Below are 253,990 nucleotides of genomic sequence, written 5' to 3' on the forward strand. Positions count from 1 at the left end.
ACAAAATGTCCTCCAGAGTTCTTTTCACCAAAGTTGTGACCTAAATGTCCTGTGAAGTGACGATAAAAAAAACTCCCTTCATGTAAACGTGTTTGAACATGAATAAACCCTTGATATCTGTCAAATGGTTTGTGTTTGTGCAGATGCAGCACCCCCTGGGGGCTATTTATTTTCAATGCAATGTTTTAATTTGGCGTACTTTGGCCTGGCGTTTCAATTCGCCTTTTGTCGCAACATGAAGACTTTAATAGAATACAGTTACTATTAAGAACTTTATGCAAAATTCTAACCTTGCACCGTTAGTACGTATAAGCCGGGTATTTACATAAAAAACGCATGCTGATTTAAAACCCCTCTTTGCCACCTGAAACCTTGTTTGAAATCCAAATCCATTTAGAAAACAATTTTGAAAGCCTACTTTGAAACCTTAATCCTTGTTTAAATCAGTAGTTTGAAACTCTTAATTTGAAACTCCAACCCTAGTTAACCCTAACCCCAGAAATATTTGCTGCTTTATGAATACTTCACGTAAAAAACATTGTAAATTGATATTAATAAAAGGTGCCAGTTTTTCAGCTGTTGGCTGAACCTCATTTTTAGTAATGACATATCATCCCAACGAAAGGGTTATTTTATTCCTGATTGTTCATTATTATGGTCGGCACCGTGGTGTTACAGGCTCAGCCTGGGACAGCAATGTGGCATGTGACGTGCGTTGGGGGGCGGGAGGAAGGACCCGGAAGAGGGTGTGCTAGTATTGAAACAGGCAGAATGATCAGTGAATAAAACCCGTTGTGCTAAGCGAATTGATCGTCGTCTGTATTTCCCACGCTGGTTCCTGTCAGTTCGCCCTCACCACGGTTAGGAGCTGATAAGGCTGACGCAAACCTGATCCGGAAGGTAACAGTGGTTGACTGATGAGCATGATTGTTTGTAAATAACGCAGGGAGCGGCATATATTCACGCAGTTAGTACGGTTGTGTTAAATGAAGTTATTTTACTTTTTTTTACCACGTTTTTTTTTAATTGGGCCCTAGTTGTTGATTGCACAAACAGGTGAAAAAGATGAAGCGCGTAATGAGGACTATGTTGTTGTCGGTGGTAATAAACACGCAGAGTGTGGCTGTCAAGTTAGCAGGACACCATTATAAAAGAGTGAGATCTTGAGGGGATTAAAGTTGCGTTACATAAGGGCACCACAGGATTGGTGACCAGAATGGTGCGTGCACGCATCGTTTCATCAACTGCAGCAAGAGCAGTAGCCCTTTAAACCGTATACGTCTGTTAGGTGGTGTCGATTGTGACATTTCAAAGAAGAACTATCGAAGGTAAGTTTTGTGTTTTGTGTTTGAGTGCTGCCCATCGAATGTGCGAGTGAGCGTCTCTCTGGTCCGCCCTCAGGCTGTGCTGCACGAGACAGCGACCGGTGGTAAATACAATGACAAGAAGCAGGACTTAACGACAATGTGTTGGCTAAGTGTGCGGATTTGCAGCTTCACCATATGTTGACTATACTTTGCGTCACTGCCTACCCATCTTCTTTTCGGCCGCTTTAAAGTTAGCGTGATTATTTCAAAGGGAACAACACGTTCCAAAAAGACTCGCAGCTGTTTCTGTTTTACAATTACAAATCTGTCACCATTCAGGTTGAGTATTTAATTCTGAAAACAAATAACCGAATGAGTAATTCGACAATATTTTGTTATTTTATTTTACTGGAACCCCAAGTTTCCGCTGTGTCAAAATGAAATGGGGCAAATGTATGCTTTCATTTTGTTGCATGTTTCGCTCTTTGTGAGGTGTGTTGTCCTCTGTAGTTGATGAATTCTTAACTTTTGTAGTGGCATCCCTGAGCACACACCCACTCGCGTGCAGCGCGTTTTACTGCGTCTTCTGAAAATCAAAGGTTTTGGAGGATTTTGTCCAACGCCACTTGTATGGCATTGTCCTTTGTCTTGCATTAAAGTCTTGCGGCAAAAAGGCTTGGGGAATGCAAATAAATTACAGGCGCGGTAATTTGTAAACATTAAATAAAATTGACAGTACTATTTGGATTTGTTTTTATTATATTACAATTCTAACCTAATTAAGAAAAAAAATATGGTGGTTCCAGTCGTAGCTGAGGTAATAGTGTGAAGCGCTTTGAGTACCAAAGGTGCACTACATCCATCCATCCATCTTCTGTACCGCTTCTCCTCACTAGGGTCGCGGGGGGTGCTGGAGCCTATCTTTGGGCAGTAGGCGGGGGACACCCTGAACTGGTTGCCAGCCAATTGCAGGGCACACAGAAATGAACAACCATCCGCGCTCACGCTCATACCTAGGGGTAATTTAGAGTGGTCAATCGGGCTGCCATGCATGTTTTTGGAATGTGGGAGGAAACCCACGCAAGCACGGGGAGAACATGCAAACTCCACACAGGGTGGCCGGAGCCGGGATCGAACCCACGCCCGATGCTGTCTCTCACTGTGAGGCCACCGTGCCGCCAGGTGTAATACAATAAATGTTTGTTTATATAGCGCATTTCACAACAGATGGAGCTGTAACAAAGCTCTTACCATATGCCGTCATATTTACATAAATTAGCAGGTAATTTGAACATAATCACCCTTTATATTCGCGAGAACTTTGTCTTCTTGTCAATTATGTCCTGCTTTGTGAACCAAGCAATTTTCCCTTAGTGTTGTTTTTCTCCCCAAAGTCCATTTCACAACCTGTAGTCTTTGTATGTCCCGATCTCGATTGTACCACATAATTCTTCAATTGTGTTTTCACCCTTTTTGGGTTTGCTCTGAATAAACGGAACAAGAGGCTGATGGATATAAAAAAAAATACAAGTCTTGTTTATTCACAAGCAAAAATAAAACAGAGAGCAAAAACATAGAACAGCATATGCATAGCAATTAAAACCCATATAGGCACAAAAGCAGTAGCCATTGGCTGAGTGAAATCGTCACTCCAAATCACTAATATTTTTCTCAAATGACATCGCATACAGACTGAATTAAATGGGTTGGAATCTACGCTAAACTCTACTACTGCATTTTGCACAATAATCAAATCAGCATAAAGCCTTTACCAAAAATAAATTCTAATTCATTTAAGAAAAGGACAAGAATTAAAAAGCCCATAGAATAAATTGGCTCATGAGGAAAAATTGTTCATCCCCTCAAAAGGACAATCATCTCACAATAGACGGTGTTCATTAAAACAGTTAAAAACATCCCTCTCCAAACCTATGATTAAACAAACCATACCCTTTCACAATGATGCAGTAATGTTTTACACCTTTCCTCTGAAGAATTAGCAGATACCCGGAGCAGAAGGACATAATAGGCTCAATCCCTTCTGAGGCTCGCAAATTAGGCTCCGTTCACACCTCACGGTGTAATGCCCAATTTGGATTTTTTTGTTAATTCAGATCTTTTTATGTACTCATTCACATTAAAATATCAACGTGCAAACCAACATGGAAGAAGTAACAAAACTTAGAAAGTGGCAGAATAACTATAACCATGACTAAGACACAGAGGAAAGGATGCCGACACTTGACATAAGACCCTGACATGAACAATGATCCGACATGAAATGAAAGCAAACAAAGAACTAAATATAAACAAAGTAATGAGAAAATGAAGAACACCTGGAAAAGACGAAGGGTCTGGAGGGAGCTGATCGGTTCACATTAGGGAGCGGGACAACAAGCACAGGTGGATACAATCAGGTTGAACAAGAGACACACACCGAACACAAGGAAAAACATGAAACTAAATGCTAAACCAAAAACAACCAACACAAACCGTGACAACTAGTGCCACTCAAAACAACTTTGCAGATTCACAGACGATATCAATAGTTGCCTGAGCACTCGCTCTTGCCTGCATGGAGCACATTTTTGGATTTTGATGGTATGATGTGTGTGGATGAACATTCATACTGCAAATGCATCACATATGTACACACGAAAGAGGCTCAGGTCAGATTTAAAAAGATCGAATTATACTGTTCACACTGTATGAAAAATGAAATTAAAAATAAGAAGTTACATATGGCAAAAAAAAAAATCTGAATTGAGCTACAGTGTGAACATAACTATAGCATACAGAAGAAACCTCAGTGAGAGGAAGGAAAAAAAAGTCTGGCTGGTTTCTGGATGGGCAGAGTGGTATTCACAACTCCCTGCCCTCGGGGCTTCACAGGGGCCAGCTTTCACTGTTGACACGCATGCATCTGCACACAGTAATTTTCTTTGTTCAATAGAAAGCACAAAGGAATGTGCGTCTCTGATGCGCTTTGATGTCCAGTAAAGCATGTACATGCATATGTAGGATTTCCCAGTAATTTACTACAAATGTTACAGAAAACATTAAATGAGGTCAACATAGGTAAATCAAACATGTCTTTCAACAAAAAAAAACATGAAGACAAAACTTTGTATTAGTTTACAGCTCTTAAAAATATTTCAATAAAACAAAATTGGTTGCAGTTGTACCTGTAACAATTTATTTGAATGTGCTAGTTTTTGTTCAGTTAAGAGCTGTCATTCACAAAAATAAAGCCATACAGTAACTGAAATCAAGTTTAACAACAGAAGACAGCAGGGGACGGCCAATGGGTTGAATTTGATTTTAATAATGAGCCAAATTATTTTTTCCATCCATTACATTTCAGATGTATTGTATTTTAATTCCTTGCTTTTTACAATTTACTTTGTATAATCTAGGTATGGAGTTCCCTGTGGATTTCCTGGGAGATATCAGCCAGACTGAGCTGGAAGCATCAGCTCACAACTACATGGACCGCCTCCTTTACAGCAACACAGATTCTGCGGAGCAACTCATCCTCTCTGACTCCACCAAGGTTATACAGCCTATACCTCATAAGATGCTTACCTCTGTTCATAGAAAACGTTTCCACTTTGCATCAGTCCATCTTAGTTAAAGATAAGTCTCAAATGCTGTACAGATTTCATGAGTGTCTTCCATACATAGGCTTGTTATCTTTGCCAAGATGTAAACACAAATTGTGCACAGAAAATAAGGAAAGATTTCGGTTTGGTTGTTTTGATTATGATCACTTGTAAATTGTGTAGGAAAATAATACAATTTTAATGTGTTTAAAGCTCTGAATTGTCTTGACGACACATAATGTCTCCAAATGCTCTTAATGTTTTATGTGAAAGGGCTGGACCATGAAGTCCAACGTCTCATGCACAAAAACAAAAAAAAAAAAATCAGGGGCCACTTAGGGCATCAAGGCGCATGCACCAAGGCACATATAAAAATCCCCCACAGCCCCACCACGCACACCTCGTCTATTTACGGAGGACTGGGACAGAGCCCTAACACGAATAACTAAAATCCCCAACACACGCACGCTTCATAATCGCCTATAGATACAAGATAGTGGCAAAGTACTTTTTTTTTGTCTAGATGAAGCGCGAACTCTCTTCAACTTATTGCTTTGTTAACAAGATGCAACGAGATGATGGCAGAGCAACATCATTGCCAAAAGGTCTGTCCACAAATCACTTGACAAGAGTTCATTGACAGCACGATGCCACAAGATGATGCCATAGGAATACATTGATAGCTTTGGCCTAAACACAAAATCAATGAAAATGTACAGTTTCATGGACTAAGGAGGAGGCTAGATTCCCAGAAAAAAAAAATCAGCAAATAAAAACTCTCGCATTGACGTCTTAATTAGAATGTGAAGTGGTCATAATGATCTGGATGGTTTGTATACGTATTGCATATTACTCACATCCTCGTTTATTTGCTGTCTTCAGGTCAGCGTAAACATTTCCAGGGTAGGCTATGTTCCTCTGTATGGTTCCAGTGACAAAAAGAGGATGCTGGCCCTCTTTTCTCCCACCGACCCGCTCACTGCTGTTGCGCTGTACCTGTTGGACCAGTGGTGGACTGTGGACGATATTCTCAAGACATCTGACCTTGCTCGAGATGGAGCTGTTGAGGTAAATGCAAAAGAACTGTCAGTGGTTCTTATGAAAATCAAACATTCATCGTATGTGAACTTGTGAGCCAGGGAGTACTTGCAGTCATGTTTAACCTGTCTCATTGTTTTCCCTCCACATAACTGGTGAACGGGTGGTCCGGTGGCCGACTGGTTAGCACGTCCGTCTCACAATACGGAGCTACAGGGTTTGAATCAGGGCCCCGGCCTTACTGTGTGCGGTGGCTGTAGGTGGAAAAAGTTCCCTACAAGAGAGGTTGAAATCTTGCTTGGGTGAATTTGCCTCTACTGTCGGTCAGTGCCAGTTCACCCATTTGCCAATATTGGTAGATTGATGGATGCAACTAATAGATACGCATGAGAAGATGAAATGAGAACTATAGTAATGGTGACAGGTTTTATAAAATACAAATTTGCTGGCATTCATCCCCTACAATTTTTGTATGTACCAAACTGAAGCCTGAGTGAGCTTCAAAGTCAGCAATTATTTCTGGTTAGCGGAGTCTTATGTGTTGAGCAAGTGGATGGGACTTCACTCGTTAGCATATGAAGAAGAGAGACAAATAAAAAGGAGAAAGGACAACTGGAAGTAGAGAAACAAAGCTTGATACGGTTCTGATCTCGGAGTTTCGTCAGGACCACACTGGGTGTTTCTCGCCTGGCGGTCAGGCGAGGAGCAACACTGGCCTGTTGTTTCAACTTGTGCTCCCAAAAACTTGATATTCACGGCCAATCTGCCACATGTGTAGGATTTGGATGGATCGAGAACCCAGGACTCAAGCTAGTTAGAAGTCCACTACCTGAGGTTTCGGGCAGGACTTGGCGCTCAAAAAGCGCAATCAAAAGCCAACTGAATGATCAATGGATGAAGGTTTTTAGGAGGTGAGTGGTCGTTAAACATAGAGTGAGAAAGCTTTAAAAAAAAAAAAACTTTTGGAGGCAGCGTTGTTAAAGAGAGAGAGACGAAAGGCAGATCTTTCATCCACTCAAGAGAGGCTGATGGGCGACGTATGCGGCCCTCAGCTCGAATTTCAGTTGAAACTGGATTCATCCTTTGGGTCAGTCTTGGTACAACACTGTCAAGTTGGTTGAAGTTCATCCCGCCGAAATTGATAGGTGCCTGTTGTCATAAAGAAGGAATGGAAGCCAGGCCTGGCGAAGTGAGGCAGACCAATTTTGAACCTGTCATGGAAAACCACCATATGATTGAGAAGATTCTGTTTTGAAGCGCTAGTAATGTGTGTGTTGATAATAATAAGCCCTTTATTAGTCCCACAATGGGGAAATTCGAGATTCGAACCCAGGCCTCGTGGGGAGACTGGGTCCTGAACGCGGCGCCTTAGACCACTCGGCCATCCTGGCAGCCATCTAGTGGTGAATGATGTTATTACAATGTAAAATTTGTAAATTGCTATGGAGGAAACATTTGTATACTTTTCACTAATAATCTAGGGGCCACTCTGACTCCCTGTTCTACATAATCTGATATACAGTATGATTCTGTGTGCCCTCCAGGTGGAGACCGTCGGAGAGAGTATAGTGTTATATGTTTTGAATCGGGTGATCTACAGAGTGAGGGAGATGAACTCAGAAGAGGAACTGCCCTTCCTCTGCCATGGGGAGAAGGATTATGCAAAGATTTGCTGGAGTAATGGCGAGGCTGTTGGCTTCTACTCAGTCAAACCCTCAGGTGGGCTTCATTATATTCTGGATGTACTGTTCTTTGACTCTGGTAATCGTCCACCGTAGTCATAATAAAAATGAAAAAAATCCATTAATAAATGATTAGTTCCATCATCCAACTGTTGATTGTTATGAATGCTGAAAGCAAGAGTTTTACATTCTTAACTACGATTAAAGTCTAAGAAGCAGTTAGCCAATGTTCAAAGTAAAATGTGAAAAGAAAAAACAGGTTTATATAACCAGGTCAAATATCATCATGCATGTTCACATTTTGTTTCCCTCTTAGGCAGTTTATATAATGATTTTTCAACAAGAACATATCAACTTCCTGTGATGGACTCTATATTTGTGAGAAAATGTCATCGGGGTAATGGCTTCGGCCTTCACATGCTGGAGGACTTTGTGCTGAGTTTTCCAGATGACTGTGTGGGACTGAGGTATCCACTCACCAAAGCCATGTACAAAAGTATGTATGTCTCTCATGTACAATCCTGTGAGATTATATCGATCAGAAATGGGCAATTTAAACGATACATTTTTCATCAGCACAGCTGAGGGGCTACCTAACATTGCGCACTGCCCACATGTATAATTAAAAATACCTTTTATTTAATTAGGGCAAAGTATGCTATTTTTATTGAACCAATGTACATGGACATCTTCGTATTTAATCCATGACTTTAGCTTCGATCAAGACAACTCCTCAAGTACTTTCTAAAGCTGGCTCGTATGGCCAATTCTTGATTGACAAAGAAAGAAACTAAAGACATAGGGGGCACTTATGGATGGGGCACACACATTAGTCTTCTACCGCTCTCTACGGGCATCCACTGTTGCATTCAGATGGGTCTCGCCGTGTCGCAGGCAACTATGCAGCTTGTCCTCCAAGCAGCTCCATGTTTGTTACTAAACTGAGGAAACTGGGACACCAAACAATATAACAGCATTGGAAGTAATATAGTCAGAATACCTCAACAATTCGTTCATAACTATCCTGGGTTCAACTGAAATTTCATTTAATGGGTACAAATGCATTAAGAAAAAGTCCAGAACTGTCACTTTGAGAGCAAAAAAAAAAAAGACAGCATGCACATCTATTTAAATCAGAATCGTCTTTATTGGCATGTAAAAATATAGCAATGAATTTGTCTTTGGTAGTTTAAGCCACTGTAGTACTTTGATTATTGCAACAAGAGACTATAGCAAAAATAACATTTAGGACGTACCACATAGATACAGACAGTCACGAAGCAATTTAAGGACAGCTATGCAAATGTTGCAGAGAGTCAAAGGCAAATGAAATGACCAGTAATGCAATAAAAACTTTGCAGATAATGCAGTCATCACACAATCTAAAGTGAGCAGTAGTGCGGTAAGTCTAATTTGAATGTTGTCTACTTGATTAAGAGTCCTGAGAGCTTTGAAGTGTCCGGAGTTGCAGAATAGCGATTAACAACAACAGCGGAACCTACAATAATGAGTGCAATGATGCTGTCACACTCGGCTATTCGATATTTGTAAAAATCCACAATGATGAGTCAACTGTTTAGTAGGAATGAAGCTATTGAAAAGGCTGCCGGTTATGGTATGCATAGTTAAAAGTCACCTACTTGAGGGAAGCGGCTGGAATAGGTGGTGACCTGGTTGTGGAAGGTCTGAGAGAATTTTGTTGCCCTTTTGTTTCTTCTGCCTTGTATTAAAATGTAATGCATTTTTTTTCCATAATGTACATAGATACTAATAATATAATAATAACCGTGATGATTTTGTTTCTATTCACAATGATAAAGCTTTGTCACTTTTGTTCACAGTGTGTGAGAAGTACCTGTGTCAGTACCCGGAAGACACAGCCCTACTTTGGGAGGTGGAGGGTGTGGGTGGACCAAACCAGAGGTTTAACATTAACAAGAGGGTTGAGACCATGAATTTGAGAGGTAAGAAATAACAGCATGCGCCGGCCAGATGTACAATAGTAAAAATATTATTATAATAATAATGATAATATTTCATTGTTAATCGTTTGTATGCATTAATGCAATAGTAACCATCCTCCCACCCAAATGCATCATAATTACTTTAAAATGAGCACGGTCTAGTCGGCGGGAGGTTACCCATGTTTAGGGACCCAGGGTGGGACCCAGAGAAGAGCACAGAAAATGAATTAAACGTTTTTTTTCTCACAGTGCATTAATTTAATGGCCATTCCGTTGCGCCTTCTCGTGTTTCGACCTCGGCCATGTGGGGTCAGTATAAGACAAAGAAGAAGGGAAATATTTAGTAGCATTTTCGGGCCAATGATTCAAAACCTCAAGCCGAGTTCTTGAGGCTCGCTTTTCAGCAGCCTCAGTCGGCCAACCTGCCACTTTATTGCAACCAACAATGCAATACTACAATGTACAAAGTGTGAAATTTTCAACTGTCAAATCCGGTCCTTGACAACTGCGAACCTACATGCTGTACATTTTCCCTTATCCGACACACCTGCTTAAAACTCGCATAATCATTATCAGGTTGCTGCAGTGATTGCTGATGAGTTGATCATTTGACTCAGGTGGGCTGGAGTAGGGAAACATAAATGAAAACATGCAGGATAGCCGCCCTTGAGGACCTGAGTTTTGACGCCTGGGCTCTGACTCTTATTCACCTATAACAATATTTATAAGATAACTCTGATTTTACTGAGTGCTGACGCATACAATGTAGAAGTGGGATAAGTCAATCACCTGCTGATTCGATTCATATCACAATACTTCTGTGACGATTAGATTTATTGAACGATTATTGATTATACTGCAATTTGAGTTTCAATATCACAGTTATTGCTGTTTTTATCAACACACTACATTGTTTTCTTACGTAACATTCTTTTAGAATTCCAAACAATATAAACAAAACAGATGTTGAATCATAAAGTCCAATCAATGCACCTAGCTCGCTAGACACTGACATTTATTTTTGCCCAAATGCCAGTGGTATCACATTACATGTTCCAGGTCAGTCCCATCAATGGTCAAGAAGAAGCCAGAAAATACAGAACACATTAATAAAACACTAACAGTCACTCTGCTCCGGCTGCGTTGGTCAGGCACCGGCTCATTCAGATGACGTAATGTGACTCTGCTGAATGCTTAAGCCCACTGACTCTCCACAACAAATTGGCTCCACGTAATCATCAGCTGGAGGAAAGTGGTAGCCTGACCTTTTGCTTTTTGAAAAATCGCAAAAATTAATTTTCCTAAGTTTATAATCTATCTTTTCCAAATCAAACCGTTTTTCTCTTTTGATTGACAATATCATTGTCGGGCCCCCAACAGCACATACTAATAACATTACACAATCGTAACGCAACATCAACTAGGCCCACCCATCCTTCCCTCACACCGACCGCATAGCACCACCATCTTTGACAACGCTTTGGTCACATCTCATCTCGATTAGCTCGCTCTGGTCTATCTCAACGTTTACATACACTGCAACTGTAGCAAAACTCCACTGCCCACAACGTTACGGGAACTACCTTCTTTGGACACTTAACATCCATGCACAAAAGCTGGCTACCAGTCCAACAGGTCACTGTTAATACAATACAAAATCTTTCTCCTCACCCAAAAGAATCTCCATAACCTTGCTCGCTCTTCCCTCTCATCGATCCTTACATTTGATCATGTACACTCCGCTCTTCTTTCTTCGTGCTCTTCACTGACTTCCAACTCACTTATCCGCTTTTGTGTCCTTTAGCTGCGCTGCTTCTCATCTCTGAAACTGTCATTGATTGTCACAACAACTCCCTCGTACCGCACTTTTATTTTTAATTTCCCTTCCAGTAACAATACTTGGATTCTTTTCTTTATTGCATTCCTAATTGCTCTAGCCTGTATTGACCCTGAATGTGCTGAACAATGCCTATAAATGAAGTCTATAACTATTGTTATTTATTTATGTAATGGTGTTTATGTATTTTTACTATTATTGTCATTTTATTTATTATGTCAACATTAGTGTTGTCTGTTTCTCAGCAGTATCAACCGGGTTATTATTGACTGAAACACCAGTTGAGGTCACTCAAGGGACAGAAAAGGAAGTGTCCAACGCGCCAATCGTCATCCAGCCAAAAGAAGTTGAATCTATGGCATGTCCAGTTGAAATTGTGGTATGTTTCTTCGTGTTGTATTTCGGTTAGTGAAGAAAGAGCGATTATTTCAACCAGGGAAAAACATTTTTTATTTCCAGGAAGAAGTGTTGGTCTCTACCGCTACGAGAGGTAAGCATTTCATTGTCCTCTACAGTTAAAATGCCACCACATATACTGCAGAAATACATTTATTGAACAAATGCTTATTTGAACAAATGTAATAATCTAAACAGACACTGGAGACAAGCCTGTTGCAACTCGGAGTCGAAGCAGTGGCCGAAAGCAAGCAAAGAAGCCGAATAAGATAGCAGAAAGCCAATCTCAAACATTTATCAGGTGAGCACACATTGCCATACTTGTAGGCTCGAGCGCCTTTTGACAAAATTGGTACCATTAGTAAAGTAGAGGTACACAGCTGTTGTTAATAGAAATAAAATAGTTATCATTCTCAGTATGTCGGTCTTCAACTATCACCATGGGCTCTATTTTCGTGGCCAGTGCAAGGTGTGGTCGAAGTCTGCGCGGAAGCGGGTACACTGGGTTTTGGTATGTTTACAGACACACAAAAAAAAAAATGATGTTTCACCCCATTGTGGGTGTGAACATTACCGACTTGATCTCATTACCCCTGAAATTAGTTCAAGAGAGGCGCAGTACTTGACATGGCGCAAGAATAAACTGATTTGCTGGAGTCCATGCAGGAAGCGGACATGCGTAAGGTACGGCGCGTTTATAAGTAACCGCAATCAGACCTCTACAGGCAGATGATGTAAAACACATCTGCACTGTGAAGCGTGAACATCACCCCAATTATTCCTGTCTGTGTGTGACCCCAACCCTTGCCCACCATAGCTGTGCCGTGGACAGAGGATGATAAAAATACAACAAAGATGATGATAATAATGCATTGGATTTATTGCTGCAATTATTTAGAGGGTACGATACATGCTGTTGTCATATGAATGATCCACCACATATGTCCACTGAGTGCATAATCTGTGGTTGTGCCGCAATCAAATTCACCATCATCTTGTTAGACTATATGCACCAATAGTTATACTTCAAAACATTTGAATATCCTGAAAATAACCATGGTGCAGACTATCACTTCTGTCGAAATAATTAAATCTTCAATAAAAAAAAAAAAATTCCAAATAGTAGTCATATCAGAATCTTGGCTTGATGAGGAGAAAATAAGAGACGGGGGAAATAGAAATTGTTCAAGGTTAATATCAAAGGAGATGGGGTGGCAATTTGTGTGGATAGAACATTAAGATGTAAAGTTTGAAATACACCTTGCACAACATCATAGAATATTCATAAACTGTCTATAGAAGTCTGCGATCTTGTCTTGATAGCTCTCATGAGAAACAAACTGATGTGCTTTGTCATTCCAGTGATGGAAAAAACAAAAAGGAATATTTTATAGAGATTTCAGTGTTGATTTACTAAACCCAAATGGTCACCAACAACAACTGTCACAATTTATAGCAACATATTGTTCTTTTTTTTTTTTTTTTTTGTAATTATAAAATTTAGTATCATCTCAATCGATAAAGCCTCATGAATCAATAACATATTTCCAAATAAAATTGAGTGTAAAATAGAAAATCTTTTCTCATTTATATAATCAAAATAATTCAATTGATATCATATTGATGTTGAATTGACTTCAAATGCCCACTGGTGACATCTGGTAATTGATAGTAAAGGGAAAACAAAACATGTTGACTCTTGACGTGGGCTAGCATTTGAGCATCTGGCTGGGCCAAAATTCCTGAGAACTACACTTATATATATTTGATAATGGCTTTCCAGTCACGCTTGTAAAATTCTCTGTACATGTATTAAGAGCATCATCATGCTGTGTTTTGTGTTTTTCTGTTTTTATTTTGAGATATATTATTTTATGTGAATAACCTACTAGTGTATTAACATGAGATGGCGAATTTAATAATAATAATAATAATTAATAAATAATAATAATAATAATAATAATAATAATAATAATAATTATAATAATAATAATAATTTGCCCTTTATTAGTCCCACAATGGGGAAATTCGAGATTCGAACCCAGGCCTCCTGGGGAGACTGGGTCCTGAACGCGGCGCCTTAGACCACTCGAATTTATAGGGAACAATGGTAGGACTAGAAACGTTTTTGTACTTCTTCCCTTTGAACAAGTAAACATTGTTGAACTATGACATCCATTGATGATCTTTTTCTTTGATCTTTTTTTTATATCTAATGTTTTTATATAGTCATTCAAACAGTTGGACGTGGTTCCAGCAGGCATAATGTTTAGATGACTTTGAGCCTCCAAAGTATCAGATGCGCTGAGCGCATAAGATCTATCTGTCAAATTCCAAACAAGCAAAACGAGGCTTGCACTGGCATATGCGCCACTTTTTATGCTCAACCGCAGCTGCGCCATCTACAAATATAGAGCCCCATGTGATCAGAAAGAACTACATTATGTTTCAATAAAAAAATGTCATGTTCTCATGTTTATTAGCATTGAGGATATTGAAGCAGAAACCCCAGAAGAACCTGTTTCCAGGAAAGAGAGGACTTCTTTTTCTGATATGGAGGTAACTGAGGTGTGTGTGTATTTAAAACCTATTTTTTTTTTTTTTTTTACAAAATTGTTATCAAATCATACCAATCATGAGCTCACTGTGAGTCTCTATTTTTTAGGAAATAATGAGTACCCTTACTGAAGAAGAGAAAAAAGATGATGGCATTGCCGTTGAAGAATTGGTGGAGGTAAACATTAGTTTAACGCCACAAGAACCTGCGGATGCACCAGCACTTGCTGCAGAGGAGTGTCAAGACAGAGAGGCTCTGACGGGTACTTGGTGCGATTCTCAAATTAGAATCGAAAATGTGACTGAATCTGGAGTAATAGAAGAGTCTCAGGAAGAAGAAACAGCTGTTGAAGAGTTGCAAATTACTATCGATGAAACATTTGTTGAAAATGAGAATTCCCTTTCTGAGGGCCATGACGAAGAGCAAGATGAGTCAACAGATTTTCCGTTGCGTGGCAGATGTAAGGTCGCTCTTGAAGAAATGAACAGACATGGTCAAGTAACACCCGACAAGATGGTTAATGAAACAGAAGTAGAAGAACCAGCTAAGGAACTGAGTTCTATGGGAAATGGTAGTGCTCCAAATGCAGCGAAAGGAGTTAAATCGATGCTGGAAGTAAACCCAGAAGAGAGGCAGGAAGATGAAAACGGTAAAGGAATTGCAGAGACTGTAACTGTGACAGGAGATAATGGGAAAGATGCTGATAATTTGACACTGGTGCTCGACACAGCTACTGTTGCTTTAGAAAAAGACAAGCCAGGTGAAGACCAGGCTGTTGCATCAAAATCAGAAACATCTCAGGAAGAAGGCACTGAACATCCCAAGCTCCAAATAGCCACAGCCATCCTTTTGGATTTGAAAACAACACACTATCAACTTGGTGTGGATAAAACAACAGCCCCTGGGGAGTGTGCTGAATTACGAAAGGAGGAGATTATGGAAGCAAGAGAGGAAAAGGATGTGTCCAGTTCTGTTGGGGAGGAACCCAAGCCAAAAAATCCTGAAGCAGTGTCAGAGGAAAACAGCACAGAAGAATCTATCGCTGAAATAAATTCAACTTCAGAAACAGAGACTGACAAACTAAAAGTTGGTATTGCAGAAAATGAAACCGAAGAAAATGTAGATGAAATGGAAGTAGTACCAGCCATTGAAATAAGACTTCTTGGGAGTGGGAGGAAGAAGGCTGAAACAAGCTGTAAGCCAACAAGCAGAACCGAAAAACATCAAGCAGACATCAAAAGTGATATTCCTGTAAAGGAATGCAATGAATCACATGCCATTATGATGGCGCAAGAGTCTATTGCTGTAACAAAAGACACAGAGCTGGGCAAACAAGCTGAAATTCCAGAGACCTCTTCAAATATAAAGATATGCATCACAGAGACGTTTACAACAATGGAAGAGAATTTAGCGAGTATGATGGCAGTTTCAGATGTTGTAGTAGAAGCAAAGAATCCTGTCCTCCCACTTGAGGAGGAAAAAAAATGTACTGCAGCACAACACCAGAATCTGAAAACCGTTAATGTGGTTTTAGAGGACCACAGAGTCCAAGACCTGAGTTTTGATGAAAATGGAGATAAGAATAAGGAGCAAACAAACAAGGGAGGCGCGGCAGAGAGAAATGTTACTGAATCACCAGTGTGTGCGGGCACTGAGGAGGAAGACCTGGTTATGGAAGAGTGCACAAAGGAAACAGAAGTTCAAGAGGGAAAAGCTGAAGAAACAAATGAATTAATTCAGGATATACAACAGATATATGATCAAGAAGGGGGCCCTGAGGAGAAAGCTGTTGATCTGCAAATGGAAACCACAGAACTAAAAACAGACATTAAGAATGAGAACGCTGTGATTAAAGACTGTGTTGTGGAACAAGAGAAAGTTCAAAAAGGTAAATGTGAGGAAACTGAATTGGAGGATACTGCCAGAGACACTCTTGATGAGGGGAGCACCTTGAATGATCCTGCACAAGACTCCATGGAATCAGAAGAAGACACAGTTGAAGAGCATGAAGAGACCCAATCTGCCTTTTCCGACATTGAATCAGGGGTCATTGTGGAAGAGGAACAAGTGGAGACATTTACAATCATGGTTGATCAGAGTTCTGAAGTGAGGATCTCCATGGAAAAGAAGGCAGATCTTGGTCAACCAGAAGCAGAAAGAAAAGGAAAGAAGTCCGTTTCTGTTATCACTAGACGTAAATCTAAAAGAACCCGCAGATGCCTACTGATGCCATATCAGTCAGAAGAAGAGGAAGAAGAAACTGCTGCACATAAAGAAATGCAGGTTGAGCAAAGAAAACAGCTACTGAGAAGTGTGAGTAGTGGAATTGTGGAAACGGATGAAGAGGGAAATGTGACTCAATGTGAAGAATACAGTGAGTCGGAAGTTGAAATGGAAAAAGAGGAATCCAAAGCGCATCTCGCGGCATCGGAAAAGGCAGAGATAGATGAAACTGATGAAACAACAACAGTTTTAGATGAGGAAAAGGTTGCTGATCCTGCAGTAGAACCAAGAGTCCTGAGAAAAAGAAGAACGTCTGCTTCCATCAGAAATTTGCCTAAATCCAAAAGAGCCCGCTCATTTAGAAGATAGAGGGATATCAACGAAAGAACAGGTGTGTGAGGAGAAAAAAGGGGACCTAACTAAAAAAGTGGAAACTCAACGCTCAGAAATTGAACATGCTGTCATTAATGGAGAGTCACTTCTTGGAGATGACTCTGTGTTGCCCCAGCTCGAATCTCCAGTAACAACAGGAGAGCCCACGATCAAAAAAGCAATGCAAAGATAAAAAACACGCACAAACCTCATGGAAGCTGAAATTATCCCTCAGGATAATAAAACTAAAACACTGAATTAGCTGACTGATGATACACCTGAAAGCAGAGATGGAATTGCAAAGGAACAGATTCAAATTCTCATAAATTGAAGACCAGACTGACAAAACACATCCCTGGAAAGCCATGAAGGAACATATATGAAAAACATCCATCTGTACCGCTTTTCCTCACAAGGGTCGCGGGGGGTGCTGGAGCCTATCCCAGTTATCTTCGGACAGTAGGTGGGATACACTCTGAACTGGTTGCCAGCCAATCGCAGGGCACACAGAGCTGAACAACCATCCGCACTCACACTCACACTCATACCTAAGGGCAATTTAGAGTGTCCAAGCAAACCTGCCATGCATGTTTTGGGAGTGTGGAAACCGGAGTACCCGGAGGAAACCCTCGCAGGCACGGGAAGAACATGCAAACTCCACACAGGAAGGCCGCAGCCAGGATCAAACCCACGACCTCTGCACTGTGAGGCGGACGTGCTAACCAGTCGGCCACCGTGCTGCCCATTTGACAAACAGATATTTCCAAAGTAACCAAAAAAAAAGAATCCTGAAGGCAAAATGAACATCCTCAAAGAAGAGACCAAATTATTAATTGGATTATACACAGATTGAGAAGTATAAGAAACATGAAATGATGACTGGCCATGAAACAATAATTCAGATGAATGTGAAGGCTTCATGGAAGGTGAAGCGTCTGCTTGCAACGAGAGGCAGGAGGACAGAAAGATGGAAAGGAACATGGCACTTATGGAGAACCTTTAGTACAAAATTCCAGACCTGATAATGAAAAGGAGGAGGCAGTACATAAAGATGAGCCAAATGCATCAGAAGAGGACGTAGAACCAATAGTTATTGGAAAAAGAGTCCTAAAAAACAGGACATTTTAGAAGAGTAGCCATACAAATGTACAATGGAACTCAGTAGTGTACAGACTTGAATAAATTTACAGACTGACTCGCTTGCTGAAATTGTCACCTCCCCACACAGCCTCAAATTGACTATATATGTGAAAATAAATTCTGTACCAAAATATAACAGGATTTTGTCTTGGCCTATGGTGGCCTCTTTACAGCAAAGTTTTGTACAAATAGTTTTTGTTAATTTCTTTAACTCCTGCTAACTACAGTATCTAACTTATGCTGATCACGTTTCTAGTATTAAGTTCTAGATTGGCTTTATAACATACAGTGCACATTATTTCGACAACGGCCCCTTTGTTCCAGTCCGACTACGTTCTAGTGCATGAAGCAAGGTCCATCATGCCTTAACCAGAAGGCTCTAAACAATGACAAACCCTGCAAACACTAACAATCTAAATAAGCATTACATTGAACGTCAGTGAACTCTGGCTTTTTAAATTCATGGCGCACACTACACTAGAGAGTCACAGACATTCATTGCGCAATAATTGAAACTGATTATGTACTTTGTTGCTCTATCGATAGATCAATGAAAACTGTTGTGCCCAATAATGGGGGACAATATTCTTTAAATTAAATTCTATGCTGGACACACTACTATCTTTAGGTGAATCTGTCGTGACTAAATTATTTTTTTAATTTAAAAAATCATATTTTTTGTAAAAATGTATCACATTTAGGCGACATTTTATTGTCAAAATTTTTGTATAAGTCAAAAGCACAAATGAATTGTCAGCAGGTTCAACTAATACAATTGCCATTAATTGCATTTTTCTACTGCTATTTTTTGTGAAGCTTTTCACAGGTATTTACTTGAATTATAACTTGTATTTAATGTAAATCAAGAAATATGAAGTATATTTTAATTAAAAAACTGTTCTAATAGCTTTTCTATGATCCTTGAATATGATCTAAATTGAGGCATCTTTACAGGAATTTTACTTGGAAACAATTTTCAAAACTTATACAGTACATTTTGTTGTAAGCACCACGCTCCAGCAGTGTTGGTTTGCAAGGCCAAGTGGTAATTTAAGCAGGCCTCAGTAGGTCTTCACTGAAGGCCTGCGTGTGAAACGCACGGCCTGCCACTGATAGATATGTTTGCGCGTGCGTTTGCGCGTGCGTTTGCGCGTGCGTGTGCGCACGCATGTGTGCGTGTGTCAGGGGTGTCAAACTGCAGTCCTGGTGTGCGTGTGTCCGTGTCTCCCGGCTGCAACATACTTGATTCAAATGAGCTGGATACTTATCAGGCTACTTCAAAGCTTGCTGATGAGCTGATCATTTAAATCTGGTGGGTTGGAGCCGGTAGAGATTGAAAACGTGCAGGACACCAGCCCACTAGGGTTGGATCTTGACACCCCCGAGTATGTATATCTGGATGTAATTCACATTGCTCATTTTGCAGTTCTTGCTCAGTTGCTATACTTTAGTGAACTCGACCAGCAGCAAGTGGGAGCTTTAAAATTACATTACAATCACAGAAATATAGTATCTACCTCTCAGTGTTATTTGTGAGTTCATTCATTTTTGCAAAGTAGAAAGCACTTATTGTATGCCATTGTGTCTTGCTTTTCCTTTGACACTGTAATCACATTTTATTGTGTATCTTTTGAGTGTTGAAACAGACTTTATTTCCTTTTGAAAGCATTGATAACAGCAAATATTATGGTGTATATGCTGGAAAACAAGGATTTGTGAATGACAGGAGTCAAACATCAACAGCTTTGTGCATCCCTTCTTCAGATGTCCTCTGAGGAAAGGAGGTTAACTTGTAAAAGAATACCATCAGTTGGATTAAACGGTTATTAATTGTTTTGGCCCAGGGTGTAGGTATAATGGAGGGTTCCCCCTTTCTTCAGGAAGCAGTCGTGCTGGTGGGTTCCAGGTTGGATCGGTCTCTGGCACACTCCCAGCTGGTCATCAAAGAGCAAATCCTTATCATGAACCTCAAGCCTCAATACGTCACGCTCCTGGGCCTTGAAATAGGAGAACTCCTCCTCCCACCAAGGGTTAGCATTGTCGTTACGGACCACCGTTTTGCCCAAAGTGGCAGAGCCACAAAACACCTTGACGTAACCATCTGTGGTCCCCAATATGTCAGAGGGGAGACCACTGGCGCGCAAGTTAAACACCCTCAGCTGGGCTTGAGCCAGGGACAGAGAACATAGCGCCAGAAGGAGGGACAGACTTGAGGCCATGGCTGTGAAGGTGAACGGAGAAACACATTAGTAGTAGTAGAGAGGGGAGTCGTTTAATATTTCCATTTTACTGTAATGTGTAAAAAGCATGCGTTCATATTTCACAAACATACATTTTTGCATGTACTTATTCCATCTTTACCTTATCTCTCGCAACGACTGAAAATTCAACAGGTAAAAACCTCTGAAAATGTATAAGATTACCAACAGTTCTCTACATAAATGAATATGCCCTCTTTGAAAAGTGAGCCTTTTTATTTTCTCAGTGATCACCATAACAATCTTCCAAATATTATTGACTATTTGACTTACTGGAGGTGGAATACTTGTAAATTATAAATATTTAATTTGAGACTTAGATTCCCTCAGTTGAAACATTTTTTATCCAAATAATTTATTTCAGCAGTTAAAATTAATCACATCTCTGATATAATTAGTCAAAGTAGTACACAGTAATATTGACAGAAGCAAAAGCAGAAAGTATGACACGTTGCTTGCCTTAATCTTACCTGTGTTCTTGGTGTCTTGTTTCTCTCCTCTGTCAGAACGTCGATGTTTTTAAATACCAGCAGAGCTCGTATCAGTCTTGATAAAATGTTCAAAAAACAGAACAACAGGAAGCACAACCTGCTCCATTCTCAGCATTTCGCAACACAAATCTATTAGCAGGCTGGATCCAGCCTGACATAGTTGGGACATGAACTGGAATTAAACAAAATAGAAAGAAGGATGTGGGGGTTGGGGTGTGTGTGTATATATACTTCACCCTATTTTGTACCCTTTTAGCTATTAAAATTGTCCTCTGTCCACGTCCGGCTTTATCCTTTGAAAGCACTACTGTCCTACGTTTCGTCTGTCCGCACCAACTTAAACAAAAAAAAAAAAGTGTTAGTGCACGTTGATGCCGTGGGAGCGACACGAACCTCTAAGATTGCATAATTCAAAGATAAACATTCATTAAAGGTCATCAGCTGGCTAATTTCCTATTCACATCCACTTTCCATAATTTCTGTAGTACAACACACACCTGATTAAAAGCCACAAAAGCTTAGCCATAAAAACAGATTTGTACAAACAATTTACCACTTCGGACAAATTGCTGCGAGTCTCCACGTAATAAAATGGGGTATTTATCATTACAGAGCGTCCTGGAACCTTCTCAGACTTTCGTTGTCACACGAGACAAATTCACAGATGAGCTGGTAGCAATGTAGAGATGGTTGTGTTTATTGTACTTGATCCCTTTGTTCAAATTAAATACAACTTAAGATGCTTATTTTGGCTCTCAATTACTTCTTCACACAGCTGTGCTTATCACTTCCATGTTCTTGCTCGCTCTTTCTCAAACTCAAGCTCTCACTCTCAAGCTCACTCAAAAGATTTTGTTCTGCTCCGAGTGCAAATACTTCACCCGGTTCGGGGACAAATATATGTGATAGTACAAATTATTCAATTGGAAGAATGACATTGAAACGGTGCAACGTATTTTCTTTGAATGCAAGCTGGTTTCAGATTTCTGGTTATCCTTACACAGCTGGTTGCTGACCAAACAAATTGCTTGGCACAATTTTAACTGGATGTCCATTAAAGTTGTAGGTTACTGTTCAAGGAGACGAACTTGGATTTTTTGGGGGGTGAACAATTTTATTTAACTTGAAAAACATTTTATTCATAGGTGTAATTCCTCAAATTGAAGCACCACATTAACAGTTGAAAGAATGCCTCAAGTTATACAAAAATTGCGTAACATGTCAAACACAAATGCCCGGAGGCTGTTTTTTTTTTAATGAAACTTGTCTTTTTGTTTGAGATCGTCACATTCTAATTATTTTTTTATTTTGTTTTCCTTACGTGTGTTGTTCAACTGTGCAGTTTGCGTAGTCAATATGAGCCTTAATTATTTGTATATGAATATTTTGAAACTAAAAAAAAAGGTTGGAGCGCTGAGAGCTTGCACCGGGTGTCGGTACAAGATGTAGTCGGGTTGCTAGATGTGCTCGGGGTCCTTCGGTGGCGGCGCGCCTGCGGATGACGTCATGCTTTTAAGTCAAGTCAAGTCAAGTCAATTTTATTTGTATAGCCCTTAATCACAGACAGTCTCAAAGGGCTTTACATAGCCACAATCGACATCCCGCAAATCACTAAATCACTTGTTTCTCAAATATATTTCTTTGCTTCCTCCCCCCACTCGGCTATATGGATGAATTGGCGGATGGAACATATCAACAACGCTCTGTGATTCCAAACGGTCCGAGTAAACCAGTGCACGTTCGGAGTTTATATTCGAACGCGCCTCTTGTCGGACAGAATTATTCGGAGCGCGGTCGGGGGTGAAGACTTTTAAGGTCTTATTAGGTATGTAAAATGCATGTAGCGTGCGCATTATTACTAATATGATACTTTGATTGCGTAGGTACTTATTTTTTAGTTTCATGTCGGTCTTGCTGGCAGCCAGTGAAATCGTCCTGAACCATAAGCGACGAAACTTTGACGCAAAGAGATGTGCGAACAGCTGGTGGAATATTTTCGGGGTCAGATAAAGAAAAACGATGCTTCGGAGGTGAGATGGTCACACGCAGTGAACTGCGGGAGCAAACTGGCCGAGGCTCTCCAAGGTAGGACATCAGTTTTCTGTTTACAAAGTACAGAAAACTCACCACTTGTAATATATGATAGTTTGGGTATATTTTCCAGAGTGGCTGTTTAAAACTTTAAACTTCAGTTCTATAATCAAACCAATCCACATTCATTATCAGTCAACAGGTAGTCCATGAGATGAGCTACTCTATATGCATGATTTAATTTTCACAGCACTAATTTTAATTCAAACACCTGAAGGAAATCACATTTTCACTCTGTTGTTTCTGATTGTAAATGTGCTGCTTGCATTAAGAACCAAGGAACAAAACCACACTCAGAGCGCTGACTCGCCCCCCCCCCCAACAACTACATGCAACTTCCATGTTAAAAAACAAACGAAGAAACATGTTTTTGAAATATACTGTGGAATTTGAACATCTGGTCAAAAATTTAGTCTTGACACCTCTGCAACTGAAGCATCATCTAACTCGTTTTACATGAATGCCAATTATCACACCTCATGTTTGTTCCTACAAAGACAACACACCTAACTCATTTTTGCTCTGAGGTCCCACTCATATGATTGAGGCTGACATAATCATGAGAGGCCATGACCCCAAGGAGCCAATCATGGGCCACCCTCCTGACACTGACAGTGACATCACACTGAAGGAGTGGCTTGAATGTGTGAAGTTGCATGACAAGGGGATCAAACTCGACTTCAAGAGGTGAGATGAAATCTTGCATTCTTCCAAGGTGTTGAGAGCTGACATGATGCTTTTGCTAAACCATTTCTGTGTTTTTATCCAGCTTGGAGGCGGTGTCTCTTTCTGTGGACCTGTTGAAGGAAACACTGGCTCAGATGACCTTTCCCGTCTGGATCAATGCTGATGTCCTTCCAGGACCTGGAAGTCAGGACAAACCACTGGAGCCTCAAGCTTTCCTGGCTGCTGTAAAGACTCTTCCCTCTAACATTGTGCTCTCGCTTGGTTGGACCACAAAATGGACTGCAGGGATTGATAATCCAGGTGAGGGTTCATTGATTCGTGCCATAGTCTTGTCTGTTTGGGTTTATGGTATCCGTTTTTAGACGACTACTAATGATGACATTGGAGGCTGATATTTATCAGATGTAAGTTAATATAAGCATATTTCCTGGGGTGGTTTTCTTCACATGTACTTTACACAAAGTTTCATCTTTTGTTCTGTGTTTTATCCCAAATGTCACTTTCAGTCAATGGATTTCTTTGTTTTACATTCATTGTCATGTCAATGCAGTATTGCTGTTACACGTTTGTCATTGTAGGTCCTTTGTCTAGTTTATTCAGTATAATTACAGACATTCAAAAGTAGACATGCACTAAATCGAGACAGAGGGAAAGAATACATCCAGAGTCAGAACATGTTTTGCAAAAGGGGGGACAGTTGCTTTCAGTGCACCAAGGTCGTCCAATGTTCTGCTTCCTCTCCGTTCCTTTTATTACAGTATGTTTGTGTGCATCTGAGTGGGTGCTATGGGCATGACAATAATGTTCCATTTTGCTTTTGTTTCTAATAAGCACTAATAAGCAAAGTTTTGAAGAGTTCCATCAACACACACAATTAGGGCTGCAAAGTGATGAATTTTTTAAAATATGATTAATTGCTGTTTTTCAACTACGATTTTTTTTTCTTGCAAGCATGTAACTATAGAGGTGGGCGATATGACAATATTAGATCCTTACGTGTTTTAACGTGTTGATGATCTTATGAAGGCGAAAGATTGTTAGATTGTCTATAGGCCACTTGCTATATAGTTCAACTCTATGGCAGCTCAGAGTCGCTAATGCGTACCCGACCGATCAATCACAGCGCGCACAGTGCATCCTATGTGACTTTCCCTCCTCCCTGTTTGTTTGTGTGGCGGGTAGACATGGTGGAAATTCACCACTAAACAAAGTTGGTCCCGAAAAGAAACTCAACATCCACAGTGTGGATTTAGTTTGGCTTTTCCTTGTGCGACAAGGCCCAAACCATAGTTATTTGCATAGTTTGCTGAGACTACCTTCGGACATCGGATGGCAATGCGCCAAACCTGTTTAGGTAATCGCTTGCGGAGAGAGCACCCAAAACACGATGGTGACAGTCAAACCAAACGGAGATGACACACACGGCAGCGCCAAGCCAACAAAACTCACGTCAACACATTAATTTAACAAGAGCACACCATATGGGAAAAAAAAACAAGCAAGTGGTGGAAAGACGTAACTTAGGCAGTGACTTATTACTTTGCTAAAGTTAAATTTCCATTGAAACAGTGGAAAGAAAACAAGGGATTTGAAAGACTTCAAAATACAGCATGACTATTTTTATGGTAACGTTATGTTAGCTATTGTGTTTACATTCACTGCACATTCAATTTAAATTAAAACCTGTTCAAAAAGCTTAGTTGGTGTTAAAATGTTTTTTGTTTATTTTATTTTTTACATTTTAGATATGTTGAAAATGGTCAAAAATGTGCAAATGAGTCTAAAAAACAAAAACATTAATCGCTATAAAATCGTGATTTTATTTGTAAATAAATTGTGATATTTTTACCATATTGCCCACCCCTACTTATAACAGATATTTACTTGAATTATATTTTGGAATCAATATAAATCACCAAATGTGAAGTATTTTATATATATATTTCAGTTAAGTCCATTAGAAAAATTGTTTGATGCAATATTATATTTCTTGCTCGTCACAATAATTATAACATCACAATAATAATCTAATGAATTTTAAAACCATAATTGTGACACCCCTTCGCCAATGTTTGGCTATTTTCCGTCTTACAGTTATCAAACAAAAATGTGGTTGGAATAAGCATATTTAGTGAGCTAATTAAAAAAAAAAAAAAAGAGGTCAAATGAATCTAAAAAAAAAAAATCAGTTGTGTCAATCGCTTACCAGAGTAATGAGGAAATAATCAATGTGATAATCGATTTTAAAAACATTCGGTTGGTGACATCTCTAAATGTTGCATAACATTTTTTTTTCAGGTTACAGTTGGGAAATGGTGCATGAGATGCAGGACATATGTCAAGGCCTGGAACACCTTGTCACCTTCCCAGTGCGGGCGTCCCTTTTGGCCCAGTCTGTCTCTGAGCTCACATGGCTGCTACAACAGTCGGACAGGTGACTGTGTCTCACGCATACTCTTTTTGTTGTTGTAATGTTTATTAAATAGAATAATGACTTGAGATTAGGGCCGCCACAAAAAAAACATTTTGCTGGTCGACTAATCGTTGTTCAGTCGGACTGTACATATTTTTATACTTTACTCACACTCAATTCGCCAAATGGCCCATGTTGGTTGTATCCAAGGAATATACACCTCGATACTTAATTCAATACCCTTTAAACCAGACCTCAATTCTTTTAATTTTGTATCGAACATTTCAATGAAGTCCTTCAATGTTTTTTTTTTTTTTTATTAATTTTTACAAGCTTTGCACAGATGGGCACAGCAAGTTGAACAAGGAACTGGCCTTGATGTCACGATTTAACATACAAACTTAAGTTCCGGTTTGATTTATAACACATTCTACTACTTGTAATATAAACACATATGACAAGGATCAACCGTCGGCGCAGAAATTAGGTAGATGTGACATACCCAAGCCAATGGCGACGTTAAAGCTCGTACAGGCATAGTTTTGGTGCCTTCTATGTTCGTGAATGTCACAAAAACTGTTAGTTATTTCGCTATTGATGGTTGACATCAACATCTGTGAACTGGTTTGCTCCTTCTTGTTGCAGTTAAAGCTCTCTTCAATTTGTAACAAGCTAACCATGATCGCTGAAGTGATCAAAAGTGGGGAACGACACTAGCGTTGACATTAGCATTGAGCTTCATCGCTCAGCGCAGGTGAAAGACTTCAGTCGGCTCAAAGAGATTCACACTTTGCGTGGGTCACAATCTGGGCCAGCAGTGGACATTCGACTCGGTCTTGTAGTGCTTTTTTTAATTTTGTTACTTTTTAGCATAGCTTAATTTAGCTCACAGCGCTATTGTTTTCAGCATGACATAATTTCTTCTTCATGAGTTTTCTTTTTCTTCTGTCAAAGACACTTCAAGTACCTCATTACATGGGTGCCACCTAGTGTTCAGACTGAGTCATAATAGTTGAATGAAACGTTCGCTAAACAAGATGCCAAACTTGTGTTGGCAAAACTAAAATGCTACGTGGGAGGTATTCCTCAATGTTTATTGAAGCGCTGCTGTATTCAATTCAATTCTTTGCACTCGACTGTATTCCTTGAAAACAACTTGTAAAGCAACATATTTTGATTGGGACTTCTTCCTGCCACTGGATATTTGAGTTACATTGTATTTATTTATTGATTTAATTTTTAGGTCATATCATTCTGTGTTTCATACAAAATGTACTTTTTAATTTTTTTTTTTTTTTTTTTTTTTTAGAGATTTCTTTTATATGTCACACAGTTGACCCCCGCCATTTGCACGACAGCATGCAAATAGTGTCAATCTACATAATATTGACGGTTCAGGCCCCCATGGTAATAGATTGGTCCCATGTGGTCCCTGAACTAAAATGAGTTTGACACTCCTGCTCTACACAATATGCATGTGGTATGCACCTGAAATGGAAAAAAAAAATGTTATAGGGGAAGCCAACCCCAAAACTGTCTTTGCACAACAATATTCAACGCAGCCCCACCAGTCAAAATATGTCATTCTGATTAAAATTGCATTGGTGGAATATGAGTTAAGTAGCAAAATTCACTTATTTTTATCCATCTTAGGGGGAAGCTCTAAGAAACCAAAACTGTGTTTTGCTTGTTAATAAACTGGAGTTGGCTAATGCCTCTGTAATTTGTAGTAAACGCAACAATATGTTGGTGTATCAAACAGGACATCGTGCTACAACGTTAAACACGCACCGTAACCTGTATGTGCTTACTCTGTCTAGCTTTCAGACACGACTTTCAGAAATGAAATCTAGCATCAGCTACAACGTGCTTCCTTTTTAGATGCTTGAGAATCACTGACTAATTCCTGCGTAATCGATACATTGAGTTACATAAAACACACGTGTGCTAATGTTCGCTTCCAAATACAACATACTTCCATTTTAGATCCCACTATGCTGCCATGGAAGGGAGATTTGCATCGTGTTAAAGTATTTTGGTTGAAATGTTTTGGTAAACACTTTCAGGCTCGATGGCTAAAACAGGCCCAGCCAAGACCCTGCATTGCCCACAATGCTTCTGTTCGTATCATGGATGACCCGAATTACCTGAGATGGGGGGCTGGAGTCGTGACTTTACTTGAGTTGCTATTTTTAGGACTTGCGACTTGGTTGCCGAAAACGTGACAATGACTTGACTTGACTTGACTCAGACCCGGACTACGCGACTTCACAAGTTGTCTTGTTTATTATTTGTAATCTGCATTTTAACACAGATCGCCTTTTTAGAAAGAAAATAGAGTAGTTTTGTTTCATTCATGCCAAGCTGGCAACCCAGTCAATGCAACTTGTTGATGTGAAGTGGTGACTTAAACATGAACCGCAATCAAGTTGCGGGTGACTAAATACAGGCTTGTGACACTGTGATGGTGTGCAATCATTTTCGACTCTAAATAACTTCCGTGCAATTATGTGAATACTTTTGCGACAATGAAATACAGATTTATGCAATCTGTCTACAGTAAAGCGTGCTCTGAACAAAAACAGTGATGTATTTCCGTGTTTATGCTATTTCCTTTCAATAATCCATTCAAAACCGCAATCTTTTTCATCTTAATTGGAGTCTAACATGGAGCACAACATCGTTAATAGAGCCTACAGACTAGTTTTTTGGTCGTGAGCGAGTCCACCATATTTGATGTGGCAGAGCCCCCGTAACACTAATAACTTCACTCAACTTCAAAAAGTGACAACCTACAAAGTGAATGATTTTAATTCACCCATTTACACACACTAATTTTAATAAAGATTTGAAATTTAAGTGTAGACTTAATTTGTAAAATAATTGTTTTTACACTTAATTTTTAGAGATGTAAATATTAATTAAATTTTTAGACAATGTACTTTTTGTAGTTGAATCAGTGAAAATAAATATTTTTATTACTCCAATATATAATGTGACTGGGCAAGATTTTATGACTTGACTAGCTTGATTTTTATTCATTCTTTTACATATTTAAATTGGGTTTGAATACATAAATCAGCTCCCGCAACGGATTAATAATTATAATTTGCAGCATTTATGCCAATGATGATGATGAGTATAATGTAACTTTTGTTATGCAATTGTGCAAATTGGTATTAAATATTTAGTAGGAGTGTAACGGTATGCTAAAATCCCATTTCGCTTCGATATCTTGGAGGCTTCGCTATAGTTTTGGTACTTATAAAAGATACAATATGTTTATTTTAGAAAGGATGTGAAGCAAACGGTAAATTTATAGAAAAAGATCAATTGAAGGACCCGTATGAGTGATATTGTAAGAAATTACACTATAAAAAATACACTACCTGTAATTTTATCTTTCTGACTTTACCCAATAATCTGAATACTCCTCTGGTTTTTTGCGAGACCAAATTTATTGTATGTGCAAAACAACCAATCTGAGGACCCAGTCTTGATTCTTTTACCGCGTTGAAGATGTTCTTGGCGTTGTCTCTGGTGACAGGTATTGTTGTCCCAGGTCGCTCCACTTCCATTCTTGCACTGTGCGGCTGAATTCTGAAGTAGTTGTAGACTGGAAATTCTCTTTTTGGGAAGACCAGAGAGCAGGGCATTACAGTAATCTAGGCGGCAGGAAATAAAAGCATGCATCAGCACCTCCGTGTTAGCCTGAGAGAGAAACGGGCGGACTCTGGCTATATTCTTAAGGTGATAAAAACCAATCTTGGTTCCATCTTTAATATGAGGAACACTTCAGGTGCTCGGCCAGGTTTGTGCTCGTGTGTTGCTCGTACACAGCTCGCATCCTCCACTCTGGCGTAATGTAATGTTCTGTGTCTGGTAAAAAGCTCTCTGCGGCCCACAATGCCCATCCATCTGTGGTGAGTGACACAGCGGACACGCTCAACAGCTTTTTGGCAACATCAACTTGATTTTTTTTTAGTGCAGGTATAGCTTTTGACCAAACGTGAGATGATAGCATAGCAGGGCTCCAGAACTTTAAGCAAATATTTACAGCCTCAGCATTCAACAATTGAGTATGTCCGCAATCCTGTTGCAATAAAAAAACAATGCCATGCGTTGTCATTGGTGGCCCTATTTTGCCAGATCAGGCTCCGACCGCAAACTAGACACCCTTCTGCCACTGCCCCTTGTTCAGTGTCAATGTCTGTATTTGTCTTTTTAAAGCGCTTGCCATGCAGCTCAAAACAAAAACAAAAAAACGTCAGAGTGATGAGAGGGTAACGGCATAATTCATTAACATTTTTTAAAGCTCATTAGCCGGCTAATTTCCTATTCACATGTGTAACTTCCGGACTGCAAAATACAACTCTGGCTTGTTTGCATATGCCATAATAATGTCATTTAGCCATACATTTCTAATTTATCACAGCTTCTGGCGTGGTCGCTCCTCTTCTGTGCCGCCTCACTCTTCTACGCGTGCGATACTCAATAGCGTCCGTTTGAAAACTATTCTCGGGCATGAATTCACGTTGATAACAAAAATTGAAACGGAACGCAAGTGGGCCGAACCAAACATGCCGTACCGAAAAGTGTTAATAATCCCGCATATACCATTACAATTACAGATATGTTGTCTTGACAAACATGTAATGATCATGTGGAAATGTGTTCTTGTGTCTACGAACTGTGTGGGTGGTTCAAACTGCGCCTGCCATTGTGATTTGAGTGAGCGGTGCAGTATAAAGTGGAAAAGGTGAATGCAGATAAGAGCTTGTGATGATTCATTCAATCAGTCACGGTGCAGAAACAGCTTAGTTTCGCCCAGTGAAGCATCAAAGAAATGCAGCTCATATGAACGTGTACTTTTTGTACAGACAGTGTATTAACTGTCGCTTGATCACTTTTAGTCATTCTGCATGTGGAGATCGTTCTGATACCAATGCGTTTTGGTTAACATGCACATTCTTTCTTGATGCCAATTCACACAATTTAATTGACCTGTTGAAGCAGAAACGTCAAGCAGGTCTTCAATGCTGTTTGTCGAGGGCTGCTCTCGTGCCTCTTTTCCATTTCTCTCTCCTCCGAGTTCTTTCCAGTAACATTTAGCAGGAAATGATTCTTCATAGTCTAATGCAGATGGTGCAAATATGCGCTTGACAGTTCACTTTTGTCAGCTAAAAAAAAAATTTATTTAGTTTTTATATTAGTCATTTTTGCAACCTCTGCATTGAACTATGAAGAGTTATTTCCTGCAAAGCGATGACAACGAGCTTGGCCGTTATGTTATCTTAACGATAAGGCAAAATGTTGTAAATAAAAAGTTTAGTTCAAATTATTTTTGATTTAACGTTTACACTACAGCAATATTTTATATCTGGTATCACGAAAACATACCTCATTGCACCACTGTAAAAAAAAATTTTCTCAACTGCAAATCAATAATCTATTTTCTATTGCTAAACACTTCTAGATAGATACAAACTACATTTCGTTGCTCTTGACTGTTGTGTGCCGTGACAATAAAGTTGAATTCTGTTCTATTCTATTCTTGATAGTTTATTTTTGTTGTTCATATTTTGAATTTGTATAGTTTTGAGATTTATACAGAGTAAAAAAAAAAGTTGATTTATTTTGGAATGCTAAAGTTTTTTGGATGAATATTAATGCTCAAAAACGCTTATCGTAGTTTTTAGTCTGTTCTATAAATATTTGTTCTGTCTGTCCATGACAGCTTTGTATTTCAACCCCCTGCGTGATTGAGTTTGACACCCCTGCATAGGGAACCGTGAAAATTGTTGTCAAGTAAATTTACGTTGATATTAGAAAAACGGCTTTTGTTTGTGGGGGGGGGAAGTCAAACATAAATAAAAAACATTTTGATAATCTTCCTTGTTTTAGTAATTATATCTTGTTAAAGGAAGAAATCAAGGGCATTGATATTTTTTTTTATTTATTTTTTTTTCTTACTTAATTCAGTAACACCGGGGATGGCTGCTATAATCACGCATGATAGAATTACATGTGGCACCGTCAGCCATCTGATGAGTAATACTAACGGCCCAAAAAATTGTAAGCATACTTTAGTTTTTTTCAACGCAACCCACCCAAATTCATAATTAGACCCATAGCGATGCGCTCAACAACAGAATTGCATATGTTGGATCATCTCAGGAGAGTGACGTCGTTTCAAGAAGGCCGAATTGCCAGCCGGCCATTGTGCAGCATTATTGATCGTCTTGATAACTGCTTTTGAAGACGTCTGTCTTCTCAAACGGTTTGCTTTTGATAAATACATTGCAAAAATGTAGGTGGGGTTACAATCACTTAGGAAAACTGTGTAGTGTGTGAATTGTTTTGATGATCATGTCACACGCCCTCTTGGAAAACTGCCAATCACAAGTCAATCTAACTGTGAATTTACAAGAATTTTTTGATTTGCAATACCTTATTTATGCCTACTAGTATGATCAAAATGTGACGAAATAAAGCTAATTTGACAATGTAAGACACCAAGCCATTATGATGTCAATGCTACCCAACTAAATGCACCAACATCGTGCGCAATTTACAGTACGGCACAGCATCGACTTTCAAACCGTAACGCGAGGCGAATTCCTGCAGTCTTTCAGTCTTCTTCCACTCTCAATGGGTCATGTCTCCACTCCACATACATTTGTTTGGACACATTTTCAGCATTCTGAGCATCTGGCTCATACACGTATGGTCCAACAATCATCATGCCGACAACTTCCTCTTTCTCCAACTCTTCGAACACCTGCATTGCCTCAGATAAATTTGACATGTCGCTTTCTGACTGGCTCTGTACACTTCCGGGGTTTGTTGCTTTTCAGCATCTCACTTTGGGAAAAATATTTCTTTTGTTGAATATACAATGTAAAATGTTTTTTTTTCTTTTTATGCTTTATTTTTTTGTATGATGTTTAATTACTTTATTTTGATTTGATTTGACATTTTCTGAAATTATTTCCCACACAGATGTGCTTGTGCATAATAAAGATAGTTGGAAAAAGCTGTGTATACTGTTATAGACACTACTATTATACACTTTTGTTGTGTGCAGGTACTCTCTAACAGTGTGGACCGGCCAGAATGACCAATTTAAAGTAGAGGACCTGCTACCTTACAGAATGTGTATAGATGTCCGCAGGATCTGCTATGACCTACCAGAGGCACTAAGGACACAGCTGACAGACTTAACAAGAGGAGATCTGAGCCATCATTATTAAGGCTGAAAATGGGAACCATCAAGCCTCTAGATGTTCACTGTACCGCTTTTGTTATTTTCAAGCGGTGTTGCCACAGTTAATTTGGAAAAACAATTGTTATTTTACTGATTACTTGCTTGAAAAAGTGCATTCTGTTTCCACGTTTTTTTAAACATGGAATTTATCATTGAAAATGACAATCACCTGAAATGCCTGGAGAGGGGAGCCCTCTAATCTCGTTGCACACTTGAGTACAATGACAATAAAGGGATTTCTATTCTATTCTATTCTAAAAATCCTATCCTGAACCGCACAAGGAGGCTGCTTGATAATGTCGCTTCTTTGCCACAGTATTCAGAAGCTGTTCAAAATCAAAGAGGGTTGCTGTTATAACTTCAGAGGCATATGTGACTTGAAAAATTAAAGATAAGAACTAACATGAAGCAAACGTGTGTCTCTGTTAAAGGTGTTAATTTATGGAATCACTTGTGGTGTCAAAAGGAAGTTGAAAAAATAAGTGCTTTATACGTAGGGATTCTTTGTATATACCAAAAAAAAGGATACCAATGTAATAATTGGAAATGTAAACTAAGGGGCAGGATAATATTTGTGCGTGTGTGAGGGCGTGTGTGTGTGTATAAAGGGTGTCCCAAAAAACGCATCCACACTTATTATAATAATAATATTTGTAAACTAGGTGTTTATTGTGATTTATTTATTTGTAATATATTAAAAACCGTTGTGCGTTCTGGTCGACACTGCTGAAAACGTGAACTGTTGGGGTAGTACGCATTATGTAACAATTCCCTTGTCATTTGCTTGCATTCTGGTTCAATAGTTCCTCTCAGTTCAGAGACTGTTGCAGCTCTGAGCTGCGTGCCAGTGATCTATTTGTACGTGACGACAACATTCAAAAAATGTTTCTTTAAATCAGCACAACCAATGTCACCAACAACAGTTTGACTAAAGGAACAACTCGGCGTTTACGTTTGGTCAAAATTTGTTTGTCTGCAGGATTCCACCGTCGTTGGCAATGAACAGCTGATTTGTACCCCTTGCTGGGACTCCTACATTTCCAATAAATACGATGCCGTAACCTTACATAATAACGTTTATTATGCCCAAGCGCGAATGCTTCATTTTCACACTCCACTTCAGAGTGCAATTAGTGTGAGAAATAAACAAAGATTGTATGAGGCAGGTAGATGATAACAGCCAGAGCTAAAGTTTAAAAAAAAAAAAAAAAAAAGTGGCTACTGGACATTTTGATTGGCTTGTGACTTTAGACTACGGCCCGGTTTTAACGTTTTAATCCGGCCTGCCAAACTTGAAAAAAATTAAATAAACCTTGTTAATGTTTTATTTTGTAAATACGGTAGTTTTTCAAAGACGTGTATATTGTTGTAATGATTTTCTTCACTTATATTTAAAATTAAACTTTTCTCAGATGGGGTGAGGTTACCAACACACTCCATCCATCTGCTTCTGGTCAGGCCCCTCAGTCAAATTTTAGAACCCATTGTGGCTCGCCAATCAAAAGGTTTGCCACCCCTGCTTTATCAATCAATCAATCAAATTTTATTTATAGAGCACTTTTCATACATAAAATGCAGCTCAAAGTGCTGTACAATAACATCCAAAATACAACAAAAAACTAAAACCCATTCCACCCACTCAACATAAACACAAGACACATTCACATACACGCCTGAACTCGCATACACACAGAACACTCGCATTCACACAACTTAATAAACCATCTTAGTAGAAAGACAGAAAGACATGGCAAGGCACAGAGAAACCATGTATCCAGGGTAGGTCATCCGCGCTGAGAGGGATGACGGCCCACGGCCACAGGGAGCTCCGCCAACACACAGACCCCTGGCCCAGACTGACCGGGGTAGACCCTACACATAGTGCAGAGGGCCCCGGTCCGCCGGGCCGAAGGAGCCTCCGGGATGAAGCCCCCTGTGAGAAGGCCAGCCACACCTCCCAGCGCGGAGGCCCCCCTTGAGGAAACACTGGAGCTAAAATATATAAAAGAAAATAATAATGCTAAAAGAAAAAGAAGCTAAAAATTAAAAGACAACAATATAAAAAGACAAAGCTAAAATATAAAAGAAAAATGATACTAAAAGACAAAGAAGCTAAAAAAAATTAAAGACAATGATAATAGATAAAATGACAGTCCTGAATTAAAAGACTAAGATAAATTATTTAAAAGCCAAACTAAAAAGGTGAGTCTTGAGCCTCCTTTTAAAAATATCAACAGTCTCTGCGGACCTGATGTCCTCGGGCAGGCTATTCCATAGACGAGGACCAGAATGGCTGAATGCAGCCTCGCCATGTGTTCCAGTCCTCACCCTAGGAATAATTAACAGGCCGGTGGCAGAGGACCTCAGGTTCCGCGAGGGTTGATACGAGAAAAGGTCAGATAAATAAGATGGCCCAAGACCGTTAAGGCATTTAAAAACTAATAGAAGCACCTTAAAATCAACCCTGAAACACACGGGGAGCCAATGCAGCAATTTTAAAACTGGTGTAATATGTGCCCGCCCTCTGGTTCTCGTCAGCACCCGTGCGGCTGAATTCTGAAGTAGTTGTAGACTGGAAATACTCTTTTTGGGAAGACCAGAGAGCAGGGCATTACAGTAATCTAGGCGGCAGGAAATAAAAGCATGCATCAGCACCTCCGTGTTAGCCTGAGAGAGAAACGGGCGGACTCTGGCTATATTCTTAAGGTGATAAAAACCAATCTTGGTTCCATCTTTAATATGAGGAATAAAACTGAGCTCAGAGTCAAAAATGACGCCCAGGTTCTTCACAAATTGTGATGATTTATAAGCTTGTAGTTTTGGTAAAAGTTTTTCTCTCTGACCTTCAGGACCGACCACTAAAACCTCTGTTTTTTCCTGATTGAGCTGTAGGAAATTCTCTGCCATCCATGACTTAATATCTAAAATGCAATTTAAAAGGGTATCGATAGGCTTTGTGTCATCCGGAGACACGGCAATATACAGCTGTGTGTCATCAGCGTAGCTGTGGAAGCTGATGCCGTGTCTCCTAATGACATCCCCAAGAGGAAGCATGTACAGATTAAAAAGTATTTGGGCCTAAAATTGAACCTTGGGGAACCCCACATTTAATTTCATGGGTTTTGGAGGAACAGGTATCCATACTTACAAAGAAACGTCTGTCTGTGAGATAGGAATAAAACCAGTTAAAAGCAGTACCAGAGATGCCCACTAGGTTTTTAAGTCTATTTAATGAAATGTGGTGATCTCCCTTGTCAAACGCGGCACTTAAATCCAGTAGCACCAAAACTGAGTTTTTTTGCATCTGCAAAACACCTGAAATCATTTAAAATCCTTAAAAGAGCTGTCACTGTACTGCGGTTCATTCTAAAACCAGATTGAAATTTCTCTAAAACATTATTTGTATTTAAAAAATAATTTAACTGTAGAAAAACAATTTTTCCTAAAATCTTACTTAAAAACGGTAAGTTGGATACAGGTCTGTAATTATTTAAAACACTGGGGTCTGAATTGCTCTTCTTCAGAAGGGGCTTCACCACCGCCGTTTTAAACGCAGTGGGGAAGACACCCGTCTGAAGAGAGCAATTAACTATATTTAAAATCTGTTCCTCAAAAAATCCATAAAAAACTTTTAAAAGTGATGTAGGAATTGGATCTAAAAGGCAGGTTGTTTGATTTATCTGGGAGAAAACTCGACCAAGTGTCCTTGCATCGACCCGGGCAAAACTTTCCAGTGTTTCCTCTGGTAAAAATGACTGTCCAGCGTTAATAGAAGTTACATTTTGATGAGCTAAAAGACTGGATCTTATGTCATCGTTTTTACTTCTGAAGTGGTCTGCACTTTTTAAGATCAGAGCTGGTTAAAAGATCGAAGGTGGAGAAGAGATACCTAGGGTTGTTTTTATTCATTGTAATGAGATTTGAGAAGTAAGACATTCTTGCCAGTTTGACTGTTTTATTGTAGGATTTGAGTTATTGACATATTTGGTAATGAACTGTAAGACAATCATCAACCCTGCTCACATGTAGATGAAAATGTGTTCATCAAATGAATGCTGTTTGATGTTAGAGAAGTTACCGTAGTCTGACTACTTGTGTGGAATAAGTAACTAAAAAATGTGCATATTTAAAAGTAACGTGCGTCTTATACGTGTTACTGCCATCACTTTTTACAAGTGAATACATTGCATATTTACATACATAAATGAAATGGTATTGTAAACATAATCTGTTGCTCTAAGGTTTTGTGTCGCACATTTCTTCATTTCATAAAGAAATGTATTTGGTTACGCTAAAAGTGCTGCTTTGTTAGCATTCATACTAATGTCTTTGCTCCATGTTAACTTCTTAAAATTAAATTAGACTAGCTAGACCGGAATTATTTAGACTATTAGTGAAATTAGATGAATTGATGTAATGGAGTTAACATTTACCATGGAGGAATTACAGCCATTTTATGCATACCTCCATTTTGGGGTCTTAATAAAATAGTAACATAGACAAATTTTTTTTATTATTTGAATGTCTACTGAATATTTCATTTTTTTGCCTTCAAAAATTCTGTTCTCCCGCTTCCCATTATTTGAGAAGACCTTTTCTCTTTAGAAAGCCTTTTATCCAAATTGCCGTTTCATAAGATTGCATCCTTGAAGTAAGTATTGTAGGAAACCAGGTTGTCAGTGGCAACACTTGCACTCAACCTTTAAAATCCACTTCTGTGAAGAATTACACTCATGACGCATAACATGTCTTGTGAATTATTGAATTACCATGGTGAATAATCCTCAGCGTCGACTGTGAGAGTGTAAATGGAGGGGAGTTGGAGACCACTCTTGAGTTTGAACATTTTACGGAAATCTGAACACAGTTTCATCATCCATTCAGCCAAAATCATATTTGACTGAAATTGACTGATGATTATCATTTTTCACCACACTATGGATTTGTGGGGGAGGTTGGGGGGGACAAAAATACTCTGTGGATTCCAGATCCCATAATGTGGACCTTTCGTTCTATTGTTTATTTATTGTATGCCAATCAAATGCATTTCGCTTTGAAATACAGCAAAGTGTTGCGGCATACAAATTCAGTTGTTAAAAATAATACATGAAGATCAGATGCTAAATGTTTAAATGTGTCCCCTGCTAGGACTTTTATCACAATATTATTAATACAATATTATAAATTTGGTTATGCAATAATTCGTAAGTATGTGCCTACCGTGCTTAACATGCATTTGAGCACTTGTCGTTAAAATGAATAAAATATTTAATCCCAAACTGAACCTTTGAATGGCCAAATTAGAGATTACTCACAGGGATTCCTTGAGATGTCAGAAATAAATCAAGTTTAATTCCACCATTCAAACCATTTTTTGCTGAAAATTGCAAGTTCAAAAAACACCTCCCAGAAAACAATCATTTTAATTCTTAATAATCATGAGGTTAACCATTAAATGTAATTAAGAAAAAAAACAATCGCTTCATCGCAAAAATGTCAACGCATATAGTATCTACCAGTGCTTCTCAATTATTTTCTGTCACGCCCCCCCACCAAGAAAAAAACAATTTGCGCCGCTCCCCGCCACCATTTTTTTTACATTCCGTACTAATGTATATTTTCTTTGTATATTGATGTTAGATTACGTCCCTAAAATGTCCCTTAGCAAAGCTAAATTGGTGAGAAATATAATTTTGAGAACTATTATTGTGAGGATCTCAAAACTCGCTACTCTGTGGTGCAAATATTGATTAGATGACAAATATTTACTATACGTTTGACATCAAACCTCTTCGTTGTGATGACGTCACCTGTTTCAGCGTTCCGGTCTGAGAAAGTCTGCTAAATTGCTAACGTAACGGTCGTCTTATTTTATGTTTCGATAGGTAATGATTGCAATACAACATTTCTGTTCAGAGCTTCTGGCTCTCCGCCCAAACGCGGTTCGAGTCAGACTTCAGTTAAAAGTCGAGCGTACATCGAAGCACTTACTCTGTAATTCATTTTAGCGATTAGCATGCTTGGCGCCCAATTGTTCGCCTCCTCGTTTAGAAGGCTACTTGATAGTGGGGTTATTTGTCATCACGCAGCTCGTTGCTGCTGCTGTGCACGGACTTGGATGTAGTAGAAATAAAGCTCATACTGCTGCGACGCAAGATAGCTTGGCGCAGAGCATGTAAGGAGTGGCGAAAGAAATTGCTTCCGGGACAACGAGCGGCAGGGCGACGCTTTTTTTTTTTTTTGATCAGTGATGCGTGAACTAGGTGCACAAACAGCAGCTTTGCCCAGGTGTGTCCAACTACATTGATTTTGAAAACAATTGGACTTCAGGTCAGTTTGAGATTTGAGAGTTTTGACTGTAGATGAGGTATCACCAAAATACAAGCCAGAGAGTTGTGTATGGGTGTAAAACCAATACTGAAGCTGAGAGAAAAACTGAAAATTAATCAGAACCAATGCACAAGAAAACTGAAAATGACTAGTGGACCAACTTTTCTTCAAAATTGGACAGCTGCTTAATCTGCTCACTCTGCATGGAATGGCGCCTCCAAAGCATTTGACTGTTTTTGGTGACTTGTGGGAAAATAGGCGCACAGGGCAGAACAGGCTTCGATCCTTTATAAACAGTATTGAGTGTTTTGCTCAGTGGGCTCAGACTGATGGAGTTTCCACCAATATTTGGAATGGGAGCATGCGGGTTGAGAGGCGGGAGATATCCTGGCCGAGTGGAGGAGATGTGATCCTGGAGGAGCGCCGCCGAGCCTCTTCGTTCGAGTCCAGCGGCACCTCGTCTCTGAACACAACTATCTAAAGACTCTCTGGATCCTGATAGAGTGGAGGACCTGCTGTTTGTCAGCTTGGACCTGTCCAGCCCCTTTGTCAGGCAGTTTACGCTTTTGTCTTTGCTGCCGAACTGCGGTAACTGAGAATCGGAACTGTAATGGTCAACGCCAATGTTACGTCGGTGAATAACGTTTTGCAGACTGGAAATATTTAACTGTCGAAGGCTATCTGATGTATCGCCATCGGCCTGACTTGATTCATGAGGAAACGGGAGATTGTTTTCGTGATGCAAGTTAGGGTGCGAGGTGGAATGTGTTGTGTGTGCAGCACTGTCATATGACATCTTACGAGCAAAATCTCTTCCACCTCGCCCTTTGTTGTCATTCCCTGATATGTTATCCATTGCTTTCAGGAGTCCATCTTTCATGTCCATACTATGATGGCGCGAAACAGCTGGAGGTCGATTATGGAAGGCGAGGCCTCTGAAAGATGAGTCCTCCTCTGACGGAGATTCGACTTGCTCCTCTGCCAGCAACGAGGTCTGGCCCTTCTGAAGAAGTAGGGGCGGATTTTTGACCCATTGCTGTGAGTGTAATCGCTGGAGATGAAGACGCTTGTCCACATTAGGAGCATTTATCGGACTAGGATGTTGAATTGGAGAATCTGTTTGCGATGTAGCGAAGCTCACGCAAAAACCTGGACACTTTGTGTTTCTGAGGCTGAGAAGGGGACAACCAGGTTGAGGAAACGCACTCTGTGGAGGAACCCGTCGTCGGATGTCAAGCGGAGACGAGCAGCTTGGTGTGCAGGACGGATGCTCCTCGAGGTCAGAGGGCGGAGGGACATTTAGGTACTGCTTTGTTGTCTGATGGCCTGATGGTTGCTTGTTAGTGGTGATGATGATGACCTCCTTTCCCTTCGCTTTACAAGCATCCAGAAGGATCTTGAGGATGCCCCTGTTACCCGAATTAATGGCATAAACTAGTGCTGACAAGCCAGAGTGGTCCTCCAGAGTTGGATCGGCACCACTGCCCAGCAGGAGGGACAGGATTTCACTTTCATCCTGTCCAAGGCACGCATGCATCAAGGCCGTTTTCCCACTCTTGTCCTGAATGTTTGGATCGGCACCATTTTCCAGCAGATACCTGTTGTATTCAAAGACAACATTAAACAAAAATGCATACATTTGAAATGTTTCCAATTTTTTGAACTTACTGGACCATTTTGTGTTTGGGCACACTCTGAGTATCCGAGTGGCGTGTCTTGCAAGCCACCATGAGTGGTGTCTCGCCATTTTCGTTGCTTTCGTTTACGTAGGCCCCTCCCTCCAGAAGCAGCCGAGTCAGACGCAGACGACTCAGATAGACGGCCTTCAGCAGAGAATTGCCATCTGTTCGTACCTCTATTGACTCATCCATTGTTCTGCTGCCTCCAATTTACATTCAGCATCCTGAATAATGCGTCACTCACCCATAGGTGCGCACAGCACAGCCTGGGAAAATAAATCCCCCCCAAAAAAGAGAGCCATAAGGTTGTTGTCATTTGTCTTCTGGGTAGCAAGTCATTTGCATCGTCACACCTACTGCAGATTAAAAGTAGTCTGTGTTGGCAAGAATCCGCAGCGTATACCCGTGTACTCGTGAAGTGAAATATGGTTTATTAATGTTGTTTTACCACATAAATGCTGCATAATAACCATTTTATACCTATATACACGCGTTAGTAGATGTCTGTGTCTATGTGTTATGAGAATTTGCACAGGTTGTATCTATGTGTTATGAGAATGGGAATAATTGGAGGGAATTCGCACAGGGCCTAAGCACCAGGAATGTCTGACTCATGCGAAAAGGTACAGCCGATAACGAAAAGGGAGTAAGGATTGGCAAAGGCCAAAGTTGTGCGAAGGACCATGCGAACCATCAAAGCGCACTCGAACGGGAGGGGATGGGGTGAAATATTGGCTATAAGAATGTGACGGAGGCAAAACGAAAGTAGAGTCAGCTGAGGGTTCTACGCGCGGACGCCCAGCATCGTATTTTTTGCTCGCATTACTGAGAACGCCGGGGCTCTCCGTCCTTCCAGCACACGGTAATGAGATTTATGTATTGCATGTAATCTATGAGCTGAAATACAATTGTTGCTTGCTTGCTTGCTTGCTTGCTTGTACACTTTATACTGTGGGTTAAATAAAATGTGCCGCTTGTTTAACGCAGTGAAGTGTTTGTTGTCCATGTAAGTCGCCGACGATCCGCGATCCTGAAGTTAATAATAAGTCATAGCAATTGATCATGAGTTGTGACTATTATACTATTTGATACTGTAATTGATTATAAGCAGTGTCTACTCAAGGGCTCACGCTTGTCTGATTGGATATAACAGACAGCTTAACCCATTGTAGCCTGGCGATTGGGCATCAGTCTCGCTACTAGTCACTCTTATTGATGCTGTAATTGATCATAAGCAGTATCAGAATTGTGTCAAAACAACTCGGGTTTGTGCTTCGATCACCCTGATTTTTATATAAATGAGAGATACTGCACTGATTGGTTTTTGTTTTTCTGGTGTACTGCACACCTAAGTGGGTGATGTTGATTTTCTCCCAGATGAAAAAATTAGACAAAATAAATCACAATAACCCACCCTGTTAAAAATATTGTGAATTGTGTTGTGAATCAGGCAGGTGACTAATGGATGTAATTCCGTGCGCATGTGTGAGATACGAGGGTGCAGCATTTACAAGAAGTACGTACAACACAAACCAGTCAAGGCCACTTGTATAAAGTACCTTTGAATACACAACACTTCTGTTGATTTATTGATTGCAGCTTTTCCTGATGGCAGCGACTTGTACTCTTAATGTGACATGCCCATCCTCTACAAAGTCTGACAAGGACTAAAACCTGTCCATGCTCTGAATTGGTCACCAGTCAATCACAAGCACATGAAGACAGACAACTGTTGTAAATGTATTCTTTCAAACTCAGCATGTATAAATGAATCAAAATACAAACTGTGTCAATTAAATTATAATACGATTGATACCTCACAAAAACCTTGTCATTGTACTTGAAATAGATTAAATCATTTAAGTCATGACATCAATGTTTGAATACTGTCATGAATAATGCACATTTATGTGCAAAGTACTATTTCAGATATCATGAAGCAAAACGTTCTAGCACAAAGTCATTATCGTTTCAGCCTTTCATTGGTCGATAAAATGCCAACGGGATGCATTTGGAAGGACTGACTTTTTTTGTGTGTGTGTGGGATGACATTCAACGCCCCCATCCATGTTTCTTTGAGGGATCAGGCTTGGCCTTCATCCACCCCTGACATAGACAGCATGCCTAATGATGGAGGGAGGCAGAAGTCAAATGTCATTTCTGAACTTTCGATCATGGCCCTTTCAGGGGAACAGAAAAATAATACGAGTAAATACTGTTGCCTCGTCTGTTCTTAAATATTTCCAGCGTGAATCAGGTAAAATGATGCGGCTTCCTTATATGTGATGAAAAACATCCACACTGATGATTCATGGCAGAAAAAGTGGATACACTTTTATGAGGTGATCACAGATAAACATAAGCAACAACAAAGATGCAACACACAATGTTGATCGTCGTCGACTGCCTCAGACCTACCTTCAAGAAGGGCATCCTTAAATGTGATAATTGCAGGTTCCCTCTCACTGGTTCGAGTAGTTTTCAGCATTGAGACTGAGGATAATCCAGCAGGCAGAGCAGCGACCCGGGTGAAAGGAGGCAGCCGAGATTAATATATGTCACAGAGTGGGAGGCGTGCAGCCAATGACAGCACATCGCATTGTGAGCAAACGCAGGAATGAAATTGGTCTTTGGTAAAGCATGTGCGCAGGTACAACTCATTTCTTTCCACCTCCAGCTCTTCGCACTGATTATTGTGAAGAATAACAAAAGGCACCTCAGACGTCATAGGAAAATTCAAGGCTGCAGAAGGGTTTGTTTCACTCAAAACTGCATCGCACGTCATTCATGACTGAGTTACCATATTAAGACCACAATATTAATAACAGGAATAGCCAGAACAGCAATATTTTGTGAAAAATATCCTCTCTAAAGTCTTTATTCATATGTGAATTCCAAACCTGACGTTGACTTGTGTACATATTGCATGATTAATTTACTGGAGCCACCTTAAGCAACAATAGCTTCAAGAATAAGAAAGGTGGTGGGGGCTTCGTTGCCTTGCTCAAGGTCATTCGTCTTTATGATGGGGTCAGTCACACTTTTTAAACTGGGCTTTACAATGTTGCTTCAGTCCATTGAGCCTAGCAGACATTTGTTGAATTATTTGAATTTAAATACCGACGGTGCAATGGACCGGGGCCCAGATGGAGTTTGGGGCCCATGAAGGCACCTATTGCATATATTTAAACTGATTTAAAGGTTGTAGTATTATGGATCAGAACATTTGTCCATCCATCCGGATCATTATCTGATCTGCTTGACCTCAGGAGGGTTGCGGGGGTACTGGAGCCTATCCCAGCTGTCTTCGGGCAGTAGGTGCGGTACACCCTGAACTGGTTGCCAGCCAATTGCAGGGCACACAGCAACGAACAACCATCCACGCTCACACTCATCCTCGGGGGCAATTTAGAGTGACCAATCAACCCGCCATGCAAGTTTTTGGAATGTGAGAAAACCCATGTGTCCACGGGAGAACATACAAACTCCACACAGGAAGGCCGGAGCTGGATTTAAACCCACGGCCGCTGAACTGTGAGGCTGTCGTGCTGCCCCAACCTTTTTGTGGTATTGTTAATGTTTGATATACAATTGAGAATATTTGGAAAAAAATGCGAAAACACCTGGTGACAATAGCAGGTCTCTCGAGTGGCTGTGAGTGGGTGTGTCTGCGCTTGTGTTTAGGCAGGGGTCTGAGCACCCAAAAGTTTTTTTGCGCTGGGGTCTATCACCTTGATGCACCGCCTCTGCTCTTCCATATTAGGTCAATGTAATATATATAGATATATATATCTATATATATTCTTACATTTACAGAAAAACTACTGTAGCTACTTTTTTTTCATAAGCAATTAATGAAGGGTCTTTTTCCTTTTTCTTACTTGTTATCAAATTATAATGATGTGTCTTTTCAAAAGAAGAAATATTACTCAGGCAGTTATGCTATGGGACTGATACCAAACTTTTTTTTCAATTTTTTTATTTAGTATGGAAATGTCCACTATGGCCCCATTCTTTTTTTCTTTTCAAGGGTTGTTGCAAAAAATCTTTTTTGATGCATGTTAAATGATCAGAACTCATTTTATTTTCAATTCTTGCAGAAATTCAGCCTATACCAAAGGATTCACATACTATTTTCTGTGACTGTATACAATATATGGACACTTAAGACTAAATGAATGCAAACTTGTCTCATACAAAATGAGTAACTTGGCAGGCTTCATCAGGTTAAAACAAGCCGAGTGCCAAATTGTCTTTCGCATACTTTGATCTTTACCAGTCCATATGGTTTTCTGCTGCAATTTAATTCAAATTTTGGATGGTGAACATAGAATACTAAATATAAACTACTTGTCTAAACTGTATAATACACTATATACTGTACGATCAATTCCAAGACTAAAATCGTTTTCAAAGAAATTGTCTCATGAAATGCTTTACAGTCAAAAAAGGCAGACAGCTCTTTAATCTGGAAATGGAATTTATTGTGCTCCAGGAGCTGCACGGCAGGTAGCATGTCAATAAGCGTTGATAACACGTCAGACAGAGAAGTACAATATATGACCATCCTTCCCTTTCCAAGCAGGATTTGTGTTACTCCCAGTATCGAATGTAGCACCTAGCCAAAACAAAAGGGCAGCAAGACCAACTTCCTCAAGGAAAATACATTTCCAATTCCAATATAGGATGCATTAAAGATTAGAACCATGCTTTCAACATATCAAAGCCTTTTCTCATCTACTTAAGATTATACAAGCAATTCCGTAGTTCAAGACCCTTTAGATGAGTAAATTGGCCAGATTAATGCGTCTCACACACAAACAGTCTATCTTGGAACATAACTATGATGATGAATGAAGGCATTGACATTGATCGCTGCTCATCTCCCGATGCACATAAGAATAAACCAAATTTCTCCAGCACATTAAAGCAAGCAAGGAAAGTAACAGCGGGTTGTTAAGGAAGCCAATGTCACCAACACTTGACAATATCACAAAACGGAATAATTTAACTGTTTGAGGTTAAAAAAACTGCTGTAACTTGTACAGATGGAACCCAACCATTAAGAAATCTACAACTAAAACCAATACACAAAAACACAGTTTTGTTTCTCTATCGCACGTGAGGCTGCAACTTGCTATGCCAACTTGCGCAACTATAGCTTAATAACAAAAACGAAAGAAAAAAGCTTGACATCGGAACTAAGCCAGTACACACAGGTGATGGTGGACCCCATTTTAAACAGGTTAGTATCTTTTTTTGCCTTCTAACAGGTTGAGGCAGTGACGCTTACAAAGAATCATAATCCTTCTTATCCTTTTTGCCTTCCCCATCGAAGCTATCTGCTCCGTCACTGTTCTCATGGCGACGCTTGCGGCTGCTGTTGACACTGAAACGCGGGTTCGTCTGTGGCAGGGGGTCCATGCCCAAAACCTTATAAATATGACGGAATGCCAACAGCCTTAGTGCAAACTGTAGAGACAAAGACAGAAGACACATATGTCCAATTAGTTGAATTAACATTTGAGTATGTTTGTCAATCTGAGATCAGTGGGTATGACCCCCTTATTTCAAGTGCTTTACATGTAGGACAAAAATATGCAGAAGATAAATTAAGAGATTGTACTTGGGCATTTAAGGTTATGTCTTCTCTCTCCTGCTCTCCAATAGCTGCCAGCGTATCAACAGCACTCTTTTCACAGGGATCCATCAGTCCGGGCCCACCTGTTAAAACAAATACATCATCAGTCATCTCCCTCAACAATGTGTATGTCGTACCAGACGAAAAAGTTAAGTACTAGAACTAAGAGAAGCCATTTATTTGAAGATTGCTTCAAAAGTTAAACAAATCAAAAAGGACACGATTTCTGCAAAAAACTTCCAGCGGCATTTAAAAAGCCTCAACAGGACTCCTCAGATAAAGCTTTGCTATAACAATTTTTTTTAATGGAATAACGGACTGTAGAAACCATTACTGCTGCACCATTCAGTTCTTTGAAAGAAAACAACTATTGATGCTAGGTCTTTAAAAAAAAAAAAACCCAACTACTTTTAGGTGTTACACCATACACAAGAAAACTTGCTGTTGATTTCAACTACAGCGCCAACATAGACCATTAAATCATACCTGAATATGGTACATTACAAGTGGATGGATTATTAAATAATGGAAACAACTGCTGGTGGATTAATGGCAAGGTTTCAGAGCAATGGTGGAGAGGGTGTCAAACCATCAGTAACCTTTGATATTATTAGTGTGCATTTCTGGGCGAGTACAATTCGGTATACTGTACACATGATACAATACGCCCTGATGGACCACGGTTTTGTACTAGAGCTACACAATTGGGACGAGCTAAATAAAACAAAATAACTTGTGCAGTTGTAACATTTCATGTTTTTAAGTACAACTATTTTATGAGTTACAGTAAGTAATTGAGCCCGCTTTGCCACCAACCACACCTCTCTCTGTCGTAGACGGTACCGCCAAGCTTTGGAGCTGGTCCGCAACTCGTTAGGAAAAAAAAGCGACACCGTGATAGAAATTGTAACATTTTGTATACACAGCCGACAGAGCAAGCCGAAAAATACTTCCCACAAAAAGTCTGCAATAAAGCACTGACCATAGTGCAAACCTACAAAAAAGCTGTTGGTGGGACTGGAGATGCCAGCCAGTGGGATCAAATAATTAACATTTGAATTAACAAGAAGAATCATATTATCCACTCCCCACCCCTAAAAAAAAAAATAATTCTTACCAGAGATTAAAATCCCAGATGAAATACATTCAAAGACGCGCCTCAGTGCATCGCCTGGGCTCAGCGGTGCAGAAGCACTGCTGATGGCCTTTTCCACAAGCAGCTCCATGGCCTAAAGATGAGAAGGGCTCACAGCTTTAGATTTCCAATATTACCTTAGAAAGGTTTGACAACTGACAGTGTCGATTATAATAAGTAAACCTCAAGTCCTTTAACACTACGCATTCCTTCCAGCTCGTGGTTTATGATTCTATTCCAGATACAACCATGTGAGCTCAAAGTGCTACCAAACTTAATATAGATAATCCATACATTATCTGTACCGCTTCTCCTCACAAGGGTTTAATATAAATAATATGATTATAATAATTAAAAAAAAAAAAGGCCTGCTTGTCATGCGACTATTTTTCGGGTTATCATCGTACCAGATTGAGCAAAACTGTGACTGCCGCTAATGCTAGTTGTGTTCACCTCCACAAGGAGAGTGGAACCTGAGGAGAAGAAGAAACACGGCTACAACTAATCCATCCATTATCTGAGCCGCTTCTCCTCGCAAGGGTCACGGACACGCTGGAGCCTAATCCCAGCAGTCTTCGGACAGTAATAACTAAAATTGCAGAGCCTCCAATCTCATTTAGGTCTCCTCACTATGGCTGTGGGTGATGATTATTATGCATCTATTGGATTTATTCATGAAAAAAATTTAATTGTGTATTGGACTGTGGGTCCATAATTGGGATACTAGTTGAATCTTACGAGTATTGATACAGATCCAGCAGTAACCGGAAAGGTTTTTCAGATTGTCATCATTTTGTCATCCTAATGGGGTTACACTCACCCATCCTGGGAAGGACGACCAGATTGGAGCCCGTTGACATAGGTCTCGAAGTATCCGAATGATGATCACGCATGACTGGAGTCCATTTGCTCTAGCCTTGTGATATAATAAAGTTATACAATTATGGGGAAAAGCAAGAGGGAGTGAGTTGCGGAATTCATTCTTAGAGGTCCAACAACTACTGTACATAATGGAAGCTTGAGTATGTTTTAAGGCATCAATGAGCCCTCAAAATTTGCAATCAGCTGCCATTGCCAGTAGTCTTGTACCTCACAGTTAGTAAGAGAGTTCAAAGTTTGCAAGATGCACAAGAAATGAGGACTTTCCTTGCCATCTTCTAAACCCTGACCCAAGGATTTATCGAGGAAACCCACAAACATGTATTTCAAAATACAAGAGTTCACCTGAGAGAGAATGGAGACTGAAGGAGCTCAGGAAATCTGCAATTATGTACCTGTGATCTAGCACACAGGAAGCTAATCAGATTTTCCTTTGCCTCTCAATCCCCATTTCATACATCTATCGAATCAAGGATACAAACTCTGTAGCACAAATTGGTGCAAGTTACCGTGCAGCCTTATGGAATCCTTTGCAACTACAATTGAAAAGAAAACTAGGATGCCAATTTTCAGACATGATTTACATTTCAGACAGAAAATAGTCTCTAATCAAATTCTTTAGAGGCATCCGTTTTTTTAAGTGCATACTTTCCTCAGTAATAGATGATTCAAATGTGTACAAACAGAACAATTTCAACAAATAATGCATCTCATAAGGCCACAATAATATAGTAAAATGATGTTCCGAACCTGGAACCACTTAGCGTGGCGCAGAGCAGCCAGAGCGTCAAGGCATTTTTGCCTGTCCAAGACGTCCGCTGGGTCTTTCACCAAACCCGAAGTTACATCTAAAAATGGATTTGAAGTGTCAAAATGTTGATGAGGAATGGGTGTTTGACCAGGTCAGCAAGGCTGGCAAAGAACAAACACATTGCCACACATACCAATGATTCGTTACAAAGCAACCCACATTATGTTTTTCTTCAACATTATTTCGATCAATGACAACATTGTCATTAACAATCTGACTAACTGGATAACTTCTCACGGAGACTGACTGCAAAGATTTTGGTTTTGACTCAACAATGTAGATTGCTTTATCTTGAAACCACCATAATCGATTAACTGAGTCCACACTAGTTTAGGCTGACACTATTTGCAGCCATTACCATTTTATCAGGTAATAAGATTGGTTGAAAATTGACTCGACTTAAATTATTGTGAGACCTTCAGTGAAACACAGAGCAAGATGATGGATCTGGATGACCATTAAAAAGAGAACGTAAAGGCCCAGACCGATGATAAAGCGACCTGATAAAAAGCGGCATGGCAATGGTAGGTGTGGCAACATTTTTGGGGTGTGGGAAAACCTTGGTCAAAAATCCTTCCGGGGCTGTTGGGCCCTACTTAAGCGCTGATGGGAGAAATTAATGGACAATTTCCTTTCATTTTGGTCAAAGCAATAAACGGGTCATTTTGTTGAACATGTGAATACGATGGAAAATGACAAAAATGCAGTAGCAATGAGTGCTGAAGGAGAGAAAACAACGCCAGCAATCAAGAGGTTAGGATCTCACTGCATGCATACCTGGCATCAGTGGGCTGGAATAAGTCCTCAACAGACAATGCCTGTCAAAGGCTGTACTCGGGTCCAACCGACCAGTCTACCAAAGCCTTTGTACCTTAGCCTCAATAATACTCCCCTAAGAAAAAAATGTATTTATCTAACTGAAAAAAAATTAGAGCTCATTGCTTTGGTCACAAGACGTTGTACAAATCTGGCATTGCTGGAGGTATCCTTACATGTGTTGAGCCACATTTTGAATTCAAAAGAAGTCAATCTACTCAGGGGAGCACTTTGGATCAAGAGACAGCGTGGCGAATGTTCACCAGAACATAATATCATTTGTTTCCTGTGAGGAAAAAAAATCTCCTTCTCATTTGCTGTGGAGGGGATTCTGATTTGCAATGAGCCAAATGTTGATTTGAATGCGGGGTTGCAAAATGAGACAACCCTGACAACGCAACGAAGTATATAATAATATATGTTTTGTTTAAAAACAACAATAACGAAAGTTTATTAGACTGTTGATTCCTGCAAAAAAATCCATAACTGTTACGACTATTAATGTAAAAAAAACATAATAATAAGAATTAAAATACAGCCAGAATCCCTGGGAACACAGGAAACAAAATTTCTCCAGGGTATAACTACTTATCACAATGCAAACACTGATCATGCTTTGCTTGAAAGGGATAGCATCTGAGAAGAGTTAAAGAGCGGAAAGACTAAAGAGCAATACTGCTGGCACCCTATTTTGCTTTACATCCCACAAATAATCGCTCCAGCAAATGCAATAGAATAAGCGAAAGGGTAAAAAAGTTCTTTATTAGGCTGCCACCTTACTTTGAACATCTATAAGAAAAATGATGTAACGCTTTGTGGTTTTACAAAGATTCCTACAAACAAAGCCTGAAAGAAAGAGGTTCATTTTTTTTTACTTTTGAAGCCAGATGTGTCTGGCATGAAAGAACGTGTTGCCAGGATGCTTCTTTAAGGCCCCATTTTTTTTTTTTTTGTGGCGTGCCAGCAGCACAAAACTCTCAGTGTGAACCAACTGGAAATGGTTTCATCGGGAAATAGCAAGGACAATATAAGGAAGTATAACATAAGCTGTTATGGCTTGCCCAACCTCCATCCCGACCAGTTTCCTCTCTGATGACAGGTGAAGTCAAAGTGATGGTCACTTGCATCTTTGGCTCTGTACAGGATTCAAGAATGATAGCAGCTTCTTGGAGAGACCCTTGAACCTCATATTTTTCCGGTGCTACTATCTGGGAAAAAAAAAGTACATGTAAAAGAATCAAAACAATAAGCATACACATTTCTAAGGATTAATTTTTGATCACCTGTACTCAACTGCTTCTGTATTAGGAAATTTTTTTTTTTACCCAGTGCAAAATGCAATGTTATACAGTAGATGGATCTTCATTATACACAAGGCTGAATTTACAAGGCAGCGCATAATAATGTTTACGTCGGATATATATCTGGTCGCAAAGGCACACCCCAAAAAAGAAAAAAAGAAATCAGCTCTGGATCGCTTTTGCCAGCAGTGTGAAGCTAGCCTATTATGTCAATAGTTGTACGTTTATGAACAACTCAGACAACACAGACTAGAGACTAAGCTATTTCCGGCAGTAAATACTATAGATTGTTCACAAGCTGCAATAATTGCCACCAAATCCAGGTTTTAGTTTGTCAACTTTGTAGAAAAAAAAAAAATGTTTCTTATGGTTGAAACTACTGAGCTGCAAGCACTAATTAATTGAAGTGGTCAGTTCTGAAATAGATCAAAAGGAAATTATAAAGACAGTACTGTTAGTTGTTTAGGAAGAAGCTCCACAATTCGTGTCAGGAGACTCTTGGTGGGCTTCTCTGAGCAGAGCAGGACTAAGTTGACATTCTTGTCGCCACGCAGAAGCAAACCTTTAGCCAGGACCCCCACTCTCATCACACCTTTTAGGGCTCTACATGGACACAAGAGAAAAGATTATCATGGAAACAGCAATAATAATTGAAAGCTAAAAATCAAATACAAAAATATTTCATACTTGGAAGGAAACAAAATATTGTTTTCTCCAAGAATGCATTCTACGTGCCAGCACTAGTGAATATCACTTTATGTTTGTTGAATAGGAATTAAACTGGTTAATTAATCACCTTCAGGAGGTTACCATGATCAATGAAATTGTCATCAGCCACAGACCAGAAGTGGTGTTGAAACTACAATCACATTTTGCCCGCTAATTTGTCACATTTGAGTAAGTCTGGTTTGTTTAAGAATAGATCAGTGGGAACTGCAACAGTAGCTGGATTAAATGCTACAATGCAAAGTTACAAAGATACAATCTAAAATCATCACTGTGAGCATACCTGTCGATGTCACACCTATCTTTGGGTGCTTCTTTCTTTTCTTTGTCATCTTCTTCCTTGACCTTGTCCTCATCTGTTATTATGTCTGAAACTAGTTTGAGGGCACGCTCTGTGATCGACACAATTTTCTGAATCGACTGCAGTTCCTCCTCTGAGGGGTAGATGGAAGCATGCTTGGTCATGACATAGCGGTCATCTGAAGAGTCAGGTCGGCGTAGGGGCTGCAAGGCACAAAAGGTATTAAGATCAATAAAATTCATCTCTTAAAGTATACTAAAATGCAGTTGAGTTTTGTGTTTTAATGGCAAATCCAACAATTCAAATATGAAGCTCCAGGATCTGTGTTGGGATACCAAAAACATTGTTGCTAAAATGCATTTATGTAATTTTCATCAGGACTTTCATCAATGCTGAAGGTCAACGCAACAATATAATCAGCGTGCACAGAAGCTGTGGGCAAGTGAACACGCGTACTAAAACAGTCATGTGTGCGCCAGATTCCATTGCCGCAGGACACTTTTGCATACCAAGAGTAATGCAACCACACGGCTGTGAATGCAGCTCAGCGTCCATAGTTGAAAAGTCCACAGCCAAGTAAGTGTAGTATAGTGTATAGTAAGTACACACTAATAAGCATTACCTAAGCGTTTGTAAATATTGAAGTCATCATTTATAAAGCATGTTTCTGACATGAATAATCATTTTCATATAGTTTATAAATATCTTCTTGTTATTCCATTAATTCAAAGTGTTTTCATTTGTCATTTAGAGAAATGAATGATAGAACATAGTTAATGCTGAGATTCACCTCACAATAAAAAGAGCGACGCAGCAGTTGAGTGCTGCAAGAATCGCATGACACCGAATCGTAAATGAAATTAATTGCCAACGCTTTTAAATATCCATTAGAATCGATTCTTGTTGCAGGCTTATTGTACGCAATTTCAGCATTGACATAGCAAAAACGCGTCCCGTGGGGATACTTTAACATTATATTTATTCTTAGTTTATCTCGATAAGGGGATTGAGAAAAGTTAGTCCCTTACAATGCCTACCTGGGGTCAACTTGAGCTTAAGACCGTAACATATTCCACTAAATAACGGTTGGCTGGCTGGATGCATAGTTAATTCATCCAGAAGGGAAATGCACTTGACCTTACCAAAGGACCCTGTGGCTGTAAACCTGAAATACCAGGTCGGACTCCAAGTAGACCAGGAGGGCCAGGTGGACCCTGTGGATACCCTCCCTCAGGTCCACGACGGCGTTCATCCCAATGGTGCTGTTCTTCCTCCATACGCCGCCAGTACATGTCCTCTTCATATCGTCTGAAATACGGCAGCTGAACTTCAATCTTGATCCTTTACAGCCTTTCCAAAAGTCACCACAAAAAAAACTGATCTTACCGCATCTCCATCCTCCAACGTTCCTCCTCCTCTCGTCTTCTCCAGTATTCCTCCTTTTGCATCTGCTTTCTCATCTTTTCTTCTTGTATTTTCCTTGCTCTGATGCTAGGCTTTACCTCCACCTGCAGATCTGGGTTCACTTTTTTCTGTATGTGTGGACAAAGACAACAAAAAGTAGTAAATTAGCATATTTAATGACCATGACTGAAATTCTAAATGAGGGTGTTTGGTAGGACAATCTTGACTGCGTCTTAGAATCAATGATCTACTTAGCACCAACCCTCAATTGGGGCTGTTACAAGACAAACGTTAATATTTTTTATATCTACAAATTTTAATTTACAGTTATTTAATCTTTGTTTGACCAAGTAAGGCGATTGAGAATGGTTTCTAATTCACAACGCCGATTTAATAAATAATATGGCTTTCATAACAAAGGGCAGAATGTTGTAAAATGCTAATTCATCAAACACTTCCAGGGTACATTCAAAGTGTACCTCTGACAGCCCATTTCAAGGCTTTTCTTGAATGGGAAAACGAGCAGTATTGTAACCTTTGATAAATATGTGGTGTTGAAATTTTTGTCAAGTCTTGTATTTACAAAAGAAAAACAAAATCCCCCTAGTTAATTTTAATGCAAGGCAACATGTTAGGTCCAGTCGTTGACTGGGCAACACTCTGCGTTCCCTTGCACACACCAGTTGCTATTGCATGATACGCCAGATTTTTGTTGACAAATTTCCATTAGGACTATTCCGAGGAAAGTCAAGTCCTCGGATACAGAAGCCGAAAATGAAACAATAAGTCACGTTTTAGATTCACGCTGAGTAGGACATGGACTTTATGCACCTGCATTTCAATCGTTGGGAGCTATGGATGTGAATTTGCCTATTTGCCAATATTTACTGTCTATCCATTGAATTGCTTTGTTAAAGTGCCGTTTGATAAGCACTGAGGAAGAACGTGAGAGAGGCTTTCTCCAAAGAAGTAAGCAAAACGGGCATCCTTCAGTGACCAATGACGGACCTTCCGTCAGTATTGACGGAATATTTGTACTTCTGACCACTACAGGTAAACTTTAAAGAATCCTGAAATGGAATACACCGGAAAATATCTTTTTGGTGGAATAAGGTAATCCAGTAACACTAGTTGTGAAGAAAGATTATCTGAATTCAAAAGTATGTGGCTCACAGTCCCAAAAATATAACCAAATACAAACAAGATGTTATCTACATTTTTTACCCTTTTAATGAGATCAACAATCTCATACTGGTCTAGTTTAAAATTTTGTCATCAGTCTTTAAAAGAATCAATCGAATAACCAAGTACACAAAGGGGATTGGGTCAGTGTGTCAAACATGGATTAAAAACTTTTCAATGTGAAATAATCACAGGATTTAAAGAAAAATCAAGGTAAAGAAACAAACCTTGTATTGCAGGCGATGTCTACGACCCTTTAGATGCATTTCTTTTGCATTTGGATCATTGAAACTACATTCACAGAGCTTGCAATGGAAGCGGATGACTTTGCCTTCATCATTTCGGACCTAGAAATCAGTTTCACATATTCAAGTCGATACAGTTGAAACCAGAAGTCATGCTTCTCCCTATTACTGTCTGTGAACACACGATAACACATTTCCTGTTCTAGGTAAATGAGTGCTTTTAGTTGCTAAATGTCGGAAGAATTAGACCTTTAAAAAAAAAACAAGTTCATTACTTTCTTCCAAATCATGAATTTGTATAAATTACATTTTATACATTTGGTATGCCTGCCTTTAAACTGTATGACCTGTGTCAAATATTTTGGATAACCTTGTGCAAGTTTCTTACAATAGCCGACTAGAATTGTAGTGCGTTCCGGCTGAAAGAACTGATACATCTGGGCCAAGTTTTTAGACTGCCTTGCTCGCACATGCCTTTTCAGGTCTGTCCATACATTATCAAATGGATTGAGTTAAGGCCATTGTGATGGCCACTCCAAAACATTGACTATATCCTTAAGCCACTTGGTAACCAGTTTTGGCAGCATGCTTCGGATCATTGGCCATTTGGAAGACCCATTTGCACCTAAGCTACAACTTTTTGGTAGCATTAATAAGTATTTCCACAAAATGCTTATTTGTCAAGATACCATTTATATTTTGCAAAGTGCATCAATCCCTACCAGAGAAAAACAACGCCAACCTGATTTCTGCACCACCCACTGACACATCTAGTTTCAACTATATTTTCATGACATCTTTTCTTTCCTCATTAACGTGGTCTTAACTGCCCATGCAAAGTTGCAACATAGCTGACCTCTTCAACATAGTCATGGCCAACAGGCTGGACATCACTCTGTAGTGCGGCCAGGGTCGATGCAGACAGAGTTTCTGAAACCTCTGTTTTGACATCTCCAGCACTTGAGGACATTGCAGTCTTGGGGGTCTCGCCTTTGCACTCTTCCGATTTGGCTGTGGTTTGCAATTTACTTCCACCTGCATTCAAAACAAGTCAAAGTAATTTTGGAGACATACTGTAAAAATGATTCTTAATCTTAAATAAGATAATATTTATTCTATAAAAGGCAGCAACTGGAATGAACTAATATGAGCATTAAAAAAATGGTTCAATGCTTTGCTCTAATGTATTGAAGGGACGCTGCAGTTTGTTACGTGGCTCGTTGCCAATGTTCCCTCTAACTTTCTGTGTTTGTCCATTCATACGGTGGACAAACCTAATCATACCTGTCCAAAAACTGATCATACACGTCCTCAGCCCCACATAAGGACAAAATAAATATATAGACAAGATGAAAATAGATGATTTAATAGAATAGAAATTCTACGAGTCTGCAAGACTCGGTTAAAGATTTTATACCACTTTTAATGGAGTGAATCAGCCCAAATTTACTTTCATTGTCCAGAAATCAATGTACCGTAATATCCAGACTATAAAACACACCTGATTAAAAGCCGCAACAGCTAATTGGCAACACTTTACAATAAGTACACACTAATACGCATTAGCTAATCAATTGTAAATACTGAAATAATTTTTTACAAAGCATGTTCCTCACTTGAAAAATCATTTGCACATAGCATTTTAGTCGAAAATGCTCCCAAAAAATTCAGTCTTTTTGGGCCACATTTTTCTTTCCACTCCATCAACCACATGCACCAAATCAACTTTTCAATTGTCCGTATGACGCAAATATGAAAATGCCACTCCAGTTTAGTTTAGATTTTTTTTGTTTGCTGCACTGTATACATTCGTTGTATGGCGAGAAGGAGACAGCAGCGCGCACAGCTTAGAGCTGTAAAATTATAGCACCAAGCAATGTTCCAAGTTCAGACTGTCTGTAGGGTCATGAAGGTCTTAGTGCGATATGTGATTGGATGAGTGAGTCAGCAGTGGAGCCGATCATAATTAGCATCATACAACAACCAATTTGAATATGCATTCCTTATAGGAATGTAGTTTACGATTATAACCAAATCCAACTAATTATTTAATAACCAGAAATGGCTAATAATCATACAGGATGACACCCAAATAGATAACCAAAATGAAAGGGCTGGAGTTGACTTCAGGCATGCTAATGGAGTAAATGCAGTGGATATTTAGTAAACTCTCAGAAGGTATCGCCCTTTCAGTTAATGGCGGGTGTCGGTGGTTTGAAGCGTTTTTACTTTACTTTTACTCAAATTTCGAAATACTAGAATTAATTGTCAACGTTTTTTCAGTGTATGTGTGTTCTTGCGTATATTCGTCATGACATTGAAGAAGGAGAGCACTACAGTACATAGAGCTATAACTGCAGTTTGCCAGCCCAGAAATGCAAGTTCTTCATGATTTGACTCAGCTTTGATGAAGCAGTGTGTTGTTAACATTCGCAGGGATAAGTTGAGCATTTTTATTTTTTTTTAACTCACCAATAAAATTAATCTTGGGTGTGTTGACTTTCTTTCCGGGTATGGTAGAATTGGCAGCAGACAAATTGCTCGCTAATTGGCTCTTGACACCGATTACGTTACTGCTGACCAGGTTAACAGGTTTTAGGTAAGGAGTAGTTGATGACGAGGCAGCCACACCAAGAGAGCTGCTAGTAGAGGAGCTGTTCAAGGTTGAAGTGATGGTTTTGCTTGGGGCAGATGAGCTTGAAGACAAAGTCTGAGTCACCATGCTGGGTTCAGTAGAGGGAATGGGCTTTCCAAGTTTGGTATGAAGCTTCAAAACCTGCATGAAATAAAAATTAGCCAAGAAACACTTGTTTCTACAATTCAACATCTAACATCAAATCATCTTGATCTAGCCAGCAGCTTCCATCAAGATAATTAGATCTAATTCCAACAACCACAATAAACCAACACAATCTTGTGTAATCAAAACAAGAAGCAGTAATATTCATTTCTGCAAAGATGATCATAGACTATTATTGACCCTATCTCAAGCATTACAACATTTTAACATGACCTGAATCAAACTGACCGATGTTCTACGCACATAAAACCGAACAGTTGTATATAATTACAAATGTTTGTAAAGTGATTCAATGTACTGATTCAATTTTACCTTCTGATGTTTTGCTCCTCGAATATGGGCAGCATAAGCATCTGCACCGGTGCAGGAAACATCACAAAGCTCGCAGCGGAGTTGGTTCTGAGAACTTCGAGCCAATAAACCACCACCACTACCACTGCTGCCGTTACTGCTCTGCGAAACCTTCAAAGCTGCTTCCTTCTTCTTGTGCTTCTGGCCTTCCAGGTGCTCCTTGTAAGTCTGGAACATTCATAGAAATACAATCGATATTGCTTTACTGCAGACACTTTTTGCCACATGCTGATTGAACACAAATGTTTTGCTTTGAAGACGAATCCAATTATCGTCATTATTTATAACAGATCAAGGCCCGCAAGTAAAATGGTTCTGACATGTTTCATTCAATAGTCCCAAGGTTTCCCCAGTGCTATGAACACCAAGACTACCAGGATTTTTAAGATATTAGACATACCAGAGCTGGCATTTTTTACAGATTGTATGTTGCGCTCTGACAATGGTGTCATAGACTAAAATGATTAATACTCTCTGCTCGAGTGTCAAATAAAGGGTGTTTATTGAAATTCTGTTGGGAGTATCTAAATTATTTCATTAAAACGAATGAGAAACAGTTGCTGGAGCACCTATTGTCCCGTGTGCCTCTCGTGCTGCATACAAGTCAAGCTGTTCTAAAATATATTCGTTTGGTGCCGAAGGAAAGACGCTGCGCGTCTTTATTGCACTTGACTTCGAAGAAGAGAAAGTAAATCAGAAGTATGGCACCCAAAACAACTCCATCCCGAGTGCTCCCAGCAATTCTTTTTCCCATGGGGGAATTATGTCAACAAGAACCATAAGTGATTTCGACTGTCTGGCATGTACTCATGAAATTTGCCAATGAAATTTGGCAGCAAATTCTTTAAGATGAAGTAGGGCCGTCAAATAGACGGAGGGGTGTGCTATATTCAAAGGAGTAATAACTCCCAACTATTTTTATATTGTTTAAAACCACAAAATTGAACCATGGGAATGAAAAATGTACAAAATAAGGAAATGTCAAGAGCATCGTTAATCTAGATATGCAGAGTATAACGCATCAAAGTTTGAAAAGCGTCAAAGACAGCCCTGGTAGTTCTAGTGTTAAAAACCTGTGTGTGTGTATTTACAGGAAGTCCTCGAGTTCAAATTTGGTGTGGTATAGCTCCCAAACCCTTGCTCCGATTTGCCCAAAATTTGAGACTTAGTGTAGCCCCTCACAATAAACAAGTACAGCAAGTTTCATTAAAATCAAAATCCCCTTGGTGAAATTTATCAGACGTTTTGGGGTGATTTGGCCTCGGAATGACCACATTGTTTGAATAGCCAACGTCATTTGTATACAAAAACAGTTCACCATTTATTTATTTTTTATAACTCACCTGAGGGCCAGCACAGCTGATTTTACAAACATCACAATAGTGGATTTGGGGTGGTTTTGGTGGCTGCTTGGGTCGGAGCTGCTTATTCTGAAAGGGAGGTTTCTTTGTGAAAGTGTTTCCAGTCCATGCTGCAGATGCAGCCACAGCTGCCACAGCCTGTTTCTGGTGCTGCTGCTGTTGTTGGTAATAACTTGAGGCTGCTGAATAGACCGCAGCTTCATATCCTGAATATGAAGTTCCTAAAAAATACAAATGTATTTTATATTTTTATTTTAAGATTTCATGACATCATTCCATCATTTCATTTGCAGCTATTAGATCTTAGAACGTCGTGGGGTACATTGAACACAAATCAAGGCAGCTAGAATGCAACAGATTTCAATTATCAGTTCCCGATTTCGATGAGATTTTTATTTTTTTTTTTAAACTGGCTGCCCTGCTCATGTCTGGGCGCTAGCTTGGCACTGCAGCCATCCACAAACACAATCCACGACATTTACGAAATGTGAGTATGCAGTTATTTTACAGCAGAGCCATGAACTATGGTTAACATTACGGGTGTCCCCATCCAATAATGTGTATCGGATCGGATTTCAATATCAGCCAAAAATAAACAGTATCTGAGTTTTATTGGACTACAACCAAAATCTCCTAAATCAGTACTCATAGACAAGCAGTCCATTCGAGAATCAGCTCCTGTTCTGGTCTACAGCAGCGTCGAGAGCGAGCGTGCATAGCCCACCATTTGCTACCATCTACCAGCAGCTTCCTTGTTTTAATGTGGCAAAACAGACACCCACTATTGACTACAGTATATCGTGGCGGGCACACCACAATCATTCTTTAGAGACGAGCACTTACCAGAGTAGGTGACAGCATTTGTGCTGTAAGTTGGACTCTGGGAATATGATGGGACTACAGAAGCAGCAGCAGCCACAGGCTGAACAGTGGAGGTCACGGGGTAGATGGAGAAAGAGGATGTTGCAGGACTGGGCACAGCTGGCTTTAGCACCGCCACCTGACGGGTCTGCTGGGTCTGGGTGTATGATGTTACTCCCTGAGTATACCCTGGTTTGGGGGCTGGTGAAGTAGGAATTTATAGGCCTGATTATTATGACAATTGAGAAATCGCTTTATTATGGTCATTAGATTGAAGGCGCAAAATTACAAATGTTAAATTGATTACTAGTCTACATCTGACAATTTTTCTCATGTAATGCAAAAAAAACAAAAAAACAATTCAAGTCTTGGTTCAGTAATTCGATTTCAAACAAAATGATTTATTTTACAATCAATTTGGAGCTAGAAAACTTAATCAGTGTCCAACAGTGGTAGTATAAATTACAAGATAACGTGATGTGAAATTTAATTATTTAATGAACTTAAGTGAAGCCACTGAGAGCTGAAAATGCATTCAATATTCAAGGAAGCATTTAGTTATACCTGTTTGATAGTAGGACTCTGCGACTGTCGGTTGTGGCTGAGCAGCAGCCGCCACCACTGCAGTTGCAGTTGGCTGCTGGTAGTACTGCTTGCTGTCATATGCCACAGCAGAAGCGGTGGACCGTACATAGGAGTAGGAGTCCTGAAAATACAACAAATAGCAGTCATATTCCTTCTTTTTTAGTAATTCCCTTATCGTCAGTACAAAAGTCCGCGCAGTGCAGTGCATTCTCACCAGACAGACAGAAATAAATTCCCTACATTCTACACAGTCTCCAAAAAGTCTGGGTACATGGAGGATTTCACCATTTTATTTCAAATTATAAAATTATGCATTGAAAAAAAAAAGAAAATATTATCAATCATTTACCATGTACCCAGACTTTATGGACACCTGTCCATAAATGACAGTGAATACATTAAACACTCCCGTGCACAGAAACAGCTCTAATGCTCCTGACATCATTTGAAAAATAGCAAGAATAAGTTAAATTGTTCAGGAAGAAGGAAATTAAAAATTTTTACTTCACCACTACTGATACTGCATGTTGTGTATGTGTTGTGTTAATATTTGTTCAATGTTGTTAAAAAAAATCTTTATTTAATATTTTTGTTTATTTATCCATATTGTAATACTTCACATTCCAATGCAAAATTTCCATATGGGTGAGAATTTAAAGGTAATTTCACTCAAAAAGAATGTACTTTATTTAATTTTGCACTAACATCATCAGTACTTCAATGTCATTTAAAAAATAACAACAAACAAAAGTAATCGTTTAGCGAGATCGGTTTCTGGGTAAAGACATCGCGCACCTAAAAGGCACAAATTTTCTCCAAAATGGACAAATGATTTGCATATACAGGTAATTCTAAACTCATACATGCCACATGCAATTTTATAATGTTGGCATTATGTCGTGATTACTGTATTATTACCACTACAGAATGCCATGCAGGATCTACTACTACAAAGATGTCAGTCAGTAAGCGTTTGATTATCCTTGTTTTTCACAAATTTTACAGAAAAGCATACTGTTGTCCTCAAAGTGTGAAAGACAGTGGAGTTTACACAACCAGACTTGAAATGACGACTCATGTCCCGATTAAATGTTTGTTTTGCTGTGTCAAATTCATCCACCCTACTTAGTTTTTTTTTTGCAACACAAACTCAAAGATGTTGAGCGCGGCTCGGCAGAAGCAATGATTTTTAGTGGCGAAACCAAGTAAATACTTGGGATTTCTTCTATCGAGCAAAAGCACAAGCTTGCTCACAATCGCTACTCTGACGCATATGTAAACATTGCGTTATTGGACTGACAAGATGTGTTTGTTTTTTTTGTTTTTTTTTTACTTTATTTGGCAAGCAAAGTTGTGTAATTACTGTAAACAATCCTATGTGTAACTGGCCACAAAGAAAATTGTAGCATTATTTGCATACGGACATTTGTACTTCGTAGCCATAGCTTTTGCCGTAGGTTTTGCCGGGACAATTTTGACAGACAAACTGCCCTTTCGCCGGAGCGGTGAATATCGAAAACATTTACCGCAACACTCCCCATTTCAACTCCTCATTAGCGACTTGGTAAAACGGAGAGCGCAAACGCTTTCTCTCATGAATAGCATCCTGCTTCTGATTGGTGAGATTGGCAGGAGAGGAAGGACGCCATGTTTAAAAGACAGTTAGTGGATACAACATTTGGGTAAGTCTGGATGGCAAAAAAAAAAAGCCTTAGCAGTCTGGTTTAAAGTGAGGCGGCATAGCATATTTTTCTTTTTTAAGGAAAAACTGTGGGGGGTTTTCATTCCATAGAAAGATGACACCACTCTTTGAGATGACAGGTGCAATCAGGCTAGGCCTGTTCTATCTTGTGTTATATTCCAGTTTAGTTACCCATAACATACTGGACCATAAAATCAAGCTGTGTACCTGGTAGTTTTGTGAGGTGACTGGTGGCGGTGGTGGAGGAACTTCAGGCTGCCGCTGAGTGTAGCCATAGTCAGCTGTAGCATGGGTTGGCTGGTATCCCCCATATGCCGCAGCAGTAGCAGCCACTGCGACAGGTGCAGGCCGAGCAACGGCGACAGTCGCAGCTGTGGGAGCATAGGCTGCTGCCACAGTGTGAGCTGCCACAGGTGCTTGATGAACTGTGTAACTGGCTACCGTGGTGGGATGGGTGTATGCTACCCCGGCAGCTGGCTGCTGACTGGCAGGAGAGAAAACAAAGCAGTTTTTAGTTGTGTGGTAGATCTTACGGTGTCTTGAAAATTCACAGAAACAAAAATCTCTATTTCTCAAAGTGAAATGAGGAGACCCCATTACAACTACTGTAGAAGCCAGTCTGTGATCTTTTTCTCAGAGCGACAGAGTTAGCGCATAAAGTTTATTAAAAAAATAAAATAAAATCAGGACCTTACCCTCAACCCCCCCATTTTTCTACAACTACTATAATTGCAAATCGAACCCTAAAAATTAAAATTAATTTTTCTTTTTAACTTGTTTTAAATTAAATGTACATTTTGGAAGTGCGAATACGTTGCCCGTCGATCATAACAGTATTAGAACGCCTCGAAACGTGCGCTGGTATACATATATTAGGACCGGGAGAAAAAAAAATCATTTTGCAATATATTGCGATACTTTTGTCGATACCAAGTATCGATACATTCAGGGGATATCGATACTTACGATACATTGTTGCCGTGCGGCGCTGGCTACTTCACATAGCAGTCAGTCATGTTAAAGACAGCTCAAAAAAGAGCCATGATAAAGGATGAGGAAAACAAATTAAAACTGCACCGTCGCAATTTAAACCCCTAAGTGTGGAAGCACATTGGATTCTACTCACAGCCAGGAAACAGTAACATGGACATGACCAAAGCCGTGTGCAGATTATGGCATTTTAGTGTCATGTGAAGCGGAAACACAACAAATCTAATCAAGCACATGATGGCGCCACCATGCAAAGGTAAACCGAGGAAGAAAAACCGAGACAACAAACCTTAAACCTTTTAGCAAAAAAATGCCAAATAATTCTGAAAAGGCGAGACATAACTACCTCTATTCAACAGTACATTTGCAAGGACCAGCGTCCCGACACTGACATGGAGGGCATTGGATTCCGTAACACAATTTACACCTTGGAGCCACGGGCTGTTATACCATCGCATTAGTTTTTCCTCAAAAACGGTCATCCCAAAGATGTTCAATGAGACCACTGCACGCATCAAAGTGCTGAACAGGGCAAAACGAGTCGTTTTCACATGTGATACGTGGACTTCAAGTGCAACACAATCAATCGTATGTTACTCTAACTGCTCACTTCATAAAGGAATATTGGTGTCAGTGAGTTCTAAAGTTGCAGATTACAAGAAAACTTCTTGGACATGCGTCGCCTAACTGGCTATTACACCGTAGAGCCATGGCCTGTCAAGTGCTTACAAAAAATAAAAAATTACTAGACTGCCGCAACACAAACAGGTGACCGACAGTTATCTACTAGAACAGTGCTTTTTGATATGGTATGGGTTGCATGAGCAACAGGCAGCAGTGACCGCGGCTCTGCTTTCTCTAAAACTCCTCAAGAGAGAAATAGACAGAGCGAAAGACATTAGCACATTCACAAAAAGTGACACGAGTAATGCAGAGGAGTTTGTCAAAGCAATGAAGCCAGTGAGACAGGTTAGCCATGACACTACGTTACCCAGAATACTTCTGTTTACGTCATGGATGACCCAGATTACTGCTACTGTATATGTCCATTATAGACAAGGCATACAGCCTTTCAATAACAAGCTCAACTCGTGGATTCTTTTATCAAGAAAATTATATTAGCTTGCATTCTCTATTTTATCGATTTGTTTTGGAGAAGTGAAAAAATTATTCAAAAACTGCCCCCTAAAACTTAAAGGATAGGGCCATACCCCCTCCCCTCCCTCCTCTTTGTGGGTGATACCCCAGGGACTGATCATAATTTAGCCACTTAAAAACCATAGTAAATATGTGGCTAATGTAAATAAATAACTTAATTAATAGAAAAAAAATGGACCAACCAGCCCACCAAAAAATTTATGTGGACACCTATACTTAGGCCCACTTGGTCCACTGAAAACGTCACAATTAGCCATCCATGACTGCCTGCCTGCCAAGGGCCTCCATTTACTTAAATATAACCTGTTGGGGTTTGTGTGCACATTGTTGATCTTGTCCGCTTCAACCTGTGTAAGTGGAGAACCGATCGCCACAATATTTTTTGATTTCGTGCAGGTGATCGTAAGAGATCACGTTTGATGTCAATAAATCCAAACTATTGTGCAGAACGCTTTTATACTTTCACAGGTTGAAGTGGACAAGAGTAGTAATGTGCATTTGAAATTCGGTGGCGATCTGTCCCCGTTTTAGAGAACAGAAATGGCAAAGCCAGCAATACTACTTGCCTCCCTGCTGTAACAGACAGCAGAGAAGGAAAAAAATAACAAGCAGAGCTCCAAAAAGGGAGTGTGCCAATTTGTACTATATCTCATCACAAAAAGCTCTTCAATCACTACAGACTTTTAGGGTTCTGAAAAAAAAAATCTGAACTATAATAATATTTTGTCCCATTATAGAAATTTTACTTTCCTTTTATTAGTAATCAGAGCTTTAATGAGATACTTGAGTTCACCTGCAACCATTCTGATTTGGGTGGGCCTGTGCCTGCCCAGATGTTACTTCACAAATTATAAACTGTTTCCAGGTATTGCCTGCAATGTGCTCGTGTACTTGTTATTTCTGTTTAACTAATGTGTGAGTGGTCACTGAACGCACCGAGTCTACTGACGAACGTAAGTGACTTACTTGTTTTTACTTTTGCTTCTCTCCTCACAGCTATTAATTGTTGAATGCAAGTGTTTTTTTTGTTTTGTTTTTTTTGCTAAATCTTGTTTATAAAAGTGTAAATCAAAGAACACCAAAGTGTGCTTTTCACGACTTTAAATGAAAACATAGGTAGTGTCTCACGGCTTTCACTCAACGTATGAAGGCTCCCGGGCCGACCGAGTAATACAAAAGGTTTTTGAAGCCAACTATGTTGGCACAATACAATCGTTCGAGCAGCCAATGGGTGTGTTAAACATTGTGACATAGCATTAAGCAACTATTTATTTGAAATGTAGTTGTCCCTGCCAATGGTACAAATTATCACAAGCAAAATATAGCATAGAGAGAGTATCTGCTTGACAATAGTCCCTCAAGCATCACTGGCCAAATTGGCTAATAAATTATCATCACCCATTAATTTAGAACCCTGTTTAGAGTTAATTGGCTTAGGGGAAGGGCCTAGGTGTTTAAAACATGGCCACCCTGTGTCTTTGGGGCACTGTGAGCCCGGACTTGCTGAAGAGAAGAACAACGAGGTGCATGTAAGAAATGTTATTTTGGATTTATATTTTCAAAAAAAATCTGATGAATTCTACATCCTTTGGCTATTCCATATTATTATTAAGAGCCATTTTTGAACCCAGTCACATATGGTGTCAGAAGTGGGATGGCTGGCCGGAAAAAATGACAGTCCCAGCAGCAAACAATTGAGGAGGAGCTGGATTTAGACAATGAAGTGAATAGAATAGAGGAGTAAATATACTCCAAAATAATAATAATAATAAGTCAACCTTTAGTTCGCGGTTTTTCATTTTTTTGCGGGGTCCTCCAGTCCTAATTAACTGTGAAAAATGACGGATTATTGTATTATCATTTCTGTGCCTTTGTGATGACGGACCTTTGAAGAAGATGCTTGTAGTAGTAATATTTCATTATGGTGCAAGTTTTTTTTTAGGTCCTCTGGCAATAAAGTATGATTATATACTGTAAGGTACGGTAAATGATAACACTATTCCTCACTCCGAAATGACATTTAGGTCTGGAAATGCCGTTTACACTGTAGTGCTATGGCACATATTTAGCATTTATTTTGGGTTAAAATCAATGTTGTGTAACCTGCTTGTGATTGGAATAATACATTTGCCCTGAGGCTAAATCAATGCCACCACGATAACCAGAGTTGTAGTCACAACTCTTCCCTGCTTTGTGAAATTCCGGTAGACAGGCAATGTAAAATGCCACAACATGCAGCAATGAGAATATGCCGGCCATCCTTGTTTCTCTGACCGAGTACGCTGGGGTAATTCCTCTCAAAGTCTGCTCACATCCAACTGGAGTAGAGTCGAGGGATTCTGCTACCTCCCCCTCCCCCTCGGCATGAACAATGGCAGCAGTGGAAAGCGTTCAACTATCAAGTAAACTGTATTGACACATGCCATGAGCGACGACCTCCTTGATAACCAGAAAGCTCTCGTTGAGTTGGTCGCCTTACCTATACTGTGCGGCAGCGCCATGGGTGAATCCAAAGTAATTGCCGGTAGCCATTTTGGCATCTTCACCAAGCCGGCTGGGCACTGCGGAGGAGACATACAGGGTTACGCTAAGCTAGCTGTTAGCAACGCGCTAAACGGACCGCTCCAACAACAAATGCGCTTCTTGTGTCAGTACTGTGCCAACAGCATCATTATGAGAAAACATAAATGCTGTAGTGACACTTACCATAGGTGAAGGATACAACAGGACATATGGGAATCATTGGTTTCGTATGTTCTATCGACGATCGAGTAGGTCAGCGTATTTATGTTACATGTCGTACCCGGAAATGGCGTTTTAGCGCTTGCGCAAAAGCCAACGCTGAGGTTGACAGACAACAGACAGACAGACGCACGGACGGTACCCCAGTATGGTGGGCATGTATTTAGAATGTTTTTGGGGAACAATATCACTATAAAGTCCATTTTGTGCCCTCACCTGAATTAGTGTAAATAATGAAAATGTAGAATGAAGAGTTGCACACATGAGGGATATGAGTGTCTTAAAATGTGTTTTCTTCTTCCACCCATATATATATATATATATATATATATAATATTAGTGCTGTAAAGTGATTAATTTTTTTTCTAATTAATCACAAAAAAATCCATGATTAATCAAATTTTTCAACTACTATTTTTTGCGAAGCTTATAACAGATATTTACTTGAATAATATCTTGGAATTGATGCAAAATCACCAAATATGACGTATATTTAATTCAAAGACTGTTCTAATAGCTTTCTTGGATTCTTGAATACGATCTAAATGGACAGACATTTATTTTCGAAACATTTCCCAAAACTGCTCCCCAAGCGCCACACTCCAGCAGTGTTGGTTTGCACGGCCCAGTGGTAACTTAAACACAGTTTTTTGTTCTGAGACGTGCTAAAGACAACTAATATGGCACAACGCATGCAATTTTTTTTTAAGTAAATCAAACTGAGTTAAAATAGTTTGAATTAATCACCTGAGTTAATGCTTTAATTTTGACAGCCCTAACACACACACACACGCACACACACCCCATATGCACACACAGTTTGGGTCTCATAAAGCTGCTCTCCAAAACTTTGCAATTCCAAATTACTGTTGACAAAATAGCTTTCAGTGCATCTGGAGTTCCAGGAATCAGTTGTGATGACAAAGTTACTTGCATCTTCCATAATTATCCTTTTACTATTAAAGTACTTTTACCATTGCAGTATATTTTATCATTGCAGTACTTTTTACCATTACAGTACTTTTATCATTGCAGTATTTTCTATCATGCAGTACTTTTCTATCATTTCAGTACTCTTACCATTACAGTACTTTTATCATTGCAATATTTTTATCATTGCAGTATTTTCAATCATTCAGTAGTTTTTATCATTACAGCGTTTCCCCCTCTGTATAATGGACAGGCATTAGGAGTGTTTCCTTACACTTAGATACGTATATACAGTGTATATTTGCATGCTTTTTATGAATGTCTGCTGCTAATGTTATACATTAACGGCTACATTACGCCGCCAACTCTGTGTGATCTATATCTTTGCTGCTGTAACACCTCAAATTTCCCCATTGTGGGACTAATAAAGGACATCTTTATCTTTATCTTTATAATTACTTCCATTTTGGTTTTATTAAGAAAGTGTTGGAACTACTGTGCGTGATGAAAGCGATGTGACAGGATCTGATGCCTTGGTTCATCGGTGTGGATAAATAGCTTACTATTATATATATAAATGGCTTACTATCATGTACAATGTCCACTCTAATATTATTTATCATTGTTACACTGCAAAAGTCTTTGCATACAACTCATGTGTTTGCTGCGGTGTATGGTCTAATTTTTTACACGGTTTACAAACTGCCTTTGTCTTTTCTGTCAATATTTTACCGTCCTTTTCATCAACTGGAAAACCAAAATGTTGCCATAGAGGTGATTTTAAAAGTAATCGGAGCATCTGGTATTTCTCCTGTGTACTCCATTGCACTTCTGGCTCAACATGACAAAACAGCGCCAAAAGAAATTTGATCTTGCACTATGTAGAGACGAGCAATCTTGTGGTGTTCTAATCACGCGAGATTCAAGTTCATCTGTGACATTCAGTGGAGGTAATGTCATGGCTCGAATAATCAAGTCAGCCTCCAGACTTAAACCCTATTGAGATTTCACGATAGTTGTAAAAGAAGCGACTGATGTGAGTGACCCCTGAAAATAACAACAACAAAGGCCTACAAAAAAGAATAGTGAAGCATCACGAAACAATGATGTAAAAGTTTGGTAACATCAAAGGGTCAGAGACATAATGCAGATATTGCAACCGTGGGATTTGTAACTATTACCTATTCATCTGATGTCAATAGTGTGTTCCAACACTTTTGTTCACAAAAATCTGACGCGTTAGAAATAATTCAAGCTAAGCTGTATCGCAAATTGTTGGATGTAAATACCTGCAAATAAAATATCCTATTCATCTTTTGATGTCAAACCCAAATGCACAAAGCACAGCACAAAGTAAGGTAGTGGCCTCAGTGTTACAATATTTTTGGAAAGAAGACTTTACACATCTCCTTTTACATACATTGGAAATGAGGAGTGGCGGCACAGTGGTCGATCCGGTCAGCACGATAGCCTCAGAGTGCAGAGGTGCAGGGTTCGGTTCCAGCCTTCCAGTGTGGAGTTTGCATGTTCTCCCCGTGCCCGAGTGGGTTTTCTCCAGGTACTCTGGTTTCCTCCCACATTTCAAAGAAATGCAGGGTAGGTCGATTGAACACTCTAAATTGTCCCTAGGTATGAATGTGAGCATGGATGGTTGTTTGTCTTTGTGTGCCCTGTGATTGGCTGGCAACCATTTCAGGGTGTACCCCGCCTATTGCCCAAAGATAGCTGGGATAGGCTCCAGGACGCCCGCGACCCGAGTGAGGAGAAGCGGTACAGAGGATGGATGGAAATGAGGAGGGCCTCTTTTAGTAGATGAATTGAAGGTACAGTATACAGTAATGTGGATATCAACAGACAATATATAAACACAATAGTCTTTTCTTCCCTAAAGGCTTCTTTATACTCCTGCAGGCGACATCCGCACACGTGTCACTGTGTCAATGTCACGCCTTCACACTCTCGCTCCCTCATGTGCGTTGTTTTCAAAATGTGCTCCAAGTCGGCGGGTGTCTGTACAGCTGATACTGGCTCGGACACCACTGGATGGAGTTTCAGCTATATGTAATGGCTAATTACAGTAGCCGTTTTTACTTTGCGAAACAAGGAACAAAGCGACAACAATGGAAAGCGTGGGACATGGGCTGCTAGAATAGATGCACCGAGATGACTGGACCAACTTGATCCATAATTTGGTTTTAAACATGGCGGTATTGTGGAACGTTGCTGCGATTACGTAATCAGGTTTCCCCGCATGTTAAATAACAGACCAATCACAAAAGAGCGCGAGCTGCAACCTACGCGCAGCAAAAACTTCTGATGCGTGCGCAGCATGTGTTGCAGATGTGTTCCCAAGGTGCTGTGTAGCACAATACGTCGGTCGTGGGAGGCTATGCGGATGTTGTCGCCTGGTCGGGAGTATAAAGAATCCTTAATACTGTGAAATTGTGCACTTCATGAGTCAGAGGTATTTTTTCCAAAAGTGACACTGCCTATAATAATCCATAGTCCATACATATCATATTGTGACAATGCGTGCCATATCTGATGGATGGCATTCTTCGATTTCATCTGACCAGTTGAAATCATGGTTGCCTACTGAAATGTTAACCAAGAAATAAAAATATAGCAGCGAACAGTCTGTTTAGTATTTTTCCACAATGAGAACAGTGCTGGTGTGAGAGTTTTTCAGTCATTGAATGTGCCATTTAGTCAATATAATTTTCAACAGTTACTTAAGACAGTCTTAAATCTCAAAACCATTAGTGTGCAAAAATTTAAAATTAGGTGAATTTCCCCAAAGAAATACTGTGCTGAAAATGTATTGTGGATCACGGGCGGTAGTCCTGACAGGCACTTGATGTACATTAGAGCCGGTGTCTTTCTTTTGAATGATTCGCCCGGTGACTCATTCTGACTTGAATTTCCTCATCCTGCGGATTAAAAAAATATATAAAAAATTACGATGATGCTGCTTCTAAATTTGCACAGTCCCATTTTCCTTTTATGCAGACATTTGATCTGATATGTTCAGATATAAAAGTTAATTTTAAAATTAAATTGGTTACAAGTAAATGTTTTTGTCAAGTATTTCAAATGAGGAATTCAACATTATATTTCTTCTGCTTTGAGTATTCAAGCCTTCTAAAAAAAAAAGGAGGCTGAAGGCAAAGGTTTATTTTTACAATATCACACTCCTCTGCTAGACACAATTTCCATGGCATCACATGGGGAAAACATTAACTTGGATCTTCTCACCAAATAAAATCATCATCTTATTAATAATTACTTCTGAAAGATGCAACATGATTACTTTATTAGACTTCATTCTGTAATCAAGTGTGACATCATCTTATGTTTAAAGCCAAACTTGTAACCACAGAGTAATAATAATAATAATAATAAAAAAATCTGCACCTTTCAGGACAAGGTAGTGCAATCCTAATTTTGTGCAAATTGACAAATGACATTTGAATCTCATTGGCGATGTTTCGAGTTGATCTGTTTCGTACGGCATACCGTTTCAGCAGTGTCGACTGTCTCCTCTCCCTCTGTGTAGTCGCCGCCAGGCATGAACGTCTCAAAGTCAGACAGAGCGCTTTCTACTGCCTCTTCATCATAGTCAGTCTGGTAATCTTCTGATAGTTCCTCTGAAGAACGACAAATTTGTTTCATGGGTCATTTAAATTGTAGCTTTACAAGGTTACCAAATGTGCTTAAAAAGACAAAAATAGAAACCTTCAAGTAATGCAGTCTTGACAGGCTCAATCCGTGACACGATCTCGGCCAAGTCAGTGAAGGAGGCATTTGGACATGTGACCACCTAACAGAAAAAATCTATATCAGCCTTTCTTCTCATACCATTTCTTCTTCAATCCAAACCCATCCACCCATCTATTTCGTTCACAACTGGAGCGCATAAAGGTAGCAGGTGACCCAGAGCCTATTCCGGCTGACAAGTTTTCCCCTTCAAAGTAATCTCATTGAAGTCTAACACACACTTTCCCGAAATTCTCTGCCATGCCCTGGAAGGAGTCTTCCTGATGTGAACGATCTGGTCCATGGCTTCAAAACGGGTCCCTTGATGACCCCATTGAAACTTGCAAAGAGGAAACATTTCACACAGAGCCAGGTCAAGTGAGTGTGAGGAAGTTGCTTCAGTATGGCAATGTTCTTCTCGACTAAGAACTGGCGGATGGTCAAGCAGTCAATATTTGTCGTGCCAGAAACTTTTGCCTCATGCACCGAAACAAACAAACGTGGCTGGATCACTTTTCGGACACACTTCATATAAAGAAATTTGTTAATTAGCTATTAGAACAAGATAGGCCTGGGCGATAAACTCTCATACACACACACGTACACAGTGCTCACATGGCTACTTTTGGTCTTATGGAACTCCTCCTGGTGTCTGTCTTTCAGCATGCTGTCCACCACACTGCTCCGCTGCCAAACATCAAACAGTGTCTTCCCATGCTGGTATCCCACTTCCTGTAGCATGACACGAGATCAGTGTTGTTCAGTTTTTTTTCCAGCCCAATGATGTAAGAGCTAGACGCAATGGAGGACAAGAGTACTTACAGCAATTTCATCAAACTTGCCAAACTCCAGTGTGCCATAGCGGTCGATGGGAGGCCGAATGTACTCACAGTAGTCACTGTCTTTAACCGACTGCAGTTGTCGGACACAACAAACGTAAGCAAGCCGGGTTTGGATCTCTGCCATATTAAGAACCTGGAGGAAGGGGTTAGGAGATTAGTAAATATTATATGCAGTATACTTCAGTATAGAGCAGTGGTTCTTAAATGGGGCTACGCGTACCCCTGGGGGTACGTGATGGCACCTCACCTTGAACAGTTGCCTCCCTGCCACCAAGAATGACAAACATCCTCAGAGAAGCACAAGTTCAAGTGTCTCACTAAACTCAGTTCAGTGCAACAATATAATATTCAGTGTTGACAGTTGGTAATGTTCTCAGTCTTCTTTCTAATTATCCAACGGATATTTCAAGATGATTATTTTCGAATCAGTTTCTGCTTCTGTTTAAAATTAAGTGAATGACTTCTTTTTAACAACGGATCTGTACTATGATCCCAAAGAAGGACACTTGATGTAGCTAATTATTTTGATGTGCACAAATATTTATTTACAGCTGTCAGGTTTAATCACCAAGCATTCACTGAACACAGGCAAAATGAATAAAAGGAAGACAAGAGTAACGTATATATTCAACCTAACAACAACTAAGTAAATTCTTTCTTTATTTAATTTATTTCTATATTTTTATCCCCAAATAGTTCAAGAGATACAACTACAAACTGAGTTCATTAAAATTAGACAGTGATGGCACAGCACCCTGTTGTTTTTCATTGAAAAATGCTTTGTGACTGTTAGGACGTACTTGGCTGAAAAAACATTTCACAGGGACTCCATCATTGAAAAGGGTTGAGAGCCAATCATATAGACCATATGGAGTGGGCAAAACAAAAATATTTTGACAGAAGTTGCACTTTATTGTTTTGCATCACCTCTATGGATTTGAAACAAACCAAACAAAGCACCAAAATTGAAGAAGGGCATTTGAGTTATACTGTATAGTACTGATTAACATACCTTGACTTTCTCAGCTAGAGGATTGAATCGTTTCCACAAAAGCCACCACCCATTCAAGGAATCACCATAATTGGTCAAATTGGTTTCATCTCGACTTCCAACATCAACAGCAATCACAACTTTGGCACCCATGGAACGGGCCACATCAGCTAGAAACAAAAGACACGGGACACTTTTGGACTGATTTTGGAAAGACAGAAAAGCTAATCAAAAATAAAGAAGTGAATTAAACAATAATAATGATAATATAGCCCAGAATAATCATATCCATCCATCCAGTATCAAAAATGCTTCTCCTCATAAAGGGTGTTTTCAGGCAGCAGGCGGCATACACCCTGAACTGGTTGCGAACCAATCGCAGGGCACACATAGAAAACATTCACATCAGCTTCTCAGGGAGATTCCCAGAGCTCGTTAATTGGAAGAGCTAAACAAAAAGTTTATCCTGAGGGAGGTATTTCATTCCAATGACCAGAATTTCCTCTGCCTGACGGAGACTTGTATTTTTGGGCTGGTTCTACTTATACTCCGGAACAACTTGTGTTCCGGAAAATACGGTACTTTTCAGAATTTCTATTCTGATCTGAGAAATGGACCAAAGGAACTGAAAAAAACCCAAAAAACTGTAGACTCCCGATTAAGAATGTAATCACTTTCTAAATACAGTAAATTGAGTGTGATGTTGCTATCCTATCTATGATTGGTCTTACCAGGGAGATTGTTGATGTAACCCCCATCCATTAGTAGGTGTCCATCTTTGGGATCACAAAGAGGGGGAAGGTAACCAGACAGTGACATACTGGCACGGACATAACGCCACAGTGATCCTGACAAGAAATATAGCGTTGTAACAATGAAAATACAAAGTAAATTGAAGCACTTTTAGTATTCAATTAGTCAAGTTCATGCAACATCAATATTGTCACTTCATGTCATATTTGGCTTTTGGAGCAAGCGGAGGGAGGAGCGGTGGTGGGGCGGGGCAATTAGTGATTTAGATTTACCATCAGTGTGAACTCTCATGGAGGAAGCTGTGATATCTGTTGTAATGTTGAAGTATGGTAGCCACAAGTCCTGGAAGGTGACAAGTGATAAAAGCAGTTTTTGTTAAATTATTCTGTATTTTAGCAGGTTACAAATGTCACCAGTCTTTTCGGGAGTCAGGATCTCAATGCATAGATTCGTGGGCAGATTCAAGAGTCTGCCAAAAAAATATTTTGAAGAATTGCATCATACCTCTATTTGTTTGCCTTTAAAAACAGAGCTAATGCCAGAGTTAAAGGAAGCCCCAGAAAACATGGAAGTGACAGGATAGGTTAGATCCACAATCTTCTTAAAGAAAGATGTCATATCCTGAAAAAAGAAGGAAAATGCAGCAAAAAATAAGATATTTGAGTTGACTTGTCGAGGGTTTAAGTGAGCATCAAGAACAAAAAAACAAAACTGTCATTGAGACATTTGACTTGCTTGTTCATGAACCTACCATGGCCCATTCACGAGCCCTGACCCTCATCCGACTGATACTTTTCTCCTCAGCATACAGTGCTCCCATGAAAGACCCGATGGAGGTACCACCGACAATGTCCACGGGGATCCCTGCCTCATTCAGTGCCCGAATAATACCAACCTGGGAGCAACCCCTGAAAAAGATACCACATGTGGAGGAAGAGTACTCACAGGTGCACAGATCCCCACCAAGGTAAGACATACCAGATAGCCTAAAAGAAGTTAAAAGTTTGAAAGAAATTCAAGATTTGAACAAAAATGTCATTAGAGATACTAAAAATGCAACTAATTAAAATTTGAACCGCGATGAGAGTGAGGCAATCCTCCCAATCACAACCTAGAAGTTCTCACTGTCATTGCCACCACAGTAGAAGAAAAAGTTCTCAACAAGACTAGGGGAGACACCCCTTCAAAGGGTTTCAAGATCGTGGCCAACCTGAGCTACTATTTAGTGTTTATGCACAAGCCCACAGGAAGGACGTTCCAAGTCACCTCTTATACTGTATCACTAGAAAATTACAAAAACAGTTTTATATTCTTTGTACTGAAAACCACACACAAACAACTTTTAAACAACTCTATAAAGGTAAATGAACAAAAAAATCAGTTTTAACTATAATACTCATAGAGCATGTCTCAGGTGAGGGCTGAGAGGTATGCCGCCATCCATACCTTGTGAAAACTTCAGCGCAAGCCGGAGTAAAGAAAGAAATAGACCAGTTAGAGTAGAAACAACTGAACCTGCACAACCAATTGCTTGCATCAAAATTAAATCGAAAACACATACCTTTTTTTCATTATGTTAATAAAGCACTGTGTGGTTTTGGGCGATATAAACGATCTTGAATAGACTATATGCAGGGTTCGAAGTTAACTTTAAAAACTGCTTGCCCATAGGGCAAGTGCCACTAAAATTTGCCTTGCCCGAGTGGCCAAATTACTTGCCCAACTTGGGTAAGTTACAATTTTTTTTCTCTTGCCCGAAGATTAAATTACCTTGCCCTGAGTGACTTTTTGTATGACAAAGTGTCTAATTACAAATTGCATGAATTTTTTGTTCGGACAGTTCCTGCCGAGAAAGAATTAAAAATACGTTACAATCATAAGGGTGGCTTATATAAAAATCTATCATGTATTAACACATTAATTAGGTGTCTGCTGACCCAGGATTATGTTATTCATTCATGAGTTCTATGTTGCAGACGTTGCAGGCATTAAGAAACAGTCAATGAAGCATAGGTCCGTAAAGAGCTGGCAGCTGGCAGTAGAACTGGTCCTGTGAAAGCTTGACTAAGAATAAAATGTTTATGGTTGTAAAATGTGTGCCACAAATGTAAATAAACATATAATCTGATAAGCATAAATTAATCTGGTTTTCATCATCAACCATGAAACCCTACTCACAACAGCATGTATCATCCTGTGCAGTTATTAAAAATGTTAATTGTAGTTTTAATAATTAACAAATCTGCATGTTAAATTGGGAAAATGATATTACAGCAATCCAGATTATACATTTTAAATCCAGGAGAGCCTATTAATTGAGTAATCACATGAGTAAATTATGAGTGTGAGATATTTGTGTATTCCTTTAAGACCAGTGCCTGTGGTGCTGCCTCCATAAATTTCATAGCATAAACAGAAACACTATGTCAGAACACTATGTCAGGTCACATCATGGAGCTAATGAATTAACAGCCAATTATCAAATATTACTCCCTTCCTTACTCACAACTGAATTGTCTACTTAAAAATATTCGAGCTATTTTAGTCATGTCAGAGGAATCCGAAATGTTCGGATTTGAACGAACTCGTCGCCACTTGGAAACATGCGCAGAAAGATGCGCAGAAGGTAAGAAAACTTCCGGCTGTCAATTTTCGGCCGAAATATCGTAGCTTTTTGTTGTGTTTTTCAAACTTCAAATGAGGATGCAACTACAGCGAGTTCCAATACTGCGGGATTTATTGACGTTCACTTTAACTCGACATTCACTGAACTAACTGATCCCCGGAGCGCCCGCCCATTGCCCCCGATAAGGCCAATGGACCATACCACAACATAAGTGGGTGTCTGGGTTAAACCATCACAATACAGCGCATACAAACAAATCACACCACAGTTTTCGTCGAAATTAAAGATATTTGGCTGCTTTAAAAAATGCTTGCCCGGTCGGGTAAGTTGCCCATAATTTTACCTTGCCCGTAGCCAAATTTCACTTGCCCCGGGCAATCGGGAAGCGGTTAACCGCGAACGATGCTATATGGTCAAATTCAAGCCAAGTACTGCTGATTCAAATGGTGGTACCGAAATCAATCAATTCGATCGTGAATATCATCTAAGTTTTCTTTTTCATTATTAAAAATGTGGGGTGTTTTGGGAGACTGCCTCTAGTCTCCTCTTAAGGAGGTTAAATAGTATGCTCTTTAGGGTTTAAGTCTTAAGATTAACTTAGCCAGTCTAAAACCTTTCACTTCTTTCCCTGAGGACAATTTAAAGGGCTGTGTCTTTGTGGCCGGTGATATTACGGGGCCACCAGCGGCATAATGCTGTGTAGAGAAGGGTTAAGCTTGCATATTTAAAAAAAGAGTACTAGTAATTTGCGTCAATGTGAGCAAAGCAGCTCCTCTCAAGCCATTTAAATGAGGTGCAATGACAGTTTCGCACGGAGACATCTCTGTCCAGAAAAGGACGCAGCAATCTGTACATGAATGGGCAATTGTCACTGCCAAAGAAAGTTGGCCCGCTGGTTATAACTGCTTCAACTTGAATATGTAGCTACCTCATCTATCAAACTCTACCCCATTCGTGTTGCCCCTCCATGAGTCTGTGCAGGTAACTCGATAGGCAATGGATTGTTAGACAAAACAATTCGCTTTAAGAACTAACCAATTTAAAATCATCCATCACATGAAATGTGTTGTGTTTTTGAGGGTATTTAACTATGCCAAAGTGTTTGTATTTGGATTATGTCAAAGCCATATTACCTGGCACCTCCTCCACCAAGCACAACAGCAATACTGTTTCCTGTTAGAATCCTCGCCAAGCGGGAGAAGTCTGAGTGACGATCTGGACACTTTTCAAACACACGTTCGTACAGCTCTCTCTGTGGTCATAGAGAAAACAGAAAAAACTCAAACAATTCAAGCTCACACACAGAAAGACAAAACATTGTAAGTGTCACACATCCAATTGAACATAAGCGTTAAGAGCTAAGTCCTTGTACTGTATAAATAAATGTGACTTGAATTGCGCCAGTGTTGGCGTGCACTTGAAGTACCAATTTAGGCAAACTCCTCCTGGAGAAAACTCTGCGAGGACAGGACAAGTGATGGTGTCTGGAGATCCAGCTCCGCATGTTCAGCCACTCAGCTGTCCCTTTGGGTGGGGGACCATCCTCCCTGTGCAGCAATACCAATTGCTTCTGGGCCCTAACAGCACTGCCCTCCAACATTTGCTCCAACTACAGGGAGAAAATCAGTGTAATTTTTCCTCATGTATGTATGTATGCAAGTATGTATGCATATATAAATATATATATATATATATATAAATATATAAAAATGTATATAAATGTTTGTGTTTGATTTGCATTTTTATGAACAAAGTTTTGCAAAAAAAAAATCTTGGCAATCTGCAAAAGTTTGAACACCCTTGAGGTACAGTATAAAAAACATGTATAACAGACCTCGCCCACTGTTGGCTCCTGTTCACCCAGTCCCACAATAATGATGCAATCAGCCTGGCGGATGCAGCGCTGTGTCCAAGGAGTAAGGCTGGAGTCAGATTGATATAGGACGATGCGGTGGATGTCTTCCTGCTGGCCGAGCCAACTGGACAGACGGTACTCATGGACACTTTAAAGGAAAGGAACAAAACTCAAATTTACTGCACGCAACGTGATGGAATCGCTTGTCTTCTATCAGATTTTGATGTGTTTTTTGGCATACGTTTATTGCATTTCTACATTAAGTGAGGGGCTACTTACATAGGCTAAGCCCAAAGTGATTGATTTTTCCCCTCCATTCCCTATCTCTCTGTGGCCTGTACTGGTGCTCTTTGTAAGTATTTGGGTTTCAGCCGGTTCAGGTGTGCCATCACTCTATTATACAATGCTACATTTTTTTATACACTATCTACTGTGGAAGGTGCCCGTTATCAAATATAACTGTCCAGAGGAACGATCTAAAAAATCATTACATGTGCGTAACAAAGCAGATCATGGATGTTTTTTATTTTTTTGGTTTGTTTTTTTTAACACTGGACTTTTTTTTTTTTTTTTCTATTTTACTGGGGGTGCTTATTTTGAATAGCCGTCCAGAGAAGAGATCCCTCCTCTAGCCAGTTATTCATTCATGATAGCCTCCAGCTCGCACAACAGAAATAAACCACAAAAAAAAAAAAAAAAAAACTCAGCACTTTCAGTTGTACACAAGCACAATGTACGTCATGGATAATGCATGGACAGTCATTTATCATTACAGCCAACTAGCAAAATTGAAATTAACAGAATGTAGCATGACTCAATTAGCAAACCTAAACCGGCTGACGCTTAAATATATATAAAGAGTCATAAGCATGGGCCAAAAAAGAAGGAAGAAGGAGCGGGAATCTTGGTCAAGTCTGGCACGGTTCTTACTCCCTAGTGAAGGTGTGCCTTTCCAGTATTTCGGCAGGACAAAGCTTGTGGTGGCCAGCTGGGAAGCATCCAGCTTCCCTAACCCCCTCACAGTCTCTTTACAGTTCTATTTCATGTTTCTGCATGTCACCAACTGCCATTTCTTCTCTGTCTCCTGTAGTTGTCAATGAAACCTAACATTGGAATGATAACATTTCTCTGTTGTACCTGTCCAAAGCAGCTGAGCCCAGGCGCTGTTTGATGATGTCACTTGTCAGGAGTAACGTCGGCCCTATGGAAAACAAGGATAGATGATACAGGTTTAAAACTGCAGCTTAATGGAGCCATCCATTGCCTCAGCTTGTGGAAGTCGCAGTTGCAGCAGTCTGATCAGGGAAGCCCAGATTTCAGAATCGCTTGATATGTCCTATTCTGTTTCGTTTGTTCATTGAAAATATGTCCCGAACTTTTTGATCAAATTAATTTTCTTGTGCAACTATAGTTGTTGAAATATGACTGAGATAAACTTTTTTTACTATGCCTGATTTTCCTATATGTTAAATTCATTTGAGGTTTTCATACCATATACCTACTGTCCGAAGACATCTGGGACAGGCTCCAGCCCCCATGACCCTTGTGAGGAGAAGTGGCTTAGATCATGGACGGATGGATAGATATTTTTTTAATTGTTGGACCTAGACTATTGCTGTACCTTTGTAGGGTTTATAGACTATGGGAATGTGTAAAATATTGAAACGTATCAATAAATTCTCAACAATGGCTACAAATCTATGGCCAGACTTTGCATTTGTGTAATTTTAGATCACTAAGCAAAAAGCGTAATTGCAATGGCCTTAAACGTTATTACGACAACTGTCTTGTTCCATCCTCTTTCACATCTCTTAATGCTCTCAGCAGGAAAACGTCACCCAAGACAAAAAGGTAAAAATCCACTGCGGTAAATTAGGCTATATTTCGGATTCATTTATTTTTTTATTATACTCATTATATAATGGCAAAAGGCAAAAGTGTAAATAGAAATTGAGTTTTGTTTAACACAGAGATGCTTAACAATGACTTTGAAAGAAAAAAATGAACACATGGCTGATCGTACCGATAGCACTAAGTGCATGCTGCAGCTCCAAGGTGAAGGCCATGAGAGGAATCTCATCAGACACAGGCAGAATGGCCACAGTGGATAGGTTGGAGGCAGGATTCCCAGCATCCCACTTACTGCTTGGGTTGTGGAGGGGGAGACTTCTAGCTACAAGTCAAAGAGGATTTCACTTATGAAAAGAAAAAAAAACAACATCTTCAGTATATTACGCAAGAAAGTATCTCAATTTAGGCCACACACAATCAGTTTGTTTTCTGGGCACTGCCAGAGGAAATTCAAGCAATACAATGCAACATCAACTGTTTGTGTTGTGTTTAAAAAAAAACAAAAAAACAAGTCTTGTCCCCTCAAATTGAAATTACGCTATAACCTCATTTGCATGGAATCCTATCCAGGACTGAACTGCTGGTCTCCGTGTAAGCATATTCATGACACCAGTGTTCAACTATAATTTCTCTTCAAGTACTTCTGCTCAGGGGGCTAATTTTCCAGTAATATATATTCTAGTACGTACTGTTAATGAACATACCCAACAATATTTTAAGTTATTACATACAATATCACATCTAACATCTATACTTTTTATTTCTATAAGTTTAAAACGTGACACAGCCTTTACAGTCCATACCAGCCAGGGGTCCATTGACTTGCTGCATATTGCCCAAGATCTTCTGTCCCAGCAAATGAATCAGCCTTGTGACGACCTGAGGATACCTCCTCTTAATGGAGTTGAGAGCTCCTTCAGGCAGCTTAGCCAGCTCAGAGTCCCTCACAGCGTGGACCGTAGTGGCTCGGTTCATGTGGGTCAGGGCCTCCACCTAGATAATTCACATTTAATGGCAACTTGTCAACTTCAATACCTAAACAAATCCTAGGACGAAACATTTTTGAACACTCACCACGCCAATTAGGTCCCCGCGACCATACTCTCCTGCAAGCTCCTTCTTCCCATTATCCTTTGCAATGACAGAGCGCAAACGGCCACTGAGGACAATGAAAGTGCTGTCGGACTTGTCTCCCTGTCTGCATTCGATCAGAAAAGAAATTCATGACAGTTTTTCCATCAACAATAACAACTATAATGGCATTTGTATTCTTAAGAATCAACGTGATAATGAGAGGAACTAATGATAGTTTCCTCATACAATATATCATACATCACCATTTTGGGATATTTTTATTAAATCTGTTCTGGCATAGAGCTTTGGAAAACGTATAGATTTGTTACACGACCGCAAGGCTCAAAAGCCCATAGGTGAGAGACATGTTGGTTTGTCTGTAAGTAGAATTACACAAAATACTGTTACGTAACTGTGTTCCCCATTTTCCACACAAGTAGAAGAAAGAAGCATTTGAGAGTGGAAATAAAGGCTTGATTTTTCATGATTTTAAAGCCTCATTTTCAAATAAAAAAAAATAATGCTCCAACATTTGTGAATACGTTTGACCAATCACACCATTTTTACTCCACATTGGCAGCTCCACGCATCTCATAGGACCTGCCTGCTCTGTACCAGAGTGTACGAAGGACAACAATGTGCTCCTCAGCCAACATCTATTTTTACAGACACCGCCCAGCTCTTCGGAGACGCACAATTGAGAAGATGAAACATAAAGAAACAATAAATCCTTCACCAAGGCTAAATAAATGGCCCAAAAGCGAAGTACACCCATCACTGTCTTCGAAGAGTACCTGTAGACAGCACGGCCAGCCTCCAAAGCCATCCAGTCCAAGGCGAAGTCAATCTGCCTGACAAAGGGTGACACCCTCCTCACCACAGTGTGAGCCACATTCAACACCACTCTAGGCTCCTCGCGCATTATCCTGAAAAGGAAATCAATGAATAAAACAAGCTCGGCTGTTTGCAACAGAAAGCTTCCGTGAAAATAACACAGTTGATGTGTCTATGACTATAAAGTTGTATGCATGGCCTTACTCGTAAAAGTGAGCCTTTGATATGGAGAGGAATGTACAGTCTTTGTGAGCACGTGTGGTGAAGATAAGAGGTTCCCCTGTGAGGACAGCTAGGTGTCCTACAATTTCTCCTGGGTGGGTCACAAAAAGCAGCGTCTCGTCCTCACGGTCAATCATACGCTGGTACACATGGAGTAAACCTGAGATGACAAATGCCACACTCACATCCTGTAAATAAGGGAAAGGAAAGCAATAAAGTACTATCCCTACAATTAGACCATTTGGGCATAATGGAAAATTGCTAAAAGGGCACTAATTATTTTAAATACTACAGTCTTGATCTGAAAACCTGGTCTCCTTGGTGGGCCACGACCGAATTGGCTTTGACCTGGCGAAAAGTCACCCTCCCCTCCAGTAGATCGGGATCCTGAGAACATTTTAGAGACATTAAAATATGATCAATAATACAATGACCATATGATTGGTATCATTTTTTGGGGTGATTTGATTTTACGACAAATAATATTTTAACACACACACACACACACACTGGATGAGTGCAACTGTATTATAACACGTTTTTCCATTCTTTCATTCATTGCAAGGTATTACAAACAACAAAAATGAATAAAGCTACTTTGTGGACTACCTGGAGCTGGATGACCTGCAGCAGGTCCTTCTTGGCAGCTTGGAAAATGGCACTGACTTTATTATGGTGGTCATTTCCTGTTCCAGCGTCACTGTAATGGTAAACAGCCGAAGGACTCCGTTGCATTGTCACAGTCTTCTTTAAAATAGACTGCAAAAAAACAGATAATTGATTGAATTAAAAAGTGTATCATTCAATTTCGGTATTGACTGTATAAATATTATTCCTGTGTTTTCCTACGTGTTAGTCATTCCCATATTCCAAAAGCATCCCTCTTAATTAGGTAAACTGAAGACACAGGTGTGAATGAGAGAATGAATGATTGTTTGTATATAAATGCCCCCTGTGACTGGCGTCTGGTCTCGAGCATACCCTGTCAGTTGGATAGGCTCCAGCTCACCTGTGACAGTAATTAGGACAAATTGTATTGAAAATCGGTGGATGGGTGGATCTACTAACTTTTTGATTACTATGGATTAAATTAAGTAATCTCAAGATGATGTGTATTACATATACCCGCCAAAACAGAAGCTCATAAGATAAATGTACTCCAATTTATGCGGGATTTACGAAAGTTTTGTAATGCCAAAACATGCACAAAATTGATTGCTCAGTCAAACAAGATGTTGAAGCTGATCTACTAACCGGGTGCACCCAGGTCTGCATCTGCCAAAAGGGACAAATTGCCACACAGTTCATTTTATGTGTACTGGGACTAATGTTTTTCTCCACTTTCAATTCCATCGCTTCAAACTTGATTTTGATTTTGCAGCAGTCACCCAAAAGTTAAGTGGTGAAAACCATCACAACTAACACACATCAAAATCACAAAACTCTCTTTCAAACCTCATGGTCACCATAATTTTTACACTTGTTGCCAACAATGCATGCAACTTGTTTGACTGATAAACACACAATTGAGTGCCCACTAGTTGTAATCTGAGTAAATCAGGACCTTGGTTGAGAAACTGTTAATTACGACAAGCCAAACTGCCAAACACAAAGAAGAACAAAGATTACAGCAGCGGTACCTTTACTGGAACTGAGGGCACAGCCTCCTCTGTAACAACCTTAGCCCGTTCAGAAACTCTGCTGAGATCCATTGACATTTCATCTGCATGGCAAACAGACACATGTTTTCGTACTAGCATCTTGTATTTGAAAACAAATTGCTCACACTTCTCGTCCAAATATGATGACAAATATTTTTTACAGTGTTAAGGTGTGAAGAATTTGACAAAAAGACATGCCATTGTTTCTATTGGTTGTTAGTAGTGTTGGGAAAATTAAGCTTCAAATTTGCTTCATGAACCAGTTGCTGTATTTTTGAGTCCTCTAGATGGCACTGTTGGTTTAATTAAAGGGTTTAAAAAATGGCAGTGTGCTTTCAGCCCAATGTTGAACAGAGAGTGCCATCTACAGGAGTCCAAAAATAATAATTATATAATAATAATAATAATTTCTCGCCATTCATCAATGGTCAGAAAAGCGGGCGTCCGTCAGTGGCGGACTGGCTGACCTTCAATCAGCACTGATGGCATGCCCAACTCTGACTACAACCTCCATGGAAATTACTGGGAAAAAATGTTATTTCCTCTATCGTACATATTTCGATGTCAAACCCATGTTTTACAGTTAAAAAAAGGAATTGTTCTCAGTGTTCCAGTGCTTTTGGAGGGAAGCATATCAAGTTATTTAAAAAATGCTAAGTCAAATGTCTTATAGTGACAAAGGCTTTTTCACAGTTCCGCACATCTCTTATCATTGTGTTTCTGTTCAATTACTGTTCCTTTTTGGGGGATAAGAATTTATTTGATCCAACTAAAAACGGAACTGCATGTCACTACTGCACAAAAAAATGAATCTGATACACAATTACCTGTAACAGCGTTTGGGGTTGACAGCGAGCGGCCTTTCTTGTATTTTGAACTTGAATTTTCAGAAATGATGGTCTTTTCTGTTTACACAACAACAACAAAAAACTATAAGATAAAAAAATATTCCAACATCAACAAAATTGGATGTTAAGTTCCCTGACCTGGGTCTGCTTTTTCAGAACCTAACTCCTCAGAGTGGGAAGGCTGCCTGCGGAGACCTCTGTGTGGATGAACCTCTCCTAAGACGTGAGCCACTGACACCAAGGAGATGGCTTGACTATCCTGTCAAATTCAGTCAAAACAGCCCAGTAAATATAGGAGGGGAGGGGGGAAATCTACCATAACATGAACAACATAACGTGAAAAATGAACTATGATACCTGGGAATATTCAAAGTCATTGTTTTGAATAGATCACAGATACACTGCTCAGTATGCATTAAAACAGGGCTAGGCAACTTTAATGATGGCGAGTGCCACAACTTTTCATCTGTGGTACTGGGGGGGGGGGCACATAACCTAACCAGATGTATGACAAAAACGTCATATGGACCAAATATACGGGCAAAATATGCGCTCTTAATATATTTCATAAGATTATTTTGATTACGTATTGTGATTATACATACACACATATTTATTTATATATATATATATATAAATAAAACAAACTTTATGGATACAACAATAATGGCATTGTGACAAGAGTGTGGTGAACAGTTGGGTAAAGTACCGTGTTGAAGAGCTCAGTGGTGAGGCCAAGATAGTTGTGTAAGGCAAGAAAGGTCACTCTCTGGAGACGCACCATGATGATCTACACATGACACAGGAGCATACGTAACATTAACATCTGTCGTGTTGCCTATGTCTGTCAATGTATTGCTTGAAAATGACTGAATGAGTTCAATACTTTTTCTAACGCTGCTTTCTTTACCTGTATAACACGAACCAGAGTTTCAGGATATTTGTCAAAGACTGATTCAAATGCTGTTGCTGGAAGACGCAGGACAGTGGAGGGCACAGCAGCCCTCGCAGATACCGTCTTGTATGGAGCTGGGTAGCCCTTAAATTACAATGAAATTATTGTGTTGGGCAAGATAGACGCTTTGAATAATAGTTCAACTATACAGAATAATTTGCAAATCTGTAATGCTTTTGGGCTCACGTGTTTATTAAATAGCAATATGCCAACATAATCCTGACAGCATTGTGGATGAAAATGTCAAATATACAAACATCCATCTTTGTTCCTTGAGGTTGTAAGACTTAGATGGTTACATTAAAAAACTCACAAACCTTCTGGTTGCTAGGCATCAATGTTAAGTACTATGTCTGTGGAGATTCTCAGTCATCCAGGTCACGGTACTCCACAAAGGCTGAATCGAGGCAACTGGACTATTATTGCTTGTTGAAGACATTTCAGGCTTCACCATTTATAAATGTTTATGTGTGAAGTAACCCTCACTATAAGTGGTGCAATGATATGTGGATATGTATCAAATCGTTAGATACTATTATCATGGTTTGATGCACACTATACTGAATAATATGCTTTCTTTTTCTTTGATCAATGGCAGTTCCAGCCTTGAGTTGTTACGCCCAAACCATTTATTGTTCCAAATGTTTAAAAACGAGAACTCATGGATCAAATTGCTGGGTTGAAAAGGTGCTGGATAGCTCCCATAGGCTACAAGTGTTTGACAGCACGACTGTTGCAGATGCGGGTTTGTCGTGCACACGGCACACTTGACTCTTTTCCAAAGGGTCAGATTTTCCTTTCAAAATCCATCCATCCATTAATGAAAAATTAAAATAAAAGCAACAAAAAAGAACTTGGGTTTAATTAACCAATAAACCGCCAAAACAACGTACTCTTGCAGGGGGTGCTGGAGCCCATCCCAGCTATCTTCGAGCAGTAGGCGGGGTACACCCTGAACTGGTTGGCAGCCAATTGCAGGGCACACAGAGACAACCAACCAATCACGCTCACACTAAAGCCTAGGCCCAATTTAGAGTGTTCAATCAACCTGCCATGCAGGTTTTTGGAATGTGGGATGAAACTTGAGTGCCAGGAGGAAACCCACACAAGCACGGACGGGGAGAACATGCAAACTCCACACAGGAAGGCCGGAGCCAGAATCAAACCCACAACCAACGTAATAACCAGTCGCCAACCCTGCCGCCTGAAACCAACATACAGAACAAATATATGCATCTGTAAAATCTACCAAAACAACAGACAATCCCGGCGTCATGGAGGCTGGCTCCGACAATGGATAAGAAACTGTTTGGAGAGGCCAATCCTCCATTCTCCTTGATCTGTCATCATTCAATTCAGCCAATCTGTTAGAAAGCTTCCAAACATTAAATAACTATTATTAACTTTGAGATTTCCATTTTGAGAGTAGAGTTAGATCATCATATTTGCCTCTCACGTGAAGCGTCAAGCATTTTGGGTAATTGCCCATTACCTGTTGTGCTGCAGTTATTGTGCAGTCTGGACTATTATGCCGCCATTATCGAATGTGTGCAGTGCTGCAGTGATTGTGAGCATCTCTGAACCACAGTGAGGACACTAATACAGATTCATTATAGTTTATAATGTGTTGTGCTGCTATGTGAATGATCGTTTCTGTGTCTTATTTGACTTTGTGGTTGATTTGATAGACAGGTCCTGGCGCATCTCTTTAAAGTAGGCCACGTATCTGACTGAGGGTCTTAAACATGACTTGTGGATGTGAACATTTTATGTCAACATTATACTTTATGTATGTTGGGGACCTAGAGAGAAGTGGTGCACTTATTTACCGGTTATGTACTTCTGCAAGTCAGGGGTAGTGTGCACTTCATGGGCGCGGCCATTATGTGACGGCTTGTGCTCATCTTGATGTAGTTTCATCTATGGATTAGCATTTGAGGAAGTAGCTCATGTTTATTTAACCTGTTGTACAAATTATTTGGATTTTATAGCCATTATTGTGTACAACTAAGATGATGCACTTTCATGGGAGAGAGTGATGTCGGTGCCCATTTATTATAGACCCAAGCAATTTGTCTTTAAGTATTGCAGTAGTTGCATAATTTTTTAAGTAAAAAATGGTGGCTCTGTTGCTAATTTAACACATCATATTTAAGTTGAAGTACTGTGCCTCAAATTCCTCTCTCCTCCTCCCAATTTCTTTCTGCAGCTGTGTCTGACTAAAGATTAGAAAAAGACGAACTCCTACTTACAGTGATGACATCTAAGATACTGAGCAAACTGTGGACACTGTCTCCTTGCAAAACCTCCTTCACCACAGCATCTGTACCATCCTGTAGCAAAAGCACACGTATCATATTATCATATCACACTGATTCACAAAATATATTATGAGTCAAGCAAGGAGGTGGTCTTACACTCTCACGGATGCAGAGCTCAAGGCGGCCATCTTGAACAACATATATACTGTCATCTGTATCACCTGGGCGGAATAGAGCCTCTCCCTGATGTAGCTGGATCAGGACCATGTGACGGCATAGTTCGAGGAAGAGTGGCTTTTCAAAGTGTCCAAGCACCCTATAAAAAATGTGCATTAACTGTTATTGCAGGGATTATATAGAGCAGGGGTGTCAAACTAGGTAAATTTCGTCGCATATATATATATATATATATATATATATATATATATATATATATATATATATATATATATATATATATATATATATATATATATATATATATATATATATATATATATGTATATGTATATGTATATGTATATGTATATATATATATATATATATATATATATGTATATATATATATATATATATATATATGTATATGTATATATATATATATATGTATATATATATATATGTATATATATATATATATATATATATATATATATGTATATATATATATATATATATATATATATATATATATATATATATAAACGTTATTCTACTTACCTGACATTTTTAAGCATGTACAGCACCTCAGATGGTAGGTGGGAGTTCTGCACATCAAATTCTGTCAAGTCTGCCTCCAGCAAGCTGGGAGGGGGCTCCTTTGGCTGCAAGGAGGGGGGCTCCCTTCGGATACGGAGGATCCTAAAACATTTATGCACATGCGCATGAACAGACCGGCAAGCATGCGTACAACCATACGCACACACACAAACACACACACAGCTGTCACCTCAACGATGCTAATGCAATGCAAAACAACTTAGTTTGAACTACTTGGACTGAAATTGCATTGGCCACAAATAATAAAGCTCCAGCTAAACCCTGATGGGTAGCAATTATTCAATAAATGTGAGTGGTGTCATTCTTAAATGATCAGAAAAAAATGTTTTCATCTGTATGAGTGCTACTTTCCAATACATTTTCTACCGCTGGAAAGCGTTTTCATTTCACTTTTAAATGATGTCCTCTTCGCAAGAAAATGCATTTGTGGGTTGAGCAGCTGCATTTTGCCCGTGCGTGGGTAAACATAGTGGATCTTGAACATTTGGAGGAGCGTTATGTTCAGCCAGATTCCGCTTACGAAAGTTGGTTGGTAAGGTCTTCGGGAAGCTGGCGAAAATGCTCTGCCGCAGTGACAGAATTTTAAACCTGTCGGTGATGATTGATTGTGCTGGAGTGAGCAACACAACCACAAAAGATGGCTTGCAGCTTTCTAGTGAAGGAGGGGAATGACATTCCCCAGAGATTTGTGACCAGGTTAATGACCGGGACAAGGAGGCGGTGCCAGGTTGTTGGGGCCATGTTGGTTCTTCAACATAATACAGAGAGTCCTCATTGGTTGATTTTTTTTTTCTTCCTTGTTCTTCATAACACTTAAAATTCAATCATTCGATCCACCATTCATGTATATGAAATGTATGTATGTGGATTGGACCAGTTTGTGTGCTCTCATTGAGTTGTAGATAAAGGGACTTCTTCAAGAAGAAAAAAAAATAACGTGACTCACTTGCGAGCTATAGACAGGACTTTGGTCCTTTTCCGCACTCTCTGCCGGGAAGCGGAGTTGGAGGAGATGGTGGGGGAAGACAATGTTTGGACCTTTAAAAGCCAAAAACAAAATATATATCCGTATTATCTATATATATGCAAAGCTCCATTTGATTGACTTTCACATTACTTCAACTAACATTGTATAGCATCATAATATGTGTCAAATGTTGCCCACTCAGCATCCATTGCAGCTTGATCATCCTGGAGGTGGGGCTTCCTCCATCTTCTCAAGGTTTTTCTTTTTTCTCCAGATGTTTTTTTTTTTTGGTTTTCCTTGCCCTCCTTGGGATTAGGATCATGGGATATCAATAATATTGGTGAACTGTGGGCATTTGAAGCCCTTTGAGACATTCTTGGGATTGTGGGCTAAATAAATAAACTTGACATACATACATGGGCCACGTTTTATTGTTTATTCCTCTCCCATGTAAAAAAAAAAAAAAATTGAACGGAACATTCACTGACTATATATATACGAACCTTTCTCATTATCTTTCGGCCGTAGAACATAACCTTGTCTCTTTTTCGAAAGCGATAATGTGGTATGCCTGCCTCCTTCTCTGAAACACACCAGAAATCTTTGTTAAGATCATACATTTTGGGGGGGTTTTCTAACATTTGCTGGTCCTGATATTGTGCTTTACTCATGCACCACATGATTATGCTCCACATCCCAAAAATTTCAATCATCCCCGTCTACAACACCACCAACAAAATGACATGTTCTTGTTTGCCATTCATATTACTACATTAAAAAAGGAATAAAACTCGCACCAGCCACTTCTGAGTACTTAAAGGAGACATTTTGACAATTTAAAACAGTTCCCGTGTGTCTAAATAACTTGGATTTCACGTGATCAAAAATCATAGCACACCTAGCACTCTAAAATTTTGTGTCGTTGAACTAATCCTGCTGTGAGGGCGCACTCTTCTCTCTTGCAAATAAGCTACTGCTAAACACACACCTCTGTACCACAGGGCCAATGCTTATTATCATGACAACCTGGGCAGACCAAGGGGCTTGCAATGAAGCAAGCAATTAGCCCGGAGCCCACTCAATTATATGCCAGTTTATCAAGATTAATGCGGTTAGCTAATGGTACATTTTTTTCCGGGGCGACAAAAAGACAGGGGCTGCACTCACATTTTAACATAACTTTGATGTCAAATAGGGAGCCACAAAATATCCTCCTGCTGGGACTCAAATGGCTCCTGGGACACGAGTTTAAGAACCCTTCACTAAAGCCACCACTGCCGAGAAGGACAACGCTATCCAAAATCAGAGCAACTTGCAATACAGCTTTAATCCATTCAAGGATGCCATAGCTTCTTTTTTCGTATTTGTTTGGCGGTTGCCAACCACTGAAATCTACAAAAAAAGGGATCTTTGTTGGTTTTATTTAATTATCCATCTCAACACATTCTTGTATTCAGCAGCCTCAATCAATGTTTGCCTTTGTTTTTCATAGAGTCAAAACTTTCCACAGTTATATTTCTCTACCATGATGCACGTTGGTAAATGAATGCTAAGACATTAAAATACTAAATTTCAACATGACATTTATTCAAAGAAAAAGGAGACAAGGTATACTGACTTGACAGCCTGTATCTTCGGTAGAGAAGGAACACGACACCTCCCACAAGGGAAATAACTGTCACTGCTCCAATGAGAATAGCTGTCCACTAGAAGAAAACACATTCAAAGTGACATTAAATGCATCTTCAGAGGGGAAGTCAACTCAAAGATTTCCAAACCAATAATGTGCTCTTCCCCCACTGTGGGATTAATAAAGGTCATCTTTATGAGGCCCCACACAGCAAAATCCACCCGTACTTTTCCATCTCTATTTTGCCACTCCGCTGTCGACTGAAAATAACGTCACAGTTGCTCAGGGCTCAGGTACCAATCAATCACGGCTCAGCTTGTAAACATCACATGACCAAACTCAGAAAAGAGGTCAATTGTGATTGTATGTGCCACAATCATAAGCATTTTTACTTGAGCATAAAAATAAGTATTGGATAGATTGACTGGAGAGGACAAGTCTCTTAAAGTCCAATGAGACAAGACAATAACAATTGTAAAACTGTAGCAATCAGTGGGCGTTTACCAAGTTGGCCTCTGTCCGTTCCTCTATAATCTGCTGCATCTTGGCTTTGAGCTCACTTCCAAAAGCCGGGCTCTGAAACAAAAAGCACATTAGCAATAAATGTGCAATTAGCTGCCAATTATAGGACAGCGTTATCTGCACAACCGCTACCTTTTTCCTAGATTTTGAACTATGCAGTTAATACAACGGTGCGGCTTTTCTGTGGATTTTTCTTTCACCGGTAGGGGCGCTCTATAGTCCAGAAAATAAGCGGAATAAATCTCGATTTTTATTTTTTCTTGGGTCTGTTCTGTTTTAATTTGCAAAGTTGTTGCCGTGTTAAAAGGCACTGTTTTAAGAATTTGTTTATGTACCTCTATGTGCATTCACAGTACAAAATCGTTCTGTACATGCAGTAAACAACTCATGTTTTTCAACGGAGAAAACTGCGGCTTATAGCCTTTTTTTTTTTTTCTTTTTTTTTGCTGCAGCTTATATTCATGTGCGTCTCAAAGACAGAGCATTTTAGTCATAATTTAGTCAGAACTGTCCATTATTATCTTAGTCTAATTTAGTCTAGTCAACAAGATTGGTTATTAGTTGAGTAAAAGACTTTCTTTTTCATTTACAACAAAAAGTCAATACTGCCTCGTCCCAAAGCCTTTGCAAATGCGTCTTTCAGACTCCCATTCAAAACATCCATGGCAATTTTCTAGTTTCATAATACATGCATAGAGTAATAAATTCTTGTATTATAAACTTCACAGATGTAAAGAAGGCATTGGCTTTACAGGACATACGTGATCATAGCATTGCAGCACAATTCATCACAGACCTTGAACATAATACTTGCTCAAACAATGACTATAAATCAAAAGTGCTCTGACAGACCTACCTGATATATACTGCAAATCTCATCTTCATTGTTGTTTTCCATGTCTGACTGTATTTAGACAACAGCACAAGGCCACCCCTAGGTGTGATAGAATTGGGAAATATCAAGACGTTGAAGATAGACTTGTATCAGAAAAGCTATGATTTTATTGCAAGGGGGAAGAAGCATTATACATTTCAAGATCACTTTAAATAGTGATCTTGAAATGAGTAAATAATCCAATGTGGGCTAAAATTCACATCCCCTGAGGAAAAAAATAGGTCACCCATTATATCAGCCCACTGTCAGTAACCAGACACTCCGGTAAGTCTGACACCCTTGACTAAACTTTCCTATGAGCTGGAACCACACTGATATTGACCAAAGGGCAGCCAGGATTTACAAACAAACATTGCTTATCTGCGGTTCATATAGACTTGACTGGGCGCTGTCCTTTCACGTTTAAAACCATTTCAAAACGATTTATATTTTTTTATAGAAGAGATGATTTCGTGTCATGTCCCTGCTAAAAAAAAATGCATATACCAGCATGGTTTTGTTTTTTTTGTTTTGCAAGACCAGTACAGAAAAAAACAAACAAACAAAAAACATCCTAGTCAATTATGTTTTTGTTTGTTTGTTTGTTTTTAAGCAGGGCTGTCCTTTGCACTAATTTCAAGATCCAAGGGGCGACTTCAGGTCCGGGTACAACAGCTACCCAAAATGATTCTGTGATAGGCTACTAAAAATCCGTGAGTTAACATTTAAAATGGACTTTGGTGAATCAGAAAATGTTATTGTATAAAATGTTAAATGTTATTAATGTAATTTGATTTGATCTGATAAATGCAATCTAATAACGGTAAAAATTCAAGTTCACTTGGTTCAGTAAGGAATTGCACAGAAATAAGACATTAATTAATGAATTTAGAAATACACGATCGAAATACTTCGACTGGTCAAGTTAACAGTTAATTTTAAGCCGTGCCAAGGGCACAGTTTTACTCACTGTGGATTCCGTCTCTGTAATGCGCAACACAATTAAACATAAAAGTATTTGAAAGAAGAGAAAAGTTCAAACACGCGCCCGCTATTAACATAAGATGCGCGTAAAATACAAACAGTTACTTTTTTTGCATACCCGTTTCTGCTTGAGTGAATGCATGTGTATAACAACAAGGTTAAGACTGATTCGTGATAACAATTGGCATATCCTGCCTTAGCCATCAAAATAAAACCAACATTTCCAAGACGCGACTTATTCCCAGTGATATGTTTGTCACTGCCACACCCTCATTCGCTATGCAAATTAAAATTGAGTATATTTACTTTCCTTTGTGTTCGCAGTCCGATTCGCGAAAATTGGGTTTCTTCTCTACCTCAAAAAGTATTCATGCTACATCATTTTGAAGGTACACTTGCCGGAGGTTAAGGTTCTTTCAATATTCCTCAATATGGTTTGGTCATATACACTTCTGCACTAGTATCTTGGTTTCTAATTGGTGAACACTGTTGTCCTTCAGCCAATTGATATACGTTTTGTTTGACCGTCGTTAACATTATTTTCATCGAAACGCGTGTTCAAGGTGAGATGGTCGACCTAGTTGTTTTTATTCGTGACTAACATGCTTGCAGTATTAAGATTGGTCTTTGTATACCCTGTGTAATGCGCTATCCACGATTAGAGTGAATTGCTAGCAAGTGATGCGACACATTTTTTTCAAAACAGTATCCTTAGCCAGCAAGCTAGCCAGCTAAAGACAGCAGCGGTTTGAATGAGATAAATATGTCCTTTATTAGTCCCACAATGGGGAAATTTGCAGCAAATATATAGTTCACACAGAGGCGACGGCGTAATGTAGCCGCTAATGTATAACATTAGTAGCAGAAATTCATAAAAAGCGTGTATAAATACGTATATAAACAAATCCCCCACACACTTACATCCCACAGGTGTAAGGAAACACTCCTAATGTCTGTCCATGATACACAGGGGAAATAAATAAAAATGCTGCAATGATAAAAATACTGCAATGATTTAAAAAAACTGCAATGATTAAAAAAATACTGCAATGATAAAAATACTGCAATGATAAAAGTACTGCAATGATAAAAGTACTGCAATGATAAAAGTACTGCAATGATAAGAATACTACAATGATTAAAGTACTGCAAGGCAAACCAACATGTTTTCCACGCCTTCCTGCCTCATTTTAATACGAGATTAGCGTTTATTCTAAATTTGAAATATTTCAAAGAGTAAAAGACTCCAAATTAATTGACGCACCTATTTCTATATTTTATGTCAATAGCAATTGTTTTTGCCTGTCGCCCATTCGCAAAACAACTGTGCGTGAGATAGAAGCAGAGCCGTTAAATGGTCTTTCATAAATGGCAGACACATCACAATCATTTGTGTATCCACTCATCATTCATACAATAAAATAAGTAATGGCTTCCTGCAAGTACATCGACGTTCATACGGAGTTAGTCAGTTTGTGAGGAAAAAGATGAGATATTTAGTATTTATACTTTTTGATTTTATTTCATTTTTTGGGGGGGGACAGTGTGTGTAAATGTTTTTTGTTATGTAAAATTGGTAACTTGGCTCAGTGTAGTTTGGGAAACAATGCTTGTAGAATGTATCCTATGGTCACTGATTTCTTCTTTTTTTTTCCCCCAGGTTTCCTATAGAATATACTGTTCACAATGGGTGTATTGTCCACGCTGATAAGGGGCCTTACAAGAGGAGCAGACAGAATGTCGGAATTCACCAGCAAACGAGGTTCAAGGACTCATAATAAAGGCAGAGGTGCAAGACCAGCTGGAGTAAGGCTCGCCAGCAGAAAGTTTCTGGCAATACGGGCCATGATTCCTGAGTTTGTGGTACCCAATCTGGACAACTTTAAACTCAAACCGTATGTGTCATACCGCTCCCCAAATGGAACGGAGCCCCCAGTGACTGCAGAGAGCCTGTTTGCCGAAGTGGTGGCTCCTCAGATCAAGAAAGACTTCAATGAAGGGATCTATGACAAAGAACAACTGGAGAAATATGGATTTGAACCCACACAAGAGGGGAAGTTGTTTAAATTGTATCCCAAGAACTATGTACGTTAAAATGAACTTAACATCTGTGATGGATCTATTTGCAAGGGAAGTCTTCTGATGACAACTTGTGACAGTGGCTTTGCGGGGGCACCATGTTGCAAGATGGATGGAATACTTTTTTTATATCTGTATTTCGCTCCAAATTAAGTACAATAAAAATAAACTGAATACAGTCTGGTATGATCAGTACTAGATAAGTGTTCTGACCCTACTGCATTTATCCATTTACATTTACGAATCACCAGCATTACATTTGTGTTCCTGTTTACGACTGGCCTGTAATCAGACACATTTTAAAACTTATTAAAACATTAACCGTAATTGGTAAAGTTCCTGATTCATGTCATTCTGAAATGCATCTCTTTCGGAGTTGCGAGTTAGTTAAAAGGATAGCTTGATTGTCGTTAACGTTGGCACTTACACCAACTCAAAAGACTCAGAAGTGATTTAGGGGTTTTTTTTGTGATGAGATTCACAACATATTGGCACACCCCTTTTGGAGCTCATCTTTTTTTTCAGGTTTCAGCATCTACGTCACAGCAGGGAGGCAAGTGAGGTAATATTTACTCGCTTTGTCAGTTGTCTAAAACGGTGACCAATCTCCACCAAAATGCGCATTACTACTCTTGTCCACTTCAACCTGTTAAAGTATAAAAGCTATCTGCACAAGAGTTTGGATTTACTGACATCAAACTTGAGTTCATGTGATAGTCTCAACAAAATCATTCCTGATATATAAAATATAAATATATAAACTGAGCTTAATGGAAAAAAATTGGCCACCTCAGCTAGATAGATATTTTAATGCGATGGCATTTGCTCTTTAAACAGACGCGGGGTACGTAATTTGCAATTAAAGCTTCCCTTTTTAACACCACACCAGAAAATCCTTTATATTTTGGGCTCACTAATAAAACTAACATTCCGAAAACTTCCTCCAGCTATAACTACAGTATAAGCAGGTCACTGGAAGCCATAACACTCAAATGCAATTGCCCTTTGAGAATTACTAAGGTAAATGAATCTCATATTATTCATATAGTGTTCTTTAATGTATTTTTATTTTGAATTCAGTCTGGTAGAACAACCACGTTGGGGTTAAGATGGGTTGGTGAAAATGTGTATTGAATTTTTTGCAACACCATTTTAGGAGCATTTCACAAAACAATACTCCATTTGAGAACTGTACATTCGAAAGATAGCCAACTCTGTCCTCATAGTGTGGTCAGCATTGATCTGTTGCTACCTGTATCTCTACTGGTGCCCAGTCCCACCGCCACAAGTGAAGCATATGATCATAAAATGAGCAACTTGCAAGAAGAAACGACAATGAAGAGGCATCATCATCAGGTGTGACAGTGTCGCCTGCATTAGAGCTGGTAGACGGTGGAGCAATTCCCTCTGGGATGTATTGGCCACAATCGTCCTCGAGGGAAGTGTCAAAGCTGGCAGTGGGAGATTCATACTGGATCCGCAGGTGTCCTCCGCTGTCTGTGAGGCATTCCTTTGGTTCTGTCGCAGGAGGCGAGAGAGGAGCAGGTTCCTCCAGGGACAGTCGAGACCAGTCTGCTCCATATGCCAGGGAGTTGTGGAGGATGTAGGACGCTACAACTGGACAAGCGCCTTCATTGGACTCTAGAAGAAAACAAGGTGCAACATTTTTTAGAGTGTCAATTTCTCACAAAGCCATTTAATGTACTGCATTAACATGAAGCATTGTTTTGACAAGATTTGTTTTCATTTTCTTCACCACCAAAGTGGTTATCTATTTAAAGGCTGAACAGTAATATTTCAGCGGAAACGATCATCAACAGCGTCAAACTAATACGTATGCGACAGCTCATGTCTATCACGACAATTTGAGTATGAGTAACATCACATAGCAAAACCAATATTTGCGTATAGGCAGCTGGCAACAATACGATTATTAGGCGCAATGTAAAGTCCCAATTATTCCCCAAAACAGACGAGGCGCCTTGTAATGCGACGCATTACACCTGCTATATTCTCGAGCAAAGGGAATAATCGCCCTTGGGCATTTTAAAGTGAATGTTAGCACACTCTCCTGGTTCACATCTGAAACCACCATGTGTAGAATCAACTGTGACAAATAAATTCTGTGAATGTTTTTTAGTGATGGTTTGAGACAGTCAGTTAGGACAGACCAAGGGGCAGCTGTCCACAATGTCGTAGTCTGTCTTATCATTCATGTTATTGCAAGCAAGCAACATCACAGGTTTAGACAACAGAAAAAAAAAATATATAAAAAAACTGCCCAAAGCACATCACTCTTGTCTCTCTATACAGCCATCTGATTGGCTGAGGCTGATTGGCTCCCAGAATCCATTGTGTAACCCTGGTTAACATAGCCTCATAAAATAAGAGCCTGTTATTAAAAGCAGTCATTAAGAAAATATCCATTGTAGATGCGAAAAAAAAGGATCAACATGACTTAGAAATATGTTAAAAGGTTAAAAACTGGTAAATTCATCGTTTAATTAGTGTTTTTGTAATTCTTCAAAATGATTCTGCGCTATGTGAACGCTTTTATTTTGAAAGGCACGTAGCGACATAATGTCGTTAGTCACGTGACTAGAAATGCGCACTTTATTTTATTCTTCTCATACTTGATAAAGAAGCTGAAGGAGAACTGCGGTTAAACGAAAGAGAGACCGAGGTATTCAATGCTATTTTTGTTTTTTGAAGGAGTCGTTTTTGAGTTTTTCCAACCTGTCCTTCAATTGGTGATGCACTAATTACTGAACGGGTCTTGGCCATTAAAGTTTGGTTCAGAAACTTCTGAGCTAAATGACGGAGCTGAATGCTTGAACGAGACGCAAGATGGCGAGCCACCCACGAGCCCCTTGAGCTGTTTCTCACGCAGGAGCGGAGAGCAGTTGCTGGACGTTGTGTTTCATCAACCTGGTAGGATTAATCCGTTTTCTACTCTGCTACACTGCAGTGGATTCCCGGAACACAGGATTGACTATTCAGGACAACTAGAAGAATACAAATAATTCGAACAAGACACTTGGACATTGGGATTGATTCAGTCTTTTGCTGATTTTTTTTTTTTTTTTTAGTTTTGTACATTGTGTCACATTTATTTTTGTAAAACATGCATGATAATGCTGTAACGGTATTATTGAAATGTTGATTGTTTGAACAACATACAGTGAAATGGTTGAGAATTGAAGTTAGACTTAACTGATTTAACAAAATACTTACTTCTTACTGAACTTTTTTCAAAACAAAGGGAGGTAATGTAGTAGAGTATAGATTAGGTAAGATTTGATCATAAAATTAGACTTTATTAACACAACAACCCGGGTTGAAATTATATTTTCCAAACAAAATAATAGTTGAACAGAAAAGGAGATTGATAAGAAAAATTCACTTGACAGAAGAGGGGAAATATTTTCGCCGGCAGTTCAAACTTATTCTATTGTCTGTGGTCATTTATTTGGTTGATAATATTACTATCTTAATAGTCGAACCTAGTACTGGTCTATAATTAACTGTAATCACTCTAGAGGTATTACAATTGCAGTCATCTTTTTGTGTTATTTGTATTTCTTTTTGGGATATGAATGGCATGAGAGATGCATGTTTTGTGTTAATTTGATTTCTTTGTTTCATTGTTTCGGTTTTGATTTAAAACCGTGACTCTCAGGAGTGCGGTGACTAGTCACATCCCTCCCCTGACGTTGTTGTTTTGCTGTGTAGTCTTAAGAGCTCGGTAAGCATTGACACTCCTGCCATTGACCAAGATGCCTTGCTCTGGATGACTGCTAGAATGCGTGAGCTTGCGCCTCATTGTGCTACGCGCCCACTGTGTGTGTTAAATACACAAATAGCACACACAACTGACGCTGCACCTGTCTGATACAGCGGTCTTGTTTTTTTGACTGTGAAAATACGGTCACTCCAAAAAACATTTTAGTTGCTACAGGGCGGCAGAGTAAAAAAATTTTAGAATACATTTCACAAATTATTCCATCAAATACTCTGATAAATGAAATTTGCATTAAAATATATATTTATGATACCAATTTTTTTCTGATTACTGTTTATAAAGTGATTCCTGTTTTTGTTTAGTATTGTTTTGTCAAATACATGTTATTCATATAGATATACATTTTTTATTTATTTCATTTTTTTCCATAAAGTGATTATGATTCAGGTGGTGGTTTGGTCAGTAAATACGTCAGGCAAATAGGGAAGAAATATTGATCTTTGACGATCTTTGATGTGAAAGCAGATGTTTCAAAATAACTTCATTAGATTAAACACAAAGATAATTGGTCTGCTTTGGTGGAAGACTACATGAATCTGAGAGGGTTTACTTTTGAGAGGCCATTATCAGATTTGGACATTTTTCATTCTGCAGTCGAAGAAATATAGAAAAAATAAAAACATTACATCTCCCTGGCTCCCCTGGTACGGCATGCACCCTTCTACTTCTACTTACCCATGACCTGTTGACAATGAAGTATGTGGAAGTCATTGTGCATGCATGCTGCCAGCAGCAGATGTTGGTGAGTCGGATGCCACTTGAGCCGCCACACCCCACCACCTAACAAACTCTCGCTGAAAGGCTCCCGCATATTTCTGCCATCCCACAGCAAAACCTTCTCGTCATAGCTGCGGGAGGAAAAATGCAAGTCAAGACAAATCCAAGATCATATGATCACATCACATGATATTACTTCTTATTAACTGTGACGTTTACCTGCCAGTAGCCAGAATGTGTTCCCGATGTGGGTTGCTCTGAATGCTGCACACGCCCATTGAATGCCTTTGCGACAAATGAAAAATAAATGTGTTTTGTACTTCATCAAAATGGACAGCGATGTTAATTACCTTTTACTGATGAAAGTGGGGACGGAGGTTCCCATCCTGAGGTCCCAGCCTTTGAGCTTACAGTCATCACCACCTGGCAACACACACGCAGACGCACACACACATTACAGAGAGCTCATATAAAGAGCTCCCACCAAAAACGAGGAACGACGAGATTGACAGATGAGGTAGGCGGGCATTAGAAATGTTTCGGAGTAATGACGGGTAATGTCGATTCACGAAAAGGCCTGCTGAATTATGTTGAATGCAAAAAACTGTGTAGAACCATCAAAATGTCACTATATTCATCCATGCCTGGTCCTCACACCTTGATGTGTTTAAGACATTTGAGACGCTCCTTAAAATGGAGGCGTGAGATCAACCTTCAGGTTGTTTTCAATGGTTTGAGGAACATTGCAATTAAGAGAATTGAGAATTGTCAGAAAAGATCCAGGACCGATGGCTCACAACATATATTTGAAATCCAAACTATGTGACAATCATCTTGATGCCATCCACCTCTTGAAAACAGGTGCCTTGATGACACCCTTTGCACTCACGTGGAGGCAGGTCAAGTTAGTAGGGAAGTTGACCCAACACGACAATGTTCATCAGGTGTAGCCCGTTGTCCTAATCTGCCATGCTCGAAGCTGGAATTTTTCTGAGACACCGCAAACGTCATTGTCAAGGTACCATAATAGAACATAATTATCTTGTCGGAGAGCAGTTATACTTGTTTTCAGGAAGTGCTCAAATTAAAATTACGTGGTAATTGAGATTAGCACTGGGTTATTTTGATCAATTTTCAAACATGACACCATTACAACGCTTGTCACACTCATTCGTGAGCCAAAGTTAGACTTAAATGGTAGTCTCTTTTTGATGAGGTTTTTATCATGAATATGCATTCCCTCAGCCTGACCAAGTCCCCAAAGCTCTGAGGAAATCGACCCATGCTTCTCTTGCCTTTGGCCGTTTGTATTCAACAGGCTGTTTTAGCAGACCGGTTTTATTCGTCACAAACCCCGCCTTATTTTTGATTTCCACATATTACCTGAGTAAACCAACTGTGTATCCCAATAGGAGAAGGCTGAGATCCAGGCCTCGAAGTCGTGGGCCTTCCACTGTGACAAAGTCACCAGAGTACCTTCATCCAAAGAGAGCACACTGACACAACCTGCAGAGTCGCTGCACACCACCCGCACATCACTGCTGCTGACAAGAGACATGGGGTATAAAAAGTACCACAGGGATTGATGTGCCAATTGTACACCTGTCATATACGGGAAAGTAAAGCTGGCTTTAGAGCAGACAGAGTCTCTTACCTGTCCATTCGTCCAGTGGACCAATCTAAGGACAGAGCCAGCCGATCTGCGCCCAGCTCCACGTTGCTCAGTCTCTGGAGATTGCTGCTGCCTTCCTACTGAACACACACTTATGAATGTAGATAACCAACCGCATCAGAGACAAACAAAAGCCCAATAGAATGGTGTAAAAAGTGATTTTGTACATATCTAGGTGTGTTCATTGCTAGTATTTCATATTAGATGACATTTTTGACAACGAAACGTGATCCCCCAAGTGGCACATTTCTCACCGGGCAGGCTGCAATTGCATACAGCTGCAGTTCGCCAGTGGCAGCAGCCAGTCCCAGCAGGACTTTTTGTGACACAGGCACATGACACCTGAGGAGATAAGTAATGATTCATAAGCTTTCTGCAATATCAGAATGCGGTCAGAGTCAACTGCTGACAAAAGGACATCAGAGCCCAGTCAGAAGTGACCAATGCTTTTGGTGCCTGTGTCCTCTGGAGGGACACATGTGCATTTGCAAATCACTACATGCATTTCTGTATCTTTACTCCGTCAGGGCTGTCACAAGACTCACGTGTGAGATCACATTCAATCCAGAGGCCCATCACACATTAACTGATCAATGTACATATTTGCGCATTTAGTTGACATATTTGGGAATCTGGTTACATATTTGTGAATGGTTTGCTTACAAAAATGACCCCATACCGCACAACAAAAAGGTTAGTCATAGAAACAAATTTACGAAATTTGCCACCACTGGAGGCACTTGCTAATTTGCTATTTTCTAGTACTCTGATTGTCCTGTGGCCCCAATGATGCTTCTCATGAAGTACTACGTGTAAATTCTAATTCAGGGGAGGGACCGTAGTCGCTGTCAGGTGCAATCCTCCTACTGTCAAAACGACAACTTTAGAGGAAGTAAGAAATAATGAATCAAACCAAAAAAAACAGCTCGTTTGAGTTCCAAATAATTGTATTGACATTGCAATTTAGTAGAATGCAATTTTCAAGTCGAAAAGAATTTGGGGGGGGGGGAATATTTATTTCGGTCAGCTGGTCAAGTCTTTACAATGTATTTTTTTGTTGTTGTTTTTCTAATTGATTTACTTATATACAAACTGTCCAGATAAGTTCAGTGCTTAAGATGTGCAGTACACATTTACATGTATTTGTTTCTTTAAACATGACTAGTTTAAGTAATGAAGCTACAAATTTGTTTGCATTATTGTTATTGTCTGATTTATGATTACACCATACTTGTTTGTGTTTGTTAGAATTTTGTGAAGTTGCCAAAGTGAATGATTAAAAGTTAACTCTACTAGATGAAGGCAAACTGTTCGTCATATTAAGTCATGGTTCATTTGCTTTTACTTTAGCGTAAGCCTAATTTATAAGACCAAAACATTTATGTCTAATAAATCAGATATTGTTTAATGTAATAAATACAAATGTTTTGTTGTGTGTGTTAAAAGAATTTCCGGCAAGATGACCTTGAAAATAAAACCACATAATCAATCACAATATTGAGATGATGAAAAGTGCAATTGGATTATTTTTCAAAATTGCTCAGCCCTTAAGATACAAAATCATTCTCAGCAACAATTTGCTCTTCATGAATGAAAATCTTTAAATTTCTTACCATTTCAAATCTAAAATGGCCGGTGTGTCTATGCGCTGTAGCTCAGTGAGAGGAGGACTCAAAGCCTCTCGCTGATATTCAAAAAGGTACAAACGACCAGTCCGGCGAGGGGCACCATCTTCTTCCCCTTTCTACAATAGAAATGTAAAAGTGCAAATGTTCAACACTGTTCAGAAAAATGAAACAAACGTTTTTGGTAGTCAGTAGTCACTGTGAAGGATTGAGTTGACCAAATATAATTGCTTTTAACAAATAAAACAATTTACTGAATTACATGATTCAATAGACCAAACATCACCATAGTTGCTAAAGTGAAAGGATGGTAGTGAGAATAGACATGCTGTAAGGTTTTCAACAAAGACTGCAACAGTCATTAGCAACCGTGGCATACCTGATGATCTCTCATGGCAAACTAATATTTCACGGGAAACTGATTTCACCAAATAAACGAATCAAAATTCGCTAAATTGGTCCCCAAAAATATTTATACAATAGAATACTACAAATAATGGATTTTTATTCATCTATATAGGACAGAGACGTCTGTTGCCAGACACAACTACATGCCAAAAGGTGAAATTACCCTTTGATCACCTGTCGCCATAAAGGCAACAGAATAAAATACTGCTTCGACAGAGAATGTTAGGTTTTGTTCAACTAAACAGACCTTTGATAAAGTAAGTGAATTAAAACGAGCCAGTTGTATTTTATTATTCATACTTTCTGTGACATTTCGTTTGGTAGTATGTCGTGAGATTTGTACAAAGTAAAATATGCGTCGTCGTGGTTCAATTGATATTGAAAATAAAAAAAGATGGACTAGAAGATTGGCGACAGAACAGGTGGCAGAGTTGAAGATGTTAAGATTCTCTTTGGGAATGAGTCGGATGAACAGGATCAGGATGAACAGTTCACCAGAGAGGCAACACAGACTGAAAGTTTTCTAATTCGATTTAAGATTTTAAAGAATCTAAGATTGGGATGATTTGGACAGTGATCTTCAAATGATTGCTGGAAATAGAGCCACCGGATAGGAAGAAAAGAAGAAGACAAAGACATTTACGGTTGGGGTGATGAAAGACTTGGAGAGAGCTGGAGTAAAAGCAGAAGATGAAGAAGACACATTGATTTTTCACTGTGGTTAGTGGCCAATCAAGTCTGAAGGAAACAAGACGACATCTCCAGTGTTTTTTTTACATTTTAATTGAGAGCTGACGAGCTGATGGCGTCAGCAACATCAAACTTAGTCCGATCAAAAGATACTTTGGATTATTTGTGCTAGTGTGACTACACTACGTATACAGTTTGCGATTTTTCAAATCAAAAGAATGGACGAAGATTTGCTAGAACAAAAAAACAATAAAACCACAGAGCATCGGCACTCACCCCCTTGTGGAGCTGATAAGTCCCGCAGGCCAGGAATTGGTGGCAGTGCGAGACAGGGCACCATTCCACAGTGTCAGCACTCAACTCGGTGTCAAACACTTGCAGACTGCGGGTTCGTGACTTCCAAGCCATGCCCAGTTGCTTTGCATAACGTTATAACACTGATCCAAAAGCTGGAAGGCGGTTTATTTTAAACAATATGATCACGCGTTTCAACAATAAAAACAATGGCAGATAAGCAATGCAACATTTGGCTAACTAGTCACATGAATCGATCGCTAGCTATAGTTAGCTTGACTGCCGTAGCATATTAGTCGATCCGACAGCAGTTACAACGCTAGATGATACACATGTGGGCGACAAACGACGGGAATTCTAAGAGTTATATAAATAAATCTAAATGGATTTCGGATAAACAAACTCACGTTGCTTTCTTACTCTGCCTGGAATTAAAGACGTTGTGGGCATTCGTGTTGATTAGCGCCGTCTTGCTTTCCGGTGTATACTACACACCATTGCAAAAAAAAAAATAAACAAAAAAACATAGTATGGTCATTTTGGTGGTGACAAAACAAAATAAACATATTAATTTTTGTTAGCAAGCTAATAATCACAAGCGCAAGTTCAATATCCTTTTAAAACCCAAATGAATAATAGCTGCAGCAAATAAGTTGCAACTTGTGAACGAAAACAGCGTTTTCTGTTTCGCATCTCTTACCAAGAACGCATTTTTAAATGTTGGTCATCTTAAATAAAAAAAAAAAAAAAAGAAATGAATAGGGGAGTTGTTGTGGTTCTAAACTCCCGAGCCGTGACTTCGCTTGTCTGGTGAGGATTGTGGAAAAACACCCCTCCTCGCTGTTGCCTAGTCGGATATCAACGCAATGGATTTTAACGTGAAAAAGCTTGCCACGGGTGCGGGATTGCTTTTTACACGGGCAGTGCAGGTATGAAATGTCCACATTCGATGCTCGTGCACTGCATTAGTGATGTATACCGACGCTTTGGTATTCTACCATACGTTTCGAAACTACAGTCGCCGTATAATGCTGCTGTGGGAGATAGCATGGCTAACGCTACCATAAATTGGCATATTGAAGATAAAATAAGATGCAACATACGATGGTTCAAGTTTGGGATTACATTATATTTTAAAGTTAACATTGTTTTTAGATTGCATTGATGCAGAAATGTTCATGGTGACAGTGTGACAGATGAATGACGTATTGTACCGGCGTATTTCCTAAATATCACTATTTCTGATTTGAAGATACTTGAAGAGTTTATGGGCAAACTGTGTTGCGTGCTGCTTCAGTTTACAGGAGAAAAGCTGGGTCAGGCGGAGAAAACTGAGTTGGATGCTCACTATGAAAACCTAATGATCCGTGCAGACTGCACCAAAAACTGGACTGAGAAGATCTACAGACAAACGGTGGTCTTGCTGCAGCCCAACCCAAGTAAGACGTCAATATGTCATATTAGAAATAGAAATAGAAATAGAAATCCCTTTATTGTCATTGTACTCAAGTGTGCAACGAGATTAGAGGTATATTGAAATCTCAATAAAACGATGATGTGTTATATGGACTACTACGTCTGGAGAAGCGGCACGGTGGACGACTGCCTGCGTGGGTTTTCTCCGGGTAGATATAATTTGAGAGTTGAATTGTTTAACTCAAAAGCAAAACAAATTAGTACAACTCCATACCAAACCACACAAAATGTGTACATATGGTTGACACAAACAACTGTTGTTTTTGGAAAATTGTGGCATTAGTCAGGAAAATGGGGAGGCTGCTTTTTCATAAGCTTCACAACATTCATACAGTACATTACTCACGCTGAACTGACACAAATGTAAACTTCTACCTAACTTTGCAGCATGTATTCAATAAAGGCGTAGTATGAGGCATCCAATCTTATTTTTCCTGTCAGACTTTTGAATAGCAGCTTGAGCTTTGAAAACCAGACAACCAACACTTTGATCTCATTTAAATTCATCTTAAAAAATCCAGCCATCCATTAGTATGATGATGATGATGGTTATCTATTTATTTTTAGCGCTTCTTTTTCAATAAAGTCATGCGTGAGCTGGAGCCTACACAAGTTGACTTTGAAAGAGAAGCGGTGTACACCCTAGACTAGTCGCCAGCTAATTGGAGTACATTAGACAAAAGAGGATTCACACTTAAATTCAAACCTTTGGAAAATTCAGTCTTCAATGAATCTGCATGGATGTTGTTGGAATGTGGGACGAAGCTGGAGTACCTGGCGAAAACATGCCAACTCTACACAAGAAGTCTGGAGCCAAGATTCAAAACCCTGATCCTCAGAACTGTGAGACAGACATTCTAAACATGATTACACTTAACATTAACTCATAACTAAATGTTTAACAAATGATTTGATTACGAATAGATGGACTCAAAGTACAACAACAGTGGTGTGTATGGCACTGCTTTGCAACCTGTAAAAGTAACAATTACTACTTTCCTAACAGACCATTTATACCATGTTTGACGTGATGCACAGTTACTCTCTTTTTTATTTTTTAATGTATATGTCACACATGGCTCTTACTTTAATTTGCACTTTAGCTGTCACCAACTAATCGAGTGTGAACTTCCACAACCAATAGCATTTCCTTTTTCTGAAGTAATCGTACACGTTAGCACCACATCTGAATTTCAGCGCAGATAATTCAACAGACAGATATGTTCTTTCTGTTAAGTGCTTTGTTACAGCAGCTGCTGTTGTAAAGCAGTAGTTAAATCAAGATCAGTTGAGTTATGTTGATTTTTTTGGGGGGGGGCTTGTTCAAAAATTCACTCTGACACCCAGGCGCTACTCTGAGAATGGATAAACAGTCATCCCTCGCTAATATCGCGCTTCATCTTTCGCGGCTTCGCTGATTTTTTTTCTTCAGTGATATTGTGCTCTGTGTAGCGGCCCCTTTGATTTCGAATAAGGACCTGGTGAGTTTCAATGTCAAATATCTTTTATCTCTGAACAAGCATGTTCAGCTTTCTGCACCATGAAAACTACAGACCAGGAAAAACACAAATTGTAATAGTAGTTTCACAAATAATTCACATATCAATCATGGATACCCCACGCTCCTATCAACTCAATACAAAGGAATGAGAAATACAAATTAATACAATGACACCATTTCAATTTGCCATCCAACTACTAATTTACATTTTTAATATATTTAACATTTTACACACTACCGTATCTCATTCCGCTCTCCAAGGGTACTAGTTCCGACAGTCAGTTATCTTGCCTTAGCTTGGGATACACATCGAGATTTTGAGCTACGGACAATGTAAATGAACGAAAAATCACAATGTCAATTCTTCCCCAAAACAATCAAATTAATGCTCTATACCTAGTGTGTGTTAATATAGATGACTTTTTTTTACCGCTTTTTCCTGGGTCAACACATGAGCACACGTCTCAAAGTGAAGCAACCCGGAAGTTGAATAACAAAAAAGAGAGAGAGAAGAAATAACACGCTTAAAACGAACGCAGCAATGCCACAAGGTGGCGCTGCAGGACCACAACTTCCCATCTACACGCACAAACAAACGCTTAAAACGAATGCAGCAATGCCACAAGGTGGCGCTGCAGGACCACAACTTCCCATCTACACGCACAAACAAACCACAACAATGCATCATATCAAATGCATTGTAAAGGACACATTTTCCTCCAGTCCAGAGACTTTGGTCTGTCATGGCTACCTCAGCGTTCACAGTGGCCACGCACAATTCCATTAACAGACACGTTTAAATAACTGCGTACTCATGTTATGACAAAAAGCTCCAGGGGTAGAAAGCCAAAAAATTGCCTGTCGGTTGGCAGTGCATACACTACTGCCAACTGTCGATGAACTGTAATATGCAAGACTGAAAGAAGAAAATGCACCCTCATCCTTTGTACTTTTTTCATTTTAATATTATCGTATTACCAAAACTACAATATTGCAGATATGCTAATTTACATTAAAAAAAGTAATTTAGATCACACTCAAACTATTGTAGTGTTTTAACATTCGGTTTGTTTGATTCTCCATGCTACAGTTGACCACACTGGTGAGTATTATGCCTTTTTACTCTCGCCCTTAGTCAAATTGTCCAGAGGAGTTCTTTTGTACAAAAAGATCAGATTTGGCGGTAAAATGTATCTTCAATGCAATAAGCCACTGGTACTGTAAGTAATGAATCCTGAGCTGTTACATGTCTAGCTGATGGTGAGTCAGAATGGGTGAAAGGCTGAAAGGGTTCTTATTAGTTCTTGTCACTCATTAACACAATGTACAGACATTTTGGAGTTTTTAATATCTATGTTCTATTATGATAGCAGTGAAAGTCAACCTGATCCTAAAGTGGTAATTGTATCAATTAGAATTCATCTTAATGCTTAATTTGCAGTTAAACCTTAATTCAATTACTGCTAAGTGATTATTGTGGATTTTAGTATTTGAGGAGTAGAGCATTCAAAACATTTTTACTCAATATAAAAATACACATTGAGATGGAAAGGCCTTTGGAAGAGAGAGTGATCCACAAACCGGGGCAGATTTTCTCTTGCACCTAAGGAAGTTTGCTATTTACCCACTTTCTACTGAGGCATTTTTTTTCCTCACATGAGGGGCGGAGCTACATGGTGGCCTTGTCACTCCCCCAAGACCTCGGGGGAAATGTTCAGATGTGTGATTTTTTTTTATGGCATTTTCACATGAATGTAGTATTCTTAGACCCATTGCGAATTAAAATACTACTGATCTGAATGTAAATGTTAAAATAACCAGTATCACGTCAAGAATATACAATTCTTATGCTCTGCATCAATCATAATAATTACTTTCAACGATAGCAAGCATATAACATGGCTGAGAAGTCATTCTTTATCATAGATGCATGCAAAACAAGCATACATTCATAATACAAGCAGGAACAAACCTAAGTAAAAAGCAACATTTAGAATTGTGAAGAATTAAGAGAGTTTTGTGTTATTGTGCTTTTTACTTAGACTTGTTCTTGCTTGATTGTGAGTTTGCTGGGCATTTTTTTCTGGATAGGTGTAAATTTTATTTCCACAAATCCTGTAGATGGTATGATAAAGCATGCATGGCCAACTCTCACTCAGATGTTATATCACCCTGGCCACCCCACTAAAAAAATCAGACTACATCCCTGTCTCACGTCATCTTACTGTATGGCAACATAGAATAAGTATGGAAACCTTTGAGTCTGTGTAGTGATGCTGTGTCGTATCAGTGTTGTTATTATCAGATAGTCAGTGGCAGTTGATGATAACATTCAACCAGGCTTTAAATTCATGGGTTTGTGTAACATTCGGCTGTTCAACTATTCATTGTAAAAACATTTTTGACAAAGGTGACGTTCTCACTCAAAGAAAGCTTCACGTACTGACATGTCTCTCTGAATAACTTGAGCTTAAATTCTGTAAGACATCAGGCCTATATGACATCGTAAAAGACGCATAAAAGGACCACAGCAACTACATAGCAAGTGATATATCTTGATAGGTCATGAAACAACCAGTCACAACAGAACATCCGATCACAACAGTAAACAACCCCAAGAAAATAATTGGAACAAAAGACAATTTAGCTAAAAAATTTAAATCACTAATTGAACCTAAGTTCAAAACAGCAAGAATCAAAGTAACTAAATAAACACTAGGAAACCATCCTGACTTGGATTAAGTTAGTAAACAAACAGAAGCTCGGCACAACACTGACAATGAACCAATAAAGACTGAAAAAAAACAAGAAACTAAAATAAAAGACGAGACAACGTGGACCACCTAAACAAGACACAAAGTGTATAAAGGGAGCAGGCGCTGACGAGAACGGCAGAGAGTGAAGTGACTTGTGTACAGTTTTGTTAAAACGTGATTTAGAAAACGTAGGATTACGGGAGGAACCAGAATGTTTACTCGGGCGCCTAAATTGGACACCCAGCGGAGGTCCCTTGTAAATGCCCAACCAGGCGCCCACATAAGGGTTTGAAGGGAATGGTTCTGTGGTGTACACTAAAGGATCATCAAAAGAAAAACATGACAACAACTGACTAGGGCTTGAATAATGACGAGGGAAGGGACCGGGAAGAACAAAATCAATGTTAAAATCGGAATTCTAAAGGTAATGAACCAATTTGTAAGCATCTTTATAATCAGAAAAATTAGAGTCTAAAAACAAACGACAAGTAGATGGCACAGGTGAGAGAGATGTGGTAGGAAAAGACCAAGCTTACAAAAAGGGCGTGGGGGTGGTCGGCAGGTTGAGGGCGATAATAGGCAGTCCAGAGCTTGTTGAGGACAAACAACACGAGTGGTTCCAGATGAAAAGGCGAAGCAGCAGCCAGTAAGACGGTTACTCGTTGATTGGGGGCGGAGCGATGGTTAGGGGCAGGTGGAGATGTCTGCAGCTAGATGGTTTGTGTCTGACTCTACTGGGTTCATGACTGGTCTTTGGAATTTGCATATCTAAAAAATGCAAAGTAACTACAGAGAGTAGTGCCTGCATGCGTGTGCGCATGTGCGTGTGCTGTTGTGAAATGTGCGATATAAACAAAGTTGTATTGTCTTCGTATGTGGGTGTGTGTGTATGTATAAGTAAGAGTGGCTTTCTGTGGGACGAGTTTTAAGGGGTAGGTCAATGAGTTGTTGGCAAATGTGTCCCGTGGACATGCTAAATTCATTATCAAAATGAATTAATTGGAAATGTATACGCTTGTGTTCAATGAAAGGGAGAAGGGTGTCCTGTTTCTTGCCCCCCTGTGGTGAAGCTGGGGACTGATGTGCTCACAGTGTCCAATGAACGTGATTGCCAAATCCAGTGTAGCTTGTTTTGTTTTTTAAAAAAGGGGGTAACGCCACTGAAGTTTCCATTAGCATCAATGAATGGTCTTTATTGCCATAAATTAACCCTTTAATTTTCTACAGGTGCGAGAATCGAAGAGTTTCTCTATGAAAAGTTGGACAGGAAGGTTCCAACCAGAGTTACCAATGGGGAACTTCTAGGTCATTATATGCAGGATGCTGCTCACGAATTTGGTCCTGACACTCCATATGGTAAGTGTTTAGAAAAAATTCCATTGAATAATTAATTTAGTTGTGTTACTGTTTGACTGCCTCTAAGGGTTTGAAAATGTGTCTTCAATCTATCTTTAACATATTTAGAGCTACTGACTCTAAGTTATCAATGTCCTATCACATTTGGTCAGAAGATAAGCAGCAACTAACCAAATAAATTGCACCACACCTGTGTGGCAGAATTATGTTATGGAGAACGCTTACCAAACTGCACATCAAAATATTTAGTAAGTTTATGCCTCTAATTGTTGTAGTTAAACTGTCTTTCATATTAATTAATGCTTCATTTGCCTTTACCTCAGTATTCTATAAAGCATAACGTATCTGGGGTCTCATTAACCTTTTTTTTTTACATCTTGAACATGAGTAAAACACTGAGTAAAAAAAAAACTAAAACTTAAACTAATAAAAACTAACAAACCTGCCTTGAAAACTAACTAAATTAAAAAAAACAAACTCGAAACGAAATAAAAACTCACTCTTATTAAAATTCCAAAACTATAATATAAAATTGCTTGGAACTTATGTTACCCTCCACAGCATTTCATGAAAACCAGTTGTGTTATTTTTGTGAGTAACTTTTTGACTAACAAACCAACTTGTGATAATAAGCTGAATGCATAGTAGAATTTTTCCAGTACAACGTTCAGAGGCATTTGTTTTATTTATTGGGAAAATAAAAGTTTACCAGCAATCCGAATCGTGCATGCGTCTTTGAACACTCATCACTGTGTCGATAAGATTCCATTCCCTTCATATTGGTATACTGATATTCTGTGATAACAGCGAGACAAGATTGTAAAAGCTCTTTCACTATCTTGAAAGTAGACGAGTGCAACAACTATACACATAACTCATTTCTCTTTCCTGCAGGAAGCAGTTTAATCAAGGTGGGAGAGTGTGAGAGACGATTAGGAGCAACTGAGAGAGAGTTCCTTCATACGTCAGCCATCAGTTTTCTTGCACCGCTCAGGAACTTTCTGGAAGGAGACTGGAGGACTATTACAGTTAGTGTGCAATACCTCACTGCCTATGCCACAATTTACTTTAATATTGTCTTGGTTCAATTTTCCTGTCCAAAGCATTAAAAAGTCAGCCTATTTCTCGGAATGAAAGTGAGCAACCATGTTTAACTAACCTCAGGCTATTATTATTCTCCTTATTTGAATTACTCACAGAGTAGGGACCAAATTATGGCATAGGTTTATCATATGTCAGTATTGTTACTAAGCGTGTCCTGATACTTTTTTCACATCTAACACCGTTATTGTCCAATGCAATATCAGCAGGAATGATACATGCTTTATTTTTTAGGATGAATTGCGAGATGAAACTTGATCAAGTTATACTATTAAACCGAATAACAATAGTCATCAACGGTAGATATGAGAAAATATGACCCACTTCTTCCAAACATTTGGGATACATACCTCAAACATGAGAATGTTCTGCACTTGAATAAAATGAATGCAAAATAAATCAAAGCAGGGCTCTAGACTGTACGCTGTCAAAATGAAAGCATTAACTCAGGTGATTAATCCAACTTTTTTGAACTCGGTTAAATATTTTAACTCAGTTTGATTTACTTCATAAATAATTTGCATACTTGGCAAATATTGTGCCATATTAGCTGTACATCTTTAGCATGCCTCAGAACAAAATACCGTGCTCAAGTTGGGCCTTGCAAACCAACACTGCTGGAGTGTGGCGCTTGTGGACGGTTTTAATAAATGTCTCGAAGAAAAATGCCTGTAACAATGTCTCCATTTAGATCGTATACAAGAATCAAAGAAAGCTAGTCTTTGAATTAAATATACTTCATATTTAGTGATTTTGCATGAATTCCAGGATATTATTTAAGTAAATATCTGTTAAAAGCTTTGCAAAAAAATTGTAGTTGAAAAATTTGATTTTTATATATATATATATATATATTAGTGCTTATTGTCTGGATGAATGTATTGTTCAAATACTTATTGCAGCTGTTCCACAAAAATAAAAATACATTGTGATTTTTCTTTTTAGATTATCTCTCTCACAGTGGACAGGCACCTACGATGAAAATTTCAGACCCTTCCATGATTTCTAAGTGGCAGAACTTGCAATATAGCAGAGTGTTCAAATACTTATTTTCCTCACGGTTGTGTGTTTATTTGTTCGTGTATATGTGTCCGTATGGGAACAAGTAAAAAAGACCTTTAAACTTTGAACATGTTACTGTGCAGAAAGAACGACGTCTATTAGAGAATCTTCGTCTTGATTTGGATGCTGCGAAAGCACGTTTGAAGAAAGCCAAAGCGGCGGAGGCAAAGGCTGCTGTGAGTTAACCACATTGCATTCTCTATAATCACTGAAGTATAATCATGCTTGATGATGATTATGCTAGCATTTATATATTTCACTTGCTGTGTATTCATAACCTTGGCAGTGCGAGGGTGATGTGAGTATTTAACATATTCTTGAGAATATTGTGCACTTAAAACCATTTTTCTTTCTGGCTATTTGCTTCCATGATATTTTGGTTAATGATCATTAACAGGATGGAGTAAGTCAAAGTAAAGCAAAGATTGGAAAAAAACAAACAAAAAAAAAATTCTGACCAGAAGTTAAAATATTGAACATAATGATTTAATTATTGAGAAATAAAACTTTGCTTCATTTTCTGCTTTGACTTACAGTATTCTTGTTTGTTTTTTAAGCCTCAGTTCAAAAACAATTCACTGCCAGTGCTTATTGCTTAAATAATTCTTGTTTTTATTTTAAAGTCTTCATCATTTGTGATGCTACTGTGCGTTATAGTGTATATGTATGTACTGTTAAAAACGAAAGCATTTGCTTTATTTTAAAATAGAGACCAGTACATCTTAAAAATCAAAGTTACGTTCTTGAGAAAACTAGCCAAAGCTAGACAACCAATGTATGAATAGTTATTTATGGAGTTGTTAAATTCAGGGGATTTTCATGCATGTGTATGTCAACACCCCCAAACTTTTTGACCCCCAACCTTTTCATGCCATTCACCTCAGCTTTTTTTTTTTTTTTTTTTTTTAATGGAGTTTGAAGTTGTGTCAAAAGTTAATTTTACTATGCTTAATATAAAAAACTTACGTCTGAAAGGAAAACTGAAAGCAGGTCACAATTGGCAAAGCCATAGTTTGGACACTACTGAGCTATACACTGGAGGGTTAATTCCACTTTTTAAAATAAATAATAATATGAGTTTTCAATATTGTTCCAATTTATTGAGGTGTGCCTGTATATACGTAGATTAAAATAACTGAAGTCAGTCGAAATAGATTAATGTTGTAGTATGTATTGGACATTTTTTGCTTTCATTGTCACAACAAATCTTAGAATTATCACCCTCAAATACATACAAAGGTTATTTAGAGCTCAATATAGACTTCAAGTCAGATTTTTATCTGAATTTCTGTTATTGGTGAAGCTCCATTGTTTGCCAAAAGATAAAAATCTGATTTTGTTTTTCATGAATGCAAGTTAGCTTTTGCATGTCAAACCACCGCTGTTTTGTTGTGCACATAAAATCAAAATGGTTTGGTTCAGTTCAATAAATAAGATTTCCAGACGGGGCCTAGTTATTGTGTTGCTCTATTGGATGTTTAAAGTTGCTGAAACATAAAATGAACGAAAACCAAAGCAACTGTAGTGAACATTTCCAAAATGTATGTGAACTTGAAATCAGTTTTGTTTGTCTTCAAAAGGTGGCACCGGATTTTCAGGAAACCAGACCACGGAACTATGTGCTCTCAGCCAGTGCCTCTGCTGTAAGAAGATTCTCCTTTACTAAAACCTACTGGGAATTTACAACTGTACCATCAACCCTCCAAGTTTCCCTGACTGCCTCAGTTTACAAATATATAAACATAAAAATTGACCCTCTTGCAAACAATGGCTCATTTTGAATTCGTACTCATATGAATGAACTCATACTTGGGATGTTGAATGCCAAATCAGGATTTAAATTTTTCATCAATCAGCCACAACTTCAAGGCTCTGTGCCATTGGCATACTACCCCCTTCGTATCCACGGTGGATATGAAAAGCATATGCGGTACAACCTTTAAAAAGCTATTGAGGAAAAAAAGTGTGTTTTTTTTTTTTCAGTGGGCCTCAATAAGCTTTTTGTTATAAAAGTGCACACCCCAATCTGCTTTGGATGCTGGAGGCTGGTTGTTTTTATTCCTGACTTTACTGATATTTGGAACTTCTCCTTGAGTGAGTTTATAGTTCTGCGTATGAAAGCCATTTGACGATGACTGTGTTCCATGGTCTAGCTAATGCCTTGCAAATGATTTTCTCCCCTTCTTCTCTCTTTGGACCATGGCTTTTGCTGTAAACTACAACTAAGGCTGTTTTTATGTGGACTCTCTTCTCCAAAAAATAGATGTTTATCTTTGAAGTATGTTATAGTTGACATCAATGATGGAAAAAAAAAATAGTGATAATTTTTCTTCTGTGAAATTAGAAGAGGAAGTGAAAAAGTTGCCATTACAAAACCGTTTTGAATCTTATACCAGCCGCCCAGTCACAATGTGCCCCGCCCCCTTATAATGTAAACATACGTGAAGCTTATTTTTTTCTTCTTTTTTTTTAATTTACAGATTTTTGTCATTTCCATGTAGCTATTCCTAAATTCTTTTTTTCTTCTGTCATATGTTTGTACCTTTCAGCTTTGGAGTGAGGAAGTTGAAAAAGTAAGTATAACTATTTAACAAAAAAAATAAATAATATATATATATATATATATATATATATGTATGTATGTATGTATGTATGTATGTATATATGTATATATGTATATATGTATGTATATATGTATGTGTATATGTATGTGTATATGTATGTATATGTCTTTGTATTAAATATAATTCATATTTAGTGATTTTGCATCAATTCCAAGATATTATTTAAGTAAATATCTGTTACCAGATACCAAAAATGTGATTAATCACGATTAATCATGGAATTTTTGTGATTAATTAGTTAAAAAAATTAATCACTTGACAGCACTAATATATATATGTATATGTATGTATAGATGTATATGTATATATATGTGTATATTTATATGTGTATGCACACGCACACACACACACACACACTGCCGTCTTCATCTCACATCACAGATCCACAAATGGTGTCATCTGTGACTGCGTTGGTGGGTTTAATCTTGTCAGAGTTTTACCAGATGAAATAAAATCACTTCTAGTCTTACTCTCCAACAAGCTTCTCAGTTCAAATCTTGACGTTTTTTTTTTTTAATTCAATGTCATAAATATTGTTTCTGTTGTTTCAGGCTGAACACGAACTCAGGGTTGCCCAAACTGAGTTCGACCGACAGGCAGAGGTTACGCGTCTTCTATTGGAGGGCATCAGCAGTACACATGTATGTGCGCCACAACTCTTGTCATTTCATAGATATTAACAACACATATGCAATGATCTATTGCATCTTTACCATGGGGGACGTTTTTCAGGTTGTTAAATTATTTGCTAGAAAGCATGGTGACAAATTGCCATAGTGCAAAATATGAGACTTTATTCTTGAGATATCTGTAAAGCAATAACGTCTTGATTTTGTTGGCCAAGTCTTTGTTCAGCAATGTTATGTCAGCCACCTCTATCTTTGCCTGCGGTGTGATGCAAGATCAGGTTTTAGGCCCAATTTTTTTTTTTTACTATATTATATGCTGCCCCTTGGCCAAGCTATTGAGCATCATAATACAATACAATGCAGCTTTATTTGAAGCTTTTATGTATAGCGCATTTCATAACGGGAGAGGGGGGGGGTCGTGTGGATGTAAATATTTTATTATTATACAATATGTTCAAAAATCAAGTAAATAACCATTGTTCATTTTTAATTTTGTGGTTTTATTATGTCACAGTACGTGATTTACATATGTTTATTTTTTTCCCCACAATGCCACGGGTTATGTGTATGCAGAAGTAAATACTTTGCGGCACTATGGGGAACAATGTCTAGCGGGGAGCAAATGCACTGCACCAAAAAAAACCGAATAAACAATGTTATCTTACTTAACTTTCTAACATATTGGTATGTTTTCCATTTGGTATTGTTTCCCACAATGACATGGGGCTGCATATTCACAAATTCATTCCTTGTGGCATTATAAAGTATTCTTTCACTGCTATGCAGATGAAACCTTCCCCTGAGACCAGACGACCCTAGCAGCCTCGCTGTTGTCTCTGTAGATCAATTGCTGGACGGTACATTTCCTACAACTCAATCTCGAAATCTGAAATGCATACTGTACATACATACAATATTCAACTTGCAAAACCTCTGTGCCTTTTCATACATGGCATGGCCCAGTGGTTGTGGGTTCGATCCCCAGCCCTTGTGACCATGTTGAAGTGTCCTTGAGCACGATACTGAACCCCCAGTTGCTGCCAATGCTGCGTCATCACTAAGTGAATGAGAAGTCAGTGTGAAGCACTTTGAATAGGTTGAAAAACACTCTCCAAGTGAAAGAGCGTTTAACCAACAATATTACGCACCGCCAGAAACTAAGAGTCTCTTTTTTTTTTTTTTTTATTTGGATTTCAACCTTCACAGCTCTTCTCAATAAAGTCGAGTCGTCCAGTCATGTTTCTCCCACTTTGGCACCATGGGCACGATAAATTCAATACTTATAAGTTTTAACCAACTACTTATTCTTTTTCACCACGTATGAGCCAGCGCAGAGCCTGAGATCCTGAGGTGATGGCCTTCTGGTTGTATCAAAGTCAAAGGCTAAAAATTAAATGCGGTAGCACATTTTCCATCAGAGGGCCCCGTTTTTTTCGACCTTCCTGAAGAACTGACCGAGATCTGCAAAATATGTAGCATCTTTGAAATTATTTCTTAAAACCCTTTTACAGACTGGCTTTTAGTTGATGGCATTCCCCCTGGCACCTCCGCCTTCTTTTTAAGAATATAGTTATCTATTTTTTTATTATATTGATGGACATTATTTCATCTTTTAGTTTTTGTTTTTTTTTAAATGGGTAGAGTAGCCAACAAATTTAATCTAGTAAGAATACTCTTAGTACTTTAGAATAATAGGACTAGAGTAAAAGTAAAATGTTATCCTTCAAATAATACACTTGAGGATGAGTACATGAGTATTTGGTGGAATGACTACTCAAATACAGAGTAACTGGTGTGTAACTTATTTTTCATCAGAAAAAAAAAAATCAAAAAACACTTGAATTTATTTTTGTGTTCTTCAATTGTGATTGTTTTAGTCAGTGTTTTCCCTCAGTTTGTTGGAGTGGGTCCTCTGTTGACAGAAAAAATATCAATCTGGCTGCACGGAATTTACTCATCAAAATAGTCACCACCACACCAGGATAATGGAATATTTTTTGGCTGACACATTTAAAACCATAACAGCGCATAATGATAATACATACCTACATAAATGACTGAAGGGAAAGCTTCCTGTTTATTACTTTATTGATAAACTATGGGCTTTAGTTTATGGATTTATGGATCTGCAAGTGTGTGTTCGGGGGTGTGTGTACGTGTGTGTGCGCATGTTTGTGTGTTGCCGCGTGAATGCGTGAGTGGGAGTAATCTGTCTCAAACTATGAAAGCAGTCAGGAAGCATGAGTCATCTTTTACACATGTGGATTGGCTTCCACAGTCCTGATCGCAATATAATTTAGACTCTTTTGGGTCCTTAACTCTGGAGAAATCAAAGGTCTAACATCGTGTAAGCTTAGCACAAACAAAGCTATGGCAAATGTATGCCATAATCAGAGCTCAATGCAGTTCAGGTAGTTGTGTCTGTGACATGTTTGGCCAACCTCATTTTGTGTTCCTAAATAAATGGATTCGAACAGCAACAACGGTGTTGTAATTTTTAAAGGGGTTTGTGTGTAACTCTTGTCTTAATTTCACTTCAGGTGAATCACCTCCGTTGCCTGCATGAGTTTATCGAGGCCCAAGCGACTTATTATAAGCAGTGTCACCTCCACATGCAAGAACTTCAGAACGAACTTGGAAGGTGAGCTACCTGGCAGATTATGTGGATAGATGTGTTCACTTCATATTATATTGCACAAGTCCAATGAATCAAACTGTCCACAGAAATAATTAATTTAAAAAAAACATAATCATGGAGCCAGCCCATTAAACTGAGGAGAGCGTGTGAGAGAGGAATTGATAATAGTGTGATTTGGATAGTGTGGAGATGGTGCCAATTAAGAGAACCTCTGTTTTGTCACTATTTAGTTTAAGGAAGTTTAGGGTTAACCAGGATTTCATTTCAACAATGCAATCAGTGCAGGAAGTGTGTGAGAGAGTACATGGGGGCTTCGTGGAGGGGTAGAGTTGAGTGTCATCTGCATAGTCGTGAAAATTTACATTTAATTTACGGAAAATATTGCCATGGGGAAGAAGGTAGATGATGAGCGTTGGAGCCCCAGGACAGAGCCCTGTGGCACACCTGGAGAGATGCGGGGAAAGAACTGATTAAATGATTTAAGATGAATGAACAGAGTGCGACCAGAGAGGTGGGATGTGAGCCATTTGTATGGTTAACACCGATGGATGACAGTCGATTGAGGATGGTGGAGTTGCAGATGGTGTCAAAGTAAATCTCGATCTACGAGCGACAATAATCAGGTTTTCTCAGTGGCGGACGGTCAAGGCCTTCTCTGCTGACCTAAAAAAAAATCATATTATATCCTAGTTTTCATCCAATCAGAATTACGCTAGCTCGTGTTGCCCGGCAGGTTTCACAATACCAGTAGCACGCACTATTCTTTCCGAGGCCTTCAGATGCAATTGTGCGGGCATCTCTTCTGTCGAATTCAATGACCTTTCAGATTTGATAGACAGTTGCGATAGCCAATCAGATCACGTGTTGGTTACAGTGAGCCTTCTCGCTGGCCTTACGCTGAAGGTGATGAATGCATCTTATGAATGGATACTCACTCATGAGGGGGTAGCGCGATGCGGAATCAACATACCCGGAAGTCATAACTGTTGACGTTGAAAATTTAAAATATATTCTTGCTTTTTAATACCACAATGGCCGAAGGAGGGATGAGTGTGGATTAAAAGATAGGCTTGCGAGGTCATGTTCAAAACGGACCTTTCAAGAGAAGCGAGGTCGTCGAACACCCACTTAGTACTGTGTAAGTGCGTTTCTGTATATGGTTTGTCCAGCCATGGTGTCATAAATGATGGTGTTATGAGGGGGATTTATTCATTTCGGACGAAATAGGACTTGACTGAAGGTCTACGTGTGAAGTGCACGGCCCGCCACTGGGTTTTCTAAAGGACCTCACTTCTGGAATTTTGGTTTTAGTGACTCTTCTGTCTGAAAAAGAGTCTCAGTTATAGGTCTCTTGCCATCCATGTCACGGCATCATTTGTTGAAGAAATTTTACGGCAAAAATCAATCATAAGTTCAATAATTAGTCTACTGAGGGGAAGTAAGTTTAATGATGCAAACTGACCAGCTGGTGGCACCACCAACGCGGATTGCGTCCATATGGGCGAGCTGACCCTGAGCAATTAAACAGCAAAATCAAAGTAGTGGAACAAGTCACTTGGGAGACAGAAGATTATCATACAAAAAGTATAGGTAAGACTCGGTGAGTGAAATGCAAATACTGTCTTGGCTCTTGTGGCAGTCCGACATCACTGTAGGATGTGTGTGCTTAATGGAAGAAGGTAAGGCAGAGGCCCCGAACGTGTTTGAGCTCTGGCCAAGGGGGACTCTTCACTCCCATGTGGCAGTGGATAGCCCTTCTTTAAAAATAAGTTAAAAAGTCCAGGCACATAGCAGCAGAAATTCACGCCAGCGTTCACCCAACGACGCGGAAGTGATTCTTGAAACAATCAACAAGTCAATTAAAACGTGATTTATTGAGCACTTTTCATACAGAAATTGTAACTCCAACTGCTTTACAGATTCAAATATCAATCAATGATTTGTTAGTCCTGGCTGTGTGGAGGGTGTTAAATCCATATGTGGACATCCCCTCCTCTGGTTACAGTATTTCCTTTTTGAATGTACTGAACATTCAGGCCATATTTCCCTGCTCTCCCCTAGACTTCCAAATGCTTTTGCACTCAACTCCACTGGCTCCATGGCTCCATCAGAAGGCCTCAACAGCACTGTGGAGATGGAAACACTGAAGATTGAGGAAGTGCAAGCGCCTGCTGCAGGGACTCGCAAGGCCAAAGTCCTTTATGATTACGATGCCGTTGACTCCAGTGAGCTTCTCCTCGTAGCAGATGAGGTGAGGTTTGTCGAAGATCAAGTACTTAACTTGGATTATTGTCAGAAATCATGTGGTTTTACTTTACAACTCAAAAGAATCCCTTTGAGTGTCAAACTTAAGGCCTGCGGGGCAAATCTTCTCTCTACGTAATTGTAAAAGCTTGCCACCATGCTTCTTTGACTTATGTCCTAAACTAGTTCGCATCATTAAAATTATAACTAGGGGCTGATATTACACAAACACAATATTAATCCCACTCTCGTGTTTAGGTTTAGTGGGGGTGCATGCAACGTATTGAGATTGACTTCCCATTTAAGTACATTTTTTGTTGATTTTCCTATTTGTATTCCCCCCCCCCCCCAATTCATTTCAGTAGGCGTCAATTATAGGCAGATTTTCTTTTTCTCTATTGGTGGGCTGTGTTGTCCCCTACTATGTCAATTTTCCCTCACTGTGAAGCTGTCATGTGACAGCCCGCCTGCAGGGATGCACACCTTGACTCAAGGTTTCAAGTGTTAAGTATCTGGCTTGTGTCCAAGGCAAGCAAACAAAGAAAACATCATTGTAGTGGTGCAATTGCTTATTACTAGTAAGGGTAAAGAAACGTCATTGTCTAATAAAAAATAAAATGTAAAAACAATTATTGAAATTCAAACATTTGACCATTCACAGTCAGTACATTAAGAAATATTGAGTCTTAAGTAAACGTAACATACATCTTTTGGATTGTAAAAAGAACGCACTACCCAGAGAGAAACCACACAGAACCAGGGAAAACATGCACTCCACTCCGACAGGACAAACAAATTAATGGTTTGGAAAGAACAACAGCCTGAATAAGATATATCATTATATTGTGTGTAGAATTGTCTCCGTGATGCGAAATCACTTTTTTTTTTAAGCACAGACAAACCTTCAAGTGACTTGTCGATGTGTTTCCTGTTGCAGATAATAACTGTTTACACAGTCCCAGGAATGGACTCTGACTGGCTGGTTGGTGAAAAGGGGGACCAAAAAGGGAAAGTGCCTGTCACATACTTGGAGCTTCTCAGCTGAAGAACACACTGACATTGATTTTTATGAATGAGTACTACTGAAGCCATGAGCATATGCCAGTCAACTCAATTAATTCTTCCTGCCACTCTAACGCTTCTAACTTCTTTCACTTGCATGACACTACAACAGCTGTTTGACATCATTTCAAAGTGTTATATAGTTTTGCATGATGAGCTGCAATAAGTACAATACCTGTTTGACCACAATCCAGTCTGTGACGCAAGTGAAACATCATTTGAATGACGATAAAAAAAATTGAGATACCAAAATCACATTTACAATTACGTGTTCCTGTCTGCACATTTTTAATATTTTTTTCCCATGACTATCATCATAAAACCAAAGTCAATGTTTAAAGGTGACATTTCAACAATATTCCCATACAACTACAAGCAGAAGTCAACCAGAAATCAGTAATGAAAAAAAATAATAAAACACCACCACCAATAAAACCATTTTTAAACACGCTCTTAACTGGATGATAATGATGAGTTGGCAGGGCAGTCAAAAGGGACATGGATTCAAGGTGTTATTTTTGTCACTAACAAACTGACCTCGTCCACATTGCCACTCACTCCTGCTGCCATCCTCAGGTCCTCCACCTTCTTCCACCCATCCGACTGCACCCTTTTCTTGTCTGACTTGTCTGAGCTTTCAGCCACTCTTCTCCCCAGCGCTGGAACTCTCAGCCACCTGAAGTCCGCAGTTCTGACTTTCGCATTACATTCAAATCCAAACTCAAAACAGATCTGTGCACTTGGCGTACTTATCTTAACTTCATTGTCCTGCATTGTTTCTTTTCCATCTATTTTATCTGTTTGAATTGATGTACAGTGTCCTTGTGGCTCTTCTAAGGCGCTTCAAAATAAAATGTAGTATTATTAATGGCACAGGGACTAAAGGATTTTATGTATGAATATAGTGTAGTTGCCAGAGAATCTGATGACTGACAGAGTTCTAAGAATTCTTAGAAGTCTGAATACTTTAAATTTGCAAACTAATTATGTTGTGCCATTCAGAATTTGGCGAAATGGTCATCTAAAAAAAAAAAGAATGTCCTAGCATCAGATAACTTTGTGTCTGCATGCGTTAAAGGTGTTATTTGGCTGTTTCTGGCTCCACAAGGACTATAAAGACAAGAGGAGTGAATAAATTGCACTAAGTTTTGGACTGTAGGCAAACTCCACTCAAGACGCGAATAGTGTCCTAAAACCTTTGATTAGCGTCGTCGTCACTTGCAATCAAAGTTATGCGTGTTAAACTGTTTTATGTCAAAAGAGAATAGCTTATTTGGACAGCATCACAGTACAACACTTGACATTCTATACCACATTACGGAGACAGAAATTGAGCCCCAAAGAACACCAGATGTTCTTCAGAAGAAATGAGGTTGGCCTCTGACGATTTCACTCGCAGTCTGCTGTTGGCGTACAAGAAAAATATGCCACCTGTATGAAGTGATTTACTCCACTGCTTTGTGTTGTGGCTCACTGTGTCGACGGATGACAGGAGGGTCACATCGCTGCGATAAGAGTCATGGAAATGGACCACCGTATTGAAGAGTTTCAGATCAAATTGAGACTCGGCGTTACTCTCGTAGGTGATCTGCAGAAAAATTCTGTACCAGCCTTGGATGGGGATCACCAGGCTTCCATTGCAGTAGAGGAAGCCTCCATTGCAGTGGGCAATACCATTCTCGCTCTCCCATAGAAGGTATTGCCCAGACGTTTTCTCGCCAATGGGAGCTAAAAGGATGTGGAAAAGCAATGTTTAGAGTCTCAAATAAACATTCATACATGAAGCGACACTCCCCTTTAAAATCTTGGAAGAGTGAGGCCAATTGCTCAAAAAATTTAAAACCTTGCATTTCTTACCTGCATGTTGGAGGATCTGCAAATCACTTTGGCTGATTTTCTTTAAAATTGACAAATATTTCTGTAGACTTTTGAGCTAATTTTGTCACACCAGCTATGAATTTTAGTGTGCAGTTGAAGATTTGACGCATGCACGTTTAGGATCATTAATTAAATGAAGCCCATTTACATGGACCAGTTGGAGGCGGCTCATGTACAGCATACTGCTGCTCAGTAAAATTGTTTTCTGTCAATAACTAATTGACGAATCCTTCTCTCATCCACATTCAATATTAAAGCCCCTATCCCACTGAGCAATCGTGAGTGCTTGCAAAAGCAGCAAATGTTGCGCTCTCGTCTGGATTTGTTCAGGGTCTCAAATATTCGCCTAGGCTTTTCTTGTCGCAAGGGAATTTTGAACAAGTTTAAAAGTTCCTTGTGCTCAGAAAAAAAAAATGTTGGCGAACGTCTGGCAAACATTTATGACCTTGAACGAACTGATGCAAATGCGCATTTTTCAATAAGCCACTTGCAGATGACAAGGTGACAAAAAGGGTGGCCGACAATAAACAGGCGGTTTTGTACGAGTACAGAGGCGTACATGCCTAACCGTATAGGCTTTTAAAAGGCTTTAAGCTTTCAGTAATAAGGCGACAGGTGCACTTTGTGCCATGTTTACCTGCTCTAAGGGAATTTAGAGGCTTTAACTTTGGTGTGTAAAAAAAATAAACATTGCAAAGCATTGAAAACCTCCATTCATTCTTCATAATTTTCTGACAGAAAAAGATCCAGATGCCGTAAGTACGGTAAGCAAGGTACTGCACAGCGAGTCTATGAGAAACAGGACACTCAATCAACTCAACAGAAATATTATTTTTGTCACTATTTAAATAGAGAAAATTTTTTCACAAAGTCATGTGTTGGCATTAAATATTATTTTGCTGGCCGTGTTGCGACTTCTAATGCATTAAAAAACTAACAATTTACAAGAAACATTAAGTTTCTCAGCAACTACGTAATGCAACATAAGAGAAGACGGTTACTGCGCATTTCATAACGGTATGTGCCTGTAAGCAAAAAAGACCTTATCCCCCACTAAAAGCACATGCCACTCTGCGATGCGCACCGTTCAAGAAGACCTCCTCCAGTGTTCATCGATGAGGATTTTATCCGAAATCGATGCCGACTCGCGCCGTGATCCTGACAGCTTCATGAATAGATTAGGCTGCAAGTGGTGGTGGACGCAAACGTGCATGAGTGGCAACAGTTAGGCATCCCCGGCACCAAGTCGCCGGTACAAAACTAAGTTTGTAGTGCTAAGATCATCTGTTTAGTGACCAAAAGCTAATTGCTGCCTTAAGCAGTTTAGCAGCAGTTTAACACCGTCGAAGAACATACTGTTGTTACCCGTGGGGGGTCGGAGGTGTAGAAATTGATGCCTGGCGGCCTCCTCACACTTTACAAAAGATTAGCGTAGCTAAATGTCCGAATTATAGCTAGTCTGTGCTTGTATGAACATTGTTGCTCTTGTCCGCTTCAGCCTGTGCAAGTGGAGTAGATTAGCAATGGGCTCGGTATTTTGGATTTTGTGGAGGTGATCACATGAGCACACGTTTCATGTCAATCAATCCAGACAGTTGTGCAGAACTCTTTTAAACTTTCACAGGTTGAAGTGGACAAGAGTAATAATGCGATCAGACGCCGTTTTAGACAAAAGAACTGACAATTCGAGCCATATTACCTCATTTGCTCCCTGATGTGACAGACGCTGAAACCGGAAATAAATAACAAGCCAAGCTCCCAAAGTGGGCGCACCAATTTGTCATAAATCTCATCACAAAAAAGGCTATAAACAACTACATAGTCTTTTTGGGGACGGGGGCATTTTAGTACTGATGTATTTTTAACATGCAAACTTATTATATAAGTGCCAATGGTTACATTGATTCACTTGTGGGATATTACCTGTCAACATAGCACTTTTGACTGTATGCTTGTGTGGATGGCTTCTGGGGGCTGCAAAAGAAAAATATTTTAATATTTGTACCAGTGTTGCGCAATTACGAGACTAAAAGACAAGACACAGGATTACCTGATGAAATGCTGTCTGCATACGCCACAGTCTGTAAAAGAAACCAATGTAATAATTTTTAATATGCACAGGATAATATAGAAGAAAAGTCACAGGTTAACTCATTTTTAGGGATACGACAACACAGTCAATTGAATTAAAGCAACAAAAAAGTGGCAATGTTTTTGTATTCCATTTGTCACTAATGTATGTTTTTATTCGAGCTGAGCAACAATTACATTTTCAAATCGATCAATCAGATGAGGTCTACGTGATTAATCACAATTAATCACATCTTTATAGACAAAATCCCAAAAATGATGAAGTAGTGCAGTAGACTTTTATTTTAAATGCATTACCATATAAATGAAAGTGTCATAACATTTATTTGGCAAACACTTTTGTATCCCCTAATAACTTTATATAGGAAAAGGGATCTTGCTCATATTTCCGACAGTTCCTAACAAAGTTCTCAGGAATAAGCTGATTAAGTCACTTGATGGTTTGGTTTCACCTGTTTGGTTCACCAATTAGGGTAATTACAGACTGACAGAACATGTATCCTCTTCGTTTGCCTGGAAAAGAGGATACCTCTTCACATTCACTATGTTACCAATAACCATTTCCTCGCAAAACTTTTTGTATACATCAATTGCAAATGCACATAACTAACTTTTGCTCAGCAAGCATTTTTATCTTGCCAAACTTTGTTCATAAGAATGCAAATGAAACACAAACGTGCGTATTCTTTGTTTGTTTGAATGAAACCCTATTAGAAACTGCGCAGAGTGTTAGAAAGCCCGCATTGTTTAGCGCTTGTAGTCGTTTGATGCTGAATGCGCGTGAGTTTTTAATGTCCGATTGGTCTTTGAACGCCTCTCGAATCCAAAGCAACGCGCGAGTGACGTTAAATTTTCTTTCGTTACAAAAAATAAATACATAAAAATCCGTGCGTGTTCTCTAACAGGAGACCAGCATCTGTACGTTGCCACATAAATTTCATCTAGCTGGAACATCCCACTTCCTCGAGCCTCCTCCTTTTATATTGTGTTTGATTACTTGAAATTCGCAATGCCAACCTCATGGAAACGATTTAATTTTAAAACCTTGTAGAGATATATATAACAAATGCAAATGCCGAAATGTGCATAGCTTTCCACCCGTTTCGCCTTCATTCGTTGTATTCTCTCCCGCGAACGGTGATTACAGTTTTTTTCCACAGTGTGCGCCGCAGCCGAAAGCAACAGACTTTCATATTCACAATAAAATAAAGTGCACAATAAAATGATTGTCGGTATTAATAAACTAGTAAATTAATGCAAAATTAATTTAAATTGCCCACCCCTAGTTTTATCAGTTACAATATATTTCTATTTTTATTGTTGCCTTTTAAGGGATATCAATGGGGAAAATAAGATGCAAACTTGGTCGCTTAACGAATTAAGACGAAATAGTCGCGGTTTTATTTCTTAATTCCAGAGTTGTTCCGAGGACTTAACTTTCAGCTGAGAGCGTTCTGAAGCTGACCTCTTACCTTACAATTAGGAGACTGGGAACATCCTCCTCCAAGCACAGCCAACACGAGCACGAGCACCGTAACACACAACAGACACAACGACAAATGCACGGCGCAATCGGTTCGCATTGGTCGGAGTAGAGAGGTTCTCCTCGTGTTTCGGTGGGGCAGTTGCTCCATGAATATTTTCCTTGAGTGTCTGATCTGCGATTGGATCCGCCATCTCAATTTATGAGGCAAAACTCGCCCACGGTGCCGGGTGACCAGACGTGACGTCACCAATACACTGACGTTAGCTCCACCTTCACGGACTGTTTTTGCAATTGTGCCTGTAGATGGCAGTTTTGCACGAGTAACCATGGAATCAGCTCATCAGCAAGTTCTGAAGAAGCCTGAGAAGTATGCTTCCTGCTCATTAGAATCCGGTGTGTTGTAGGTGGAAAACAGCCGGAAAGCGGCCCTCCAGGACCGGAGTTTGGCACCTATGGACTGCACTGTTTAAAATCACTGATTTTAACTTACTCCCATTGCCACTATCCCAGCTTTCAAATGATACCCTTTATGAAAATTCCAGTTGGAAAAAAAAAAGACGAACTTTGGTGCAACAGTGTCATTTTTATTGCCACGATTGTCTTTATTTAAAGGAGGAAATGATTCATTTTAAGGGGCTCCTATTGGTAAAAAAAAAACACAACAACAACCGTTTTACTTCACGATGGCCTCGCAGTACAGAGGTCGTGTGTCCTGTGTGTAGTTTGCATGTTCTCCCTATGCCTGCATGGGTTTTCTCCGGGTACTCCGGTTTCCTCCCACATTCCAAAAACATGCATGGTCGGTTGATTGGACGCTCTAAATTGCGCCTGGATGTGATTGTGAGCGTGAATAGTTGTTTGTCTTTGTGCGTGGTTGGCAACCAGTTTAGGGTGTACCCCGCGTACTGCCCAAAGATAGCTGGGATAGGCTCCAGCACCCCCCGCGACCCTTGTGAGGAGAAGCGGCTCAGATAATGGATGGGTGACCAACACTGTTATTTTCATTGCTTCAATGACCTTCACTTGGGAGGAAAGCACTGATTTTGATGGGCCCACAAAAACCAAATCCTCGCCTGGTTCACACTCTTAAGCTAGGTTCGCACCAAATCAATCACCAAATCCACCTGGCGATTGAATTGAAGTCAATGGAGTCCACGCGAGCAGGCGCGATTGCGTACAGGGCGACGCGAATGATACGTTTGGAGTGATGGGACGTGGAGCGAGACACAGAAAATTCCCCAAATTGTCTTTCCTGTGAGGTTAAAAAAATGTTAACTTTCTTTCGTCGAGGTAGCCAATCAGCTCCTTGACGTACTGCGTCACACTCAGTGTCATGTACACTTGGTGGGTTGTTTGAAAGGAGAAGAAGAATAATTGAGGAGAAATTTATCATTGCCGTTTGAGGACATCCAGAGTTTTACAGCTAGCTAACACTTAAAAAAAAAAAAAAGACCAGACTTTGAGATAAGTGAGCAAGGAGCTTGGCATACCTGGTATTTTACTTTATTTTATTTCATTTTTTACAGCTGTTGAATTTCACCAAGACATATTGCTTACATTGGCTTCAGCACAGTGTCGGCCACTTGAATGCGATGTGGAAAGTGAACCAGCGGCTTCGTGTGAACACGCCAACAAATTAAGCGAAGCAAAACGCTTTGATGGATTTAGTGTTCACAAAAGCCCCCATCCAGCCTGTTTTACATGTTTCTCTCGCTCATCTTTATTTATATATCGCGTTCACAACACACCTGAATCAATGATAATGATCATTATCAGGGTTCTACAAAGCTTCCTGATGAACTGATAAGGGCATGTGTTGTGCCGCACAGTAATCCCTCACCACTTCACACGTTTCACGACTTCAGTGTTCTGCAGATCTTTCAACCACTTCTCCGTACCAGGTTTGCGAGCATGCTGGAGCCTATCCCAGCTGTTTGTGTTTTTTTGGCAGCTGGCGGCTTACACCCTCTACTGTTTGCCAGCCAATCGCAGGGCACACAAAGAAACCCAACCATCTGCGCTCACAATCGCAACAATTTAGTGTCCAATCAACCTACCTATGATGGAATCTGGGAGGAAACGGGAGCACCCGGAGAAAACCCACGCAAGCACATGGAGAACATGCAAAGTCGTTGTTTGGTTTGCAAAGTACAGTAATAAGCCAAAATATCGCCACAGACTAAAGAGCCAAATGATTTCCTATTATGCAGTGTTTCAGTTTTGTGGAATCTGCACCTTCATCAACACCACTGTTGTATTTCTGTCCAATTGCTTCTTTAATATCCTAGATCAGTGGAGCCCAACCACCGAGCCGCAGTTCAGCTCTGAAAGACCTCTGTCAATGAAGTACTTTTACTTCCCATCATGGAAATTGTAAACACACACATCGCGAACCCAGCCGAACACAAATGTGTCATATGTACTCATACTTTTAGAATACTGGAAGACATTTAATTCACAGAATGGGCTGGTCTCATCACCTCCTGGCAGGGCAACTAGCAACACAAACACGAACACACTACTCGGACATTCACAGTTAGTTTTTTTGTTGTTGTTGTTTGTTTTTTTTGAGAGTAGGGTAGTCTAACTAATGAGATAAAAATACGACCATTGAAGAATACAACATAGAACGACAATATTTCAGCAGATAATATGCTGATGAGCTAATCATTCAGGTGGGTTGCAGCAAGGAGAGATTGAAAGCAAGCAGGAAAGCGGCTCTCCTGGACTGGATCTTGACACCCCAGCTCTCATTAAAAACACACCCAAGCTCAAACCTGTCTGAGGAATGGAAAAATAAATCTGTTTCCATGCCAAATGTGTTGACAAGGGGAATTCCCAGGAAATGTTGCTGTGTGTGACTCATCCAAACCGAACGGGCTCCCATCATACTGATGCCTTGGCCAAACTGGGATGACAACAACTGTTGCTCTAGTCTCCTAAGCAATCCCCAAACCCACTACCCAACACGCCGAGTAGCACGCACTATTCGTCCGAGGCCTTCAGATACAATTGTTCTGTCAAAGTCAATGAGCTTTCAGAGTTGATAGACAGTTCTGATAGCCAATCAGATCACATGTTGATCACAGTAAGGACTTTTCGTTGGCCTTACGCTGAAGGTGATGAATGCATCTTATGAATGGATACTCACTCATGAGGGGGCAGCGCGATGCGGAATCAACATACCCGGAAGTCGTAACTGTTGACCGTTCAAAATCTAAAATATATTCTTGGTTTTTATACCACAATGGCCGAAGGGGGAAAAGTGTGGATTTAATTGCAGATACACTTGCGAGGCCATTTTCAAGACGGACCTCTCAAGAGAAGCGAGGTCGTCCAACACTCACTCAGTACTGTGTAAGTGTCTTTCTGTAGATTATTTCTCCACCCATGGTGTCATAAACGATTGCAATATGAGGGGAATTTATTCAAGTCGGACTAAGTACGACTTCAATGAAGGCCTATGTGTGAAATGCATGTCCCGCTACTGTGTGACACTCAGTGCACCTTTTCAACACTCTTTTGTTTTTTTTGAAATTCTTATTTATTTCATTTATTATTATTTTAATTTTTATTATTTATATTGGCACTGGAGAGGGGAAACGCTCCAATCTCATAGTACACAAAGTATAATGACAATAAAGAGCATTCTGATTCTGATAGTTAATGGGAGTGGAGTCCACTGTATATGGGCTGATATTTGTGCCACTAGAAACTGAATCTGAATATTATTGATTTGAATGTGTATTGCTTAACTTAAATATTTGAATTGAAAACTATTGAATTACGTAAATTGTAGATTTGTTTAATTTGAATCTGAATTTTTCCATTTACAACAGCACCTCTGTATTGTGAGGCAGATGTGCGAACCAGTCCCAACCTTGCCACACCATTAAGAAATACAAATAAAGTTGTATTGTACTGTATCGTAACTAAAATGCAGCTCAAAAGCCACATTTACACAGTGGGTCAAATAATAGAATGAACAAAGGGAAAACTATTTGAAGAACCGACGACAGAAACACAAAGACCGTTAAATCCTTTTTATTTACACATTGGAGCTCTGACTTTGGGGTATTATTCACATTCCATCTTTTTTATGAGTTGGTGGTGTATTTGAGTCCTCCATCTGCATATATGACAGTGACAATAAGAAAACGAAAATATATAAAAAGCTGTGGGCTGACTTGCAACACGGCGCCCTCGTGAGTGAGAGGACAGTGCACACGCAATATTCTACCTGTACAACTATTCACATTCATTCACTGTACATAATTTACAGAGATCACATTAGGGAAAGAGCCAGTACCTGAGGAATTAAATCTCACAATTTGCATTACTCATTCTCTGTGGTAAAAATTCTCGCAGCCAAACAATGGAAGCCGGAGCAACATAGACCAAGATGAATATTTCACACCGGTGCAAACTGCAAGTTTGATGTGTAGGTGATTAGTGATCCCCAGCAGGTTCAGAAAAGTTTACTACATGCTTGCTGGTCTCACATCATAACCAAATTTCCATTTGAATATTATGTTTTACAGATAATTTCCTGAGGCTTATTCATTAAGCCCCTCCTAGGCAATGAAGTGAACATTTTCTCACACTGGTGCTCCCAACCTCAGCAAAAGAGCAGACTAGATTGTGGATGGTGGAATTTTACACATTCACTTATAAAAGGTGATGCCAGTTGTCATAGTGAGTCCTCATAAATGGATGTTGAGGCCTCTGCCAAAAAAAAAAAACACTCCTCTAGGATACATCAGGTGTACTGGCATGCTTTCAGAAAAAAAGACAAGAAGCTATAAACAACTGATGCATATGCCAGCAGCCTTCATTGTCCCCTCTGTGGAAAACACAAAAACTATACATGAAAAACAAATTGGTCAATTAAACCTAGCATTCAACAGCACATAAGATAAAACACCATGAACAAACACGTCATACATGTGCAGTCTTTCTCCCAAGAATGAAATGTCAACCAAATAAATAATACATACCAGAATATAAAATAATTAAATAACAATCATTGTCTCAGTTTAAGATCACAGTAAGCGTGATTAACTCAAAACAGTCAAAAGTCCATTTTACAAATATGTGAAAATGCTTGGCTCATTTCAGTCCTCTAACCGGTGCTCAGCAGATCATTCTTTCAGCATACAGCACAAGCGCCAATTACCAAACAACTCAGCACACAGTCCTCTGAAAACACAACATCAATAAATCACTTTTCTTTGGACACTTCTCACTCATTCCCCATAAAAATCCTATCAAAATAGGGGGAATGTATTTTCTCACTGGTGGCTTGATGTCGCTGTCAGTTTGAGGAGCTGTGAAGTGGCGCCGACAGCAGTCAGTCATACAAGAGGGGCCTTTGGATTTGGTACTTTGCAGCAGCTTTGTGTGTGTGATCTGTAAATGTCCTTGGATGGGTGGAGGGGCGCTAAACCTTGTAGCAATTGCCCTGTGTGGTGAGTGCGAGCTGACCATTGGGCGCCACCTCGTTGGCCTCATCCTCCAGGAGGCCTGACACGTCGGCGTTGGGAATGCTGTCGTGATAGCTGCTGAAGCTGATGTTGTCCTCTTTCAGTTCGATGGTCCAGAAAGGCGCGTTGAGTTTGCGGTTCTGGTATTCTCTGTAAGTGTACACGCCTCCGACAAAGCCCAAGAGCACAACCACCACCAGAATGATGACGGCCAGAATGATGATGTTGAACTGCGTCCAGGAGACGTCAGTCAGAGCTGCCGTGGTGTTGTCGGTGGGGCTGCTCAGACTCGTCAGCAGCGCCTGAGTGGCGGCGGCGGTGCTCAGTGACGTGCTCCAATTGCCGCCGGATGTGGAGGCGGGGATGCCTCTTGGTCTGGTGGAGGTGAGACTGCTGCTGGAGGATGAAGCTGCACTGGAAGTGGGGGCCTCTGTTGTGGGCTGACCTGCTGCTGTGGGAAGGTGTTGAGGCGCTGAGGAGAGGAAAGCATTCAAATCGTTCAACAATTAATACTTTCATTCAACAGGAATGGCCTGTTAATTTAAAGAAACAGTACACACGGGTTTCTCACAATGAAGCATGTCGCTGCTCTGTTATATATGATTCCTTGTGGTGTAAAAACTGACACCTAGCGGTCAAATAGCCAAACTACCTAATTAAATACTGAATTGTCACAGAAGTGAGAAATAATCTTTGACAATTATAGAAAACAGTTCATTCCAGTTGCTGCAGCTGCTCAAGGTTTGGGCGGCGATTACCGTTTAGGCGAGGTCAAGTATTTTTGAAGAGGTTTTTTTTCTCCCTTAATAAATAAAATCACTATTTAGAAACTGCATTTCATGTGCAATCTTTGTCTAATATTTACATTTGTTTGATGTTCTAAATCATTAACTCATTAACAAATGAAATACAGAGTGGGGTAAAACTGCAAAAGTACAAGAATTTGAGAAGAGGACAAAGAAACACCGTCTATGAACAAAGATTGGGCCGGCGAATGATTGTTTGTCTATACAGTATGAGCCCTTTGATTGGCTGATGACCAGTTCAGGGGGTACACCACCTCTCACAGGGTGTCAGGTGGGATTGGGTCCTGGTTGTATTTAATTGGATTGATGGTTGGATGGGAAGAGTGACAATGCCCAAGGTTGGTCTCTGTATTTACCATGTGCATTTGCCATACAAACCAGAAGTTAAAGTCACATATATATATTTATATATTTTTTCCACTGTATGACATGCAGACTAAACTTTTCCTGTTCTAGGTCAAGTAAGATTACCAAAATTCAATTTGCTAAATGCCAGAATAGGGAAAGATTTTTTCTCAAAAGACTTTTTTCTTTTATTTGTCAATGTGAAGTTTAGTTACGGTGAAACACCTGTAAACAATGTGGGGAAAACCCAGATGATAATGACATGTCTTTGGAAACTTTTATTAGGTTTATTAAAAACAAATGAGATTATAAGAGACACACCTGTGGACATATTTCAAGGCACACCTGCAACACAATGCTTCTTTGTGCTTCTTTCATGAGAAAATCTCAAGAAATCAGCCACAATATCAGGAAGAGAATTGTGGACTTGCCCAAGTCTGGTTCACTTTCCATTTCCAGATGCCCGAAGGTGCCACGTTCATCGATTCAAATTCTTCTGATTATTCTGGCATTGAGCAAATAGAAATAAATTCCATAATCCTAATTGACCCTCAATCATTTTGGGACCAGCTCACATGAGTCAAAATTTCACCAATGGCTCTGCCATGAGTTCCATGCCAACTATCATAACCTTGTGGTTGTAGCTGGAGCCATGCCAAAAAGGAACTGAGCGACAGATACAACAGGATCTACAGAAAGTGGTTTTAACCAATGATCTGTTTTGTGAAGCTGAGCCATGATTGGTCGTTAGCAACAGTGATGTCATTTTCAGTCGGCAGCAAGTAGTAAAATGAGATGGCTAAGAAAAGGGGTGAATTTTCCCGCTTAACTCATAATGCACAAATGCAATATTAATAAAAATGCCATGTTTACACTAGTGGTCCTGCATCGAACATATTATTGTAAAGAACATTTTTGGGTTGACTCCCCTTTAAGACCGGGCTCTGGCAATGGGTTTGCATAAGTCCCAAGGGCTAGCGGCTAGCCCTTGGGACTAATGCAAACCTAGCCGCTAGCCTCACTACACTGACCTCCTCTAAAATTAAGAATTGAATTTACAGTCCTTCTGCTGACCTACAAAGCACTAAATGATCAAGTACCGCTACACATTAAGGTCGAACTTGCTCGAGGCCTGCTCCCTGATTTGGTCCAGAAGGCTGTTGTGGTTAAAGCGCAAACTTAAATCATACCTCTTTTATAAAGTAGATGGTCAAAAGTGATCGATTGTTTTATCCCACTTTGTGTTTTAATGCTTTAATGCCATGATTGACGGTTGTTGATTGATTGATTGTCAGAAATTGATGGTCTGGCTGGACGAACTGATAAACTGATAGAGAGTGCTCTATAATGTAACACCCATGAATGAACATTTTGATTAATTACCTTCCTCGATGATGACAATGATGCCAACATGCAGTGTTTCTGTCTCAGATGCTGTACTCTAATGTTTTAATTGCATCAAAGTCACTCCAATACCGTCAGTTCAGTTCATCTCTCTCTCTCTCTCTCTCTCCCTCTCTCTTTCTCTCTGTGTCTCTCTCCCTCTGTCTGTCTCATTCTGTCTCTCTTCTTCTCAACATTGAGTCTTGGGTCTACTTGAGGTTTCTACCATTGAGGGAGTTTCACTTTGCCAAATGTAGCTACTTAATCATTGTAAAATCTAGGCCTGTTTAGTTGAATACAAAGCTGATATATTTGTTTAAACCCATGACTTATACTGTTGCAACAGGTGGATACACCGGTTTGTTGTACCTTCTTTCACCCAAAGGAAGCGAAGCGCATTTCTTTTTTTTGGGATGATAAAAAAACATTTCTGAAATATTAATAAATAGTAATAATTAAATAATAACAACATTAAAAATGAAAAAAAAAACTTTGTTAATCTGTCCCAAAGCATTTAAAATTAATTACTCAGTATTTGTTAGCCGTTTGCAAATTTATATTAGTGTGCGACGTTCTCTCACAACATATACATCAGGACCCCCCCCTCCTCCTGTTTGTCCAACTAATGACGGCCCTGGTTTATATTTTAGTGTTGTGGCAGAGGATACAGCACAAATCACTGCAAACTTTGATCACTGTTTCCACAGGAAATATATTTTGCGGTCTAGAACTCAAGAAAAAGGAATCACATATTAAGACAAAATCTGTGGTTATTACAAAATACTTTGTGAATCTCAAAAGACTGACGGATAATGGGTAAATGAAAGGATCATTACTTAAAGGAGGAGTCAAGTCAAAAATGCTCTTTATAATAATTTTAATGCCCCTCCACTAGTCTAAACATGGTACTCACATGACCAAACCCAGAAAACTGGTGAAGTGTCATGTTTGCAACCTGAGCCATTAGGCACTGTGATGTCATTTTCAGTACAAGGCAAAATGGCGTCTGCCTGAGATGGATAAAAACTGGTGGCTTATTAATGTCATCATCCACACCGCTTTTCCTCTCGAGGATCGCGGGGGGTGCTAGAGCCTATCCCACCTGACTCTGGGCGAAAGGCGCACCACACCCTGAGCTAGTTGCCAGCCAGTCGCAGGGCACTTGCTTTTTCATCTTAATTCATATACACAAACGCAATATTAGTCATATTAGTCAAAAGTTTTGACGAGTGGGGTCATATATAACATATTACTGTATAGAAAACGTTTGACTTGACTTCAGCTTTAAATTGATGTTAATACTTACTTAGACGGCTGCAGTTATGAGCCCGGGCATCCCCTGCAAATCCAGGAGCACAGAGCTGACACTGGGGCCCTGTGGTGTTGTTAATACAGCTGAGACAGTGGCCGGTGTTGGGGTGACAAAGCTGGGTGGGACCCTGAGGATCTGCATTGCCACTACAGTCACATGGCACGCAAGTCCCGGAAGATTTGTAGAAGCCAGCGCTGCACTGGTCACACACTGGGCCAGCGTACGGGTGAAGGCATTGGTCACACACTGGGGAGCCACTGGGATCTGAACAAGAACACATAGCAGTGCTTATCAGAAGGCTGATGAGCCAACAAATGAGAATGACGTGACGTCACAGATGAGTCAATCGAGAAAAGAAAATCCATCAAAGACCAGTTGGCACATGAAATACTGGAATGCATCATCATTGGGTTTGCAGAACCAGTGGAGGCACATACGGTAAAATGCCATCAGATAACCAGTTTTATGTTGTTGTTTTTCATTTTACAATGATGAATGATGGCGCCGCTCCATGTAAGCTTTTTATTAAATTACTTGGGTGAACCACTAGGTGGCTCACAACAACAAAGTAAAACTGGAGGGTTTCTAAACACGTTGAAGTGTAATGCAGAATCTATTTGGGATGTAAAATATAAAGAATGTATATCCAAATTTTAAATTGTGTTCATGTATCCATGCCTAAAATTTGGAGACACGTGCTCATATTGTATCATTATTGCATTGAACATGTGAAACAAGCAAAGTAATAGATGATAGTGTGCAGCCATCTCTAAGAGACAAGAACGGAAATCAGATAAGATGCAACTTCTCTCAAATCCCTGAAATTTGTAAAATACCGTCGATTAATGACAATTGAAAGTGGTAGAGAAGTGGACGGATGGATTGTATTTGACATAAAACCACTCGTAATGAATTCAAGGCGTGTTGGTGCGGCGGCTCGTCAACAGAGGGCGCTAGGGCGCTGCCCCAGCAGGCACAGTGGTCGACACATGACTTGCCTTGAACATAAAAATAAATGAAATGTGCAATACATTTATTTTTTAGATGGACAGGATTAATAATCTATGGTAAAGGATGAGCAAATCTGTTTAATTAATCTCTGCTGTCTGTTTTAGTTATGTCACATTTGCCCTGGATTGCAGCTGTGTTCCATCATTGACTCTTATTAAAAGTTTAACATGCACAATAGGCTGCAGGGCAATGCAAGACATTGGACAGGAGTCACACACTTTATTCCACCACCACAGCTCTTGGACGTCAATTTCAAGTCTGCCTGTCTGTCAAATTACATGCAGAGGAGGGTGCATAGGCGCTTGGGCACCAGCCATTTTTCCCTATGCAGCCCAAAGTGCCTGTTTCTTTTTTTTTTTTGCATGCGTTTATTTGTGCACGCCTGTCTATGGCCTCTCACCTGCAAAAATGTCAAATGTGAATTAGCATGTGTGTGAATGACAGAGGAAAGAATCTGTGGTGAGTTTCTCCATGTGAGCTGTGCCAAGAGTGAGATATCCGTAAGACACAAAAGTTTTGATAAAAGTTTTGTCAGAATCAGAGGTGCCTGATTATCTACCCCCGCTACAAACACACACACCCACACACACATTCAGGACAAATCCCAATGGCCAGTTCATTCCAGGCCGACATGGACCAGTGATTTTTTGTTTTAAATAGGCCTTAATTCCTACATAATTTCCAATAAACACAGTCAGGTTTTAACACAACATAATTACAGACTACGATCCAAAAAATACCCGACGCCTTATAGTGTTGGCCGCATGCACATGTGCACCGGCCATGCGCATACCAAGGGGCTTCAGTGCACTCACCTGGGTGAGAGTACTTGGCCTGTGTAGTGCTGTCAGACTCAACAAAGAAGTCAGGCTGCAGGCTGATATGTGTTCATGTTTGTCTAGCTGTTGCATGTTGTTGGGTGACCAACAAAGCAGCAGAGCAACACGGCCTGTGCGCGATTCATCCTTTGTTTTTTGTTGTTGTTGTTTTTTTTAGATCTGATCTGCTCATCTAATTTCCACTTCACTTTTCATCAACTTGCTAATATAGTGTAGGAAGGTAGAAAGGTCACAAAGAAAGAATACAAGTGAGAATAAACATGTTGAAAATGTTCCTTTTTAGGTGAGATAATTTCAGTAGGTAGTTTTTAGTTTAAGATGCTCCTGAGGCAGGATCCAGCTGCTCGACATGGAAAATGATTATTATACTATTAGACCTTACAAGCTATGCTTTTCCCATGCTAATATTTTGGTAACACTTTTCTATTAATGATAACATTCTTCACTATTTTAGTCCTTATTTATTGCATGACGGATATTGAAAATGATCAGGTCTCTGTGACCTGACTTTGTAATTAGGTAACATTTTACTTGAAACACTTAAGGGATATTCACATTTATTTCATACTATATGCCACGCGTGTCAAACCATATTGTAGTTCCAGTTTCCCTCGGTGTGCCGTTATGACCTTAGAGTAACTGCTTTTAATCACCTCATTGTTTTATTACATTTACTCTACACGAGAAACTGATGGATTACTCATCTTGAGCTCAGATGTCAAGAATAATCTTTTTATTTTTGTTCAAGTAACTGAACAACCTAACAAGAAAATGCTTGCAACCTTATTATCCAGACAGCGTTCTCAGGACACCACAGTTGGCCAGCAATCAGTGTTAATGACTTAAACACTATCCTACGTTGGCCTGGATGTTATTTTCTATCTCACATGATGACATTATATCGCAGAGCCTGCTGCTCCTGATAAATTGCAGGAGGTTCAAATACAGTTGACCTGCTGGGTTATATAACCCGTAAGACACACGAGCGGCACTGCATTGGGCTAGAAGAGTTGACCTGCTTCTTCCTCCTTTTTTTTCCATGTTAAGTGAGGAGATCACAACAAGTAACTGTTGGGTCAGACACACTATTTAGAAAAACACAAGTAAAGTACACATTAAAAATGAAAGCCAGTCTACAGCAGTAGGCGCACATACAATCATACATGAGTGATTTAATGTGTGACCCAGATTCTGATCTGGAACAGCGCTCCACTTCACCTCTCAGGGTGTCACGATAAAAGATCTTCATTTACGACGTCCAGGTTCAGCCACATCTTTAGAAACCATTTATACTACAACATGAAGCCATGACACTGTATATTGTCAGGTGTCAAGTTCTGGAGCTGCTTTCTCTCATTACACTGGTGGTCAGTATCAAATCAGCACTGGTCAAAGGATATAAAACAATGCCTTTTCTCAGATCATCTCCTTCTTCCTACAGTGTCTGAAAGCATAATGCAACCCATCCCCCCCTGAGTCTGTTACTGCCTGAGTGGCGCTGAAATGGCCCAACTGTGCTCATGCTGTCCCAGCTCAGCTCAGCCTGGTTCATGTCCCTTCCCCTCCCTTACACATTGCAGCACATCTAGTGTGGTCCCCAGTAGGCGGATGCATAACAGAACAGCCGGCGCCAATCTTCCTGCATGGCAACAGCCATGCAGGAGGAGGCTTGCAGGTCATGGTTGGTAGAAGAAGATTGGCTTCAAACGGAGAAAAGGCGATCACACTGAGGCAAAGCTCCAAAAACAAAGTAATCAAAAAAAAAAAAAGGATTTTGTTCAACGTCAATGAGCCGCAGGTCCCTCTTTATAGGGTGCGATAATATGAGTCAGGAACACTGCAACAACATTTGACAAGACTTGTCATGGTGCAGAAAGAGTGTTTGCAATCAGATGAACATCAATGGAAATACTTTAAAATGCAAAAATCTAAGAGGAAAAGGGTGGTCGACACACGAATATGAATTCATTACATTATAATAACTTGTTATCCTATACATATCTTTTGAATTGCACTGAATCTTATTAAATTGTGCAAGTTGCGCCGATAGTATCTGGTTTATGTACTGTACAGTCAGGCTGTTAAGGTTAAAATCAAAGCAAGAATGGCCAAGACGAAGCACAACTTTCATCACTTGAGAACTTTGGACTAAAAAATATGGTCTTGTGAGGACTCGCTGTGACTCAATTAAAAGCAAATTACTTGAAGTTGTCTTCAGCCAAAACCAAACATCACTTGAGTAGAATGGCTGTGTGCAGAAGGCTTTTCTCACCAAGACGGTAGAAGCTGGAAGACAGTGTGGAGTGGGCTGTGTTTTCATCAATTAGAGCATAAACATTCTGACTGCTAAGCTGTCCAAAAATTTTGAAGCGACAACTTGTGTCAATGATATTATTTGGTATTGCTGCAACTACATTTGAACTCCACAAGATTCTAGTTGACTAAACGGTAGTCATCAGGACATGACAGGGACACTCAATCAACCCAAATGCTGCTTGGGGGAAAAAAAAACATTTAGGTGCGGTGTAAAACTGGGGCAGACAAAGCCTGGAGCAGAAAGGTCACTCAATCCCAATTTATGCAACTTTGCTCGTTTGACAAATTCAAGCATTATGTCAAGTAGCACAAATCCGATGCAATATTCTCAACTCCACAAACCAAGATGAATGCTTGAGTATGATGAGTGTAATTCATCTAAAGTTGCCTATATTTGAGTTGAGGCAGATGCACATATTGTATGTTTGCTACCGTCAATTCGAAGCCCTTTGTTAAATCCTACTTCTGAAGAATGGAAGTTTGCAGTGGCAATAAGGGACTATTGCTCCTGCAAGTGCCTCCTAGTTACAATTAGATGCAGACTTAGCCCGGTGCAGCACAGTCGCGGATTTAAATTATCAATGAAGTTACATTGCTGCTGTGGCTAACAAAACATCCATTCTTTGTGGGAGACTCACGCCTCATTTTCTTCTCACCAAAAACACAAATCCCATCTTGACAGGATATGCACATTTACAGTGAGATGTGTATGGAATGTTCTTTTTCAGAGATGAATGGGGATAAAAACATTTGATAGTCAAAATGACAAAGGTTTACCGCAGAGCTGGGATCTCGTGCAGTGCAGTAGATGAGTACCCTTCCACCCATCCTCAAGTGAAGCTTAGAGAAATGCAGTGTGCACGTGCATGTGAACGTGTGCGTGCTTGTATGCTTGTATGAAGGAGAAAGCTGTTCTTGTTTGCAAGGATATTTTTATGAAAAAGAAACAAAAAAGTCAGAAGCTGCATGAAATATTGTGAGTAGCGCTACACTATACATTTCTTATTACAGTTCACACAACACAATTCTAAGTATCTACCCATTAAGTCCCACTGTTGACAAAAATGTAAAAATCGCAACCTGGAGACAGTTGCGGTGCATGAGCAAGACACTGTTCCCACATCCCAGCTCAAGTGGTACAGCGCTGTATGCATGTTGCGCTCGTGGGTCGGCGAGGTGGAGGAAGAGAAGGACCCAAAATGCAGGGAAGCCAGGCAAGGGTAACTTAAAGGGAATTTTAATTAATGAAATAATAGGGCAAACAAGGTACAAAATAACGAAGATGAACAAAACGCGACTAGACAGAACAAAACTTGACTTGGAAACAGGGACAAGAGCCAGGGATAAGCGACAATGGCAAAGATTAATGAGCGGAAACGGATCATGACAATGCATGCCTCTTTCACTCTCAATCTCTTCTTGCATTCTTGCACGTGTGGGATTTGGTTCTCTATGTGACGTACGACACAAACTATACAACAAAGAGTGAAATGCAGGGACGAGAAGGTGGACAATAATTAGAAATAAGGAGTCTTTAATGTTAAAAAACATGTTTTTAGGCCTGCTTTTATAGATTTTATACCCATCAAAAACTGTAAACTGGTCAATAAAAAGATTAAATAGATTTCTTTTTAAACATCATATGCAAAGTAGGGCTGGGCGATGTGGCTGGAAAATGTTTCACAAAACAAGTATTTCATATGAGTGAATATTGATAATAAAAAACACTTATTTGCTTTTGTGTACAGTGTAATGTACTGTAATGTGCATGACATGCCACCGCAAAGCAATAATGTTGATGCACTTACAAGAGCTTTCATTCAATGTAGTGAACCAACAGCCTTTTTTAGTACATCCATGACAGTTGAAGCAACTGTTTTAGGGCCACTTTAACCTTTTTACTGGGTATGTGCTAAGAATAGCAACATATCCCACAATCCCATGCGATTGTCCAATTTGGACGGCAACCTCGCCTTTTCCTTCTGAACGTGCGACTACGTGTTTTTAGTGTATTTAAACCGTCTGTTGCAATGGAGAAATAAGCAGAGACTTTGAGCAGGCAGGCGAGTGTGCGGTATGCCAACAAATTGCGATTTAATAGGCAATTTGGTCCCATATAAACTTCAACTGAGAGACTGAGATTACTGATCCACAAACACTGCCCGTCTTGACTTCCATCAATCCCGTCCACTACCTCATTTTCAAACCAAGCTCATTCTGTGAATTAAATAACATCCAGGATTATAAAAGTATGGGTGCATATGATAGGTTTGTGTTCGGCTAGGTTGGCGATGTGTGTGTTTACAATTTCCATGATGGCGAGTAAAAGTGCTTCATTCACAGAGGTCTTTTGGAGCGGAGTTTACACCCCTGCATTGTTGTGGACACCTCCTCTAGGATATTATGAGCACACTGCAACTGCATTGCAGGTCTTGGGGAGTGTTGTTCTCATGTGGCTTCTCTGTTGCTTTATGTTGAGGCTACCACTAGACTTTGGGAAAGGGCCTCTGTGGTTACCTAAGAAATAATCACTTTCCAGCTTTCATCATTTTGAAATGGGCCTACCCTGCTGAAAAATCTACACAGACCGGCATGGTTTTGTTTTGATTTGGTACTGGGCTCATCAACTACTAGTCGGGTAACTAGCAAGACCAGCGAGAACAGACACTACAAGACAGTAAGTGTTTTTTTTAAATTTTCTTTCAGGTCGTCTAACTAATGAGATAAAAACACTAGCATTGAAGAACACAACAAAGAGTGATCATATTTCAGCATTTAATTATTATTAATAATTAGTGAATATTATTATATGTGACAAAATTGTTGCGGTTTGGTAGGTTGGATCTGTTTATTGCAGCCAGCCACAATCTTTGTCTTTTATGTTTTTCTGGGCGTAAAATCCCCACTACGTGACTTTTTTGGGGGCAGTTTGTAGAAGCCCTTTCCACATTTTCTCCGTCGATTTGCACAGCCAACAACAACGCACGTATTGGGCATGACAAATGTTCTTCTTGCGTTGAAGCGGTAGTGGAGCAGGACATCCAAAATGGATGCGCGCAGTGCATTCTGGGTGATCCTGAGACCTCGAAATGTTCTATTGCTGTAGTCCATTTAGATTTACTCGCCTGATTCGGACATGGCTAACATTCCTTTACTTGTACACCACGACTTCATCCGGGCATGTTTAATTGGGTTAGTATACATATCATTTTATTATAAGTCGACCGGTCATATATTTTAATCACACTCTCATTTCACCAAAGTACGCCTCATGCATACGTCGTTGGTCGAGCTACTTCTTCTCCATTGGTTTAGCAGCTTCTTCGTGTTTGGAGGTGATTGTGGGCTGCCTACAACGCCCAAAAATGAGAATTGTCAACTTTGTGACGTTTTCAGACCCCTCTAGTGACTCTCAAAAAAGCAGCGAGCGCCAAATCTAGAGAATTTTTCTGGTGTTATTGTAGACACTCATGTGAAAGCACGTATCGTTCTTATTGTTCTTTTGTCTGCCTCTTTCCCAGAGCACTCACTGGTGGCCCAGTACTCTCGCAGAAGCCCCTCCTAGCTGCAGTCAGAGAAGATGTTCCCCCCTCCGTGTCCAGACTGCAAATGAATCGCACATGCGAACCCGCTGCTTTTTCTCAGACTAGGATTATAGTTAGACTGGAATAAATTTAAAATTTTTTTGGTCTAAATAAGTTTAAAGTTTTACTTAAAATAAATTGTACACAAAAAAATAAGGTTAAAATGTTTCATTGTGACCAAACCAAAATTAAAAAAAAAAAAAAAAAAAGTCTGGGTCTGAGCCTGAGTGTCTCTTTTGTGTCAATGGTTTTGCACCCAACTTCCTAATTGCGATAGCTCAGAAATGAAACGTAGCGAAAAGACTGATATATCATTGGAATGCTCAAATCATTCTCTTTTTGATGCCAAAATCCAATTTTAGAAATTTGGGTTACTTTGACATTTTGCTATGACGGGTCAGACACTGACCAACTGATTCACCCTTCATAAAGCAGTCATTGACATACTTGAAAATTATGTGATTATTGTTATGCCCTTACAGTGAAGGGTGTTACACCCATTACCATGTAACCAAATACAGTTCCTTGCACAATAATGGAAATTTCCATACGTGACTTCACTTGTCACATACAAGAGCGGTATTACACCTGTGAGGTCCAGCTTGCTTTGTAAATGTGACAACGACAATCCGTGTGAGTGTGCGTGTGTTTGTGTGTGTGTGAGGTCAGGGACTCACTGGTGTGGCAGGTGCCAGTGGAGGAAGAGTTGGAGCAGGGGCATGGGACACAGGCTTCAGTCAAAGCAGTGCTACGGCTGCGGTAATGATCAGGCTTGCACTCCTCACAATTAGTCCCTTGGGTGTTGCCCTCACAGTTCAGACACACACCTGAAAAAAAAACAAAAAAAAAACAACAATTTAGAACACCTCTGTTTCGTCCTAGTTCTATTTTATAAACAGGGGAAGGTGAAACAAGAAGCAATTGTAATAAAAAAAAATATATACATTAAATTCCAAATGGATGTATATTGTGGTCAGAAGTGTACAATTTACATAATGTACATTCATCGTGCTCATGCATGTCACATTCATTTGGGATTCTCATGAATGATTTATTTTGTACTTTTTCCAGAGAGGAATAATTACACAATGTGAAATGGACTCTACATTTCAGTTATGGGTGCATATTTTTTTTAACTTGAGCTAATCTATTAATATATAAAACATATACCTAGAGGCTGAAATATGCACATCCATTCATCCAAATCATATAATAGGCGGTGTTGAGTATTTTAGAATGTCTTTTCACGTGACATCTGTTCATCATGGCTGTACTTTATTCCAGTGCACGCAACAAGGTTGGATGAGTTTGTTGCAACACTAATCACCAACACAGCGCCCTTAGCTCATTTTTGGGATGAACTAGAACTAAAACTAAAACTGTCTGAATACAGTGCAATGCAAAAGAAAAAACGGGGACAGGGATATCTATCAGTTATCAATAGATCGGTGGACATGGCAAAAGAAGAAAACAACAGGATGACTAACAACTTGCCCCATCCTTTTTAAAATGATCCAGTTTGATGTGAGCATTCTGCAGTGTTTGGAAACAGAGAAATGCGAATTTGCACATTGAGTTCTTGTTTGAGTGTAGTGTTTCCCTGAGGAAAGGATCAGTCCTTTGAGTGAACTGTAAAACCATAGTTAATCCACTGCACTGTGAATGCTGAGCCCAAGTGAGACTTTAGTAGTCCATCTGTTCATACATAATAACAGCAAGAGGTATGGCTTCGAAAACTCCCCCTCACGACCCCATTATCACAACCTTCACCATGGACCTCTGCACCTTCCATTGACTCCAACGCCCGAATGTCCAACCCGCTTCCTGTTTTCTAAATGAATGTTGGAAGAGGCTCCATAGTTACTTAAGTGGAAAAAGGAAGGTCTGTCTTTATGTTGTGTGTGCGTGTGTGTGGATCAGCCCCAACACAAATGGAGCAGATAAACGCCTTTCTATAAAACTGAAGTGTTAAAGCAAAAAGGCAAAATGTACGCAGCACTGATTCTATTCCTCAGATGGTAGGGCTGGATGATTATGGGAAAAAGAAGAATCATTATTATTTGTTATTGAGATTAAAATGACATTTATTAAAAAGATTATTCATTGATCTCAAAACTTTATATCAGGGTGTACCCTCCTACTGCCCGAATACAACTGGGACAGGCTCCAGTATCCCCGCGACCCTCGTAAGGAGACGCGGTACAGATAATGGATGGATGGATGGATAATAATGCGAAAAGAAAACGCCAATCCCTGTATTAGACAATATTGATCTGGTGGATTGGATTGGATTGGTCAATATTTAGCATTTTTATGCAAAATCTGAGATTGGCAGTAATGTCATAATTTTCAGACCAATCAATGACGTCATTGATTTGATCTGCGAAATAAGACAAACATAATCTTGTTCACTCTGGGGATGTTCGATGCTTCCATCGTGCATGTGTGATCATAAACGCTCATCTATTTTTAGCCTTATGTGTGAGTGGAAAGCCTGTGCGTTGGAGGTGCAAGTTCCGCCTCCGCATCTTCTATAGTCCAATCACAAAGTAATAGCATTTGTGTACTATTGTGATTGACATGATTGACATTTGTGTGCTGTAACTCCTGCATGGCAAAATTAAGCGCAGTGTGATGCTGACGTATTGTTGTCTAACACACACTGTATTGATGGACATGGGTCTTCTGTTGATGATGTGTTATCAGCAGACTCACCTGACTGTGGATGGCAGTAGTTAGTGTGATTGTGACATTGGCAGGGCTGGCATCCAGTGCTGCTGAAGTGGAAAAAGCCAGGGTGGCACTCGTCACACTTGGGTCCATACACTCCTGCCTTGCACACACATATCCCTGAGCTGGAAAGACAGTGCAGAAGAGAAATGTTTTCTTAACACACAAGGTATGAAAAGCAAAGTATTATATACAATAATCATATAAGTGTATATACATGAAAAAACATGAAAAGGTCGATGAGAACCCTTCACCCGGTCCTTTTATCATTAATGCCTGTTATATTATACTAACACTACCTACCAGAAGACTGGCATATTCTCAGTTAAGTTCTTTAATGGACGCCAGAAATTTCAAGAGACAGTGGAGCTTTATTCTGCCCATTGCGGAAGAGGGTCTAATATGGCTAAGATGGTTCCCATTCTGCTCCCAGAGCCACGCCCACACATGGAGGGCAGCTCTGCCTTGCCCATCAACTCGAAACAGTATGTGTGCCAGAGTGAGATCGATTCGAAGATATAGAGCCAGGAAAAAAGGTCACAGCTACACAACGGCCGAGCTCAAGTCACCCATCTAATTATGTGCCCAAGAGGGCTCATCTAACAAACGCCCGTTACAATACAAACCTCAACTTCAATAGAGCTGGGATGTTGTGCAAAACAATAATCAAAGCAGAATGCAATGATCTGCAAATTATTTCCAACCAACAAGTAAATTCAAATTCAACATTAAAAATTATTATTTTGAACATTCAATGTCTTTATAGCATATTCAAATGAATATACTGTCGATTGGAAAGGATTTGAAAATCATTGTATTGTGTTTTTAATTACGTCTTGCACAATGTCCTAAATCCATTGGAATTGAGGTTCGTAGAAGGTTTATACAAATCAGAAGCAATACAATATCCACAGATCCAGTTAAAGTTTGTAACATTGATATAGTAACGTAATCAAGGGAGTTAATTATGTGATAATAATAAACAAAAACAAAGAAGAGACAAAACAGAATATAAACATACATAAAATGTATGCTTTAAAAGTCAGTAAAGTTTAGAATTCCACTAAAAATATTTGATCATTTATTTTAAAAAGACTTTTTTTTTTATTCACTTATGCTATTGGGTGTGGCTCTGTAGAACCAGAAGGAAGAGATTCGTGTTGGGACATGAACATAACTGAGAGGGCTTGAGAGCACAGAAATCAATAACTGAGAGAAAAAAAAAACTTCTAATACAAGTATGCAGTAATAAACTTGGTGTAACTCAATGCCCACACTAGTTTGTAGCGTTACTTGAGACATGTTTCTTAATACATTTGTTATGGTCTTCAAAGTGCTTTATTACAGCCGCAGCTATTGTGAAAGCGCTATATAAATAAAGATGTATTATAAATAGGCAAGGGAAATAAATACCTTTGCCCTTGATGTTTACATTAGAAAGACTGTGTTCGTCACTTTCATTTTGGTGTCTTGTTGACATAAATTTGAAGACTTTACAAGTTTTTGAATTTTAATACAATCAGAACATACAATATTGTATTTTGACATTCAGCCTACAGATATTGGGATTATACCTTTGAGCAATATCGCCCAGCCTTTAACTCAAACACTCCATCGTGACTTGGCTTTACCTTCTCAACATTACATGCATGACTGGTTGCATATTTTCAGATTGCAAGCACACATTTATGACAAACTGACAAATCATTCAGCAAAAGTAGAGTGGAAAGTAGCCCTTGTTAACCAGATTACGATCTGCATCTATTCTAGATGTTGAATACAACACTCAATTTGTTTGCCATCACAATACATGTTTGTTCACATGTAAACATCAGAGAAATCAAACCTAGAGCTCACCAACTGATGATGTCCGATCATTGTTTACATTAAAATAGAACATCTTAAGTTGAGGAGGTGAGGACAGGATCTAAAATTAAACATTCGCGTGGCTTTTCATAGACCAAGAAACCAAAGACCAAAGCCAAACCAAACTCATTAAAATAGCGCTTGGGTTTCGAAAATGACTCAATTACCAAAGAATTTCCAGCGCTCATCATAGAAGTTCATACAATGTCATTATACTTTAGTGAAACCAAGACTTCTGTCTCTCATTTGAGTGATCCGGAGCCCCCTCTCTCTTTCATTGAATCTGATCGTTTCCTACATCCCCTTGTAGGCTCTAATTAGAGAAAAATAAAAGAAAAGGAAAAAAACAAATCAATGGCACATGAGCGTCGTCCCTCCAATGCTTTGTATGCGCAATCAAAGCAATTTACAACAAGAACAAAAACAATGCCAAGTCAAGCCCGATCAACCCTCCAAACTAGACAATGTACACAAAAACAGTAATTACGCAAAATGACTTCAAAACAATAGAACAACGAGAGGTCTTCATACAAATGGGGCTTTGTTAAATCACCGCACTTAATGCAAATGAAAAGGCTGGCAGTGATGCTTAGTGGGGCGTGGGCAATGCTGAATCCAAGGCTGGGAAGAACACGCACACACACCAGATGTCTCAAGATTGTTTTGAAGAAACTGGGAAATACAGAGTCAATGAACGGAAAGAAATCATGTCTGAAGGTCACATGCATGCAAATAAAAACACCTTTATATAATATCACATTACAAAAACAAAATGTAAGCCTGCTATAGCAAGTTACGTTCGAGTAGCTGCTATTTATAAGCAGTTTGCCCAACTTGTTGATGCTACGGACTTTGGACAGACAGCAAAGTCATTACAACAAAATCAACAAAGTGAAAGCAAGAGAGCAGCACGCAGAGCTGGCATGATTGGTAGTGCTTCAAATGCTTCCAATATGCAGCTTCTTGTTGCACTCTAAAAATCTGTATTAGCATGTAGCATCAATGCTTGCTGAAGTGTACCCACACAGTCACAATCACATCATTTTTAAGGTTCCAATCCAGTTTCTGCGTTGTCCCTTACTTTAATCAATTAATAAATGTATAACCAATGTTATGTGGAGCAACGTTTACAAGCACAGCAGAGGTGGCGGGCATATGACAGATTATCCTTTCTAAACTGTTCTAGGTCATTGTTTGTTACTTAGGGTTGTCACAAAAATCCTTGAAGAATCGATCATCCTATCGATTATTCTATCAATTACTCGTTACCTATGCTAAGCTAAGTTAGCTGAAGAGGAGGGCTGTCGACCAACCCGTTTGTGTCGAACACAAAAATTGGCCGAAACAAAAATGCATGCCTCGAAACTTGTTTTTAATAATGAAAAAAAAATAATTGCGCCACCCAGAAGTAATGTTAGGCAACTTTTGTGCTTCCACGCGGACATTTGTTGCTGATGGGCGCAAGCTTCCAGCCGCAAAAGTACAATAACATGTTGAGAAGGGTTTGTAATCTTTCAGAAGGTAGAAAAATACAATTAAGAAGTAATTCCAACACAGTCTTAAATTGGGGTTGTCAAGTAAATTAATACTGAACAAAATTCACTTTTGCCACAATACACCCCATCACTACTTTACGGGTACCAAACGTCTTCCACTGAATTGTCATGACCACTCGGTGTGTGTAAAACGTTTGTTCTGATGAACAGATTGGACATTGCAGCACGCAAACTGGTGACTGGAAATCTTCAGTCGGTCTACATCAGCGGTCGGCAACCTTTGACACCGAAAGAGCCATTTGAACCCGATTTCCACGGAAAAGAAAACACTGGGAGCCGCACATCTAAAATGAAAAAAAAAAAACTTCTACTACTTTACCGCAGCATGTTTCTTATGAAATCCACGTGCTACAGAGAAAATTACATTTTATTCATTTAATGAACACATTTTGAACATTTTGAATTCTTGAAAAATAATAACAATGAATGTCTCTTTCAAATAAATTAAAAAGCTGAATTTAAATTGTCCATGTAGCAAACGAAAGCAGAAAAATGCCATGAGGCGTCATCCTTATATCCATTTATCTTATCTAAAATGAAGATAACACTGTATATATTGCTTTTTCTTACCTTTACACTTTGTATAAACAACTATAGTGTGGTTATGTCTTATGAAGTGCTACGGAGAAAATTATGTGACGTCTATTTTGAGCGACGAAAAAATTGTCAGGACCGCTTCCCAGCCTGAAGCGGTGTAAGGTGGACCCTTAAGCGCAGACTCAGGAGGTAGGATTGACAGGGCGTTTATTGAAGGCCGACAAGCAACACACAATAATCACTATAGGATCAATATTTATAAATTTACTAACCGCAAGGGTTCTATGATTACCACCGCCGGGAGGGCGAAACGGAAAACGCTGGGTGACCGGGTCACTCCAGGAAATAAATAAGGAAAGAACAGAATTCGCTTGCAACGCAAGGAACCAAAAAACAATGCTTAGCACAAAAAGGGTGAAGACAAGACCAATTGGAACGAGAAAACTTAAAGCGAGCAGTAAAGTAGCTGTGAGCAAACCAAGGACAAAATACGCAAATGACACAAACGAGAGCAAATCACGAGGAGAACAAACTATGAACAAGACCATGAGCAAGCGCAAGAGCAACGCTTAAATAGTCCGTAATGAGAGTCCCAATGAGGCGCAGCTGTGGCGATCGGGAGCGCGTCCGGCTCGTGGCCGCTTCCGGGAGCGGAGCCGCCGGGCCACGCCCACTCGCTGGGAGCGCAACAGACGGATCGTGACAAAAATAATATCAAATAATTTAATTAATATTTTAATATTTCAAGATCACAATAATCTTCAAATTTAGAACTAAAAGAATATAAAAACTAACACAAATAAAACACACTTCAATTAAAAAAAAAAATTGTAATTTATTTTCCCAAGCCAATCAGAGCCGCATTATGAGGATGAAAGAGCCGCATGAGGCTCCGGAGCCGCGGGTTGCCGACTGCTGGTCTACATGTTTTAAGTCTCCATGTAAAGCCCGTGAGTTGGCTACTTTGTCCGCATTATTGTTTCTGATCAACTAAAAGGTTGGAGAAAATGTAAATTTTAAGAGTTAAATAAAGTCATTCTTGAGGATTCGTATCTAACAAATGAATCGTCTAAACTCTTTAACTGAACTATAACATTTTTTTAAACTGTTTGCAATTGAGGTATCTTCTTTTGAGGGCCTTCCACACTTCCTAAACTTGTAGTACTGAATATTTGTCTTATTCCAAGTTACCTGGTTTAAGCTCATAAATACACAGCCATGAAGCTACTCTCTTTGGTTGAATGCTAAAATGCCAGCTGCTCAAGTGATGCTGCACAAGCGCTGTTAAAGTCTTTTTGTATTTCATGTTTTTGATACAAAAAAATGCATAGTTTAAGTTTGAATTCAAATTTGGTAGAAGTTACACCATTGAAAATGTTGATAAAATACAGTTTGCTGGGATGCTCAGTGTGACTTTAACAAAAAAAATGTGTTGATTTTATAAAAAAGGAGACAGTTGTTTTAGGTATAAAGTGAGTTATTACACTAAATTAGCTAAGAATACATTGAGCCTGCTTATTTTGTCGCGTGTTAAATATTGTAATAAAATCAATATTACAATATTGAACATCTATGTCGCATCTTTTTCCAATATTGTGCAGCAGTAGTTGAATTTTTTTATTTTTTTTAAATGTCATGTGTTTCCAGTCCAAGTCAAGTCTCAGGAATACCAAGTTGAGTCTTTAATAAGTTTTAACCGAGCTATCCCAAGTCGTAAGTCTGACTCGAGTCACATGACTTGGGATGTGTGGGGTATTAGTCATTCAATTTCCCAAGTTAAAAGAGGGGTTAGATGGAAAGAAGACGTAAAAGTTACCAGCAAGGCAGTTTATAGTAAGCGCTCAAGTTATTTCCTCAAGGCCACTGCGGTTGGCCTCAGGTCAGTAGAGGTTGCAATTGTCTGAGTTTCCAATTATCCAAGTTGTGAACAGGACTAAAATAACCAGAGCATACAGTACAGTGCTACATGGCGGCAATGGTGATTGATCAAAAAGAAGAACTGGATCGGGAAAAAAAACGGCTGACTTTTTTGTAATAAAAAGCCACATGCTAAGAAATGAACACAAATGCTAGCTGCTAAATATTTTTTTCATTCATTTCATTTCAGATCCTGTTTCACATTATTTTCCAGACATTATTCTAACTTTTAGAGGAAATTGGCGTATTACACTGTGTGAGCGGCATGAGTAACTATTTATGACATTGTTCGCACTTCCCCTTTTATAATCCTTGCAGTGGAAAGACAATTTATCAGTAGGAGTGTCAAAAAGCGTCAAGCTGTGTTTGAGAAAAGAGCATGTTTCTCCACATTAAGCAGCACATGGCACTTTTGCTAACCTGTATTAACAGTTTATGTGACAAACACACAAGTTCAGACAATGGACTCTTCCAAACAAATGGCTTCACATGACAAAATCTCGTGGACTGACCAAGGCCAACAGTTGTTGATTGTATATCTAACACACAGACTCATACAGTATGGAACATAACTTTCTTGAAGGCTGCTTTAGACATTCATGCTGATAATAATGTCCCTAGCGTTCAAAGCGATGAGCGGTGGTTGGGAAACATCTCATTCCAGAATATTACCTGGACACGTCACCAGTCAAGGGATCGCTAGCCTGTCAAGCGCGCATTCAGTCGGACTTGAACCCAAGGCAGCTGCATAAAAGCATCATTGCACTACCAATAGCTCAACTCGAATTTAAGTATCTGGACAGCCAAGATGGCCCATTGTTCACTAACAAAACTGAAAATAGTTCATTTTCTTTTTCATCCATTTATTTTGGAGAAATTAGGAAATAAGTGACAACGCCTACGTTTAATGAGGAATATGGCCATGCCCCTCCTCCGCTCTAGTCAGGGGTCTAGAGTCACTAAAGGGACCGATTACAAACTCACCATTGGAAATCATTGTAATTTCATTGTTTATAACGTCCAAAACGATGATCAATTGGCCCCAAAATTCATGTGGACATCCCTACCTACGACCACTTCAACATATCAAAAGGCCGAGCTCCAGAAGGGGGCAAGCCAATTTGTCTTAAATCTCATCACAAAAAAACCTGAAATCACTGCAGAGTCTTTCGAGGGGGCATTTTAGTACTGATGTCATTTTTACATGCAAACCTATTATGGAAGGGCCAATGTTAAGTTCATCCGAGTGTCCCTTTAAGCTCAGCAACAGAGCACCAGACGCCCACCACGTTAGAAAGCTAATTCCTTACTTCTGTTGAACTTGTTCACAATGCACAAGAAAGTCTGAAAAAAAGAACATGAAACTGGAGCTGTCACTATCAACGAGTGCTTCACAAATATTTTCTGCTACCCCCCGCAGGAAGAAGAAAACATTTCACACTCCGCCCCAACTCTCCGCCAGGATGTGATTTGTTTCTAAAATTAAATACACTTGCATAACAATATATTTTATTCACATTAAAGAAAAACAAAAACAAAAAAAGAAATATACTCTCAATCAGGGGTCACCAACCTTTTTGAAGCCGAGAACTAATTCTTGCAAGTTGGTTAACGCTCAGCGCTAACAGTTTGACACACACTTCGAAACAACAAATTTGCTCAAATTTCCGAAAATAATGTTGTTAATATTTAGAATAATTAATGATATTCAGTTATGTTAAGATCCGTTGCACCATGACTACCTACCTGTATTTACTTTGTCAAACAATATCACCATGGCTACGATGTGAGATTCATGTCTGCAGCTTGCCGCCCAGGATACAATGAGATAGAGCATGTTTGGATCATTATAGTGAAAAGTCTGCAAGACCGTGCACGCTGTGGATGGCGTCACATGTTATGGTTGTTAGTCAGTATTGGATCAGTGTTCTGTTGTAAACATCCGTTATCCATGGTGATGAAACATTGGGATTAATTACCTGGGCATGACCCAAAAGAACAGCAAGTACCTAACCCTAACCCTAATTTGCGTCACTGGGTGTCAAGGCAAATCGGAACGACTATATTAAGCAATAGAGCAGTCAAATATGAGCAGGATTACCTCTACAAGCGTATTTTATATTTTATTTCTTATTTTTTGCTCTTCAATATAATGATTCCACTGAGTGGTATCCGCAAATGCAAAGACAAGGAGAAATATGTCAACAAATAGGCTTTACATAATGAAGATTTTGGAGTGGGTGTGTTTCAGCTCGTTAAAAAAAAAAAAAAAAAAAACGATAACCAATTCGATCAAGAAGAATATGGAGAAATATATCTATTCAAACTACTTATGTATATAATCTATACATGAAACCTGACATTCACAAGGCATGGGGACTGGCCAGGTCCACATATAGCGAATTGATACCGGTTAAAATGCATTGGAAAAAAATAATAATTTAAGCCCCAAAAAATTATTCAAAAAACGCTGCTAAACATTAAACATAACATTTAATGTTTACTTGTTTAGAACATCTCCTACTCTGAGATTAATGGGAAAAAAAGCATAAGGCTGGCCAGTCATTCTTCAACAGCTGTAACCAAGTCCATACACTGAGGCTACGTTTGCACTGCAGCTGAATTCCAATTTCATAACCCACACTTATCAGATTTTTTTCATGCAGTGTAAAAAGTACAAATAATTTTTTTTTCCGAATCCCACCTGGGCATATTTCCTATGTGGCTATAAATCGGATATGTATGCGATGCATCTGACATATGAACTCTCATCCAAACAAATTCAACCTATGTGTCATCAAAAGGCCAATACGTGCTCCGCAAGGACGGGGTGAGAGTGGTAAGAAGAAGACTGACATCATTCATGAATCAGCAAACTTGTTTTGATTAACATTTTAACATCTGACTCAAATTGAATCCCACTTGAAACATGAAGCATGAAGTTTACGCGTGGTGATAGGAGTAAATCAGCTACGCAGATGCTTCATTTATTACGGGTGGCCATGACGTGATGTCATCTTTAGAAGACGTCTCCATTAAATGAGGATATTGAGGAATGTTGCCTCCCATCTCGCTACTCTGGCGATATGAGATGATAAAATGAGCCACTGCCTGCGGGACCACATTTAGTTACATAAACATTGTGCCACGTTACATCTTTTCTTTGGGGGGTCGCACGTCACTCGATGTCGTGCTTTGTGTGCATGCGTGTCATATCCCAGACGCATTGCGTTCACATCAAAAGTCGCATTTGCTTTTGTAATGTGAACAAGTACATAAAAAGATGTGATTTTAAATGTGAAGTTAACCTCAAATATTTTCTTTACAAGTATATGTTCTATGCAGCCCCACTAGTCTAAACACTGTAATCTGGTTAAAAATGCGTTTGTGGAATATGAGTTAAGTTGCAGAATCCACCAGTTTTGGGCCATCTCAGGGGGCGGCCATTTTGCCACTCTCTGTCAACTGAAAATGACAACACAGTTGCTCAGTACTTCAGTAACGACCAATCATGGCACAGTTTCAGCGAACAGGTGAGCCTATGTACAGTATCCACTATTGCCGGTGAAACTATGCCAATTTCCACTTTGTGGGACTAATAAAGGTTGTCAAATGTTTTATATTAACATTCTTTCAACCTCATAGGCCTGTCCTCTCGGCTAATGTTTGTGGTGAGTTAATAAATCATTTCCTATCCTATGAAGCATTATTTTGTATTATTTGCTGTCTAGACACTAAACAAGTTGCCTACAACTGTACCGTATCATTTTTTTTTTTTCGGTGTTTCACGTCTACATGTCTGTCATTATAGCTTAGCAGTTAGCATGGCTTCACCGTCTTGCTCCCCATCCTCGTTTCGTGATAACGATACTAGTCAGAAGTGCAGATGATTCAATGCCACGGAGACTATGATTCGGAACTTGTGCTGTGTTGACACCGGACGCAAAGTGACCTTGCGGCTCCGCATCGTGTTTAGCCACGTCAGCTAGCCAGGGGTAGCTCGCAGGGAGCTGGGGCAGCACAAAATAGCATGCACCAAGCATTTATCGATATCGACAGAGAAAAGCAAGGAGGATGGGCGATGCGGATGATTTATTTTTAACAATGTAGTTAATTTAGGTAGTTAATTTAATCGTATAAATTTATGAAATGTGTACTGTCAGCATATTGGTGGCCTGTGCTTGTGCTAGCTAAAGTTGAATGGTGGATTTTATTTTTTTTAAATATCTGTAACAATCAGAGGTTTGGCCATAACACCTTGCCGTTCATTGATTTCTATAACAAAATATGGACAATCAGTAGCATTAATTTGGCAGCTGTGCATGCCCCTTTCTTCACACTTAAACCACTGGATTGTTTTTTTTTAATTTTCACTCTGCACTTTGTTTCATTACTACTTTATATCAGTTGGTGGGATGGGCATCTTTATCTTTATGACAAGGTATGCACTGGCTCATTGTCATTTACAAAGTCTTGAAAGGCAACATTCACAGCTTGCAGCACGACAAATTCAAGTTACTGCTCCAAATTCCCCAGACTACAGTAAAACTGAATTAGGTAAAACCATATTCAAACAATTATTTCAAATAATCAATAAATGTGTCGATTATATTTTTCCAGCGCTCCATTCAAAAACATGACATTGTTTCAAAATACATAAATTATGATTCAGTTACTGGTTTGGTTAATGACGTGTCAGAAAATAGGCAAACATGTTGAGCATTGTTTTCCAAAGTAAACACAAATTATTTATTTTGGTTTAACACAAATGGGATCAGGCTGCTTGCATGCAGGACTAAAGAAATCTGAGAAGATGAAATTCCGAGGATTTGGACAATTCTATATTGAAAAAGGTATCTAAACAATGAATCAATTAGCAAAAATAATTATCAGTTGATTTGATCATTTCCATTGCATTGATTAACCGTTTCATCTCTAATACATTCAGTAATTCATAAATCAGGATATATGGTTGCGAGGCTTCAGCCATGCAGTCCACTACTCCTCATTCTAATACCTGTTTGAAATTAGTCTATTGTTTCTTGTACCGATCATTTTAGACAGAAACGTGTTTAATGGAACATTTTAAACTAAATGGAAAATGAAAGAATCATTAGTTACCGGAATTGAATCAAAGAACCAGAATTGGTATTCGGAAGGTATTCACAGCACTTCACTTTATCCGCAAAAAGATACATACAGTAGATGTACTGTATGCAACGATGCAGACACTCTCTGACAAAATGCAGAAGCAGAAACATCTGTACACACAATCAATATTTCATTCCAGACTGGCAGTCTGTAGGCAGTATTGTTTAAAAAAAAAAAAAAAAGCCTCTCAGTCAATACCCGCAGGAGGTGACCCATATAAAGGACTAATGCAAGTGTTATGACAGACACAAGTGGTTCGGCCCAATAATGCATTACCGAACCCATAGAGTGGCTAACGGTGTGTAAATCAATTTTCTGTCACACAAATTGTGTACGAGCAGGCACTGCGAACGCCACAATACGACCTGACACGAAGAGAAAATCTCATTAGGTTAAGGCTTTTAAGTACACCAAACTAGTATCCAATTACAGGTGTCACCTGACTTTGAAAAGCTTGTAATCTCATTGAGGATGAATTTACTTTGATGACAGACAGTTTAGCAACATTTGTGTGGCTATTCAAAGTTACTTTTTTCAACTAGTGATTGATTGCACCTTGGTGGTTGGAGGAATAATCTCTCCAAAATTACTATTTAACTATTAATATTTATTCCCCTTATACGGGCGCCAATATTAAGACGATTAAACACAAAACAAACACTATGAACAAGAAAACCAGTTCAATATATTATGTTTCATAATAACAGCATTGAATTAGTCAAATCCAGTCTGACAGAGCCCGAGGCATGTCGTCTTTATTGGCTTTCAAAATACCACCAATGTAAAATACGTGAAAACAAAACTGTTTTTCTAAATGTGTGGTGTCTCCAAATATTATAGTATTATATTGAAGACTTCACATTTGAAGACCTGAAGCAAGTAAGTGATATTTTCTCCCAAATAGATATAACAGTATTTGTTTGGTGAGCAAGTGCTTCCTGCCTAACCAACTTGTTTTACCCAAAACATGTTACCACCAAAACACTGCTACGACGAAATAAGCAGCTTGCTTTGATTTCAGTCTTAAGGAGGGCACTTGGATCTCCAAAACATCTAAGTAACATTAAACTTGACTACATTTCCCTGCAGGGCAAGTTCACAATGCTGTGACAAGTTCTACCATCAAGGGAGTAGGCACACTCGAGGTCAGCGCATTTATCTCTACTACTGGACGAAATGTATGAATTGATGAAAACATGAAACCCCAAAAGAGCTGTGAAAAAGCCCCGTGGGAAATTTAGGAACGCGAACAAGCATACTGCAACCTTTAACATCACACCCACGTTCACAACTTAACTGATTAAAAAGAAGAACTTGATTGCACTGAAACAATAGCAGTTGTGTTGAGTCCGCACGTATTAATCATACGTATAATATTGCGGTGGCTCACAGATCAGCTGTTTGCACAAGAGCTGTGCGTGTTGTTCACTAACAAAGTGCACAAAAACTATGATGTGGTAAAACTCCATAAACAATGTCCACAAAACTGTGCAGTAGGGCGTCAGTTTAAATTTGTAGGTGGCAGTTCTGATCCCAAGCGAGAAGATAATCAACTAATTTGCTTTCAATTTTGAGCCATTACAGACTGCTTGCTCACCCACCAGAAAAAGGAAAGAATGCTGAGAGTGCCCTGGGCTTGTTTATTGAGCATAAAGTTGATATATTTGCAGGGTGAAGGTGATGACAATGATGAGAAGGACATCTCATTTTACTCTGCCACTACAGATATTACACGCTCCATACTTTTTTTTCTCAGAGCATGTACTGGCCCTCTTTCATGGCGTCTATAGTTACACACTAAGCATTTTCCGCATTGTATCCAAGGGCTCTTTTCAAGAAGGTTACCGTCGCTTTGATGGCGGACATAGTATATGTTTGTATGTGTTGTGTTAATATTTGTTGAATTGCAACCCTAGCCATGTTTTATTTAGATTTTCTTTTTATCCAGGATATTTTATTGTTCAACGTGTGTTCGATAGCTTTAGGAATTGAAAGTCAGTTGCACTTAAAAAGGATGTTTTTGAATCATTTTTGGTCCAGAGAAATAAAGTTGTATTGTATTGTATCTTATTGTATTATATAACTTCATCACAATATGGGTGGCCTAAAAAAATAAATAAATAAAATGATGAAATGTATTGTCTGGAATTGTTTTTCTTTTTTATCATCACACTTCTAATTGTACAATACAATACAATACAATTTTATTTATATGGCGCATTTCACAACAGCTGGAGCTGTAACAAATCGCTTTCCATATGGTGTAATATGAATTAGCGGGAAATTAGCACCCAAATTAAAAGACAAACAATTGATAGCAGAAGACCAGCAGTAGGTTATATCTCAGCCATCCACCAATCGATCAGTTTGTAATAGTGCTTGTCCTCATCTCAAGTTGATTTTCGGTCAGTGGCGAGGGGCTTGTGCTGTTTAAATCTCTTTGATTTGGTTTTAATTAAAGATAATTGAATTAGAATAAATCTTTCTGAAATGTATTTTAATAATGGAGATTTTGGTCATTACGAATACTGTTTAGAAGTAAGTCATACTTTAAGAAAAACAGAAACCTTTTTGCAAATAATGCATTGATTTAAGAAGCACCCTGATAAATTGAATTAGGGCTGAATAATTAATAGCATTTGCAATGTAAGGCGATCTAATTGCAAAGGCTTTGATTTGACAAGTCAATGGGAGTGGAGCGCAGGGGTGCAACGCAGACAGAGACGTCAATGCTGTGCTCAATGCTGTCAGCATTTAAATATTAGGAGGATAAAATAGTTTGTGGCCAGATGCTGCGTGGTCCAATTTCAGACGAAATGATGTTACTCTTCATTTATCTGACGAGGCGTCGCCATCGTTCAATCATTGCAGCTTCTGCCATTTGTAACGTCTGCTGGCACTTATCTGTTTTTGCTATCTGACAATGTTGGGCCACTTAATCAATTTTTCCCCACACTTGAGCACGCGTGATGATGACTTATTTATTGCTGGACAAGGTTTATGCTTGCTGTGGACATTTTCTTAATCATTTTGGAGGAAATTAATGAATGATCTATAACAGTAATTGGTTGTCTTTTTTTCAAGGCAAACTACTTAAATTGCCTAGTGTGTGTCAATATTATATTATATTAATTTTCAAATGCATAAAATACCATCCACCCATTCATCCATTCTCCAAGCATCTTATCCTCACAGCCATCCATTTTCTTCAGCACTTGTCCTCATTAGGGTTTATTAGTAGTCATGGAGGCCGATAACTGATATTTGAAGCCAATACTCAGTTATTGAAAAAAAAGAGGTCAAATGGAGGCAATTTTTTGAAAGATAAAAACTTGACTTAGTTTCAAAGTCTTTAAGCACATGCTATTAAACAAGTTATTTGTTAAAGCTTTTTTAGATCTAGGAAAATTTAGTTTTAAAAGTCTAACAAACAGTGCACGAAGCTCCCAGGCTCATCTGCATGACTATTAGTTCAATGAAAACAAACATCTCTTTAAAGTTTACTAAAGCAAATAGTTTTCTATTAGTTGTAAGTTGTAGGGGGGGGGGGTGACGTTTATTACAATTTTGGCAAAGTCTGTTGCCTAACCTTCCTCTGTTTGCGGGACCTCTCCCGTAGTGAGTGTGACTCGAGGTGAAAAAGCAAACAGGCAGCTTACTGCTGATTGGCTGCTACCCACTGCACAAGGAACCAAACAGATGGTGCTGTGGGTGGGACAGTCTGCTTCTGCAGGCATGGCCACAAGCACAGCAAAGAGAGAGAGAGAGAGAGAGAGATGTGTGCTGCAGCAACCCAAAATAAACCAGCTTTTAATTTATCGGCCTTGAAAGTTTCACAAAAAAAGGCAGATACCGATAATTGGCAAAAAGCCAAATATCGGCCCTGATAATCGGCCCGGCCGATAATCTGTCCATCACTATTTGAGGGTGAGCTGGAGACTCAGCTCAGAGAGAGGTGGGGTTAACTCTAGACTAGGGCTGGGCGCTATGGCTGAAAACTATATCGGTAGGCATGTATGTCATATCGGTCAATATCGATATATATCGAATTATTATTATTATTATTATTATATATATACTTTTATGATTGTTGTGGAGAGCTGGGACGGTATGTGAATTTGGGGGAGCACCTCATCCAAACAGTCACTCGAATCAAAGAGCGTGACCGGACACGGATAGAGAACAACGTAGCTTTAATAGCACTCCAATCAATTCAACAGACCTCAATAACTCACTTTCATTCTGGCACATACACGACAACGAAAAGTGTAGCAATCGCACATCCGCAGCTAACGGCTAACGGGTAACGGATTTGATACGTCACTCTTAGGACTGCTTAGCTGTCCAACAATATGCCCGACATAAATTAACGTAAATACAAGGACTCATTAGGTGCCCGAAAACATGCCTGTTGTTAAATACGCAAATTAAACAGCAAACCAATACCTGTATAAATACAGCAGTAATGAGGAATTTACAACAACTATTGAAAATAAAACTGGGAAAATGGCTGAATTCCGATTAGTTTTATTTCAAAATGTACAACACACGCCGGCCTTCCTTGAGACGGAACAATTCTGGTGCTACGGGCCGTTTCGTCCCGTGCGTGTCCAGGAGGGGGTGCTTGTTATCGGATTAACTATTAAGCAAGCGTTTTCTCAAGTCCGCCAGTAAGTCCACTTTAGCCACCCCTTTTGTTTTGTTTGTTTTGAGTCACGCTAGCTCAGCGGCGCATGCGAAACCTCGGTTTGTATTTCCTTAATCTGCGCCGTTGTTTTTTTTTTTTGGGGAGCGATAATTTATCGATACCATTTTCTATTGCTATCACTCACCCAACTATCGCGATACATATCGATAACAAATTATCGTCACAGCCCTACTCTAGACTGAATACACAAGACTAATACAGAAAGTATTAAGTAAGTGATGTTTATATTCAATAAAAGATCTAAAAAGACACACTCCAGAAAAAAAGAGCAACACTCCTCAAAGGAGTGGGGTATATTATAATATAGACCTTGATTTTCTCAAAATGCCAGAAAGGGGGTTTACAAAATAAAGGTGAGTATGATAATTAGCTGATAGGTACACAATGCTTGCTCTCCCCGATAGCTCACTGCAAGGTTGCACAAGTAAGATTGTTTGCTTGCAGCATCTAAATATGGAACTCATCAGATTTGCTGCTATGCTGCACTAAAGGCATTTGGAAGTTGAGTTATGTCTGTGTCATTGGCTGCTTCTTACATAAGAACAATTATGTGAAATTATACATATTCCCGCATCATTGACTATTTTAACCAGGGGCAGCTTCTCATGAATGTACAATACAATCACAGTTTAGAACAGAAGACTTACTTTATGTACCCTGTGGTAAAATGTTTTGGGACCGAGGTTATTAAAGTTTGGGAATTTTGACAGCTTTATAAAATGAAAACCCCACTCATTTGCCGAATGTACATACAGTGTATCATTGTAAGAGAGGTGTGCTTTTGGGAGAATTTTTGGACAATTTTGCACATTGGAGGCCCACAAATTTGCAGCGTAGAAGGTTACCAGTGCGTTCTTTCTGATAATACAGTCTGTCTTAGACTGTCTGAGCCTGGCCACTGCCAACCCCAAAAGCCTAGCGGGGACCCCTCTTGGAGCTAATCACTGTGAGTACACAGATTAGCCAGCTTTCCAAACCCCTTGCCTGCTGTTGCTTTCAACATTTCGCTCATTAGGTAATGTGAGGCATTTTAGGCTGCTCAATGCTCAGGGACTAATGCAATATAGTGGCAGTGAAAACTTACTGTAGACTTAGTGAGCTGACCTTATGCACAGAGGTCTTACCCAAGAACATTGCAAATCACATAGTGTGAACTGTGAAGATAGATGGCGACTGATTTCAAGGTTTGATTACTGTTCGTGAACATGATTGAGTACGGGTACCTTTCTTGGGGACGTGTAGCCATTTTCAAAGCTGTCATTCTATTCAGTAAAACAAACAGTTTGTGCACCGTATCTCACACAAGATTAAATATTTAATCTTTTCATAGAACACTGAAGAAATGACACTTTGTTACAATACAAAGTAGTCAGTGCATAGCTTGTACTGTATATCAATGTAAATACACAGCTGATAGAAGAAGTCTCCACATGGCTGCTGACATGCCAGGTTTTTAATAAGACCAAGATTCAAAACTTTTTCCGTCATTATTATGACCTAAACAGTAGGGGTAAATTGCGGAAAAATATGTTTTAAGAGGAAAGAATACATGTAAATGTTCAATCACATGATGCATTTATTGTATAGGCAAAGCAGCCCCTTTGGCTCATATTACAGCACTTTGGTTTTTGTGGGAGATCGCAGTCCTTTTCAGATCACCTCACAGATGTTCGATGGAACTGTTAATAATTGCCTAAGGATCCAGTTCCATCTGAACAAAAACAGCCTCAAAGTCCTGTATATGATATATAATGCCGCCACTGTGGGTGGGCTATATGGGCTAAAGATATCTCCATATTTGAAAAGAAAAAAAAAGAAAAAACTTGAGAATGATAATTTGCCGAAAGTCTACAAAAGATTATTCTAAATCCTCATTCTAAATCTGCACTTGCTTCACTGAACAATTATAGATTGAGCTTTGTGACCAGTGGCTCTAGTTTAAATTTTAAATTTCTTCATATATCTCCAAAACATCGTACACGAATAGCTGGGTTCCACTGTATGGTTTTAATTTGTAATATCACCATTCACCGCTAGATGGCAGACACCACGCACGTCTGTGGAGCACTGAATTTGTCTGCCTCTGCCTCCATCAAATAGACCAAAATCAAGTTAGACTACCTGTGCTGCAAAATAGAACACTTTTTAGTCAACTTAAAATTGAGTCTACTTTGTGTAACCAAATTTGTAGATTTGCTGGAGGGTGAAGCAGAATGAAATTAGGTCGACGTGCTATGCCCCACAGGGCGTTGAGGTGAGGCACGTCAACCAAATAAAAAAACACGCTCAACTAGACCATTGCCCAGGCACAAAAATGACAATGTGCCTGTTACTTTCTATTAACAAATTGTCTGATGAGTCGGAGGTGAGGCAATTCCATGCGCCAAAACACCCAGATGGGCGCAACACGACCCTAAACAAGCTAGACTGGACTTTAGCAAGCACGAAAATGAAATTCTGCCCGTTTTTCCACCCAGTATATGAGCACAAGTCTACCATTCATAGGAATGAACAGCATATTAATTTTTGGGCTGTTCAAATGATTACAAATCTTAATCGAGTTAATCACATCTTACAAATTAATTAACCTCTATTAATTAATTAATTAATAATTATTTGAACTCTCTCCAAAATATGACATATTTTATACATACATATCTACGACAAATTCATTCTTTGCGATGAGATTTCAACTTGAAGAGCTGCAGTGGTACTGGAATGCCTTCTTGCCATGAGTTTCATGCTTACATTTACAAATGCATGTGTCCGCTAGGGCTGAATGATTTTAGGAGAAAATTGTGTCAGGATTAGCACGCTTAGCACTTCCTCATTCTCCTTGTCAGTGAAAACACTACCTTTTTTTTTGGTTCATTTAATAATGTACTTACATTATTATCTTTTAAATCAGTCCTCATCCACAAATCTACCAAAGTCCTAATTCGAACACGAGAGGCTCAGTCTCCTCTCGTCATTGTCAGTTTTGCTGCCGCAGAGCCCCTCTGACATGCTGCCAGCTTTTGTGACAACTCAAAGAGCAGTGCAAGCAAAAACAATAACTTCACAGTACATGTTCACACAATGCCGTTGTAGGCATGTCACTACACACCACACTATGCACGGTCACGGTTTTAGATCAAAACCAAAACTATCCCCCAACATTAACTAAACAGCATACTAGCTAACAATGAACCAACAAAAACAAGGAACAAAGAAATTCATTGAACACAAAACATATCTCTCTCATGCCATTCATATACCAAGTGCTGCAAAGCATTCTGGTAGTGCTTTAAAAGGCGCTCTACATTGCAAGGCGCCCTGTCCATTTTAGAGAACATTTGACTTTTAGGTCGTGAAATATTGTTGTTCTGCGCTGGTTTGTGTGACCTGTTTACTGTAATATGCCGCAGATTTGTGACCAAAGAGGGGAGCCTTAATAAAAAAACGCAGCTCTGACAATTTCCAAATCGCATTGTCTGAGGTCACTGAGTGGGATTATGGTATGCATGGTCGGGTCATTCTGCGCATGCGTTGCAGCGTTTAATGATTTATTTGCATCATTCTTTTTCCAGGACAGATCGACACAAGGTGAAAGAATCACCAACAACTCTCACTTGCGATATGGTAATGCACGTAATTCAACTTGAAGCAGGTGAGTACAGTACCTGTCACACAGGTGGCTCACTGCACCAAATGAGTCACAGGTGCAGGGTAGGCAGCCGCTGGTGCCATTGGTAAAGTACCCCTCCTCACAGTCATCACACTGCAGACCACTGTAGCCATCCAGACATGAGCACTGACCAGTGCTCTGGTCACACTCATCTGGATACAAAATCCCTTCTCCTCCAGTGCTGCAGTTGCAGAAGCCATCTGGGTGGACAAACAGGCATGGCAATGGGTGAGACAAACAGATGAAAAAAAATGCATTTTCATGGCATAAGGACATTTATTTATTTGGTGCTTGGTAATATTGGATATATATTGACTCAAAAAAAAAACATATTTTGGGGAAAAAAATGGACCATATATGCTGAGAAAACATTTCTGGAGCAAACGAAATTGTGTTTGGTGAAACGTCGTATTTTGCGGATCCAATCAATGACATCATTGATCGATTGGCAAATTATAACCTTACAATTCATCCATTTATTTTGCATAAAATGCAAACTATCTGTCGATCCGATCCAGCTGATCAGATTTGTGTAAAGACTTTTACATTTAGATCTGGAAGCGGATGACCAATTCTTTGACTTTTGATTTTGATTTCTCGACTACACCCAAGACATATCATACAGTGAGTGTACCCATGCAAGCTGTGAGCAACATAACTGATTTTGTAGAGTTAACCTGCTATACACATAACAGAATTGTTTAATCGTAGCGGCTCATAAATAAAGAGCGCTTAGGCTCCGCCCAGCTGAGTCACACTGAAAGGGATAAAAAAAAAAAATTAATAATGAAAATTAACTTCACTAACTTCAAAACATATGCATGCTGTATGTTTTTAGGTAAGCAGGATAACCAGTACGCAATTATTCATGAGTCAATTGATTTGTGTAAATTGCACGGTCCGCCAAACATCGCCGATAGGGTCATTAAAAGTGTGACATGCACAGTTGGTCCTCGTGCACCACAAAAGTTTTGGCTGCTGAGTGAAGGAGAATGGGTGACATGTAGAAGAACATGTTTGGTGGTTTAATGAACGGAATCAAAGGGTTGTCAAAAAAGATAGAAATGCTACTACACTGTGTGGTCCTAATAGCCATGCTCTTAGCTTCTACCCAGGTGTTGTACAGTGAATCCCTCCATAGTCATGGTATGTGGAAAATGCATATAGGAGGTGTATGTGTGTTTTTTTTTTTATTATTTTCGGGCTAAAATCAGAATACATAAATTCAAGGTATTTCAATGGCCGACAATTAGATACAGATTTTCACCTTTTGTGGGACATATATTGTATAGTTCAAGTACAAAAGAATCCAGGGTATGTTGACACACAGATGACCTTGACAAGCACTCAGTAGTTATCTATTATTTATCTGATCTCAGATTCAGTGCAGCGAGTGACGACTGCAGACCTCATTAAACACAATTTCACACTTGTACTTGGTTCAGTTCACTGCACAACAGCTGAAGTATTTGTATGTTCTAAAAGAAATCAAGTAAAAACAGCAACATACTTAGCAGTTAAGATTAAAGGAACCGTACAATTGCATTTGAATATACTCCTGCTCTAGAATCTGATTCAGACGAGGTTGCTCTTCTTGTGTTATTTGCACTTTTATGTAACTAAAAAAAGCCAGTGGTTACGCAAGCCTGTAGTGCCTACACTGCCGGGCTCTTTGCTACAGGAACATGCACAGAAGAACTGTCAGCCCTGATGATGCCAAAGAATGTGTGTGAAATCCATTTAATGCATATCCCACCTCAAACACACGCACACACAAAAGCTGATTTTCATTCTTAAAAACGGGGCTTTCACTAGATGTGGCATTTAGCTATGACAGTGACACACATACATTGTGTCTGATGTCCATTGGACTGGACCTGTGTGCAGTGGAAAGAGAGAAAAGGGTCTGGGCTCACCTCTCCCCTGCCTAGCTTATCTGTTTGACTGTTGTGACGTGTTGTGACAGCATGGTTGTTATTCAAACAGGGCAGGGGCAGGCTGTTCAGAACAAGTCTCAAAATTCCTCTCGAGCCTCGCTCAGTACTTGCTTGTCTGCTGCTACCGTGAAAACCAATTTTACTTTTACTTTTTTCACTAGGCATCAAACTGCAAAAATGTTGGAGGGAAAGAAAAGGCGAATATAGTTCTCTGTGAGACCCTGCCATGTGATAGAGGGTGACGCCTTTGTTGATGTGATATTATCATGAGAGTTACCTTTACAATGGAACAATGATAGCAGTTCCAGAATGCACCAAGCTCAAGCTTTAATGGTGATTTCACATTCAAGTGCAAATTTAATTTTGACCACTGGGGTCAAACAGATGTTTTAAAAAAAAAGCCTAATAAATCACAGACATTGGAAATTTAAACTTAAAGCCTAACTGAGGACAAAGGCTCGAGAATGTGTCTTTTTCAAACACATTACTTTTTTCAACTACAATTGTTGCTATTTCACCAATTAAAGACTTAAAAATATCATCTGAACTAACCCAAAACAAGAAATTTGAGTATGAAGCATTTGTCCTTCTGCCAGTGTTTTAGGCAAATGCTATAAAATTTAAATGAAAATCTAACCGTTAGCAAAACCCAACTGCCGTTCGAAAATTATAGAGTTGAACATCTGAATAGCCTTAACAAGCTCCTTTTTTGTTTTTTAATTAACATTTAGGCACAAGACCAGACAGACAATTAGACAGGCAAGAAACGAATAAAGAGAGACAAATAATGATAACAACAATGGAAATAAATAACCAATATATAATAACAATAATAGTAGCAATAGTAATAACAAGCAGATCCGACAATGGATGGATGAGTTGATGTTTTGAGGGATCAGCTGTGCATAAATTGAAAGAGTGGCGACCAGGTGTTGTACTCTGTTGTCTTTTATAGAAGCTGCGAGTTTCTCCAAATGTGAATGTTCCGCTATGAGGTTATACCAATGTTTTAGAGATAATTTTGTATAGTCTTTCCAGGTAAGAAAAATGACTTTTCTTTTGGCCATTGCTACAGAGAAGAGAATGAATGTTTAAACTGTTTGGGGATGGATAGGGAGCAAGCAGGGTTATCGTGGGAGACAGCGGGGTGATGAAACTGAAGATCTTGACTTGAATATAATTTGAGTTGAGGTGAGTTGAGTTGCTTATCCTGCCTGATGAAAACATTTGACTTCTTTTATTAGGTAATAACAATGTAATTACTTTACATAAGTGTTAAATATCGCAATAATATCGATAATGCTATAATCAACAGCTACATCTTGTGTTTTTCCAATATTGTGCAATCATACTAACAAGGAGATGATTTGTGCTTTTTTCCTGTGAACATACAGAATATTTCATAAAATATTTGGCAGGAAAAACATCATTGGTTTTCTTTAAATTGCTTGGGCAAAATCAGCTTGGTGAGCAAGCATAAGTAATTTGGGTGAGAGGGGGACTAAATCATCTGCTTCAAACAGACATCAAAAGATTTATTATCACAATTGTGTTTCTGGCTGGGACTTGATCAAGACCTACACATTGACGTTTGGATGGGTACCATTGTAATTGGTCATTCATGTCTCTGGCTGCCTGACTGTTTTGTTTGAGTATCAGTGGATTCTACATAGAACACATCCATAACAAGTGACATACACAGGATAATCTGAATGTAATTTCCTTTAAACATAAATCCTGCTTGGCCTAATACAAAACGACCATTGGTCTGGGTGGATGCTGCGTGGCCTGGCAGACTGGATACCCCCATTGAACAACAACAGGATCAACCTTACACCCCCCTCATGCCCTCCCTCACCCAATACGCTGTAATGTGTGGCACACTCATCTTTTATTAAGAAGCCTCATGTAGGCCACGTTAATGTTCACTCCACACGGACACCGTTTTAACCAGAATCACATCACACGTCACAATACATTAAGATTCTTTGACGGGGTGCAGCATCCATAAAGTGAAGGGGTCTGCCCATTGTTGCAATGTGCTTTATTTGGTCTCTCTCTGCGTCAAAAGCACAGTGCAATCGTCCTCGTCTGGCAGATACGGTGCATGGCAGTGACTCGTTTTCAACGCGCCTCTTTCTTTTACGTTTTTAATCAAGCGAAACCAAAACCTTTAAAACCAAATGATCCACTTTCACTATAATTGCATTCGACGACACTCACCTTGACTATTCTCCACTGAGGTAACAGATGTGTCGATCCTATCTGTCGACCATGCATCGTTATCTGTCCGTTGAGAAACCATGGACATCATTGTCTGAAGCGTTTTCTCTGGGGCAAAGAGTGATGTGTGTGCATCAGTGGATCTTTTGCGAGGGGCTCTCAGCCTCGAAATCCGCGACGCGATGTCTTCCTTAGCGCTTGGAATGACCCCGATTTCGAAATCGGCGGCAGTCGGCTCAGTTGGTGCAGAAAAAGGGGTGTTCTGGGGGATATGGCTAGCTATGCCCATCGCAGACGACTGTGCCAAAGCGAAGCTGTTCTCGGGAAAACGACGAGGCATATCTGGATGGAGGCTCTTCCAGGTGTCGGAGGCTGTGTCTGGCTTCCTGGAGATAGGCGACGCATCGTACGGACTGATGCGAGGTGCAGCTTCCGAAAAATCGATATATACATACAAAATAAATACCACAACCGACGATATGTACATCATTAAGGACGTTAATCTCATATTCAGTCTCAGCTCTCCATGTAAGCCCCAGTAACGGTCTCTCTCAGACCTTTCCCTGAATGGATGCGTACTCCACCATTGATGTCTCCCGGCGGCGTACGGTGAGTGCTGTTTGTCGTCTCATGAACCACAAGTCATTGCGCAGCAACCTAACTTGGCTCTAGCCTACGAGACGAAGTACATGAGCCAATAGGAACCTGAGCAGACCAATAAAAGAATACCCCCTGGTCGCTGATTGGATGGGCTTCATAGCAATCATTGTGAGAGGGCAAAGATTCGCACTGGGGGAATTTTTTTCAGTTTATTTTTTTACTACCAACCCGATATGACGGAAACAATGTCTTTGTTAAAAATATTTAAATGTATCACTCCAAAGTGAACAATGACCATTTAAATTATCCTGGAACATGTTTTTACATCCACATTGATACACAAACATAAAATCAAAACGAACAATTGGACGGAATGTTCAGTTTTAAACACCATAATGGTTTTTAACTAGTTCAATTACCAAATAACATTTTAAAAGAGAATAGTAAGGAAAACATGACACGTAGTCCACGTAAAAAAACAGAACATACAATCTAGACGGTCAGACCGCTCTCTTTATGTTATATTAGTCACAATACAAAGGTTTGCATTTGCCTGCAGGTACATTTTCTTGGATTGCAGAACCTGTATTTCAGAATCAGACAGGCGTATAGTTCACCCAAGCGGTCAAAACACGACACTACGCCAAAATGATCTGAATAGCCACATAGCAGAATAGAGACGGGAGATGGCAGTAGAGCGTTTCAGAAAACATAGATGGTCCGACCCCCAAAGCTTTGCAGGAAGTTGCGCAAGACAAATAGCTAGTTACAATGGCGCCTCTAGATCTGGATAAATATGCAGAGATCGCAAAACAGTGCAAATACCTTCCAGAAAATGACCTAAAGGTAAACCAGACATAATATGAACACGTTCATTAAGAAGGGGTAGTGGGCTTGTGATACTTTGCGGAAGTTGTAGCTAAAATGTGTAATTAACTGAGGTTAGCTTAAGCTAGCTTGTTGCGTTTAGCACACTCACTTCGTCTGTGCGGCCAGGAAGTTAACTAGAATTGAACGGAGCGAAGGAGGTGATGTAATTTATTAATCAGTTGTTATGATCACCGTTGTCTGCCACACATTTGTCAAGATAAAATGATAAAAACTCTATTTATTGACTTGATGCCGGTGACTGCCATTTTGAAGTAGATGGCTAAGCGTCAATCGGTGTAATTGGTGTGAATGCATTGCTGTTGCGTTTATGCCTAACGCACATGTCATTTGCAGTGACTGAGACATATAATTTCAGTGGCAAGTCAACTGACTAAAATTGCACCTTAATATGCTTCCATTCAGAACGCGTGAGCGAATTGCGTGCGAGCATATGCCCAAAAAAGCCAGGGTTGTACATTAAATTCTATCGTGTGCATTACACGTGTATGCCCCCAAAATAATAGAATGCTTTGATTTTTTTTTTATGGGCTGTTCTGCTCATAACAACAGTGCTGCTCTAAATCAGCGGAGCATGATGGTGCTGCTGTGTACAAATGTTTATTATACCTTCTTTATCATTGTCTCAAAGGCAATCAGTATTAAATATGTGCTTGTATCATGTGTTACCAGTGACTTCTTCTGAGATAATGTCACCTGCGTTGTGGGATGTTGATCAAAACCAGTGCTAACAGAAAAGGGTTCTCACAATGATGAAGGAATTCCACTAGCTTTTAAAACTCATTCAACCCCATATCCATGTTTTTGTGTCTGATACTATTTTCTCATGGGATGTAAAGGAGGATCTGAAAATGGCTGTCATGTCATTGAATGAGTTCTAAATGATGTTTTTATTTCAAACCATCATTGTTTTCCAAAATACCAATCCATCTTCTAATTGATATAACGTATTCTCCCATTGTATAAAATGTACTTGATAATAACTTTACCGCGCACTTTATGTATCCTGAAAATGTCTATGCATATCCAATATGTTTCTGTCTTAATAGGATACTGTCGGTTATCTAACCTCACGCTCTACAGTACAGTGTTGTTTTTCCTCCTACACAGCGATTATGTGACTATGTGTGTGATCTTCTGCTGGAGGAGTCTAATGTTCAACCTGTTTCTACTCCAGTAACAGTATGTGGGGACATACATGGACAGGTGACATTTCCAAACTCTGCATAAATACAGGGTTTTTTATCATTTTTTTCTTTGGAGTTTGTTTAATATTTTTTTCTAATATTATTTTTCCCCCTTTGTGCTAGTTTTATGATCTTTGTGAACTATTTCGAACTGGCGGCCAAGTTCCAGATACAAATTACATATTCATGGTGTGTATATATTTTATATTAATCTAGTTTACTAGCACATTGTCTTAATTGTGAGACCCTTGAATTTGTGTTGATAATAACCCTCTATGATCTTTAGGGAGACTTTGTTGACCGAGGATACTACAGTTTGGAGACTTTTACTTACCTGCTGGTGCTGAAAGCCAAATGGCCTGACCGCATCACTCTTCTACGTGGAAATCATGAGAGCAGACAGATTACTCAAGTTTATGGCTTTTATGGTGAGATGAGAGTAAAAGAATGACAAATTTGCAGCTTTTATACAGTAATAGTTATGTTTATCATTGTTATTTGTTCCACAGATGAATGCCAGACCAAATATGGAAACGCAAATGCCTGGCGTTATTGCACCAAAGTGTTTGATATGTTAACGGTGGCAGCTGTAAGTATTATATTGATAATATATACAGATGAACTTTGATCCAATGCACCCTGATTAACACCCTTAATGGATTTTGGATTTCACAGACAGAAAATAGTGTCCAGTACACTCAAAACGCCCCTTTTCACAATAGTTGTCAAATTCTGTTAGTTACAGAATTGGCCGCTGTTGTTTACTCTCGCTGTGTGTCGTCCCGCGAACATTATGTCCTCTACAGATTTTGGCACAACACACAGTTGTTGTTTTTTTTTGTTTTGTTTTTGATAATGCCTTTCTCTATGGTGCGGCTCTTTGGCGCCGTCCTAGTGGCTCCCTGGAGCTTTTCCAAAAACGTTTTAACTTGGAAAAATATGGGGGGGGGAATTTTATTATTTTTTTTATATGGTTTCTGTAGGAGGACAAACATGACCCAAACATTTTTAACCTTTTCCAATGCTGTAAAAATGTGTAGAATAAATATGAAACTTCAACATTTCTGCCAAGGAAGATTTGCTTCATAGCCTGCGACACACGTATCTATCAGCAGGGCAGGATGCCAGGCAGGTGGCTGTTGTAAACAAACCGGCGGCTGTGTGATGGGCCATGGATCCAAAAGGGAAAAAGAGAAAAATAACTGAGCAGAACAGAGTGAGAGAAAAAGTGCGATTACATTACTTCTGGAGAAATAAGAGGATAGATTTAAAAAGTGGATTGCATCTCCAAACTCCACTACTGCTGTAGGTTTTGTTCGCAACCCAGGATAATAAACCGTTCACTGAAGGTGACGTCATGAAGAAGTCCTTCATCAACATATCAGAACACACATTTGCAGAAAAATACAAAAAAAATTGAAGACATACAGATCTCCGCCAAGACGGTGAAATAAATGACTATTAAAATGGCAGGCAACATCACCGATCAGCTTTTTCCTCCCTATAATTTTTTCATATTAAGATTTATTTTAGGGGGATGCAATTGATATTGATATATGCAATATTTTTTGAAGAATTCTGTGGAGTACATTTTCCCCCTGTTTCACTGGTGGTCATTTATCTCTGGATATTTTACTATTCGCTGAGCGGCCGAGTCCCTATCCACCACAAATAACCTGGGTCCACTGTATTTGTTTTGAATTGATTCAGACATTATGGATAGCTTCGGCTTCTTACTGCCCATTGAAGAGATAAATATGGAAACTCTGGATTCACTTTCAAAATTCCGTGCTAAAACCAGGAAGGTCTCAAACAGTTTGGCATGGCATCTGCAAAAACAACTTTTTTTTTTTTCATGAAGTCATAAGCAAAAACAGTACTGTAGGCTTCCTTTGATTAAAATTACATGTTCATACTGACAGCCACTTACTAACAGCTGCACATTTTTAAACTATTGCTGCATTTAATGATTTTCTGCTTTTCCTGTTTTTGCTAGCTGATGGATGAACAGATCCTGTGTGTACACGGAGGCCTCTCTCCAGACATTAAAACCTTAGATCAAATTCGGACCATTGAGCGGAACCAGGAAATCCCTCACAAAGGAGCCTTTTGTGATTTAGTTTGGTCTGACCCTGAAGACGTAGACACTTGGGCCATCAGCCCGAGAGGAGCAGGTTGGCTCTTTGGTGCTAAAGTCACAAATGAGGTAGGTTGCATCAGATGTTGACTGATATTTGTGATATTAATGTTCATTTCTATTAATGAATGGATATATTGGGTATGGGCGGGACATTTCTCCACACTAAAATGCATTATTTGTTGTTCATTTACCATATATTTATTTTGTGCAATTTCAAAACTTGGAAGATAATACGGCAACCTATGATCTGTATGATTCAATTATCCATCCATCTTCTGGACCGCTTCTCCTCACTAGGGTCGCGGGGGGTACTGGAGCCTATCCCAGCTAACTTCGGGCAGTAGGCGGGGGACACCCTGAATTGGTTGCCAGCCAATCGCAGGGCACACAGGGATGAACAACCATCCGCGCTCACACTCATACCTTGGGGCTATTTAGAGTGTTCAATCAACCTGCCATGCATGTTTTTTGGAATGTGGGAGGAAACCGGAGGAAACCCACGCAGGCACGGGGAGAACATGCAAACTCTACACAGGATGGCCGGAGCCGGGATTGAACCCACGCCCGATGCTGTCTCTCACTGTGAGGCCATCGTGCTAACCAGTTGGCCACCGTGCCACCATGATTCAATTAAAAAAAGCTAAATGTTCTATAAGCTTGCATCAGTGTTCATACCCTAAAACTAAAAGCTCAGATTTCCCCTGAAGTTGAACTGTTGTGCAAAACATAACTAAAAAGAGAATACAATGATATGCTAATTCTTAGCAACCTATTTCCTATTGGGAACAATACTAAGACAAGTTAGTGAATGTTCAAACTTTTAGTTATTGTTTTTGTTGTGTTTTACCATATTTTTCGGACTACAAGTCACTGCGGGGTGTAAGCGGAACCTTCCCAAAAATGCATAATGACGTAGAAAAAAAACATAAGTCACTCTGGAGTATAAGTCTAATTTTTTGCAGGTAATTTATTCTACAAAACACGAGATGAAAAACTGACATTTCATTTTGGAAGGCAAGTTATAACGTTAATAAAATAATAGAGAATAGACTGAATAGGTACACGATATGCAAACCCAATGAAGGTTATTAGCTAAACAAGAAATCAACATGAACAGAAAAGTCATCCAGTGTTCATGTTAATTTTTTTTGGATACCGCTGTCCGTGCTCTGATAAAGAGACAACTGCGTTGCATAAAGCGGATACTCCTCCCGTAAAGTCCTTTATATTCATCAACGAACTGAGCGTGGAGATGTACCGTAAGCCTCTCCAGCATCATGTTGTTCAAGCTGCCACTGGCAAACTCGTTCCTCTAGCAGTGACCAACTAGCAATAACAGTAGCCTCCACTTTTCGCCAGTCCCTTACAATCTTCTCATTAACTCCGAACATTCTCTCTGCTGCTGGATCACGGTTTTCAGCTGCAAAATTCACTACTTGCAGCTTTGTAGTTTGCAGAATAAGATTCTCTTGAGGGACATCTGTGTTCAGTCAGTCAGTTGTATTTGTATGGAGTACTAGGTATATGTGCATAAGTCTGGAGTGCCCTCTCATGGCTGTCTGTGAAATTACTTTTTTTTTTTTTTTTATGTATAAGTCGCTTCAGAGTATAAATCGCCGGATCAGCCACCCTATGAAAAAAAGTGTGATTTATAGTCCGGAATATACAGTATGCATTTCTTTCCCATTCCTCATTTATATACAGCTTAAGTTGCTCAACAGTCCATGGTCTCCCTTGTCGTATTTTGCGCTTCATAATGCGCACATTTTCACTAGTCTGCACTCTTGGCAGGCCATTCTAGTATTCACACTATTTTAAAAGAACAGATCGATTAAAATACATTTTCCAACATTCGATTAGTCAGTGTGTGTATAAAAAATAAAAGTTTCATCAATGCCATCTAGTTTTCTACAAAAAATTCTAAACAACCAGCCATGATGGACATTTTGAACCGCTTCAAGTAATCGCTGTGATGTCACGCGTGCTGTACGATAGACTGTTCATTACAGACTTATTTACTACTACTTGTGCTATAGAAATACTGGATGGCAACGTCAAGTACTTTAGATATTTTTTAGATATCACTCTTACCGTCAGGCTCGTGTTTGTCTGAGGAGAAATGGGGCGAGGGCAGAGACATTAACAACGCAATGGCTGCCAATGCAGTCAGCTTGCCAGCCTCCAACGCAACTTCTATCACAAATGTATGCCTGTAAAACATAGCAGATTGTCATGTATATGAATATGATCATCATAGTCTGAAAATATTAGAACGAAACCCGCAATATTTTTGGAACATAGTCACATAGAAGTATTTCCTCATTAATATACATATGCATATTTGTATTAATTTTCTCTCCACTTCTTAAACTACCTGCTATTTTGCTGTTCAAGGTTGTATAAGTTCTACTTTAATGCTGTTCCTGAAATTTCCCCATGTTTACATGATGTTAATAACAGCTTTTAAATCATTGGGATTTGAGCTAAACAGGTGTTCTCTTCTGATGTGTTTTTTTTTCCCACCCTCTAAAATGTCTTAATTTCTGTGTCTTACCAAAAACCTACAGTTTGTCCACATCAACAATCTAAAGCTGATTTGCCGGGCACATCAACTGGTCCACGAGGGCTATAAGTTCATGTTTGACGAGAAGCTGGTCACGGTGTGGTCGGCTCCCAACTACTGCTATCGCTGTGGCAACATAGCCTCCATTATGGTCTTCAAAGATGCTAACACAAGAGAGCCAAAGCTCTTCAGAGCAGTGCCTGATTCTGAAAGAGTCATCCCACCTCGGACAACGACACCTTATTTCCTGTAAGATAATGAAATCCAAATCGTTTAGTTGTTTCTTGTTTTTGTTTTTCCAGTGCAAAGACACCAAGGAGAGTGGCGACAGCACTTGTCAGTCTGTATGACTTTTGTAGTGTAAATTAAAAGTATTTACAGTGCCAACTATTGTTTATTCCCCTCTGTACATTTAAAGCCATGTATCTGCAGCTTGAATCTGAAGCCCTTCCCTCAACCTGGAAGTTTGCGAGAAGCTACTAGATATCAATATAGCTTTGTCCTGCACATTTACCATTATCGATACATTGCATTAACGAAGAGTTTCGGTGAAGATCGGAACGAGACATCAATCAATCGTTATCTCTTTGTTAATGTTTATTGCAGTCCTGAATTCTCAATGTCTTTATCCCCTCCCTTGCTCTCTTTCACCCCTTTTTCCGTCTGAATTGACAAGTACCACATGAGCTATGATTGCTCCAACAGCGGTTTGGACTCGATGTTTCTGGAATGAAAAAACAACACGAGTCAATTATGGAATATTGTACATTCAGATACGTGGAAGGTTAATGTTGCTACGTGAGCTGCTGTATTAGTATAATTGTTTTTATTTTTTATTTTATTTTTCACTGAAGCAGTGATGTGTTGAACTGCCTCACAGACTTGTAACTCCTCACCAACATTCAGTTCTCACTTGGGGCTTAAATCATAACGATATTTCACAGCTAAGTAAGCTGGAATCTGTTTGCTGAGGTCAACTGACCGCTGTAAAATGTTCATATGTGCAGATCTCTGTTTTACTTTGCAATAAAGATTTACTCGTTCTGTGTTGTTTTCGTCAACAATGACAATGACGAAAATATTTCGTTAACGCCCCTTTTTTTTCATGTCGATAACGATACGATGACGAGCTAAGCGAGGTTCTTTGAAGATGAAAACATGACGCAACGTACGAGAATTTTCGGTGACGAGACATATAGGACGAAATTGTTAGCGTGTGTTTCGTCAGATGTTCAAAATTTATGACATCCTTCCCTATTGTACATGTAATCTGTCTTTCAAAAAATGCAATGCTAGTGCAACCTATCCTTCGTTTGGGCACGCCCTCCAACAGGACAACAAACAGAGCGCATGCGCCGCGCTCGCACCGTTGCGCGCACACAAAAAAAGAAAAACGGTCGGCTACTTTGTTCTGATTAAAACAAATGTTTACAAGTAAACAAGAGATATGTTTGATAGTTTGTACTTGTGGTAACTGGATCATAGAATGAGTCTATTACAAGTCTATGTTGTTAAAACGTTTTTATTTATTTTTTTGCTATAATTGACTACCTGCCGAGTAAATAAAATGGATCTTTGACGTCTTTAGCCGTCAATGGCAGTAAATGAGTTAAATGAAATAAAGCCACAACAGTTGCCAAATAAAATGTTTTGGTTCTGGACTTATTTTGGAACAATGAGCATTGATTCCACTGTTACCACTTGTATCTGTTTGGGATGCATAATCCTGAGTCGTCCATCAGAAAGTCTTCGCTATTGGGTGGAAATCTTGTATGCCTTTTTTTAACTAAAACAGACTAACACCTTTTTGAATTTTCATAGAATAAATTCACAAAAACTAGACTAAAAGGGACTTTTTTTGTGTGTCGTTGACTAAAACCTTTTTGAGTTTTCGTCGACTAAAACTATCACAAATAGAAATTACTAAATGTGACGAAAACGAATAAGCATTTTCGTCTAAATGACTAAGACTAAATCTAAAATGCCGGCCAAAAACAACACTGGTCTGAACTCATTCCTGTTGTAGTGATTTGGACACGACAATTTTACGGTGGGTATCTTTCTTTAAGAGAATGACAAAGCAACAAAAATTAAGTACATACTGTATGTTGTGGCATGTTTTAAATGTGGAGTATGAGCTACATTATACTGTCTCATGGAAGTGGATATAGTGGAACTGCTCATCCTGTGCCTCTGTACAGTATGTTTTTGGTGTTGTCACTCTTGAAACCATAAATAATCTGTATTTATCATTATTTTTTTCTTTTTTTAGATCATCCAGATTGCAGCTTTCTACTGCCAACTTTAGGAAATGTTCACATTTCAATACAAAGTTAAGTCCTATGCAAGTAAAATAAAACATGTTCATTTACAAACTTGGACAGGTACCCCACTTGTGAATATGTCCTCATAGCACATATGACTTTAAACAAGAAAATTAGTATTGGACACAATTTAAGATATGGTCTAAGTAAGGCAGGACAATTAGGAAAAGAATACAATACTTTGCAAATCGTGTTATACCTATATTTAATCAAATACACTACAAAAGCAAGACTTTCTTGTTTTTAGCAAATAACCATTTACAGAATTTTATGGCGGCAACATGTTCCCAAAAAATGGACTGTGGCAAAAAATACTGAAATGTTTGAGGAATGCTCACTAAACACCTGTTTGGAACATCCCGCAAGTGTAAAGGCTAATTGGGGGCTATTGGGTGCTATAATCGGGTATAAAAGGAGCTTCCTTGAATTGCTCAGTCGTTCACAAGCAATGATGGAGGGAGGTTCGCCTCTTTATGTAACAACTGCGTGAGAAAATAGTCGAACAGTTTAAGGACAATGTTCCCTGATGTAGAATTGCGAGGATTTTTGGAATTTCATAATCTGCTGTCCATAAAATCAAAAAAGGTTTTCTGGAGAAATCACTGCATTTAAGTGGCAAGGTCTCAAACCAATATTGAAGGCCCGTGACCTTTGATCCCGCAGGCAGCACTGCTGACATCATTGTGTAAAGGATATCACCAAATGGGCTCAAGAACACTTCAGAAAACAACTGTCTGTGAATTCAGTTCAGCGCTACAGCCGTAATGCACAGCTTAAAACTCTACTTCACAAAGCAAAAAACATTTATTAACAACACCCAGAAAGGCCACCGGCTTTTCTGCCCCCGAGGTCATCTAAGATGGACTGATACAAAGTTGAAAAGTTTTCTATGGCTGGACAAATTTTCACAGAATGTATCCAGAACGCTCTTAGCTACCCCATTTATTCTACATACAATGAAGTGGAGCGTCTAAAAGAAGCTCACAAACTAATACTTCCTTGGAGCGCTCTACGGGCTCATTACCGCCATGGGACATTTTATTGTTGTACTATCTTAAGTAGGATTTAAGTGCAGACCCGTCACCAAGAGCCGGGTAACCTTTACTATGGTTACTAATTTGCATAGTTTGGAAGACGTTCTTGCGTGAAAAGTGAGTTCACGTGACTTCGGCATGCACGTCAGATGTGGCTCGAGGACTGGAGACAGAGTGTGCGTCACAGTGGGGAGTCTGGAGCTAACCTGCGCACGGTGTAAGTTCGCTTAGCGGTGTATGTTGATGACCAGTAAATTGTGCCAATCTTATTAACGTGTCTGTAAGCACATTGTTACAACTGGTCATAATGTGTTCCACCAAAATGTTTTGTTGGAATGTTTCGTGCAAGGGGTTCCATCTAACCCGTAGTGATCATCAAGTTGCTACGTCGCGTAATAAGATACCGGAAGTCGTAGTGATTCCGTGTCACAATAAAAGATAAACAGGATTTGCTTCTTAAATGTTGCTATCTTAATCGGTCGTATGTCTACAGTTAATGACTGCAGTCAGGCCAGCCGCCTCCACTCGCAAAGACGAAGTCAAGCCAGCCGTCACTCTTATTTTTAATACTCTGCAACACGGTGCAGGTGCATTACGGTAATGCGCTGAAAGCGCTTGTTGTCGGCCATCTTCAAAATAAAATCTATGGCGCTCAAGTATGCACGTCAGTGGTTTGGATTTAAAATAATGTTATTTAACATTGGGGGAATGCAAAATGACTCAGAATTGAACCAAAATTGAGAGAGAAACCGATGTAATGTTAACTGTGCATCAATGACTGATATTACAAGGGATTTAAAAAAAAATATTAAAAAATAAGTATTCGTTATCCCGCAACCAAACCAGTGCTGGGCACAAGAGACCACCCCAGGTATCCAACCAAAGTATTTTCGTCTAAATCTGATGTAGCATTTCAAAATAAAAGGCCAAAGAAATCGCCAAATTTTGACACTCATACACGATTTTGAAAAATCATTAAAAATTAAGTTTTCGTTATCCCGCAACCAGACCAGTGCTGGCAAAAACTACTAAATATAAACGATTATAAAATAAATAATAAAAAAGGGAAATATTAACAGTAAATACAAAAGTGTATAGAGAAAGCAAAAATTACAAATTATAAACAATTATAAAGTCTAATACATTGTATCAAAATCTAATACGTCAAATTCATTGTTTCTCTGAATAGAAATACGGTTTAAATGAAGTATTGGTTTAACCAACAAGTTCCACACTCTTGCCAGGATTTGCACCCGGAATCTCCCACCCCAAAGGATGAGCGTGTTTCTGTTACACAAGAGTTGTGTTCTTGTTGTGTTTTGTTTAATAAAAAGGGAAATATTAACAGTAAATACAAATTTGTATAGAGTAATATTAACAGTATATGCAAACTTGTATAGATAAGAAAGGAAAAATTACAAAATATAAACAATTATAAAATAAATCATAAAAAGGGAAATAGTAACAGTAAATACAAACGTGTATAGAGAGAGCAAAAAATACAAAATATAAACAATTATAAAGTCTAATACATTGTATCAAAATCTAATGTCAAATTCATTGTTTCTCTGAATAGAAATACGGTTTAAATGAAGTATTGGTTTAACCAACAAGTTCCACACTCTTGCCAGGATTTGCACCTGGAATCTCCCACCCCAAAGGATGAGCGTGTTTCTGTTACACAAGAGTTGTGTTCTTGTTGTGTTTTGTTTAATAAAAAAGGGAAATATTAACGGTAAATACAAACTTGTATAGAGAAAGCAAAAATTACAAAATATAAACAATTATAAAATAAATCATTGTTTTTATCATTGCAGTACTTTTACTATTGCAGTACTTTTATCATTGCAGTATTTTCTGTCATTGCAATATTTTTTTTTATCATTGCAGTACTTTTACCATGACAATACTTTTATCACCCCTCTGTACCATGGATTTGTATATATACGTATATACTGTGTATATTTGCATGCTTTTTATGAATGTCTGCTGCTTATGTTATACATTAACGGCTACATTACGCCGCCGCCTCTGTGTGATCTATATCTTTGCTGCTGTAACACCTCCAAGTCAAATCACGAACTCGAAAGATGATTGGCTCTTTTACCCCTCTTTGTCCCGCTGTTCGGAAATCCTTCCGTGTTAGGAGCGCACGTTAGGAAAGCGTAAGGAAGTGTTAGGATTTGGTTAGGAACTGTTAGGACTTGGTTCGGAACTGTTCGGATTTAGTTCCGAACTGTTAGGACTTGGTTAGGAAAGTTTTGCAGTTCCACCGCCGCAAAGATTTCTCCAAGGATGGGGCATAATGGACTGACTCGCGGGGAAGGAAAGAGGAAAAAAAGGGGTGGGGGGAAGAGGGAGGAGGAGGGGAGAGGACGAGGAATCGGAGGTAGTTCGAATCCCGGCGCGGGCTGGTGGGAAACATTAACAGTATATATAAACTTGTATAGAGAAAGCAAAAACTTACAAAATGTAAACAATTATAAAATAAATAATAAAAAGGGAAATATTAACAGTAAATACAAATTTGTATAGAGTAATATTAACAGTATATGCAAACTTGTATAGATAAGAAAGGAAAAATTACAAAATATAAACAATTATAAAATAAATCATAAAAAGGGAAATAGTAACAGTAAATACAAACGTGTATATAGAGAGAGCAAAAAATACAAAATATAAACAATTATAAAGTCTAATACATTGTATAAAAATCTAATGTCAAATTCATTGTTTCTCTGAATAGAAATACGGTTTAAATGAAGTATTGGTTTAACCAACAAGTTCCACACTCTTGCCAGGATTTGCACCTAGAATCTCCCACCCCAAAGGATGAGCGTGTTTCTGTTACACCACAAGAGTTGTGTTCTTGTTGTGTTTTGTTTAATAAAAAAGGGAAATATTAACGGTAAATACAAACTTGTATAGAGAAAGCAAAAATTACAAAATATAAACAATTATAAAATAAATCATTGTTTTTAGCATTGCAGTACCGAGGAAACGGAGGCGGTTCGAATCCTGGCACGGGCTGATGGGAAACATTAACAGTATATATAAACTTGTATAGAGAAAGCAAAAACTTACAAAATGTAAACAATTATAAAATAAATAATAAAAAGGGAAATATTAACATTAAATACAAATTTGTATAGAGTAATATTAACAGTATATGCAAACTTGTATAGATAAGAAAGGAAAAATTACAAAATATAAACAATTATAAAATAAATCATAAAAAGGGAAATAGTAACAGTAAATACAAACGTGTATATAGAGAGAGCAAAAAATACAAAATATAAACAATTATAAAATAAATCATAAAAAGGGAAATAGTAACAGTAAATACAAACGTGTATATAGAGAGAGCAAAAAATACAAAATATAAACAATTATAAAGTCTAATACATTGTATCAAAATCTAATGTCAAATTCATTGTTTCTCTGAATAGAAATACGGTTTAAATGAAGTATTGGTTTAACCAACAAGTTCCACACTCTTGCCAGGATTTGCACCTAGAATCTCCCACCCCAAAGGATGAGCGTGTTTCTGTTACACCACAAGAGTTGTGTTCTTGTTGTGTTTTGTTTAATAAAAAAGGGAAATATTAACGGTAAATACAAACTTGTATAGAGAAAGCAAAAATTACAAAATATAAACAATTATAAAATAAATCATTGTTTTTAGCATTGCAGTACCGAGGAAACGGAGGCGGTTCGAATCCTGGCACGGGCTGATGGGAAACATTAACAGTATTTGTAAACTTGTATAGAGAAAGCAAAAACTTACAAAATATAAACAATTATAGAATAAAAAGGGAAATATTAACCGTATAGATTGCACTCATACTGATATGCTTCCTTCCTCTTCCGCTTCTTATGTGGCTCACCTCTTCTCCCTTGCTCTTTTCTTCGAGGGTTACTCACCAGAGCCTCCAGTCACGGAAGCGATTGTGGGGCATAGCGCTATGAGACGAGCCGTCATTGTTTCATCCGCCCCGCCTCCAAGTCAAACCACGAAGTCGAAAGATGATTGGCTCTTTTATCCCTCTTTGCCCCGCTGTTAGAAAATACTTCCGTGTTTGAAACTCACGTTAGGAAAGCGTTAGGAAGTGTTAGGATTTGGTTAGGAACTGTTAGGACTTGGTTAGGAAGTGTTCGGAACTGTTAGGACTTGGTTAGGAATGTTTTGCAGTCCCACCGCCGCAAAGATTTCTTCAGGATGGGGCATAATGGACTGACTCGCGGGGGAAGGAAAGAGGAAAAAAAGGGGTGGGGGGAAGAGGGAGGAGGAGGGGAGAGGACGAGGAATCGGAGGGAGTTCGAATCCCGGCGCGGGCTGGTGGGAAACATTAACAGTATATATAAACTTGTATAGAGAAAGCAAAAACTTACAAAATGTAAACAATTATAAAATAAATAATAAAAAGGGAAATATTAACATTAAATACAAATTTGTATAGAGTAATATTAACAGTATATGCAAACTTGTATAGATAAGAAAGGAAAAATTACAAAATATAAACAATTATAAAATAAATCATAAAAAGGGAAATAGTAACAGTAAATACAAACGTGTATATAGAGAGAGCAAAAAATACAAAATATAAACAATTATAAAATAAATCATAAAAAGGGAAATAGTAACAGTAAATACAAACGTGTATATAGAGAGAGCAAAAAATACAAAATATAAACAATTATAAAGTCTAATACATTGTATCAAAATCTAATGTCAAATTCATTGTTTCTCTGAATAGAAATACGGTTTAAATGAAGTATTGGTTTAACCAACAAGTTCCACACTCTTGCCAGGATTTGCACCGAGAATCTCCCACCCCAAAGGATGAGCGTGTTTCTGTTACACCACAAGAGTTGTGTTCTTGTTGTGTTTTGTTTAATAAAAAAGGGAAATATTAACGGTAAATACAAACTTGTATAGAGAAAGCAAAAATTACAAAATATAAACAATTATAAAATAAATCATTGTTTTTAGCATTGCAGTACCGAGGAAACGGAGGCGGTTCGAATCCTGGCACGGGCTGATGGGAAACATTAACAGTATTTGTAAACTTGTATAGAGAAAGCAAAAACTTACAAAATATAAACAATTATAGAATAAAAAGGGAAATATTAACCGTATAGATTGCACTCATACTGATATGCTTCCTTCCTCTTCCGCTTCTTTTGTGGCTCACCTCTTCTCCCTTGCTCTTTTCTTCGAGGGTTACTCACCAGAGCCTCCAGTCACGGAAGCGATTGTGGGGCATAGCGCTATGAGACGAGCCGTCATTGTTTCATCCGCCCCGCCTCCAAGTCAAACCACGAAGTCGAAAGATGATTGGCTCTTTTATCCCTCTTTGCCCCGCTGTTAGAAAATACTTCCGTGTTTGAAACTCACGTTAGGAAAGCGTTAGGAAGTGTTAGGATTTGGTTAGGAACTGTTAGGACTTGGTTAGGAAGTGTTCGGAACTGTTAGGACTTGGTTAGGAATGTTTTGCAGTCCCACCGCCGCAAAGATTTCTTCAGGATGGGGCATAATGGACTGACTCGCGGGGGAAGGAAAGAGGAAAAAAAGGGGTGGGGGGAAGAGGGAGGAGGAGGGGAGAGGACGAGGAATCGGAGGGAGTTCGAATCCCGGCGCGGGCTGGTGGGAAACATTAACAGTATATATAAACTTGTATAGAGAAAGCAAAAACTTACAAAATGTAAACAATTATAAAATAAATAATAAAAAGGGAAATATTAACATTAAATATAAATTTGTATAGAGTAATATTAACAGTATATGCAAACTTGTATAGATAAGAAAGGAAAAATTACAAAATATAAACAATTATAAAATAAATCATAAAAAGGGAAATAGTAACAGTAAATACAAACGTGTATATAGAGAGAGCAAAAAATACAAAATATAAACAATTATAAAATAAATCATAAAAAGGGAAATAGTAACAGTAAATACAAACGTGTATATAGAGAGAGCAAAAAATACAAAATATAAACAATTATAAAGTCTAATACATTGTATCAAAATCTAATGTCAAATTCATTGTTTCTCTGAATAGAAATACGGTTTAAATGAAGTATTGGTTTAACCAACAAGTTCCACACTCTTGCCAGGATTTGCACCTGGAATCTCCCACCCCAAATGATGAGCGTGTTTCTGTTACACCACAAGAGTTGTGTTCTTGTTGTGTTTTGTTTAATAAAAAAGGGAAATATTAACGGTAAATACAAACTTGTATAGAGAAAGCAAAAATTACAAAATATAAACAATTATAAAATAAATCATTGTTTTTAGCATTGCAGTACCGAGGAAACGGAGGCGGTTCGAATCCTGGCACGGGCTGATGGGAAACATTAACAGTATTTGTAAACTTGTATAGAGAAAGCAAAAACTTACAAAATATAAACAATTATAGAATAAAAAGGGAAATATTAACCGTATAGATTGCACTCATACTGATATGCTTCCTTCCTCTTCCGCTTCTTATGTGGCTCACCTCTTCTCCCTTGCTCTTTTCTTCGAGGGTTACTCACCAGAGCCTCCAGTCACGGAAGCGATTGTGGGGCATAGCGCTATGAGACGAGCCGTCATTGTTTCATCCGCCCCGCCTCCAAGTCAAACCACGAAGTCGAAAGATGATTGGCTCTTTTATCCCTCTTTGCCCCGCTGTTCGAAAATACTTCCGTGTTTGAAACTCACGTTAGGAAAGCGTTAGGAAGTGTTAGGATTTGGTTAGGAACTGTTAGGACTTGGTTAGGAAGTGTTCGGAACTGTTAGGACTTGGTTAGGAATGTTTTGCAGTCCCACCGCCGCAAAGATTTCTTCAGGATGGGGCATAATGGACTGACTCGCGGGGGAAGGAAAGAGGAAAAAAAGGGGTGGGGGGAAGAGGGAGGAGGAGGGGAGAGGACGAGGAATCGGAGGTAGTTCGAATCCCGGCGCGGGCTGGTGGGAAACATTAACAGTATATATAAACTTGTATAGAGAAAGCAAAAACTTACAAAATGTAAACAATTATAAAATAAATAATAAAAAGGGAAATATTAACATTAAATACAAATTTGTATAGAGTAATATTAACAGTATATGCAAACTTGTATAGATAAGAAAGGAAAAATTACAAAATATAAACAATTATAAAATAAATCATAAAAAGGGAAATAGTAACAGTAAATACAAACGTGTATATAGAGAGAGCAAAAAATACAAAATATAAACAATTATAAAGTCTAATACATTGTATCAAAATCTAATGTCAAATTCATTGTTTCTCTGAATAGAAATACGGTTTAAATGAAGTATTGGTTTAACCAACAAGTTCCACACTCTAGCCAGGATTTGCACCTAGAATCTCCCACCCCAAAGGATGAGCGTGTTTCTGTTACACCACAAGAGTTGTGTTCTTGTTGTGTTTTGTTTAATAAAAAAGGGAAATATTAACGGTAAATACAAACTTGTATAGAGAAAGCAAAAATTACAAAATATAAACAATTATAAAATAAATCATTGTTTTTAGCATTGCAGTACCGAGGAAACGGAGGCGGTTCGAATCCTGGCACGGGCTGATGGGAAACATTAACAGTATATATAAACTTGTATAGAGAAAGCAAAAACTTACAAAATGTAAACAATTATAAAATAAATAATAAAAAGGGAAATATTAACATTAAATACAAATTTGTATAGAGTAATATTAACAGTATATGCAAACTTGTATAGATAAGAAAGGAAAAATTACAAAATATAAACAATTATAAAATAAATCATAAAAAGGGAAATAGTAACAGTAAATACAAACGTGTATATAGAGAGAGCAAAAAATACAAAATATAAACAATTATAAAATAAATCATAAAAAGGGAAATAGTAACAGTAAATACAAACGTGTATATAGAGAGAGCAAAAAATACAAAATATAAACAATTATAAAGTCTAATACATTGTATCAAAATCTAATGTCAAATTCATTGTTTCTCTGAATAGAAATACGGTTTAAATGAAGTATTGGTTTAACCAACAAGTTCCACACTCTTGCCAGGATTTGCACCTAGAATCTCCCACCCCAAAGGATGAGCGTGTTTCTGTTACACCACAAGAGTTGTGTTCTTGTTGTGTTTTGTTTAATAAAAAAGGGAAATATTAACGGTAAATACAAACTTGTATAGAGAAAGCAAAAATGACAAAATATAAACAATTATAAAATAAATCATTGTTTTTAGCATTGCAGTACCGAGGAAACGGAGGCGGTTCGAATCCTGGCACGGGCTGATGGGAAACATTAACAGTATTTGTAAACTTGTATAGAGAAAGCAAAAACTTACAAAATATAAACAATTATAGAATAAAAAGGGAAATATTAACCGTATAGATTGCACTCATACTGATATGCTTCCTTCCTCTTCCGCTTCTTATGTGGCTCACCTCTTCTCCCATGCTCTTTTCTTCGAGGGTTACTCACCAGAGCCTCCAGTCACGGAAGCGATTGTGGGGCATAGCGCTATGAGACGAGCCGTCATTGTTTCATCCGCCCCGCCTCCAAGTCAAACCACGAAGTCGAAAGATGATTGGCTCTTTTATCCCTCTTTGCCCCGCTGTTCGAAAATACTTCCGTGTTTGAAACTCACGTTAGGAAAGCGTTCGGAAGTGTTAGGATTTGGTTAGGAACTGTTAGGACTTGGTTAGGAAGTGTTCGGAACTGTTAGGACTTGGTTAGGAATGTTTTGCAGTCCCACCGCCGCAAAGATTTCTTCAGGATGGGGCATAATGGACTGACTCGCGGGGGAAGGAAAGAGGAAAAAAAGGGGTGGGGGGAAGAGGGAGGAGGAGGGGAGAGGACGAGGAATCGGAGGGAGTTCGAATCCCGGCGCGGGCTGGTGGGAAACATTAACAGTATATATAAACTTGTATAGAGAAAGCAAAAACTTACAAAATGTAAACAATTATAAAATAAATAATAAAAAGGGAAATATTAACAGTAAATACAAATTTGTATAGAGTAATATTAACAGTATATGCAAACTTGTATAGATAAGAAAGGAAAAATTACAAAATATAAACAATTATAAAATAAATCATAAAAAGGGAAATAGTAACAGTAAATACAAACGTGTATATAGAGAGAGCAAAAAATACAAAATATAAACAATTATAAAGTCTAATACATTGTATCAAAATCTAATGTCAAATTCATTGTTTCTCTGAATAGAAATACGGTTTAAATGAAGTATTGGTTTAACCAACAAGTTCCACACTCTTGCCAGGATTTGCACCTGGAATCTCCCACCCCAAATGATGAGCGTGTTTCTGTTACACCACAAGAGTTGTGTTCTTGTTGTGTTTTGTTTAATAAAAAAGGGAAATATTAACGGTAAATACAAACTTGTATAGAGAAAGCAAAAATTACAAAATATAAACAATTATAAAATAAATCATTGTTTTTAGCATTGCAGTACCGAGGAAACGGATGCGGTTCGAATCCTGGCACGGGCTGATGGGAAACATTAACAGTATTTATAAACTTGTATAGAGAAAGCAAAAACTTACAAAATATAAACAATTATAGAATAAAAAGGGAAATATTAACCGTATAGATTGCACTCATACAGATATGCTTCCTTCCTCTTCCGCTTCTTATGTGGCTCACCTCTTCTCCCATGCTCTTTTCTTCGAGGGTTACTCACCAGAGCCTCCAGTCACGGAAGCGATTGTGGGGCATAGCGCTATGAGACGAGCCGTCATTGTTTCATCCGCCCCGCCTCCAAGTCAAACCACGAAGTCGAAAGATGATTGGCTCTTTTATCCCTCTTTGCCCCGCTGTTCGAAAATACTTCCGTGTTTGAAACTCACGTTAGGAAAGCGTTAGGAAGTGTTAGGATTTGGTTAGGAACTGTTAGGACTTGGTTAGGAAGTGTTCGGAACTGTTAGGACTTGGTTAGGAATGTTTTGCAGTCCCACCGCCGCAAAGATTTCTTCAGGATGGGGCATAATGGACTGACTCGCGGGGAAAGGAAAGAGGAAAAAAAGGGGTGGGGGGAAGAGGGAGGAGGAGGGGAGAGGACGAGGAATCGGAGGGAGTTCGAATCCCGGCGCGGGCTGGTGGGAAACATTAACAGTATATATAAACTTGTATAGAGAAAGCAAAAACTTACAAAATGTAAACAATTATAAAATAAATAATAAAAAGGGAAATATTAACATTAAATACAAATTTGTATAGAGTAATATTAACAGTATATGCAAACTTGTATAGATAAGAAAGGAAAAATTACAAAATATAAACAATTATAAAATAAATCATAAAAAGGGAAATAGTAACAGTAAATACAAACGTGTATATAGAGAGAGCAAAAAATACAAAATATAAACAATTATAAAGTCTAATACATTGTATCAAAATCTAATGTCAAATTCATTGTTTCTCTGAATAGAAATACGGTTTAAATGAAGTATTGGTTTAACCAACAAGTTCCACACTCTTGCCAGGATTTGCACCTAGAATCTCCCACCCCAAAGGATGAGCGTGTTTCTGTTACACCACAAGAGTTGTGTTCTTGTTGTGTTTTGTTTAATAAAAAAGGGAAATATTAACGGTAAATACAAACTTGTATAGAGAAAGCAAAAATTACAAAATATAAACAATTATAAAATAAATCATTGTTTTTAGCATTGCAGTACCGAGGAAACGGAGGCGGTTCGAATCCTGGCACGGGCTGATGGGAAACATTAACAGTATATATAAACTTGTATAGAGAAAGCAAAAACTTACAAAATGTAAACAATTATAAAATAAATAATAAAAAGGGAAATATTAACATTAAATACAAATTTGTATAGAGTAATATTAACAGTATATGCAAACTTGTATAGATAAGAAAGGAAAAATTACAAAATATAAACAATTATAAAATAAATCATAAAAAGGGAAATAGTAACAGTAAATACAAACGTGTATATAGAGAGAGCAAAAATACAAAATATAAACAATTATAAAATAAATCATAAAAAGGGAAATAGTAACAGTAAATACAAACGTGTATATAGAGAGAGCAAAAAATACAAAATATAAACAATTATAAAGTCTAATACATTGTATCAAAATCTAATGTCAAATTCATTGTTTCTCTGAATAGAAATACGGTTTAAATGAAGTATTGGTTTAACCAACAAGTTCCACACTCTTGCCAGGATTTGCACCTAGAATCTCCCACCCCAAAGGATGAGCGTGTTTCTGTTACACCACAAGAGTTGTGTTCTTGTTGTGTTTTGTTTAATAAAAAAGGGAAATATTAACGGTAAATACAAACTTGTATAGAGAAAGCAAAAATGACAAAATATAAACAATTATAAAATAAATCATTGTTTTTAGCATTGCAGTACCGAGGAAACGGAGGCGGTTCGAATCCTGGCACGGGCTGATGGGAAACATTAACAGTATTTGTAAACTTGTATAGAGAAAGCAAAAACTTACAAAATATAAACAATTATAGAATAAAAAGGGAAATATTAACCGTATAGATTGCACTCATACTGATATGCTTCCTTCCTCTTCCGCTTCTTATGTGGCTCACCTCTTCTCCCTTGCTCTTTTCTTCGAGGGTTACTCACCAGAGCCTCCAGTCACGGAAGCGATTGTGGGGCATAGCGCTATGAGACGAGCCGTCATTGTTTCATCCGCCCCGCCTCCAAGTCAAACCACGAAGTCGAAAGATGATTGGCTCTTTTATCCCTCTTTGCCCCGCTGTTCGAAAATACTTCCGTGTTTGAAACTCACGTTAGGAAAGCGTTAGGAAGTGTTAGGATTTGGTTAGGAACTGTTAGGACTTGGTTAGGAAGTGTTCGGAACTGTTAGGACTTGGTTAGGAATGTTTTGCAGTCCCACCGCCGCAAAGATTTCTTCAGGATGGGGCATAATGGACTGACTCGCGGGGGAAGGAAAGAGGAAAAAAAGGGGTGGGGGGAAGAGGGAGGAGGAGGGGAGAGGACGAGGAATCGGAGGTAGTTCGAATCCCGGCGCGGGCTGGTGGGAAACATTAACAGTATATATAAACTTGTATAGAGAAAGCAAAAACTTACAAAATGTAAACAATTATAAAATAAATAATAAAAAGGGAAATATTAACAGTAAATACAAATTTGTATAGAGTAATATTAACAGTATATGCAAACTTGTATAGATAAGAAAGGAAAAATTACAAAATATAAACAATTATAAAATAAATCATAAAAAGGGAAATAGTAACAGTAAATACAAACGTGTATATAGAGAGAGCAAAAAATACAAAATATAAACAATTATAAAGTCTAATACATTGTATCAAAATCTAATGTCAAATTCATTGTTTCTCTGAATAGAAATACGGTTTAAATGAAGTATTGGTTTAACCAACAAGTTCCACACTCTTGCCAGGATTTGCACCTGGAATCTCCCACCCCAAATGATGAGCGTGTTTCTGTTACACCACAAGAGTTGTGTTCTTGTTGTGTTTTGTTTAATAAAAAAGGGAAATATTAACGGTAAATACAAACTTGTATAGAGAAAGCAAAAATTACAAAATATAAACAATTATAAAATAAATCATTGTTTTTAGCATTGCAGTACCGAGGAAACGGATGCGGTTCGAATCCTGGCACGGGCTGATGGGAAACATTAACAGTATTTATAAACTTGTATAGAGAAAGCAAAAACTTACAAAATATAAACAATTATAGAATAAAAAGGGAAATATTAACCGTATAGATTGCACTCATACAGATATGCTTCCTTCCTCTTCCGCTTCTTATGTGGCTCACCTCTTCTCCCATGCTCTTTTCTTCGAGGGTTACTCACCAGAGCCTCCAGTCACGGAAGCGATTGTGGGGCATAGCGCTATGAGACGAGCCGTCATTGTTTCATCCGCCCCGCCTCCAAGTCAAACCACGAAGTCGAAAGATGATTGGCTCTTTTATCCCTCTTTGCCCCGCTGTTCGAAAATACTTCCGTGTTTGAAACTCACGTTAGGAAAGCGTTAGGAAGTGTTAGGATTTGGTTAGGAACTGTTAGGACTTGGTTAGGAAGTGTTCGGAACTGTTAGGACTTGGTTAGGAATGTTTTGCAGTCCCACCGCCGCAAAGATTTCTTCAGGATGGGGCATAATGGACTGACTCGCGGGGAAAGGAAAGAGGAAAAAAAGGGGTGGGGGGAAGAGGGAGGAGGAGGGGAGAGGACGAGGAATCGGAGGGAGTTCGAATCCCGGCGCGGGCTGGTGGGAAACATTAACAGTATATATAAACTTGTATAGAGAAAGCAAAAACTTACAAAATGTAAACAATTATAAAATAAATAATAAAAAGGGAAATATTAACATTAAATACAAATTTGTATAGAGTAATATTAACAGTATATGCAAACTTGTATAGATAAGAAAGGAAAAATTACAAAATATAAACAATTATAAAATAAATCATAAAAAGGGAAATAGTAACAGTAAATACAAACGTGTATATAGAGAGAGCAAAAAATACAAAATATAAACAATTATAAAGTCTAATACATTGTATCAAAATCTAATGTCAAATTCATTGTTTCTCTGAATAGAAATACGGTTTAAATGAAGTATTGGTTTAACCAACAAGTTCCACACTCTTGCCAGGATTTGCACCTAGAATCTCCCACCCCAAAGGATGAGCGTGTTTCTGTTACACCACAAGAGTTGTGTTCTTGTTGTGTTTTGTTTAATAAAAAAGGGAAATATTAACGGTAAATACAAACTTGTATAGAGAAAGCAAAAATTACAAAATATAAACAATTATAAAATAAATCATTGTTTTTAGCATTGCAGTACCGAGGAAACGGAGGCGGTTCGAATCCTGGCACGGGCTGATGGGAAACATTAACAGTATATATAAACTTGTATAGAGAAAGCAAAAACTTACAAAATGTAAACAATTATAAAATAAATAATAAAAAGGGAAATATTAACATTAAATACAAATTTGTATAGAGTAATATTAACAGTATATGCAAACTTGTATAGATAAGAAAGGAAAAATTACAAAATATAAACAATTATAAAATAAATCATAAAAAGGGAAATAGTAACAGTAAATACAAACGTGTATATAGAGAGAGCAAAAATACAAAATATAAACAATTATAAAATAAATCATAAAAAGGGAAATAGTAACAGTAAATACAAACGTGTATATAGAGAGAGCAAAAAATACAAAATATAAACAATTATAAAGTCTAATACATTGTATCAAAATCTAATGTCAAATTCATTGTTTCTCTGAATAGAAATACGGTTTAAATGAAGTATTGGTTTAACCAACAAGTTCCACACTCTTGCCAGGATTTGCACCTAGAATCTCCCACCCCAAAGGATGAGCGTGTTTCTGTTACACCACAAGAGTTGTGTTCTTGTTGTGTTTTGTTTAATAAAAAAGGGAAATATTAACGGTAAATACAAACTTGTATAGAGAAAGCAAAAATTACAAAATATAAACAATTATAAAATAAATCATTGTTTTTAGCATTGCAGTACCGAGGAAACGGAGGCGGTTCGAATCCTGGCACGGGCTGATGGGAAACATTAACAGTATTTGTAAACTTGTATAGAGAAAGCAAAAACTTACAAAATATAAACAATTATAGAATAAAAAGGGAAATATTAACCGTATAGATTGCACTCATACTGATATGCTTCCTTCCTCTTCCGCTTCTTATGTGGCTCACCTCTTCTCCCTTGCTCTTTTCTTCGAGGGTTACTCACCAGAGCCTCCAGTCACGGAAGCGATTGTGGGGCATAGCGCTATGAGACGAGCCGTCATTGTTTCATCCGCCCCGCCTCCAAGTCAAACCACGAAGTCGAAAGATGATTGGCTCTTTTATCCCTCTTTGCCCCGCTGTTAGAAAATACTTCCGTGTTTGAAACTCACGTTAGGAAAGCGTTAGGAAGTGTTAGGATTTGGTTAGGAACTGTTAGGACTTGGTTAGGAAGTGTTCGGAACTGTTAGGACTTGGTTAGGAATGTTTTGCAGTCCCACCGCCGCAAAGATTTCTTCAGGATGGGGCATAATGGACTGACTCGCGGGGGAAGGAAAGAGGAAAAAAAGGGGTGGGGGGAAGAGGGAGGAGGAGGGGAGAGGACGAGGAATCGGAGGTAGTTCGAATCCCGGCGCGGGCTGGTGGGAAACATTAACAGTATATATAAACTTGTATAGAGAAAGCAAAAACTTACAAAATGTAAACAATTATAAAATAAATAATAAAAAGGGAAATATTAACATTAAATACAAATTTGTATAGAGTAATATTAACAGTATATGCAAACTTGTATAGATAAGAAAGGAAAAATTACAAAATATAAACAATTATAAAATAAATCATAAAAAGGGAAATAGTAACAGTAAATACAAACGTGTATATAGAGAGAGCAAAAAATACAAAATATAAACAATTATAAAGTCTAATACATTGTATCAAAATCTAATGTCAAATTCATTGTTTCTCTGAATAGAAATACGGTTTAAATGAAGTATTGGTTTAACCAACAAGTTCCACACTCTAGCCAGGATTTGCACCTAGAATCTCCCACCCCAAAGGATGAGCGTGTTTCTGTTACACCACAAGAGTTGTGTTCTTGTTGTGTTTTGTTTAATAAAAAAGGGAAATATTAACGGTAAATACAAACTTGTATAGAGAAAGCAAAAATTACAAAATATAAACAATTATAAAATAAATCATTGTTTTTAGCATTGCAGTACCGAGGAAACGGAGGCGGTTCGAATCCTGGCACGGGCTGATGGGAAACATTAACAGTATTTGTAAACTTGTATAGAGAAAGCAAAAACTTACAAAATATAAACAATTATAGAATAAAAAGGGAAATATTAACCGTATAGATTGCACTCATACTGATATGCTTCCTTCCTCTTCCGCTTCTTATGTGGCTCACCTCTTCTCCCATGCTCTTTTCTTCGAGGGTTACTCACCAGAGCCTCCAGTCACGGAAGCGATTGTGGGGCATAGCGCTATGAGACGAGCCGTCATTGTTTCATCCGCCCCGCCTCCAAGTCAAACCACGAAGTCGAAAGATGATTGGCTCTTTTATCCCTCTTTGCCCCGCTGTTCGAAAATACTTCCGTGTTTGAAACTCACGTTAGGAAAGCGTTAGGAAGTGTTAGGATTTGGTTAGGAACTGTTAGGACTTGGTTAGGAAGTGTTCGGAACTGTTAGGACTTGGTTAGGAATGTTTTGCAGTCCCACCGCCGCAAAGATTTCTTCAGGATGGGGCATAATGGACTGACTCGCGGGGGAAGGAAAGAGGAAAAAAAGGGGTGGGGGGAAGAGGGAGGAGGAGGGGAGAGGACGAGGAATCGGAGGGAGTTCGAATCCCGGCGCGGGCTGGTGGGAAACATTAACAGTATATATAAACTTGTATAGAGAAAGCAAAAACGTACAAAATGTAAACAATTATAAAATAAATAATAAAAAGGGAAATATTAACAGTAAATACAAATTTGTATAGAGTAATATTAACAGTATATGCAAACTTGTATAGATAAGAAAGGAAAAATTACAAAATATAAACAATTATAAAATAAATCATAAAAAGGGAAATAGTAACAGTAAATACAAACGTGTATATAGAGAGAGCAAAAAATACAAAATATAAACAATTATAAAGTCTAATACATTGTATCAAAATCTAATGTCAAATTCATTGTTTCTCTGAATAGAAATACGGTTTAAATGAAGTATTGGTTTAACCAACAAGTTCCACACTCTTGCCAGGATTTGCACCTAGAATCTCCCACCCCAAAGGATGAGCGTGTTTCTGTTACACCACAAGAGTTGTGTTCTTGTTGTGTTTTGTTTAATAAAAAAGGGAAATATTAACGGTAAATACAAACTTGTATAGAGAAAGCAAAAATTACAAAATATAAACAATTATAAAATAAATCATTGTTTTTAGCATTGCAGTACCGAGGAAACGGAGGCGGTTCGAATCCTGGCACGGGCTGATGGGAAACATTAACAGTATATATAAACTTGTATAGAGAAAGCAAAAACTTACAAAATGTAAACAATTATAAAATAAATAATAAAAAGGGAAATATTAACATTAAATACAAATTTGTATAGAGTAATATTAACAGTATATGCAAACTTGTATAGATAAGAAAGGAAAAATTACAAAATATAAACAATTATAAAATAAATCATAAAAAGGGAAATAGTAACAGTAAATACAAACGTGTATATAGAGAGAGCAAAAATACAAAATATAAACAATTATAAAATAAATCATAAAAAGGGAAATAGTAACAGTAAATACAAACGTGTATATAGAGAGAGCAAAAAATACAAAATATAAACAATTATAAAGTCTAATACATTGTATCAAAATCTAATGTCAAATTCATTGTTTCTCTGAATAGAAATACGGTTTAAATGAAGTATTGGTTTAACCAACAAGTTCCACACTCTTGCCAGGATTTGCACCTAGAATCTCCCACCCCAAAGGATGAGCGTGTTTCTGTTACACCACAAGAGTTGTGTTCTTGTTGTGTTTTGTTTAATAAAAAAGGGAAATATTAACGGTAAATACAAACTTGTATAGAGAAAGCAAAAATTACAAAATATAAACAATTATAAAATAAATCATTGTTTTTAGCATTGCAGTACCGAGGAAACGGAGGCGGTTCGAATCCTGGCACGGGCTGATGGGAAACATTAACAGTATTTGTAAACTTGTATAGAGAAAGCAAAAACTTACAAAATATAAACAATTATAGAATAAAAAGGGAAATATTAACCGTATAGATTGCACTCATACTGATATGCTTCCTTCCTCTTCCGCTTCTTATGTGGCTCACCTCTTCTCCCTTGCTCTTTTCTTCGAGGGTTACTCACCAGAGCCTCCAGTCACGGAAGCGATTGTGGGGCATAGCGCTATGAGACGAGCCGTCATTGTTTCATCCGCCCCGCCTCCAAGTCAAACCACGAAGTCGAAAGATGATTGGCTCTTTTATCCCTCTTTGCCCCGCTGTTAGAAAATACTTCCGTGTTTGAAACTCACGTTAGGAAAGCGTTAGGAAGTGTTAGGATTTGGTTAGGAACTGTTAGGACTTGGTTAGGAAGTGTTCGGAACTGTTAGGACTTGGTTAGGAATGTTTTGCAGTCCCACCGCCGCAAAGATTTCTTCAGGATGGGGCATAATGGACTGACTCGCGGGGGAAGGAAAGAGGAAAAAAAGGGGTGGGGGGAAGAGGGAGGAGGAGGGGAGAGGACGAGGAATCGGAGGTAGTTCGAATCCCGGCGCGGGCTGGTGGGAAACATTAACAGTATATATAAACTTGTATAGAGAAAGCAAAAACTTACAAAATGTAAACAATTATAAAATAAATAATAAAAAGGGAAATATTAACATTAAATACAAATTTGTATAGAGTAATATTAACAGTATATGCAAACTTGTATAGATAAGAAAGGAAAAATTACAAAATATAAACAATTATAAAATAAATCATAAAAAGGGAAATAGTAACAGTAAATACAAACGTGTATATAGAGAGAGCAAAAAATACAAAATATAAACAATTATAAAGTCTAATACATTGTATCAAAATCTAATGTCAAATTCATTGTTTCTCTGAATAGAAATACGGTTTAAATGAAGTATTGGTTTAACCAACAAGTTCCACACTCTAGCCAGGATTTGCACCTAGAATCTCCCACCCCAAAGGATGAGCGTGTTTCTGTTACACCACAAGAGTTGTGTTCTTGTTGTGTTTTGTTTAATAAAAAAGGGAAATATTAACGGTAAATACAAACTTGTATAGAGAAAGCAAAAATTACAAAATATAAACAATTATAAAATAAATCATTGTTTTTAGCATTGCAGTACCGAGGAAACGGAGGCGGTTCGAATCCTGGCACGGGCTGATGGGAAACATTAACAGTATTTGTAAACTTGTATAGAGAAAGCAAAAACTTACAAAATATAAACAATTATAGAATAAAAAGGGAAATATTAACCGTATAGATTGCACTCATACTGATATGCTTCCTTCCTCTTCCGCTTCTTATGTGGCTCACCTCTTCTCCCATGCTCTTTTCTTCGAGGGTTACTCACCAGAGCCTCCAGTCACGGAAGCGATTGTGGGGCATAGCGCTATGAGACGAGCCGTCATTGTTTCATCCGCCCCGCCTCCAAGTCAAACCACGAAGTCGAAAGATGATTGGCTCTTTTATCCCTCTTTGCCCCGCTGTTCGAAAATACTTCCGTGTTTGAAACTCACGTTAGGAAAGCGTTAGGAAGTGTTAGGATTTGGTTAGGAACTGTTAGGACTTGGTTAGGAAGTGTTCGGAACTGTTAGGACTTGGTTAGGAATGTTTTGCAGTCCCACCGCCGCAAAGATTTCTTCAGGATGGGGCATAATGGACTGACTCGCGGGGGAAGGAAAGAGGAAAAAAAGGGGTGGGGGGAAGAGGGAGGAGGAGGGGAGAGGACGAGGAATCGGAGGGAGTTCGAATCCCGGCGCGGGCTGGTGGGAAACATTAACAGTATATATAAACTTGTATAGAGAAAGCAAAAACGTACAAAATGTAAACAATTATAAAATAAATAATAAAAAGGGAAATATTAACAGTAAATACAAATTTGTATAGAGTAATATTAACAGTATATGCAAACTTGTATAGATAATAAAGGAAAAATTACAAAATATAAACAATTATAAAATAAATCATAAAAAGGGAAATAGTAACAGTAAATACAAACGTGTATATAGAGAGAGCAAAAAATACAAAATATAAACAATTATAAAGTCTAATACATTGTATCAAAATCTAATGTCAAATTCATTGTTTCTCTGAATAGAAATACGGTTTAAATGAAGTATTGGTTTAACCAACAAGTTCCACACTCTTGCCAGGATTTGCACCTAGAATCTCCCACCCCAAAGGATGAGCGTGTTTCTGTTACACCACAAGAGTTGTGTTCTTGTTGTGTTTTGTTTAATAAAAAAGGGAAATATTAACGGTAAATACAAACTTGTATAGAGAAAGCAAAAATTACAAAATATAAACAATTATAAAATAAATCATTGTTTTTAGCATTGCAGTACCGAGGAAACGGAGGCGGTTCGAATCCTGGCACGGGCTGATGGGAAACATTAACAGTATATATAAACTTGTATAGAGAAAGCAAAAACTTACAAAATGTAAACAATTATAAAATAAATAATAAAAAGGGAAATATTAACATTAAATACAAATTTGTATAGAGTAATATTAACAGTATATGCAAACTTGTATAGATAAGAAAGGAAAAATTACAAAATATAAACAATTATAAAATAAATCATAAAAAGGGAAATAGTAACAGTAAATACAAACGTGTATATAGAGAGAGCAAAAATACAAAATATAAACAATTATAAAATAAATCATAAAAAGGGAAATAGTAACAGTAAATACAAACGTGTATATAGAGAGAGCAAAAAATACAAAATATAAACAATTATAAAGTCTAATACATTGTATCAAAATCTAATGTCAAATTCATTGTTTCTCTGAATAGAAATACGGTTTAAATGAAGTATTGGTTTAACCAACAAGTTCCACACTCTTGCCAGGATTTGCACCTAGAATCTCCCACCCCAAAGGATGAGCGTGTTTCTGTTACACCACAAGAGTTGTGTTCTTGTTGTGTTTTGTTTAATAAAAAAGGGAAATATTAACGGTAAATACAAACTTGTATAGAGAAAGCAAAAATTACAAAATATAAACAATTATAAAATAAATCATTGTTTTTAGCATTGCAGTACCGAGGAAACGGAGGCGGTTCGAATCCTGGCACGGGCTGATGGGAAACATTAACAGTATTTGTAAACTTGTATAGAGAAAGCAAAAACTTACAAAATATAAACAATTATAGAATAAAAAGGGAAATATTAACCGTATAGATTGCACTCATACTGATATGCTTCCTTCCTCTTCCGCTTCTTATGTGGCTCACCTCTTCTCCCTTGCTCTTTTCTTCGAGGGTTACTCACCAGAGCCTCCAGTCACGGAAGCGATTGTGGGGCATAGCGCTATGAGACGAGCCGTCATTGTTTCATCCGCCCCGCCTCCAAGTCAAACCACGAAGTCGAAAGATGATTGGCTCTTTTATCCCTCTTTGCCCCGCTGTTAGAAAATACTTCCGTGTTTGAAACTCACGTTAGGAAAGCGTTAGGAAGTGTTAGGATTTGGTTAGGAACTGTTAGGACTTGGTTAGGAAGTGTTCGGAACTGTTAGGACTTGGTTAGGAATGTTTTGCAGTCCCACCGCCGCAAAGATTTCTTCAGGATGGGGCATAATGGACTGACTCGCGGGGGAAGGAAAGAGGAAAAAAAGGGGTGGGGGGAAGAGGGAGGAGGAGGGGAGAGGACGAGGAATCGGAGGTAGTTCGAATCCCGGCGCGGGCTGGTGGGAAACATTAACAGTATATATAAACTTGTATAGAGAAAGCAAAAACTTACAAAATGTAAACAATTATAAAATAAATAATAAAAAGGGAAATATTAACATTAAATACAAATTTGTATAGAGTAATATTAACAGTATATGCAAACTTGTATAGATAAGAAAGGAAAAATTACAAAATATAAACAATTATAAAATAAATCATAAAAAGGGAAATAGTAACAGTAAATACAAACGTGTATATAGAGAGAGCAAAAAATACAAAATATAAACAATTATAAAGTCTAATACATTGTATCAAAATCTAATGTCAAATTCATTGTTTCTCTGAATAGAAATACGGTTTAAATGAAGTATTGGTTTAACCAACAAGTTCCACACTCTAGCCAGGATTTGCACCTAGAATCTCCCACCCCAAAGGATGAGCGTGTTTCTGTTACACCACAAGAGTTGTGTTCTTGTTGTGTTTTGTTTAATAAAAAAGGGAAATATTAACGGTAAATACAAACTTGTATAGAGAAAGCAAAAATTACAAAATATAAACAATTATAAAATAAATCATTGTTTTTAGCATTGCAGTACCGAGGAAACGGAGGCGGTTCGAATCCTGGCACGGGCTGATGGGAAACATTAACAGTATTTGTAAACTTGTATAGAGAAAGCAAAAACTTACAAAATATAAACAATTATAGAATAAAAAGGGAAATATTAACCGTATAGATTGCACTCATACTGATATGCTTCCTTCCTCTTCCGCTTCTTATGTGGCTCACCTCTTCTCCCATGCTCTTTTCTTCGAGGGTTACTCACCAGAGCCTCCAGTCACGGAAGCGATTGTGGGGCATAGCGCTATGAGACGAGCCGTCATTGTTTCATCCGCCCCGCCTCCAAGTCAAACCACGAAGTCGAAAGATGATTGGCTCTTTTATCCCTCTTTGCCCCGCTGTTCGAAAATACTTCCGTGTTTGAAACTCACGTTAGGAAAGCGTTAGGAAGTGTTAGGATTTGGTTAGGAACTGTTAGGACTTGGTTAGGAAGTGTTCGGAACTGTTAGGACTTGGTTAGGAATGTTTTGCAGTCCCACCGCCGCAAAGATTTCTTCAGGATGGGGCATAATGGACTGACTCGCGGGGGAAGGAAAGAGGAAAAAAAGGGGTGGGGGGAAGAGGGAGGAGGAGGGGAGAGGACGAGGAATCGGAGGGAGTTCGAATCCCGGCGCGGGCTGGTGGGAAACATTAACAGTATATATAAACTTGTATAGAGAAAGCAAAAACGTACAAAATGTAAACAATTATAAAATAAATAATAAAAAGGGAAATATTAACATTAAATACAAATTTGTATAGAGTAATATTAACAGTATATGCAAACTTGTATAGATAAGAAAGGAAAAATTACAAAATATAAACAATTATAAAATAAATCATAAAAAGGGAAATAGTAACAGTAAATACAAACGTGTATATAGAGAGAGCAAAAAATACAAAATATAAACAATTATAAAATAAATCATAAAAAGGGAAATAGTAACAGTAAATACAAACGTGTATATAGAGAGAGCAAAAAATACAAAATATAAACAATTATAAAGTCTAATACATTGTATCAAAATCTAATGTCAAATTCATTGTTTCTCTGAATAGAAATACGGTTTAAATGAAGTATTGGTTTAACCAACAAGTTCCACACTCTTGCCAGGATTTGCACCTAGAATCTCCCACCCCAAAGGATGAGCGTGTTTCTGTTACACCACAAGAGTTGTGTTCTTGTTGTGTTTTGTTTAATAAAAAAGGGAAATATTAACGGTAAATACAAACTTGTATAGAGAAAGCAAAAATTACAAAATATAAACAATTATAAAATAAATCATTGTTTTTAGCATTGCAGTACCGAGGAAACGGAGGCGGTTCGAATCCTGGCACGGGCTGATGGGAAACATTCACAGTATTTATAAACTTGTATAGAGAAAGCAAAAACTTACAAAATATAAACAATTATAGAATAAAAAGGGAAATATTAACCGTATAGATTGCACTCATACTGATATGCTTCCTTCCTCTTCCGCTTCTTATGTGGCTCACCTCTTCTCCCATGCTCTTTTCTTCGAGGGTTACTCACCAGAGCCTCCAGTCACGGAAGCGATTGTGGGGCATAGCGCTATGAGACGAGCCGTCATTGTTTCATCCGCCCCGCCTCCAAGTCAAACCACGAAGTCGAAAGATGATTGGCTCTTTTATCTCTCTTTGCCCCGGTGTTCGAAAATACTTCCGTGTTTGAAACTCACGTTAGGAAAGCGTTAGGAAGTGTTAGGATTTGGTTAGGAACTGTTAGGACTTGGTTAGGAAGTGTTCGGAACTGTTAGGACTTGGTTAGGAATGTTTTGCAGTCCCACCGCCGCAAAGATTTCTTCAGGATGGGGCATAATGGACTGACTCGCGGGGGAAGGAAAGAGGAAAAAAAGGGGTGGGGGGAAGAGGGAGGAGGAGGGGAGAGGACGAGGAATCGGAGGGAGTTCGAATCCCGGCGCGGGCTGGTGGGAAACATTAACAGTATATATAAACTTGTATAGAGAAAGCAAAAACTTACAAAATGTAAACAATTATAAAATAAATAATAAAAAGGGAAATATTAACAGTAAATACAAATTTGTATAGAGTAATATTAACAGTATATGCAAACTTGTATAGATAAGAAAGGAAAAATTACAAAATATAAACAATTATAAAATAAATCATAAAAAGGGAAATAGTAACAGTAAATACAAACGTGTATATAGAGAGAGCAAAAAATACAAAATATAAACAATTATAAAATAAATCATAAAAAGGGAAATAGTAACAGTAAATACAAACGTGTATATAGAGAGAGCAAAAAATACAAAATATAAACAATTATAAAGTCTAATACATTGTATCAAAATCTAATGTCAAATTCATTGTTTCTCTGAATAGAAATACGGTTTAAATGAAGTATTGGTTTAACCAACAAGTTCCACACTCTTGCCAGGATTTGCACCTGGAATCTCCCACCCCAAATGATGAGCGTGTTTCTGTTACACCACAAGAGTTGTGTTCTTGTTGTGTTTTGTTTAATAAAAAAGGGAAATATTAACGGTAAATACAAACTTGTATAGAGAAAGCAAAAATTACAAAATATAAACAATTATAAAATAAATCATTGTTTTTAGCATTGCAGTACCGAGGAAACGGAGGCGGTTCGAATCCTGGCACGGGCTGATGGGAAACATTCACAGTATTTATAAACTTGTATAGAGAAAGCAAAAACTTACAAAATATAAACAATTATAGAATAAAAAGGGAAATATTAACCGTATAGATTGCACTCATACTGATATGCTTCCTTCCTCTTCCGCTTCTTATGTGGCTCACCTCTTCTCCCATGCTCTTTTCTTCGAGGGTTACTCACCAGAGCCTCCAGTCACGGAAGCGATTGTGGGGCATAGCGCTATGAGACGAGCCGTCATTGTTTCATCCGCCCCGCCTCCAAGTCAAACCACGAAGTCGAAAGATGATTGGCTCTTTTATCTCTCTTTGCCCCGGTGTTCGAAAATACTTCCGTGTTTGAAACTCACGTTAGGAAAGCGTTAGGAAGTGTTAGGATTTGGTTAGGAACTGTTAGGACTTGGTTAGGAAGTGTTCGGAACTGTTAGGACTTGGTTAGGAATGTTTTGCAGTCCCACCGCCGCAAAGATTTCTTCAGGATGGGGCATAATGGACTGACTCGCGGGGGAAGGAAAGAGGAAAAAAAGGGGTGGGGGGAAGAGGGAGGAGGAGGGGAGAGGACGAGGAATCGGAGGGAGTTCGAATCCCGGCGCGGGCTGGTGGGAAACATTAACAGTATATATAAACTTGTATAGAGAAAGCAAAAACGTACAAAATGTAAACAATTATAAAATAAATAATAAAAAGGGAAATATTAACATTAAATACAAATTTGTATAGAGTAATATTAACAGTATATGCAAACTTGTATAGATAAGAAAGGAAAAATTACAAAATATAAACAATTATAAAATAAATCATAAAAAGGGAAATAGTAACAGTAAATACAAACGTGTATATAGAGAGAGCAAAAAATACAAAATATAAACAATTATAAAATAAATCATAAAAAGGGAAATAGTAACAGTAAATACAAACGTGTATATAGAGAGAGCAAAAAATACAAAATATAAACAATTATAAAGTCTAATACATTGTATCAAAATCTAATGTCAAATTCATTGTTTCTCTGAATAGAAATACGGTTTAAATGAAGTATTGGTTTAACCAACAAGTTCCACACTCTTGCCAGGATTTGCACCTGGAATCTCCCACCCCAAATGATGAGCGTGTTTCTGTTACACCACAAGAGTTGTGTTCTTGTTGTGTTTTGTTTAATAAAAAAGGGAAATATTAACGGTAAATACAAACTTGTATAGAGAAAGCAAAAATTACAAAATATAAACAATTATAAAATAAATCATTGTTTTTAGCATTGCAGTACCGAGGAAACGGATGCGGTTCGAATCCTGGCACGGGCTGATGGGAAACATTAACAGTATTTATAAACTTGTATAGAGAAAGCAAAAACTTACAAAATATAAACAATTATAAAATAAATAATAAAAAGGGAAATATTAACATTAAATACAAATTTGTATAGAGTAATATTAACAGTATATGCAAACTTGTATAGATAAGAAAGGAAAAATTACAAAATATAAACAATTATAAAATAAATCATAAAAAGGGAAATAGTAACAGTAAATACAAACGTGTATATAGAGAGAGCAAAAAATACAAAATATAAACAATTATAAAATAAATCATAAAAAGGGAAATAGTAACAGTAAATACAAACGTGTATATAGAGAGAGCAAAAAATACAAAATATAAACAATTATAAAGTCTAATACATTGTATCAAAATCTAATGTCAAATTCATTGTTTCTCTGAATAGAAATACGGTTTAAATGAAGTATTGGTTTAACCAACAAGTTCCACACTCTTGCCAGGATTTGCACCTAGAATCTCCCACCCCAAAGGATGAGCGTGTTTCTGTTACACCACAAGAGTTGTGTTCTTGTTGTGTTTTGTTTAATAAAAAAGGGAAATATTAACGGTAAATACAAACTTGTATAGAGAAAGCAAAAATTACAAAATATAAACAATTATAAAATAAATCATTGTTTTTAGCATTGCAGTACCGAGGAAACGGAGGCGGTTCGAATCCTGGCACGGGCTGATGGGAAACATTCACAGTATTTATAAACTTGTATAGAGAAAGCAAAAACTTACAAAATATAAACAATTATAGAATAAAAAGGGAAATATTAACCGTATAGATTGCACTCATACTGATATGCTTCCTTCCTCTTCCGCTTCTTATGTGGCTCACCTCTTCTCCCATGCTCTTTTCTTCGAGGGTTACTCACCAGAGCCTCCAGTCACGGAAGCGATTGTGGGGCATAGCGCTATGAGACGAGCCGTCATTGTTTCATCCGCCCCGCCTCCAAGTCAAACCACGAAGTCGAAAGATGATTGGCTCTTTTATCTCTCTTTGCCCCGGTGTTCGAAAATACTTCCGTGTTTGAAACTCACGTTAGGAAAGCGTTAGGAAGTGTTAGGATTTGGTTAGGAACTGTTAGGACTTGGTTAGGAAGTGTTCGGAACTGTTAGGACTTGGTTAGGAATGTTTTGCAGTCCCACCGCCGCAAAGATTTCTTCAGGATGGGGCATAATGGACTGACTCGCGGGGGAAGGAAAGAGGAAAAAAAGGGGTGGGGGGAAGAGGGAGGAGGAGGGGAGAGGACGAGGAATCGGAGGGAGTTCGAATCCCGGCGCGGGCTGGTGGGAAACATTAACAGTATATATAAACTTGTATAGAGAAAGCAAAAACTTACAAAATGTAAACAATTATAAAATAAATAATAAAAAGGGAAATATTAACAGTAAATACAAATTTGTATAGAGTAATATTAACAGTATATGCAAACTTGTATAGATAAGAAAGGAAAAATTACAAAATATAAACAATTATAAAATAAATCATAAAAAGGGAAATAGTAACAGTAAATACAAACGTGTATATAGAGAGAGCAAAAAATACAAAATATAAACAATTATAAAATAAATCATAAAAAGGGAAATAGTAACAGTAAATACAAACGTGTATATAGAGAGAGCAAAAAATACAAAATATAAACAATTATAAAGTCTAATACATTGTATCAAAATCTAATGTCAAATTCATTGTTTCTCTGAATAGAAATACGGTTTAAATGAAGTATTGGTTTAACCAACAAGTTCCACACTCTTGCCAGGATTTGCACCTGGAATCTCCCACCCCAAATGATGAGCGTGTTTCTGTTACACCACAAGAGTTGTGTTCTTGTTGTGTTTTGTTTAATAAAAAAGGGAAATATTAACGGTAAATACAAACTTGTATAGAGAAAGCAAAAATTACAAAATATAAACAATTATAAAATAAATCATTGTTTTTAGCATTGCAGTACCGAGGAAACGGAGGCGGTTCGAATCCTGGCACGGGCTGATGGGAAACATTCACAGTATTTATAAACTTGTATAGAGAAAGCAAAAACTTACAAAATATAAACAATTATAGAATAAAAAGGGAAATATTAACCGTATAGATTGCACTCATACTGATATGCTTCCTTCCTCTTCCGCTTCTTATGTGGCTCACCTCTTCTCCCATGCTCTTTTCTTCGAGGGTTACTCACCAGAGCCTCCAGTCACGGAAGCGATTGTGGGGCATAGCGCTATGAGACGAGCCGTCATTGTTTCATCCGCCCCGCCTCCAAGTCAAACCACGAAGTCGAAAGATGATTGGCTCTTTTATCTCTCTTTGCCCCGGTGTTCGAAAATACTTCCGTGTTTGAAACTCACGTTAGGAAAGCGTTAGGAAGTGTTAGGATTTGGTTAGGAACTGTTAGGACTTGGTTAGGAATGTTTTGCAGTCCCACCGCCGCAAAGATTTCTTCAGGATGGGGCATAATGGACTGACTCGCGGGGGAAGGAAAGAGGAAAAAAAGGGGTGGGGGGAAGAGGGAGGAGGAGGGGAGAGGACGAGGAATCGGAGGGAGTTCGAATCCCGGCGCGGGCTGGTGGGAAACATTAACAGTATATATAAACTTGTATAGAGAAAGCAAAAACGTACAAAATGTAAACAATTATAAAATAAATAATAAAAAGGGAAATATTAACATTAAATACAAATTTGTATAGAGTAATATTAACAGTATATGCAAACTTGTATAGATAAGAAAGGAAAAATTACAAAATATAAACAATTATAAAATAAATCATAAAAAGGGAAATAGTAACAGTAAATACAAACGTGTATATAGAGAGAGCAAAAAATACAAAATATAAACAATTATAAAATAAATCATAAAAAGGGAAATAGTAACAGTAAATACAAACGTGTATATAGAGAGAGCAAAAAATACAAAATATAAACAATTATAAAGTCTAATACATTGTATCAAAATCTAATGTCAAATTCATTGTTTCTCTGAATAGAAATACGGTTTAAATGAAGTATTGGTTTAACCAACAAGTTCCACACTCTTGCCAGGATTTGCACCTGGAATCTCCCACCCCAAATGATGAGCGTGTTTCTGTTACACCACAAGAGTTGTGTTCTTGTTGTGTTTTGTTTAATAAAAAAGGGAAATATTAACGGTAAATACAAACTTGTATAGAGAAAGCAAAAATTACAAAATATAAACAATTATAAAATAAATCATTGTTTTTAGCATTGCAGTACCGAGGAAACGGAGGCGGTTCGAATCCTGGCACGGGCTGATGGGAAACATTCACAGTATTTATAAACTTGTATAGAGAAAGCAAAAACTTACAAAATATAAACAATTATAGAATAAAAAGGGAAATATTAACCGTATAGATTGCACTCATACTGATATGCTTCCTTCCTCTTCCGCTTCTTATGTGGCTCACCTCTTCTCCCATGCTCTTTTCTTCGAGGGTTACTCACCAGAGCCTCCAGTCACGGAAGCGATTGTGGGGCATAGCACTATGAGACGAGCCGTCATTGTTTCATCCGCCCCGCCTCCAAGTCAAACCACGAAGTCGAAAGATGATTGGCTCTTTTATCCCTCTTTGCCCCGCTGTTCGAAAATACTTCCGTGTTTGAAACTCACGTTAGGAAAGCGTTAGGAAGTGTTAGGATTTGGTTAGGAACTGTTAGGACTTGGTTAGGAAGTGTTCGGAACTGTTAGGACTTGGTTAGGAATGTTTTGCAGTCCCACCGCCGCAAAGATTTCTTCAGGATGGGGCATAATGGACTGACTCGCGGGGGAAGGAAAGAGGAAAAAAAGGGGTGGGGGGAAGAGGGAGGAGGAGGGGAGAGGACGAGGAATCGGAGGGAGTTCGAATCCCGGCGCGGGCTGGTGGGAAACATTAACAGTATATATAAACTTGTATAGAGAAAGCAAAAACGTACAAAATGTAAACAATTATAAAATAAATAATAAAAAGGGAAATATTAACATTAAATACAAATTTGTATAGAGTAATATTAACAGTATATGCAAACTTGTATAGATAAGAAAGGAAAAATTACAAAATATAAACAATTATAAAATAAATCATAAAAAGGGAAATAGTAACAGTAAATACAAACGTGTATATAGAGAGAGCAAAAAATACAAAATATAAACAATTATAAAATAAATCATAAAAAGGGAAATAGTAACAGTAAATACAAACGTGTATATAGAGAGAGCAAAAAATACAAAATATAAACAATTATAAAGTCTAATACATTGTATCAAAATCTAATGTCAAATTCATTGTTTCTCTGAATAGAAATACGGTTTAAATGAAGTATTGGTTTAACCAACAAGTTCCACACTCTTGCCAGGATTTGCACCTAGAATCTCCCACCCCAAAGGATGAGCGTGTTTCTGTTACACCACAAGAGTTGTGTTCTTGTTGTGTTTTGTTTAATAAAAAAGGGAAATATTAACGGTAAATACAAACTTGTATAGAGAAAGCAAAAATTACAAAATATAAACAATTATAAAATAAATCATTGTTTTATTGCATTGCAGTACCGAGGAAACGGAGGCGGTTCGAATCCTGGCACGGGCTGATGGGAAACATTAACAGTATTTGTAAACTTGCATAGAGAAAGCAAAAACTTACAAAATATAAACAATTATAGAATAAAAAGGGAAATATTAACCGTATAGATTGCACTCATACTGATATGCTTCCTTCCTCTTCCGCTTCTTATGTGGCTCACCTCTTCTCCCTTGCTCTTTTCTTCGAGGGTTACTCACCAGAGCCTCCAGTCACGGAAGCGATTGTGGGGCATAGCGCTATGAGACGAGCCGTCATTGTTTCATCCGCCCCGCCTCCAAGTCAAACCACGAAGTCGAAAGATGATTGGCTCTTTTATCCCTCTTTGCCCCGCTGTTAGAAAATACTTCCGTGTTTGAAACTCACGTTAGGAAAGCGTTAGGAAGTGTTAGGATTTGGTTAGGAAGTGTTCGGAACTGTTAGGACTTGGTTAGGAATGTTTTGCAGTCCCACCGCCGCAAAGATTTCTTCAGGATGGGGCATAATGGACTGACTCGCGGGGGAAGGAAAGAGGAAAAAAAGGGGTGGGGGGAAGAGGGAGGAGGAGGGGAGAGGACGAGGAATCGGAGGGAGTTCGAATCCCGGCGCGGGCTGGTGGGAAACATTAACAGTATATATAAACTTGTATAGAGAAAGCAAAAACGTACAAAATGTAAACAATTATAAAATAAATAATAAAAAGGGAAATATTAACATTAAATACAAATTTGTATAGAGTAATATTAACAGTATATGCAAACTTGTATAGATAAGAAAGGAAAAATTACAAAATATAAACAATTATAAAATAAATCATAAAAAGGGAAATAGTAACAGTAAATACAAACGTGTATATAGAGAGAGCAAAAAATACAAAATATAAACAATTATAAAATAAATCATAAAAAGGGAAATAGTAACAGTAAATACAAACGTGTATATAGAGAGAGCAAAAAATACAAAATATAAACAATTATAAAGTCTAATACATTGTATCAAAATCTAATGTCAAATTCATTGTTTCTCTGAATAGAAATACGGTTTAAATGAAGTATTGGTTTAACCAACAAGTTCCACACTCTTGCCAGGATTTGCACCTGGAATCTCCCACCCCAAATGATGAGCGTGTTTCTGTTACACCACAAGAGTTGTGTTCTTGTTGTGTTTTGTTTAATAAAAAAGGGAAATATTAACGGTAAATACAAACTTGTATAGAGAAAGCAAAAATTACAAAATATAAACAATTATAAAATAAATCATTGTTTTTAGCATTGCAGTACCGAGGAAACGGAGGCGGTTCGAATCCTGGCACGGGCTGATGGGAAACATTCACAGTATTTATAAACTTGTATAGAGAAAGCAAAAACTTACAAAATATAAACAATTATAGAATAAAAAGGGAAATATTAACCGTATAGATTGCACTCATACTGATATGCTTCCTTCCTCTTCCGCTTCTTATGTGGCTCACCTCTTCTCCCATGCTCTTTTCTTCGAGGGTTACTCACCAGAGCCTCCAGTCACGGAAGCGATTGTGGGGCATAGCGCTATGAGACGAGCCGTCATTGTTTCATCCGCCCCGCCTCCAAGTCAAACCACGAAGTCGAAAGATGATTGGCTCTTTTATCCCTCTTTGCCCGCTGTTAGAAAATACTTCCGTGTTTGAAACTCACGTTAGGAAAGCGTTAGGAAGTGTTAGGATTTGGTTATGAACTGTTAGGACTTGGTTAGGAAGTGTTCGGAACTGTTAGGACTTGGTTAGGAATGTTTTGCAGTCCCACCGCCGCAAAGATTTCTTCAGGATGGGGCATAATGGACTGACTCGCGGGGGAAGGAAAGAGGAAAAAAAGGGGTGGGGGGAAGAGGGAGGAGGAGGGGAGAGGACGAGGAATCGGAGGGAGTTCGAATCCCGGCGCGGGCTGGTGGGAAACATTAACAGTATATATAAACTTGTATAGAGAAAGCAAAAACTTACAAAATGTAAACAATTATAAAATAAATAATAAAAAGGGAAATATTAACAGTAAATACAAATTTGTATAGAGTAATATTAACAGTATATGCAAACTTGTATAGATAATAAAGGAAAAATTACAAAATATAAACAATTATAAAATAAATCATAAAAAGGGAAATAGTAACAGTAAATACAAACGTGTATATAGAGAGAGCAAAAAATACAAAATATAAACAATTATAAAGTCTAATACATTGTATCAAAATCTAATGTCAAATTCATTGTTTCTCTGAATAGAAATACGGTTTAAATGAAGTATTGGTTTAACCAACAAGTTCCACACTCTTGCCAGGATTTGCACCTAGAATCTCCCACCCCAAAGGATGAGCGTGTTTCTGTTACACCACAAGAGTTGTGTTCTTGTTGTGTTTTGTTTAATAAAAAAGGGAAATATTAACGGTAAATACAAACTTGTATAGAGAAAGCAAAAATTACAAAATATAAACAATTATAAAATAAATCATTGTTTTTAGCATTGCAGTACCGAGGAAACGGAGGCGGTTCGAATCCTGGCACGGGCTGATGGGAAACATTAACAGTATATATAAACTTGTATAGAGAAAGCAAAAACTTACAAAATGTAAACAATTATAAAATAAATAATAAAAAGGGAAATATTAACATTAAATACAAATTTGTATAGAGTAATATTAACAGTATATGCAAACTTGTATAGATAAGAAAGGAAAAATTACAAAATATAAACAATTATAAAATAAATCATAAAAAGGGAAATAGTAACAGTAAATACAAACGTGTATATAGAGAGAGCAAAAAATACAAAATATAAACAATTATAAAATAAATCATAAAAAGGGAAATAGTAACAGTAAATACAAACGTGTATATAGAGAGAGCAAAAAATACAAAATATAAACAATTATAAAGTCTAATACATTGTATCAAAATCTAATGTCAAATTCATTGTTTCTCTGAATAGAAATACGGTTTAAATGAAGTATTGGTTTAACCAACAAGTTCCACACTCTTGCCAGGATTTGCACCTAGAATCTCCCACCCCAAAGGATGAGCGTGTTTCTGTTACACCACAAGAGTTGTGTTCTTGTTGTGTTTTGTTTAATAAAAAAGGGAAATATTAACGGTAAATACAAACTTGTATAGAGAAAGCTGTCAGGTTTAAAAGGTCCTGACGCCTTCATTAGACTGAATTAAATGCAGAGAACCAGAGGAATAACCAGGGAAGGTTTTGTCTTTTCTCCATCGCGATGGGAGGAGAAGCCAGGAAGTGAAGTAGACGTCTTGCCAGTTCACTCTCCCGCACTCTCACTGACTCCTTCGCCCATCCCTCTGGACTTTATTCAGAGAAAAACGAAACCTATGGAAAGTGAAACTTAAAACAAGCGTGTGAGTGTGCGCATGTGTGCTGAAGCAATGATGTGCGTGTCTGTGAGTGTGTGTGTAATTATCATTGATACAAATAGTGTATAAAAAACATGATTAAAAATACACAAACTATTTACATACTCTCACATTTCCCCCCTGTTTGTCGGATTTAAATCATGTCCATACGGCTTTAAGATGAGTCATCAGGGAATAAAACATATAAAAATACATTTCAATGTGCCTAGTGAAAAATAACAAAACTGTCTCCACGCAGAGCTTGTCTCTGGGGGACTCGATGCAGGCCCCTTGCCTCGCTGTAGGAGGAGACAGCCGTCTTTACCTCCCGGATCTTCGTGTGTGGGGCTTGGGCAACAAGTCCATATTCATTTTACGTTTCAGTGTCCAGTTCGAGTTCGTCATTGTCCAGTTCGAGTTTGTCATACTCAACATCAATCAGATTGTAATGTTACTTTTGGGCAACAAACATGCAATTAATCATCATTTTTGTCATAAAAATAATGCAACAAAAACAGACTACACATAACAAAAAATGAAAACCATAATTATCCCGATATATATTGTGTCTTTCAAATTCTTCATAGTGGTCATAACATCAATAATTGTTTCATTTTTAAAACTTTAAATGCAATTACGTTCTTCAATCAAGGTTCAAATTTCTTTATGTACGTCATTAATTTCCAAACCATATCTAATCTTTTTATTCTGTGGCTTCAACATTCGTATCTGTGGCTGGTGGTGTGGTTCTGATGTGCGTGTGGTCCGAGATTGTGACTCGGGGAGGGATTCGCGTTGCTAGGCCTTTAGCTGGAAACCGGTGAAGCTTGTACTGCAACTGGTGGATCCAGCTGCCACGCCCCGCGACCTTTGCAGCGTCGGGGTCACCGCCATCATCTGGCGAGGGCCATCTCAGCATTCACTTCCCCCCAACGAAGTCGTTTCAACACCTTGAAGAAGAGTTGGTCTCCCACACGGACGTGAATTCTCTGTGAATCAGAAAAACACTTGACCAGTATTTGCGTCTTTTGCATCTTTTTCGGTCAAACATGTTTTTTGTTGGTGGTTCTGATGAACCTGAGAGTCTATAGGGGATAGTGTCCTTCCTTCGGCTGGCATTGTCCTCATTGCTGTGATTGAAACACAGTCTGGCCATTGTCTCTTTTTTTTTTTTCTCCATTAGTGCGTTCCACAAGTCCTGCAGACTGTATGCACAGTGACGCTTTGAGTCCATTTTTAACAACTGTCCCACTTGTTACAACATCATTCACAAAATGCATCATTTTCACTTCAAATCACTTCTTGAAATTCCAAATGTCAGGATAATTTGATTACACAACACTTTTCCCAATCGTTTTTAGCATCAGCATGTGTTGTTGGAAACAGCTTGATCCATTTTGAAAACATATCAATCATAGTCAAACAATATTGCAACCCAAACAAATAACAGTGTCCAAAAAATTTTTTGTTGAAAAGTCTGTATGTGGGAACAATTCCATATGATATCTCCTCCCTGTTGAGGCACGACGTCTGCTCGTGTCTCACTCAATGTTTGCATCATTGTCCACCCAATGTGCATGTTCAATTAGTGGTGCCTTTTTCCCTGGCCTGAGATTAACTTGTCAAGTTGATTTACTGCGTGCGTGCGCGTGTGTGTGTGTGTGGGTTTGGAGAAGTAGCTGACCAGACAACAGCAAAAGAAGAGGTCTGGCTGGGCCAAGCCTGAAGGATCAGGTTTCAGGGTAGTGAGAGAAGAATTTGCAGAGAAGCTGAAGAAAAAAAAAAAAAAAAACCCGCACACACAACACCAGATGTGGAATGATCATTTTGCTGTATGCAAAGTGAGTGAATGGTATGATTGGGGATTACAAATACCATTTGGTATTTTATCCCGTATAATGCAATAAGGGTTATAAACAGGAATAGTATTTGAGGATAACAGAGAGTGTTGTTGAAGAAGGTAAAGAAGGGGCGGGGTTGCAACTGCCCCCTGCATCCTGAATTACCCCCCCACCACCCACATTATCAGGTAACGCCACATAGAATGAGAACTAGATCAGACAGAACTGCATCGATAAGACAAAAAACCCCAATAAAAGATAGATAAACCAAAAAAGCGCTCACCTCAATGTGTTGCGTGTATAAGTGGCAGTGTGCATTTGTGGCAGAGGCTGCATTGGCCCTATAGGGCTGCACACACATAATTATGAGCGATATTAGTTGAATTAAAGGACTTATTATGGGCAAAAGATAAAGATGGATTGTGTTGCTGTTATTACTAACATGTTATTCTTGTTTGAAGTTGTTCCGTGTTGAGAACTGTGTGTGTCGTTTTGTGGGCCCGTGTATATGTCTGTGTGTCTGTCTGAGTGTCTGTCTGTGTGTCTAAATGTCAGGGAGAGTGATCAAAGTGGTTGGAATTATGCTAAAAGGATTGATGAAGTAGAGATAAAATGGAATCAAGGATTAGTAACCAACAAAAGGCTACTTATGAGTGACGAGATCTTATTGAGAAAAATAATTCCCAAATTTACAAAAGAAATTAATAAAGAAGATGATTTGAGGAGATAAATTCATTTAAATTTGAAATTAAATAAAATAACTTATACAACGGGATAGGCTTAAAAGAAAAGAGAGAAATAGCCTGATGTGCGTTTTCTGAAAAATAAAGAAATTGAACCCAGACGCCTAGGCTGGTTTAAAAAGATGAGTGAAGATAAGGAAGTTCATAAAAAAAACTGGATCTTGATAAAATTCAGTATTTAGACTCATGGAAAGCTGAACATAGTTTTAATGGTCAGTTAAAAACACGAAAAATAGCCGCATTGCAGAAATCAATCATAGCAAAGACAAAGAAAGACCACAAAAAGATGAAGAAAAATGGCTTTGAGGAAACAGAATATTGGATGAGGGTAGCCTTAAAAGGAGAAGAGGGTGACAAGAAACAGAAAAGATGAGACATTTGGGCAATACAAAGTGAGAATGACAGCTGTGTTTCAAAACCACAGCGGGCTGCAGGAAGATGGTGATGTGGATGGGGCATTTCAACAGCAGTTGAAGAATGCTTTACATGCAGGATCAAGAGAGGAAATTCATAAGTGGGTGAATAAACATTACATTTGCCTGCCAACAGGTACCCTGGAGGAGTATGTAAATCACGCCCTCCATGCTGAGAAGATAGAAAATAAAAAGAAACAGAGGTCTATAGACACTTTTTATCAAAATAAAGGTCAGAATGTCTTTTATCAAGGTGGAAGAGGCTGAGACAAGGACGCCTTCCCACCGGAGATGATATTTTTTACAGTTGTGGCAGATCAGGACACTTTGCCAGAAACTGCCGTCAACCACACAGGAAGACCACACTAAAAGAAGGCCAGATAGCAAGAAATTGCCTTGAGAAGAAGCAGCCTTCAGCATGACTAAGATAGAAAGATTAAAGAACAGATGAGTTTTTAAATGAAGAGGTTTTCCTAAATTTACAAAAGATATTGGCTTTTGATTAAATGATTGAGCTGAAATAACCGTATTGGTAATGGGACACCAATTACCCTTTTTATGTGACATTGGTGCAGATAGGATTGCTTATAATAAATCAATTTCAAATGATAGGGCAAGTGAGAAAGGGGCCATAGTCAGATTTGCAAGGGGAAAAATGGAACAGAGTAACAGAATTAGAACCTGTGTGGTTGAGGGACCCAGAAGGCCACTGAGTTGGTTGCATGAATTGAAATTAGTTTTATTTTTACAGAATAATGAGAGCCCAAGTTGTGGGGATGTGATTAATTTACAGAAAAAGTTCAGTGATGAGATAATTTATATTTACATGATTCAATAGACAAGATATATCATTTTGATGATGGTTTTTACTTAATTGTATACTTGCGTCTCCTTCAGAAAGGGAGAAGTAGGTGTTATGAAATTTTAACAATTGGATGAAGCTTCTGAAAGTGAACATGAGGAATTTTTGCAAAAACATAGGTGTTTCCTGATTTTTTTTAAATTTTGATTCGAGACATTGGTAGGTTTGAGTGGTTGTGGAAAAACTACAGTGAATTTGGAAATTAGGAGCAGACTGTGGAGAGGCTCCTGTGAGGAGGAGGATAGAAATTAGATTTTGCTTTTTGGTGAATTGAAGAAATAAATATTTTAGATTTCATATTCCAGTTGATGATGTTTATATTAAAGTAGGCCAGAGATGCAATGAAATGCAGAAATATAAATGATACAGGAAAAATTTGGCAAGGGCTATAATTTTCATTAAAGCAGAGAAGAAATTAGAAATTGCAAATAACATTGATGTGTACTTGTCCACTTTGAAGTAGAATTAACATGTTCATTTTGTGATAAGAAATTTGTGATTATGTGAAAAAGGAAAAAGAGAATTACAGGCTTTTCAAATAAAACAACCTAATTTAAATTGGCCAACTTGTAAAATGGAAAAGAAGATTCTAAATTATGCACAAAAAGCTTGAACGTGTTGAGCAGAAGGAAGGAAAAGAGAAAACATTTAAAAAAAAGAAGGAAGCAGAGAGTCTTGTGATAAACAACTTTTCAGGACGAAGAGAGAAGCAACAGAAGATCACATGGCGAAAGAAAAAAACTAACATAAAAAGTGTGTGTAGAAGGACTTCTACATCAACATGCGTTTTGCTTATTAGGCCGTGATACACTGACAATTGGACTTTAATATCAGAATCAATAAGCAAGGGCGAATTTAAACAAGAGTCAAAACTTTAAAAGGACGCATTGTCAGTGATAAGCGGGAAGAAAAATAGTAATAAATCTTTGCCAGACCACTGTTGTGTAAACACCTTCCTTGGCACTTTCATGACCTCCATTAAGTCCCTGACCTTTCATAGATAAAGTTGGAGCCCAAAGTCTCTCAGGGCTGTAATTTATGCGGCAGAGAAAGAGCCCAACAGGTTTAGGGTGAGTTTAAAACAATAGTATCATGGCCATAAAATGGGTTGTGTATGTTGGAACTTGTGGAGATACACTGCAAGATTGTATTTACAAAGCATCTTAATGCACTACCAAATTATTATTATAAGCCATTTGGGCAAACAGTGACTGCAAAAAATGGCTTCATGGACTTGTGTTGCTGCAGAAACACAGGAAAGTGAATCCATTTGCATATTAGTCACAACAATTTGGATTTCGTGGCAGAGAACCACTTAAGAGTGTGATCAAGAGCTTTCACTGCTGCTTTAAGGAATGAAAAAATGACATTCCATCACACGACATTCACATTGCACGGCGATTTAATTGTAACATTACATTAATAAGGTGCGATGCATTTAAGCCCAGCGTCATTCTTTTTCCACGCACCATTTAGAAGGCGCCACACGACTGTGGAGCCGTCCAAATTTTCACCAAACCCATGACTTGACTTTTTGACATATTTTCCTCCCGACTGGAGGAGTTAAGACGTGTAGGACTTGAAGACCAGGTGCACCTTCCAGACTGATAAGAAAGTGTCTGAGAACCAAGGTTGTAGGAAGAAATCACGCTGACTTTTATGCGATGGGAGTATTAGTAGTGCGATACCAACAGATAACTTGTAAAAGAGAGAAATTGTTAGGATAAGCAGGAAGAGCGTAGGCGGTTGTGAGCTAATTAAAATTTGGAGTTTCCCATCTTGTATGAGCTGTATGGTTACAATGTGAACTCACAGTCAAGATAAGATGTTCTTGTGTTCTGTTGATTTTGGGCGAACGGGTGCTTTAAAAATCACAAAAGATAAAAGAAAAGTTGCGCATAAAGCACGTCTAAGTAAGTATTTGTAAATAAAAAAAAATTCTGAACAGAAAATGACACGATTACGATTGAATAAAGGCTGGAGCCAAGCCATAACCCCAGAGTCAACAAAGCACAAGAGGTTTAATGAAAGTACACACACACTCACAGACACGCACATCATTGCTTCAGCACACATGCGCACACTCACACGCTTGTTTTAAGTTTCACTTTCCATAGGTTTCGTTTTTCTCTGAATAAAGTCCAGAGGGATGGGCGAAGGAGTCAGTGAGAGTGCGGGAGAGTGAACTGGCAAGACGTCTACTTCACTTCCTGGCTTCTCCTCCCATCGCGATGGAGAAAAGACAAAACCTTCCCTGGTTATTCCTCTGGTTCTCTGCATTTAATTCAGTCTAATGAAGGCGTCAGGACCTTTTAAACCTGACAAAAGCAAAAATTACAAAATATAAACAATTATAAAATAAATCATTGTTTTTAGCATTGCAGTACCGAGGAAACGGAGGCGGTTCGAATCCTGGCACGGGCTGATGGGAAACATTAACAGTATTTGTAAACTTGTATAGAGAAAGCAAAAACTTACAAAATATAAACAATTATAGAATAAAAAGGGAAATATTAACCGTATAGATTGCACTCATACTGATATGCTTCCTTCCTCTTCCGCTTCTTTTGTGGCTCACCTCTTCTCCCTTGCTCTTTTCTTCGAGGGTTACTCACCAGAGCCTCCAGTCACGGAAGCGATTGTGGGGCATAGCGCTATGAGACGAGCCGTCATTGTTTCATCCGCCCCGCCTCCAAGTCAAACCACGAAGTCGAAAGATGATTGGCTCTTTTATCCCTCTTTGCCCCGCTGTTAGAAAATACTTCCGTGTTTGAAACTCACGTTAGGAAAGCGTTAGGAAGTGTTAGGATTTGGTTAGGAACTGTTAGGACTTGGTTAGGAAGTGTTCGGAACTGTTAGGACTTGGTTAGGAATGTTTTGCAGTCCCACCGCCGCAAAGATTTCTTCAGGATGGGGCATAATGGACTGACTCGCGGGGGAAGGAAAGAGGAAAAAAAGGGGTGGGGGGAAGAGAGAGGAGGAGGGGAGAGGACGAGGAATCGGAGGGAGTTCGAATCCCGGCGCGGGCTGGTGGGAAACATTAACAGTATATATAAACTTGTATAGAGAAAGCAAAAACGTACAAAATGTAAACAATTATAAAATAAATAATAAAAAGGGAAATATTAACATTAAATACAAATTTGTATAGAGTAATATTAACAGTATATGCAAACTTGTATAGATAAGAAAGGAAAAATTACAAAATATAAACAATTATAAAATAAATCATAAAAAGGGAAATAGTAACAGTAAATACAAACGTGTATATAGAGAGAGCAAAAAATACAAAATATAAACAATTATAAAATAAATCATAAAAAGGGAAATAGTAACAGTAAATACAAACGTGTATATAGAGAGAGCAAAAAATACAAAATATAAACAATTATAAAGTCTAATACATTGTATCAAAATCTAATGTCAAATTCATTGTTTCTCTGAATAGAAATACGGTTTAAATGAAGTATTGGTTTAACCAACAAGTTCCACACTCTTGCCAGGATTTGCACCTAGAATCTCCCACCCCAAAGGATGAGCGTGTTTCTGTTACACCACAAGAGTTGTGTTCTTGTTGTGTTTTGTTTAATAAAAAAGGGAAATATTAACGGTAAATACAAACTTGTATAGAGAAAGCAAAAATTACAAAATATAAACAATTATAAAATAAATCATTGTTTTTAGCATTGCAGTACCGAGGAAACGGAGGCGGTTCGAATCCTGGCACGGGCTGATGGGAAACATTAACAGTATTTGTAAACTTGTATAGAGAAAGCAAAAACTTACAAAATATAAACAATTATAGAATAAAAAGGGAAATATTAACCGTATAGATTGCACTCATACTGATATGCTTCCTTCCTCTTCCGCTTATTATGTGGCTCACCTCTTCTCCCTTGCTCTTTTCTTCGAGGGTTACTCACCAGAGCCTCCAGTCACGGAAGCGATTGTGGGGCATAGCGCTATGAGACGAGCCGTCATTGTTTCATCCGCCCCGCCTCCAAGTCAAACCACGAAGTCGAAAGATGATTGGCTCTTTTATCCCTCTTTGCCCCGCTGTTAGAAAATACTTCCGTGTTTGAAACTCACGTTAGGAAAGCGTTAGGAAGTGTTAGGATTTGGTTAGGAACTGTTAGGACTTGGTTAGGAAGTGTTCGGAACTGTTAGGACTTGGTTAGGAATGTTTTGCAGTCCCACCGCCGCAAAGATTTCTTCAGGATGGGGCATAATGGACTGACTCGCGGGGGAAGGAAAGAGGAAAAAAAGCGGTGGGGGGAAGAGGGAGGAGGAGGGGAGAGGACGAGGAATCGGAGGGAGTTCGAATCCCGGCGCGGGCTGGTGGGAAACATTAACAGTATATATAAACTTGTATAGAGAAAGCAAAAACGTACAAAATGTAAACAATTATAAAATAAATAATAAAAAGGGAAATATTAACATTAAATACAAATTTGTATAGAGTAATATTAACAGTATATGCAAACTTGTATAGATAAGAAAGGAAAAATTACAAAATATAAACAATTATAAAATAAATCATAAAAAGGGAAATAGTAACAGTAAATACAAACGTGTATATAGAGAGAGCAAAAAATACAAAATATAAACAATTATAAAATAAATCATAAAAAGGGAAATAGTAACAGTAAATACAAACGTGTATATAGAGAGAGCAAAAAATACAAAATATAAACAATTATAAAGTCTAATACATTGTATCAAAATCTAATGTCAAATTCATTGTTTCTCTGAATAGAAATACGGTTTAAATGAAGTATTGGTTTAACCAACAAGTTCCACACTCTTGCCAGGATTTGCACCTAGAATCTCCCACCCCAAAGGATGAGCGTGTTTCTGTTACACCACAAGAGTTGTGTTCTTGTTGTGTTTTGTTTAATAAAAAAGGGAAATATTAACGGTAAATACAAACTTGTATAGAGAAAGCAAAAATTACAAAATATAAACAATTATAAAATAAATCATTGTTTTTAGCATTGCAGTACCGAGGAAACGGAGGCGGTTCGAATCCTGGCACGGGCTGATGGGAAACATTAACAGTATTTGTAAACTTGTATAGAGAAAGCAAAAACTTACAAAATATAAACAATTATAGAATAAAAAGGGAAATATTAACCGTATAGATTGCACTCATACTGATATGCTTCCTTCCTCTTCCGCTTCTTATGTGGCTCACCTCTTCTCCCTTGCTCTTTTCTTCGAGGGTTACTCACCAGAGCCTCCAGTCACGGAAGCGATTGTGGGGCATAGCGCTATGAGACGAGCCGTCATTGTTTCATCCGCCCCGCCTCCAAGTCAAACCACGAAGTCGAAAGATGATTGGCTCTTTTATCCCTCTTTGCCCCGCTGTTAGAAAATACTTCCGTGTTTGAAACTCACGTTAGGAAAGCGTTAGGAAGTGTTAGGATTTGGTTAGGAACTGTTAGGACTTGGTTAGGAAGTGTTCGGAACTGTTAGGACCTGGTTAGGAATGTTTTGCAGTCCCACCGCCGCAAAGATTTCTTCAGGATGGGGCATAATGGACTGACTCGCGGGGGAAGGAAAGAGGAAAAAAAGGGGTGGGGGGAAGAGGGAGGAGGAGGGGAGAGGACGAGGAATCGGAGGGAGTTCGAATCCCGGCGCGGGCTGGTGGGAAACATTAACAGTATATATAAACTTGTATAGAGAAAGCAAAAACGTACAAAATGTAAACAATTATAAAATAAATAATAAAAAGGGAAATATTAACATTAAATACAAATTTGTATAGAGTAATATTAACAGTATATGCAAACTTGTATAGATAAGAAAGGAAAAATTACAAAATATAAACAATTATAAAATAAATCATAAAAAGGGAAATAGTAACAGTAAATACAAACGTGTATATAGAGAGAGCAAAAAATACAAAATATAAACAATTATAAAATAAATCATAAAAAGGGAAATAGTAACAGTAAATACAAACGTGTATATAGAGAGAGCAAAAAATACAAAATATAAACAATTATAAAGTCTAATACATTGTATCAAAATCTAATGTCAAATTCATTGTTTCTCTGAATAGAAATACGGTTTAAATGAAGTATTGGTTTAACCAACAAGTTCCACACTCTTGCCAGGATTTGCACCTGGAATCTCCCACCCCAAATGATGAGCGTGTTTCTGTTACACCACAAGAGTTGTGTTCTTGTTGTGTTTTGTTTAATAAAAAAGGGAAATATTAACGGTAAATACAAACTTGTATAGAGAAAGCAAAAATTACAAAATATAAACAATTATAAAATAAATCATTGTTTTTAGCATTGCAGTACCGAGGAAACGGAGGCGGTTCGAATCCTGGCACGGGCTGATGGGAAACATTCACAGTATATATAAACTTGTATAGAGAAAGCAAAAACTTACAAAATATAAACAATTATAGAATAAAAAGGGAAATATTAACCGTATAGATTGCACTCATACTGATATGCTTCCTTCCTCTTCCGCTTCTTATGTGGCTCACCTCTTCTCCCATGCTCTTTTCTTCGAGGGTTACTCACCAGAGCCTCCAGTCACGGAAGCGATTGTGGGGCATAGCGCTATGAGACGAGCCGTCATTGTTTCATCCGCCCCGCCTCCAAGTCAAACCACGAAGTCGAAAGATGATTGGCTCTTTTATCCCTCTTTGCCCCGCTGTTAGAAAATACTTCCGTGTTTGAAACTCACGTTAGGAAAGCGTTAGGAAGTGTTAGGATTTGGTTAGGAACTGTTAGGACTTGGTTAGGAAGTGTTCGGAACTGTTAGGACTTGGTTAGGAATGTTTTGCAGTCCCACCGCCGCAAAGATTTCTTCAGGATGGGGCATAATGGACTGACTCGCGGGGGAAGGAAAGAGGAAAAAAAGGGGTGGGGGGAAGAGGGAGGAGGAGGGGAGAGGACGAGGAATCGGAGGGAGTTCGAATCCCGGCGCGGGCTGGTGGGAAACATTAACAGTATATATAAACTTGTATAGAGAAAGCAAAAACTTACAAAATGTAAACAATTATAAAATAAATAATAAAAAGGGAAATATTAACAGTAAATACAAATTTGTATAGAGTAATATTAACAGTATATGCAAACTTGTATAGATAATAAAGGAAAAATTACAAAATATAAACAATTATAAAATAAATCATAAAAAGGGAAATAGTAACAGTAAATACAAACGTGTATATAGAGAGAGCAAAAAATACAAAATATAAACAATTATAAAGTCTAATACATTGTATCAAAATCTAATGTCAAATTCATTGTTTCTCTGAATAGAAATACGGTTTAAATGAAGTATTGGTTTAACCAACAAGTTCCACACTCTTGCCAGGATTTGCACCTAGAATCTCCCACCCCAAAGGATGAGCGTGTTTCTGTTACACCACAAGAGTTGTGTTCTTGTTGTGTTTTGTTTAATAAAAAAGGGAAATATTAACGGTAAATACAAACTTGTATAGAGAAAGCAAAAATTACAAAATATAAACAATTATAAAATAAATCATTGTTTTTAGCATTGCAGTACCGAGGAAACGGAGGCGGTTCGAATCCTGGCACGGGCTGATGGGAAACATTAACAGTATATATAAACTTGTATAGAGAAAGCAAAAACTTACAAAATGTAAACAATTATAAAATAAATAATAAAAAGGGAAATATTAACATTAAATACAAATTTGTATAGAGTAATATTAACAGTATATGCAAACTTGTATAGATAAGAAAGGAAAAATTACAAAATATAAACAATTATAAAATAAATCATAAAAAGGGAAATAGTAACAGTAAATACAAACGTGTATATAGAGAGAGCAAAAAATACAAAATATAAACAATTATAAAATAAATCATAAAAAGGGAAATAGTAACAGTAAATACAAACGTGTATATAGAGAGAGCAAAAAATACAAAATATAAACAATTATAAAGTCTAATACATTGTATCAAAATCTAATGTCAAATTCATTGTTTCTCTGAATAGAAATACGGTTTAAATGAAGTATTGGTTTAACCAACAAGTTCCACACTCTTGCCAGGATTTGCACCTAGAATCTCCCACCCCAAAGGATGAGCGTGTTTCTGTTACACCACAAGAGTTGTGTTCTTGTTGTGTTTTGTTTAATAAAAAAGGGAAATATTAACGGTAAATACAAACTTGTATAGAGAAAGCAAAAATTACAAAATATAAACAATTATAAAATAAATCATTGTTTTTAGCATTGCAGTACCGAGGAAACGGAGGTGGTTCGAATCCTGGCACGGGCTGATGGGAAACATTAACAGTATTTGTAAACTTGTATAGAGAAAGCAAAAACTTACAAAATATAAACAATTATAGAATAAAAAGGGAAATATTAACCGTATAGATTGCACTCATACTGATATGCTTCCTTCCTCTTCCGCTTCTTATGTGGCTCACCTCTTCTCCCTTGCTCTTTTCTTCGAGGGTTACTCACCAGAGCCTCCAGTCACGGAAGCGATTGTGGGGCATAGCGCTATGAGACGAGCCGTCATTGTTTCATCCGCCCCGCCTCCAAGTCAAACCACGAAGTCGAAAGATGATTGGCTCTTTTATCCCTCTTTGCCCCGCTGTTCGAAAATACTTCCGTGTTTGAAACTCACGTTAGGAAAGCGTTAGGAAGTGTTAGGATTTGGTTAGGAACTGTTAGGACTTGGTTAGGAAGTGTTCGGAACTGTTAGGACTTGGTTAGGAATGTTTTGCAGTCCCACCGCCGCAAAGATTTCTTCAGGATGGGGCATAATGGACTGACTCGCGGGGGAAGGAAAGAGGAAAAAAAGGGGTGGGGGGAAGAGGGAGGAGGAGGGGAGAGGACGAGGAATCGGAGGGAGTTCGAATCCCGGCGCGGGCTGGTGGGAAACATTAACAGTATATATAAACTTGTATAGAGAAAGCAAAAACTTACAAAATGTAAACAATTATAAAATAAATAATAAAAAGGGAAATATTAACATTAAATACAAATTTGTATAGAGTAATATTAACAGTATCTGCAAACTTGTATAGATAAGAAAGGAAAAATTACAAAATATAAACAATTATAAAATAAATCATAAAAAGGGAAATAGTAACAGTAAATACAAACGTGTATATAGAGAGAGCAAAAAATACAAAATATAAACAATTATAAAATAAATCATAAAAAGGGAAATAGTAACAGTAAATACAAACGTGTATATAGAGAGAGCAAAAAATACAAAATATAAACAATTATAAAGTCTAATACATTGTATCAAAATCTAATGTCAAATTCATTGTTTCTCTGAATAGAAATACGGTTTAAATGAAGTATTGGTTTAACCAACAAGTTCCACACTCTTGCCAGGATTTGCACCTAGAATCTCCCACCCCAAAGGATGAGCGTGTTTCTGTTACACCACAAGAGTTGTGTTCTTGTTGTGTTTTGTTTAATAAAAAAGGGAAATATTAACGGTAAATACAAACTTGTATAGAGAAAGCAAAAATTACAAAATATAAACAATTATAAAATAAATCATTGTTTTTAGCATTGCAGTACCGAGGAAACGGAGGCGGTTCGAATCCTGGCACGGGCTGATGGGAAACATTAACAGTATTTGTAAACTTGTATAGAGAAAGCAAAAACTTACAAAATATAAACAATTATAGAATAAAAAGGGAAATATTAACCGTATAGATTGCACTCATACTGATATGCTTCCTTCCTCTTCCGCTTCTTATGTGGCTAACCTCTTCTCCCTTGCTCTTTTCTTCGAGGGTTACTCACCAGAGCCTCCAGTCACGGAAGCGATTGTGGGGCATAGCGCTATGAGACGAGCCGTCATTGTTTCATCCGCCCCGCCTCCAAGTCAAACCACGAAGTCGAAAGATGATTGGCTCTTTTATCCCTCTTTGCCCCGCTGTTAGAAAATACTTCCGTGTTTGAAACTCACGTTAGGAAAGCGTTAGGAAGTGTTAGGATTTGGTTAGGAACTGTTAGGACTTGGTTAGGAAGTGTTCGGAACTGTTAGGACTTGGTTAGGAATGTTTTGCAGTCCCACCGCCGCAAAGATTTCTTCAGGAAGGATGGGGCATAATGGACTGACTCGCGGGGGAAGGAAAGAGGAAAAAAAGGGTTGGGGGGAAAGGGAGGAGGAGGGGAGAGGACGAGGAATCGGAGGGAGTTCGAATCCCGGCGCGGGCTGGTGGGAAACATTAACAGTATATATAAACTTGTATAGAGAAAGCAAAAACTTACAAAATGTAAACAATTATAAAATAAATAATAAAAAGGGAAATATTAACAGTAAATACAAATTTGTATAGAGTAATATTAACAGTATATGCAAACTTGTATAGATAATAAAGGAAAAATTACAAAATATAAACAATTATAAAATAAATCATAAAAAGGGAAATAGTAACAGTGAATACAAACGTGTATATAGAGAGAGCAAAAAATACAAAATATAAACAATTATAAAGTCTAATACATTGTATCAAAATCTAATGTCAAATTCATTGTTTCTCTGAATAGAAATACGGTTTAAATGAAGTATTGGTTTAACCAACAAGTTCCACACTCTTGCCAGGATTTGCACCTAGAATCTCCCACCCCAAAGGATGAGCGTGTTTCTGTTACACCACAAGAGTTGTGTTCTTGTTGTGTTTTGTTTAATAAAAAAGGGAAATATTAACGGTAAATACAAACTTGTATAGAGAAAGCAAAAATGACAAAATATAAACAATTATAAAATAAATCATTGTTTTTAGCATTGCAGTACCGAGGAAACGGAGGCGGTTCGAATCCTGGCACGGGCTGATGGGAAACATTAACAGTATTTGTAAACTTGTATAGAGAAAGCAAAAACTTACAAAATATAAACAATTATAGAATAAAAAGGGAAATATTAACCGTATAGATTGCACTCATACTGATATGCTTCCTTCCTCTTCCGCTTCTTATGTGGCTCACCTCTTCTCCCATGCTCTTTTCTTCGAGGGTTACTCACCAGAGCCTCCAGTCACGGAAGCGATTGTGGGGCATAGCGCTATGAGACGAGCCGTCATTGTTTCATCCGCCCCGCCTCCAAGTCAAACCACGAAGTCGAAAGATGATTGGCTCTTTTATCCCTCTTTGCCCCGGTGTTCGAAAATACTTCCGTGTTTGAAACTCACGTTAGGAAAGCGTTAGGAAGTGTTAGGATTTGGTTAGGAACTGTTAGGACTTGGTTAGGAAGTGTTCGGAACTGTTAGGACTTGGTTAGGAATGTTTTGCAGTCCCACCGCCGCAAAGATTTCTTCAGGATGGGGCATAATGGACTGACTCGCGGGGGAAGGAAAGAGGAAAAAAAGGGGTGGGGGGAAGAGGGAGGAGGAGGGGAGAGGACGAGGAATCGGAGGTAGTTCGAATCCCGGCGCGGGCTGGTGGGAAACATTAACAGTATATATAAACTTGTATAGAGAAAGCAAAAACTTACAAAATGTAAACAATTATAAAATAAATAATAAAAAGGGAAATATTAACAGTAAATACAAATTTGTATAGAGTAATATTAACAGTATATGCAAACTTGTATAGATAATAAAGGAAAAATTACAAAATATAAACAATTATAAAATAAATCATAAAAAGGGAAATAGTAACAGTAAATACAAACGTGTATATAGAGAGAGCAAAAAATACAAAATATAAACAATTATAAAGTCTAATACATTGTATAAAAATCTAATGTCAAATTCATTGTTTCTCTGAATAGAAATACGGTTTAAATGAAGTATTGGTTTAACCAACAAGTTCCACACTCTTGCCAGGATTTGCACCTAGAATCTCCCACCCCAAAGGATGAGCGTGTTTCTGTTACACCACAAGAGTTGTGTTCTTGTTGTGTTTTGTTTAATAAAAAAGGGAAATATTAACGGTAAATACAAACTTGTATAGAGAAAGCAAAAATTACAAAATATAAACAATTATAAAATAAATCATTGTTTTTAGCATTGCAGTACCGAGGAAACGGAGGCGGTTCGAATCCTGGCACGGGCTGATGGGAAACATTAACAGTATATATAAACTTGTATAGAGAAAGCAAAAACTTACAAAATGTAAACAATTATAAAATAAATAATAAAAAGGGAAATATTAACATTAAATACAAATTTGTATAGAGTAATATTAACAGTATATGCAAACTTGTATAGATAAGAAAGGAAAAATTACAAAATATAAACAATTATAAAATAAATCATAAAAAGGGAAATAGTAACAGTAAATACAAACGTGTATATAGAGAGAGCAAAAAATACAAAATATAAACAATTATAAAATAAATCATAAAAAGGGAAATAGTAACAGTAAATACAAACGTGTATATAGAGAGAGCAAAAAATACAAAATATAAACAATTATAAAGTCTAATACATTGTATCAAAATCTAATGTCAAATTCATTGTTTCTCTGAATAGAAATACGGTTTAAATGAAGTATTGGTTTAACCAACAAGTTCCACACTCTTGCCAGGATTTGCACCGAGAATCTCCCACCCCAAAGGATGAGCGTGTTTCTGTTACACCACAAGAGTTGTGTTCTTGTTGTGTTTTGTTTAATAAAAAAGGGAAATATTAACGGTAAATACAAACTTGTATAGAGAAAGCAAAAATTACAAAATATAAACAATTATAAAATAAATCATTGTTTTTAGCATTGCAGTACCGAGGAAACGGAGGCGGTTCGAATCCTGGCACGGGCTGATGGGAAACATTAACAGTATTTGTAAACTTGTATAGAGAAAGCAAAAACTTACAAAATATAAACAATTATAGAATAAAAAGGGAAATATTAACCGTATAGATTGCACTCATACTGATATGCTTCCTTCCTCTTCCGCTTCTTTTGTGGCTCACCTCTTCTCCCTTGCTCTTTTCTTCGAGGGTTACTCACCAGAGCCTCCAGTCACGGAAGCGATTGTGGGGCATAGCGCTATGAGACGAGCCGTCATTGTTTCATCCGCCCCGCCTCCAAGTCAAACCACGAAGTCGAAAGATGATTGGCTCTTTTATCCCTCTTTGCCCCGCTGTTAGAAAATACTTCCGTGTTTGAAACTCACGTTAGGAAAGCGTTAGGAAGTGTTAGGATTTGGTTAGGAACTGTTAGGACTTGGTTAGGAAGTGTTCGGAACTGTTAGGACTTGGTTAGGAATGTTTTGCAGTCCCACCGCCGCAAAGATTTCTTCAGGATGGGGCATAATGGACTGACTCGCGGGGGAAGGAAAGAGGAAAAAAAGGGGTGGGGGGAAGAGGGAGGAGGAGGGGAGAGGACGAGGAATCGGAGGGAGTTCGAATCCCGGCGCGGGCTGGTGGGAAACATTAACAGTATATATAAACTTGTATAGAGAAAGCAAAAACTTACAAAATGTAAACAATTATAAAATAAATAATAAAAAGGGAAATATTAACATTAAATATAAATTTGTATAGAGTAATATTAACAGTATATGCAAACTTGTATAGATAAGAAAGGAAAAATTACAAAATATAAACAATTATAAAATAAATCATAAAAAGGGAAATAGTAACAGTAAATACAAACGTGTATATAGAGAGAGCAAAAAATACAAAATATAAACAATTATAAAATAAATCATAAAAAGGGAAATAGTAACAGTAAATACAAACGTGTATATAGAGAGAGCAAAAAATACAAAATATAAACAATTATAAAGTCTAATACATTGTATCAAAATCTAATGTCAAATTCATTGTTTCTCTGAATAGAAATACGGTTTAAATGAAGTATTGGTTTAACCAACAAGTTCCACACTCTTGCCAGGATTTGCACCTAGAATCTCCCACCCCAAAGGATGAGCGTGTTTCTGTTACACCACAAGAGTTGTGTTCTTGTTGTGTTTTGTTTAATAAAAAAGGGAAATATTAACGGTAAATACAAACTTGTATAGAGAAAGCAAAAATTACAAAATATAAACAATTATAAAATAAATCATTGTTTTTAGCATTGCAGTACCGAGGAAACGGAGGCGGTTCGAATCCTGGCACGGGCTGATGGGAAACATTAACAGTATATATAAACTTGTATAGAGAAAGCAAAAACTTACAAAATGTAAACAATTATAAAATAAATAATAAAAAGGGAAATATTAACATTAAATACAAATTTGTATAGAGTAATATTAACAGTATATGCAAACTTGTATAGATAAGAAAGGAAAAATTACAAAATATAAACAATTATAAAATAAATCATAAAAAGGGAAATAGTAACAGTAAATACAAACGTGTATATAGAGAGAGCAAAAAATACAAAATATAAACAATTATAAAATAAATCATAAAAAGGGAAATAGTAACAGTAAATACAAACGTGTATATAGAGAGAGCAAAAAATACAAAATATAAACAATTATAAAGTCTAATACATTGTATCAAAATCTAATGTCAAATTCATTGTTTCTCTGAATAGAAATACGGTTTAAATGAAGTATTGGTTTAACCAACAAGTTCCACACTCTTGCCAGGATTTGCACCTAGAATCTCCCACCCCAAAGGATGAGCGTGTTTCTGTTACACCACAAGAGTTGTGTTCTTGTTGTGTTTTGTTTAATAAAAAAGGGAAATATTAACGGTAAATACAAACTTGTATAGAGAAAGCAAAAATGACAAAATATAAACAATTATAAAATAAATCATTGTTTTTAGCATTGCAGTACCGAGGAAACGGAGGCGGTTCGAATCCTGGCACGGGCTGATGGGAAACATTAACAGTATTTGTAAACTTGTATAGAGAAAGCAAAAACTTACAAAATATAAACAATTATAGAATAAAAAGGGAAATATTAACCGTATAGATTGCACTCATACTGATATGCTTCCTTCCTCTTCCGCTTCTTATGTGGCTCACCTCTTCTCCCATGCTCTTTTCTTCGAGGGTTACTCACCAGAGCCTCCAGTCACGGAAGCGATTGTGGGGCATAGCGCTATGAGACGAGCCGTCATTGTTTCATCCGCCCCGCCTCCAAGTCAAACCACGAAGTCGAAAGATGATTGGCTCTTTTATCCCTCTTTGCCCCGCTGTTCGAAAATACTTCCGTGTTTGAAACTCACGTTAGGAAAGCGTTCGGAAGTGTTAGGATTTGGTTAGGAACTGTTAGGACTTGGTTAGGAAGTGTTCGGAACTGTTAGGACTTGGTTAGGAATGTTTTGCAGTCCCACCGCCGCAAAGATTTCTTCAGGATGGGGCATAATGGACTGACTCGCGGGGGAAGGAAAGAGGAAAAAAAGGGGTGGGGGGAAGAGGGAGGAGGAGGGGAGAGGACGAGGAATCGGAGGGAGTTCGAATCCCGGCGCGGGCTGGTGGGAAACATTAACAGTATATATAAACTTGTATAGAGAAAGCAAAAACTTACAAAATGTAAACAATTATAAAATAAATAATAAAAAGGGAAATATTAACAGTAAATACAAATTTGTATAGAGTAATATTAACAGTATATGCAAACTTGTATAGATAAGAAAGGAAAAATTACAAAATATAAACAATTATAAAATAAATCATAAAAAGGGAAATAGTAACAGTAAATACAAACGTGTATATAGAGAGAGCAAAAAATACAAAATATAAACAATTATAAAGTCTAATACATTGTATCAAAATCTAATGTCAAATTCATTGTTTCTCTGAATAGAAATACGGTTTAAATGAAGTATTGGTTTAACCAACAAGTTCCACACTCTTGCCAGGATTTGCACCTAGAATCTCCCACCCCAAAGGATGAGCGTGTTTCTGTTACACCACAAGAGTTGTGTTCTTGTTGTGTTTTGTTTAATAAAAAAGGGAAATATTAACGGTAAATACAAACTTGTATAGAGAAAGCAAAAATTACAAAATATAAACAATTATAAAATAAATCATTGTTTTTAGCATTGCAGTACCGAGGAAACGGAGGCGGTTCGAATCCTGGCACGGGCTGATGGGAAACATTAACAGTATATATAAACTTGTATAGAGAAAGCAAAAACTTACAAAATGTAAACAATTATAAAATAAATAATAAAAAGGGAAATATTAACATTAAATACAAATTTGTATAGAGTAATATTAACAGTATATGCAAACTTGTATAGATAAGAAAGGAAAAATTACAAAATATAAACAATTATAAAATAAATCATAAAAAGGGAAATAGTAACAGTAAATACAAACGTGTATATAGAGAGAGCAAAAAATACAAAATATAAACAATTATAAAATAAATCATAAAAAGGGAAATAGTAACAGTAAATACAAACGTGTATATAGAGAGAGCAAAAAATACAAAATATAAACAATTATAAAGTCTAATACATTGTATCAAAATCTAATGTCAAATTCATTGTTTCTCTGAATAGAAATACGGTTTAAATGAAGTATTGGTTTAACCAACAAGTTCCACACTCTTGCCAGGATTTGCACCTAGAATCTCCCACCCCAAAGGATGAGCGTGTTTCTGTTACACCACAAGAGTTGTGTTCTTGTTGTGTTTTGTTTAATAAAAAAGGGAAATATTAACGGTAAATACAAACTTGTATAGAGAAAGCTGTCAGGTTTAAAAGGTCCTGACGCCTTCATTAGACTGAATTAAATGCAGAGAACCAGAGGAATAACCAGGGAAGGTTTTGTCTTTTCTCCATCGCGATGGGAGGAGAAGCCAGGAAGTGAAGTAGACGTCTTGCCAGTTCACTCTCCCGCACTCTCACTGACTCCTTCGCCCATCCCTCTGGACTTTATTCAGAGAAAAACGAAACCTATGGAAAGTGAAACTTAAAACAAGCGTGTGAGTGTGCGCATGTGTGCTGAAGCAATGATGTGCGTGTCTGTGAGTGTGTGTGTAATTATCATTGATACAAATAGTGTATAAAAAACATGATTAAAAATACACAAACTATTTACATACTCTCACATTTCCCCCCTGTTTGTCGGATTTAAATCATGTCCATACGGCTTTAAGATGAGTCATCAGGGAATAAAACATATAAAAATACATTTCAATGTGCCTAGTGAAAAATAACAAAACTGTCTCCACGCAGAGCTTGTCTCTGGGGGACTCGATGCAGGCCCCTTGCCTCGCTGTAGGAGGAGACAGCCGTCTTTACCTCCCGGATCTTCGTGTGTGGGGCTTGGGCAACAAGTCCATATTCATTTTACGTTTCAGTGTCCAGTTCGAGTTCGTCATTGTCCAGTTCGAGTTTGTCATACTCAACATCAATCAGATTGTAATGTTACTTTTGGGCAACAAACATGCAATTAATCATCATTTTTGTCATAAAAATAATGCAACAAAAACAGACTACACATAACAAAAAATGAAAACCATAATTATCCCGATATATATTGTGTCTTTCAAATTCTTCATAGTGGTCATAACATCAATAATTGTTTCATTTTTAAAACTTTAAATGCAATTACGTTCTTCAATCAAGGTTCAAATTTCTTTATGTACGTCATTAATTTCCAAACCATATCTAATCTTTTTATTCTGTGGCTTCAACATTCGTATCTGTGGCTGGTGGTGTGGTTCTGATGTGCGTGTGGTCCGAGATTGTGACTCGGGGAGGGATTCGCGTTGCTAGGCCTTTAGCTGGAAACCGGTGAAGCTTGTACTGCAACTGGTGGATCCAGCTGCCACGCCCCGCGACCTTTGCAGCGTCGGGGTCACCGCCATCATCTGGCGAGGGCCATCTCAGCATTCACTTCCCCCCAACGAAGTCGTTTCAACACCTTGAAGAAGAGTTGGTCTCCCACACGGACGTGAATTCTCTGTGAATCAGAAAAACACTTGACCAGTATTTGCGTCTTTTGCATCTTTTTCGGTCAAACATGTTTTTTGTTGGTGGTTCTGATGAACCTGAGAGTCTATAGGGGATAGTGTCCTTCCTTCGGCTGGCATTGTCCTCATTGCTGTGATTGAAACACAGTCTGGCCATTGTCTCTTTTTTTTTTTTCTCCATTAGTGCGTTCCACAAGTCCTGCAGACTGTATGCACAGTGACGCTTTGAGTCCATTTTTAACAACTGTCCCACTTGTTACAACATCATTCACAAAATGCATCATTTTCACTTCAAATCACTTCTTGAAATTCCAAATGTCAGGATAATTTGATTACACAACACTTTTCCCAATCGTTTTTAGCATCAGCATGTGTTGTTGGAAACAGCTTGATCCATTTTGAAAACATATCAATCATAGTCAAACAATATTGCAACCCAAACAAATAACAGTGTCCAAAAAATTTTTTGTTGAAAAGTCTGTATGTGGGAACAATTCCATATGATATCTCCTCCCTGTTGAGGCACGACGTCTGCTCGTGTCTCACTCAATGTTTGCATCATTGTCCACCCAATGTGCATGTTCAATTAGTGGTGCCTTTTTCCCTGGCCTGAGATTAACTTGTCAAGTTGATTTACTGCGTGCGTGCGCGTGTGTGTGTGTGTGGGTTTGGAGAAGTAGCTGACCAGACAACAGCAAAAGAAGAGGTCTGGCTGGGCCAAGCCTGAAGGATCAGGTTTCAGGGTAGTGAGAGAAGAATTTGCAGAGAAGCTGAAGAAAAAAAAAAAAAAAAACCCGCACACACAACACCAGATGTGGAATGATCATTTTGCTGTATGCAAAGTGAGTGAATGGTATGATTGGGGATTACAAATACCATTTGGTATTTTATCCCGTATAATGCAATAAGGGTTATAAACAGGAATAGTATTTGAGGATAACAGAGAGTGTTGTTGAAGAAGGTAAAGAAGGGGCGGGGTTGCAACTGCCCCCTGCATCCTGAATTACCCCCCCACCACCCACATTATCAGGTAACGCCACATAGAATGAGAACTAGATCAGACAGAACTGCATCGATAAGACAAAAAACCCCAATAAAAGATAGATAAACCAAAAAAGCGCTCACCTCAATGTGTTGCGTGTATAAGTGGCAGTGTGCATTTGTGGCAGAGGCTGCATTGGCCCTATAGGGCTGCACACACATAATTATGAGCGATATTAGTTGAATTAAAGGACTTATTATGGGCAAAAGATAAAGATGGATTGTGTTGCTGTTATTACTAACATGTTATTCTTGTTTGAAGTTGTTCCGTGTTGAGAACTGTGTGTGTCGTTTTGTGGGCCCGTGTATATGTCTGTGTGTCTGTCTGAGTGTCTGTCTGTGTGTCTAAATGTCAGGGAGAGTGATCAAAGTGGTTGGAATTATGCTAAAAGGATTGATGAAGTAGAGATAAAATGGAATCAAGGATTAGTAACCAACAAAAGGCTACTTATGAGTGACGAGATCTTATTGAGAAAAATAATTCCCAAATTTACAAAAGAAATTAATAAAGAAGATGATTTGAGGAGATAAATTCATTTAAATTTGAAATTAAATAAAATAACTTATACAACGGGATAGGCTTAAAAGAAAAGAGAGAAATAGCCTGATGTGCGTTTTCTGAAAAATAAAGAAATTGAACCCAGACGCCTAGGCTGGTTTAAAAAGATGAGTGAAGATAAGGAAGTTCATAAAAAAAACTGGATCTTGATAAAATTCAGTATTTAGACTCATGGAAAGCTGAACATAGTTTTAATGGTCAGTTAAAAACACGAAAAATAGCCGCATTGCAGAAATCAATCATAGCAAAGACAAAGAAAGACCACAAAAAGATGAAGAAAAATGGCTTTGAGGAAACAGAATATTGGATGAGGGTAGCCTTAAAAGGAGAAGAGGGTGACAAGAAACAGAAAAGATGAGACATTTGGGCAATACAAAGTGAGAATGACAGCTGTGTTTCAAAACCACAGCGGGCTGCAGGAAGATGGTGATGTGGATGGGGCATTTCAACAGCAGTTGAAGAATGCTTTACATGCAGGATCAAGAGAGGAAATTCATAAGTGGGTGAATAAACATTACATTTGCCTGCCAACAGGTACCCTGGAGGAGTATGTAAATCACGCCCTCCATGCTGAGAAGATAGAAAATAAAAAGAAACAGAGGTCTATAGACACTTTTTATCAAAATAAAGGTCAGAATGTCTTTTATCAAGGTGGAAGAGGCTGAGACAAGGACGCCTTCCCACCGGAGATGATATTTTTTACAGTTGTGGCAGATCAGGACACTTTGCCAGAAACTGCCGTCAACCACACAGGAAGACCACACTAAAAGAAGGCCAGATAGCAAGAAATTGCCTTGAGAAGAAGCAGCCTTCAGCATGACTAAGATAGAAAGATTAAAGAACAGATGAGTTTTTAAATGAAGAGGTTTTCCTAAATTTACAAAAGATATTGGCTTTTGATTAAATGATTGAGCTGAAATAACCGTATTGGTAATGGGACACCAATTACCCTTTTTATGTGACATTGGTGCAGATAGGATTGCTTATAATAAATCAATTTCAAATGATAGGGCAAGTGAGAAAGGGGCCATAGTCAGATTTGCAAGGGGAAAAATGGAACAGAGTAACAGAATTAGAACCTGTGTGGTTGAGGGACCCAGAAGGCCACTGAGTTGGTTGCATGAATTGAAATTAGTTTTATTTTTACAGAATAATGAGAGCCCAAGTTGTGGGGATGTGATTAATTTACAGAAAAAGTTCAGTGATGAGATAATTTATATTTACATGATTCAATAGACAAGATATATCATTTTGATGATGGTTTTTACTTAATTGTATACTTGCGTCTCCTTCAGAAAGGGAGAAGTAGGTGTTATGAAATTTTAACAATTGGATGAAGCTTCTGAAAGTGAACATGAGGAATTTTTGCAAAAACATAGGTGTTTCCTGATTTTTTTTAAATTTTGATTCGAGACATTGGTAGGTTTGAGTGGTTGTGGAAAAACTACAGTGAATTTGGAAATTAGGAGCAGACTGTGGAGAGGCTCCTGTGAGGAGGAGGATAGAAATTAGATTTTGCTTTTTGGTGAATTGAAGAAATAAATATTTTAGATTTCATATTCCAGTTGATGATGTTTATATTAAAGTAGGCCAGAGATGCAATGAAATGCAGAAATATAAATGATACAGGAAAAATTTGGCAAGGGCTATAATTTTCATTAAAGCAGAGAAGAAATTAGAAATTGCAAATAACATTGATGTGTACTTGTCCACTTTGAAGTAGAATTAACATGTTCATTTTGTGATAAGAAATTTGTGATTATGTGAAAAAGGAAAAAGAGAATTACAGGCTTTTCAAATAAAACAACCTAATTTAAATTGGCCAACTTGTAAAATGGAAAAGAAGATTCTAAATTATGCACAAAAAGCTTGAACGTGTTGAGCAGAAGGAAGGAAAAGAGAAAACATTTAAAAAAAAGAAGGAAGCAGAGAGTCTTGTGATAAACAACTTTTCAGGACGAAGAGAGAAGCAACAGAAGATCACATGGCGAAAGAAAAAAACTAACATAAAAAGTGTGTGTAGAAGGACTTCTACATCAACATGCGTTTTGCTTATTAGGCCGTGATACACTGACAATTGGACTTTAATATCAGAATCAATAAGCAAGGGCGAATTTAAACAAGAGTCAAAACTTTAAAAGGACGCATTGTCAGTGATAAGCGGGAAGAAAAATAGTAATAAATCTTTGCCAGACCACTGTTGTGTAAACACCTTCCTTGGCACTTTCATGACCTCCATTAAGTCCCTGACCTTTCATAGATAAAGTTGGAGCCCAAAGTCTCTCAGGGCTGTAATTTATGCGGCAGAGAAAGAGCCCAACAGGTTTAGGGTGAGTTTAAAACAATAGTATCATGGCCATAAAATGGGTTGTGTATGTTGGAACTTGTGGAGATACACTGCAAGATTGTATTTACAAAGCATCTTAATGCACTACCAAATTATTATTATAAGCCATTTGGGCAAACAGTGACTGCAAAAAATGGCTTCATGGACTTGTGTTGCTGCAGAAACACAGGAAAGTGAATCCATTTGCATATTAGTCACAACAATTTGGATTTCGTGGCAGAGAACCACTTAAGAGTGTGATCAAGAGCTTTCACTGCTGCTTTAAGGAATGAAAAAATGACATTCCATCACACGACATTCACATTGCACGGCGATTTAATTGTAACATTACATTAATAAGGTGCGATGCATTTAAGCCCAGCGTCATTCTTTTTCCACGCACCATTTAGAAGGCGCCACACGACTGTGGAGCCGTCCAAATTTTCACCAAACCCATGACTTGACTTTTTGACATATTTTCCTCCCGACTGGAGGAGTTAAGACGTGTAGGACTTGAAGACCAGGTGCACCTTCCAGACTGATAAGAAAGTGTCTGAGAACCAAGGTTGTAGGAAGAAATCACGCTGACTTTTATGCGATGGGAGTATTAGTAGTGCGATACCAACAGATAACTTGTAAAAGAGAGAAATTGTTAGGATAAGCAGGAAGAGCGTAGGCGGTTGTGAGCTAATTAAAATTTGGAGTTTCCCATCTTGTATGAGCTGTATGGTTACAATGTGAACTCACAGTCAAGATAAGATGTTCTTGTGTTCTGTTGATTTTGGGCGAACGGGTGCTTTAAAAATCACAAAAGATAAAAGAAAAGTTGCGCATAAAGCACGTCTAAGTAAGTATTTGTAAATAAAAAAAAATTCTGAACAGAAAATGACACGATTACGATTGAATAAAGGCTGGAGCCAAGCCATAACCCCAGAGTCAACAAAGCACAAGAGGTTTAATGAAAGTACACACACACTCACAGACACGCACATCATTGCTTCAGCACACATGCGCACACTCACACGCTTGTTTTAAGTTTCACTTTCCATAGGTTTCGTTTTTCTCTGAATAAAGTCCAGAGGGATGGGCGAAGGAGTCAGTGAGAGTGCGGGAGAGTGAACTGGCAAGACGTCTACTTCACTTCCTGGCTTCTCCTCCCATCGCGATGGAGAAAAGACAAAACCTTCCCTGGTTATTCCTCTGGTTCTCTGCATTTAATTCAGTCTAATGAAGGCGTCAGGACCTTTTAAACCTGACAAAAGCAAAAATTACAAAATATAAACAATTATAAAATAAATCATTGTTTTTAGCATTGCAGTACCGAGGAAACGGAGGCGGTTCGAATCCTGGCACGGGCTGATGGGAAACATTCACAGTATTTATAAACTTGTATAGAGAAAGCAAAAACTTACAAAATATAAACAATTATAGAATAAAAAGGGAAATATTAACCGTATAGATTGCACTCATACTGATATGCTTCCTTCCTCTTCCGCTTCTTATGTGGCTCACCTCTTCTCCCATGCTCTTTTCTTCGAGGGTTACTCACCAGAGCCTCCAGTCACGGAAGCGATTGTGGGGCATAGCGCTATGAGACGAGCCGTCATTGTTTCATCCGCCCCGCCTCCAAGTCAAACCACGAAGTCGAAAGATGATTGGCTCTTTTATCTCTCTTTGCCCCGGTGTTCGAAAATACTTCCGTGTTTGAAACTCACGTTAGGAAAGCGTTAGGAAGTGTTAGGATTTGGTTAGGAACTGTTAGGACTTGGTTAGGAAGTGTTCGGAACTGTTAGGACTTGGTTAGGAATGTTTTGCAGTCCCACCGCCGCAAAGATTTCTTCAGGATGGGGCATAATGGACTGACTCGCGGGGGAAGGAAAGAGGAAAAAAAGGGGTGGGGGGAAGAGGGAGGAGGAGGGGAGAGGACGAGGAATCGGAGGGAGTTCGAATCCCGGCGCGGGCTGGTGGGAAACATTAACAGTATATATAAACTTGTATAGAGAAAGCAAAAACTTACAAAATGTAAACAATTATAAAATAAATAATAAAAAGGGAAATATTAACAGTAAATACAAATTTGTATAGAGTAATATTAACAGTATATGCAAACTTGTATAGATAATAAAGGAAAAATTACAAAATATAAACAATTATAAAATAAATCATAAAAAGGGAAATAGTAACAGTAAATACAAACGTGTATATAGAGAGAGCAAAAAATACAAAATATAAACAATTATAAAGTCTAATACATTGTATCAAAATCTAATGTCAAATTCATTGTTTCTCTGAATAGAAATACGGTTTAAATGAAGTATTGGTTTAACCAACAAGTTCCACACTCTTGCCAGGATTTGCACCTAGAATCTCCCACCCCAAAGGATGAGCGTGTTTCTGTTACACCACAAGAGTTGTGTTCTTGTTGTGTTTTGTTTAATAAAAAAGGGAAATATTAACGGTAAATACAAACTTGTATAGAGAAAGCAAAAATTACAAAATATAAACAATTATAAAATAAATCATTGTTTTTAGCATTGCAGTACCGAGGAAACGGAGGCGGTTCGAATCCTGGCACGGGCTGATGGGAAACATTAACAGTATATATAAACTTGTATAGAGAAAGCAAAAACTTACAAAATGTAAACAATTATAAAATAAATAATAAAAAGGGAAATATTAACATTAAATACAAATTTGTTTAGAGTAATATTAACAGTATATGCAAACTTGTATAGATAAGAAAGGAAAAATTACAAAATATAAACAATTATAAAATAAATCATAAAAAGGGAAATAGTAACAGTAAATACAAACGTGTATATAGAGAGAGCAAAAAATACAAAATATAAACAATTATAAAATAAATCATAAAAAGGGAAATAGTAACAGTAAATACAAACGTGTATATAGAGAGAGCAAAAAATACAAAATATAAACAATTATAAAGTCTAATACATTGTATCAAAATCTAATGTCAAATTCATTGTTTCTCTGAATAGAAATACGGTTTAAATGAAGTATTGGTTTAACCAACAAGTTCCACACTCTTGCCAGGATTTGCACCTAGAATCTCCCACCCCAAAGGATGAGCGTGTTTCTGTTACACCACAAGAGTTGTGTTCTTGTTGTGTTTTGTTTAATAAAAAAGGGAAATATTAACGGTAAATACAAACTTGTATAGAGAAAGCAAAAATTACAAAATATAAACAATTATAAAATAAATCATTGTTTTTAGCATTGCAGTACCGAGGAAACGGAGGTGGTTCGAATCCTGGCACGGGCTGATGGGAAACATTAACAGTATTTGTAAACTTGTATAGAGAAAGCAAAAACTTACAAAATATAAACAATTATAGAATAAAAAGGGAAATATTAACCGTATAGATTGCACTCATACTGATATGCTTCCTTCCTCTTCCGCTTCTTATGTGGCTCACCTCTTCTCCCTTGCTCTTTTCTTCGAGGGTTACTCACCAGAGCCTCCAGTCACGGAAGCGATTGTGGGGCATAGCGCTATGAGACGAGCCGTCATTGTTTCATCCGCCCCGCCTCCAAGTCAAACCACGAAGTCGAAAGATGATTGGCTCTTTTATCCCTCTTTGCCCCGCTGTTCGAAAATACTTCCGTGTTTGAAACTCACGTTAGGAAAGCGTTAGGAAGTGTTAGGATTTGGTTAGGAACTGTTAGGACTTGGTTAGGAAGTGTTCGGAACTGTTAGGACTTGGTTAGGAATGTTTTGCAGTCCCACCGCCGCAAAGATTTCTTCAGGATGGGGCATAATGGACTGACTCGCGGGGGAAGGAAAGAGGAAAAAAAGGGGTGGGGGGAAGAGGGAGGAGGAGGGGAGAGGACGAGGAATCGGAGGGAGTTCGAATCCCGGCGCGGGCTGGTGGGAAACATTAACAGTATATATAAACTTGTATAGAGAAAGCAAAAACTTACAAAATGTAAACAATTATAAAATAAATAATAAAAAGGGAAATATTAACATTAAATACAAATTTGTATAGAGTAATATTAACAGTATCTGCAAACTTGTATAGATAAGAAAGGAAAAATTACAAAATATAAACAATTATAAAATAAATCATAAAAAGGGAAATAGTAACAGTAAATACAAACGTGTATATAGAGAGAGCAAAAAATACAAAATATAAACAATTATAAAATAAATCATAAAAAGGGAAATAGTAACAGTAAATACAAACGTGTATATAGAGAGAGCAAAAAATACAAAATATAAACAATTATAAAGTCTAATACATTGTATCAAAATCTAATGTCAAATTCATTGTTTCTCTGAATAGAAATACGGTTTAAATGAAGTATTGGTTTAACCAACAAGTTCCACACTCTTGCCAGGATTTGCACCTAGAATCTCCCACCCCAAAGGATGAGCGTGTTTCTGTTACACCACAAGAGTTGTGTTCTTGTTGTGTTTTGTTTAATAAAAAAGGGAAATATTAACGGTAAATACAAACTTGTATAGAGAAAGCAAAAATTACAAAATATAAACAATTATAAAATAAATCATTGTTTTTAGCATTGCAGTACCGAGGAAACGGAGGCGGTTCGAATCCTGGCACGGGCTGATGGGAAACATTAACAGTATTTGTAAACTTGTATAGAGAAAGCAAAAACTTACAAAATATAAACAATTATAGAATAAAAAGGGAAATATTAACCGTATAGATTGCACTCATACTGATATGCTTCCTTCCTCTTCCGCTTCTTATGTGGCTAACCTCTTCTCCCTTGCTCTTTTCTTCGAGGGTTACTCACCAGAGCCTCCAGTCACGGAAGCGATTGTGGGGCATAGCGCTATGAGACGAGCCGTCATTGTTTCATCCGCCCCGCCTCCAAGTCAAACCACGAAGTCGAAAGATGATTGGCTCTTTTATCCCTCTTTGCCCCGCTGTTAGAAAATACTTCCGTGTTTGAAACTCACGTTAGGAAAGCGTTAGGAAGTGTTAGGATTTGGTTAGGAACTGTTAGGACTTGGTTAGGAAGTGTTCGGAACTGTTAGGACTTGGTTAGGAATGTTTTGCAGTCCCACCGCCGCAAAGATTTCTTCAGGAAGGATGGGGCATAATGGACTGACTCGCGGGGGAAGGAAAGAGGAAAAAAAGGGTTGGGGGGAAAGGGAGGAGGAGGGGAGAGGACGAGGAATCGGAGGGAGTTCGAATCCCGGCGCGGGCTGGTGGGAAACATTAACAGTATATATAAACTTGTATAGAGAAAGCAAAAACTTACAAAATGTAAACAATTATAAAATAAATAATAAAAAGGGAAATATTAACAGTAAATACAAATTTGTATAGAGTAATATTAACAGTATATGCAAACTTGTATAGATAATAAAGGAAAAATTACAAAATATAAACAATTATAAAATAAATCATAAAAAGGGAAATAGTAACAGTGAATACAAACGTGTATATAGAGAGAGCAAAAAATACAAAATATAAACAATTATAAAGTCTAATACATTGTATCAAAATCTAATGTCAAATTCATTGTTTCTCTGAATAGAAATACGGTTTAAATGAAGTATTGGTTTAACCAACAAGTTCCACACTCTTGCCAGGATTTGCACCTAGAATCTCCCACCCCAAAGGATGAGCGTGTTTCTGTTACACCACAAGAGTTGTGTTCTTGTTGTGTTTTGTTTAATAAAAAAGGGAAATATTAACGGTAAATACAAACTTGTATAGAGAAAGCAAAAATGACAAAATATAAACAATTATAAAATAAATCATTGTTTTTAGCATTGCAGTACCGAGGAAACGGAGGCGGTTCGAATCCTGGCACGGGCTGATGGGAAACATTAACAGTATATATAAACTTGTATAGAGAAAGCAAAAACTTACAAAATATAAACAATTATAGAATAAAAAGGGAAATATTAACCGTATAGATTGCACTCATACTGATATGCTTCCTTCCTCTTCCGCTTCTTATGTGGCTCACCTCTTCTCCCATGCTCTTTTCTTCGAGGGTTACTCACCAGAGCCTCCAGTCACGGAAGCGATTGTGGGGCACAGCGCTATGAGACGAGCCGTCATTGTTTCATCCGCCCCGCCTCCAAGTCAAACCACGAAGTCGAAAGATGATTGGCTCTTTTATCCCTCTTTGCCCCGCTGTTCGAAAATACTTCCGTGTTTGAAACTCACGTTAGGAAAGCGTTAGGAAGTGTTAGGATTTGGTTAGGAACTGTTAGGACTTGGTTAGGAAGTGTTCGGAACTGTTAGGACTTGGTTAGGAATGTTTTGCAGTCCCACCGCCGCAAAGATTTCTTCAGGATGGGGCATAATGGACTGACTCGCGGGGGAAGGAAAGAGGAAAAAAAGGGGTGGGGGGAAGAGGGAGGAGGAGGGGAGAGGACGAGGAATCGGAGGTAGTTCGAATCCCGGCGCGGGCTGGTGGGAAACATTAACAGTATATATAAACTTGTATAGAGAAAGCAAAAACTTACAAAATGTAAACAATTATAAAATAAATAATAAAAAGGGAAATATTAACAGTAAATACAAATTTGTATAGAGTAATATTAACAGTATATGCAAACTTGTATAGATAATAAAGGAAAAATTACAAAATATAAACAATTATAAAATAAATCATAAAAAGGGAAATAGTAACAGTAAATACAAACGTGTATATAGAGAGAGCAAAAAATACAAAATATAAACAATTATAAAGTCTAATACATTGTATCAAAATCTAATGTCAAATTCATTGTTTCTCTGAATAGAAATACGGTTTAAATGAAGTATTGGTTTAACCAACAAGTTCCACACTCTTGCCAGGATTTGCACCTAGAATCTCCCACCCCAAAGGATGAGCGTGTTTCTGTTACACCACAAGAGTTGTGTTCTTGTTGTGTTTTGTTTAATAAAAAAGGGAAATATTAACGGTAAATACAAACTTGTATAGAGAAAGCAAAAATGACAAAATATAAACAATTATAAAATAAATCATTGTTTTTAGCATTGCAGTACCGAGGAAACGGAGGCGGTTCGAATCCTGGCACGGGCTGATGGGAAACATTAACAGTATTTGTAAACTTGTATAGAGAAAGCAAAAACTTACAAAATATAAACAATTATAGAATAAAAAGGGAAATATTAACCGTATAGATTGCACTCATACTGATATGCTTCCTTCCTCTTCCGCTTCTTATGTGGCTCACCTCTTCTCCCATGCTCTTTTCTTCGAGGGTTACTCACCAGAGCCTCCAGTCACGGAAGCGATTGTGGGGCATAGCGCTATGAGACGAGCCGTCATTGTTTCATCCGCCCCGCCTCCAAGTCAAACCACGAAGTCGAAAGATGATTGGCTCTTTTATCCCTCTTTGCCCCGCTGTTCGAAAATACTTCCGTGTTTGAAACTCACGTTAGGAAAGCGTTCGGAAGTGTTAGGATTTGGTTAGGAACTGTTAGGACTTGGTTAGGAAGTGTTCGGAACTGTTAGGACTTGGTTAGGAATGTTTTGCAGTCCCACCGCCGCAAAGATTTCTTCAGGATGGGGCATAATGGACTGACTCGCGGGGGAAGGAAAGAGGAAAAAAAGGGGTGGGGGGAAGAGGGAGGAGGAGGGGAGAGGACGAGGAATCGGAGGGAGTTCGAATCCCGGCGCGGGCTGGTGGGAAACATTAACAGTATATATAAACTTGTATAGAGAAAGCAAAAACTTACAAAATGTAAACAATTATAAAATAAATAATAAAAAGGGAAATATTAACAGTAAATACAAATTTGTATAGAGTAATATTAACAGTATATGCAAACTTGTATAGATAAGAAAGGAAAAATTACAAAATATAAACAATTATAAAATAAATCATAAAAAGGGAAATAGTAACAGTAAATACAAACGTGTATATAGAGAGAGCAAAAAATACAAAATATAAACAATTATAAAGTCTAATACATTGTATCAAAATCTAATGTCAAATTCATTGTTTCTCTGAATAGAAATACGGTTTAAATGAAGTATTGGTTTAACCAACAAGTTCCACACTCTTGCCAGGATTTGCACCTGGAATCTCCCACCCCAAATGATGAGCGTGTTTCTGTTACACCACAAGAGTTGTGTTCTTGTTGTGTTTTGTTTAATAAAAAAGGGAAATATTAACGGTAAATACAAACTTGTATAGAGAAAGCAAAAATTACAAAATATAAACAATTATAAAATAAATCATTGTTTTTAGCATTGCAGTACCGAGGAAACGGATGCGGTTCGAATCCTGGCACGGGCTGATGGGAAACATTAACAGTATTTATAAACTTGTATAGAGAAAGCAAAAACTTACAAAATATAAACAATTATAGAATAAAAAGGGAAATATTAACCGTATAGATTGCACTCATACAGATATGCTTCCTTCCTCTTCCGCTTCTTATGTGGCTCACCTCTTCTCCCATGCTCTTTTCTTCGAGGGTTACTCACCAGAGCCTCCAGTCACGGAAGCGATTGTGGGGCATAGCGCTATGAGACGAGCCGTCATTGTTTCATCCGCCCCGCCTCCAAGTCAAACCACGAAGTCGAAAGATGATTGGCTCTTTTATCCCTCTTTGCCCCGCTGTTCGAAAATACTTCCGTGTTTGAAACTCACGTTAGGAAAGCGTTAGGAAGTGTTAGGATTTGGTTAGGAACTGTTAGGACTTGGTTAGGAAGTGTTCGGAACTGTTAGGACTTGGTTAGGAATGTTTTGCAGTCCCACCGCCGCAAAGATTTCTTCAGGATGGGGCATAATGGACTGACTCGCGGGGAAAGGAAAGAGGAAAAAAAGGGGTGGGGGGAAGAGGGAGGAGGAGGGGAGAGGACGAGGAATCGGAGGGAGTTCGAATCCCGGCGCGGGCTGGTGGGAAACATTAACAGTATATATAAACTTGTATAGAGAAAGCAAAAACTTACAAAATGTAAACAATTATAAAATAAATAATAAAAAGGGAAATATTAACATTAAATACAAATTTGTATAGAGTAATATTAACAGTATATGCAAACTTGTATAGATAAGAAAGGAAAAATTACAAAATATAAACAATTACAAAATAAATCATAAAAAGGGAAATAGTAACAGTAAATACAAACGTGTATATAGAGAGAGCAAAAAATACAAAATATAAACAATTATAAAGTCTAATACATTGTATCAAAATCTAATGTCAAATTCATTGTTTCTCTGAATAGAAATACGGTTTAAATGAAGTATTGGTTTAACCAACAAGTTCCACACTCTTGCCAGGATTTGCACCTAGAATCTCCCACCCCAAAGGATGAGCGTGTTTCTGTTACACCACAAGAGTTGTGTTCTTGTTGTGTTTTGTTTAATAAAAAAGGGAAATATTAACGGTAAATACAAACTTGTATAGAGAAAGCAAAAATTACAAAATATAAACAATTATAAAATAAATCATTGTTTTTAGCATTGCAGTACCGAGGAAACGGAGGCGGTTCGAATCCTGGCACGGGCTGATGGGAAACATTAACAGTATTTGTAAACTTGTATAGAGAAAGCAAAAACTTACAAAATATAAACAATTATAGAATAAAAAGGGAAATATTAACCGTATAGATTGCACTCATACTGATATGCTTCCTTCCTCTTCC

The 253,990-nt window shown here is 38.4% G+C and overlaps 12 protein-coding genes across 23 annotated transcripts; 5 read left to right on the forward strand and 7 right to left on the reverse strand.

Annotated features, from left to right (window-relative positions):
- The first annotated feature begins 742 nt into the window (after window positions 1–742).
- fam169ab (family with sequence similarity 169 member Ab) lies at window positions 743–18,254 on the forward strand. 3 transcript variants are annotated; one of them, XM_088301121.1, is made up of 11 exons: window positions 743–900; window positions 4,724–4,860; window positions 5,792–5,977; window positions 7,492–7,666; window positions 7,946–8,125; window positions 9,471–9,593; window positions 11,676–11,809; window positions 11,890–11,920; window positions 12,025–12,127; window positions 14,310–14,394; window positions 14,492–18,254. In XM_088301121.1, exons 2-11 carry the CDS (start codon window positions 4,726–4,728, stop codon window positions 16,973–16,975), a joined length of 3,636 nt encoding a protein of 1,211 aa, XP_088157247.1. In that variant the 5' UTR covers window positions 743–900; window positions 4,724–4,725; the 3' UTR covers window positions 16,976–18,254. The 3 variants fall into 3 exon arrangements, with proteins under 3 accessions (XP_088157247.1, XP_088157263.1, XP_088157254.1); XM_088301137.1 differs by having other exon boundaries at window positions 14,310–14,385; XM_088301128.1 differs by having other exon boundaries at window positions 11,679–11,809.
- A 1,048-nt stretch (window positions 18,255–19,302) lies between these two features.
- On the forward strand, window positions 19,303–33,422 carry fam151b (family with sequence similarity 151 member B). 2 transcript variants are annotated; one of them, XM_088301171.1, is made up of 6 exons: window positions 19,303–22,692; window positions 22,766–22,952; window positions 23,486–23,645; window positions 23,728–23,945; window positions 25,944–26,079; window positions 33,146–33,422. In XM_088301171.1, the coding sequence occupies exons 2-6, from the start codon at window positions 22,838–22,840 to the stop codon at window positions 33,309–33,311; spliced, it is 795 nt and encodes a 264-aa protein (XP_088157297.1). In that variant the 5' UTR covers window positions 19,303–22,692; window positions 22,766–22,837; the 3' UTR covers window positions 33,312–33,422. The 2 variants fall into 2 exon arrangements, with proteins under 2 accessions (XP_088157297.1, XP_088157289.1); XM_088301163.1 differs by having other exon boundaries at window positions 22,789–22,952.
- On the reverse strand, window positions 19,747–20,980 carry LOC148344649 (perforin-1-like). Of its 2 annotated transcripts, none has more exons than XM_088301185.1 (2): window positions 20,847–20,980; window positions 19,747–20,339 (listed from the first exon to the last, which is right to left on the reverse strand). In XM_088301185.1, the coding sequence occupies exon 2, from the start codon at window positions 20,335–20,337 to the stop codon at window positions 19,945–19,947; it is 393 nt and encodes a 130-aa protein (XP_088157311.1). In that variant the 5' UTR covers window positions 20,338–20,339; window positions 20,847–20,980; the 3' UTR covers window positions 19,747–19,944. The 2 variants fall into 2 exon arrangements, with proteins under 2 accessions (XP_088157311.1, XP_088157320.1); XM_088301194.1 differs by having other exon boundaries at window positions 20,836–20,859.
- Window positions 29,510–44,006, reverse strand: ankrd34bb (ankyrin repeat domain 34Bb). 2 transcript variants are annotated; one of them, XR_015844282.1, is made up of 4 exons: window positions 43,753–44,006; window positions 41,324–41,600; window positions 39,317–41,253; window positions 29,510–29,685 (listed from the first exon to the last, which is right to left on the reverse strand). XR_015844282.1 is itself a non-coding variant. In XM_088301147.1 (3 exons), the coding sequence occupies exons 2-3, from the start codon at window positions 41,524–41,526 to the stop codon at window positions 39,804–39,806; spliced, it is 1,653 nt and encodes a 550-aa protein (XP_088157273.1). In that variant the 5' UTR covers window positions 41,527–41,600; window positions 43,753–44,006; the 3' UTR covers window positions 36,577–39,803. The 2 variants fall into 2 exon arrangements, 1 of the variants encoding a protein (XP_088157273.1); XM_088301147.1 differs by lacking the exon at window positions 29,510–29,685 and having other exon boundaries at window positions 36,577–41,253.
- Window positions 44,007–45,796: 1,790 nt separating this feature from the next.
- On the reverse strand, window positions 45,797–68,449 carry zfr (zinc finger RNA binding protein). Of its 2 annotated transcripts, XM_088301207.1 has the most exons (20): window positions 68,290–68,449; window positions 68,063–68,144; window positions 63,643–63,919; window positions 61,713–61,854; window positions 61,131–61,349; window positions 60,270–60,508; window positions 58,888–59,094; window positions 58,248–58,551; window positions 56,632–56,810; window positions 55,758–55,877; window positions 54,331–54,476; window positions 54,087–54,252; window positions 52,927–53,147; window positions 52,370–52,520; window positions 51,683–51,824; window positions 49,740–49,837; window positions 48,931–49,026; window positions 48,093–48,204; window positions 46,961–47,058; window positions 45,797–46,806 (listed from the first exon to the last, which is right to left on the reverse strand). In XM_088301207.1, exons 1-20 carry the CDS (start codon window positions 68,324–68,326, stop codon window positions 46,624–46,626), a joined length of 3,219 nt encoding a protein of 1,072 aa, XP_088157333.1. In that variant the 5' UTR covers window positions 68,327–68,449; the 3' UTR covers window positions 45,797–46,623. The 2 variants fall into 2 exon arrangements, with proteins under 2 accessions (XP_088157333.1, XP_088157341.1); XM_088301215.1 differs by lacking the exons at window positions 45,797–46,806; window positions 46,961–47,058; window positions 48,093–48,204; window positions 49,740–49,837.
- Window positions 68,450–71,505: 3,056 nt separating this feature from the next.
- On the reverse strand, window positions 71,506–95,669 carry pnpla7b (patatin-like phospholipase domain containing 7b). The gene is made up of 35 exons (XM_088301227.1): window positions 95,528–95,669; window positions 94,540–94,617; window positions 93,666–93,737; window positions 93,150–93,237; window positions 92,035–92,114; window positions 91,511–91,602; window positions 90,505–90,645; window positions 89,941–90,100; window positions 89,776–89,856; window positions 87,479–87,607; window positions 87,278–87,358; window positions 86,707–86,827; window positions 86,548–86,625; window positions 85,700–85,782; window positions 84,669–84,818; window positions 84,369–84,446; window positions 84,042–84,247; window positions 83,798–83,929; window positions 83,004–83,127; window positions 82,733–82,922; window positions 82,102–82,251; window positions 81,216–81,279; window positions 80,058–80,226; window positions 79,650–79,832; window positions 79,357–79,475; window positions 76,349–76,505; window positions 76,102–76,218; window positions 75,870–75,939; window positions 75,576–75,692; window positions 74,866–75,014; window positions 73,834–73,986; window positions 73,627–73,743; window positions 72,991–73,075; window positions 72,772–72,902; window positions 71,506–72,185 (listed from the first exon to the last, which is right to left on the reverse strand). Exons 2-35 carry the CDS (start codon window positions 94,579–94,581, stop codon window positions 72,120–72,122), a joined length of 3,975 nt encoding a protein of 1,324 aa, XP_088157353.1. The 5' UTR covers window positions 94,582–94,617; window positions 95,528–95,669; the 3' UTR covers window positions 71,506–72,119.
- A 267-nt stretch (window positions 95,670–95,936) lies between these two features.
- Window positions 95,937–97,798, forward strand: mrpl41 (mitochondrial ribosomal protein L41). Its single transcript, XM_088301304.1, has 2 exons — window positions 95,937–96,104; window positions 97,202–97,798. The coding sequence occupies exon 2, from the start codon at window positions 97,228–97,230 to the stop codon at window positions 97,633–97,635; it is 408 nt and encodes a 135-aa protein (XP_088157430.1). The 5' UTR covers window positions 95,937–96,104; window positions 97,202–97,227; the 3' UTR covers window positions 97,636–97,798.
- Window positions 97,799–98,665: 867 nt separating this feature from the next.
- Window positions 98,666–107,701, reverse strand: dph7 (diphthamide biosynthesis 7). Of its 3 annotated transcripts, XM_088301239.1 has the most exons (11): window positions 107,529–107,700; window positions 107,236–107,315; window positions 106,811–106,983; window positions 105,425–105,555; window positions 104,066–104,153; window positions 103,794–103,888; window positions 103,523–103,683; window positions 102,490–102,562; window positions 102,359–102,424; window positions 102,098–102,270; window positions 98,666–99,261 (listed from the first exon to the last, which is right to left on the reverse strand). In XM_088301239.1, the coding sequence occupies exons 3-11, from the start codon at window positions 106,940–106,942 to the stop codon at window positions 98,852–98,854; spliced, it is 1,329 nt and encodes a 442-aa protein (XP_088157365.1). In that variant the 5' UTR covers window positions 106,943–106,983; window positions 107,236–107,315; window positions 107,529–107,700; the 3' UTR covers window positions 98,666–98,851. The 3 variants fall into 3 exon arrangements, with proteins under 3 accessions (XP_088157365.1, XP_088157374.1, XP_088157383.1); XM_088301248.1 differs by lacking the exon at window positions 107,236–107,315 and having other exon boundaries at window positions 107,529–107,701; XM_088301257.1 differs by having other exon boundaries at window positions 103,523–103,680; window positions 106,811–107,315; window positions 107,529–107,690.
- On the forward strand, window positions 107,471–125,486 carry sh3glb2a (SH3-domain GRB2-like endophilin B2a). Of its 4 annotated transcripts, XM_088301269.1 has the most exons (13): window positions 107,471–107,757; window positions 108,126–108,267; window positions 110,896–110,907; window positions 113,789–113,917; window positions 114,812–114,945; window positions 116,164–116,256; window positions 116,367–116,378; window positions 117,661–117,723; window positions 118,630–118,653; window positions 119,256–119,345; window positions 121,874–121,974; window positions 124,033–124,222; window positions 125,153–125,486. In XM_088301269.1, exons 1-13 carry the CDS (start codon window positions 107,695–107,697, stop codon window positions 125,258–125,260), a joined length of 1,161 nt encoding a protein of 386 aa, XP_088157395.1. In that variant the 5' UTR covers window positions 107,471–107,694; the 3' UTR covers window positions 125,261–125,486. The 4 variants fall into 4 exon arrangements, with proteins under 4 accessions (XP_088157395.1, XP_088157410.1, XP_088157403.1 ...); XM_088301284.1 differs by lacking the exon at window positions 110,896–110,907 and having other exon boundaries at window positions 107,476–107,757; XM_088301277.1 differs by lacking the exon at window positions 116,367–116,378 and having other exon boundaries at window positions 107,489–107,757.
- Window positions 125,487–126,285: 799 nt separating this feature from the next.
- Window positions 126,286–131,040, reverse strand: LOC148344656 (tumor necrosis factor ligand superfamily member 15-like). Its single transcript, XM_088301315.1, has 4 exons — window positions 130,719–131,040; window positions 129,206–129,236; window positions 129,079–129,129; window positions 126,286–127,005 (listed from the first exon to the last, which is right to left on the reverse strand). Exons 1-4 carry the CDS (start codon window positions 130,878–130,880, stop codon window positions 126,593–126,595), a joined length of 657 nt encoding a protein of 218 aa, XP_088157441.1. The 5' UTR covers window positions 130,881–131,040; the 3' UTR covers window positions 126,286–126,592.
- Window positions 131,041–134,760: 3,720 nt separating this feature from the next.
- On the reverse strand, window positions 134,761–174,747 carry LOC148344657 (multiple epidermal growth factor-like domains protein 9). Its single transcript, XM_088301328.1, has 6 exons — window positions 174,104–174,747; window positions 169,939–170,143; window positions 150,527–150,666; window positions 148,489–148,638; window positions 140,056–140,325; window positions 134,761–136,687 (listed from the first exon to the last, which is right to left on the reverse strand). Exons 1-6 carry the CDS (start codon window positions 174,609–174,611, stop codon window positions 136,173–136,175), a joined length of 1,788 nt encoding a protein of 595 aa, XP_088157454.1. The 5' UTR covers window positions 174,612–174,747; the 3' UTR covers window positions 134,761–136,172.
- Window positions 174,748–175,381: 634 nt separating this feature from the next.
- On the forward strand, window positions 175,382–182,524 carry ppp6c (protein phosphatase 6, catalytic subunit). Its single transcript, XM_088301340.1, has 7 exons — window positions 175,382–175,549; window positions 176,702–176,797; window positions 176,902–176,967; window positions 177,065–177,206; window positions 177,288–177,367; window positions 178,775–178,984; window positions 181,486–182,524. Exons 1-7 carry the CDS (start codon window positions 175,475–175,477, stop codon window positions 181,732–181,734), a joined length of 918 nt encoding a protein of 305 aa, XP_088157466.1. The 5' UTR covers window positions 175,382–175,474; the 3' UTR covers window positions 181,735–182,524.
- The last annotated feature ends 71,466 nt before the right edge of the window (window positions 182,525–253,990 follow it).

The sequence above is a fragment of the Idiotropiscis lumnitzeri genome, chromosome 1, assembly GCF_059441095.1.
Source record: "Idiotropiscis lumnitzeri isolate Australia: NSW breed Sydney's pygmy pipehorse chromosome 1, RoL_Ilum_1.0, whole genome shotgun sequence".
Taxonomy (NCBI): domain Eukaryota; kingdom Metazoa; phylum Chordata; class Actinopteri; order Syngnathiformes; family Syngnathidae; genus Idiotropiscis; species Idiotropiscis lumnitzeri.

What these genes read in the sequence shown, in the direction of transcription:
- LOC148344656 (XM_088301315.1), bottom strand. Translation starts at nt 130,880, where the DNA reads ATGGAGCAACTGCCCCACCGAAACACGAGGAGAACCTCTCTACTCCGA. An exon ending in CCCAGTCTCCTAATTGTAAG is followed by an intron (nt 129,237 to 130,718) that starts GTAAGAGGTCAG and finishes TTTCTTTTACAG; the next exon opens with ACTGTGGCGTATGCAGACAG. An exon ending in TGCAGACAGCATTTCATCAG is followed by an intron (nt 129,130 to 129,205) that starts GTAATCCTGTGT and finishes TTTCTTTTGCAG; the next exon opens with CCCCCAGAAGCCATCCACAC.
- pnpla7b (XM_088301227.1), bottom strand. Translation starts at nt 94,581, where the DNA reads ATGGAAAACAACAATGAAGATGAGATTTGCAGTATATATCAG. An exon ending in CTCTGGTTCGTGTTATACAG is followed by an intron (nt 87,359 to 87,478) that starts GTAAAGAAAGCA and finishes TGTCATGTGTAG; the next exon opens with ATCATCATGGTGCGTCTCCA. An exon ending in CAAGACTGCATTACTTGAAG is followed by an intron (nt 72,903 to 72,990) that starts GTTTCTATTTTT and finishes GTCGTTCTTCAG; the next exon opens with AGGAACTATCAGAAGATTAC.
- LOC148344649 (XM_088301185.1), bottom strand. Translation starts at nt 20,337, where the DNA reads ATGGCCTCAAGTCTGTCCCTCCTTCTGGCGCTATGTTCTCTGTCCCTG.
- LOC148344657 (XM_088301328.1), bottom strand. Translation starts at nt 174,611, where the DNA reads ATGAGATTAACGTCCTTAATGATGTACATATCGTCGGTTGTGGTATTT. An exon ending in CTCAGTGGAGAATAGTCAAG is followed by an intron (nt 170,144 to 174,103) that starts GTGAGTGTCGTC and finishes TTGTCCACCCAG; the next exon opens with ATGGCTTCTGCAACTGCAGC. An exon ending in TCATAACTGCAGCCGTCTAA is followed by an intron (nt 136,688 to 140,055) that starts GTAAGTATTAAC and finishes TCCTCTCCTCAG; the next exon opens with CGCCTCAACACCTTCCCACA.
- fam151b (XM_088301171.1), top strand. Translation starts at nt 22,838, where the DNA reads ATGTGCGAACAGCTGGTGGAATATTTTCGGGGTCAGATAAAGAAAAAC. An exon ending in ATCAAACTCGACTTCAAGAG is followed by an intron (nt 23,646 to 23,727) that starts GTGAGATGAAAT and finishes GTTTTTATCCAG; the next exon opens with CTTGGAGGCGGTGTCTCTTT. An exon ending in CTGCTACAACAGTCGGACAG is followed by an intron (nt 26,080 to 33,145) that starts GTGACTGTGTCT and finishes TGTTGTGTGCAG; the next exon opens with GTACTCTCTAACAGTGTGGA.
- mrpl41 (XM_088301304.1), top strand. Translation starts at nt 97,228, where the DNA reads ATGGGTGTATTGTCCACGCTGATAAGGGGCCTTACAAGAGGAGCAGAC.
- dph7 (XM_088301248.1), bottom strand. Translation starts at nt 106,942, where the DNA reads ATGGCTTGGAAGTCACGAACCCGCAGTCTGCAAGTGTTTGACACCGAG. An exon ending in CTTATCAGCTCCACAAGGGG is followed by an intron (nt 105,556 to 106,810) that starts GTGAGTGCCGAT and finishes TTTCTATTGTAG; the next exon opens with AAAGGGGAAGAAGATGGTGC. An exon ending in TCATTGTCAACAGGTCATGG is followed by an intron (nt 99,262 to 102,097) that starts GTAAGTAGAAGT and finishes GTTTTCTTCTAG; the next exon opens with AGTCCAATGAAGGCGCTTGT.
- fam169ab (XM_088301121.1), top strand. Translation starts at nt 4,726, where the DNA reads ATGGAGTTCCCTGTGGATTTCCTGGGAGATATCAGCCAGACTGAGCTG. An exon ending in TCCTCTCTGACTCCACCAAG is followed by an intron (nt 4,861 to 5,791) that starts GTTATACAGCCT and finishes TGCTGTCTTCAG; the next exon opens with GTCAGCGTAAACATTTCCAG. An exon ending in TGAGACCATGAATTTGAGAG is followed by an intron (nt 9,594 to 11,675) that starts GTAAGAAATAAC and finishes TCTGTTTCTCAG; the next exon opens with CAGTATCAACCGGGTTATTA.
- zfr (XM_088301207.1), bottom strand. Translation starts at nt 68,326, where the DNA reads ATGATTCCCATATGTCCTGTTGTATCCTTCACCTATG. An exon ending in GGTCGTCCTTCCCAGGATGG is followed by an intron (nt 48,205 to 48,930) that starts GTGAGTGTAACC and finishes TCTCATCTTTAG; the next exon opens with GCCATGGAGCTGCTTGTGGA. An exon ending in ACATAACCTTAAATGCCCAA is followed by an intron (nt 46,807 to 46,960) that starts GTACAATCTCTT and finishes TTGTCTCTACAG; the next exon opens with TTTGCACTAAGGCTGTTGGC.
- ppp6c (XM_088301340.1), top strand. Translation starts at nt 175,475, where the DNA reads ATGGCGCCTCTAGATCTGGATAAATATGCAGAGATCGCAAAACAGTGC. An exon ending in GTGGGGACATACATGGACAG is followed by an intron (nt 176,798 to 176,901) that starts GTGACATTTCCA and finishes CCTTTGTGCTAG; the next exon opens with TTTTATGATCTTTGTGAACT. An exon ending in ATACAAATTACATATTCATG is followed by an intron (nt 176,968 to 177,064) that starts GTGTGTATATAT and finishes TATGATCTTTAG; the next exon opens with GGAGACTTTGTTGACCGAGG.
- ankrd34bb (XM_088301147.1), bottom strand. Translation starts at nt 41,526, where the DNA reads ATGGATGAGTCAATAGAGGTACGAACAGATGGCAATTCTCTGCTGAAG. An exon ending in CCCAAACACAAAATGGTCCA is followed by an intron (nt 41,254 to 41,323) that starts GTAAGTTCAAAA and finishes TGAATACAACAG; the next exon opens with GTATCTGCTGGAAAATGGTG.
- sh3glb2a (XM_088301269.1), top strand. Translation starts at nt 107,695, where the DNA reads ATGGATTTTAACGTGAAAAAGCTTGCCACGGGTGCGGGATTGCTTTTT. An exon ending in TGGTCCTGACACTCCATATG is followed by an intron (nt 113,918 to 114,811) that starts GTAAGTGTTTAG and finishes TCTTTCCTGCAG; the next exon opens with GAAGCAGTTTAATCAAGGTG. An exon ending in GGAGTGAGGAAGTTGAAAAA is followed by an intron (nt 118,654 to 119,255) that starts GTAAGTATAACT and finishes CTGTTGTTTCAG; the next exon opens with GCTGAACACGAACTCAGGGT.